The sequence below is a fragment of the Podarcis erhardii genome, assembly GCF_964252035.2.
Source record: "Podarcis erhardii genome assembly, chromosome: 10".
NCBI classification, from domain to species: Eukaryota; Metazoa; Chordata; class Lepidosauria; order Squamata; family Lacertidae; genus Podarcis; species Podarcis erhardii.
Genome location: NC_138500.1, coordinates 33,942,671 through 34,200,520, shown reverse-complemented (window position 1 = coordinate 34,200,520; position 257,850 = coordinate 33,942,671). Strand labels below are relative to the sequence as shown.

Below are 257,850 nucleotides of genomic sequence, written 5' to 3'. Positions count from 1 at the left end.
CTGCGTAGAACGTCCTGAAGTCGCCCAGCTTCTCCTCCACCCTAAAAGTCAACATGCTGCTATGCTGTGATCAAAAGTTTCGAAGGAAGCTGCTGTTTGCTTTTCTCTTTGCCATGGTGACTGCACACAGCACTGGATTATGTAATGAATAATGCACCCCTCCCATTTTAAAGCACATGGACATGGCTGATGAATAGAGGGCCTTTTCTTTCTCTCTCTCTCTCTCTTTCTTTCTTTCTTTCTTTCTTTCTTTCTTTCTTTCCTCTCTTTTCCCACCCAGTGCAGAACATTAGGCTGGATCCCAACATTTGGCTTGACAACAGCAATGACCAAATTCACCCAAAGGTTGAAAATAATAATAATAATAATAATAATAATAATAATAATAATAATAATAATTTATTTATACCCCGCCCATCTGGCTGAGTTTCCCTAGCCACTCTGGGCGGCTTCCAATCAAGTGTTAAAAACAATACAGCATTAAATATTAAAAACTTCCCTGAACAGGGCTGCCTTCAGATGTCTTTTAAAGAGAATATAGCTGCTTATTTCCATCTGAAGGGAGGGCGTTCCACAGGGCGGGTGCCACTACTGAGAAGGCCCTCTGTCTGGTTCCCTGTAACCTCACTTCTCACAATGAGGGAACCACCAGAAGGCCCTTGGCGCTGGATCTCAGTGTCCGGGCTGAACGATGGTGGTGGAGACACTCCTTCAGGTCAAGAGGTCTTGAATATTTCAAGGTGGATTTCACAAGTGCACTGACTCAAGGACTGGAGAGCTGGAGAGCTGCATGCGCTTGCATCTGCTGCCAGAAAAGGGAACAAGGGCAATTGGGAGACTCTCCGGTCTTCCGAGAAGAGCATAAAGGCAAGGTGGAGACTAGCTTGGCACCATCCATCAGCCAGAAAGCAGGGAGCAGAGATAGACAAATATTTCCATTCAAGTTTATCTCTTTTTTCCATTCACAAATTCAGTTCTCCACATTTCAATACCTCTGTGTGTGTGTGTGTGTGTGTGTGTGTGTGTGTGTTAAAAGTCCAGCATTTCAGTGTGAATTACTCCTGACATACACATTTTTGTATGCATTTTGTACGTACACATTTATTTACACTCTGTTTGCAAACAATTCCCCCTGATATAATGCATTTCTGCATGGTGTGTTTAGTTGGAGAATGGCATCGCAAAATGTGGAGATGTGCTGTTTTTAAAGAACAACTGTGTTTCAGTTAGCATATTGGCTTGAGAAGTATGAATTATGTCATTTCACATGAAAATGCAAACAAAATCCAATTTATCTCTCCCCCACCATTCCCTAGCACTCTGCTGTTGCTTTCCAGTTGTGCTGGGATTGCAGAAGAAGAGGGAAAGACCCTCAGGAAGAAAGGCTGCTGGGTTGCCATGCGTTTGGCTTTGTGTATATGCAGTGTGCGGGGACGAGGGTGGCGCTGTGGGTAAAACCTCAGCGCCTAGGACTTGCCGATTGTCAGGTCGGCGGTTCGAATCCCCGTGGCGGGGTGCGCTCCCGTCATTCAGTCCCAGCACCTGCCAACCTAGCAGTTCGAAAGCACCCCCGGGTGCAAGTAGATAAATAGGGACCGCTTACTAGCGGGAAGGTAAACGGCGTTTCCGTGTGCTGCGCTGGCTCGCCAGATGCAGCTTGTCACGCTGGCCACATGACCTGGAAGTGTCTTTGGACAGTGCTGGCCCCCGGCCTCTTAAGTGAGATGGGCGCGCAACCCCAGAGTCGGACATGACTGGCCCGTACGGGCAGGGGTACCTTTACCTTTTTATATGCAGTGTGCAAATATTATTACAATCTGAGGGAAGCTGCCATGCAGATCATTCAGTCATAAGGCAGGATGCAGATCCTCTAACTAGTCCATAATCTAGTCCAGTCTCCCCCGGCAGGATTTAATCATGACACCTAGGAATGAATATATATGCATATGTATGTTTGTGTGCATACTGTTACAAAAGTTGGGTGCCTCCCCCAATCTCTGCCAAGCGATAGCAAGATCCCAGGGGGGTTCCAGGCACTCACCCAGGGTCTGCATTCCTTTGGAGAATTGAGACACCACAGAGACTGTCATAGCTTTAAGAAATATGGTTTGTTCGCCTTCAGTCTGTAAGGAGGGAGTCCAGATCTTACAGCATGGTCATTTCAAGAGGGGCTTGTCCCCACAGCAGTGCAGCCAGCCTTCAGCCAGCCCACCCAAGATGGATTCCAGTCCTTCATTTCCCTTCTTATTCCCAGAACACCTGTGCTGGACCCGGGGGAAAGGTACCGTGAGCGTAGTCTGAGTCCACACGGAGAGGGGCGAGGTCCGAGGCGGAGAGCCGGGCGGGGAACAGGAACGCTGGAACAGGAGGCCGAGCAGGGTACAGGAACACCGGATGGTCAGGAACAGGAGGCCGAGCAGGGAACAGGAGCACAGGAAGGTCCAAAGCCAACAATGACGTTGCTCCCACAACCTGGGGCCGGGCTGACTGGGCTTTTATCCTCTTCTAAGGCCAGGGGCGGTCCCGGCCCCCAGGAGCCCCGTCTCCTCTGGTCTTAAGGCGAGCACTCCTCCTGGGAGCAACCAGTTCCCTTCGCCTCTCTGCCCTAAGCCTCTGCAGATCAGGAGAGGCCGAAGGGTTACTGGGCCCTGGAGGAGGCTCACCTGTAGCCACTGAGTCCTCAAGCCCCTCTGGGGCCAGAAGGGTTTCACCTGGGGCCAGCTCCCGGTGCTCTGCCACAGGTGCAGGCTCTTCAGCATCTAGACCTTGCCCCAGTTCAGCCGGCCCTGGAGGCGGGGACTCCTGTGCAGGCTGGGATTCCTCTGGTTCATCCTCTGAATCGGAATCCCAGGCCATCACAACACCTTTCTAAAAACTCTAATTTCCTATCACTTCAAACACACACCACACCACCTTGGCAGCAACTGTCTCCCCAGGCCAAAGGATTCCTCTAGGGTGGCCCATCAACACCTTTTGTCATGTTAACAGATTGGCTCTCTGCTAGGCCAGCCAGGCTGCTTTGCATAAGCCAGACCAGAGATTCATTTTCTGGCACAGCTCTGCAGCTTGTACTTTCATCCATATCCCAATTAATAAAAATCCTGCCATTTATTAATTCCTAGGGTTTGGGGGGGTGCCCCCCATATGTGTGGGTGTGGGTGTGGTCATGTGTTCTCTCTCTCTCTCTCTCCAGTGGCGTAGCGTGGGTTGTCAGCACCCGGGGCAAGGCAAGTAATTTGTGCCCCCTAACCCGTGGATTTGTGCCCCCTAACCCTACCCCTACCCCTAACCCCCAGATGTTGCGCCCGGTGCGGCCGGCCCCCCTGCACCCCCCACGCTACGCCACTGTCTCTGGCAAATCATTCTCTGAGCGTACAACTCATGAACATCATCCTTCTGTGAAGGATTGTGTCAGGGAAATGGTTGCATAACAGCAAAGAATGGCCACTCTTTCCAATTTGCATGGAATCTGAGGTGAGTAGATGGGTGAGATTTATCAAACTGGAAATGAAGGTAGGCTGGGTGTGATCTCAGCAGATGCTTTGCATGCCTAAAAAGGGCTGTGGACCACAGTTCCACTTGAGCCTTTAGAGGAAAGAACGGCAAAAACAGCAGTTTCGGCAGAAACTTCTATAATCTTTTTACCAAGTCCACAAATCCCATATGAGTTGAGTGGTTTACTGTAGTTACATGTGCTTTGCTGGGTCTTGAGACTGCGCTGATAGCTGTGCTCAGAGTGGACCCATCAAAATCCAGTGACCTTAGCTTTTTCTAGACTAAGTTAAGTCCATTGATTTTCAGGTCTTCTCTGAGCCTGATTTAGTCAGATACAACCCACTGTTTTTACATTAACTTTCAGCGTTATTGGATTGCATTTTTTTATTTTATTGATTGATGTCCAGAGTGGTTAAACAATCAGTCCCTCTACACAGGGAACTTGGGGAATTATAGTTCTTTGAGGGGAGCAAAGGGTCTCCTCACAACCCGCAGCACCTGCAACAAATGACAGCTCCCAGAATTCTTTGGGGGAGGCTATGACTGTTTAAAGTCATACCATAGTGCTTTAAATGTATTATGTGAATGCGGCTCAAATTGTGAATCCTTCTCTTTTTTCTCATGGAAGCCATATTTTAAGGGTTCCAACACCCACTCTGAAGCAAAGGCTCCACACTGAGGCTCTGTCATCACCACCACCCACAGCCTAACACGGGAAGGCCCCGAAAGCTTTCGCAGTTTTGCAGAGGTCTCATTTATGGGGCACTTGCTGACTGAGGAGGAAAGAAGCCTGAAGGCCAGCAAAGCACCGTGAGAGAAGCTGCTTTTCACCTCTGAGGACGAGCACATAGTCATATGAGGTGGCCGGAGTATTTGCCCAGGAGAATCATTGATTCAGATATTGGGGTGTTTTTCCCACCCAGCACATTAAAATGGAAGGATACTCTCTGAGAGGCATTGTTAGGGGGTGTCCCAGGTCTTTTACAGCAGGCCCCAGATCTCATACTCCTCAACTGTCCTGCTTTAAGTGGGACATTGTAGACTTACAGAAGAACTTCTGGCTTCTGACTGGATCCCAGGATGTCCCATTTTGACTCTCACAAGAGTGCAGCCCCACAAGATGTCTCCTTTGGGGTGCTGTGCTCACACAGGAGTCATCTGGCGAGTCAGTTGAGCAGAAGCGTGACATCAGGCAGTGTGCTCCCACCAGAGTACCCACTGTTGAGGTTCATGCTGCTAAGCTGGTGAAAATCTCTATCACCCCCCTCACCAACTGCCTTCCTGTTCATGGTTCTCTCCAAGCCCCACCTCTAGTGGGGGTGAAATGCAGCCATGCAGAGAGGGCAGGAGCTGGGGCAGGGCATATTCATGGATGAAGAAAGTTGGGGTGACAATTGTTTGGGATGGAAAAAGGAAGGGGTGCATGTGGAAGTGAGTGGAGGGGAGGAGGAAGAAGGATAAAAGTGAGGTGTCCAGTGATGGAATGGATCTAGCTCTCTCATTTCCTCTGTCACCCTTTACTGTGACCAACAGCAGTCATTCTGTCACCAAAAGGCACATGTTCCAATTTCCCCCTGCAGCATGTTGGAGGGTATGAGCTATCCTGCCCTCTCTCCTCTCCCCCCAACTTTCTTCTTCTTATTTATTGCTTATAGGATGGCTGGACACACTGCAATTGGCTAGGAGGTCCTAGCCAGTGCCATCTTACTTTCAGAGAGGCAGCTACATATGCAGATTTGTGTTGTCAGCCTGTTCTCCAAGTCCTTTAAGTACCTTGCAGTACTCAACAATATATTACATAGGCCTGCAAGCTGTCTGTTCATTCTTTAAATAAAAGCTGCCAGGCCACAAATCTTCCAAGCCTGTACTTTCTTTTTTAATGATTAGGTGGAGCAAGCCAGTGTTCCAGGTGAGGCTGTGCATTCCTGGTCCCCACCCTTCCTACGTCTCTCTGGGCATGAGGTTCCAAGTTCTGTCCCCAGCGCCTCCCCCTCTGAAAGAATCCTGTGCAGCCCAAGGGTGAAGAATCTCTTGCCCAAGATCTGGAAGAAGTACAGTGGTACCTCGGGTTACATACGCTTCAGGTTACAGACTCCGCTAACCCAGAAATAGTGCTTCAGGTTAAGAACTTTGCTTCAGGATGAGAACAGAAATTGTGCTCTGGCGGCACGGCAGCAGCAGGAGGCCCCATTAGCTAAAGTGGTGCTTCAGGTTAAGAACAGTTTCAGGTTAAGTACGGACCTCCGGAACGAATTAAGTACTTAACCCAAGGTACCACTGTACTCCCTGTTTGGAGCAGAGCAGGGTGGCCAATGTGGTTTTCCCACTTCGTTGCTGGACTCCATCTCCCATCATCCCTGACCAGAGGCTTACACTGACTGGGGCTGATGGGAGTTGAAGTCCAGCACCATCAGTTTATGTGTTCATCTGAAAATTTTAATTCTCTGACTGGGGAAGAAAGAAGGTAGAAGTTGGAAGGAAAGACATTTGTGTTAGAATTCAGGCTCGGTCAGAGGTATGTGCCTATCTGCAGGCACCGGCTGAATTCCTTTGACCTCCCTCCGGCGAGGTCCGTTCCGGCGATTTTCCTCAGGCTGTGAGAAAAACACACCAACTGCTTCTCCTCCTTCTCCTCCTCCCTGCATATCCCCAGGGAGGGGAATGAGACTCAGACAGAAATTTATCTACATTGCTTTTATTCCTGTCTTTAGCAGTCATACAGTCAAAGATGTCTGCTCTCTTCAACAAACAGAGAGAAACTCCAAACTCCACCCATGTACATCCTGTACAGGTCATATGACACACACTGAGCTCATATCCTGTGCTCAATAAGGATGGACTGCCCCTTTGTTTCCATGGCAGCAGTCACACACAGCCTGTCTGGCTTTACAGCCACTAGCAGCTGTCTGAGCTGTTAGAGCCTTTGCTTGCTGCTGCATTGCTGCTTTAGAATAACATACTCCCCCTAAAGTATCAATGCGTGCTGCGAGCAAAGCGTCATCCAGAGAAGGAAAACAAACAGTCGTTATACTTATAACACTCCCCTGTTGTTTCAGTTCCACCCTTGGAACTACCCGCCACTGGTTTTACCAATGTACCTCTCTGGTTGTGTGACTTCCAAGGAATGAGTGCTTCTGCATTACCTTGGTTAACAACTCTCTGTTGTGCCTTTGTCTCTGACTCAGACACAGCTTCAATTTGACCTTGGTCGTTTACAATAGCAACAGCTAGGTTAGCAAACTCCTTTGAATACCTCTTGGGTGGTACACCCTTCGTTGCTCTCTCAGACCTACGTAAGAAGTGCTGCTCTTCTTTGCTTTCTGGTTCAGCCTTTGGACTCTCTGGAGAACCAGTACCAATTGTAAACAGTGGTTCGTCTTCCTCCTCTTCTGAGGGTCTAGTCATTACGTGAGATTTCCTCTCAATGACTGTGACAACTGAGCTGTCTGAGCTATCGCTGTCATCAGTACTACTGAACTCAACAAAATCAACATCATCAGAATCATCAGAATCATCATCATCTCCTGTGGGAAATGTGTGAACAATCACTCGCTCCTGTTCAGGAGCACTCTCTAGAAATTTTGTGAGAATCACTTTACCAGATTCAGACAAAATTACTCTGTAGAGACCCTTTTCATAACCCACAAAAATGCCTCTGGCATTCTTTACTCCACCCGGAGCTTCTGTTCTCACATGAGACCCAAAAACCTTGAAATGGGCAACAGAAGGTTTTCTGTGGAACAGTTTCTCAAAAGGAGAACTTCCCAACTCTTTTGAAAACTTTCTCAACCACGTATAACAATATGACATTAGCGATTCAGCCCAGTACTCATGTGGCAGATGTGAACTAAGCAATTGCGCTTCCATACCCTTTTGCAATTCTTTGTTCACCCTAACACAGACACATCTGTTCCAAGCTTCTTCTGAAGCTGCAATTTTGTGTCTTATCCCTTTCTTCTTCAGGAACCTCTGGAAATCCTGTAAAAGAAAAATTGGCTTCTCATCTGTGCAAAGACAATTTATGTCAGCATCATGCATATTTTTAACCTTGTCACAAAACTCTTTAAACCTTTCTAAGGCTTCTTTCGGTCTCTCCAAAAGATAAATCCAGACAAAACCTGTGAAAGAATCAACACATATTAGGTAATACTTTGCATTGCCTCTAGATGGTGCTAAAGGACCAATCACATCAGCATACACCCGCTGAAATGCCTTGTCGACCCTCGAGGTGACCTGGTTGGCGTTCTTCTTGGCTACACCTGCAAAAGAAATCATGTTAGAATCACAAGAATTACATTCCATGTAATCACTTTGATCAAAAGTCAACAAATACAGTCCATCTTTCTCTTCGGCAGAAAGATACAACTCTCCATCTTTGTAGATCTCGCAGTGTTGATCATCATAGGACAGTTTTAGTCCCTTCTTGGCAATCTGCGATACGCTGAGCAGATTGTACTTTAACTCTGGAACCAAATAAACATTGTTTATAGTCAAGTTCTGACTTTTAAGATACACAGTCCCAATTCCGGTGGCTTCCAGCTCTTGACCGTTGGCTTGTTGTACAATGAAGCTTTGCTTCTTAAACGACGAAAACAAATCCCTGCGATGGGTCATGTGAAATGTGCACCCAGTGTCTATGATAAAAGCGTTCTCCACTTCTGGTGTGGCTCCTTTCGACATCAAAGCCTTTGCAGGCTTCGTCTGTGACTTGGCATGACCTCTGCCTGACGCCTCAGACTTCGTGGAGCTTCCCTTGGCTCCCTTGTTCTGACGTGGCTTCTTGCAGTACTGCTGAAGATGCCCAGTCTGTCCACAATTGTAGCATCGGACAACATTCAAAGCTACGGCATTTTCTCCAGTAGCTGTAGCAGTGGGGGTGTCAGAACTCCGTTCTTGTCTCCCCCTGTCCTTGACTTCCAGGGCGGCGAGTCTGTCATGTTCACAAAGAACCACGGCAAAGACCCTCTCCGACGTTAGATCAGCTGCTGGGAGGGACCCCAGCTGACTGGCAACCGTTTTGTAAGTCCGATTCAGACTGTTGATGACCATGAAGCAAAACACTTCCTCCTGCAGACGGAAATTACGTTCCACCATCTGTTGATGCAGAAATTTCATTTCCGTCAGGTGCGCTTGAACATCTCCATCAGGCGCAAGCCTCAGGTTGGTCAGCTTCTCAAAATACAGCAACGCTGAAGAACCTGCATCTCTCTGATGTGTCCTTCTCAGCGTGTCCCAAACATCTCTCGCGTGCTGTAAATCTTGTATATGAATAAGCTCAGAGTCTGACACGCACAGAATTATAGCAGTTCTGGCCTTCACATCCTGTGACTCCCAAGCACGCGTTGGTGCTGGAGGGATGGGGTTCTCAATCACCCCAAATAGTCTCTGATTCTGCAGCAGGGCCTTCATCTTAATAGACCAAGATGCATAATTGTCACTGGTCAAAAGGGGCGGAGAAGGCAGGGCTCCCCCCTTCTTAGCATCCATTTTGAGTCCTTGCACTGACTCTCAAACACAAGCCTCTAAAATCCAATAGCTGGCTTGTTTACACTCTGTGCACCTGGCAGCTATAACACTTGCTGCTTGCAAAGTCGCTTTCAAGAGTTCCTTTCTAAGGGCCTAGTCAAAACACGAACTGTTTTTGCCTGACTTCCAGCCCTTATCTTGAAACTGGCCTGCGTTGCTAAGCAACTGCATTCCTTTTCCTTGGACAGGAAAAACCACAGGAATGTTTGGAATGCAGAGTTCTCCTCTCTCGGAGCTGTTTTTCCCAAACCTTGCTCCCTCGAAGCAGAGAATGAATCAATCTGCATTCACACTTCTAAGCCCGAAAATCTCATACCTGGGCTCCGTAGCTTGGCTTTCAGCTTCCTCTGGTCAGCTTCTGGCTGCAGAGAAATAGCCTCTCACTTCAGGCTTCCATGGATCGTAGAAACCATCCTCTGCTACCACTGTTAGAATTCAGGCTCGGTCAGAGGTATGTGCCTATCTGCAGGCACCAGCTGAATTCCTTTGACCTCCCTCCGGCGAGGTCCGTTCCGGCGATTTTCCTCAGGCTGTGAGAAAAACACACCAACTGCTTCTCCTCCTTCTCCTCCTCCCTGCATATCCCCAGGGAGGGGAATGAGACTCAGACAGAAATTTATCTACATTGCTTTTATTCCTGTCTTTAGCAGTCATACAGTCAAAGATGTCTGCTCTCTTCAACAAACAGAGAGAAACTCCAAACTCCACCCATGTACATCCTGTACAGGTCATATGACACACACTGAGCTCATATCCTGTGCTCAATAAGGATGGACTGCCCCTTTGTTTCCATGGCAGCAGTCACATACATCCTGTCTGGCTTTACAGCCACTAGCAGCTGTCTGAGCTGTTAGAGCCTTTGCTTGCTGCTGCATTGCTGCTTTAGAATAACAATTTGCCCCTTTCTAGCCCTAAATATTCCATATTCAACCCCCAAAGAAACCTGCGCTTTCCATGGTTTCTCATGGTGGCCATACACTCCCAAGGCAGGGCTTTAAGGGATAGGAGAGCCGAGGAAGCATCTTTAGTTCAGGCACAGGGAACCTGTGGCCCTCCAAACTTTGTTGGACTTTTAACATGACTCATGGTCAGGGATAATGGGAGTTGTTGTCTGATAATTTCTGGAGGGCCACAGCTTTTGCCACCCACCCCTGCTTTAGAGAAAGGTTTGGAGCAAACACTTCTTGAGAACATGGTTCTGCTCCATGTAGAACCAATCATATTGTTTCTTGTCCCTTCTCTCCCTTTAAGGAGTGTTAAAACTATAAACTGGAGGGGAAAGTGTGTAGCACTTTAAGCTGCAGTCCAAATTCATCTTTCTCTCTCTTTTCCCTAGCTCCCCTTCAGCTTATTACCGTAATTTGCCCCAGTGTGCCCCAGTCTTACTTATTTAATCCCTACTGAGACCTCTCTGGAATATGCAGTGCAGGTATGCTTCTCCATCTGTTTTGTGTGCTTATTATTTTTTCTGAGTGTGACATCATGTGGTGAGATACAGCCGTTGCATCATGGCAGGAAGGGCGACTCTCAGCTTTCGGACAGCTTCCCTCAGGTGGTGTTCAATAGTGAGGGTGTGTGTCCTGGAGTGGGACAGAACCCGAATCCTAAAATGCAGTCCCTCCTAAATAACATATTTTGCCCTGCACGGTCTCAATCAAGAGCAGACTTCAGCATGCAAAAATGAAGGAGAAAAAAATGCCTTCTTGTGCTCCTACGCACATGAAAACATGCTCTCCATAGGTCTGTAATACAGGCGACTCCCCACTTACGCTGGGTTATTTTCCAGCCCCCCCGCATGCATAAGTGGAAATCACCTTTAAACACCTTTTAAGTGCTCTTTTTGCTGCTTTCTCTCCAATCCCGTTCAAAAACACTGTACCAAAAATATCCACAACTGGAATTGAAGCTCTGGGGCTGGCAAGGAGACTGGAGGATGTGTGGGAAAGAAGGTGGTGCTGCTGTGCTACCCCACACGCCAGCTGTTAGGTGGGGAGGCTGAGCAGCCTAAACAAAGTCCCACTGTGCTTCTGGTCTCTTCGGGGCTTCCTCTTCAGCATCCAGGGAGGGTCTCCTCATGAGCCACAAGGACTTTCCTGCGCTCTCTCCTGCCATTTCTGGGTATGATTCTAGTTATTAAATTATTTCTCGGGGCCACACATATTTGAGTTGATCACGTGCAAGTGAGGGCAGGGGGAATGCCTGTAATTATCAATGGAAATTAATACCAATGTAGTTATATCACATTAATGTGAGAATTGGACCTGAGCTGATATTGATGGACAGCAAGAGGGAAGAGGAGGAGAGCTTAGAGACTAAGCGTATGTGTGAGAGAGGGAGAATTTGAGAGGAAGCACCTGCACCTCTGTGTGTGTGTGCATGTGAGGAAGAATTCAGCACGTCCCACTGGCATTATCATGAGCATTCATTACATTTCTTCTCTTCCCTTTGCCAGGAGGTTTCAGGGCAGGTTATAGCAATTTGAAATATGCTATTAAAATCAGTTAAAACAAATGGCAGTCAAGAGAATAGTGGCATTTGCAAAGACCAAGCTGCTTACTAGTGCGCTTCAAGAAGAGCCTCTAAGAATGGATTAGAAAAGCAGAGAGTCCTTTTTCAACTTGAGAGCCACATTTCCTTTGGGGAAACCTTTGGGGGGGGGGCACTTTTGGGTGGTGGGTGGAGCCTGAGGAAAAAGTAAGTGGAGCAATGAATGAATTCTACCTTTGTACAGTCATCTACTTTCTAACACACTCACACCCATCCCTCTCTCCTCCATGCAGGCCATCGAGAAGCATTGTCAGAGTTGTTTTTTAAAATGTATTTTTATTAAAGATTTTCTTGTGCAATGGTATGTGCTATGTCTCTCATGTGCAATGTGCAATGTAACATGCCCTGAGCCAGCTGCAGCAATCTGAGGGACCTCATGTATCTCTGATAAGGGAGAGCCTAGCCTGTTACCAGGGGTGGATTTAGGCAAGTGCTTCAGAGCTTTGGGGGTGCTGCAGGGGGTGCTGCAACTATGAAGTAGAATGGAAGGGGAGAGGCAGGGCATGCCAAATGTTGGTGTCACATAGGGCGCCACCGAAATTTGAGACCCCAGGTCCGCCTCTGCAGTGACACTTCATGCCACACCAAAGTGCCACAAGACTCTCTGTTCTTAAGGATCAAGCATCCGTTGAGTCTCTAGAAAGCTACATACCAAACCGCTGCATTGTGAACCTTAATCAGCACCATGTTCTTAGCGGCAAACCAAGCAGGTTCTCGATTGTGTTTTGAATTTGTCAAATTGGAAGTTAATGCCTAGTATTAATTTCATCACCAACTGCCTCCTTCAGCAGAAAGGCACTGCTGTGCTGTAATAACTTTCACTTCATGATATGGTTAATGAGAACTTGCTCATAAAGAATTGTCATTGTCTTTGTGCATGTTTTTACTGCCTCGATAAGTGTTTATATTTGGAAACAGGTGGCTTGTAATAAACCTGCCAGCTCCTGCTAATTGAACAGGTGATATCTGAATAAATACTGATTGCTGAGCCGCAGAAATGGATGTTTCAGAGAAGTGGTCCTGGGCGAAGGGCTTCGCTTGCAGTTTCATAAGCTTGGCCACTCGATGGCAGCCTTGCACCAAAAAACTCACCGTGTTGCCTTACAGCTGAGCTTAAACTAGATCTGGCTAGAAGTCAAATCCTCGCTCTGTCCTCTTGTGCACCATTGTCTTTAATTCTTACAATCACAAGCTTTCCTTAACAATGACATGCTCTTGTTCTTCATGTAAGTGCTGAGTGATTAGACTGTCGAGTGTCTTAAGCATTTTCCGATTATGATTTGGATGATAGGACAATATGGCAATTAGATTACAGTGTGGACTGAACGGGCATCAGCATCAAGATCAGAATGAGAGGCTGTGATCTCATTATCCTCTCATGCAGGTTGCCACTTTGAATCATATAATCATGAAGCAGGGGAGAGAGCAGCCAGAATGCCCATCCCGTTAGCTTTGTAAGGATGGAGCCACAACATCTGAGACCACAGTTTGCTATCAGTAAAGAGCAAGTGCAGGCAAGGGGAACCACAACAAGGTGTTTACATAACAGGGGGAAGCAGGTGACTCAAGGAAGGAAGCCACTCCGCATGCTTGAAATGCGGGCAGGTTCTGAATGGCGTCAGTTCTAAATGCCGTCTTGGGGAATGTAAGTGCCTGAAAGTACACAGCATATAAGGCAAATTAAAAGCAGCATTTCCGACCTCCATTTAGTGCAGCACAGAAATCAAGATGTTGCAGCTAAAACAACGTCAACATGTGCTCTGTTTCCATATCAGAATTAGGAATACAGAATATATGATAGAAAGACCCTTTTCTGTTTCTTGGAAAGCTACAACAATGTTGAAAAACAATAACACAATTAAATGTTAGGAAAGTATCTTCAAATGTTGATAAAGATATTTATAATATTTGAATAAAATTGAACACACAAACATACAAGGCAGAAGTCCATCTTTGATTTCATTTTCTTATTCCCAAGCGCCAAATTTTCATGCAAAATTACTTGCTCTATGACAGTATTAGGTAGATCTATTTGCTTATGTCAGTCAAAAGGCTCTAGATGTTTTGCACATAAACATTCTGTTTGTGGTCACACTGCATCATAGGTACTGTAGTCTTAAAGCTAACTAAATTGCACTATAGTTTATGCAAAAAGGGAAATATCATGAGAAAACAGATAAAACTAGTATATATAATGCTTATTCATAAAATTGTGTTTCCTAAGCAGATTCATCCAAAGCACAACAGATCAACCACCAGCATGTTGGGATCAGATAATGGTAGAACTATGATAGCTAACATAGAGAGGCAATTTTCAGAAAATTCTGGCAATTCTAAAATAACTATATCTGATTGGGAGAAAGAGGGAACCAAGCCAAGGACTCTGTGAGCATTTACACCTGAGGAGTGCTGCCATTTATCAGAGTGTTGCAAGTGAAAATTAAACTCAAATCCACACTGGGTTCTCCTTGTGCCACTCAGGAGTGATGTGATAACTTCAGCCTGGGGCAATGTGTTTTGACGTCAGCAGGGACTGACAAAAACTTTAAGCGGCTGCACAGTTTGAGGCAGTTTGTGCCATTGAGCCCTGTGTAATTTCCTCTACTTGGTGGCTGTAGGAAACAGCACCTTGGGAAAAATGAAAGTGGCAGTGACACAGGGAATGTGCCTCAGTGTGTCTGCTTGGGTTTGGCCCCAGCCCATGAGGAGCTGATTGTGTCTCCCTGCTACCAGTGTATTCAACTGGGAATTTATCTATGCATGATTCCTCATCTCCAACAGGTGCCCAGATGCATGTTCAGTACCTTTGTTTACACATTCCTCTTCTTCATTACCAGGACCATAAATCATTCTGTGTACAAATACTATATTCGTGGTTTTTGTGGGCAGGATCTCCACCAGTAATCCCAATGCACTCACAGGGGAAATTGGATGCAACCCCGTCAGTTGCAGTTTGTCCCAATTCTTGCATTGTTCCAATGGCAATGATGCTTTGGACTACAACTTCCATCATCCTGGCCACACACACATACATACATACATACGTAATTTTATTTGTATGCCACCTTTCCACTGTTTAAACCATGCTCAAGGTGGCAGACAACATGGGGATGAAAAATACTTAACTACAATATAGCAAAAGTAGTCCTAAACAAAACTGAGCTGTTTCCACATAAATCACACAACAAAAAAACCAGTAGCAGCAGCAACAACAACCACCCCTATTGAAAACAACAACCTCAGCAGCCTCAGTTTTTCTAGTGGGTGTCAGTCCTGGCCCTGCCCTCCCAGGCCAGGTAGGGAAAGGTCTGCAAGGCAGGGAGCTGGCCTTCCAAGACTCTCAGCCAAGCTGGTTTGGTTGGCCGTGCTGGTTGGGGCTGATGGAAGCTAATCTAATGGCACCTGGAGAGCACTAGCCTGGGGAGGCTGATCTAAAGAAACTATGAAGTTTCACAGCCAAGAACAGAGCAGAGTCCAGGTTTGGTCTGGTTGCCCAAGTGGGCCCTGGTGGATCCCCTCCTACATTGGCTGTGGGTGGCGCTGTGGTCTAAACCACTGAGCCTCTTGGGCTTGCCAATTGGAAGGTCAGTGGTTCGAATCCCCGTGACGGGGTGAGTTCCCGTTGCTCTGTCCCAGCTCCTGCCAACCTAGCAGTTCGAAAGCACGCCAGTGCAAGTAGATAAATAGGTACTGCTCTGGCGGGAAAGTAAATGGCGTTTCCGTGCACTCTGGCTTCCATCATAGTGTTCCGTTGCACCAGAAGCTGGCCACATGACCTGGAAAGCTGTCTGTGGATAAACACCAGCTCCCTCGGCCTGAAAGCGATATGAGCACCACAACCCCATTTGACTGGACTTAACCATCCAGAGATCTTTTTTTTACCTTTTTACCTTTTTACATTGGCTTGGTTCCAGTAAGCTCCCTGTTGGAGGCGGTGGCAGTCCTGTGACAAGTAGCAAAGGGAGGCTTGAAGTCACCTTTTTGATTTCACTCAAAGCCTATGAAGCTGCATAGCTCTGGTGCACTGTGGGAAAATGGCAGCCAGCTCCCCTACCCAACCATGTACAGAGCATTCCTCAGCACAGGTGTTAGCATTGTGGTGGACCCTGGCAGGCCCAATGGTGCTGAGTGCTGATGGCCACAAGTGTGTGCTTGGCACAATCTCAGTGTTTCAAAGAAACATTATGCATACTACAAGGCCTATGCAGCCAAACTTGTGCCCCCCCCTTAGAGCATTTCCTATCATCCTGAAGGCCTGTGCCCACCTGAGGCTGGGCTGAGAGGTTTTAGGCTTTAGTTTTGAGCCCTGTTTCATGCCAGTGAAATAATTTCTTCTCAAAATGCTCAAGCTTGGGTGGTGAATCAGAGCCAAGGGCCTTGTGAATTCTGTATGTCATCATCAGAACGCGAAGTTGGGAGCAGACAGGTCCAGATGTGCAGGCCCCTCTGTTTAAATAAAACCCACTTCCCCATCCGCCTCATTGCTGGCAGCTGTCAACTTATCTGGGCTTGGTTGCATTGCATTTTGGTGATATACCTTGGTCTTCATATCACCCATGAATCATAGGAGAGATAATAAAATAGTGAATTAAGAAGCTTCCATCCAGGAATGGCTGCGATATCCATGAAGTAGCAAAGCAGAAAGTGAACGTTCTCCTCGTTTAAGTACACATGGCTGAACGGGCGCTGACCTCTCCCCTAACTGTCTTGTTAAGCATGACAAATCTGTATCTCAAATCTCTATAAAGGACAGTCCTTGGCACATTGCTGTCTCCAAGTGCTGGGAAATGAATAATGGATTTATTGGACCCACAGTCTCTAACGCTTCCAAGAGAAGATTTCTCCAAGAGAAATGATGGGCCTCCTGTGGGAAGCTCTGCATAAGCAAACCTAAGTAAACTTTCTTTTTACCCCACAATAAACTTCAAATGTAAAATGCAGAGAATGAGGGCCCTTCCAGACAACCTGTCTATTGTGCATCCATCCTGATTTGTTTGTGGGGAGGCTAGACGTGTTGCACCGAAGCAAGCGCTGTCTCACACTTTCTGGGGCATTTTCATGTTACTTTCCTTATTGCAAGAAGTTTGATCTTTGGGGGAAGTGGGTTTGTCGGGCAAGACATCCTTCCCAAATGGAATTTGCCAGCATGTAACTGAATCCCACTCTAAAATAGCAACGGTCTGGAAGTGCCCCAAGGAGTGGTACACCCACCTGGGTTGGTTGTCATGCTATTTGCTGCTAGGATTCAGAGAGCACCATCTTGTATCCCTGTCTCATGATCTGTTGCTGTTTGTCCTTCATCTCCCAGGGCTCTTACAGAAATCCATGCAGTTCCACAAAGAGGTGTACAAGTGGTTCAGAAGCTACATCATGCCTCTTCCTGGGCATTGACCCAGCTGTTCATCTTTAATACCAGGGCCTGTTTTAAATGCTGAATTTATACCACTGTCTCTAAACCAAGAAACAGCTAGCTAATCATGCCTTCTATCAAAAGTTTTTTAAAACCCTGGACTTTAAAAGGTGTCTGCTTGCAATCCTAAAAACTGGCTATTTTCAAGCATCCCCCCCCCCATTTCCCCCCTGTATATTTGCACAGCTGCAAGTGTGAAAATCTGTTATTTTAGTAATGAAATGCTCTATATGGGAAGCACAAAAAGTTTATTCCGGGTCAGCAAGCAACTCAAAGTGAAATGAAATTTCAAGGGAAAGAAAGACTTGTCTAGATAGAGATTCTTCTCTAGAACATGGTTGGAGACTCTGTGGCCCACAGGATGCTGTTGAGCTCCTAACTCCCACCATCATCTGGAATATAGGAACCAGTGGACAAAGGAACCAGTGGTTGCTAAGCTGAGGTTCTACAGATGTTGTTGAACTGCCATCTGCTCTACCCAGTGTCACCAATGGTCATGAGAGTTTTATAGTCCATCAACATCTTGTGGTAAGTTACAGATACAGTTATCTGAAGAAGTGTGCATGCACACGAAAGCTCATACCTAGAACTAACTTAGTTGGTCTTTAAGGTGCTACTGGAAGGAATTTTTTTATTTTATCTTGTGGTAAGTTTTTCTCCCTCTTTGGGAAACTGTGAGCAAGGCTGGCAGAAGGCTTCTCTGGGAGAGTTGCATGGCAGTAAACAGGGAGACAGTGGTGCAATCAGGCAAGTTTAGAGTCTGGGCTTGATGTTCTCTTGAGATGGTTATGTGTATTATTTCACTTACATCAATATGTGAGAAGACAGACCTGCTGTGTTTGTGTGTCCTTCTGCTCATTTTTTGCTGAGTTGGGGCCCTGGACTCTTACCCCAAGGTCCTCCTCTGATGGCACCACTGCTGAACAATAAGGACATAACTAAGGAAACTCTTGGTTGCCACCCCAATTTCTAGAATCACAAATAGGATAGAATCTTCAAAGATATCTGAAGTCAGAAGATCACAGTCATGTGACCCGAAAAAGAAAAGTTATGATGAGGGACAGTGGATTATGTTTGGAAGACTGTTTTAATTTAGAAGCTGAGCTTAAAGTGGAGCAGGCTGGAGAAGCAGGAGCTGAAGGACAAAGGGAACAGCCGTAATTCAGCAAGCCATTAGACATCTCTTTCTGGATTCCACTCAATGGATGTCTGCTCTTGGTTCCTTGGCTTCAGCACATGCCGCCACACTTGGCCTGTATGCTGGCTGCAGGGTTGCCCGAGGGATCTGGAAACAGAGTTTGGATCCAAAGATCTGGAAAGGAAGGAGGATTTCCTGTCAGTTGTCCTGGAGAAAGTAGAAAACCAACAAACTAAAGACTAAACCATTTATGAAACAGATAGTTGTCAAGCTTCATAGGATTCAACCCCCCACGGCAGGTTTCCAGGAACAGATAAGATGAGGAAATTCTTACCAATGCTTTTTATTCCATATTCAGAGAAAGAGGCTTAGAAATGCAGCCTCTTGGTGTAATGGTGTTGTTCCGAGTGAAACCCCACCCCCTCCATCTCTCCCATTATACGTCATCCCTATGGTGGCTAATCTGTGCCTTCTGCCTCTGAGCTCTCTGCTCTCCTTCTTTTAATGCCCACCGGGTTCTGGGAGGGTGGGTCTGGAATGCTTTCTAAAGACACTGAGTCTGTCAGCTGTCTCTCCCCTCATGCTTCTTCTTCTTCCTTCTCCTCTCCCATTATTTCCCAGCTTTCCCCCTCATCTGCCTCTGACCCATGGCCTCCCTCAAACCCTTGTTGTAATTCTGAACTGTCTCCTTCTTCTCTGGAAGGGTCAGACTGTGGAGGCAGTCTCCACCATTCCTCCTCTGCCCAGTCTCTGACAATAGCCATGCCAGGAAGCTAGAATCAAAAGTATACAAAACAAAAACAAAGCAAAAAGCTCACCCAAAAGGCAGGGGTGGGGGTGGGGAGCAGGTGGGAGGACCCAACACAGGAACCTTCTTTACACCGAATTAGACCATTGAACGTCTAGATCTGCATTGTCTACACTCTGGCGGGTAGCTGCTCTCAAGGGTTTCCGACTGGGGATTCTCAGCCCTACCTAGAGATGCAGGGGAATGAACCCGGAACCTTCTGCAGAGATGCTCTTCCACTGCGACACCACGATTTGACTACAGCTGCCCTATCTTTCCAGCGAAATCCAGATTTACCTTTGACTGAAAGCGGTTCTCATCTGTGAGGAGCAAAACATCTTCCTCAGCTCCTTCTTTATCCGGGGCTGATGAATAAGGGTGAAAAAAACAAGAAGGTTAATGCCACAGAACTGACACCAGAAGTCTGGCAGGGGCTCCATTCAACTGATTGGGTAATAACTTTTGCCAGCAATTCCCAGATGGTGGCTCAGTGTGGAAGAGTGAGGCGCACATTGACCCCTATCCCAGCAGTGTGGTTGTTGCCCCAAAGCTGCTGACTGACGTTGGTGGCGTAACTATTTGGGTAGCCTGGGTAGCCTGAGCCTCCTATGGCAGAATCAGTCATGGATTCAAAGGAGGACTACCCATAAGGCATCACTTCCAGGTTGGCAAATGGAATCAAAGTCCAAGTCCCAAACCAATAATTTAAGTTTAGTAGCTGATGAGCTCAAAACATGCCCTTCCTGATGACCTGCTCATTGAGCCTGATTTGTTTGAGGAGAGATTCAATTACATTGCATGAAGGAGGATTATCCCACACTTCCAAGTGCATTTCCCCATCACTTTCCGTGGATTACTGCAATGCGCTCTATGTGGGGCTACCTTTGAAGGTGACCCAGAAACTACAACTAATCCAGAATGCGGCAGCTAGGCTGGTGACTGGGAGCAGCTGCCGAGACCACATAACACCAGTCTTGAAAGACCTACATTGGCTCCCAGTACGTTTCCAAGCACAGTTCAAAGTGTTGGTGCTGACCTTTAAAGCCCTAAATGACCTTGGTCCTGTATACCTGAAGGAGCGTCTCCACCCCCATCATTCTGCCCACACACTGAGGTCCAGCACCGAGGGCCTTCTGGCGGTTCCCTCGCTGTGAGAAGCCAAGTTACAGGGAACCAGGCAAAGGGCCTTCTTGGTAGTGGCACCCTCCCTGTGAAATGCCCTCCCATCAGATGTCAAAGAGAAAAACAACTACTAGACATTTAGAAGACATCTGAAGGCAGCCCTGTTTAGGGAAGCTTTTAATGTTTGATAGACTATTGTATTTTAATATTGTGTTGGAAGCCACCCAGAGTGGCTGGGGAAACCTAGCCAGATGGCTGGGGTATTATTATTATTATTATTATTATTATTATTATTATTATTACTATGAAAGTCTGATCTTTGGGGGAAGTGTTTCACAAGAACTTCAGATCAGTTTTAACTGTGCAGTTTGGTAAGTTGAATCCTACCCTGAAACCCTGACAGTCTGGAAGTGTTGTAAGTCTTTGCTGAATAATCCTGTAACTCCTAATGCAAAAGCAATAGAACAATATTGTTTGTTGTACTGGCAGGCAGTAGCCCTGCTGTTGTCGACTCCATTTTTTTTTTTTTTATAAAAAGAAAATAAGTTGACTCATGTATATTTTGCTATATGAGATGGGAGTGCTCAACCTGAGAAGAGGTGACCAGCCTCATGACGAAAGCCTTTAATTATATATCATGCACTGGCTCTATTTTACCAATGGAATTTCGGTAAAATTCTAAATGTATTGTCATCACAAATGACTCTTTAAGAAAACTAAATATCTAGCTTGCATTTTATTTCATCTGTTTTTCTTGTATTAACAGATCCCCCCCCTTACCATATTTATGTGAAGGTAATGCGTCATCGAATCTAATGCACACCTCGATTTTCAAAAACTTGAAACCAAAAAAGTATTTGCTGGCATATGTAAATGTGCCATCAAATCTAATGCGCACCCTAATTTTTGTGACATAATTTGGCCAAAAAAGGTGTGATTTACATTCATGTAAATACAGTGTTTTCACTATTTTGATTCTGAGATATACCATATATTTTTTAAAAAATTCAAAATATGCATACCTGGTGTTGTTATATCAAAACAGTCAATGTTCTTATTCTTTTTAAGAGTGTTGTATCCAGACTAAAAGCCTATCCACTCCTACGTTTGCCCTACTGCTCCTGCTCCACTTCCCATGGGAAAAGCCACTCTTTAGCAATAAATGGGAACAAACAGCTATTGGGTTTTCTGCAGATTGCTGTTGGTTCCAATTTATTGCTAAAGAGTGAGTTTTCCAGGGGAAAGCAGAGCAAAATTACTCAGACTGTCCCTAGAAAGAGCGAGGCAAGTGGAAAACCACTCAGACACATGCTTTCTAGGCACAGGATAAGCGGAACTGTGCACAAGCCCTTATTTAGTGATGCCTCAGCACAACTAACTTAAGTCCCATTGATTTCAATGGGATTAAGAGCTATTTTTTTCTTTTTTAAAAAAGAGTTGGATTCAGACCATGTTGGTCACATTTTAGGCCCACTGAAACCAATTGTACTTATATTAAGCTACTCTAACTTAAAGCTTATTGAGTTCAATGGGGTTGAGGCAGGGCTTCATTCAGATGTTGATGAACTACAACTCCCATCATCCCTCTGGGCTATGTTGGCTGCGGCTGATGAGTGTTGCAGTCTAGCAGCATCTGGAGGACCAGAGGTTCCTCATTTACAGCACAAGCCTTGGTGAGTTAAAGTGTGACTTACTCTAAGTAAGTGAGGACAGTAAGCACACAACTAGCACGCATTTAACTGGTGCACATTCAGCTTTACGCGCATAACAACAACAAATAATTAATTAAAAAGGGGGCAGAAACTGGGGGGGTGGGGGGAGACTTTGGCAGTCCCACCCGCCATTGAACCCAGTGGGTTTTGGCTATATGTGATTTTAGCTTTAGGTGCGATTCCCAGAATGTAACCCTACTGACCTACTGGGCAGGATTTCAGCCTTAGTCAAGATTCAAACTATGGTAATTTTCTTTAACATTTTCATGTGCTAAAATTATACTAAACTGTAATCCACTTGACTTCATCTCTGCATTTCTTAGCTTAAAATATCCCTGCCATTCTGGTTTTCTGTTTACGCATCTACTCAAGAGCTGCATACCTTGAGTACTTGCTGCTTCAATGCTCTGTTGCGTGGTTGTGGTCTTCCGGGGATTTTTTTCTGGAGTCTGGCATGGGGTAGCAAGAAAACAGATCTCAGGCACTGTGTACATCATCAGGAAAACCCATCCGTTCAGCACCAAAGCAACGCCAATGAGTGGGTCATCCCACTTGCTTTGGGTACCATCGCCAGGGAAGCCAGTGATGAACAGCACTGTGATCCACGCAGCCCAGATGGCTTTAGAGAAGAGAACGGTGAGAAAGATGTGCATCCCATGCCTCTTCCAGCCCTTGCACGGTCCGCAGAAGGTGAACATGGAGACCACAAAGGTGAGGCCCATGAGGACGAGCACATAGGTCGAGAGCATGACAAAATCCTTGTTGCGTTGTTCTCTCCCCATCCTCTCCAAATCGATGCCGTCTCTTCCGACTGTGATGAGGATGTACTTGACGGCGATGATCAACTGAACCGCAGTGAGGCCCAAAGTGTATACCAGCATAGACCATAGTGAAAAGGTTGCCTTTCCTCTCACCAGCCTGACGAGGTTGAAAGCATGGGTCAGAAGGCAGCAGAAGCAGAGGGCAAAGAGGACCCCATGCAAGATGAAGCGAGCGGGGCCAGTCTGCTTATTGAGCCGGATGATGAACACAAAGGTGAGGCTGAAGATTCCCAGGGTGCCCAGATGGAAGAGGAGCTGAATGGGGACCATGCTTTGCTTGGTCTTGTCTTTGACCATGCAGCTAAGGACGAAGAATGCTAGCAGAAGCGCCAGCGAGACCAGGATGCCTGCAGCAGCCACCGTCTCCAGACCGATGCCCCAGGCTTCGCAGATGTCACAGAGGTAATAATAATCGGGGTCAATGTCGCCGCAGCCTGGGGGAGGTGCCGAGGTGTTAGCAGCCATGACAAATGATGCAGCTGCCCTAAACTGAGGAAAGAAAAACAAAGAATTGTGATCAAATACCTTCACGCAGGTAGTCAGTGACCCAAAGATCTGAGTGCAATTACTGACACTGATGTGTAACGCTGTCAGCGGGCAGGTAAATGAATCTTAATTTTACTGTTGGGTAAAAATTAGCAGTGACACAAGGTGACTTTCAAAACACAAATATATTCCAGTTTTGTTTTTTTCCATGGAGAGGGGGGTAGCCAACAGCCCTCCACCATCAGCCAGTCTGATTTATTTTTGCTCTGGGACAAAGGAGCCTCTCTCTCCTCCCCACCCCAGTTCTGTCACCTCTGTTTTGCTCCCCGCGGCAACCATTTAGTGCTAGCACCTACAGCATTTTTATCAAGATTCGTGGCACCCTATTTTTTTATATACCAAAATATAGTCCCGTTTAAGGGAGATCCAAGATGTGCTCAGATCCACCCTCCACCCCCTGCCCCCTGGAGGAACCTTGAGAGCTGCCCACACTCAAACATTTGGTGTTGCAGCTGAGGTGGCCTCTCCCACAACTGCCACCCCAGGGCTATTCAAAGACCATCTTTCTCTAAGGGCAGGGGAGATCTAGTGTTGGAAAGGTCTTCTTCCTTGAAACCTGCCTTTGCTGTTTTATTATATCGTTGCAATTGATGCTTATTGTATTACTATGTCTATGTAAACTGCTTCATGAGGTTCACCTGAAAGGCGCTATATCCATACCTTAAATAAATATGCCAGCAGTATAAATGAATAGCTTTATTACCATTCTTGTTGTTATTATTATTTAATACTTGGTGAGTGCCGTGCAGTTGCACAACTCTTCCTACAGAAAAGAGCCCTTAAAATATGCCTTGAAGACTTAATTGTTCCATTTTACCTTTTTTTACAATGCTTTTTATGCCATTTATTTCTAAACCTCAGTACTTCCTTATGATTCTGGTTTTGTATATTTTCCACAATTCAGATGTCCCTCCGTTGGATTTCCTTTGGTTGTTTTCTGCTATGTGAGATCTATGCCATAAAACGCAACATATAAATATTTTAACTAAGCAAATTTGCCACCCTGTAATTGTAATCAGAATCTGTTACCTAAATCAACCATCTCACTCTGCCCAGTGATAGGTCAGATCCTGGTTTTCATCCTGCTGCAAATTATTTTGTTGGATGTGTATATCTTGTTCTTACCTTGTGGAAAATGCTTGGAAGCAACTGTGTTCTGTATTCTTTTCTCTGGCCATTCATAGTTTGGTACCATTTTGGCAAAGCCAAAAATCTTGAGTTGGATCTAGACACTTTTAATTGAACTTAAGTCACATTGAAATCAGTGCATCAAGCTAGTCTTGACTTAAGTCTAATTAATTTTAACTGAATGTGACTAACTTAGTCTGGATCCGGCCTTTCTCTCTGGGATAAATGTGCCCACCAGGAGAGCTTTTCTAATCTGAGTGTTGCCACTTTTTAACCTGGCAAATGATGGGCGGTCTCTCTCTATGTATTGATTCAATAGAGCAAAGTATGATAAATAAATCAATAGCCTTTATTGCACTAGCCACTCATTATGGCAATTGTATATTTGTGGACATCTGATTGCCTATAAGGCTTGAAATCACATCTGGTATATAGTACTGGGTTTGGACTAGGAAGACCTGGGTTCCAAATCTTGCTTCTCTACAAATCTCAATGCGTCGTAAACAACAGCCTGAGTTTTCAGTGTAGCACAAGAAAAAAAATTACACTGTACATAATCCATAGTTTCTATATCTTCCCTTTAGCTGTAGAAGCTCTCTTCCTCCACTTAGATATTTTTTGAAATAGAAGGCAGTGCTGAGAAAGCAAATTTGTACATATATGCATAATTCTGTATATTCAAAGAAAGGATGGGCAAACTCCTTCCGTGATACTTCATCTAGTTATTATGGAGAAGACTCCTAAAATGTGAATAGCCCCCAAACACAATGAGTGGAAGCAAGCAAGCCTATCTACCCACCCCCAGCACTGCTTTAGGCAGAAAGCCCCTCAATTGTCAACTTTCATGACTTACCTTTGCTGTGTTCTGGCTGGGAAAATGAGACCTTGGTGACTGGAGAGTGAGAGACAGGGAGCCCTTGATCCTGTCTGTCCTGGCAAATATACTGAGCCTGCCTGAGCTACACGTTGTGGGGAAAACAACATATCTATGACATTATTATTACTATTATCTTTGCTTTCTTTGGGGATCAAGAACACACTCCCAAGGCAGCTAAAAATCACAGGCAGACACACCTATTCAGGTTGATCCACCACCAGCTTGGTCATTGTCAGAAATAAACTCCTGGACCAGATATTCACTTAATGTCATTTTTTCCTCATGCATCATCCAATCTTTTCATTTTTGTGGTTTTTATTTCCCCCTCTCCCCCGCCCCCTGCAATGCAGACACAGATTTCCGGCATGAAAAATGGTTTGAATCATTTGTGGCATGTGGACAAGTATATATTTTAATGCACTGGGAACTTCAGTGCACTGATTTGCAAGGCTATTACTTTTCTGTTCCAATTGGATCATTTTCGCAGTGGTGTAATTAAAAGGAGGGAGAAGCAAAATAAAGAAGAATGAAATTCAATTTTTTAAAATTTACAATCAAATTTCTAGGCTAGTCATCTGCCAAGAAGGCCCTCAAAGTGGCTTGCAGCACACCATGAAAAATACACTGGGCATAATCTTAACCACCATGGATGCAGTGCTTGTGCGCAGAGACTACCAGAGCTCTTCTGATAAAAATTGCCAATTAGGGGGAGGGTGACCAACGCAAATTGTGCCCTGGCTGCAAGCCTGATTGAAAAGGATTTAGATAATCTGTTTCATCCAAAAGTACCTGAGGATGATACAGCATCACTTGCTCAAACGTTTTGGCCAGAAACCACCCATTTTATATCTTTATTTCCCAGGTGTCAGAGGAATACTACTTTATCATACGATTACTTCCTAGAAAGCAGATGGCATTGTTTTCCCCTGTAAAGATGTGTGAATGACAATCAAAGCTGAACAGCTTCCCTCAACAGACCTTCACCCGCTGAGATGAGCAGTGGTCAAGTCGACACATGTATGATGAAGGAGCAACAAGTACTCAGCCTACAACCTCAGATGTTAATGACTGAAACTCATTCGAAACAAACTAGACAAGAAGAGGCTCTGGATATGCCTCATGGATTCTGTTCCTAAAGTGGATTCCAGGTCAGAACAGCTCTGAGCCGTTTTATCAACAAAGTATTCCAGAAAATTGTCACAGCATGCTACGGAGTATTCTAATGGCCCCATGACTTGATTGAAGTATTCATGTTTTCACTTAGAAAAGCTCTGCTGGATGTGATTGTGCAAACACACTTGTGGCAAGAGGAGGGGAAGGTTCAGAAGAGGGCAAGTTAAATGATGATGAGTATGGAACTACTCTCCTGTGAGGAAAGGTTGCAAGATTTGGGGCTTTTTACATGAGGGAAAAGGTGAGAAAGGGGGACATAGTCAAGGCATGGGACGCAAGTGGCGCTGTGGGTTAAACCACAGAGCCTAGGACTTGCCGATCAGAAGGCCGGCGGTTCGAATCCCTGCGATGGGGTGAACTCTCGTTGCTCGGCCCCCGCTCCTGCCAACCTAGCAGTTCGAAAGCACGTCAAAGTGCGAGTAGATAAATAGGTATCACTCCAGCGGGAAGGTAAATGGCGATTCCGTGCGCTGCTCTGGTTCGCCAGAAGCGGCTTAGTCATGCTGGCCAAATGATCCGGAAGCTGTATGCCAGCTCCCTCGGCCAATAAAGCAAGATGAGCGCCGCAACCCCAGAGTCGGTCACAACTGGGCCTAATGGTCAGGGGTCCCTTTACCTTTACCTTAGTCAAGGCATAAAACATTATGCATTATGTGGAGAATGTGGATATAAATTCTTTTGTCCCACAGGAGTGGCAAGGATCCTAATTGCTAAGAACTGGAAAAAAGAAACTGTGCCAACAAAAAAGGAATGGCAAGACAAACTGTTAGAGTTTATTGAACTGGCTAGCTTGACAGAGGCAATTAGAGATCACACTAGACAAGAGTTTCAAAAAGCATGGGGGAAATGCAGAGAATACTTCACAAAACAGTGCCCTAAAATACATACCTGGACTTGTTTCAATTAATGCCTGCAGGAGACTTTGTGGATATTTAAGTTATAATTAGAAAAATCTTAATAATTATTCATAAAGGAAACAGTTTATAAGAAGTAAATAAGGAGGCCAGATACAGGATAAAGGAAGTCTTTTATTTGGTTATTTGTATTGTTGTATGTTAAGCTCATTGTATGTTATGTTCACGTGTAATGAGGGTGGATTTGCGTATTGGGGGGTGGGGGTTTATGTTATGTTGTAAATAAAATTCCAATATTATTATTATTTTAAAGAAATTCTTTTGTCCCTCCCTCATATGACCAGAACTCAGGGGCATCAAATGAAGCTGAATGCTAGAAGGTTCTAGACAGATGAAAGAACAGCTATGGAACTCATTCTCACAAGAGGTAGTCGTGATGGCTTTAAAAGAGGATCAGACACATTCATGGAGAAGGCTGTCAATGGCTGCTAGCCATGATGACGATGTTCTGCCATGAAGCAGTACACCTCTGAAAACCAGTGGCTGGGAATCACAAATGGGAAGAGCACTGTTGCTCTTGGGTCTTGATTGCAGGCTTTCCATAGGTTATCTGTGTTAGGTTTCTGTTTGTGCCACTGGTGCAGTGCTTAGAGTCACAGGACTCTTGTTTACATTCCAGGGATTAAGCCACTATGAGAACAGACTGGCATTAGATGGGTGTTTGGTTGGCTCCATCAGGCTCTTTTTATGTTGACTTTTGTCAGGGACTTTATGTCTGGTCAGGGAGATAAAATCCTGGTGGACTTCAGAAGTGCCACCTCCCTGTCTTTTGCTCTTGTACAAAGTGACCACTGGACACAACTGGGTCCTCCTTGCCTCACTGAACCAAAGCTTCCTAACTGACAGCCTGTGTGGTGCAATGGTTAGAGTGTTGGGACTCAGCTACATTAGTCAAGAAACGGCGTTTTGAATGCGTTATAAACATGTGACACCAGATGACACCAGAGAGCAAAAAAAATGTTTAGGCGCTTGTCCATAGCATTTTTTCCTTTTGTTATAACGATTTAATTTCTGACATATTTATTGTGGGGTTTAAATCCCCTCTCAGCCACAAAGCTCACTGGGTGATCTTGGGTCAGTCACTGCCTCTCAGCTTTATTATTATTATTATTATTATTATTATTATTATTATTATTAGGTTCTCCTTCTCCTCATTTAATTCCGCACAACAACCCTGTGAGGTAGGTTAGGCTGAGAGGCAGCGACTGGCATCCAAGGTCACTGAGTGAGCTTCATGGCTGAGGATTCGAACCCTGATCTCTGCCTCTCAGCATAATTTACCTCACAGGGTTGTGGAGGGGATTAAATGATACCAGGGAGAACTATGTACACCACCTTGAACTCCTTGGAGAAAAAGGTGGGATATAAATGCAAAATTCAGTTAATGATAATGTGTATGGTTATTTGTCGCTATAAAAGGTAATATATTATATAAATAAATCACTGCCCCGAGCAGAGCTCTTGCTGCTTTTTGAAACTGAAAAGTTGAACTGTAATGTCGCATTAACCTACTTGTGTGAGCTTTATGGAACATTTAATTATACCTCGGTTAAATGATGTTACATTTTTGGAGAAGGGATTTCAACTGTCCATTAGAGGTTGATTTAGAAAGAGCTTCCCTTACCATGCTTGCCAGAAAGAGGATTTAAGAAATTTTCAATCTTTGATTAAAGCAGTAGAGTCTGTAGGGCCCAAGCTGCAGCAAAACAACAACCCCAAACCTGACACACATCACATTTCTTCCCCATTTGCATAGGATTTCTTGTTCAGCTTCCTAGAACCTGACCCATCCCAGGGCCTCTTTCATCATCGGCAGTATTAGTCTTGCCAACCTTGCATTTCATCAAAAAGGTGATTTAGCGCTATTTAAATAAGAGGATGTTTCAGTGACTTACTCACACAGAAAATATGGAACAGCTGCAGATGGGTAGCAGGGAGAGGACCGTTTCCAAGCTTTATAGGATTATTTCTGTAAATAATGGGATAGAATAATAAACTATAGCATATACACACAAAAGTAAAGGTGCTCAGCTGATTTTTGTACCCCCAGAAATGAGGGAATCAACCACAGTTTATGCTTACTGTTCCCAGAAGTCCTTAGTGCAGGAGTAGCCAACATGGTGCCCTCCCGATAGCCATTGGGATGATGGGAGGTGAAGTCCAACATCATCTGGGGGACATCCCGTTTGACTACCTCAGCCTTAGTGCAACCTGATACCTGCACAACACCTAAAAGGCCTCCTTTGAATGTATTCTCCCTCCCTCCATCTTAAGACTCCTATAAGATTCAGCCAAAGGAGACTTTATAATCAGCCTGATATTTTTTCTCTCCTTTTTGCTTGGTTTACCATCTTGAGTGAGGCAAGAGTTCTGGAGAACACAAAGTTTGCACCCTGTTTCACAATAAAGGCATTGCCCGAATACGGGCTGTATTTTATGCAGACAGAAGGCGTAGAATTAATTCTTCTATACCCTGCTAAAAATCAAATAAGAGTTTACACAGGCTGATGTCTTCAAGCAGGAGAGCCTGAAGGATTAGAGAACAAAAATTCAGTAATACCACGACCCGTTCAACACAATGTGTTTCATTTTGCGATAAGCAGAAAGGTTATGAATGGGCTGACAAAAATGGTTTGTTGCTGGCTCGAAAACTCGGCAAAGATGGAGTACCCAGATGCACAGCATTCCATCTATTTCTGTCAAGGACGCCATTGTTACCAATGATCCTGATACAATAAATTAGGTTTTTGAACAGCTTTATAGTAGCTGTTATACATCTCTGGCTACTTACAGTCCAGTTAGAACCAAAATGCTTGGAGATAGATGTACTTGAAATGCTCTTTCTGAAGAGCAAGCAGATGCACTTGATAACCCTATTGCAGAAGAGAAATTGCTGTGGCTACAGCTCCGGTCGGGTTACAGTCCAGCAACCCTTGAGGCAGCTTTCCAAAGCCAAAGCGACCATGAAAATTGATCAACCTGGGCACAAATCTACTCAGCTGTCCTTTACCCCAGTAACCGAGCGAGAATGGAAATGATGAAAGCATTCCACCTGGTCGGCTAGTCCCTCTTTCAGCAGCAAAGCTTCCCCATCTGATTGGAAGACGCAGAGAGTCACCTCTTAAGAACGTTTAATTTCGTGTTCCCTAAATGCTTCCCTTATCCATCAGTTATGAAGGGTTGATTAAGTTGATTGATGACATGGAGAACAAGCCTAGGAACAAATACTGCGACTGCAAAGAAGAGCAACTGACAGTCTAATCCTGAGCATGTTTACCAAGAAGCTCAGCCTGAGCAACTTGATGTCAATTCCCAATTGTCCTAAATGTTCAGCAGTGCTTGATTAAGGCCATTGTCCATAATGAAGAGGTCAGCCTTTGTAACGTATCCAATATCAAAATAAGCTCCAATAAACAATAGGGGAAGACAACAGAAGCAGCCTTTGGAAGGCACAGCCCTTTCCTGCTACTCCCCAGAGGAGGGGGAGATGAGTCGGGGTGATATGTGACCCCTTACTGAGGGGAACAGAGGCAGCAGTGTATGGAGGAAACAGGACGTCATGGGAGCTGTGCTGTCTTCCGGGTGCAAGGATTCACAATGTGATAGAGAAGTTGCCAAGTCTTATAAAGCCCAGTGACCACTACTCCTTCTTTCTGATTCATGTGGGTTCAAATAATGCTGCCACACATAGCCTGCAACACAAAAATAAATAAATAAATAAATAAATAAATAAATAAATAAATAAATAAATAAATAATAAACCTTTATTGCCACTACACCACCTGTGTGCAGTGAAATTAAATGACCCCCCCACCATATATATAACAAGGGACTATGAGACACTGGGCAGGGAGCTGAAGAGACTTGGGGCACAGGTAGTATTTTCATCACTTCTTTCTGTTGAAGGTCGAGGCTCAAGAAGAGAGAGGAAAATATTTGAGGTAAACCACTGGCTGCACAGGTGGTGTCGCTGGGAAAGGTGTGGCTTATTGGATCATGGTCTCCGCTTCCATGAGGTAGGACTTCTGGCAAGAGATGGGCTGCACCTCACAGCAGTTGGCAAGAATGTGTTTGCCAAGAGTCTTGAGAATCTGATCAGGAGAGCTTTAAGTGAGATATTGAGGGGGAGGGAGAAAACAATACGAACGACAAAAGAGTACTTGTTAATGGTTCCCTGTCATCCTGGATAAAAGTGTCAAGCTGTGTTATGTTCTGGGCCCGTTGTTGTTCAACATATTTATAAATGACTTGGATGAAGGAATTGAGGGGATGCTCATCAAATGTGCAGATGACACCAAACTGGGAGGGGTAGCTAATGCTGCAGAAGACAGAATCAGAATTCAAAATGATCTTAACAGATTGGATAACTGGGCACAAGCTAACAAAATGAATTTTGGTGGACCACAAGCTTATCATGAGTCAACAGTGTGATTCTAGGCTGCATCAACAAAAGTATAGTGTCCAGTTCAAGGGAAGTGATAGTACCACTCTATTCTGCCTTAGTTAGACCTCACTAAGATGGATGTTGACAAGCTGAAACATGTGCAGAGGAGGGGAATCAAGATGATCAAGGGTCTGGAAACTAAGCCTTATTAGGAGTGCTTGAAGGAGCTGGGTATGTTTAACCTGGAAAGGAGGAGATATGATAGCCATCTTCATATATCTTAAGGGCTGTCACATGGAGGAGGGAGCATGCTTGTTCTCTCCTTCTCTGGAGAGTAGGACTGAAACCAATGGCTTCAAGTTGCAAGAAAGAAGATTCTGACTAAACATTTGGAAAAACTTTCAGACATTAATAACTATTCAGCTGTGAAACAGACTCCCACGAGAGGTGGTGGACTCTCCTTCCTTGGAGTTTTTAAAGCAGAGGTTGGATGGCCATCTGTCATCTGTCAGCTTTAGCTGAGATTCCTGAATTGCAGGGGGTTGGACTAGATGACCTTGGGGTCCCTTCCAACTCTAGTAGAGGCAAAGGGACCCCTGACCATTAGGTCCAGTCGTGACCGACTCTGGGGTTGCAGCGCTCATCTCGCTTTATTGTCCGAGGGAGCCAGCGTACAGCTTCCGGGTCATGTGGCCAGCATGACTAAGCCGCTTCTGGCGAACCAGAGCAGCGCACGGAAACGCTGTTTACCTTCCCGCCGGAGTGGTACCTATTGATCTACTTGTACTTTGACGTGCTTTCGAACTGCTAGGTTGGCAGGAGCAGGGACCGAACAACGGGAGCTCACCCTGTCACGGGGATTCGAACCGCCGACCTTCTGATCAGCAAGTCCTAGGCTCTGTGGTTTAACCCACAGCGCCACCTGTGTCCCTCTTCCGACTCTAAGATTCTATTATTTTAACCGTTTCTTCCCAAGCAGATCAGGAGGAGGGGAAGGTCTGGTCTTTCTGTGCCATATAAGGACAGCGAAAGGGATTTAACCTAGTGTGATGATCCGGGGTGAGGGGCGGAGGATGCTGCAAAGCAGAGGATGTACTCAGATATTGACCATGTTCATCCCCATTGCATAAGCCCAACCTGTGCAATCCCTGGCCTGCGTGTGTTTTACAAGCCTAAATGCGTGGACATCACCTTGCCAACAAAGGTCCGTATAGTAAAAGCTATGGTTTTCCCAGTAGTGATGTATGGAAGTGAAAGCTGGACCATAAAGAAGGCTGATCGCCAAAGAATTGATGCTTTTGAATTATGGTGCTGGAGGAGACTCTTGAGAGTCCCATGGACTGCAAGAAGATCAAACCTATCCATTCTTAAGGAAATCAGCCCTGAGTGCTCACTGGAAGGACAGATCATGAAGCTGAGGCTCCAATACTTTGGCCACCTCATGAGAAGAGAAGACTCCCTGGAAAAGACCCTGATGTTGGGAAAGGAGAAGGGGACGACAGAGGACGAGATGGTTGGATGGTGTTCTCGAAGCTACCAGCATGAGTTTGACCAAACTGCGGGAGGCAGTGGAAGACAGAAGTGCCTGGCGTTCTCTGGTCCATGGGGTCACGAAGAGTCGGACACGACTAAACGACTAAACAACAACAACAACAAAATGCATGGAGCCAAAGGCCCTGCCTCTTTTCTGTTCTACGTTTTGTTTTGTTTTACATCAGCACCACTTGCTTAGGGAACCGAAAAGGGATGGGAGAAGCTGCACATTCTCTAGCGAGGCTTTTTGTTGTGTTTGCATAAGAGCTGTGCAAAGGTTGTGAGGAAGGCAGAGGCTTATTACAGTGACGAATTCTAGTAAATCCCCACCTTCACACCATAAGGGCACAGACGTAGCAGCAAAGAACAGAAGCACATTGTAGACAAAAGCCAGTTGTTTCTTCTCTCCGGGGAAATCTAAAAATGTAAGAATAGTTCAGATGAATTGTGCAGGGGTTCATCTAGCATTCTGTTTCTAGGCATGGCCAATCAGATGCTTCCTGGGAGTCCATGAGCAGGGCAAGGAAGCAACAGTCCTTCTCCATTGCTTGCATCCTCCCAGAAGCTGGGATTTTGAAGATGCTGCTGCTGGAACAAGGAAGGGCCATTTAGCTATCCTGGTTGTTAGCCACAAATAGATTTACCCCCCCCCCCAAGAAATGTTTTTATAATCTTGCTTTAAAGCTAGTGGCTCTCACCATACTCTGTGGCAGTGAATTCCATAATTATGCGTAGTTAGAAGAAACTTGCCTTTTTAGCTTTTTTGAACCTGTTATCAATCAATTTAAATCAGGGGTCAGCAACCTTTTTCAGCCGCGGGACCCTCAGACCATGTGGTTGGCCGGACTATATTTTGGGGGAAAATATGAATGAATTCCTATGCCCCACAAATAACCCAGAGATGCATTTTAAATAAAATGGGGGGTAAATCTATTTGTGGCTAACAACCAGGATAGCTAAATGGCCCTTCCTTGTTCCAGCAGCAGCATCTTCAAAATTCTACTCATGTAAAAACACCAGGCAGGCCCCACAAATAACCCAGAGGTGCATTTTAAATAGAAGGACACATTCTACTCATGTAAAAACATGCTGATTCCCGGACCGTCCACAGGCCAGATTTAGAAGGCGATTGGACTGCATCCAGCCCCCAGGCGTTAGGTTGCCTACCCCTGATTTACATGGATGGTGACCACAGTTTTCACTGTTTCTCGCTTCTGCCTAGAGTATTAGTAGCACATGCTGCATCATATAAGCTCAGTGTTTTAGGATAGTCCTTTGCCAGATGCACATATCCATTTGGAACAGGTGTTCACACAATGGAGGAACTCGCTCCTCTGCTACAGAAAATGAATGATAGGTGCTAATTAACTAGGTGTAATAGCTCTACGGAGCTCCATTGTTGAAAAAATACTTTACAATTAAACTGTAATCTTCCATCTTCAAACAAAGGAGGACAAATTATTCAAAATCGAGCCAGGCACTGGAAATATCAGGAGCCGGAGGATTCCTGCCAATCTACATATTGTAACAAGGTAGTGAACATAATTTGCATTGAAATAACATGAGCATGGTGGGTGCCAGCCTGCTTCAGGAGGACATGTGGCTCATGTTTTGGGACATGTGAGGAAAGATCAGTGCACGCTAATGGCCTTGGAGAAAAGTAACACAGAGATGGTGAGGCTGCCATGATACTCAGGGATACTCATTCTTCTCTGTGCTTATAATATGAGGCAGTGCAGAGTGCTGGCCCTTGCGGCAAACACTTCTCTCCCAGCTCCCATCAGGTTGTTCAGAGTTCTGACTGGCTGGACTATGTATCAGTAACAAAGCCATTATTGGCCTCACAGATCAGCTTTTTCAAGGTTTTTTTTAAAAAATAAAATAATCTACAATCTACATATGAAGGGGTAGTGCGCTCTCTCTCTCTCTCTCTCTCTCTCTCTCTCTCTCTCTGTGTGTGTGTGTGTGTGTAAGATAAAATTCTAGTCTGGATTTTCAGCCAGTGAAGCAAATACAACAACTTATAGTGAAGCAATGATGGGGGGAAGCAGAATTCAAACCATAGGAGAAAAATCTGCTCCTGGAGGGGGATATGTTTGCATACAGCCTTAATTATGTGCTGAATGAAAAGTGCTTCCTTTTTACCTGATCCTGATCCTAAAAGCAATGCCTTCAGGTATGGGAATGCTCCCCCTAACAGTATCCTACAGACTAAGATGTCAACAGCTTTGAGATTTCCCTCCTTATTTATTTAATCAAAGTCTTTTTTACTCCGCTCGTCTTCAGGCCATATATCTTCGGGTGAAATACTAAGTGTGTCACATTAGAAGTTAAGTTGCGATTTGGATTCACTTCAAGGCATGCAGGCAGCGAGGAAGAAAAAACCAATTCTTGAAGATAGCTGTGCTACAACGAGATAGAGAAGTTTGTAGGGCTGGTCCCAGATGATTTTCCCAAGACAGTGCCTCCTGTGGCACATACAGAAGTCAGCCTGACTGACAGCTGAACCTTAATTCAACTCTGGCAACAGGGCAGCATTCTGTTGGGTAGCAAGCTAGCTTAGGAAACCTGAGGCACACACAGAGCTCTACCTTCCAACAGAGGGGGAATAGTCTGGGGGATCTGAAGATGAACATCTGCTCTTCTATCCCTCCAATTTCTTCTACCTAATGTTTTGGCTGGCCCTGGAAGCCGAAGTGCAGTGAGGTTTCTGCTTTCTGCTGTGTCTCCTAATATCTGGAATGGAACCTTTTGCATTTCCTCTGGGACTGAAGTGCACGGCTTTCCACTCCACCAGGACTCCATGCATCACGCTGCTGCTGCGCCCCGTCTGACATTCCACTGCAGAAACCTTGTCACCCGCAAACAGAGATGTCAAAGGAATGCATATGTGCACCACCTCAGGTTTCAAGTTGTCGCTTTGGCACTAATTTTGGACACCTAAACTATTAGTTTGTTCCACAAAATTATACTTCTGATGGCAGTTACACCCTCAAAACATGCGTTTTATATTTGTTTTTATTATTATTTTTAAAATGTGCTTAATAACAGACCTTCATATCCATATTTAGGTAGAAAATTGCACAGTTCTTCAGAAGCTGAAAGGCTTTGGCAAAAGGGTGGGTGTTCCATTAAGACATCTCAGCAAGCATTCCAGGAAACAAAGAGTTATAAGGTACAAAGTGTTCCAGGGCTTAAATGCAGTAGTCAGATCATAGCTTGGACTGAGGTCCTTCATCCTTCAGTCTGAGGTGAGCCTCTCGCTTCAAAAGGGGGGAATAAAAAGTAATGCAGAGCAAAGGTCTCCATTAGAGCACTATATGGGGATACCATACCCTCCAATATTGCTCAGATAAAAATAAGATCATTTATCACTCCCACCCCAACTGACCCTCCTTGAGCCCCCATTTTTTCCTCTCCCTGCTCCTGCAGAGCATTTTCTATCAGAAGAATGGTGAGTGCCACCACCACTAGACCACTGGAAGATGTCACACATGCATTCCATCATCCTGAGAAAACTCGTCAATTCCAATTTTAGTTTATTTTATTCTTTGGCAGATTTACGAAAAGAAAGATGATTTCTCCAGGTAAATTCTAACCATATGAATCCATGATTGTAAAAGGAGACTGAAGTTAAGAAAAGCTTAGGCATTTCCAAATAAATAGGCTGTTGGCATTTAGACACAACCTAAAGATGTACTTGCCCCAAATGCCTTTCCAATGCCACATGAGCCTTACCTAATGACACAGTGGCAGCTGGTGATAGTTGCTGTTGCCAATGATGCAGCTTCTACTAATTCTAATGCAAACATGGCTCCAAAGACAAGAACACCCATTTCAGGAGTCTGTGGACTGTGTTGTCAGTGTACCTTACTCGAAAGCAGCCTCTAGGGTTGACTTGAACTAAGGATAGAAATTATCTCCCAAGTCAGATGAGTGTAACAGGTTGACAGTGCTGCAGGAAATACCAGTCTGTTAACAGGTGCCGGTTTTACTGGCTTGTAAGTACAGCTGTCTTATTATCCCTCTGGACAACTTTGGGGGAGATCTAGCTGACATTGTTGAGGTCACAACCAAAGGACAGTAGGAACATGCAAGCTCAGAATAAGGACCTTTCCCCCTATTACTGATACAGTTTTTATTTAGATTCTGAACTAAGGGGGGATAGTAGAATGCGAACAGCCTAACAACAATGAGGTAAACTTGTTTTGGTGTCAGAAAAAACCCTCCGCTGATTTACAGTATTTATCTTTGGGTTCACCCAATGCTTTTTGAGTGCACTTCTCTTTATTAATGGTATTTTACTTCTGCTATTCTGTTTTAGATGGGAAACAGCCCAAGAAATGCAACTCATAGCTTATGAAAGAAAGCAGCAAAGCTGGAACAACCTTTGATAAAAAGCAATATGCTCAAAACATGCTGGGTAAATTTCAAAACACACATCAGCTTTCTATAGCACCTGTGGATATTTTCCTCCTTCTTCCACCTTCCCCAATTGGGGCATCTTTCTTGTTTTTGGACTGCTCACTTCTTCCGCAGTGAAACCTCATGGCGATTCCCGAAGAATTTGTTTTGGGGATCATAGCTGCTGAAAATATATAGCTCTTTGTGGTCAGCTTTCTCAGTTCCTACTGCAGATCTCAGCTGAGCTGCATAATTCTTATACTCCTCTCCTTTGGCATTGCCGTGAAATGTCCTATGAACAAAGAAAAAACAAGAGAACAATAAAAACAAAGGGGAAAATTAGAGGGTGGTGTGTGGACCAGTCCCTGAATGTAATTGAAGAAGAGGAAAAAGAATAATTCAAGCAGAGTTTTTAAGTATATTTGTTAGATTTGCAAGTGCCCTTCTGTAGTGTGCCCCAGAAGCAGATCTCAAGGCAAAGCAGGTGGCAGATTTCCAGTGCCATTAGAGGTGGCCAAGCAGGAAATAAGACAGATCTGGCCCATGGGATACAATGCACTGGGATGTTCTCATGCACAAGCCCTACTGAAAGGAAGGAGAGTTGCATAAGAGCATCATTGTGCTCCTGTTCATTTCTAAGTTGTGTCCTCGGCAGAAAGTTGAGCAGAATTGTACTGGGTTCCCTTCAACATAGATAGCACCTTAAATATGTTCACAATGGCTCAATCAGAAGAGCATCTAAAATGGTTACTGTGTGTGAAGAAAGGAAACAAAAAAGACTGTTCAACCACATCCGTTAACCCACTCCCTCTCCCCCTTTTTTTACATTTTTGTTTTCATGGGACTTTGGTAAAAGAGGATCAAATCCTATTTGCCCAGGTGTCAGTCATGGTTAGAATCAATATGTGTCTTTAGTGGCAATTTCCAGAGATGTCAGTCAAGGGAACCTCATCTACCATAATAGCATAAAGAGTGGTTGTGGTTAAGGCAACTGCCACAAAGGGAAATTTGCTCCCAAAGCCCAACATGACATTTTGTGCCAGACATCTAGAATGAACAACGGAAGCCTCCTCTTCATATTCCCCTCGCTGCGCCTGGAGAATTAGAGTGGATTCCTAGTCCCCTTGTGTTGACAAAGAGAGGCTTACTTTTTCTGAAATGTGGTCCTTGACAGCCGACTTCATCGCAGGAATTGCAATAAAGTTTTGCTTTCCCTTGACACCAGAGTGACACCCAAAGGCCATTTGGGCTGAATGATCTGCTGTATCGTCCCCCCACACACCCCACACCCCCGGGAAGTGAGTGTGCATAAACAAGTTCCCCAACCAAAAGTGGCAGGCCAAATTCATTCAAGATCTTTCTGCTTGGTTCAAAGGAATTGACACATCAGAAATGACAGGCTATCAATTCTCGATACATCTGTTTGGGCTACTAATGGATTTAGCACTCTAGACATTGATGGACAGCTGCTGTATAACATCTTACTGGCTCAGAGCCGTAGCTCAACTAAAAGAGTTTCTAGGCCTCAGCCTTGGGTATTTGAAAGTCAGGGTTCTCACAGAATGGGGGACACCTCCCCCGGGGATGTATGAGCAGCTTTAAAGGAAGACAGAAACTAACCACAAAGTCTAGTGTTTGGGTACACATTTTGACTGGGACAACTAGCAAACTACAGACCCATCCTGCTCTCATTCTCCCTAGTGTTGCTAACAGAAATAGCATTCTGAGCATGATGATCAAAAGCTGGGCACCAGAGTCACTCTAACAGGGCATTCCTAAATATTTAGTACTAATGTGTACTGCCACTGTATACTGGAAGATCGTTCGAGTTCTGAAACATTCGAGTTCCAAGGCTCGGTTTCCGGTTGGTTGCAAGAGCTTCTTGCACTCAAGTGGAAGCCGTGTTGGACGTTCGAGTTCTGAAGAATGTTGGAAAACCAGAACACTTACTTCCAGGTTTTTGGTGTTTGGGAACTGAAATGTTCGGCAACAGAGCCGTTCAAGTTCCAAGGTTTGACTGTACTGTAACTGCTAGGCATTGGGTGTGTGGGTGCGTGGTTAATATCACAGCATATTGAGAGGGGACATGTAAACTCTCATGGCCAATGGTTAGGGATGATGGGAGTTGTGGCACAACAAGACCTGGAGGGAACCAGGTTGGCTTTAGAGTTACACAACCAGCTTAAGAAACCTACATGAAGAAAACAGCCATTTTCTCTCTCTGTTCAATCCGGATGCTCTTATCAGCGGGTGAAGGAGGACTGGCCTGGAACTGGCTTGGAATCTGTAGCGAGACTTTCACCTTCAGCTGCAGTGACCCATCATCTGCAAGCAATGCAGTGATACACACTGGGTCTACCACACTCATCTTAGCCCCTGAAAAAGAAATGCAGATCAAAGACTCCACTTTTCTGAGACACTCACAAAATGACAAATATGAACAAATACATGTTCATGTTGTCTTTCCCCCCAAGGATTAGATAATGAACAATTAAGCAGCTGAATTAAGGGGGATGTGAAGAAAGTATGTAAAGCTTTTCACCTTGGTCATTGCTTCCTTCCAAGTATTTATACAGTTTTGCCACGGCTTCAAGACAGGCCGCATCAAATGTTTCTCCAGTGTGCTCGATGGTAGCAAACTTTCCTCCTTCGTATTCTTTTTCCTCATAGTTCGGCTTTCCCCCCTCATGGGAACACAAAAGTTAGATAATAAATTCCTTGACAGGCGCAACCCATGCATGCCTTCACAAGGCCAAGTTGATTCCTGAAGCACCACTTACACAGCCCTGCTATTCAAAGACCATCTATGCCTTCAAGGAATAGAACAGATGCTGAAAGTATGGCTGTAGCATTCAAAGTGTAGACTTCATTTAACTAGAACAACATTGCGCACTTTGTACTTTAGCCTGTATTTAGTATCATTTAGTGAGGAGAAAGCACATATCTTAAGCTCATTCATGGGGGTGGGGGAATGCTCATCCAATTGGCAGATGACACCAAACTGAGAGGGGTAGTTAGTGCCACAGAAGACAGTATATATCCGTATTCAACATGACCCTATCCTAACAGATTGATGAACTGAGCCCAAACTAACAAAATGAATTTCAGTAGGGACCTAGGCAGGAAGAACCAGATGCACAAATACAAGATGGGGGACACCTGCTTGCCATGAGTACTTGTGAAAAGAATCTAGTGGTCTTAGTAGACCACAAGCTCAACAGTGTGATTCAGCAGCAAAAAAAGCAATGCTATTCTAGGCTGTATCAACAGAAGTATAGTGTCCAGTTCAAGGGAAGTGATAGTAACACTCTATTCTGCCTTAGTCAGACCACACTTGGAATACTGTGTCCAGTTCTGGGCACCACAATTTAAGATGGATGTTGACAAGCTGAAACATGTCCAGAGGATGGCAACCAAGATGATCAAGGGTCTGGAAACTAAGCCTTGAAGCACTTGAAGGAGTTGGGTATGTTTAGTCTGGAAAAGAGGAGATATGATAGCCATCTTCAAATAAGTATACAGTATATGGAAATTTAACTGGTGAGCCAATTGCAGCATTGGAGAGGCAGAGAAAAGGGAGATGAAATTTTCATTGGGACCATGAAGTGGATACAAAGGATTAAACCCCTTTTGGCAGCTGTCTTGTTGGGGAAAAAAGTACACAATTTCTCTTTTGGCACCCAGAACTTCCCTACTCCAATTGCCAAAGCAAAAGAAATGCATGGGAGAAGGAAGAAGAAGAAGAAGAAGAAGAAGAGGAGGAGGAGGAGGAGTTTGGATTTGATATCCTGCCTTTCACTCCCCTTCAGGAGTCTCAAAGCGGCTAACATTCTCCTTTCCCTTCCTCCCCCACAACAAACACTCTGTGAGGTGAGGGGGGCTGAGACTTCAGAGAAGTGTGACTGGCCCAAGGTCACCCAGCAGCTGCATGTGGAGGAGCGGAGACGCGAACCCGGTTCCCCAGATTACGAGACTACCGCTCTTAACCACTACACCACACTAGCTCTCAAGGGAACTTAAAATCCCCCTCAAGGCTGAGCCAAGACATTTTACTATCTGAGGCATCTTTTCCCTGTTCCAGTTATACAAGTTGACTGGACTGGCAATGAAGGCAGCAGGCCAGATTAGGGGCCCCAGGAGAGGCTGTGTGCCACAAAAAAGGAAGCAGGAGGAACAACCAGGAGCTACTGGCCCCTAGCACCTGCCGCCTGAGGCAATTACCTCATGCTGCCCAATGGTAGGGCTGGTCGTGTCTCCTTTCCATGCTTGACCTGCCCACAGCCCCTCTCCCCAAGTACTTTTCTCTTAGGCAGGTTCAGTTTGGTATTCTAACTACATCTGAGGGGAAACTGCATGGGCAGAGAAGTTATGCAGAGATCAGCTGCGCACAGACCTTGGTTCGAGGAAGGTTCTGCAGTGCAAATCCACACACCCCTTTTGTTTTTACAAATGCACCTCCCATTTCCACATGACTGGGGCAGTGCCATGTCTACATACACAGAACAACTCCAATCCTGTCTAGCGTGGCTTTATGCCTCACTCCGATCTACTGCACAAGGCCGTTGCGAAGCTAAACCAGCAGCCTAAATTCTTTGCAGGAAGGATGGGATGCAAATGGTAACAAATAAGTGGCAGATAAGAACATGCAAATTAACGCAGAACAGAGTGCTAGGAGAAAACACTGCCAGCTGTGAAACAGCAGGTGACTGGCATTCTTTCCTTCGGGGAAGGAAGAGTTATGACCTTGGGTAGCCATAACGCAGCTTGATCTAATACCACATGCCACAGAGCACCAGCACTGGGATGTTCACACTCTTCAGTCTGCAATTAGTTTCATACAGGGAAGACAAAATGCACATTATAAAACAAACCATTTCATTTCTACTGAATGGCTGTGGCCACAAGGCCACCCCAGGGAGCTATAAGGGATTTAAGATATGCATTTTGCCATAAGTACGCTGTGTAAAATGCTACACACAAATAGCAAGATTTCTCCACGGATAATTGTGAATAATTCCCCCCCCCCACCTAAGTGTCACACAACTCCAGACCCTTAACAGCATTTCCTAGGGTACAGAAATGATATACTGTGAGGTGTATTTCCACCTTTTTTTTTTAATGAGGGCTTTGTGCTTTACCCATCTGCATGACACACAAAATTTGACAGGTGCTGTCTGTCCAGCCCTTCACTTCTGTGCTGAAAAAACAAGCACTGTTTATATTTCCATTAAAAAGGGGGGCCTGACAGCAGCCAGGATATCATGGCTACTGGCTGCATAGGGGCAGGGGGCTCCTGAGATGAGCGAATCAGCAAAAAGACGCAAAACTGCCAGGGATGTCTCAGTGGAAAAAGGCACACAGAGACTTTCGACTCTCTGGAAGATGGGCATGTTGGTATCTGTTGGAAGGGGGGGATTTATCCCTTCCAAGAAGAGAAGGTCTCAAGATGGGTTGCTAATTCAAATCTCTGTGGCACATGATTCAAGAGGGGCACCTCCTGTAAGGGCTGCTGGCATAATAAGAAGAGAGGAGCCTGCTGGCCCCTCTAGTCCAGCATCGTCTTCTCACAGTGTCAACCAGATGCCTGCAAGCAGCATCTGAGTGCAACAGCAATTCCCTCCTCCTATGTTTTCCAGCAACTGCTATTCAGAAGCATTACTGCCTCAAACAGTGGAGGCAGAACTCTCTGGTCCTTTTTTCTTTCCTTTTTTCTTTTTTGTTTAAGCCACCTAAGTTGGATTGACTTTTAGATGCCTGTTGTCTTTGTCAGCTGGACCATAAAGAAGGCTGATCGTCGAAGAATTGATGCTTTAGAATTCTGGTGCTGGAGGAGACTCTTGAGAGTCCCATGGACTGCAAGAAGATCAAACCTAGCCATTCTGAAGGAAATCAGCCCTGAGTGCTCACTAGAAGGACAGATCGTGAAGCTGAGGCTCCAATACTTTGGCCACCTCGTGAGAAGAGAAGACTCCCTGGCAAAGACCCTGATGTTGGGAAAGATGGAGGGCACAAGGAGAAGGGGACGGCAGAGGATGAGATGGTTGGATAGTGTTCTTGGAACTACCAGCATGAGTTTGACCAAACTGCAGGAGGCAGTGGAAGACAGGAGTGCCTGGTGTGCTCTGGTCCATGGGGTCACGAAGAGTCGGACACGACTAAACGACCAAACAACAACAACAAAGTTGGTTGACTGCTACAGGTTGTGGGAAGAAAAATCCACAGAAACTTTGTCTCTGTGTGATGAAGTCATTTCTTCCATCTGTTGGTAGAGCATGAGACTCTTAATCTCAGGGTTGTGAGTTCGAGCCCCACGTTGGGCAAAAGATTCCTTCATCATTGCAGGGGGTTGGAATAGATTACCGTTGTGATCCCTTCCTACAATTCTATGATTCCATGAACTTCAGCTTCATTGGGGAGTCCCGAGTTCTAGTGTTATGAGACGTCTCCCGATCCACTTCCTAATCATAGAACTGTAGAATTGGAAGGGATTTCAAGAGTCATCCATTCCATCTTCTTGCAATTGAAGGAATCTCAGCTAATCTGAGGGCCTTCGTCGTGTTTTTGTATGTCGACCCCCACCTGTCATCCTGTAATGGTCTCCCATCCAGATCCTGACCAGACCCGGTCCTGCTTAGCTTTCCAACAATGTGGCTGCTTTAGGTGCCAAGTTCACAGACCAGGACATGTTTCCACAGGCCCTTGTGTGGCGCGCGCCTCGGATCGCAAGGCGCTTCCTGCGGCATTCCTAGAAGCAAAGAAATGAATGGACCAAAAGTTCATTGGCAAGCGAAGCGAAGCCACCACGTGAGAGTGACGTGGGTCAAAAGAAGCCCTCTAGCTGCTAGCAGCAGCCAGTGGCAGACCTTCTACAAAGCCAAGCAGCGCTCGACAAGCCTCAGATTCGGAGGGTGGGCAGCAGCTCCACTCCGTCCCCCCTCTCCGGAGGGCGAGGCGAGCGACCCCCAGCCCCGCCTCCTCTCCGAGGCCGGGCATCTCCCTCCTACCTGCCTCGTCCTGGTGGGAGTTCCAAACATGCTGTGCTTTTGGGCGGGTCAACGCCGCGCAGCAGGCTGTCCGCTCAGTCGGGGCTCTAGTATTTATGCAGTGAGAGCGGCAGCCCTTTTCCTGCCCGGTTGCTCAAGAACGGAAAGCGGGCGGGAGATGCGCGGCAGCGGGATGCGCATCCTTTGCCCAAGGGCCGAGCGCAGCTGCCCTTGGAGAGAGAGGCTGGGGTGTGGAGTGGGGGTTGCGCAGGGCGGGTGAGAAACGAAGGCCGCCAAGCTTTCTTTGTCCATTGCTGTGCTCCTGTGCCATTACTATTAGCAGCAGCCTGGCAGGCAGAAATAAAGCGGGTAAAGCTTCTCCTGGCACAACAATAGGGTGACAGGGTAGGACGAGGACGCCCCGGAGATCAAAGTTCAAATCCCCGCTCAGACATGTAGCCCAGCCTCGGGCTAGCCATAGTCTCTGAGCCTACCTGGCAGGGTTGTTGTGAGGATCTGTCTGGCCAGAGTGGTGTATGCTCTAGTTATCTCCCGCTTGGACTACTGCAATGCACTCTACGTGGGGCTACCTTTGAAGGTGACCCGGAAACTACAACTAATCCAGAATGCGGCAGCTAGACTGGTGACTGGTGGCTGAGACCACATAACACCGGTCTTGAAATACCTACATTGGCTTCCAGTACGTTTCTGAGCACAGTTCAAAGTGTTGGTGCTGACCTTTAAAGACCTAAACGGCCTCAGCCCAGTAAACCTGAAGGAGCATCTCCACCCCCATTGTTCTGCCCAGACGCTGAGGTCCAGCACCGAGGGCCTTCTGGTGGTTCCTCACTGCGAGAAGCAAAGCTACAGGGAACCAGGCAGAGGGCCTTCTCGGTAGTGGCACCCGCCCTGTGGAATGCCCTCCCATCATAGAGATAAACAACTACTTGACATTTAGAAGACATCTGAAGGCAACCCTGTTCAGGGAAGTTTTTAATGTGTGACATTTAAATGTATTTTTCATCTTTGTTGGAAGCCACCCAGAGTGGCTGGGGAAACCCAGCCAGATGGGCGGGGTACAAATAAATTATTGTTATCATCATCATCATCATCATCAAAGCAGGAGGGGAAGGTGGCATGTGTGCCACCTTGGAGGAAAGCTGAGCTGTAAATGTAATAACTATAATTAATATTATTTATTACAATTAATAATAAAGCTAAAGCGATGGTGGAAAGGAGCTGTTCCATACTGCTGTCGGGAGACACAGGAGCAGGATCCAACCCAAAAGCTGACAGGTAGGGGTGACCTGATGGCTATGATCTCCCTCCCCTGTCAGAGACAGTGTGCTGGGAGTTGCAGGAGGGGAGAGTGCTGTTGCCTGCTAGGTCTTGCTTGTGGGCTTCCCACAGGTATCTGGTTGGCCACTGTAAGAAGGGGATGCTGGACTAGATGGGCCTGATCCAGCAGACTCTTCTTATGCTCTTAGAGTGGCTTCAGAGGTTACAAAGAAATTACACAGAAAACCTGAGCAAGAATTAGCATGGAACCAAGTTTAGTGTGTAACCATGTTAGCATGAGGTGGTGGTAACAGCATGCCTGAATGCATATCATCGCCTGTGTGTACGTTGTTAGAAGGTGGTACAGGGCTCCTGAGCCCAAATCTTTTGTACTAGGCATGCCCCAAATTTTCTGCCCCTTTCCCCTTTTAAAAACTTTTTTAAAAAACCTTTAATATGAGACCCCCGCCACATGCCATCTTTCTTTGCCCAGAGACAACTGTACATATTAATTCATATATGCAAAGATCATACAAATTTGTGCCATGGGCCTCTGCTGCAAGTACACTGCTGGCGACTGTGTCACACATTGTGGCAAATGCATGGTGAGGAGCAATGGCCAGTTCTGGCTCCTTCATTCATGAATGTTTCTTGTGGAATGTAAGATGAGCAGTCAAGCACAACACTTCCCATTTGCTCAGAGTGGACACAGGGGGATGTTACTCCAACCAGGAGGACTTCCTGTCACACCTGGTCTGGAGCATCCTCCCCCTGCGTGAGACCCCATAAAAGGGCTGGTCACGCAGCCATCTTCCTCATGATGCCATGCTCTCTTGACTCTCTTGATGCCATTTTTTCTCTTGATGTTGTTTTGCTGTCTGCTGGCTCTCAGCCAGCAGCACATGAACTCCATCCCCATATGGGATGAACTCAAACTCTCTTCTGTAACTTCCAGCTAAAGCCTGCCTTCAGGGAACCTACTGTGAACTGAATGTGAGTAAACTTCTTATTACTTTTAAGAGAAGACTGTTGTGTCTTTATTCTTTTTAAGAGGGATTAAAGGGGAATTTACTAGGAACAAACCCAATCTGGATAAGTCAGATTGGATTGCTTAAGTGAAGAGATTCAAATGAATCTACCAACAAGCTTCCTGCAGTATACTGGGGAATGTACTATGATTCACTAGTGTGAGTGAGAAAGGGTAATACAGTGGTACCTCGGGTTAAGAACTTAATTCGTTCTGGAGGTCCGTTCTTAACCTGAAACTGTTCTTAACCTGAGGTACCACTTTAGCTAATGAGGCCTCCCGCTGCCGCTGTGCTGCGCTACCGGAGCATGATTTCTGTTCTCATCCTGAAGCAAAGTTCTTAACCCGAGGTACTATTTCTGGGTTAGCAGAGTCTGTAACCTGAAGCGTCTGTAACCTGAGGTACACCACTGTATTTAATCAATATATCCTCTCCTACTATCCACAACATTCCCACGAATATATGCAAATACCATGCAAATTTGTGCCATGGGCCTCTACTGCAAGCATACTGCTGGGGACTATGTCACACATTGTGGCAAATTCATGGTGGGGACCAGTGGCCAGTTCTGGCTCCTTCATGCATGAATGTTTCATGTGGCAGGCAGGTGCTTGTTGAGTATATGCAAGCACACATGCCCTTTTGGTGTACATTAAAAACATTTTTGCATGCATATCTTAAGAGCATAATGTATGAATCCATGTCCAATAATTGCATGTACAGTATAAGCCAAATAACATCAAAATAAAACAAAATATTAAAGTTTTGCAGACACAGTTTGCTATGATCATAAACAAAGAAGTCGAATGGAACATCAAAAGACTGAGACAAAGAAATTTTGAATTCGCAAATAAACCTGGAAAATGGCTTGCATGGCAAATTAAAAAAAGGAAAGAGCAAAGTACAATTAATAAAATCATTGTGGATGGCGAGGAAATAGAAAACCCAAAAGGTATCAGAAAAGGATTCTTGGACTTTTATAAACATTTGTACGCAAAACGAGAAAAAAATAATATAAAGAAGATAGAGAAATTTCTAAAAGAAAAAAAGGTGCAAAAGATCCCGACAGAAAAGAAAGACAGACTGAATGCCCCAATAGAGAATGAGGAGATAGTAGAAACTATAAAACAGATGAAAAAAGGGAAGGCACCAGGACCAGATGGATTTACAGCGACTTACTATAAAGAAATGAGGGACTCCTTGACGGTACCACTTAAAGAAGTTATGAATAATATTTTGAAACAACAGGATATACCAGAAACTTGGAAAGAAGCCTTTATTACACTTATACCAAAACAAGACTGTGATCTCACACAAGTTAAGAATTATAGACCGATATCTCTGCTAAACACAGATTATAAGATTTTTTCGGGTATCTTAGCAAAAAGATTAAAGAAGATATTGCAAGAATATATCCACAAAGATCAGGCAGGTTTCCTTCCTGGCAGACATATGAAGGATAATGTGAGAAATATAATAAACATTTTGGAATATTTGACTGCCAGTAATGAGAGACAAGCCGTATTAATGTTTGTGGATGCAGAGAAAGCGTTTGATAATGTTTCATGGGAATTCATGTTGAAAAATTTGGAAATGATGGAAGTGGGAAAGGACTTTTATAATGGTATAAAGGCAATTTATTCAGAAGAAAGAGCAAAATTGATTGTAAACAATGTAATTACAGAGGAAGTGAACATAAAGAAAGGTACAAGACAGGGATGCCCTCTCTCACCACTGTTATTCATTATGGTTCTGGAGGTCCTACTTAGTTCAATCAGGCAAAACGAACTAATAAAGGGGGTTACAGTAGGTCGAAATCAATACAAAGTTAAAGCCTTTGCCGATGATCTTGTAATTACGGTAGAAGATCCGACAAGTAGTTTAAACGAAGTCATAAAAGAAATTGACCAATTTGGAAGGGTGGCCGGGTTTGTATTAAACAAAAGGAAAACCAAATTAATGGTGAAGAATATGGATCAAAGTTTAATAGAAGAAGTGCAAAGAGAAACAGAGATGGAAGTGGCGAAGAAGGTAAAATATTTAGGAATATGGTTAACCCCCCAAAAATTGATTTATATCAAAACAATTATGTAACAACTTGGAATGGTATAAAGAGAGACCTCGAAGTGTGGGGTAGGATGAAATTATCTTTTGGGGGCAGAATCTCTTCAATTAAGATGAGCGTACTTCCAAATATGTTATAATAATAATAATAATAATAATAATAATAATAATAATAATAATAATAATTTATTATTTGTACCCCGCCCATCTGGCTGGGTTTCCCCAGCCACTCTGGGCGGCTTCCATAAAAACCAGAAATACACTAAAATATCACAGATTAAAAACTTCCCTGAACAGGGCTGCCTTAAGATGTCTTCTGAATGTCAGGTAGTTATTTATCGCTTTGACATCTGATGGGAGGGCGTTCCACAAGGCGGGTGCCACTACCGAGAAGGCCCTCTGCCTGGTTCCCTGTAGCTTTGCTTCTCGTAATGAGGGAACCGCCAGAAGGCCCTCGGCGCTGGACCTCAGCGTCCGGGCAGAATGATGGGGGTGGAGACGCTCCTTCAGGTATACTGGGCCGAGGCCGTTTAGGGCTTTAAAGGTCAACACCAGCACTTTGAATTGTGCTCGGAAACGTACTGGGAGCCAATGTAGGTCTTTCAAGACCGGTGTTATGTGGTCTCGGCGGCTGCCCCCAGTCACCAGTCTAGCTGCCGCATTCTGGATTAGTTGTAGTTTCCGAGTCACCTTCAAAGGTAGCCCCACGTAGAGCGCATCGCAGTAGTCCAAGCGGGAGATAACTAGAGCATGCACCACTCTGGCGAGACAGTCCGCGGGCAGGTAGGGTCTCAGCCTGCGTACCAGGTGGAGTTGGTAGACAGCTGCCCTGGATACAGAATTGACCTGCGCCTCCATGGACAGCTGTGAGTCCAAAATGACTCCCAGGCTGCGCACCTGGTCCTTCAGGGGCACAGTTACCCCATTCAGGACCAGGGAGTCCTCCACACCAGCCCGCCCCCTGTCCCCCAAAAACAGTACTTCTGTCTTGTCAGGATTCAACCTCAATCCATTAGCCGCCATCCATCCTCCAACCGCCTCCAGGCACTCACACAGGACCTTCACCGCCTTCACTGGTTCTTTTTTTAAAAAAAATTTTTATTGAGATTCGTTTGAGACACACATACAAAGACAATATACCAAAAAAAAGAGAAAAAAGAAAAAGAAAAAGAGTAAAGCAAATACATTTGTATAGAAAAGCACAGGTACAACTGGTCACTAAATATCTTAACAGAAAAAATTGTAGGAAAAAGAGAAAAAAAAAAAAAACCAAGCACAAAAAACCGCAAAACAGAAAAGGACTAATACATTACACATAAAACATCTGACTTCCATCCCTGCTGATTTCGGATTTCTACTTTTAATAGTTAAGTTTTAACAGCTGGTGTTAATAAATGGTTTATACATCGAAAGTTTTATAGCTGACCTGCTATAGTTGGTAAGTTTCCTAAATTACCTTCAATATAGACCATAAATTTATTCCAATCGTCCTTTAACTTTGCATTTTTTTGGTTTTTGATTCTTTGGGTCATTTTTGCCAATTCAATAAAATCATACAATTTTGTTTGCCACTCCTTCACCGTTGGTATGTTTATATTTTTCCAATTTTGAGCGACTAATATTCTGGCTGCTGCAGTTGAATATTGAAATAGAGTTTTATCTTCCTTCCTAATTTCCTCTCCGATAATACCTAGTAAAAAGGCTTCTGGTTTTTTGGGGAATGTGTATCTGAGTATTTTCTTTAGCTCGCTATAAATCTGATTCCAGAATTTTTTCATTTCCTCACATCCCCACCACATATGTATAAAATTGCCTTCTTTTGTTTTGCATTTCCAACAGGCCTTATTACCAGTCTTATACATCCTACTAAGTTTTTCTGGTGTTAGGTACCATCTATATATCATCTTCTCTAAGTTTTCTCTAATGGCAGCACTAGCCGTGAATTTTATTCCCTCGTTCCACAATTTTGACCATTTCTCGACCGCCTTCACTGGTTCTGATTTGAAAGAGAGGTAGAGCTGGGTATCATCTGCATATTGATGGACACCCAGTCCAAACCCCCTGATGATCTCTCCCAGCGGCTTCATATAGATGTTAAAAAGCATGGGGGAGAGGACGGAACCCTGAGGCACCCCACAAGTGAGGGCCCAGGGGTCTGAACACTCATCCCCCACCACCACTTTCTGAACACGGCCCAGGAGGAAGGAGCGAAACCACTGTATAACAGTGCCCCCAGCTCCCAGCCCCTCTAGACGGTCCAGAAGGATGTTATGGTCGATTGTATCAAAGGCCGCTGAGAGATCCAGCAGAACTAGGAAACAACTCTCACCTTTGTCCCTAGCTCGCCGGAGATCATCAACCAGCGCGACCAAGGCAGTTTCAGTCCCATGATGAGGCCTGAATCCCGATTGGAAGGGATCCAAATGGTCCGCATCCTCCAGGCGTGCCTGGAGTTGTTCAGCAACCACGCGCTCAATCACCTTGCCCAAGAATGGAAGATTTGAGACTGGGCGATAGTTGGCCATACTGGCCGGGTCTAAAGATGGTTTTTTAAGAAGCGGTTTGATGACCGCCTCTTTCAGCGGATCTGGGAATGCTCCCTCACAGAGGGAAGCATTCACCACCCCGCAGAGCCCATCGCCCAGCCCTTCCCGGCTTGCTTTTATTAGCCAGGATGGGCAAGGATCCAGGAGACAGGTGGTTGGTTTCACGCGTCCAAGCAGCCTGTCCTCATCCTCGGGGGTAATGGATTGAAATCGATTCCATGAAACTTGACCAGACAGAGCTCTAGCACTCTCCCGCCCCAGCCCTGCTCCCACGGTGGTGTCTAGCTCCTTCCGAATATGAGTGATTTTATCTGCAAAAAACTTTGCAAAATCGTTGCAGGAGATCTTGGGGTCTTTACAAAGCCCCGGTGGTAAAGGTGGTTCCGTTAAATTACGAACCACCTGAAAAAGTCTCCTGCTACTATTTTCTGCAGATGCAATAGAGGCGGTGAAGAAAGTCTTCTTCGCCGTCGCTATCGCCACTTGGTAGGCTCGACGTTGAGCTCTAACCTGTGTCCGGTCAGATTCGGAGTGAGTTTTTTGCCACCGACGCTCTAGCCGTCTCAGCGATTGTTTCATCGCCCTCAGCTCCGAAGAAAAGCACGGAGCTGTCCGGGCTCCATGCAATCGGAGAGGGCGCTTCGGAGCCAGACAGTCGATAGCCCTGGTTAACTCCGCATTCCAGCGGGCCACCAGGGAATCAGCTGAAAGGCCATCAACATGGGATAAGGCATCCCCTACCACTCTCTGGAAACCATTTGGATCCATTAAGTGGCGGGGGCGGACCATCAGAATTGGTCCCACCTCCCTGCAGAGGGGAAGGGTCGCGGAGAAGTCCAGTTGCACCAGGAAGTGATCTGACCATGGCACTTCTTTTGTTTCACTTTTACTTAGTGTCAGATCACCCACGTCACTAGAGGTGAACACCAGGTCTAAGGCATGTCCATGACTATGAGTTGGGCCAAACTTATTCAGGGACAGCCCCATGGAGGCCATGCTTTCCATGAAGTCCCGAGCAGCCCCTTGTAAGGTCGTGTCGGCATGGATGTTAAAATCCCCTAGGACAACCAAACTAGGTGTCTCCAGGAGAAAATCCGCCACGACCTGAAGCAGCTCAGACAGGGAATCCTTGGTGCAGCGGGGAGGTCGGTACACCAAAAGGAATCCTGTACTGCCCCTATTGCCCAACTTCCAGAACATGCACTCAGAAAACTGGATCTTCCCAGTAGGACGCCTGGTGCAAGCTAGTGACTTCCTAAAAATCACTGCAACCCCCCCTCCCCGCCCACATGACCTGGGTTGCTGTGCGTAAGAGAAACCTGGTGGGCAAGCAGCGGCAAGGACAGGCCCATCTGCTTCCTCCAACCAGGTCTCTGTCACACATGCCAGGTCAAGTCCTCCATCCACAATCAGGTCGTGGATGGCAGTGGTTTTATTCATCATTGACCTGGCATTACACAGCAACACCTTCAGGTCATGTAGGTTTCCCCTGTTGATTCCAGTATCCATCCGGTCAAGGCCAGACCCGGAGGCAGGGATAGTCTTCAAACAACGACTAAACCTGCCTCCTCGGTAATGACATGGTCTGGTCTTAGCGTAACTCCGCCTCCTGCCCATGATCACTGAGATCGGATGTCCCAGTGCTTCCCCCCCTGTGGAACTTGTCCCAGCCATCACGATGGCTGGGGCCCCACTCCCAGGCAGCCCTGATCTAGCCCCTTCAAAACAAAACACAAACTATACAGAACCAATAAAACAAAAACAACAACAAAAAGGAACAGAACAATTATACTAAAATTAATCCCCAACCAAATATCCATCCCACCCACCCCCAGCAATGGAAAAAAAGAAATAAAAATTTAAATTGCCACCGACTGCTTGAGGACATTTTAAAGCACATTAACCCCCTGGAACAGGGAAGCAATGGCAGAACACTTCCCACCCTTCCCAAGAGTTTGTTCCAAAAGTTTGTTCCTGGGCCACGCCCCCTGGGCCAGTTGGAAAAGGCCCTGGAAGGGAGCAGGCCCTGCAGTCCTCACCCAGCCGATGGTCCGAGGCCTCACTGCAGCAGGAGTCCCTTTATAGCCAGGAGAGAGGGCCTGGCCCCCGCCCCCTGGGCCAGTTGGAAAAGGCCCTGGAAGGGAGCAGGCCCTGCAGTTCTCACCCAGCCGATGTTGTTCTTATTTCAAATGATTCCAATAATTAAAGGGACAAAGATCTTCAGAGAGTGGCAAAGAATGATCTCAAGATATATCTGGCAGGGCAATAAGCCAAGAATACAATTTAAGTTACTAACTGATGCAAAGGAAAGAGGTGGCTTCGCCCTGCCAGATTTGAAACTTTATTATGAAGCATCTTGTCTCTGCTGGTTAAAGGACTGGATAACATTAAAAAATAATAAGTTATTGGATCTTGAAGGCTTTGATAACAGGTTTGGTTGGCACGCTTATTTATGGTCGGGGAAGAAGAAAGCTCATAAAGGGTTTGTCAATCATATTTTTAGAGGTGCCCTAATAGAAATATGGGACAGGTACCAAAATATTTTGGAACCGAATGTACCTCATTGGTTATCCCCACTGGAGGTCATGAGTGTTAAAAAGACAAATATGAGAGAGGACTGGATGACTTATGGAGATATTGTAATTAAAGAAGGGGGGAAATGGAAAATGAAGCCATATGAACAAGTTAAAAAATATGTATATGATTGGTTGCACTATTTTCAAACAAATGAAATGTTTAAAAAGGATTGTAAAGAGAGGAGATATATTGAAGGAGAGTCTAGATTTCAAAAAGAGATAATAAATAACGATTATAAGGTATTGTCAAAAATGTATAAAATGCTATTGGAATGGCAAACAAAGGATGAAGAAGTTAAATCGGTTATGATACATTGGGCCGGAGACTTTGGTTATAATATACAATTAGCAGATTGGGAGAAAGTATGGAAGGAAAATATGAAATTCACTGCATGTATGACGATAAAGGAAAACATTATGAAAATGGTATATAGATGGTATATCACTCCCGTTAAACTTGCAAAAATGTATAAAACATGTAATAAATGTTGGAAATGTAAAGAAAGGGAAGGGTCGTTTTACCATATGTGGTGGGAGTGCAAGAAAGTAAAGGGTTTCTGGGAAATGATATATAATGAATTGAAAAAGATGTTTAAATATACGTTTGTGAAGAAACCAGAAGCCTTTTTGTTAGGAATTACAGGAGGAGAAATTAATAGAAGTGATTATAAACTTTTTCAATATGCAGTGACTGCGGCAAGAATTTTAATGGCCCAAAAATGGAAACAAGAGGAACTACCGACACTGGAAGAATGGAGGCGGAAACTGATGGACTTTGCTGAACTAGATAAATTGACAGGGAAAATTAGATATCAGAAAGACCACAAGTTCACTCAGGACTGGAGAAAGTTTACGATTTATCTGGAAAATATTTGTGATGAGCAGACAACACTAGTTGGATTTAAAGAGGCTTTGTGAAGGAGAAAGGGTATTGTAAAAGGGAAAAGAGCTGTGAAGATTTATAAACTGGCAATATAATTATAAAGAAAATGCGGAATAAATACAAAAGTATGAGGATTGCGGGGGGAGCGGGGGAAAGTCAAAAATCTGTAACATATGGAATATGATTGTGTTCAAATAATTTGTAAAAGAAAAACTTTCTTAAAAAATTAATAATTTTTTTTTAAAAAAAATTGCATGTACAGTATAGTGGTCTGGGGTCATGGGGGGTTGAGCTGCCGAAGCAGCATGAAAGGTGAGGTTTTTAACCACTGAGATGAGGAGCCAATTGGGAGTGAAAGGAGATGAGTCAGCCATTGAGGACTGGCTCCTAGAGTCACTCTGGAGAAGGCACTTGGGAAGAACACCAAGCTAAGCATTTGGGAACACTGAAACGGCAGGACTCAAGGTTCTGCCGTTTCAAGAGAAAGGTGTGGAAGTTCCATTACCTGCAATGGAACTTCAAGGACAGCATAATTTAAGTCACCCCAAAAGAAGATATCAGAGCATTCCAACTCATTTGCCTGTGTATGTGCACAGAAATAATAGTTTTGGCAACACAGCAGAGATCTGCATTGATCCATTGCAATGCCTCCCTAATTGCTATTGTATAAGATTATTGTGTAATTTTAGGAGATTGTATAATCTTGGAAGGGGGCTTAGCTGTGGCTACCATGATGGGACCCTGTGTCAGTACATTATTGGACATATAGCAGTTTAGTTCTACTAAAATCTAGTTGTCCCCTTTCACTTCCACACCCCTATAATCTCGGCTGCTGGACATGTTTACTACAAATTTGAAAAGATTTAATTGTGAAATTTCCCCACCAATAAACATGAACACAGGAAGTTGGCCCATAATACCAAGTCATACTGTTGCTCCATCTGAGTTCAGTGTTATTCACACCCACACTTACTGGCAATGGATCTGTAGATAACCCCAAAACAGGGGTCTTTCATAGCCCTTCGTGGAGATGCCAGAGATCGAACCTGGAACCTTTTGCGTGTGATCCATTTGTTCCGTCACTGAGCTGCAGCCTTCTCTGCCACCCCATAAAAAGAAATTATGGTATTATAACAAGCAAGGTGCTCACTGGAAGGACAAATCATGAAGCTGAGGCTCCAATACTTTGGCCACCTCATGAGAAGAGAAGACTCCCTGGAAAAGACCCAGATGTTGGGAAAGATGGAGGGCACAAGGAGAAGGGGACAACAGAGGACGAGATGGTTGGACAGTGTTCTTGAAGCTACCAGCATGAGTTTGACCAAACTGTGGGAGGCAGTGGAAAACAGGAGTGCCTGGCATGCTCTGGTCCACGGGGTCATGAAGAGTCGGGCACAACTAAACAACTAAACAACAACAACAACAACAACAACAACAACAACAACAACAAGAAGCAAGGTATCACTTGAAATATGGGGCAACTACAACGAATACACCATTGAGTTTAGCAAAAGTTGCACAAAGTCCTTGGAACAAAGGATGTCTGATTCAAAGACATCCAGTCTCCCTCTCCTGGTTTTCTGATTTCCTTTCCCGGTTTCCTCCCACATCGGTCAGCCAGTATTCAAGCGCACTGAGCATGCTCATTTCACATCGGGTTGTTTCGGGGTGGAGGTGCAACACTGGTGCCTAATCTCAGCTACAATGTAATATTACAGGAGTGGGGAGCTATTGCAGCCAAACGGCCTTATGGGTAATTTCCAGGGACCTGTGGTTGGTTGGGCCCAAAGCAAAAGTGGGTAGGGCAAAATAAGTCACCTGCATTCCAGCCACTCAGAAGGCAGAAGTTTCTGCACACTCTTAGTTTCTCCATCCTCTTTTCAGGCAAGCAAGGGGCATCATGACACTTTAAGGACCCATTCCAGCCAAGCAGAAGCACTTGAGGAGGACACAAAGCAAAACCGATGAGGGGTGGGGCCTGGGGAAAACCTTTTAGACCAGACAGAGAGGTCTGGAGGCCATATTTGGTCTCTGGGCTTGAGGTTCCCCACTCTTGTAATACATTATTTTGTTCCTCCTGTGGACAACCAGATACCAATGGGAAGTCTACAAGCATGACATGACTCCAGAAACACCTACCCACCAATTCATTCTTCCAAGCAGAAGTTATTCTGAGGGATAATGCTTCTGATTCTGGGGGTAGTGCAGAGCCATAATGACTAGTAGCCATTGGTGACTTTAGTCTCCCACGCCCCAGGGCATACAGTGGTACCTCGGGTTAAGTACTTAATTCGTTCTGGAGGTCCGTTCTTAACCTGAAACTGTTCTTAACCTGAAGCACCACTTTAGCTAATGGGGCCTCCCGCCACTGCTGCGTGATTTCTGTTCTCATCCTGAAGCAAAGTTCTTAACCCGAGGTACAATATCTGGGTTAGCGGAGTCTGTAACCTGAAGTGTATGTAACCTGAAGCGTATGTAACCCGAGGTACCACTGTATATCCATGGGAAGTGGTTTAGTTTGTGCTGCACATATGAAATGAGTGAATTCACAATCTTTTCACAGGCACATTGGCTACAATTTATTGGGTTTCAAGGTCTTTAGAGAGAGAACATCTTTTTTATATTAGTGCATACATCGGATTGGCTCCAAGAAGATGGACTGGCAAAAGCTGAAGTTTTTAGGGTGAAGTCATGGAGGAAGTTGAAGGCCTGATGAGTTTCACTGAGAGTTGAGTGGGAGCTGTCAGTGGGTTGAAAGATGATGACAATTATATACATAGGCTGGAGAAGGCAACTGTGTATCTAGGTTGCAAAATCATTAATAGGATTTTTAAAAGGAGTTCAGGGAGAGATGGTGATTTCCTTTTGTATGTCTGCCTTTCTTTCAGCACGTACTAAAGAAAGAACCATACTGTGAATTTCACAAGTCTTTTGAGAGAATATAAAACATAAAAGTTTAGTCCAAAAAAGAAGCAAAAAGCATGCAAGAGATGCTAGGAGAGGAAACTTAAACTTTTTTTTTGTTTGGATTGTACTATGCATACAAGACAACTCTCTGTATCATTATGTTTGTACTTTTCATTTCATACTGGATCATTTCAAATGGAAGCTTCATAATCCTTAACCAGAAATGCTCAGACTGTCTGAAAACCACCTCTCCCAAACACCCTCTTCAAATCCAATTCTGAAGTAAGAAAGCTCAAATTGTGTGCTCAGAAATAAGCCTTTTCTTTCAGGCAAGGAACTGAAGAAAATTATTTATACATAGGAGTTTTAGGGATATGTAGGCTGTAGGAAGCCACAGCCACAGCCAAAGGGAAAAGGGAGTGGGCAACATTTTGACCTCCAGATGTTGCTAAATTGCCACTCTCACCATACCTGGTCATTGGTCATGTTTGCTGGGGCTGATGGGACTTGTAATTTCCATGCTTGCTTTAGACAAAGATCCTTCTGCAGATACTAGGCTGATCTGCAACTGCATGCATGCTACTACCTACCAAACACTTATTGGGCGTCACATGTACTGTTCAACTTTGTGTGTACACAGATTGTAGACATCTTGAACGTAACGTGTAAACACCCTTTATGACTGCCATTCATGGGGAAGAGAGAGAAACCTTCAGTAATAATATTGTACACATTTTCTTTTAGTCAAAACTTTCTTTTATTGAGCTTTCTGATGAGGACCTCTGGAATAGAGATTGAGCCAAATTTCCTCTTGGAGAAGAGCTAATTCCACTGAAGATGCCTTCTCATGTACCTCCTCCTCCTTTGCTGAAGCGGTACCCTCCTCAGATGGATGCTGCCAAGGCTCTGGCTCCGTTGGGCCTTGTAGCGGATGGGGAAGAGGGTCCTGCTCATGATACTGAGACGCTCGTTCAGCTCTGCCAGCCTCTTCTTCATGGAAAGTACTTGCTTCAGGAGATTGTCAATTGCTTCAGAGATAGGCCGGAGGCTGCCGGTCAAAGAAGATCAATATTAAGAATGTATACAGATCAGGATTATTATGGCAGTTCACTGCCAGTTTTTCTCAGTACGACTCAACACAATTCAGTCAGCACAGTTCAGAAGCCTGTATGTGTCACAACTGTTGTGATGATAAATAATCAGTGTGGTAGGAGGCTGCCGCTGATAGGAGGTGATCGAAGCCTTTTGCAGTGTTAGTGCTAACAATGATTCCTCCCCAGGGACCCATCAAATCTCATGCCTACTGGACCTAGCCCAGCCTTACTCATTTTTGCAATAGGACCCATTGAAATTAAGGGCACATCACACATTAAGTGCCCTCAGCTGCAATATGTACTTAAAACATGAGATGAGTATGCAGAAATATTTTAAGTCCTGCCGGACTTTTTTAAGGCTGTAAGGCTGCAATCTGATATGCCCTTACCCAGGAGCAGATCCCATTGAGATCAGTGGGACTTCTGAGTAGACATATTGTGACTTGACCATAAGAAGGGGGCCTGAGGCTTGCTCTGCCAGGTCGCAATGCTTAGGATGAGGCACACCAACAGTTGTGTTAAGGCATCATCAAGCAAACTGTTAAAACGCTGCAGAAAATAGTATATACCAGCACAAATAATTAGATCTAGCAGCTTCATCTGACCAAGTTTGAGAAATCCACTTCAAGGGTTGGATAGATGGTGGTGATTCTTCAATTAAATACCCTAAAAGTAGTAATTATTTATATAGCGTTGTTTGCAAGGTGGTGATATGAAAACTAACACTCATCCTGTTTATACATTTTCCTGTTGGTCATTCATTCACACACACCCCTCTTTTGAATACATTTTCCCCATCACTTTCCAAACTGCAAAAAATCCAGTTCTTCTTTAAAGTTGATGTGTTGCACTTGGGTGGCAGCCTGGAGGCAACCTGAGTGGAGATTTGACTCAAGGACATTTTGGAACACAGCGCTCTTAGGCTGCAATCATTCATTACCTCAGAGTAATTCCAATGGGACTTACATCTGAGTCCTGCTGTTAACCACTAGCCTCTTAAAGGGCAGGCCTAGGGATGTCTACTCTGCATCAGCAGTAAGTCTGAGTTCAGAGGAATTTCCTCCTTGCTATGGGTATAAGCCGCCTTTGAACACAGATGCAAACAGAAACTGCTGCTAAAAACATTTCTGATCTAACAGAAACAACATTATTCAGTGTAATCATCGGAAAAAATATTAGCACCAACATTTATTATATATTTACGTTGACATTTCTTCCCATATAAACAGCCCATTAGGGACATTTGAACAGTTAACTATCACTCACGCTAAGTTTTACACTCACTTTTAAGAGCATGTTGTCCACATGGGAGTCTTTCACGCTCACAGCTGGTGCCATAACTGATTCAAAATATAAGCAAGCAGATCCAAAACATTCTGGTATCTTTCCCCATTAAAACCCACTTTTTATTGTTTCTGCCAAATATAAGTAGGGTTAATTTTACTAACTGCTTTGTTGAAAATGGGATGGGTTTTTAAGGACATTTTGCTCCCCACTCTCCCCACTAAGCTCTGCTTCAACTTTCGCCATCATATCTGGATGATAAATAAAAGAGAATATTTTTGCCTAAAGGGGAATAGGACCGCCCCCCGCCTTGAATTGCATATCAGTTATTAAACTGAAATGCTTGAAAACTAGCCAGTTTGGACCAATGTATGAAATGTATGAAACATCATACGCATGCTTATTCAGGTGTAAATCACAGTGAGTTGTGACTGAGGCTCATGACACCCATACTGTTGTTTAATGCAGATAGCTTTCTGTACCTCCATGAATTTCTATTCCAAGTCACTGCCTTCCCTCACTTTCCCCTCCCTCAATCCAGAATTTACCATGCCCTCTCCTTTTCAGAGTATCCCTGGTATGAGAAAAAGTGGGCTCATCACTTTGAGAGTTGGTCTGTATTTATGTTATCAGGTAAAAGAAGTTAGGACAACCCAGGCATATTTCTTCCCTTTCTAGTAACTCTCCATCACTAACAGAGTTTTAAGGCTAAAATCCTAGTTGCTCATCCAATCTTCCCCTTTGGGGTATAAAGAGTTTCAACACTGGGGAATTCTCTGTTCCAGAGAAAGCAGAGCAGAGAAAAGGCCAGCAATGCTCTTGTATTCTTACCTGGAAAGTTCAGGCAGGAGTGCGTCAGGGTGACTCAACAAAGAGTGCTTCATTTGCCAAAAGATGCTGTTCCCCCACTTCTCCAGTGTGCGCGTAAAACTCTTTATGCCTTGGATATTCACTTTATCGGCTGCGATATCAGAATTCACGTGAGAATGAGGGGAAAGAAAAGATTCAGGGAGGGAGAAGCAAGTCATTAATCAGTTATTTTATCTTCCAGTACACCTAAATCTTCATGGATTAAGTAAATATACACATGTCTGCGTGTAATCCAGAGATATGTGTCTGTGGGATTGCAACCAGGTGCACAAAATCTGGCACATTCAGTTCCTGAAGATTGCTTTTTTGTTTTTTCAACACCATGTTTCTAGTCCTATGAAAATGGATAAATTCTTAAATTCTCTTCCTAGAGAGGCTCACCCTTCCCATCACTGACGGCTTCCCTGGTGTTCAAAAACCTTCCTAAATGTTGCTCTTACTGCTGCTTATATTATTCTATTAATATTTTGTCTGCTCCTAATGTTTTAACCACCAGCATTCACAGATTTGTATTTCTGAATTTGATATTTTCCTTTTATTTTTTTTTATAATGTTTATTAAGGCTTTTTTTAATACAATACATTAAAAATAAAACAGTATAACATATATCTCAATGTAGTTTCACCACTTCTTTGGACTTCCTCTCATCTCCCGCTCCTACCTTCATTCCAATAAAATTTTGCCAGCAATTTATCATCTTAATTCCACTCTTATTATCTAACTTTCTAATCTCCAACACCCTATGACCAAATCTTAGTAGATTAAATATAATCTAGTAATTGTTCAAAAAAATTTTAAATTCTTAAGTAGCTTATCTTCATAACTCCATTCTAGTTTAGTAGTGCCAAATTATTTATGATCCAGCATCCTTCTTAACATTCAACCAAGTTACAATGTTTTTGCAAATAAGTCTTAAATTTCTTCCAGTCTTCTTCCATCCTCTCCTCTCCCAGGTCTCGGATTCTGCCAGTCATTTCGGCCAGTTCCATGTAGCCTATCAGTTGCGTCTGCCATTCTTCCAGTGTGGGTAGATCTTGGGTTTTCCAATATTTAGCGATGAGTATCCTTGCTGCCATTGTTGCATACAGAAAAAAAGTTCGGTCCTTCTTTGTCACCCTCTGACCGACAATGCCCAAAAGGAAGGCCTCTGGTTTCTTAAGGAAGGTATACTTAAATACCTTTTTCAGCTCATTATATATCATTTCCCAAAAGGCCTTCACTTTAGGACAGGTCCACCAGAGGTGAAAGAATGTTCCTTCATTCTCTTTGCATTTCCAACATTTATTATCAGACACATGGTATATTTTTGCAAGTTTGACTGGGGTCATATACCATCTATACATCATTTTCATAACATTTTCTTTCAAAGCATTACATGCAGTGAAATTCAACCCAGTGGTCCACAACCTTTCCCAGTCCTCGAACATAATATTATGCCCAATATCCTGTGCCCATTTTATCATAGCCGATTTGACCGTTTCATCTTGTGTGTTCCATTTTAACAGCAAGTTATACATTCTTGAAAGTACCTTAGTCCTAGGTTCTAACAGTTCTGTTTCCAACTTCGATTTCTCCACCTGGAACCCTAACTTTTTGTCATTTTTAAAAACTTCTTTAATCTGAGCGTAATGTAACCAGTCTCACACTTTATCCTTCATTTTCTCCAAACTCTGCAATTTCCAATTGTCTCCATCTTTTTCTAATATCTCCCAATATTTTGGCCATTTGGCCTCCATATTGAGTCTTTTTCGGGCCTTAGCTTCCAAAGGTGAGAGCCACCTTGGAGTTTTATTTTCCAATAAGTCTTTATATTTTGTCCAGACATTAAACACTGCTTTTCTGACAATATGGTTCTTAAAGGCCTTATTGATCTTAACCTTGTCATACCATAAATATGCATGCCAACCAAAAGCATTGTTAAAACCTTCCAAATCCAATACGTCAGTGTCTTCGAGAAGTAGCCAGTCTTTTAGCCAGCAGAAAGCTGCTGACTCATAATACAACCTTAAGTCTGGCAGGGCAAAGCCCCCTCTTTCTTTCGCATCAGTTAATATCTTAAACTTAATTCTGGGCTTTTTGCCCTGCCAGACAAACTTGGAAATGTCTCTCTGCCACTTCCGGAAGCACTCCGTTTTGTCCACAATCTGTAGTGTTTGAAACAAAAACAGCATTTTTGGCAATACATTCATCTTGATAGCAGCAATTCGGCCTAACAAAGAAAGTTTCAATTTTGTCCAGCTGTCTAAGTCTTTCTTAGTTTCTGACCAGCATTTTTCATAATTATCCTTAAATAGACTCAGATTTTTTGCTGTTATGTTTACCCCTAGGTACTTTACTTTTTTAACCACATTTAGTTCTGTCTCTCTCTGAAACCGTTCTGACTCTGTATCTGTCAATTTTTTTCCCAATACCTTAGTTTTCTGTTTGTTTAATTTAAATCCCGCCACCCGACCAAAGTCTTGAATCAATTGTAGTACTCTTTTCGTACTAGATTCTGGCTCCTGCAGGGTCAAAACTAGGTCATCTGCAAAAGTTTTAAGTTTATATTGTTTCGCTCTGACCTGGATTCCTTCCACCAACCGGTCCCCTCTAATCATATTCAAGAGCACCTCCAGAACCGAGATAAATAACAATGGGGAGATAGGACAACCTTGTCGTGTTCCTTTTTCAATTTTGAACTCTTCTGTAACCACATTGTTAACTATCAATTTAGCCTTTTGTTCTGAATAAATTGCGTCAATCCCATTTTCAAAACCCCGTCCCACTCCCATCCCTTCTAAATTTCCCTTCATAAATTTCCAAGAAATATTGTCAAAGGCCTTCTCCGCCTCTATAAAAATTAGCACTGCTTTTGTATTGATATTGTTTGCAGGAGTTCCAAGATATCAATAATGTTCCTTGTGTTAGCAAACAAATGTCTACCTGGGAGGAAGCCTGCCTGGTCCTTGTGAATTACTTCATTTAAAACTTTTTTCAGTCTACTTGCCAAAATGTCTGCAAATATTTTGTAATCCACATTTAAGAGAGAGATGGGACGGTAGTTCTTGAGTTGTGTCTTTTCAGTTTCCGATTTTGGTATCAATGTGATAAAAGCTTCTTTCCACGTTTCCGGCGCCTTCTTCCCCTCCATAATTTCATTGCTAACCTCCATCAGTGGTTGTATCAAATAATCTTTCAATGTCTTATAATACTTGGAGGTCAGCCCATCTGGCCCTGGAGATTTGCCCAATTGCATGTTCTGGATGGCTTGTTCGATCTCTTGATGTGTTATTTTACAATTCAGGATTGATCTGTTTTCTTGTGACAATTTTGGTAGTCCATTCTTTTTCAAAAATTGTTTAATCTCGGTCTCGTCTTGCGGCCCTTGAGTGTATAGTTTTTTGAAATATCTCTGGAAACACTTTCTAATATCCACAGGGTTCTGAATGTTTCTTCCTTCAATCTCCAAATTTGTAACCGTATTTAGTTTTTGTCTCTTCTTCAACTGCCAAGCTAGCAGTTTCCCACATTTATTCGCCGATTCAAAAGTTTTTTGTTTCATTAATTTAACTTTCCACTCTATTTCCTGGTTTATCAATTTAGAATATTGTGCTTGATAGAGTTTAATTTCTCTCAGAGTCGGCTGTGACTTCGGATTTAACCTTAACTTCTTCTCTAATTCTTTAATTTTCTCCAGGATCTTGTCTTTTTTCTCATTTTGTGTCCTTTTCTTTACAGCATTCTGTTGTATCAAAAACCCCCTCATCACAGCCTTGCTTGCATCCCAGATGATTCTTTTTTCCACCGTAGTGTTCAAATTTATCTCAAAATAGTCCTTCAAAACTTTTTGGGCCTTCTTGATGATCTCCTGATCTCTAAACAGATTGTCATTCATCTTCCATCTAAAGGAGCCGGTTGGTAATAGTGTCATGTCCATCTTTACTGCATTATGGTCGGAGCAAGTCTTTGGGCAGATTTCCACCTTTCTGGTCTTAGGTGCCAGACCTCTAGATATCCATATTTGGTCGATTCTTGTCCATGTCAAATGGGCTTCAGAAAAGAATGTTCCCTCTCTTCCCAAGGGGTTCTTTGTCCTCCAGATGTCAATCAAGTCCATATTGTCTGTCATTTCAAAAAAAGTCTTTGGTAGTCTGCCATCTTTTGTAACATTTTGGCTTTGTGACTTGTCCATGTTAGTTGATACGACCCCATTCATATCTCCCATCATTTGATATTTTTCTTTTAACGGTTAGAATTTTACTGCTGACGTTGTTAGTTGCCTTGGGCATAATCTGTGGGAAAGCAGGATTTAAAAAATTCTAATAAATAATAGGTCAGGTGAGATAAATTGAGATGGGATGAGAAGTGATAAAGGTGGAAAATCCTTTGGCCTGAGTTGCAGAAATAGGCTCAGTTCCTTGGTTTTCTCTAGACCATTCTGAAATACCCAAGGTTTTATGTATCATGCCACAACCCCTGTTCCAGCACTAATTGCATTGATATCTCCTCATCCCTGCATGGCAGAGGTGGAGAAGAGCTACTGGAGGGAGAGATGCCTGCTGTAGAGACAGCTCCTCTTGAGCTCACCACTTTTAAAAGGCAACAGCAATCCGTCACAAGCGCCAAAGAATGCAAAATGTTGGAGGGAACTGAATGGCGGAATATTGTTTGCCATATTTTCAAAGCAGCAAGAGTCTCTCTCTCACACACCAGACAATTAAAAGCACATGGCTTCCCCAAGAACACTGGGAACTATAATCCACCCTCCCCAGAGCTACAATTCCTAGCACCATGGACAAACCCGGGATTCTTTGAGGGGAAACATTTGCTTCTAAATGTAAGACGTCGGTGTGATCTATATGAGCATTTTCTGCTTCAGTGGCCCAAGATGGGGGTGGATGGGAAATGTCTTTGCCGCAATCACTGCAAACCTAGGCAGTGGTGTAGCTAGCTGCTCGGGTGCCCGGGGCGGCACATGCACTCAAGGAGTCCACCCACTTCCTTCTCCTCAGCTGTAGGATGGCTGAGGGGGAGGCTGCAAGCAGACACAAGCCCCATGCTGCTGTTTTGGGCAGCATGGAGCCTGCAGGTGCCCGAGCAACCACGTCACTCCTAGGAGAGATGCATGGCTTGGGCACGCTGCAGGCCCTGTGGCAAGTGCCGCCCCACACGGTGTGGAACCCAGTGCCCTCTGCCCCCCCCCCTTAGCTACATCTCTGAGCCTAGGCGTGTTTACTTAGAAGTAAATCTCATTGAGGACGGTAGCCTAATGACTTTACTTGTGCACTCACATTCCACAAATAATAATTGCAACTGATACTCTATCTGGGTTAGTAAGCGCATTCATCCAAAGAGAAAATTCTGTGCTGGAAGCATGTGACTGTACTTCTTCTGCAGGACAGGTGTTGAGATCCCTCACCCTTCCTTTAGGCAAAACCATAGTACTAAGACTCATTCGCAGTCACCAGGGGGCACTTCAACTCCCAATAGCTGCATATACACAAATACTGTAGCATTGTATATTTGGCTTCCTGTAGTGTGAAGGGTTGCCATACATCCATAATAACCAAGATTTGGTTGTCAGAAACATATGTCTGGGCTGAAATGTCCGGGGGAAAGCTCAACAACTTTTGTGTCTGGATTTTCACTTTTTGAAATATGGCAACCCTACTGGTGCGGAACTCAAGACTGGGCAGGAAACCAGAATTCACACAAGCCTTTATCAGAAACGTTCTTCTTCATATTAAGACGGTGTTATCAGTGCGCATGGGCGCCTTGCAGAGTTAGAAAACTAAAAGTGGACAGGCCCCTGCCTTCAAGGAGCTTACAAATGACTCCTGCATCTGCCTTGGCTTACTAGCACCTCTTACCTCCTTCTCTGTAATTCCACTCCTGAATGTGATTCTGAAGTGCCTTCTGACAGCTGCTGCTGGGCAGGAGGTGGAAGAAAAGGAGAAGTGTCAGGACACCCACAACGGGCGCAACCAGAGCTTTCATCTTTGTGTTCCTGTTATAAGAAAAGGATAAAACCTGCTTTGATTTCCTGTTCTTTCAGAATCAGTTTGAATATGCCGAAATAACACATGGTACAGCCCTTACTAGGCTGTATCACTATATACAGCACCAGGTGAGGAAGGCATGTGTTGAACAGCCCTCCGAAGGAACATAGGAACTTGCCTTATACCAAGCCAGCCCACTGGTCCATCTAGCCCAGTACTTTCTATTGTGACTGGCTGCAGCACTCCAGGATTTCAGACAGTGGCCTCTCCCCGACCTCACTTGAAGATGCTGGGGATTGACTGTGGGACCTTCTGCATGCAAGGCAGATGCTCTAGCTCTGAGCTATGGTCCTTCCATGTACACTCCCCATCTCTAGAAAAGTAGCCAGTCAGAAAAAAGCCTTATCCTTGACAAGCTAGTTTTCTATGTGCAGAAAAGTTTAATGCAGGGGGGCATTCAAGCCTTCAGTCCTTCCTATACAGCCTGAAGTGCTGCTGTCCAGGCAGGACTGTGGCATGTGCTGTTTCTGCATATTCAAAATAGCCCTCACATACAGTGAAAGACAGTGAAAGGAAAAAAGCCTTTGAATGATGTGCATCACTCACAGGCCCCAAAATACTGTAATGGAGTCTAGGCAATCTATTGAGCATTCATCCTGATTTGCTTGCATAAAGTTTACATAGAGGTTAGATCCTATCTGGTCTTTATTGAGCATTCATTCTGACATTTTTGCCAGGAGATTATATGACTATATGTATCTAACTTACACTCGTCCTGATTTGCTTGTGGGCTGCTTATATTTTGTCCTGTTAATCATGGTTCATTCCACACTTTTCAGCGCATTTCCTTATCAGTTTCTAAAGTGTGAGAAGTCTAATTATTTTTTTAAAGTGGATTTGTTGTACTAGAGTGACAGAGTGCTTTAATCTGCTTCAGCTGCACAAACCTAAGCGCTCATCCACACTTTCGTTTGTCCCATGATGATGATGATGATGATGATAATATTTGTTATTTATACCCCGCCCATGTGGCTGGGTTTCCCCAGCCACTCTGGGTGGCTCCCAGTAGAATTAAATGCACAATAGAACACCAAACATTAAAAATTCCCTAAACCTGGCTGCCCTCAGATGTCTTCTAAAAGTCAGATAGTTGTTTATTTCCTTGACATCTGGTGGGAGGGCGTTCCACAGGGTGGGCGCCACCACCGAGAAGGCCCTCTGCCTGGTTCCCTGTAACCTCGCTTCTCACAGGGAGGGAACCGCCAGAGTCTTTTTCAGACTCCCAACTGTCCCTGGGAAAACCTGCTGGCTACTGCTGAATCAGAACAAGGGGCTGTAGCTCAATGGCAGACCACATGCTTGTGTGTAGAATCATAGAATCATAGAATCATAGAATCATAGAATCATAGAGTTGGAAGAGACCACAAGGGCCATCGAGTCCAACCCCCTGCCAAGCAGGAAACACCATCAGAGCACTCCTGACATATGGTTGTCAAGCCTCTGCTTAAAGACCTCCAAAGAAGGAGACTCCACCACACTCCTTGGCAGCAAATTCCACTGTCGAACAGCTCTTACTGTCAGGAAGTTCTTCCTAATGTTTAGGTGGAATCTTCTTTCTTGTAGTTTGGATCCATTGCTCTGTGTCCGCTTCTCTGGAGCAGCAGAAAACAACCTTTCTCCCTCCTCTTTGTGACATCCTTTTATATATTTGAACATGGCTATCATATCACCCCTTAACCTCCTCTTCTCCAGGCTAAACATGCCCAGCTCCCTCAGCCGATCTTCATAAGGCATCGTTTCCAGGCCTTTGACCATTTTGGTTGCCCTCCTCTGGACACATTCCAGTTTGTCAGTGTCCTTCTTGAACTGTGGTGCCCAGAACTGGACACAGTACTCCAGGTGAGGTCTGACCAGAGCAGAATACAGTGGCACTATTACTTCCCTTGATCTAGATGCAATACTCCTATTGATGCAGCCCAGAATTGCATTGGCTTTTTTAGCTGCCGCGTCACACTGTTGGCTCATGTCAAGTTTGTGGTCAACCAAGACTCCTAGATCCTTTTCACATGTACTGCTCTCAAGCCAGGTGTCACCCATCTTGTATTTGTGCCTCTCATTTTTTTTGCCCAAGTGCAATACTTTACATTTCTCCCTATTAAAATTCATCTTGTTTGTTTTGGCCCAGTTCTCTAATCTGTCCAAGTCGTTTTGAAGTGTGATCCTGTCCTCTGGGGTGTTAGCCACCCCTCCCAGTTTGGTGTCATCTGCAAATTTGATCAGGATGCCCTTGAGTCCATCATCCAAGTCATTGATAAAGATGTTGAATAAGACCGGGCCCAAGACAGAACCCTGTGGCACCCCACTAGTCACTCTTCTCCAGGATGAAGAGGAACCATTGATGAGCACCCTTTGGGTTCAGTCAGACAGCCAGTTACAAATCCACTGAGTGGTAGCATAGTCAAGTCCGCATTTTACCAGCTTCTTTACAAGAATATCATGGGGCACCTTGTCAAATGCCTTGCTGAAATCAAGGTAGGCTACATCCACTGCGTTCCCTTCATCTACCAGGCTTGTAATTCTGTCAAAAAACGAGATCAGGTTAGTCTGACATGGCTTATTTTTCAGAAATCCATGCTGACTATTGGTGATCACAGTATTCCTTTCTAGGTGCTCACAGACTGTTTGCTTAATGATCTGCTCCAGAATCTTCCCTGGTATTGATGTCAGACTGACTGGGCGGTAATTATTTGGGTCCTCTCTTTTCCCCTTTTTGAAAATAGGGACAACATTTGCCCTCCTCCAGTCTGCCGGGACTTCGCCTGTTCTCCAGGAATTCTCAAAGATGACTGCCAGTGGTTCTGAGATCACATCTGCCAGTTCTTTTAATACTCTTGGATGCAGTTCATCTGGCCCTGGAGACTTGAACACATCTAAACTAGCCAAGTATTCTTGTACTATCTCCTTAGTTATTCTGGGCTGTGTTTCCTCTGCTGAATCATTTGCTCCAAATTCTTCAGGTCGGGCATTGTTTTCTTTATCGGAGAAGACTGAGGCAAAGAAGGCATTGAGGAGTTCAGCCCTTTCTGTGTCCCCTGTTTGCATTTCACCATCTTCTCCTCTGAGTGACCCCACTGTTTCTTTGTTCTTCCTTTTGCTACGAACATACCCTTAAAAGCCTTTTTTGTTGCTTTTAACCTCTCTAGCAAGCCTGAGTTCATTCTGTGCTTTAGCTTTTCTGACTTTGTGTCTACACGTGCTGGCTATTTGTTTGAATTCCTCTTTGGTGGTTTCCCCCCTTTTCCATTTTTTGTACACATCCTTTTTTAATCTTAACTCAGTTAAAAGTTCGTTAGATAGCCACCCTGGCTTCTTTAGGCACCTTCCATGTTTCCGTCTCATTGGTATTGCCTGAAGTTGTCCTTTTACTATCTTCCTCTTAACAAACTCCCAGCCATCATGAACTCCCTTTCCTTTTAGTATTACTGTCCATGGGATCTCACTCAGCACTTCCCTAAGTTTTATGAAGTCGGCTTTCTTAAAGTCAAGAAATTGAGTCCTAGCATGCTTGGCTGCTCCTTTCCGCTGTATAGTAAACTTCAGAAGAGCATGATCACTCGCGCCTAATGATCCTTCCACTTCTACCCCACTAACCAGGTCATCACCATTGGTTAGGACCAGATCTAAAATGGCTGTTCCTCTTGTTGCTTCTCCCACTTTCTGGACAACGAAGTTGTCTGCAAGGCCAGTGAGGAATCTGTTTGACCTTATGCTCTTGGCTGAGTTTGACATCCCGCAAATATCCGGGTAATTGAAGTCCCCCATTACTACTATCTCCCTTCCTTTTGCATGCTTGGCCATCTGTTCCAGGAAGGCATCATCTATGTCCTCTGTTTGGCTTGGGGATCTATAGTAAACTCCCACAATGAGGTCCCTGTTATTCTTCTCTCCCTTAATTTTGACCCAAATGCTCTCACTTTGGCTTTGAGGTTCTAAATCTTGGATCTCTTCACAGGTATACACATCCCTGACATATAACGCCACTCCTCCTCCTTTCTTGTCTGGTCTGTTTCTCTGAAATAGATTGTATCCCTCCATTATTACATTCCAGTCGTGGGACTTATCCCACCAGGTTTCAGTGATGCCTATTATGTCATATTTAGTTTGCTGTACCAAGAGCTCAAGCTCATCTTGTTTATTACCCATGCTTTGCGCATTAGTGTACAGACATTGAAGTCCATTAATCATTCCCCCGTGTCTCTTATTTAAGGATTTTTTCCTCCCCTGTAGAAAGGCCCCTTTCATCGCTGGCATCTCCGGTTAAAAGGGGTCTCTAATAATAGGGCCAGGGAAGACTCCTACCTTGTGACCCTGGAGTGCTGCTGCCTGTTAGAGCAGTTAGTCCTGGGCTAGCAAGACAAGCATGAAGTTAGTTTCCTATGTTAGCACCTTCTGTATGTCAGAGTCTACTTTGCCACGCAGATCTCCCTTGCTGGACTAGGGCAGCAAAGTATGCAGCCCAGTGAGTAAAACGTTCTAATTGGCAGTACAGTAGTACCTCGGGTTACAGACGCTTCAGGTTACAGACTCCGCTAACCCAGAAATAGTACCTCGGGTTAAGAACTTTGCTTTGGGATGAGAACAGAAATCGCGTGGCAGCGACACAGCAGCAGTGGGAGGCCCCATTAGCTAAAGTGGTGCTTCAGGTTAAGAACAGTTTCAGGTTAAGAATGGACCTCCAGAACAAATTAAGTTCTTAACCCGAGGTACCACTGTATTACCGCCGAACAACAAACATGTGCTAACATGCTAAATCTGTTAGGATTAGCATGATGAGTTTAACAGGAGTTTAACGAGCACTTATCTCCAACTTCATTGCAATATGAATTTCAGAATGACACATCTGCTTGCTGGTGTTGCAAGGAGGGAGGACCTCCAGAGGGCCAAAGAAACAGTGCACTTGTTGTTTTGTAAATAGTAATGGAAGGAAATCCTGAGCTGCCTGGGGACTGTGTGGGATGGGGAGGGGAAGTTTAACTGCATCTCTCCCTGCCAAGGTCAGACAGAAATGACCTCACCAAAAAGGATCCTTGCCATTTTGAGGGAAGCCTCCACTGGCATGCAAATAGTATCTGGATGAGTTAAATTAACCGGCCCCACTTCTCCCACCCTGTGGAACACCCTCCCATCAGATGTCAAGGAAATAAACAACTATCTGATTTTCTGAAGGCAGCCCTGTTTAGGGAAGTTTTTAATGTTTGAAGTTTTATCACTTTATTAATAATGATAATGATAATGATATTCTGTTAGGAGCCGCCCAGAGTGGCTGAGGAAACCCAGCCAGATGGGTGGGGTATAAATAATAAATAAATAACTTCTTCTTCCTCCTCCTCCTCCTCCTCCTCCTCTTCTTCTTCTTCTTCTTCTTCTTCTTCTTCTTTGCAGGCTTCCCTTTCAAAAACCATGCATCCTCCAATTAACATGGCATTTACTTGGGCCTTAATTTTACCTCTCCAAGGAAGTTCGCCTGGTGCCTTCACTATACACCTTTAGGCACCAGGCAAAAACGTTCCTTTTTAACCAGGCCTTTGCCTGACTTGAACGACATCCTATACCCTTTTTAAAATGCTGGCTCTTTGGGGGGTGTTGTTTTTTTTAAAAAAAAATGATTGTTGTTTTTGTTTTGATTTTATGTATTTGATATTTTATGTGAACCACCCTAAGACCTTCTGGTATAGTGCAGTATAGAAATTAAATAAATAATAATAATAATAATTAGAGAAGGGCCAGTAGCATCTGCCTTTTATGTAGAAAACCCAAGGTTTAATCCATGACACCCCACCAAATAGGGCTGGGAATGTCTCCTGCTCAGTGGCGGTCACTGGGGTAGAGGAGTAGTGCTCCCCTGCCCCCCATTTTGCTGCTGCTTGGTGGGAGGGAGAGAGGCCTTGCCACTCCCAATGCTGGTGACATTAGGCCAGGTGAGCTGCCCCACTGCCTTGCCATCTGCTGTATGAAATCCTGGAGAGCTGCTGCCAGTCCGTGTAGACATTCCTGAGCAAGGTGTACTCAGTACAATCTGACTCAGTAGAAGACTGTTTCCTGTGTTCCTTGCCTAGACTTGATGAAAATGCCAGAAAATTAGATCCTATCGGATCAAGGTTATTAGATGAATTGGCATAAGGCCGTCAAGGCCGTTGACTCTGTTGAGTCTTAAAAATGTTCTTATGACAGAGAAAGTAGGAAGTGGCTGGCAAGCACCTTATCGTTGAAAGACTTGGAGAAATAAGACTTCCCCTTTAATTCAAGCTTGGCTAAATATATACTTGTTTACAACAGAAATGAATAGACTGAATTCTTTTTAAAGACAAATGTACGAAAGGGAGAATGCTTGACATGTCTTCTGAGAAGATACAGCTACAATTCATTTTATCCTGGAACAATTTAAATCCTAACTGTCAAGTGGAAAGCCATGTTTTATTGATATGATGAGGGTTTTTGGATTAATCTGTCAGTTCATCACAGCGAAACTGTTTATTTGTTAACTGGACCCTTATATATTGGATTAATCCATCTACAAGTGTCTATTGGCTGAAGAAAAAACAACCACCACATTTCCCCCCCTGTATTATCTGTTTTTCTGATACGACATTCTGCGTATAAACAACCTTTAAATGGAAAATAAAGGAGTCTGAAGTTCAGTTGCTTGGCCTGAGTCTCTCCAACAAAAAATGATCCAATAAAAACAGTGCCTCTTAGCATTTCATTCTACTTCCAGTGTTCAGACTCTTGTCATTGTGTATGTCACCAAAACAGCACCAGCAGCATACAAGGAGATTGCAGCTGTAGGCCTGGGGGGCAACCAAGGTTTGCAGACGTACAAATCAATAGGGGAAAAAACGAAGGGAGACCTTAGAACAGCCCAGTGGGGACTGAGTGTTCCATGTTCGCTGAATGCTTATAGAGAGGGAGGGGGTCAGAAAATCAGGGAAAGGGAGAATAGATTTTTATTATTATTATTATTATTATTATTATTATTATTATTATTATTATTACTACTACTATTTATACCCCACCCATTTGGCTGTGTTATGTACTGAAGTTCTCACCCTGGGCCAGCAGGGGGATACTGTAGATAGTTATGCAAATAAGGGATCAAAAGTGACGTTCAGTGATTGGATAGTTTTAGAAAATTGTTACAGTTACGTTGTACTGGAGCTCTATATAAGCAGGCTGACTGAACCCTTCAGTTCAGTTCTTTCTGGCCTGTGAATAAACAAGAGCTGTTTGAAGAATCGCTGTGTCGTCTGATATGTTCACCCACAACTTAACAGGCTGGGTCCCCCCAGCCTCTCTGGGTGGCTTCCAACAAAAACTAAAATACAATAACCTATTAAACATTAAAAGCTTGAAGAATGAAGTGGCTGGAATCCTGTGGCTCTATGCTGCAATATTTTGTTGCAGGTCGGATAGGTTTATTTTATGGCCACATTCACAACATGTGTCTAAGGCATTACAATACCAAATTTTGCGCTCCTAACAGTTTTGTGCCTCGGGCAATTTCCTCTGTGCCCCGCCCCCTCCCAATGTTAGGCCACTAGCTGTATGCAAACTAGACACCGTCAGGTCTGATTCACACCAAAAGGAATGAAAGGAGTCAAGGTAATACAAGCAGAGGTTGGGCCTATGGGAAAACAGTTGTATGACTGATTCACTGTGTGCCCCATTTTGCTTTACAAATGGATTTGTTTGACCACAGCCTTCCTTGAGTTGGTCAGGAGTTGTGCTAATTTGCTTTTCATTAAACTGGGGAGGATTTTGTTATTGCCTTGAGAGGGCTAAGTCAGTATTGCTGGCCATCATCCATAAGGTTTATATCATGATTAATCAGAATTGCATAGTTTCTCGTTTGAGAAATGACTGACAAAGTAATAAAAAAAAATGGCAGAGACACAGAATTCATGTATTTCAGCTGCTTGGTCTTATGGTAAACCCCTGAGAAAATTCAATTACCCTTCCATTGAAGTATGACCTTCATCTCCTAACAGCCTGGGAACAGCTCCAACCCAGCCACTTGGTACCCTTAGGAATTAGTCAGAGTTGGTTCAAATACGAATAAATCTGAGTTCATTTCCATATTTAATGAAATATAGTTTCCTTCTTGTTTTATGTGTGCTAATCATTGTTAGGTTAACACTGCTAAGAAAAAAGGCAAGCACTCTGATCCTATGGCTGTTCAAAAAGAAGTCTAGCTGAGTTCAACAGAATTTTTCAACCTTAGTTTTGCAGTCCCCCCTCCCTTTCAAATGTTTTAAGTTTTACAATTTCAAATAAACAGGTTTTACATTACCAAATGGACAACACCACCTCTGCCACCGCAGTGTGGCACCCTTTTCCATCCATGCAATTCCACCCCATATGTATATACTTACTCAGACATAAGTCCCACTGAGCTGAAGTACATGTGCATAGAATTGCACTGTCAGTCTACACCAGAGATGGGAATCCTGTGACCATGTAGACATTGTTGGACACCAACTCCCATCATCCCCAGCCAGTGTGGCTCAGGACTAATAGGAAAAGTAGTCTTTTCACCACCAACTGAAGATGTATCCATTCCACCTGGCCTGCACAGGTTAATGAGATGTCTCCTCCATCACTTTATGACTATGTTCTGTGCTGCGGCCAGCTATATTTATGATAATTACAATAACGGTGGTTTTTGTTGTTGATGTTTTTATTCTGTGTTTTACTGTAGACTGCTTACCAGTCTGAGAATTCTTGTTGAAGGGCAGTTCACAATTATCACCATCATAATTACCCCCCTCCTTCTCCTAAACCTACTGTCCCAAATGCCTGGTTTTCAGATAGGCTTGAGCCCCGTGGCCTGTTATTCTACAAATTAAGGCATGCAAGCTGCATACATTTCAAAGTGGGGTGTTGGTGCGGGGGTTTTGGACCAGTTCCACCCACCCAACAACAAAATTCTTCCATACGTATAGTTCAGTTCTAGAACTTCAGGCCAAAAGCAGGAAGGAGCCTCATGCATATGTGCCCCTCTTTCAGGTAAGTTGCTTTAAGGCCAAGATGATATACGTATATAGTCAACGTTAACCTGAGGACTGATACTGAAAATTGGTGGTGGCAATATCACAGCATTTAAAACAACAATGTAAACATGGATAGGGCTGCATTATTAAACTGTTTAAATAAAATATGCAAGAATATCTTCTCTAAATACAGTGGTGCCCCGCAAGACGAACGCCTCGCAAGACGGAAAACCCGCTAGACGAAAGGGTTTTCCGTTTTGGAGGCGCTTCGCAAGACGAATTTCCCTATGGGCTTGCTTCGCAAGACGACAGCCCATAGGGAAATCTCCGGGACAGCGGGGAAGCGCAGCTCGTCTTCCCCGCTGTCCTCGGACCTCCTCCGAAGCCTGGTGGCGGGGCGGGGACACCTCCTCCCGCCGCCGGGCTTCGGAAGGATGCCCCGATGCCGGGCGGCGAGGCGGGAACGCCTCCCCCCGCCGCCCGGCATCGGAACGATGTCCCGAAGCCGGGCGGCGGGGCGGGAAAGTCTCCCCCCGCCGACCGGCATCGGAACGATGTCCCGAAGCCGGGCGGCGGGGCAAGAAAGCCTCCCCCAGCCGCCTGGCATCGGAACGATGTCCCGAAGCCGGGCGGCGGGGCCGCGAAGCCTGTCCTGGACCTCTTCTGAAGGCAGGCGGGGGCAAAAGTCTTTGTCCCCCCTGCTTGCCTTCCCAGGGGCTTTTAAATCGCCCGGACAGCGGAGAAGTCGCTGTCCCGGGCGATTTTAAAATGCCGCCCGCCAGAAGAGGTCGGGGGAAGGCGGTTTCCATAGGAACGCATTAATTGATTTTCAATGCATTCCTATGGAAAACCGTGCATCGCAAGACGAAAAACTCGCAAGACGAAGAGACTTGCGGAACGAATTAATTTCGTCTTGCGAGGCACCACTGTACTTGGAACCTGCTTACCACTCTTTCTTTCTTTCTTTCTTTCTTTCTTTCTTTCTCTCTCTCTCTCTCTCTCTCTCTCTCTCTCTCTCTCTCTCACACACACACACACACACACACACTTTTACTCTCTATGATTTGCTGGAGATTTTTTTTCCTGAAGTACCAGCCGTACCATATTTCTCTGGTAATAATATTCTCACTGACTTTCTCTATAAATTCTTATTAATAATTAATCGCTCCCCCTCTCCCCCTCCAAATAAACAGTCTTTCCTTTTAAAATGAATTCCGTAATGAAAATGTCTGATCAGCCATTCCCAGCAGAGAAGGACCAAAGTATGTAATATCAAAAGGCTGAAACGGCAGCACAAATCTCTGAGGTCAAATAGACCAAAGAGGAGGATGCACCCGCTTTTCGGCAGCCTTGGTCCTGTGAGACGAGGTGACTTTGATCTTGCTTCCTTTAGGATATGAAAGGCAGCAATAAATCCCCTCACATCTGGGGATCCATAACCTGACCTTCTTGATCACAGGTTCTATAAAACATAAACTGTAAAATTTCAAACACAAATCCCAGATGTTGCATTTTCTGGGTCTCCTGAGACCCGTTCCTCCTCCATTTCCCATATTATCATCCTTTGAATTCCTATTGATTGTGATGTGTAGCATTCTTCACTGCTGACGAGACAACAGTATTGTTTATAAAACAATGCCATTTCCCTGTGCCTACTGTTTATAATTTAAGACTGGGGACAATTGTTTTGGTCGTGCTTATGTTTTCAGACAGCTGAAGATAGTGTGACAGACCCCTTATTGCTTGTGGTGGTTGAACTCTTTTGTTATTTGTCCTTCAGACAAGCAGAGCTTGTGTCCATTTCTATCAACCCAGAGCAGGGCAGTGGCTACCAACAGTCAGAACATGGACTGATCCAGCGGCCTGGACCAGTTGGGGAGCTGTCCAGCAGCAGCCAGAGTTGGGTTAGACAAGATTATATGTGGGACTTCTTAGTTGCAACAGCAGCTAAGAGGCAGAGATGAAGGAGTTTCATTTTAAGGCCTCTTCCTCCAAAGTAAATACACATTGAAATACTTTATTGTACAACTTGTATACAGTGAGATTACACAAGCACCCCCCACTCAGCTCTCTTAGTCTTAATTCCCCTCGTTTACTGACGCACACCCACCAAACCCGAAAGTCAGTTGCCCTGTTGCTATCTTTTCATTCAGCAGCCTAACAGCCCAATGATAGAAGCTGTTCTTTACCCTGTTGGTGCGACTAATCATGCTTCTATATCTTCTGCCCGAGGGCAGGAGATCAAGAAAGTGCCGGCCAGGGTGTGAATCATCCCTGAGGATTTTCTTCACACTCCTGAGGAAATTAATGCTTGCCTCTTCCTCCAAAGTAAGGCTGAGGGACAGCAAACCTTTGACTGTTGAGCAGACATTCTCATCTCAGGTCTGGGTTTTTGGCATGGGTCTGTCACCACCTCTGCTCCTACTGTGATGCTGGACCAGATATTGTGAAAAGGCCCCATCAAGGTGTATTGGACCCCTCAGTGTCACAGCCTTTGAGGGCCAAGGTGTCACCTCAAGGGGCATTAGAGACATAGGCTATAGGAACTTACCTTATACCAAGCTGGAGCGTCAGCCTATCTATCTTGGTATCGTCAAATGGCAGCAGCTGTCCAGGGTTTCAGGCGATATCAGAGGTTAAACCTGGACCTTCTGCAAGCAAAGCATGTACTCTGCCACTGAGGCACACCTTCTCTTTTTTTTTATTTTTTTAATAATAATTTTTATTGGGTTTTCACATTTTTTAGAGACAAACACACGTTACAAAACACAGACACAAAAGTTACAACAAAAACAAAACAAATATCATCACAACACCTTATTTTCTTAACCTTGTTCCCCGGACTCCCCCCCACCCCCTCTTCATACATCCCTATTCCCATAATTCGTTCAGCAAATTTTAGTTTCTTCTTCTTAACCTATAATTGATATTTTTAAATATATCTCTTCATAATTAGCCCGATTTCTCTTGTCCCCAGTTCTTATAAACATTTAAATTTTTCCCTAAGGTCGGCGTAGATTCCCTTCCCTCGATTTCCCATTTTTAAATATAGACCCTATTCACCCAACCCAAAATTTATCATCGTTCTTACCCTTCTGTAACTAAATAGCAATAATAAAGATATTTCCCCCTCCCCCCTTCCCAGGTTCTGATCCCTTTTCAAATAAAAATCAACCATCATTTTCAGCCCGGATTCCTCACGTCGAGAGCCTTTAAGTCCCTTTCAGTTCCTCTCCGTCGATTCTGTTGGAAGTCTCTTATATCGGTCCTCGAATCTCGAAAGAATCCATTCTTCATCACTCCGGTTTTTCTTCCCTCATAGATGCTTGGTAGGAACTGCTGCCAAAGGTCAACCAGTCTTTCATAATCAAAAGGATAGCCCCAATCATATTTCTTATATCCTTCAAGTTCCTGTGTTGCAGATACTTCAGGGGCCCCCTCCTTCATCCTTAACATCTTTTGCAGTGTTGTAATCCAGATAATCCAATAGTCTTTTCCCTTGCGTTCCACCATTATGGACTTTTTGTTGGTATATTTCAATTGTTCTTTCTCCTCTCCTTGCTCTCTTTCCTCCAATTCTTGATGTATCTTTTCTGTTTCGGCTGCAGATTCCTTTCCTGTCAGTTCCTTCATGCTTTCAGCAGAGTTGCTTGTTCCTGAAGTCAAGGTCATTAATTGTTTGTTCATACTCAGACTCTGCTCTTGCAGTATTCCCACAAGATAAAACATCCTGTTTATCTCTGCCTGTAGTTTTCCATCTGCCGCCATTGTAGTAGCTTTGGAATCCCCCTAGAGGGATTCTGGTTACTTTGTAAACTTTTTCCAACAGTCCAAATCTTTTTTATTTCTTTCTATCGAGTCTCCAACCACTTTGTTACAATTTAACTTTTAGTTCAGAGAGATATCAGTTAACAAATTTTCAATCTGTCCATTTAACAGTTCTTTTGACAGCTTGTTTTTCTGCACCAGACTTAAACACGGGATTCTCCCTGGTCCCGGGGGGAGGGGGGGTTTCGCAAAAAAAAAGAAAAAAAAAGAGGGGAAAAAAAGGTTTTCTCCTCACTCTCCAGCACAACACTTCCTTTGTTAAATCGTGGAAGAAGTTTCTTTTATAATGTATAAGTGTATCTTTTCCGCCTTAGTTCTCTGAGCTTTGCTTTAAAATTGTCCGTAGTTAGGGGGGGTGCGGACTCCCTTTTAGCACACCCTCCGATCGTCTCCAATTCAAAGGAAAAATTTCTTAAAGCCAAATTCCATTTACTCACGGGTTAATTCTTTCAGTCCAAATTTCCAGGGAGAAAGTCAGCGCTCTCCGGTCGTGGCTCGCGGCTCCGCTCCACCGAGGTGTCGATCGACTCTCAGCGCCACACCGCCCTCCGTACCCTTTTTCGAGGGTCAGGGGGGGTGCTTAAGGCGCCCACCGAGTCTTCCCGTCCGCAGGTGAGGCACACCTTCTCTCCATGATCCCAGTCTAAGCCCTGACCTGCGGGAGGGTGTGTGTATTTCCTGAAAGGTGAACAAATTTCCCCATGTGACTGGGATCCCATCAAAAGCCAGGTCACCTTGACATTATCAGGTCACAGGTTTCCCTATGCCTCAGACAGGGAGGCAGACACATGTTCCATGCAAATGCATGCTTTTTTGGCTTTCTGTTGAGCTTACAGTTCTCTTCCTCCTTTCTACCCCATGCTCTGGGCTCTAGAAAGGGATCTGGCCCCAACCCAAGCTCCCTCAGAATCTGTGCCTCTAGAATCTGTGCCTCTACATCCAGCCAGCAGGACAGTCCAATGTTTTGTTCTCTGCGTCTACACTTTACAATCTCTTACCCCTCCCAGCTCTCCTCTCACCACCCATTTTGATCCTCTTTCCCCATCCTGGGTGTCTCTTTCAATGGAGCTTGCCAACCAGGCATCTTCGGGAGCAGTCGTTTGTTTGTTTCTTTCTTTAGCAGGAACATTTAACAGTCTACTCTCAGTCCAAAGAATCCCAGAGCAACCACCATAGTTTCAAAACAATCACAACTGTATCAGTGATAAAATGTTTGGGTTTCTTGGTTTGTTTTTAATTAAAGCCAGCAGAACAGCAGAATCAGCCTAAAAACAGCACTGAAGGTTAACTTCAAGATGTCAGCAGCCACAGCTGAGGGAAGTGCCTCAGTCATAAGCATGCAAGTGGGTGTGTGGTCTCATGCTGTGACTCCATAGCAATGTTCTCAACTATGTGTATAGGATGCATAAACACAGTATCTTTAAAGCACATGCTTCCCCTCAAAGAGTTCTGGGCATTGCAGTTTAGCCCTCATGCAGTTACAGTTCCCAGCAACCCTTAGTAAACCACAGTGCCCAGAATTCTTTGAGGGGAAATCACGTATTTTGAATGTGCTTTAAAGGTATAGTGTGTACACAAGCCATAGACTCTGGAGTATGTAGCGTTTGTACATATATAGGGACTGTGCAAATAAGGGGTTAGTGTGGGGGTTGCCAACTCAGATACCATGGCATCTCCAAAGGTGACCAAAGAAAACAGAATAAAGATTCACAAAAGCACTGACTTCATTTCCCTTGATTCTCAACCAATCTTGCCTCATCTACAAGCATCTCTTTTATTAATGCAGCGCCTATTGGAAAACAAATGATTTCGCTGCCACTATATTAGAATTTCTCACTGACATAAGTGATAATTACTTCTTCTTCTCCTTCAAGCCATTCCATGGAAGCTAGTTAATCCAGTTGGCTCAGGAGAAGGGCTGACTGCCGAAGCAAGTCTACGTGAGAACATATCCTGTGGGGGAACTTCGTGAGCCAAATCTTGCTGGAAGGATTCTCATTAGCTCTGCCAAAGTTTGAATCAAGCCCTGCGCTTGTGCTGAAACAGAACAAAACAAAATACGGTTGCAGTGCTAAAATATGGTGTTAAAATATGGGCCATGCTAGACACAATGGCAGTAGATCTGTGAGATGAAATATGGATCTGGTGCCATTGTATTGAAAGGTGAGGTCGGCATTGAGTGATGAGGAGTGCATCAGCCCTCCTCCTGCCCAAAGCTGACCTCCATACAGTATGCCTCCATGCTGTGTTGAGTTCCTATGCCAAAAGCGCTAATTCTGAGAGCAAAGCACTTTTGGGGCAGCAGGAAGGTAGGGGGCAGAGGGGGAATGAGTCTGAACTCTTCACACAGGCTCCTTTGGATCAACAAATCCAACCTCCACTCCTAGGTAAACTATGGAATTCACGTCCACAGGACAGCCACCAGCTTGGAGGGCTTTGAAAGAGGATTGGACAAATTCATGGAGGGTGAGACTATCAATGGCGACTAGTGATGACGGCTATGCTCTGGCTCCACGGTTGAAGGCAGTAATGCTTCTGAATACTAGTTGCTGGAAAACACAGGCGGGGAAGGTGCTCTTGTTTCCCAGAGGCATCTGGTTGACCACAATGAGAACAGGATACTAGATAGATCGGCCATTGGCCTGATCCAGCAGCCTCCTCTTATGTTTTTATGTTCTTTCTTCCTACTTGATTGGGGAAGTTTTATGTTGAGACATTGTCCTATCTACCAACATTACAACTAGTTTGGGCCTCTGAGAAAGAGTTTGATCATTTCCTTGACCCAAATCCTCGTGTGGTCCTTTCAGTGCTTTGAAATCTCCACCTCTGGCACCATCAGGCTCCATCAAAGATCCAGCAGCTATTTCTATGTGCCAAACCTGCCAAGTTCTGCCTAGTCTTGCTTTGGTCCGCCAAATTAAAACACAGCTCAACAAATGACATGCCAGATTCTACCAGGCTCCATCCATGACCCAAAGAAGTGAAGTCTCACTGGTTACCTGAAATATGATGGATAGAAACACACAAGTGGGCTTTCCTGAACACAGGACATAACTGTTATTATTTATTATTATTTGATTTATTTGATTTATATACCTCCCTTTATCCAAATTTTGGAATGCCCTCCATAGAGAGGCCTGCCTGTCAACTTTACCACTTGGGTTTTGTCAGACAATTTAAAGAAAGATTTGAGGATGGAATAATGCCCCTTACGTCTGCTGAGCTGTTGCCATTTTTTCTTGCTCTCTTGCTGTCCGTATTATTTCTACTTAATTGTTTTCCTTTTTATTGATGCTTTTAATGTTGTCAGCTGCTGAGGACCATTTGAAGGAAAAGTGGGACAGAAAAGTTTTCAACAAGCAAATGCTATTTGAAAAATACAAACAAACAGGTGTGACCACCAACATGAATCTCTCCATCTCTTTTAGTCATGAATCCCACCATCCCTAAAGAATGTATGGGGAATTTGTCATTCCTATCCGATATCCTCATTTCTCATCCCCTCTCCTCACATGACATTCCTCTTCCATGTGATAAAAAACAACAACATCTGCTGCAACTAGATGTGTGTGATGCTCTCAGGTCACCAGGATTCTACACTCTGCAGCCAAATAATGCGCAAATATGTCAGTTCCCAGCTTCAGATTCCTCCCCAATTTTCTCTTCCCTATTTGCTTTCAACATTTCTCCCCAAGGTATTCTATTTCCAATATATTTTATTCCTACATATGACAGAGATAAGCAGAGACATAGCAAAGAGAGATTTTATGTGCATCTGTCTTAAATCCTTACGGCAAAGGGGAAATGTTCACCCCCTCAGTTTTCATCACCGCAGAACTCTTACTCCCTCCCCCCCCCAATACAGCTGCAGATATTCAAGGTTATTCTGTCCCATTGCCAAATATGGCCTTCATTTCCGAGAGGCTGCTATCTCCTGCAGCCTGATGAGAACATGCTGTACTTAACACAAGAATGTGAGGAAGTGAGGTCTGCTTTTGCTTGCTTTTGACTGCATCTACTGAGTAAAACAATACTGGGCCAGGAATAGTGGGAGTGTTGCTAAGGAAGGTTAAAGACTTTTAACTAGTTTTCAGTTGCTCAGATATTTGTAAACTGCTCTCATACAATTTTGAGCAAAACAGGAGAGCTTGACGCACATTTCCAGGTTTTTCCACTGATTTAAAAATTGTGTTTGAATTAGGAGAGATGTGATTCGGATTTCAGTGATTATACGGTAAGTAGCATATTCAATTGCTTCTGCTGTTAAAACACAGGCTGCTTCTGCACTTTTTTTTTTTTAAAAAAAGCAATGCCCTGGTTAAACACTTCCATCCAGACTAACTGAAGAAAGTTGAAAGTGGCAAGAATTTTTTTCCTCTGGAAAATCCTTAGCCCTTTATTACCATATTCCAGAACAATATTACATTATTGTGCTGTATTATGGTATCCTAATGCAAACTACTGGTTTAAATTATTGGTACACTGATAGTAAATACAAAAATAAATGTATCTGTGATAGATATATTACTGAGTAACAATGGCTTACCATGCCATTAGCTTACCAAACCTTATGCTGTTATGCTGTTATAAACAGTTAAAATGCATCATCTTCAGGACTGACATGCTCATGCAGAAAGTCTCAGGATCAGGCAAGAAGTCTCATTGAACTCAGGTAATTTGGTCCATATATGAATTACATGCTATTAGTAGAGTCCTTAGAATGAAGGGGGAAATGCATTTGTGTCACACAACTTGCTAAATAATATTGCACATAATAATTCAGATCTGATAGCAAATTAAGAATATGCTGATTTGATAGATTTAATAAAGACATATGTTTCTACTCAAAATATGAAGTGAAATTTGTGCATGAAAAATTGTAGCTATTGAGATTTTAAACAAAGCTGGAGATACTTTTTGTGCCTCGCTCTTTAAAACTCTTTTGCCCAATTTTGCCCATAGAATTTGATACAATAAAATTATATGCTTCATTGCTTATTCTCTGATTACTATGCTAAGCATATCAGGCTTTCATTTTCAATGATCAAGAGAGATAAATATGCCTTTCAGGCTTCCTGCTACATTAACTGTCTCTTAGTTGGCTTTCATTTGCAGAGTTTTATTGGGTTTTGTTTTTTTTAAAAAAAGATTTTGAAAATGAGTTACATTGCATTAGAGAAAATGCAATGGTTATAAAAGAAGAAGATATAAGATCTAGATAGATTCACCTCTAGGTACATTTTGCCCATTATTCACTATGGATGATAGAGATAGATAGATAGATAGATAGATAGATAGATAGATAGATAGATAGATGATAGATAGATGATAGATAGATGGGGGTCTACACTAAAAGTGGCAAGTTGTCTTGGAACAAATAAAATAAGAATAAAATGAATAAAATCAGATGGCCTTGGGTCTGTGCAGTTGTGCATCAACAGATACATAATAACTACATAGCCTACATAGGTAATCTGTACCTTTCAGAGGCTTATATTGTCACACACAGAATATCCACACAGAAACAATTACATTTATTTACTTTCTTCTTGCAAGAAACTCATCTTGCACTGCTTACTACTCTCAGCTTTTATGAACATTCAGTTAAGTAAGACTGAGCTTTTTTCAGATAGAGTCTCCTTTCTTCTGCCTGGATTTCTCTTCTGGTCTATTTGCCACATTCAAATTTCAAGATGGTTTGTTATGTCATGTAGTTCCCATCAGCTATGGAAGACACAAATTACTCATTGACTAAGGAAAGGATGAGTCTACATGCAAACTTTACCTGGACTCCACAGGACAATCCTCCTGAGACGAGGCTCCCAACAAGGCTCTGTTGCTTCTCTTCCTCTTTCATTGCCACCCCTTTGGACCTCAGATCACAATGAGTGACGTGTCCCACTTCTTCTCCCTAGTCCACATGTTTTCCCCAACTTTGTTTGGAGATTCTTCCAGCTGCTCCTTTCTCACCCTCCCCTCCCATCCACCCATTCAAGCTGAACATCTCCCCAACACATGGGAGCCGTATGGGACCATAAACTTCTGCCAGTGGCACTACAGTGCCTTTTCAAAGTTTATTCTCTTGTTCAGCAGCAGCTTCTGGTCCATGGCTCCCTGCTACCTTCGTAGCCCCACAATTCTTTGGCAGGCAGTATCATTAGATGGCCTCTCTTGCTTTCCATAGTTTCCACTACTAAGTAGCTTCCCTTTGTGGAAGACAGAAATTTGTAGCCAGCAAGTCGTGAATTTGTTCCCCTAAGTTGTTTCCGTTGATTGCCAATTAATTCTCTGATTACTTCATCCTTGAGACATTATGCCAAAACTATTTCTGTCAAAGTAAACAAGGAGAGTGGACTTGGGGGTTTTTTTGTGTGTGTGTTTTTGACACGCATTCCTCTACTCTTATGTTCCTGGGCTGCCAAGCTAAACACAAGCAGACCTAATCAATGTAGTTGTATAAGAGACTTCCCAAGAAACATGAGGTATTGCAATCTAGTGACTGAACTAGTGGAGTCCTGGATTCAAAAGTGAGCCAGTACATTAAGATGTGCTGTGCAAATATGTACTAGCTGTGGTTTATAAAACAAGCCATGAATATTGTCTTGCATCATGGGTTGCAAAACACACTTGAAACAGTTCAGTGATCTTACTTTCTTGCCCAATATCCCTCCTGAAGCTTCCATTTGCCACACTTGCTATTGATCAGTTGAATTTGGAGTTTGTTGTTTTAACCATTTTGATCTTTGTTTATGTCTTTTAAAAAATCTATAAGCCACTAGAAGTATTGCTGTCAATATATTATAAATTGTAGTAATAATCAACACCCTCATCACATTTAGTCTCTCAGTATAAAAGTTAGTTCCCAAGATTCTGTCACACTCTAGTGTGACCAAGACCACAATGTGGGAGATCTTCTGAGATTTGAACTGACCTCTCAACTCAGACAACTCAGCAGAGGGTAATACAGCCCCCACCTCACTGTTGCTTCGAAGTGCAGCCTGCTACTTTCTCCTACATAAATGAATGATTGCCAATTGATTTTTACATGGAAAATAACTTTTGTAAGGAATGCATATAGGGACACAGTGAGAACAAAACTAGTCCTATACTCAAGATGGTAAGTGGCTGGGCCTCCACTGATTCTGCAGGATAGTAAAATGCAGAATACTTAAAAGTCTTTGCACTCCAAGGGGACAACTTATGTAGTCCTCTGTCCACAAATACCACCTGTTATAATAATAGACATTTTGCTAGAATGCAATATAATACAATGCTGTTTTCATGCCTTACCTATGTAACTAGATCATTGTGATGTATATCTGTCATAGTGAGTTTAGTTTCAGAAGTGACTACATTTCAGTGGGTGGTGATTTCCTCAGGCAGTGTAAAACAATCTGATTAATAAACAAATCCGCTGCAGGTAACCGGCATACATAATAAAGTATGCTATAGACACACAAGACCCATGAAAATCATCCGAGCACCATTGGATTTATTGGTGATATAGTTATTTGTGCCAGATGGGGCTGTCACCCATCCTTTGCAAATCTGTACCATGTTTTTAGGCTGCTTTGTGTAAAGGCATGTCTCTGTAAATGTCAGTTATTATTAATAGCCTTTAGTTGATGCCTTATGGTCTGAGAGAAGCCTTCTCCAGGCTGCTGAAGTTTTTAACAACAGCTCCCATTAGTCTCAGCCAGTATGGCTGTGCTTGCTGGGGCTGATGGAATTGATAGCCCTAAACATTTAAAGGACACCAGGTTGGCACAGGTTGAACTAAAGAATGCTTGGTCTGATGATCTCCCCAAACCTGGGTGCCCAACTAGGAAGAAGCTCTTTACTGTGAAGATTATTGGGTTTTCCAAATCTACAGAGCACCAGGACACATGGTTTTGACCTTGTAGAAATACTGGTAGTTGGTAGTTCACCACACCTCAACCAGTGTGTGGTATCAGCAGAGTATGGGGAGCCCCAGCAGAGTCTTCAGAGAGTTCTTGCTCCCAGCAGAACAGCTTGTTTCAGAGTCCCCAGTTAAGGGGAAAACTTTTCTCCAACACAGTTCCAAGTAACAAAGGTTTTATTTTCTCCAGACATAAGACAAAGCTATTATATACAGTTCTTCTGGTCTTTGAAGTAAAGATACATATGTAAAGACAGAAATGCTGCTGTGTAAAACCCACAGCCTCCTCCCCTGCCTCTTACAGATCCAGAGTCAGACCCTAACAGGCCAGGGCAGGACAACAAGACATAATGAAAGAATTCCTGAACCAAAGGGAGAGTGAACGACTCAGCAAGTCATGCACTCAACCTTGCTGGTGTTGCTACGGTAACCCAGTGCACCCGACACCCTTATCTAGAACCATCCAGACATGGGGAAAATGCTCCTCAAGACATGACACCAAGCATGGTGTAATTTAACCCATTGTTCACATCACACCAACACTACATGGGGATTTCTATGTCTCAAGAGAAGTCCACATTCTGAAACGGAGGAGTTGACCTGCAAATGTCTTTCAGGCTGAGAACCTTATCACCATTTTACATATTACACAGCAACCCACCTGGGTATGCAGCAGGGAGCTGCAGCCAATCCCAGTTCCTCCACCCGTATTTTTCCAGGTGCTTTTCCGGACATCCTCCTAATATGATTTGCAGCTGATCACTGCTTGTTCCCAGCTCAGTGTCAGTGGTACTAATAGGAGCCTGAAAGGGTTGTTCTCTGCTCCCTCTACTACTCCTGCCAGGAAACTGAAGATCACCCTGGGGGCCCCTGTGATGTCAGAGGGGTCTTTCGGGGTGATCTCTTATTTCCTGACAAGAGGGGATTACCTGGAGCAAAGCACAACTCTTTTGCATGCCATTTCTTTCTCTGCCAGTGGGCACTTTCCCCACGTGGAAATAGATGATCACCTCAGCGACTCCATTGGCCAGCAGCTCCTCTGCTTTGGCAGGTGACAGACCATGCTGACTGTTGATGCCAGACCTAGTAATTTGGTTGCATCAGGAGTGATTAAATGACCCAAATAAACAGGATCTAGCAATACGGAGAATTCCCTGTCCCGGCCCAGAACAGCGGGTCATATTTGGAAGCCTCCTATTTGGAAGAAGCATAGCTGAGTGATAGGGGATATGCTTTGCCTGCAGAAGGTTCCAAATTCTATAGCTGCATCTCCAGGTTTATTTATTTTTTTTTTTTAACGATTAGGTGGCAGGTGATGTGAAAGACTTCTGCCTGGGTGGCCACTGCTATGTAGACAATACGAAGCTAGACAGGAAAAAACAATCTTTCTACTGAGAAGCATTGTAATAATAGAATGGTGGCATCTCTTGACTTGGGTTATAAGATTAGTCAAGATGGCTATAACCATTCTGCAGATTTAGAGGTAGCAGGCCTCCCAGTACCTGTTGATGGGGAGCAACAATGAGAGAGAGAGCTGTTGCCTTCATAACCTCCTTTTCAGCTTCCCAGCAGTATCTGGTTGGCCCCTGTGGGATACAGAATGCTGATCTAGATCAATCTTTGTTCTGACCTAGCAGGACTCTTCTAATGTTTTGGGTTCCCTGGAGCCTTAGAAGCATAGAATTGTAGAGTTGGAAGGGACCCCTAGGGTCATCTAGTCCAACCCCTGCAATGCAGGAAACTCCACTAAAGCCATCCAACCTCCACTTAGGTAAAGGTACCAGTCATGGAAGACTCTGGGGTTGCGCACTCATCTCGCTTTATTGGCTGAGGGAGCTGTCGTACAGCTTCCAGGTCATGTGGCCAGCATGACTAAGCCACTTCTGGCGAAACCAGAGCAGCGCACAGTAACGCCATTTACCTTCCCGCCAGAGCGGTACCTACTTGCACTTTGACGGGCTTTCGAACTGCTAGGTGGGCAGGAGCTGGGACCGAGCAACGGGAGCTCACCCCGTCACGGGGATTCGAACCGCCGACCTTCTGATCGGCAAGTCCTAGGCTCTGTGGTTTAGACCTCCACTTAAGAATCCCCAGTGAAGAAGAGGCCACCACCTCCTGAGGGAGCCCGTTCCACAGTCAGACAGTTCTTACCAACAGAAAGTTCTTCCTGATGTTTAGTTGGAACTTCCCTTCTTGTAACTTGAAGCCAATGGTTCGAGTCCTACAGTCCAGAGCAGGAGAAAAAAGCTTGCTCCATTAACTAATGAATTTCTATTGCATTCTAGTAATTGTAAAGCAGCAGATTAGTGTGTCATGGCATGTAATTTTGGGTCTTATACTTTGGATGAATAATGATATATATGATACTTTGCCACAGCATAGCATAGCATAGCATAGCACAGCACAGCATGTTCTGAGAACAGATTAGCATACCATACTGATATTCGTGCTAGAAAAGAGGAATTTCACATAGTAGGTTTTGATGATATCTAGTTCTGATACTCTTTATAATATAATGTATTGTGATGTGGACTAGCATCAAAAAGTAAAGCATAGGATCAAATCACATAACAGTATTTTCCAAAAAGCTATTATTATTGAGATGTATTTCTCCTGTCCCTGGATATGTTAGCAATTTAGGTTGCTAAGGCAAAGACCTGGGGGGAAAGCACATAAATAATTTTAAAAGAAGCCCAAACAATAATCCGGATCAAATGGATTTCTCACAGCTGTTTTCATTTCAAAAGGGCAAACACAGTGCAGTTTTCTTCATCATCATTCTGTGGAAAGAAGAGCAAATAAATTCCTGGAAGCATCTTAAACTTCGGAAAACAGGATGAAGGCACTTGATGCAGCAGCAATGATGAAAAGTTTAGCCTTGATCAGCAATTTGTATGCTTTTAAGATTCATCCATGAGAGGCATTCACAGGTATCAGAAGGTGTGATTTTTTTAAGATACATCAGCCAAGCAGTACTAGCTAAAACGTGCCAAAATAATAATCTAGCAGTATTAAAGATAGAGCTACATTACTCTGCATGGAGTATTTATCTCAATGAACTAATGTGCTTACACTTAAGAGAGTCTGCTATATTAACACCATCATTTTCATGTTAGCTAATATATTTTGGCTGATGTGCTAAAATTGCACAGCTCACTACAAATTAAACAACATGAGGATGAGTCCTCAGAACATAATCCCCAAATCATTAGCTAGCTGGCAAAGCTCCCATTAATGATGAGCGTTGCAGAATTTTTAACTCTTGTGCTGTGTCTTCCCCAGATTGGCTCCAGAGAGGGCATAAACATAATTCATGCCCAATATCCTTGATTTAATGCAGACTACCATTTTTTGGGACATGGATTTGTGTTTATATTGTATAGTACAACCACCTACTGTAATTCAGGTTCTTGTGATAGGGAGAGCTTAAACGAATGCCTCCTTAGGATACAGGACGGTAGTCACGCAGGTGATCTGTTTCATAAAATGGTGCTGGCATTTACATTGTCTTGTGACACCTTGTATCACCGTATCTTGTAACCTCAGGCAGCAGATCTGTCCCCCAAGGAATGCATCACCCAGTGCTACTCCAATGGCTGCTATGCTCTCCTTAGAGGCTAGATCTGCAGCCTCCTTGGCTGCCACCATCCCAGTCACATTCTGCCTCTACAGAAGCTGCTTGGCACAGAGAAAGCACTGTTGGTCTCCTCCCACACCTAGGAAGGAAATGGCAGGACTGCCCTCTGGGCTCTCTTGGGCTCTGCAGCAGAGTGGACCCATTCCCCCACTGCTACAGCCTTTGATTCTCACCTCAGCTGCTGGGTAAGGTTGATTTGACACTCTCCCCCCCCAACCCCCGTTCCCAATGTAAATCACCACTCATCTTTGGTTCACCTCAGGTGCCAAAATGTCTTGGGCCAGCCCTGACCAGAGGCAAAAGTGGACAAAGCAATGAATGTAAACTTCACCTTTGTATAATAGGCTAGGATCCCTCTCTGTAACAAGGGCATGGTAGGTAACACTGGCCTATCTTACAGGACTAATGTAAGGACTGCGTGGATAATACAGGTGAAACAGCTTTGTTCATTTTTATTTCAAAAAAAGTATACCCTGCTTTTCACCACATCTGTTTCATGAGCTAATTACAAAAAAAGAAAAAAATAGAAACATACAATGTATAAAATTGAAATAATACCATAGAACCATAAAACTGTAGAGCTGCAGGGGACCCCAAGGGTCATCCAGCCCCCTGCAGTGCAGGAATCATAGTACAGTGGTACCTTGGGTTAAGAACTTAATTCATTCTGGAGGTCCGTTCTTAACCTGAAACTGTTCTTAACCTGAGGTACCAGTTTATGTAATGGGGCCTCCCGCTGCTGCCGCGCGATTTCTGTTCTCAACCTGAAGCAAAGTTCTTAACCCAAGGTTAGTGGAGTCTGTAACCTGAAGCGTCTGTAACCCGAGGTACCACTGTATCTTCCACACTGGGTGGTGGGGGAAGTAACATATTCCTGTACCTCAGGAGCCAACAGTTATGTTATTGCCACTCAATAACAGAGATGGGAGAGCAGAACCAGCCGGAGGGTAGCTGAGTGCAATAGGCCACTTTGAGAGATGGGTGAGGCCTCCCACACCTGACTTCATATGCCACTGGGCAATTTCAGCATCAAGCCCAACCTCCAAAGCAGGAACCAGGAGTGCACTTGCAATCATCACTTTGACAACACCCAGCTCCCTTTGCATCCCTAAACTGCTCCCTTCATGCCAGCTGAGCATCCCCAACTGCCTCTGAAGGATAAGAGCTTAAGAAGAGGCCTTCTGGAGCAGGCCAAAGGCCCATCTAGTCCAACAGACACAATGGCTTGTTAAGGCAGCAGGGTAGGAAAAGTAAAGATAATGTCAACATCAGAGAATTTATCATTAGAACGGCACTCGAAGTGCACAGGCCACCTGAAATAAAACTGCTTTGAATGCTGTTGAAATGTGCTGCACAAATGTATTAAATAAAAATACCTTTATCCAGAGGTCACAAACAGTGTCCTCATCTAGTTTTACGTTGGCCAATCATGTTGGCTACATACTTAACCAAGGGAAGTAAGAATATAGCCACGTGTTAATGATACGTTAAGGCTTTCAATTCACCAGGGGTTCTTTGAGTGACTATCACAATTATTCCTTTGTAGTTTACAGCCTCTGACAGACTGAAAATATCTCAAGATCTCCTGGTGAGTATATGTCCTTCATAAGCATAATAGCTCCATATATTTGTCTGCTCCAAATGGTAACTATTCTGTGGACATAAGTATTATAGAATATATAAACAACGTAAGCCAAGTGACAATTTAAGAAAGCACTGAACCACAATCATATACACATTATCTTTCAGATGGAAATTAAGGGAAATCTTCTAAAGTCAGTGAGACATTATGTTCTCTGAGCTCTTCCATATCCATATGCTCTCTGAGCTCTTCCACATTTGAGTCATAAAATGACACAAGAATGGCAGAGAGTACGGATGGTATGGGTATTATGTTATAGGTGCTCTTGAAATTCATGCAACCTAATTCCATGCAGTACTTGTAATGAGAATAGGCATGCTGACTAGAGGAAAACATACATTTTTCCTGCAAGCAAAAAACAAAACAAAAAACACCAGCCAGAATGCTGAGAGAGCTTTATGTCTGGTGCACCTTCTGCGGGAAAACAAAGTTGGATCCCGTGCTAACACTTGAATGACAATGAGACAATTATTGTGTAATAAAACTAATGTGAAATAGCCTTTCTCAGCCTGTCCACATCCCTTATCTCCTTTTTATTTATTCATTCATTTGGGACTGATTAATGAGGAGGATGTGCAGCATTTACTGTTTCTAGCACCTGATTATCCTGTCACTTCACTGAGACAAATTATCAGCTCAGGCTTCAATTCTGTGCATATGCATCAGGGATTAAATCCCACTGAGTTCAATGGGGCTGACTTCTGAGCTGACATGTACAGAATGCAATAATTGAAGCCAATGAAATCCATTTCAGATTTTAGTCAGTGTGGTGCATAGTGGTTAGAGTGTCGGACTAGGACCTGGGAGACCAGGGTTCAAATCTCCACTCAGCCATGAATCTTACCATGGGCCAGTCAATTCTTCTCTCTCTAACCTACCTCACAGGGCTGTTGTGAGGATAAATTGAGAGAGGGAGAACCCTGCATGCCAGCTTGAGTACTTGAAGAAAGGAGGATATACAGTAAGTGCAGTAAATAAATCACTTTTGACTTTGTGCTGGAAAAAATAAAGGGATTTAAAGAAACTTGTCAAGAATCAAAGAGGTTTTTTCCAGAATCTCCACTTATTACAAATCACTCACTACTTTAAATATGCAGTATGTGCAGCAGTGTAATCCTATGCATATTACTTGGAAATATATTTCACTGTATTCAGTGGGCCTGACAGGAAAATGTGCATGGCATTGCAATTTTTTAAAAAAATCATTTTTGGTCCATGAGTGATATAAATCAGTCTTATTTTCCTTTCACAGCTGGTTAAAGGAGTCTGAACAAGAACCTGCCAATGCCAGCAGACTATTCACAGTGAGGTCTGAAGAACACAAGTTTTGTACAATGCAGCAGTCAGTTGCTAAGTTGCATTATCTCTGTGTTTTATGTTGGCATCAGCAATGCGGCTCCCTTTGAAAAGCTACCTTCTGATCCAAGCCAAAGGGCTGTGGCCCTACACATGTTTACACAGGCAGTTTCACATCAGGGCAGACTGAACTCTGTAGTTTGCAGCTGGAGCCAAGTTAGCCTTTGGCAGCAAATCAAAACTGTGTCCAGTGTTGAGGTATTAACGTTTACACATCTGGAGCAACAAATACTGGTGGTACTATTTGCACATCCAAAATGTTGATATGGGTGCCAAGAAGAGGTGGGCGGCTGTTCGGTGAAGGGAAAAAGAGAGAATAAGCTGAAGTCAGAAGTATGGATGGGAGAAATATCAGTTCCTGTAAAAGAGCATCCTGACTGCAAACCCCACTTGTCTTCCTTCCATTTATGACCTCAGTGAGCTTCTCAGTGGAAAATGTTCGTTCTCCAAAGGAACATACTGAATTGATCCACCTAGCTCCGCACTGCTGACTGCACTGGCTCTCAGGCAGGGGTCTCTCAGTTGTAGCTGGAGATTTTGGGGTTTGAACCAGACCTACTGCAAAGCTCTACCGCTGAGCATACACATCATACACTGAAAGCACATTATTTCCATCACAGAATCCTGGGAACTGTAGTTGGTTAACGGTGCTGGGAACTATAGCTCTGGAGGATAAACCACAGTTCCCAGGCGAAAGTCGTGCACTTCGAAAGTATGGTGTGCATACAGAGGCTTTCCACCCTTTGATCAGATTTTCAGAGGGCTTTTAGAATTTGGGCGCGGCTCTGTCGCCAACTGGGGACTAATCCATTTCCCAAATGCCACTATTTGCAACGCTTGGCGGTAGCTCTTTCCTCCTCGCACCCCGGGATCCTTTGCAACGCCGCGAAAAGGTTGCACCCCAGTGTCCCCTAAGATGCATTGCAGCTCGCACTTCTTGGATCATGGCATTCTAGGTCGCACTTTTTGGATCATAGGGTCCAGCCAACTGGGGTAGCAAAATACGTCGTTCTGACTCTGTGAAGCCAAGAGTCCCTTCTCTCTCTCTCTCTCGTACACACACACATCTGAAATAGCAAGCCAAGAAACTATGGCCACGACATCCCACCCCCACCCGCCTAGCGCTGCCTCGCGTTCTGCGCCAAAGCGCGCGCAGCAGCCCCAACCTCCGCACCTAAATTCGGGCGGGCTGCAGAACTACACTTCCCAGGAGGCAAAAGAGCCGAGCGCATGCGCGCTTCCCGTCTCCAGCATGGCTACGGTGCTGTCACGGGCGCTGAAGCTGCCAGGTAGGGGGTCTGGGCTCGCCGCGCGGGGAAGCGGCAGGGGGCGAGGCTGGCAGCCCCCGGCGCATGAACTTGCCGAGGCGCCCCCAGCTCTGCGCTTCGTCATGGGGAGAGAGCATCCGGGTCCCACCTAGGAAAGGCACCCTCGCCTCCCCCCTCCCCCGCCGCCCTTTTGCATCCGGGTCTCAGCAGGTGCTCCTCATCTCTGGCCCTAAAGGCGCGCGGAAAGGGGGGGGGGGGGAGGAAAGCCGCCCGGGCTGGGAGGTCGGGGATGCGAAGCGAAAGGTGGGGAGTGGCGGGAGGGGGTCATGGTGATGAAGCGCGCCTCCAGCTGCTCCTGGGGGAGGAAAGGGCGAAGGGAGGGGGTCGACTTGGGGTGGAAGAAGAAGAAGAAGAAGAGGGATTACCGGTTCCAGGATGGGTGGGGGATGATGGGGAAACTGTGTGAGTCAAATTGGTGTTGTTCTGCTGCCAAGGAAGAGAAATGGGAATAAGGTCGAAGCAGTCCTCTGCGCTCCCCAAGGCTACCCAGGCGGTAAACCTTCGGTTTGCATCGAAGTATCAGCCTCCACCTTATTTTATTTTTTTAAGTTGACATTTCACCATGAATTACATCTGTCTGAGAGTTAGACACGACCTACGTCTGGAGGAGGAAAAGATAACAAGGACTCGAACCCAGTACTGGTTTGAGCAGTGCTGAATGGGTTGCAGCTGACCTAAGTATGAGGCTTTGGCATCCTTTTCTTAAACTTCAGGATGTTTGCCTGTAATTAAACTGCTATTTTAAACTCTTAATAGCTGAGCCAGGCAGCTCATTGTGCCACGTACAAAGGTTAATTAATAATACTTTTTTTGCATCTTGGTGTATGTTACCCAGTGGGTTTTTTTCCTGCTCCTGTCAGACCGATTAACCTGTTTGTCGTCTTCTGCATTTTAATTGGTGCAATGTACTGACAATGAGTTGAATCTTAGCTAAGTTCATTATATTGACGGAGCAGGTCAGTCATAACTAAAAGGGATGTCCCTTTGATTGCAGGAAGAAATCGGTGCAATTAATTTAGTCTGGATTCAACCAAATTGCTTTAAGTTAACTGAGCTGTGAATGCGATTCCAAGTAAACAAAAACTATTTTCATAGTGTTTCACAAATGCTTTACATCCATCATTTAAACCATCCAAATATACTGGTTTTCACAAACAACTTACAGGCACCCCAGATTCACATATACATATTTATATGGACATTAAAAGCTTGGGTGTATATTTCCCCCCTGTGACTCTTGCCAGTGGGGTCTTGCATATTGTTGGTGCATTTTAAATTTTAAACAATAGTGGTGGTGCCATATTTATTTTTTAAAATATAAAATAACAGAAACCAGTTATCTGCTATATTGCAGACCCATTAGTGATTTTCAAATACACAGGTATTTCAAAAGCATAAATCGCAAACTAAAGTATCAGATTTTTTGGATGTACTGTAACTAGATTGTTGTCTGATCCAGAAAAATCTTAAGCATTTGATTCCCCACCCCATGACAGTCCTATGCAGCTTTGACATCTTATACTGGTTTAAAATTTGAAAATACTTTTTCCAGCTCTGAGACTTGTGGTCTGTAAGACAAGAAGGGAAGCTGAGCTAGAAGAGAAGACAGTGCATGTGACAAAAGTAAAAAATGTAGAAGAGAGCCCTGTCATCTCTTATGCTTGGCTTTGGCTAATAGCTCTTCTGGCTCACTTTCCTTATGTTTGCTTGGACATAATCCAGCTTCCCAGCAAAGTAGTACTCTAGAGAGGAGATGTGGCACTTTTCCATTGGTTAGTAGAGGCCATAACATTATCCACATGGCCCCATCTCAGTTGCTACCCATCTACCAGAAAGCCTTGCTAAGGTGCTCCTTTTTTATCTGATTTAAAGGACAAAGTGTTCTCCTTTGTAGCTACCGGTAATGCTGTCCTTGCCTAGCAGTTAGCTATCCTCTTACTAGCACACTCCTACAGTGCGTGTGTCCTCCCTGTTTTTGCCCAATTGTCCAATTTACTCCTGAGTCCCACCCCAAACTCAGACAGCTGCTCCAGAAGGATACCATGGTCAATGGTATCAAAAGCCACTGAGAGTTCGAGAATTAACAAGGACACATTTGCCCATCTCTCTCCTGACAGAAGTCATCATACAGGGTGACGAAAGCAGCTTCTGTGCCATTCTCCCTCTGACTACTTATCGTTGTCCCACCACCACCAGTCCTCAGGCTCTGAGCCTTCTACCCTAGCTGGTTTCCCAGCTGCTTTCTCCCACCATGTGTCTGTATCCAACCAGTTCATGACACTTATGTTATAAATGCCTTATAGCAACAGGTATAGGTGATAGTACATGTCTACTGAGTTCAGTGGGAATTGCTCCCAAGTAAGTGAGTATAGCTTGATTGTAGCTTGATTCATTTCATTTCATTTCATTTCTATCCTGTAGGCTTAGGGAGGCTTACAGTGCTTTAACATTTCTTTCCACTTGCGCTCTCTCACCTTCTTAAAATCTACCTCCATCCACCTTTCCCATTAAAACAATGAATGCAAATCTTTAATTAAATGTGCCCCCCCTCCCTTTTCACATATATTGAAATGGAAAAAGAAATCCACACGCCCCTCTCCATCGGCATGCAGCCTAAATTCACTCTCTTTTAATTAAAACAAAAACAAAAAAAATCTGCAGCTGTACTAGATATGCAGGAGAAGGGGGTTTAATTCCTATTCCTGCGTTTTTTGAAGGGAGAAAAAAAAGCGTCACAAATAAGTAAGGCAGTTGTATCTCCTCGACAGAGTATAATCTCCTTTTTTGCACATGCCTTTTTCTCATCTTATCAAGGCAAGGCAGTGCAACTACTTGAATGAATTGAAAAGCGTTATCGGCTAAGGCAGGGTCTGCACATGCTGCAGAATAAGATTATAGAAAGAGTTGTAGCCCAGCGCTTCATAGAATCGTAGAATTGTAGAGTGGGAAGGGAACCCAAGGGCAGCGGTGGAGGAAGCCCAGGGGCGTGGTGAGCCACCCAGAGAGAGGGGCGTGGTGCATCGCAGCGCCTCCAAAGTCTGCCTGCCTCCTCCCACTCAGCTGCCCTACAGCTGGAGGGGGGGGAGGCAGCGGGTGGACCATTTGGGCAGCACGGGGCCTGCGCACGCCCAAACGACTGCATCTTTCCCAGGAGGCCCCGCGGTGAGTGCCACCCGGCATTTTGTCACCCCCCCTCAGTGGTGACACCCAGGGCGGCCTGCACCCACCGCACCCCCTTCCTCCGCCCCTGCCCAAGGATCATCTGGTCCAACTCCCTGTAATGCAGGAATCTTGTCCGCAGCAGTCCCTAGTTGGGCTCGAACCACCAACCTTCTGGATAACAGCCAAGCACACTAACTCACTGTGCTACCAGCCCTACCATGAGATGCCAGGCATTGAACCTGGAACTTTCTGCATGCAAGGCAGAGCCTCTCTCAGTGAACTACAAAATAGGCTGTCCACTTAAGGCATCACCAGAAAAGAGAGCACAGACTTGTGTATGCTAATTTAGACATAATTGCTATAATTTAAAAATAAAATGCAATGCATGTGACCTGTGTGCCCTGCTCAGTCTGCTATCTAAGTGTTAACCCTGCTGTCCTTTCTTGTGATTCTTTTATATTTAAACTGGACTTGCCTTTACTTGCCAGACTGCCCTTTGTAAAACCCTGCTTCAAACTGCATGAATGAATAATGATCATTGTTGGCGTCCATCTGTCTCTGGAGACAATGGGAAAGTGTGCCTTTGCAGGTGAAGTCAAACTGTTGGAAGGTTGCACTACAATGCCTGCTGTTGCTATAGAGGCCGATATGGGAGAGACATGTTTTGATGCAGCTGGGGCAGATGTGCCGATGCAGATGTACCATGGCATTTCTTCTCTATGTATTCCTCCCAGCAGTCAATCCTTCTCTGGTCACTGCTGTGGATACACAACCTGACTGTGTCTCTCAGAGCACTGTGGTCATGTGCAGGGAATTCCCACATGGCAGGGTTAGTGTTGCCAGCAGCCGTGTCATGCTCATTATGTGAAAAACTCCATGTGATCAGAAAAGTAACGCAGCAGGGAGTTGGCTGGGTTAGAGCTTTAGCCTTCTGTGCTTGCCTGAAGGGAAATCTCCTGGCATAACAGTTTTGAAGGGATGAATGGTTAGTAGGGAAGGGATGCACACATTGGATAATTGTTTTCAAATCTGATTTTTAAAAACGTTTTATTTTCATTTTTTACTAGGGGAGCAATCCTAATTCCACCCGCACCTCCTGCCTGGGAAGGGTGACTACTGTATCCTCAATTTTTCTGGCATAGGTGGAAGGAAGGGACGGGGAGATAATGGTGTAGCGACCAAGACTGGATCAGCCCCAATGCAGTCTTGAGATGGCAGTGGTGCCAGTTCAAGATCCAACAGATTCTGGGATGGCTCAGTTCTGCCCCGTAAAGCCCAATTTCAGGGGGATTTGCTGGCTGTTGCCAGCAAGAAGGCTGCCTCTTCTGTGGGCAGAAGAGGGAGCTCTGTGCCAGCAGAATCACCCAGCAAGGCTGGGGTGTGTGGAACATGTCTTCCCCATCTACCTCCACCCTCCAGTTTGGCCAAAAGGATGGATTGCTCTGTAACCTGTAAAGTAATATGAGGTATTCACTGGTAGTCAGTGGAGTGCTCTGGCTCTGGACTGCTGATATGAACCAAATCTTTGGTTTTTGGAGAGCATCATAAATCCAGACTCCATACTTTGCTTGGAACAGGACTGCTATGCCTTCTGCCAGAGAAGTAGCTGGTGACATTAACAGGATGCAATTAGAACAACAGTTTTCAGTCTGTAAATAGTTATTAGTGGTATGGATTAGAGTCTCTCTTCACTCTTAGTGAACATGCAAATAAGAAAAGATATGAGTGAATGCTCAGTCAGCACTAATCTGTAGAATAATTTTCAAATGCTTGCCAAGTCTGGTTGGAGTCTGGACATGAAATGGGTGGGTTCCATCTCGTGCTTTGGTTCAGGCAGCAAAGGATGTATTTGGGGTGGTCCTAGGAGTTGTTTCTGGCATCCACACACATGCTGTTGGCTGCTCTGGAGCAACAGTGTTTCTCGTACTAAATCTATGTTTGGTAGCACATGCCTTGAATGTGCAGGAAGTGGTAGGATGCTGGTCAAGCCCTGGTAGAATGTGCATCAAATGGCTAACTGGAAATTTCTGCATGATCAGGGAGTAAACTTGAAGTTGAGTAAAAGATAACATGCACAAATTTGAACCCTCAGGCTGTCTTCCTCACCTGTGTTTCATTCCAAGCAAATTGGTTATGTCAAAATCACCATAGTTACTATGTTGGTTGGGCAGAGGTGCAGGAAGTTTACACTAGAATTAGTGACTAAGGTTGATGCCTTCAGAGTTGCCCAATATAAGTGGTCAAATGGTGTGCAGATAAAACAACTTGAGGGCCCCCAAATGTACAACTAAACAGGAAATGAAGGTACTGATTTGTGAGAATAGGAAATTGCAATCTTCTGTCTCTTTCTTTTACACACACACACTAACACACACTCCTAAAAGAGCCCCGACTAAACCAAATAGCTAGCCTAAATGAAAAGGAGGAGGTAGTTAAATACATTGAAAGTTAGGGATTTTCTTTGCCACCGTGGTTGCTTTGCAAGTAGGCAAGGTATGGTTTTGTTCTTGAGCAAAAACATTGTTGTGGAGGACAGAACTTTGGCGTGCGTAGGTTTAAGCATATAATAGCAACAGCACAGGGCTTCGGAAAGCAGAACGTGAAGGCATTAGAAGTAATTAGGCAAATTATGTTGTATCTTTTCCTTTTTTCCATAACTGTTGAGCTCTGCCCATTCCTCCCCTTGCATTTAATCTTCAGAAATGTAGAGGGGATTCTTCCCACTGTCTTCCCTTTTTCTTTCCATTCCCCTGATAAATTGCCTCTCCAGAAAACAGATCCTTTTTAGGGGATCCAATGATGCCAGAGTTCATTTAACCTCCCCCTTCCCTGAAACTATTATTATTTCCCCAAGTTTCTTACCTGCCAGTTTGGAAACTACAACTGGTTCAGACAGATTGCTGATGGGGAGCTGCAGGTATGGTCATGTAATACCCATTCTAGCACATAACTGTGCTGACTGCATATACATTTTGGAGCCCAATTCAGAGAACTGGCCCTAACCTATAAAGCCCTGCACTGCTTAGGATCTTTGTACAGTGGTACCTCGGGTTAAGAACTTAATTCGTTCTGGAGGTCCGTTCTTAACCTGAAACTGTTCTTAACCTGAGGTACCACTTTAGCTAATGGGGCCTCCCGCTGCCGCCGCGCCACTACTGCATGATTTCTGTTCTCATCCTGAAGCAAAGTTCTTAACCTGAGGTACTATTTCTGGGTTAGCGGAGTCTGTAACCTGAAGCGTCTGTAACCTGAAGCGTATGTAATCTGAGGTACCACTGTACTGCTCAAGACCCGGATGCCTCTCTCAGCATGAACCTACCCAGACCCCAAGATTGTTGTCTGATGCCCGTCTCCAGTTGCCCCTCCCCAATAAGTCCAGAGGGTGGTGATAAAGGAGAGGTGGTTTTTTTTTGGGCCCCCACCTCTGGAATGGACTTCCCAGTGATTTCCACCCTGCACCACGATTTTTTTTGGGGGGGGATGGGGGGAGGCCACCAGGTTCTTAAAAAACCCTTCTCCCAGGCATTTGATGGTATGAGATATGCTGGTTCTGCCCCTTGATTGCAGATTTGTACCGTTGATGGTGCTTTGTACTGTTACAATGTTCTATGTTTGTTGGTTTTAAAAATGTGTACATTTTTAAACAATTGTGTGATTTGCCCAGAAACCATGAAGTTTTAGGTGACAAACAAACCAAATAAAATAAATTCTTTCCCCATGAGTGAGAGCCAGTGTGATTATAGAGGTTAGAGTGTTGAACTACTAGGACCTGGCAAACTAGGGTTCAAATTCCTACACAGCCATGAAGCTCAAAAGGTGACCTTGGGCCATTCACTATCCTAAAGCTAGCTACCTTCTTGGTTTTTTTGTGAGGGGGGGGAATGGGAAAGGGAAAGAACCGGGTGTGCTACCTGGAGCTCCTGGGAGAAAAGGTGAGGAATGAATACGTATAGCAACATCTCTCTCTCCTCAGGCAAGAAGAGCCCAGACCTTGGGGAGTACGACCCTCTCACTCAAGCTGACAGCGATGAGAGCGAAGATGACTTGGTGCTCAACATACAGAAGAATGGTGGCGTCAAGAATGGGAAGAGCCCCCTGGGGGAAGTGCAGGATGTGGACTCGGATGCGGAGGTCGGGATGACGAAGCAGCACCTGTCGGAGGGTCTGGCTGAAGAGTACCCCAGCGAGGCCGCCAGTGGTCTGGAGCAGAAGACCACCAACTCCATGATGCCTTACGTGCGCACAGCTGTCTTCTTGCTCACCGTGGTCGTCTCCATGATCCTCGTGCTGGTGTGTGCTTTCCTCATTCCTTGCCCTCCGAGGGACTTGCACAATACCTGGATTCGCAACTTGGGCCAGGAGGCAGGTAAGTTGCTTCTGGAACACTTCCCTGGCTTGTGGAATGCGTGTCCTAGTGGGATCTGATGGGGAGTGAGGAGCAAATTGCAGCGAATTGCAGCCCACTGTCCATATGTAGAAAGCTCATGCCTAATGAAGGAAATAGCAATCAAAGACCGGTAGAAGATGGAACGAGGATAAGATTCTGAAAATGCAAGATTCAAACATTATTAGAAATGCACAATGCCAATTTACTTAAACATATTTAATTTAGATCCTAGACACAATTTGTACAGTTTTGGGCTGGGTTTCAAAGGCTCTATTTAGTTGAACATCATCATGGGTTAATGGTTAGATAACAGAACAACACCACCACGTGCTTATCTTTTAAAAGTGGTTGAACCTCGCAGGAAAGAATTGATTAAATTTGATGATTTGAAAAGAGGAATCCCATCTGATGAGTTAAATTGCTGATTTAAGATTCTTTAAGTCAATCCACCCTCCTAGGAGATTAAACAATTATCCAGCTTTATTTTCACCACAAAAAAGTAAAATAAATCCATGCTGATTTCACTTGTCCCACTGCCTATCCCTGCAGCTGGTGATACTACTTTCAAATGTTATTGTTTGTTTGTTTTTGGAATGTAGAGAGTTTTTTTTCTCTTTGAATCACCTTGTTTCCCCTTTAGAATAATATCAGCACTGTCAAAAGTAATTCTGTACATACTACCTTTTTGTTCTGAAATAAGCAGTTGTATAGAGCTGTGATGTTCTAGAATGAAGAACAAGTATTTGAAGTAAAAGATATCTTGCAGCCATATCAGGGATGGAAACAACCTTTGAAGCATCATTGCTCCTGTGTCTGGTCTCTGTTTGGCCCCTTTCAGAATCTTGAACCCAAAACCAGCTCTGACATATTGTTTTCCTCTAGTGTCCTTTTCTTTTCATGTAGAAATATATATTTGGGGCAGGGGGTAGAAATTTAAATATTACATTGCAAAAATCCTTGCTGAATTTACTCTGGATGTCTGCCTTGCATCACTAAATTTGCGGGAACATTTGACTGACTGAAGATATTCTTTGTCATTGAGGGCAGCAAGGACACCTTGTTTTCAAACTGGGGGCCAAAGAGTGTTAGAGGAGCTGGAATGCAGCTGTGGCAGGGGCCAACTCAAGTCACTTATTCAGGAAGTATTTCTGAATGGACATACCCTTTGGAATCAATAACAATAACCGCAAGTTGTTAATGATGGAGGTTTCTTTAGGTCGGGGTGGAGAACTTGTGACCTTCTAGTTATTGTTGGACTCCAACACCCATCAGCCCTTGTCAGCATGGGGAATCGTCAGGGCTGATTGGAGCTGTAGTCCAGCAACATGTGGGCAGGAGCACAGCTTCCTCATCCCTGTTCTTGGTCATACTTTGTCTAGATGGGAAGCAATTTCTAGAAGAGTAACTTGTTTCACATTATCCTTTAGGCGGAGTGCTGTTTCCTCCAGAACTTTTTGACGTAAATGGTGATGGTCTTCCTGACATCCTGCTCTCCTTCACAGCTCTGAAAAATGCCAGTGTGTTGGGTAAGCATTCCAGATGCCCCTAGATAACCCCAAATTCAATTGCACAAGGTTTCTCTGTGTTTAACATTTATATCAGGGGCCAGCAAACTTTTTCAGCAGGGGGCTGGTCCACTGTCCCTCAGACCTTGTGGGGGGTCTGACTATATTTTTGAAAAAAATAATGAACGAATTCCTGTGCCCTACAAATAACCAAGAGGTGCATTTTAAATAAAAGCACACATTCTACTCATGTAAAAACACGCTGATTCCTGGATTGTCCGCGGGCCAGATTTAGAACGCGATTGGGCCAGATCCGGCCCCTGGGCCTTAGTTTGCCTACCCATGATTTATACTATCATGCCATACAATTCAGTTCTTCTCTTGACTCCTGGTGTTTAGAAATTGAGATATCCCTGTGTGAGTTTAATAGATATGATTGCTCCATATGTGATACACTTCTTTTGATTTTTTAAAAAATCTTCCTTTAATGCCTTTCCATCAGTTGCTTTAAAAAGAGAAAGAAATCCACATACATTTTCCACTCATTTATGGAACTCAGCCTGCAAGGGCACTGTCAAGCAGAGATTTTGTTTGAGAGTTATCACCTTTTTACAAGCTGTCCAAATGTTCTGTGCTTTACCAAAGAAATACACAAGCATATAAGATAAGGCTCCATCCCTGATCCATTCTTAGTATGAACTGAACAGTTTATGTGAGGGTTGTGCTTGAGCACATGAGTTATCCTATCCTTCATGCCCCACTTGAGCACCCAGACTCATCACTGTAGGGCAGCCTTCCCCAACTTGGCAACTTCCAGATGTTTTGGACTACAACTCCCATCAATCCCAGGCAGCACGGCCATTTTGAACAACAATCTTCATCGGTCCTGGTACTGCCTAGTTGAGCACTAGAAGTTGAGCAGATAATGTTATCGGTTCCATGCTGTGGAACACTTTTCCAGCAGAGATTCAGCAGGCACCCTTGCTTTTGACTTTCAGGTGTCTCTTGAAGACTGTTTAATGCCAATAGGCCTATGCAGTTCTTCAGAGTGCCCATTGAGTAACCTGCCATTTAAATGGTTGCTTGGTCCTGCTTTTAAATATTTTTAATGTTGCTGTACACCACCCAGATGAAATTTGCAGGAGGGCAGCATATAAATCCTTTCATAAGTGAATACATATTTATGTCTTGTGCTCTTGTGTCTGTGCCCTGCTGGCAGGTTTCCCACAGGCATCCTGTTGGCCACTGTGAGAACAGGATCCAGACCTGATCCAGCAGACGCTTCTTACGTTCCAAAACAAATATAAATTAAACTGATCAACTGGATGGAAGCTGTGGAGTTGCCTTCCCCAACTTAGTGCCACCTCACATGTTTGGGGCTAAAACTCTCATCAGCCCCAGGCAGCACACTGGGAGTAACAGCTGATGGGAGTTGTAGTCCACAGGGCACCAGGTTGAAGAAGACTGCCCTAGGCACCGTGAGTCTTTAGGAAACACGGCCATTAAGTGGATTGGCAGGGCTGTAACCAGGACTTTAGTACACAGCAGGGTGTGTGCAAGGTAGATAGTTGTGCCTCCTTTTAAGATCTGGATGGCTAATGTGTTGCCCTTCATTGATGCTGGACTACAACTCCCATTATCCCTGATCATTGGCTCCTCTGGCTGGGGATGGTGGGACCTGGAGTTCATCATCCTCCAGAGAGTCACAGGTCAGCCACCACCTCTGTAGAACTTCACATACTCTGTTCAGAAGAAGAAGAAAACCCAACCCCTGCCAGAGACTAAGCTGTATTTTATTTATGCAATTATTCAATATAATGAATATTTAAACATTCATAAACTGTACTTATTCATCTAAGGAAAACCGAGACAAGCAGCAGAGGGGAAAGAGCTGGAACAAATTTCATTTCGATTGATGTGGAGAAGAGGGTTTGAGGCGGGCCCTTTCCCTTGGGCCCTCACTGCCTGCCTGAGGATGAATAAGCTTGTTTTCTTAATTATCCTATAATTGACACAGTAGTTACAAGCTGCGAAGAGAACGGCACCCAAACTTGCAGCTAGTTGCACACGAGAAAACCTGGAAGTGCTCAGTCAGTGCTGGCCAACACACATTTCCTTGGAGCCTCTCTTGTACTGCAGCCCTTTGTTCCTGGGTGGTGCAATCCTGCACATGTTTGCTGAGCAGAAAGTCCCACGGAGAACTGAGGATGGGACCTTATGCATCGCCTCCCCAAAAGAAGAAATTCATGATAAAATAATGGCGACTAAGATTTGCATGACATTTCCACAGACTAATGTTATTTGCCTAGATGCCAATTTGAAAGGAATTGCTGTGATTTCAATAGAAATGCAATACATCACATCAGAGTGGGGAATCATAGATTCATAGAATTGTAGAGTTGGAAGGGACCCTGAGGATTCTTTAGTCTTACCCCCTGCAATAGCAGGAATATGCAGCTGTTCCATACAGGGGTCGAACCTGCAAGCTTGGCATTATCAGCACCATGCTCGAACCAACTGAGCTATCCAGGAAGACTCTGACCAGGTCATCTGTATGCTTGCTCAATCTGTGGTCCAGTGGCTAACTGTTGACAGGCAAGTTGATTGATTGAGTTTACTTATATGACACTTTTCTACCATGATCTGTACCCACAGCAGCTCTGAGCAAACATTCATAACATCAAAATACAAAGGATTGAAGATAGGAATACAGTGGTACCTTAATTCAGTGAAGATAGAAATACAGTGGTACCTTAAGAACTTAATTCATTCTGGAGGTCCAGAAACTGTTCTTAACCTGAAGCACCACTTTAGCTAATGGGGCCTCCCCCCACCGCCGCGCTGCCGGAGCACGATTTTTGTTCTCATCCTGAAGCAAAGTTCTTAACCCAAGGTACTATTTCTGGGTTAGCGGAATCTTTAACCTGAAGCGTCTGTAACCTGAAGCATCTGTAACCCGAGGTACCACTGTAAACAAAATGCAGAGCGTGTCAGTATATTCAGAAATTGCAAAAAATCAACAATTAAACAAAAGGAGAATGAATTCAATATTACACAACCAAATCAACGTTTAAAAACATAAATACAAAGCAAAGGAGAGTTAACCAACAATCAAGTTTCTGATACTGGCCTTGCTGCAGTTCGGCAAATTACACTTCAGAGGGGAGTGGTAGATGACATACAATTTCTAGGCCTCTATTCCTCTGTATTCTGAGGGGGGGATTAGTTACATTTATTAGAGATTCTAGTACACTCTGTCTCTTTTCATTCAACAGTAAAATAAAGAACAGTCAAATGAAATACAATGAAGTGAGACATAACACAAACATAAATGGATATAATGCACCCCTAGCAACTTGAGCTTGCTTAGTTACACGTAGCCACTTGCTAAAATGCAAAATGGATTTAGCTTCCTTAACAGATTCTTAAAACCAATAGGATTAAAAAATGGAACCATTGCTTCAGAAATAAAACCTGCAGTTTAAAAACATTAGGGAGCCATAAACCATCTGATATGTGGACACGCCCACCATAATTAAAATGAAAGTCTGCCACAGACATATAATGTAAAATGTCACTCATGTCACTCTGCAAATCACTATGTATGTTGGTGGTTCTATGAAATAAATATTAATGATTAAGATAGCCAATAATTGTTGTTAGCTCCTCTTTCATCTTATTTGTCTTTATCTTTAAACTGAACTTCGACCTTTCAAAGAGAGGACACATGGCCACCTTGCATGATCTAGTAATTGTGTTTAATATTGCAGCCTTAGGCTGCCGAAGTTTGCACACGTTTGAGAGTTAGTAGCTCAGTTCAACTTACTTCTGAGCAGACAGGTATAGGATTGCATTGTAAGTATCATAGGGATGCTCAGATGAACTGATCAATAATGTGATGGGGATTTGAGATTATTCAATAGCTGTATCTGAAACTGCTGATTGTTCAATAGCTTTATCAGAAACTGAGATTATTCAATAGCTTTATCAGAAAGGTGGGAGCCAAGGTAAACAGCAGGTCCCCTCCACATCACAAAGAGATCTGACTGCCTTTTTTGTATCCCCCCCCCAGGTGTCTCCAAGCCATGGGTGACTGTGATGGCCCTATCAGGAATGAACGGAAGCACTTTGTGGTCCAGACACGTTAAAGAGGAGATTCGGAGTGTGCAGTGCAAGGGTGTAAACTCTGTGTCCCCGTCAGAGCCTGTCTGTCTCATTACTGGGACTTCTAAATTCCTCAGCCTTCTGAGAGCCTCTTCAGGTGAGTCCAACAAGTGTGAGTGCATAATTAATGGAGAAATAGCTTGGTCACCCGAGCTAACAAAGCCATAAGGCTGGACTACAGTTGTTGGGCAACAAGCCCTTCAGTTCTTAACATTCATTTAGGCTGTAATGGGAGCAAGTCCCATTGAATTTAATGGGACTTACTTCTGAGTAGTCACACCTAAGTTTGCACTTCTAGTGTAACATGGCACGTGACTGATGTTTTTTAAATACTAAGAGTCATAATGAGGAATAAACGGCAGCTGCTGAACTTTGTCACACTGCAACCCCTTAAACCAGGGATGAGGGACCTGTTCCAGATGTGCCAGATGTTGTTGTACCACAACTCCCAGCGTTCCTCAGCACCAGCCACGCTGGCTGGGGCTAACGGGGTTGAGGTCCAACAACACTGGCAGGTCACTGGTTTTCCATCCCTGATTAAACTATGAACATACTTAGGGTTGCAATATATTTAATTGGTGAATTGGCCAGATCAACTTGTAAAGTGAGTGGAATTCAGGTTAGTAGTGTGGTTGATTAAAAGTATAAAGAGAAGCATTTACAGAGTAAAAGCTAGGGTGGCCAGATGCGAAAAAGGAGAGAGCTCTTGCACCTTTGAGGCTTATGTAGAAGAGGGAATTTTAGAAGCTATTAAAAACAAAGATGCCCTGCCTTCATTTGCATCTGGCTACGCAATGGCAAGCATCGTCTTAAAGGCAGTTTTCCCTTCTTTCCCATCAACCTTGGAATCAACGACTTCTCTAAGATGATGCCTACTTGCTTTATCTGCAAGCAAAGAAAGTATACGCATGCGTCACATAACTATTGTTTTTATGCAAATTCATTCTGTAAATTAACTGACTAAAACCCATACAGTTAATTGCTTAGAATGGCTTTAATGAGGTTGCAGCCCTCAGAAAATACATTATCAGAACGTTGCAGGATCCTTGTTCTGTAAAACAAAGCAAACGTGGCAGGCAAGATCACATCGTGCTTGACTGAACTCCAAGGCAGGATATCTGTGATGGGTCTCTCCCAGAAACCCATGCCAGTGAAATACTCCTGATGGGAGATGCTTCCATTTCAAACTGGTGTTTCTCGCCTTGCCTTGCCATGCAGTAACCTTGGCCGGTCTGGACCAAGAGACAGAAACTTCAACATGTTCTCTTTTCACTACGTAAGGAACACTGGCAGCTGCCCTTATACCAGGGCAGCCTGTGTCTCCATCTAGTCCCTCTCCTGTCTATGCCACCCTTCCCCTGCCTGGTACCTTCCAGATGTTTTGGGCGGCAACTCCCACCATCCCACTAACCATGATGGTTATGCTTAAACGGCCTCGGTCCAGTATACCTGAAGGAGCGTCTCCACCCCCATCATTCTGCCCGGACGCTGAGGTCCAGCGCCGAGGGCCTTCTGGCGGTTCCCTCATTGCGAGAAGTAAAGCTACAGGGAACCAGGCAGAGGGCCTTCTCGGTAGTGGCGCCCGCCCTGTGGAACGCCCTTCCAGCAGATGTCAAAGTGATAAACAACTACCTGACATTCAGAAGACATCTTAAGGCAGCCCTGTTCAGGGAAGTTTTTAATGTGTGATATTTTATTGTATTTTTGCTTTCTATGGAAGCCGCCCAGAGTGGCTGGGGAGGCCCAGCCAGATGGGCGGGGTATAAATAATAAATTATTATTATTATTATTATTATTATTATTATTATTATTATTAAGTCACCATGGTAGGAGGCAGTGATGCTTGCGAATATCAGTTGCTGGAAACTGCAGGAGCAGAGGGTGCTCTTGTGCTGTGCTCCTCCTTGCCCATTTCCCACAGAAAACTGGTTGGCCACTGTAAGAACAGAATGCTGGACTAAATGGGCCACTGGCCTGATCCTGCAGGTTCTTCTTATGTTCTTATCCTGGACTCTTGGCCATGGTGGCTAGGTAGGACTAATGGGGGCAGTTGTTGTTACATCCTGTATTTGATTGTCACTTTTCTCGCAAAGGTAACACAAAGCAACTTGTATTAAAACCCAATAAAAACAACAATAAAAACCTAAAAGCAACAATTCAAATAAAATACTAAAAAATATGGCTAAACAAAAAGGCAGGACTACAAGTCCCACTCCAGCAAATGAGGACGCAATATCCTTTAAATTAAGGCAAGAACAACATATAATTGTTTGATTTTCTGGTATGTTGCAGACACGTATTAATGCAAAAATCAAGCCATTTACAGCACTTTGCTTCTATTTGGTGTCTAGCTGCAGCCTGAGCCTGATAAGCACAATCTGCTTTGGGCTGCAGTTCTTGACATCCAGTAACATTTGTGACATGGCGGTGACTTTGGAAGGATCTCTTCCAGCTTCTCCTTACCTCTGGCTTCTGCTAACACTGAAGTCTTCATTTGTTTGCCTGCAGGAGAACCCATCTGGACCCTTGACTCATCCCACCTCCCCAGTGGGACCTTGGCTGCTCCAGCTGTAACTGTACCAGATGTGGATGGAGACAGGGTCAGTGATCTAGTTGTTCTGGCCATCGGAGAAACACAGGTATGAGACATAATCCCATATATGCGGTGGTAAGGTAGGGATCCTGATCTGGCTCTCCAAGCAGTATTTCCTGCACAACCCTGCCAGGATCTGTTGTAGTGATGAGGATGCCAGTTGCCCCCTCCCTGGTCATCCGGTCACTCGCACTGTCTGTCTGCAAGGGAGTGCAGTTGTGAGTGTGTGTGGATGAGAGTGTCGGGTGGCCACAACTACTTTGGGTATGTGCTCCTGGAGAGCAGACCAACAGTAAACGTGGCACTTGGGCCAAAAATGGTTAGCCACCCCAGAATAAATAATCTTCCATAAATGTGCTTCTTTCCCTGGAGCAAGAAAGCAGACTAAATGAAATGCATTGTTAAGAAGTGGGAGCTGCAACAAAATGTTGCAAACAGCTGTGCTCTCCTGTAGGATACTCCATTCCATTCCTCCTTCCACCTAGTTTTCTGTCCCCTACATTCCATGGCCTCTGAGCACATTCAGTCCTCATTAGCCTGTTTCTGTGTCCTGCCCCCACTCCACTTACAGGTTTTTCCCCCCTGTATTTTTTTAAACTTCTGCAAATCATGGGGCTCCCCCAAGCCTCTGTTGTGTGTGCTGTATATCAGAAATATGGGGAATGATACCTATCATAGAATTGTAGAGTTGTAAGGAGCCCAACCAGGAATTGTTTGCCCAGCGTGGGACTCGAACTCAGGGCCCTGAGATTAAGTGTCTCATGCTCTACCAACTGAGCTATGACAAACAATTATAATTGTTGGTTTGATTGAGCGTTGATTGCATTTGTATTCCGCCTTTCTGCCAAGGCACCCAATGTAGTTTGTGGTGTTAAAATACTAAAATAAATACAGTGGTACCTCGGGTTAAGTACTTAATACATTCTGGAGGTCTGTTCTTAACCTGAAACTGTTCTTAACCTGAAGCACCACTTTAGCTAATGGGGCCTCCTGCTGCCGCCGTGCTGCCGGAGCACGATTTCTGTTCTCATCCTGAAGCAAAGTTCTTAACCTGAGGTAATATTTCTGGGTTAGCAGAGTCTGTAACCTGAAATGTATGTAACCTGAAGCGTATGTAACCCGAGGTACCACTGTAAGTGATATAAATGTAAAGTTGGCCCTCTGGATGGGGTGGGGGAAGGGACAATCCAACTGGAGTAGGCCCCAATGTTGTCTTGCCTGCCTGCCTTGCTTTCTTCCCTCTCACAGAACAGATGGTGTGCCCCCCACCCCCACCCCCACCCCTCTCTCTCTCTCTCTCTCTCTCTCTCTCTCTCTCTCTGTGTGTGTGTGTGTGTGTGTGTTAGGAGAAGGGGCTGTCTCACTCTCCTGTATACACACTTCTCATACCCATACAAGGCTTCTGCATCCATTGCCCGAGATGTGCTCATCCTACTTTGCCTCTTATCCTATGCCTCCCCTCACCCGCCAGCAGTTCGGCTAATGAAAGCCTCTTCAGATCTTGACAGCTTTAACAAGAATTTGATGCAGGCCCCTGGCTTCACTTATGAATGGAAAACGTTGTTGAATGCAGCACCACGTGACTGGTGCAGCTTTATGCACAGGGAATGGATGATAGATTGCATTGTGAGGCAAAAGAAGCTCTGTATGCATGCAAATCCACCCTGACCATCCTATGTCCACTTTCTGTCTCCCATGTAGCCCGACTTGTGCTTCATCCTGGTATCTGGTAAAACCGGAATCCCTGTGGGAGGGCCTGTAAAGTACAGCATCAATGGGAATGGAAAACTGATTGGCCCTCAGGCCCACATCACCAGCCATGGAGCAATCTACATCCTGTTTGGCTTTGGTAAGGTGCCCTATCTTTGTAGTTGATAAATGCCCTGGAATTGGAAGAACTGCAATTTAAGGCCCCCTGGAAACCAGTAATCAAACACATGTGGAAGGCAATGAAATGATGCTGCATAACATTTGTTGCATTTTACATCTGTCTCATGGCCTGTTTTTTGTGTGCTCAAAAGACAATATTTTATACCGGGGAAAACTTTCTTCTTCTCCAAATTGCCCATTCTGTGCTATTGTGCATAGAATATGGTTGCACTGTGAGCACGTTCATACTAATTGGATGTTTTTGTGTGTGATGTAATTAGTGACAGTCATCTCTGCAGCACTTTATGGCCTTGTTTAGTTTAGACTTTATTATTTATTTTTCTGTTTCTTTGAAGGCTATACAAATTAACTACAGCAAGTCGGCAGTATTATTTATTTTATATTCTCTTAAATGTTGGACAGTAGTAAGGCGGCTCTTTTTCTCCTTTAACAACAATGTGCTCCCTTTCTGTCAACCTCTTGTTTTGTTTCCTTTTTCATTTTGATGCCTCTCTGCTATTGGACTGCAAGCATAGAAAGTTTTGGTTTTGTTTATTTTTAAAGAGGGAGGGGAATGCAACACAGCCATCCCTTCGTAAAAAGTCATATCTCACCCCCGGAACATGTGAATACTATATTGTAATGAGAGTGTGGGAATAATCTGAGCCATCTCTCAATGATCCCCAACTCTACCACTGCCACCAGTACCATGCCTGTTTAAAAAGAGGCAGCTAGAATCGGGCAAACCAGTTGCATGAGTGTTGCTGGGCAGGTTTGCTTTGTGTAGGGAAGATTGGTCTGAATGGATGTCCATTGTATAGCTAAGGAGAGCAGATATTCCTTCTGGGAAGGGACATGTCAGCTCTGTCTGTGTGAACTGAGCCTGCAGTTTGGAGGGACAGACTGAGAGAGGCATAGAGAGTGAGAGAGATTCAAGGGGGCAGAGTTACTTTCTTCAGGAATCATGTGGCACTAGTGGACCCCCTAGAAATCTAGTCGGGCAGTAGTATCTGTTGGAGTGGCTTAAGCTGTGGATATTTTCTTACACATTGTGTGTGAATTAGCTATCATTCACACTTTTGGTCACTTCCCTGGAACCTTGTCACGAGGGGTGGTTAACCAAGTATTTTAAATAAATACTCAACCTATATTTGCAAACAAGTGCAGCCATTCCAAAATGCCACTAAGCCCCCAGTGATCTCATTCCAAAGGAAACAGACCTGGAGTACATGCTCCACCCCTGGAGCTCTCACCATTTGGAGAATTGGGGACATGTATCAATATTACTACAAGGGGCATTGTGCAGAAACCAGAATGTGCTTGGATGATGCTTTGACTGTGGGTGTAGAAAAGGTGCGTGCATTCTGCTGAGCTGATGTTCAGGTTTTTCCCTACCCTTTGTGCCTTGGAAGACCTGATGCAAAGGAACTCTGTGCCTGCCAGGGAGACAACACTGAATCCACTGAAAAAAGGTCATCAGGATTCTCATCCGTCGGCTGGAATATGCCTCAGGCACACTTTGATGAAACATGTGGAAAGGCCCTCATAGGAGTGTCCCTGCAGCAACCCTTGTACCTTCGCCGTTTCTGAATTCGCTTCCTACCTTTGTTCAGATGCATCAGAATTTTAGTCTTTGCTCCTTCCTGTCACCTAGGTAATGTCCAGGCAGTCGCCTTGCGTGATATCTTTGCTCAAGCCAAAAACCGAGACAGCTTCCCACCAGTTCTGCAGCGTGAAGAGCCAGAGTGGGAGAAGCGCCGGTCCATCAATTTGTCAGAACTTATTGACATCTACAGGTGAGCTGTGATCTCCTTTCCACCATGTAGAACATAGCTTCCTGAATCTCATCTCAATAGCCTGTGAATTACTTTGCATATGGAGATGGCAGGATCTTCCGTTGGGTATACACAGCTCTACCAGGAGTGTTTTTCATAGATATAATAATGCCTTGCCTTAAGACAAAGGGGTTGAAGCTGATAACCTTTGGTATCTCTACACCTTTTTAAAGATAACTGTAATTGTTCAAAGTTAAGGAATATTTGGCTATCTCTGTAGTTCAGTATAGAATGTCTTGACATCAGAATTCTGTATGCTCTTCCTTTGGTGTGTTGGTGTCACACACACACACACACACACACACGTATATGCACATAAAAATAGATTCCTGGATGCCAAGATCCGAACTTGGGGCAAGTACTCTTTGGTGAGAGAACCCCAGCAGAGTCACAAAATAGTCAGCAAAGTAAAGTGTGTAAATATAGGCTGTTCGACTTTTTAAGATTTGCCCTTCTAAGTGAGTTCCAGAATTTCCCTCATTCCCCAGCATAGGCAAAGACCACACATTTGGTAAGTTAAAAATGGTTTACTTACAAACTCTCCAAAGGTCAGGCTTATGTGCTTTTCTATATGATTATCTTATTCTTTTAACACTGTTTCTTTGTTACGTTGCTTGAAATCTGATGAATTACAAAAGTGTGCTTCGTAAGCTGCCTTGAGTTCATTTGGTGAAAATAGGCAGGGTGGAAGTTTATAAAACAAAATGACTAAATAAATGATAGAATGCAGTAATATGGATGCCCAATCACTTCACATTTGCTCTCTTCCTCCCCCAGTGGAGGTGTTGAGTTTCTGCAGGCAGTAAAGTCTCCAGATGGTAACTGCAGTGACCTCCTTGTGACTACAGAGCATGGGTTGACCTTGCTGCGGGGACAAGACTTGGAGCCACGCTGGGATCTGAAGCAGCAGCACATTGACAGGTCACTGAGATTTGCTTTTGGTTTTGCTTGGAAGGGCTGTATCCGCAGCTTCTGCATTCTCGTATATACTCCTCCAAAAGTCTGATGGAGGAGGACATCCTATTTGCCACCCTCTCTCTCTCTCTCCAGATTGGTGATCCACAGCAGTGGAACACCCTTCCCCTGGCTATTTGCAAATGTCCACAACAGAGCATCTCAGAGCAGCTTAAAACTCATTAAGTTGGACAAGTGTTTGATCCCAATGTTTTTACATTTGCACTTATGGTTGCAACCTGCTTTGAACGGACACTCTGAATTCCATATAAGTAATAAAAAGGAAGGAATGACACGAACACTGTGAAGACAAGGAACATGGGCTGGATCTTTGGTCCATTCTGGCTCTCCACTTACTTAAACTACCTAGCCAATCTTCTTGTTAGCAGCACCAAGATTATGGGAGTGCCTCCTTTGGGAAGCCCAGTTGACTCCAGTGAGAGGTAGGTGGGGAATTGTACCAAATCAGGATCGATACATGAGTGGTGCAAGACTCCTCTGCCTGATTCAGGCTGCAACCCTGTTGGACACAGCCCACAAAGTTCTGGAGGTCCTTCCTCAGAAGTCTGTTTGGGTGTTGCAGGAGAAGGAGGGGGACGAAGCTACTTTCATTTCACACAATGTTGACTGCAATCCAGTTGGATCATTGTGGGCCATGAAGTCTAGACAGGACAGCCAGAGGCACAGTTCTAGCAACATTTGAAGAGGTTTCTGTTTTAGCTTTCGCACAGCTTGGGGCATTTCAGTGCACACAAAAGGTTCCGTTGTGCCTGGTCTTTGAGTGAGTGTGCACATGTTCACTACTTGATGATGTGCTCATGTGAGACTGCTGCCACAGACCAGATGCCACAGGCAAGAGCTCTCATGCCACCTCAAGCACGATTCTTTTCAAGGGAGGCTGCTCTCATGTTTATGAATTAGCCAAATAAGCAGTTTGCTGCAGCCAGTGTAATGCAGATATGAAGAGCACCAGACTACAATCTAGGAGTCCCTGGTTCAAATCCCCCCTCAGCCATGAAACTCATTGGGTGATGTACTGCACAACCTAACCTACCTCATAGCGTTGTTGTGAGGATAAGATGGTGAGGAATGGTAAAATAAAAATACAATTAATATTACAATCAGTGGTAAGCTTCTGCGGACGTCACATGACTAGGAGAAATTTATATTGGTTTTCACAGGCCTATTGGCACATTTTTAAAGGTCTGGAGGATGTCAGGATAGTTAATGAAATGTGTGCATGCAAAGAATGAGGGTAATAAAACTGCATGCTTTCAGGGTGATGAACCAATTACATCAGCTCAGAGTTTTCTCTCATTGTGTATGGTTGGTGAGTAATTGGTTTTGGAGGCCTGCACTCCATTGTCTGCCTTTTTCCTTCTCTTCTTCCTCTGCTGCATCAACAAATGGTATTTTGCCCATGCCAGAATAGCACACTTGATGGATGAGCAACCTGATCTCTTTTGGCAAAGCCTGGGTGTGCAGGAATGCAGATGAGTTCCGGTGAAAGGAAGTGTTGCCTCTGAGGGTGTGGATGGGCTCGTTTTGGATGCTTTATTTGGCGCTCTCTCGTTTTGACCATTGCTCTCTCCATTTTTTTGCAGCCAGCCTTCCCCAGGCTACTTCAGTGATGATCAAACCTTGGACTTCCTGCTTCAGGCTCAGATGGCAAACAACATCACGAAACAGGTATGTTCACTAGCACTCTAGAGAACAGCACAATTCTGTGCATCTTTACATAGAAGAAATCCCAACTCTGTCTAGTGGGGCTTACCGCCTGGTTCATTCATATAGGATAGCAACCTAAGGACGACACGTCACAGTTTTGCTGTTAGTAATAGTATCAGGATGTAATAGCTGCAAGTAGTTTACAAGTAATGGGCAAGGCGAATCAACTGTTATGTGCATTATGGAAGGTGAGGACCAAACTAGACTATGCATCTTTGCATTTAATGGGTACATTTTTCTAAGCGCAAATAGCAGCCCCTGAAGGTCAGGGATTGAAAAATCACTCCACTTGAAGCTGCTTGCTTGTGCTGGAAGGAAATTCCCCACTAGTACCAACGGGGGATCTTCTCCCAATGCAAATAGCAACCTCAGAGAACCACAGTAGATGTCACATCTGATCCCAATAATCATCAGCCCCTGCCCCGACAAGTACACACCACTGGTTGCTATTTGCATTAAGCAAAAACAAATCTATGCACATTCAACACAAATACACATTTAAAATTACATCCATTCTGAGCCTGAGTTCATAGATTGAAGTGGACCATTTTGGATTGCAGGTTAGAGGGACCACCTTTTTTGAATGCAGAAAGATTATATATTAAAATCCCTGCCGGATGCTCCTCATAAGCACAATGTGAAAGGGGTGGAAAGCTCTGTGATTTGGGCCTCCAGCAACAGCTAATCTGCTAATAGTGCCTCTGAATATGGAGGCTCAATTTTTAATCCTTGTGATTCCAGATCTTATTTTTATTTTCTCCTTTCCCTGTCTCTTTCCATCTGTTGGACTCTTGGGTTCTTCCTTCTCAGCTGCTAGTGGTGGATGGTAAATCAGGAGAAAAGATCTGGAGCTCTGAGCTACCATGTCACATGAAGAAAACAGATGCCCTCTCGGTGATGACTTTGGACAAAAAATCTGTCTTTCTCTTCTGGGCTAATGAGAAGCAGTCTCTCTTAAAAAGCTTGGTAAGTGAGAATCCAGCTCCCCAGGTTAGAGGAGGCATTGTGTAGGTGTTTCGTTTCCGACAAGCAAAGGGGGATGTGGCTTTAGTCCATTGGCCCTGGAAGCCAGGTATGTTTGTGGACAGGCTATGGTTACACAGCCAATGAGGAAAGGCATTTTGCAGGTGCTCCTTGGCAGTGGCGTAGCGTGGGTTGTCAGCACCCGGGGCAAGGCACGTAATTTGCGCCCCCTTACCTGTGGATTTGCGCCCCCTAACCCTAACCCCCAGATGTTGCGCCCGGTGCGGCCGGCCCCCCCTGCACCCCCCACGCTACACCACTGCTCCTTGGCATTTTCCTTTTCCTTTTTAACTTCACATATTTACAGGACTCAGCCCTGGTCTGAAAATAGGTTTTTGGGTGGCGCTTGACACAGGTTCAGCCTTGTGCAGTACGTGTGTGTGTTTTGATCCTCTTCAATTATCCTGGTGCTCAGATCTGTCATCGGGGAGAGGGCTGCTATTGAACTTACATGCCTGGTTGATTTTTCAAATTCCTGCTACCTCTGTAAGATCCACAAAATTAGAACACTGTCGAACAGGACCTGTTTGTCAGGTCCCACACAGTCTTACTGGGGAACGCTTTGGTACAGTGTTCTTATGCAAGAGAAGCACATATCATGAAGCAAATGAAACAGTGCTTCTGGGAGTGTTTACAAAGGCTTAGGTGAGACCTCCTTGTTGCCATTAGGCAGAAAAAGCTACATTGTGCCTAGAATCTGCTACCTCCCTAGCTGCACAAACGCTTGGTCCATGCTTTCTGCAAAATCTGTATTTGTGCTTGCTTTTCATCCAGCAGCATCCATGTTGCTCTCCGATTGGATTTCTGCATTGTAGCCAAGCCTCCTGGTGTCATGTAAAAGCATTGATTCTTTGGGTGTAATGGTCATAGAGAGACTCTGCTCTCCTTTAAGATGTCTCTGCACTGCATTTTAAGAGTATGCAAGAGTCTATGCATAGCAGAAAGATGAGATCTTAGCCTGTGGAGAGAATCACTTACGGTGGTGCCTTCACTTACATTCTCTGATCTCCGGGATGTCTCTTCTTAACACTGGCTGAGTTTTACCTCCCAGTGGTAGCACCAGATAGCTGCAATGAGCATGGAAGACAAGACTTAACAAGAGACGTGTGAGATAACTCTATGACAGGTACGTCCCACAGGTAGAGCGTGATCTACTGGTGGATCACTGGATGTCTGTGGTAGATCACTGGTAGATCACCGTCTCCCCCCCAAAGAAGCTCAACAAGTTTGGTTCCCCCTTTTTTGCCCTGCACCCTCCAAATATGGGGCTTTCCTCATCTCTAAATAGAGCTCAACAACTTGGACCTGTACCCCACAAAAGGGGGTAGATCACTGCCAGTCTTTAACTCTGTGAGTAGATCGCAGTCTCTTGGGAGTTGGCCACCCCTGCTCTATGAGATAAAGCAGAAACCTTTTTGGCACCAGTTTTCATTTAGTTCCCACCTTGAAAATCTGCTGAGTTCTACTGGGTGAGATCAATATTGCCATCCGTGTTAACTTCCATGAACCAGTGCTAACCAGCAGGTAAACTGGCATTCCTGAAAACATAGGTAGGTATAAGCCTACACCAAAAATGGTCTCAGACAAATTACTGCCTCCCAGATTCAGCTCTCTAACTTTTTAAGAGCATATCTAAATCACAAACAGCTAATTCTTATGGTTTCCCCCAAGGAAACCTGGAAATTGTAGCGAATGAAAACAGTAACCTTATACTTCTCACAGGCATTGTAAAGCTAAGAGAGAAGATGAACATGCTTTGGTGCAACTTCCTAAGTGGTAGTGAACATGCCGTGGGCTGGTTTTAACTGAAAGTTAAGAGGAGTATGATTGCAATGATGACAAATGCAGTGGTTGAGAGGCCCCCGCGATAGAAAGCAAACAAACCCCAGAAATTTGTGGAGGAAATGGATGATTCATGACTTTGTCATTGTTGTTGTAGGAGCCCAGCCCAAGAGTTCACCATCTTTATCTCCTTCATCCCAGTTTCCCTACAGTCCTGTTGGACCTGAGCAACACAACAGGCACAGTGACTGCTTCATCCAGTAAGTATGCACAGGTGTAGGGAAAAACACACACACACATACACACACAGGTCCAAGTAGATCAGGCATACCCAACCTGTGGCCCTCCAGATATTTTGGCTTACAACTCCCATGAACCCTAGCTAACAGGACCAGGGGTCAGGGATGATGGGAATTGTAGTCCTAAACACCTGGAGGGCCAAAGATTGGGGACTTAATACATTCCCAATTTATGGTGGGTAATGGTGGTTCTGCTGTCTTGCTTTCTAGCTTGCTCATGGGGCTTAAGTTAAAAATTGTTCCGTGTATGCCTACAACTTGGCTGATAGTCTAATAATAATAATAATTTATTATTTCTACCCCACCCATCTGGGTGGCTCCAGCCACTCTGAGAAAAGTGGGTTGCGTAATTTCCCCCTGTCATCTAAAGCAGGGTGAGGCACCTCAGGCACTAGGGCTGAATGCAGCCCTCCAGACCTCTCGGTCTGACCCTTGCAACTCTCCGTAGAGCTACACCCCTTTCCCAAGCCACACCTTCTCTCTCTTGGCCACACCCCCCACCAGCCCTGTGCCACACTCTCAGGGAGTGCTTTTGCCTGGATGGAATATGTCCTCTTGCTTGCCTAGGTGGAGGATGGTGGGGTGCGTGTGTATAAACCTCTGGTTTTTGTGTGGCAGAAAACAGCCTGTTGTATAAAGATAAAAGTCATATCCATTGCTCCACTTTTGCCCCTGGTCCACCTGCCACTGATATGCGGCTGGTTTTCTAATTTTTATATTGCACTTGTAACTTGCCACTTGTAACTGTGTTCGCTGGAGCCAGAAATGCTGGTCGCGGCTGCAACCTTCATATCAGGTTCTGCAGAGACATTTGTATTCATTGCAGAGCTCCACACCACAGAGCAGTGTGATTAAGTAGAAGCCAAGCCCCTGCACAGTTAGAAATAGCCAGTGGAAGTTAGCCTGGTCATCTGATCTGAATGCAGTTAATTGCTTAATTTGTGAGCACAGCCCCGTGTTTCCTTTTCCCTTTGCATCTGCCAGTTGGAATCAATGATCTTCAAAAAGACGCATTTTATATCACCGTGACCACAAGCCCCACCTCTGAACACCAGCCAGGGTTTCTGTCGGTCAGTAAACTCCGCCTGAGGTGGGCCCTGATGACGCAGAGCCGAGAGGTACCCCTGAAGGAGAGTGACCCCAAAATCAACCGCGGGGAATTGAGACGGTTTCTCTCCAGGATCAAATTTACTGATTTTGCTCACAAGGTGAGATGATTTGAAGAGGTCTTTGGTAAAGATGTGCACGTGAGAGGGAGGAGAATTGAAAGGGCTGCCCTTTTGCAAAGAAAGCGAATAGCGATGTCTGATGGGCCTGCTGCTGCTTTCCGAAATGAAATGATTCCCACAACTGATTCTTTTTCCCCTGGTTGCACAAATCACAGCTAGATTCAAGGCTACATATGAGGCTAATGTTAGTGACTGATGCCAAACCCTGATGTAGGGAGATGCTGGGCACACTTTTCCCTTGCATGGGGGCCCCCCATGCAGATTCTGAGTCAATAAGCCTTTGTGGGCTCCCTCCAGCCTGAGTCAGCTTTTTGCAAAGTGAGAGGAGGTCCTGTCCTCCTTCCCTCCCTCTGACACACTGTTGCTGTTCTCATTGATTTGACTGTGCCTCACTTAAAGCCTGCAGGCAGCCTCGCTGTTCCTGACACCCACCCATTTTCTCCCTCTCTCCCCAGTTCTAGCCATTTGCTTCCTCGGGCTTTCTGAGCAATGTGACAAAACCGTGGGCCTCGATATCAGCAGGCGAAAGTGGTTAGCCAGACTTCGTGATGCATTCAGTGCGTTAAGGAAGGAGCCTGAAAGACTAGCTGCTACTCACCCTTGTGAATGGCCACCTAGTGCTGGGAGGCTGGACTGGTGGTGACCCTCTGGCATCCTGACTTGATGGAATGCTGCTTGACCTGTTTGTTGCTGCTCCCTGCCTACATCTTTCCTTCCGGGTAGATTGAACATACAAATTTATGCAGAGACACTAGAGTGTGTGTTTGTGTATATATATGTGTGTGTGTGTATATATTTATATATTGTATTTTTAATTTATGAAGTGTTTCAGGAAGCTCCTACTTTATCTTAAATGCATAGCAACATACTCTGCATAGTGTGGCCTTGGCTCATAACTTTCCTCCTTTGGGTTTTTTCGGTTCTTCCTTCTCTTTTGTTTTAGGACTGGGCAAAGATGACCCATGGCTCTCAAAGATGGAGTTCAGCTCCCATCAGCTCCAGCCAGGGATGTTAGGAGCTGTAGTCCAACAAGATCTGGAGGGTGTTGGGTTATGGTCATTGCTGTGTTCCGTTCAGTTCTTCCTCTCTCCACCCCACATCTCCTGAACCTGAGAGGCATTGTGCCCTTTAGTGCTGAACATTGCATACACTCCTACCTTCGGTCAGAGCCAGGCTGGGTTTGGTGCTGTTTAACTAAAAGTCTGTGTTCCATTCTCAAATCTCTCCTTTTCTGAACCGTGCTAGGATCACCTGTTCAAGGGTCTACCATAGTTTTCGTATAACCAAAAGATAACAAAGCTTCCATTGCAGTGCTCGTGTAGATTGTCTGTAGTGGCAAACAAGCAATGCCTGAAACATTCCATGGGCTTGCAATGTCCCATACTTACTGCAACCCTACTAAGTGTTGCCTCTTTTCAAGAAGGGTTCCAACATCTGCACAAAGATGTACGATTAGCATTGAGCTCTGCCTCTGGCAAAAACAGGCCAGCAGGTGTTGTGACCACGTCACTAGGAATACCCAGTTATGGCGTTTATGTTTAGAAGCTATTGTTGGCTAGAGTATACATAGAGCATCCTATGGGAGCATCTCTTACTTAGCAGAGGGATGTATGTAATATACATTCTCCACCCTATGGAACAGGAGTTTGTTTAGATAGGCTTATCTTTACTTTGTCAACTGAATTGTGTCCAAAACTAAATTTTCTCCTGAATATGTTTAGTCTGCCCAGTGTTCTGATTGCAGGAGTACCTCAGGCTGTGTTGTTATAGGCAGCTCTGTGATTCATTGTTGTATGTGGGAAAACCAACTATGTTCCTGGAGCAATGCACAAAAGCTCTGAAACAGCTTCTTCATTAACACTCCCTTCCTTGTGTTAAAGTTGTCTAAGATATTCCTCTTTTCTAGCTGGGAATAAAAGCCTGTTCAACTGTTCAGATTTCCTCTTTTTGCCTGTTGGCAAAAATGGTTTGTTTTACATGGCACAAGACTCCTTCACTCTTTCAGCCATGTCTCATAATTCAGTTATTTTCTTTAGCCATGAAATTAATTAGATCAGGAGCAGTCTGCAATCTGATGTACTCGACTATTGCTCTGCTGACAGCTTTTGCACTGGGAGATGCAGCTGCAAATAGGAGCAAGTCAGAGTGAGCAAGTTTTCACATCCTTGTTGTAAAGTTTCTCTTCCCTCCACTATATTTTCCTAATGATTAAACCGCTGATGCTGGATCAGGACTAGCGCTGTGGTAGCAGTGAGGGAGAAGCCACTCTTGTTGGCTCCACACAAATTACAACCTGTACATAGCCATATTGCATCTCTTGTAAATGTCTCCTCTTCATTAGCTTTCATCATGATACCAATCCCTGAGGCAGGGCCTCATCCCACCTTTCCCCTTTTAAGCCCTGAGCTTTTGAAGAGTTTGTATAAGTAGAATAGGAGTCTGAGTCTATACTTTTCTAAATACTAGCACAACGCATAGCACTTGTCTTCCCCCTGCCGTCTCCTAGGCGTGGCCCTTGCTTAGAAATAAAGGCATACAAATTGATTCTAGAGTTTCCTCAGTCGGTAGAACTCCCTTGCTCCTCAGCCCTAGCTGGCATATGTTGCAGCATCACTACTTGAAATAGTACATGCCCTCCATTGCGTCCTTTAATGCATCCACTTGGTTTGTATTGCTTGGTGACACTGGGCCCTCTATAATGTGAATTTTCCCCCTCCACGTCTTGTGTGCACTTTAAATAACGATCTTGTCTGTATATTATTTGAACTGTGAACCACGATGGGATAAATAAAGATCATGTACAGCACATTTCTGGTGTGTGACTTGCTTTTCCTAGCTTCTTGGAGTGAATTGAAGGGGACTCTGGGAAGAGAGTGAATTTGATAGCTTCTGGCAAGAGTCCTGCTATGAACGGATGTGCAGAATTTTCCTGGTGAATCCACCATGGTGAGCATGCACACTGCACAGTGACACCTACACAGACTTCTCCCCAGACTTTGAGCAGAATGGTGCATGCTCCGGATTGGCTGGTCTTTGTGACCCCTTCAGGGCCTGGCCCTGCTTCTCATGGTACCCTTTCACACAAGTAAGGCATCAAGAGGATGACAGAGAGGGAACCATCTTTGGAGGGAGATTGGGTGACTAAACATGAATGGAGGCACGCAGGTGTGGGAACATTTTCCCAGTTTTGTCCCTCTGGAATGTCGTCTTTTTGCTCTTTTTAAGTTTTGCCTTTTTAACCTTTTTATTTTGTTATCTGATGCTGGTGTTTTACATCTATGCCACTTTATTTTTTGCATTTAGAAGTTGTGTCCATAGTTTTTTCAAGCTGTTTTCCATGGCCTTGGAATCTTCTGGTGAAGGGTGGTTAAGAAATATTTTTAAAAATACATTTGGAAACTCTTGATTTTAAAAATGGGGTTTATCCAGATGTTTTGGGTTGAAACTAATCAAGAGGATTATTAAACTTTCTTTGCATCCCCCCACTCCCTCCTACCTGGATGCAAATCTTACAAAAGTTATGATGGTTAGAAATTGTAAACAAGCAAAGAATCATTCATCGTGGAGGACCTGCTCATTCAGAAGTTCCAGGGTTTTTATTAAACAGGAATTGGATTTATTATGATCCAAATGCTGGCCAGCGTTGCCATGTTTCAATAGATCAAATTAGTCAGAGTGGATCTCACTGAATCTAAGGCAGGGATGCCAATGCCTTCTTCATACACCTGCATTCGGCATATAAGGTTTACCACCCTGCAATATTTCCCTCCAGAAAAGTGATTTACAATCCCAAATAAGCAAGGAAATTCGATTGTGCTGTTTAATTAGCATACCGGGTCCTGTGCACATTGCAGTTTCCTTTGCATCAGGGTTAGATGTCGTCACTCTCTTCTGTGGTTCAACATCTCCAGGTAACACTTCCTGCTGTGCAGCAGTGTTGAGCTTCAGTGCCCTGCACCTCCTCAGGACCAAGCTGGATGTGATGGTACTCCTGTTGTTAGCTCTTGCGTGCCTGCTGTGTTCTATTTTTAAAGTGGTGAGGATACTTGGCGGAGGGGGACAAGGGTGGTCCAGATGGTAACCGTAGCATGGTGGGGTGGCTTTTGCCACCGCCACACTCTAAATTCACATGCCTGCTATTTGCAGTGGGAGGAAGGCTTCCATTGGGACCAACGAGAGCTCTCCTCCCCGTTGCAAATAGCAAGCATTAAGCCCCCCTGATTTGGAGTGAGACTGTGACCAGAGCAAAGGCTTCAAGCACCCTTCCCCTACATCGTGGACCCCATTTGATCCCCCTCCATGGCTATTCGTGTATTTTAAAACCCAGTCCCAATGTAAAGGCCTGAGTAACATCCCATTTCATACCTGGCTCATAGTGGCAGAGCACAGACAGACGGGCCCTGGCAGCCCCAGGTACCTTTGGGAAATGCCCTTATTTGAAACCCTGGAGAGCTGCTGCCAGCCAGTGTGTGCAGACAGCGCTGAGCAAGATGGAAAGAGGCAGGTTCCTATGGTCAGATGCATCCATGTCAGTGGCTGCCTAACTCCCACCCACATTGAATTCCCCAGCAGAGCAAATGAAAACAAGCAAGAACCTCGAGGGGAGGAGGCTAAAGCTTGGTTTAGAGCTCTCTCTCTTTTTTGACTGTCCCACTGAGCCCTCTCTCTCTCCCCATCCTAACAGGGATCCTCCCCACCAGATTTCCCCAGGACCTCATTCATCTCTAGGTCGGGCTCCCTCTGCAGCACCTTCTGCTGCAGCTCCGAGTAGAAGTCGACTCCTTCGGAGACGGAATGGAGCGGCTTTTCTCGGTGTGGGTAGAAGCCGCCCAGTGGCTCTCGCTGTTGGTACTGAGGCGGGAAGAAGCACTGGTGGTGCTGGGACTGGTCTACCATAAGGCTCCCATCGCAGGCTTTCTGGTGGTTGCGCTTGAACTCCAGCACGGTTTTGGTGTATGTGTTCAGGGTGGTGACGGCAGAGGCCATGCAGCAAGTAAAGGAGGCCCAGGCCATACTGAAAAAGAGAAACAGAGAGGGGGGCGAGAGGGGAGAAGAAGGGTCTTATTTGTGGTCTTTTCTTCTGATACAGATAGGTAGCCGTGTTGGTCTGCCATGGTCAAAACAAAATAAAAAAAATCCTTCCAGTAGCACCTTAAAGACCTTAAAGACTAACTCAGTTGGTCTTTAAGGTGCTACTGGAAGGATTTTTTTTATTATTATTTTTTCTTCTGATAGTTAACAATGGTGGATGGATAAAGTTACAGGATGTGCACTGCTTGGAAGGCTTGCAGGTGTAAGCGGGCTCACGTGTGACTTCCCCAACAGCATCATGAGCACAAATCACCATGAATGTGCAATAAAAAGAACATGGAGGGGTTTATATTAAGTCAAACCAATAGTCCATCTGGCTCTGGGTTGTGGACTGGTGGTCCTCCATCAGGACCCTGGGCAGACATCATACCCAGCCTTCTACCCGAGATCATTTAGCTCATGACCTGCAGCTCTGCAAATGCTATTGCACGACACCTTCTATAATTCTTGGGCATGCTGACTGTGGCTGCTGGGAGCTGGAATCCAAGAACATGTGAAGGCCACAAATTCCCCATCCTTGGCTTAAGCTGAAGTTGGTGGGGATCAAACCATGAGCTGTCTGCATGTGCTCTACTGCAAAATTATGGTCCCTCTTCTCAAACTTGATCTGCCCTTTGATACAGCAATCAAAGGACCACTTCGCTTGATGACAGCACATATACTTTACAGAGTACTGCATACTGTACTTGCCTCACAGCTAGGACCAATTTCAATTCATGTGAATTACCCCTTAGTTGCGGGATGCGGGTGGCGCTGTGGTCTAAACCACTGAGCCTAGGACTTGCCGATCAGAAGGTCGGCAGTTCGAATCCCTGCGACGGGGTGAGCTCCCGTTGCTCGGTCCCTGCTCCTGCCAACCTAGCAGTTCGAAAGCATGTCAAAGTGCAAGTAGATAAATAGGTACCGTTCCAGCAGGAAGGTAAACGGTGTTTCCGTGCTCTGCTCTGGCTCACCAGAAGCGGCTTAGTGATGCTGGCCACATGACCCGGAAGCTGTACGTCGGCTCCCTCGGCCAGTAAAGCGAAATGAGCACCGCAACCCCAGAGTTGTCCGCGACTGGACCTAACAGTCAGGGGTTCCTTTACCTTAACCTTTACCCCTTAGTTACCCATGTTCAATAAATTAATTCACAGCGTTTACAAAAACCCCAGCCCACCAGATCATTCTGGGGTGATTTAAATACCCTCTGGAGAACCATCTCTTGCTTGCAAGGCCCATTTCTGGGCTGTCCACCTTTGTGATGCTTCTCTGTTTACTGACATTGTACTGACGACTTGTCCCTTGCCCCCTAGTTTGTTATTAAGGATGAAGATCACAGGGCTTTGCATCAGATTTTGTCTGCAGTTTGGGGCTAATAGCCAGGACTGGCAGTTTGCTCAACACTCAGGACTCTTGTGGAGTCAGCTGCACAATTTACATGTGATTTTGACAAACCTGGCAAATGACTGAGAGTTGGTGAAAATTAGGGGTGTGCAATACTCCACTGGAATAACTCTGTTTCCTTGGCTGCATGCAAAAGTCCTGGTTTATTTTTTGTTGCACTTGTGTTACACTATTGCCCCTCCAGGCAGCAACATGTGGTAGCATTGGGGAGGCATCTCAGAAGAAACTAAAGGAGAATAAATTCACCTACTACTAATGCATTATTGGGTTGAGAACATGTTGCAGACGACACCTGCATTAAAACAGCAGTCTGGAGGGGCCTGTACAAGTAGCTTTCTATGTTATTGGGTTGTTACTCTTATTTTGATTATGTATTTTGTGGTTTTATATTTTGATTTTATTCTGTAAACTGTCCTGAGACCTGCGAGTATAGGGCAGTGTGTGTGTGTGTGTGTGTGTGTGTGTGTGTGTGTGTAATATAAATAAATAAATGCTTTGTTTTTAAGAAAAGTGGCAAACATATTTTAGTAAATGAATATTGCACATACTAGAAGGCCCAACCGTAGTCCCATGAGTGCGGTCTCCAGTCCTCTGGCCCCATGTTAACAGTTGCCTGGAAAACTTGGCTGTACATCATGTGAGCCACCATCCCCAGTAGGCCTATAGAGAAAGGAAAAAAGGTCATCCACCCAAATTCACAATTCAGATGGTACAAGAAACATTTGCTTGATGTTCTTAGGAAATTCTTCTCTGATGGGATTAACATAATTCTAACCTCTAATGCCCCTCTGTTCTCAGTCTCTCCCCTCTTATTTCCTTTTTCTGTTGCATTTTTCTCCATCCTTTCATTTGTGGGGAAGGTTGTAGCTCAGAAATAGAGCATCTCCTTTACATCTGGGAATGTGCACCACCAGAAACTCTGAAGAGCCGCTTCCTGCCAGTGTAGACCACGGATAGGGAACCAGTGGCCATCCAGATATTTGTTGGACTCAGACTTCCATCAGCCACCATGGTCAGGGAATGGTCAGGGAAGTTGAGAGTTCTGGCCCAACAACATCTAGAGGGCCACAGGTTCCCTATCCGTGGTGTAGATCATATTGAGCTAGATGGATAAATAATCTGACTTGAAATAAAGCAGCTTCTCACATCTCATTTCCCTTCAGACTCCCAGCTGCTTTTGCCCTGCTTTTGCTATGCTCTTAATGAATCCCCCCAGTTCCTCATCCATGCCAAAGTGGGAGAGGCACTCACCTGACAAGACAGAGGAGACAGCAGCAAAGGCATTGAGCTTCAGCCCACAAACTGGGTTCCCTGTGTACAACATCTCCACCAGCAGGAGGATGAAACTAATGAGCAGCAAGCTTATGTAAATCATCTCTGATCCAAGCGACAACCAGAGGATACCTATTGTGTGCAACCAGAAAAGACAAATCAGTCAGGGATACAGGCTGGCAGAGCTGAAGTCTGCTCTCTTCCTCTTACATTGGAAGGCAGCCAAACCAGTAAGGTAAACATGGCGGATAGACTGCATTTATAAGTTGGTAGGTTGCAAGACGTGCAGGTAGGATGGTCACCTAATGCATCACCAAAACAGATAATATGCATTGCCCCATAAATAAGACACAGATTTGTATTCAATTTGTGTTTGCTACTCTATTTGTATAGATGCGCATTGAGAAACAGTCACCACAATTTGAAGAGAAATAACATACACCTCACCGTGGAAGGAAGACTATGACCAAGTGATTTGTGCACCTGCTCAGCCTCCTGCCCATGTGTTCACTGGTGGTGGACAACTCTTCTTATAATTCTTTACCTTTAAACCAGGTAGCCCTTCAAAGAACAGGGCTTCTTCAAACAAAGGACCATCCTTTGGGGTGCCTCAGGGTTCTGTCCTCTCCCCCATGCTTTTCAACATCTACATGCAGCCACTGGGAGAGATCATCAGGGGGTTTGGGCTGGGTGTTCATCTGTATGCGGATGATACCCAGCTCTACCTCTCTTTTAAATCAGAACCAGTGAAGGAGGTGAAGGTTCTGTGTGAGTGTCTGGAGGCGGTTGGAGGATGGATGGCAGCTAACAGATTGAGGTTGAATCCTGACAAGACAGAAGTACTGTTTTTGGGGAACAGGAGGTGGGCAGGTGTGGAGGACTCACTGGCCCTGAATGGGGTAACTGTGCCTCTGAAGGACCAGGTGCGCAGCCTGGGAGTCATTTTGGACTCACAGCTGTCCATGGAGGTGCAGGTCAATTCTGTGTCCAGGGCAGCTGTTTATCAGCTCCATCTGGTATGCAGGCTGAGACCCTACCGGCCCTGGCAGGTGGCAGCTAGACTGGTGACCGGGAGCAGCCACCGAGACCATGTAACACTGGTCCTGAAAGACCTACATTGGCTCCCAGTATGTTTCCGAGCACAATTCAAAGTGTTGGTGCTGACCTTTAAAGCCCTAAATGGCCTTGGTCCAATATTCCTGAAGGAGCGTCTCCACCCCCATCATTCTGCCCGGACACTGAGGTCCAGCATCAAAGGCCTTCTGGCGGTTCCCTTACTGTGAGAAGCCAAGTTACAGGGAACCAGGCAGAGGGCCTTCTTGGTAGTGACACCCGCCCTATGGAACGCCCTCCCACCAGATGTCAAAGAGAAAAACAACTACCAGAGTTTTAGAAGACATCTAAGGGCAGCCCTGTTTAGGGAAGCTTTTAATGTTTAATAGACTATTGTATTTTAATATTCTGTTGGAAGCCACCCAGAGTGGCTGGGGAAATCCAGCCAGATGGGCGGGGTATAAATAAATAAATAAATAAATAAATAAATAAATAAATATTATTATTATTATTATTATTATTATTATTATTATTATTATTATTATTATCCTCTACACCCAGGGACCCAGTAGTAAACCCAGGGATCCTGTGCACAGGCCTGCTCTATTTATTTAGCAGCCAGACATTCACAACACTCTAATGAAAGACCAATGGCTCATAAATAACAGCCCTGGAATGGAACTCCACACAAGCCATTAGATGGCACCCAGACCAACAACACAGGTAATTGGAAAGAGCAGGATCTGGAAACCTAGTCAGGAGGAGCGAAAGCCAAATTATAAGAGGAAATTAGGAGTACAGAGGCTTGAAGAGAAGGGAGCACACCAGACCTCAGGACCTTAAACATGGAGGAGTTAGAGTAGTGCACCATTTCTATCAGCTAACTGCCATACCTTTTAAGCTACATGAAGCTTGTTTGAGCCTTTGGATAGGCATGGAAGGGAAGGCCTGTATTAGCAATATGGTGATATGGATCCTAATAGTACTGAAAATAAGTTCAAATAAATATCACAGAGGCCTGCTGATCAGAGAATGACCAACACCCACCTACTTAATGAAGAACTCTGGGGTTTTGGGCAGGTTTCAACTTATAGTGGGTTGCATCCAGAAAAAAAAAAACTGTCTGAATTTAGTTCTCATTAAATTCAATGGAATGTTAGTCATGATTAACTGTGTTGTGGATTTCAGTGGGATTTAAATTCAATTAACTTTTGACTCATGTCCAATTATTATTATTATTATTATTATTATTATTATTATTATTATTATTATTATATTATCATCATCATCATTATTATCATTATTATTATTATTATAGACTGCTCCATGCTAGACGCTGAGCATCTACTCAGGCTTTCTCAGATGTTCAAACGTGTTGCTTAACCATGTTTTCATTGCTATTTTAGTTACCAAACCCAAATAAATCCATGTTATTTTTACAGGCACTTTTGTTAAAACTGGAGAAATGAGAAACCGGAAAAGAAGCCAGAAGTCTCTGCATCAAAAGTTATAAAACAGAAGCATGTCATGAGACAGAAGTGCTTTGCCAAAAAGTAACAAATGGCAAATATCCAGATACAGCTGTTCTTGATCATGGGATCATGCCCATTCTAAAGGTTGCGCTGGTCCAAACCAGTCTGGGGTGGGACTTATTCCTACCTCTCTCTGCTGGAGGTGAAAGCTCAATGAAACTGCGACATTTCTCATCTGAAAGAAAACAGAATGGTCAAATTATCCCAGGAGTTGCAGGAAGGAGAAGTCAGCTCTTAAATCTAGATTATAGTGTTGACATTGTTCAATGTTTTTTATTGCTTCTGGGCTATGTTCTTCTATGTTCTAAGAGTAAATGGATGGCTGCCATTGGCTGTCTCTCCATTCTCAGCCCTATGCTGTGAGGTAGGCAGGAGAGGGGAATAATATCCATTTCAAATGCAAGAACCATCTCCAGTTTAGAATACTGATCAGAATGTACTCCAGGATTGGATGTGGCTTTGGCTAATGGTTTTGTTTATTTTTGCTTGAGGGCCACATTCACCCTTGGCCAGTCCTTGGAGGATTCATGACTGATTTTCCATCCCCCACACACTCACAAATGCATTCAAACACAGAGAGAGAGAGAGAGAGAGAGAGAGAGAGAGAGAGAGAGAGAGAGCGCTCTACTTCCCTAGTTGATTATTTGCGGTCAATTGACTTTTCATTCAAAATCTCTCTCTCTCCACTCAAATGTCCACCCACCCCTATGTGTTCACATTAACTTTTGTTCTTTATGCTGCTGGCTAAATTTGTTCAAATCTTGGGCCTGTTTTGGGGGCCGGAGCAGCCTTGAGAACTACAGCTTAGATCCATGGTAGTTCACTGGATGCCATCTGAGATATGTGCAGTACAGTCCGATCCTATGAATGTTTGTTTAGAAGTAAGTCTAAGATCTATAGACTCATTTCCTTAAGTGTGCACAGGATTGCAGCTTCTTCTCAAGGTGAATCTTCTGAAGATAAGGCATTACTGTAAGAACAGAATTCAGGATAAGATAGGCCTTTGGCCCGATTCTGTGGAACAGTTCTTACAGACCCTCCAAGTGTCCCTATTTTCCAGGGACAGTCCTGGATTTACAGAAGCCATCCTGGGTTCTGATTTGATCCTGGAATTTCCCAATTTTACTTAGGACATCCCTAATTTCATTGGAGAAATGTTCGAGGGTATGGAGTTATGGAGATAAGTAACTATATAACCATAATAATAATAATAATAATAATAATAATAATAATATATTATTATTTATACCCCGCCCATCTGGCTGGGTTTCCCCAGCCACTCTGGGCGGCTTCCAACTGAATATTAAAAACAATACAGCGTTAGACATTAAAAACTTCCCTAAAGAGGGCTGCCTTCAGTTGTCTTTTAAAAGTAAAATAGTTGTTTATTGCTTTGACATCTGCTGGGAGGGCGTTCCACAGGGCAGGCGCCACTACCGAGAAGGCCCTCTGTCTGGCTCCCTGTAACCTTACTTCTCGCAATGAGGGAACCGCCAGAAGGCCCTCAGCGCCGGATCTCAGTGTCCAGGCTGAATGATGGGGGTGGAGACGCTCCTTCAGATATACTGGACTGAGGCCGTTTAGGGCTTTAAAGGTCAGCACCAACACTTTGAATTGTGCTCGGAAATGTACTGGGAGCCTCAGAAGGCAGCTGAAGTTTTTTAAATGTTCAAAGTTTGATTATGTTTTTATATACGTTGGAAGCCACCGAGAGTGGCTGGGGTAACCCAGTCAGATGGGCAGGGTGTGTATATATATATATATATATATGCAGGTTTTGGTGTCCTCGGGTGTCTTCCCGTGTAAAAGTTGGGGTGTCTAGGCGACGTTTCGACGAGGTCTCACTCGTCATCTTCAGGCTGGTGCTTTCGGCTTCTTGTTACTGGAACAGAGCAGGATCTCAGTGTTTGAGTTCCTATAAATACTGTAGAGGGGGTGTGGTGTATAGCCTCCAATGTTCTGGGCAGAGAGGAAGTTCCCAGGAAGTTCCCACTAGCCTGGGAACTTCCTCTCTGCCCAGAACATTGGAGGCTATACACCACACCCCCTCTACAGTATTTATAGGAACTCAAACACTGAGATCCTGCTCTGTTCCAGTAACAAGAAGCCGAAAGCACCAGCCTGAAGATGACGAGTGAGACCTCGTCGAAACGTCGCCTAGACACCCCAACTTTTACACGGGAAGACACCCGAGGACACCAAAACCTGCATTCCTGTACCCGTGAAAATCTACGAAAGCAAATATATATATATATATATATATATATATATATATATATATATATATATATATATATAATTATTATTATTATTATTATTATTATTATTAAATAGGATGTCCCTGTTTTCACTGGAGAAATGTTGGAGGGTATGTTCTTATGTTCACAACATATATCACCTGTTCAATAGATTTGGAAATACATAGAAACAAACTAACACCAAAAGCAAATCTGGGCATCGGTCAGTTAGTTCTTTTAAATGTGAGTAAATTTAAGAATTCTCATTTCTACTAAAGCAAATTCCAGGAAGTAAAAAATTAAGGGATTAAGATGGATTTAAAATGGCCAAGTGGTAGTCTTGCATATGTAGTGTCAACAATTGCCAAGTCTATCTGTGGTTTTATATCAGGCTATAAACAAGTGTCCAACCTGTGTGTCCTTTGCTGCAAAGTCCTTCTTAACTGTATTGGTTCTCAGGCTTCTGGTTCTGCAGATTATATTCCCCAGATATAGGTTTGCCTTTTGAAAGTTATTTTGTCCTCTCCAGCTGAACACTATCTTGTAGGTTTTCTTCCCCACCCCCGCTGCCTGCAAAACTAATCTCTCCAGGTCCCTTTGTATCATTTTACCCAGCTTTTTGGTGTTGAGAATGCCTCCCCATTCTGTGACAGCTGCGCATTTCATTGAGACTCTGTGTACTACTTCATGGGCAATTGAATAAAATTGACCCTGCTTACTCATACCTTGTTCCTGAATGCATTATGGGAGTGTAAAATGTTTATTTCAGTAGAGATTGCTTCCTGAAGAGCATGATTATTTGACATCAGGATTGTATGGGGCTGGTTCTCCTCCCAGGATGTCACAAAAACCTCACAATGAGGGAGGAAAGCAAAGTGCTCTAGAGGTAGCTGTTTGGGTCCCATGTTAGCTGGATGACAAAAATGGGAATTGAACAAAAACCATATTAAATTGGCCCTCTTCTTACTAAAGTGGTACCTCGGGTTACATACTCTTCAGGTTACATACACTTCAGGTTACAGACTCCGCTAACCCAGAAATATTACCTCGGGTTAAGAACTTTGCTTCAGGATGAGAACAGAAATTGTGTGGCAGCGGCGCAGCGGCGACAGCGGGAGGCCCCATTAGCTAAAGTGGTACCTCAGGTTAAGAACAGTTTCAGGTTAAGAACGGACCTCCAGAATGAATTAAGTACTTAACCTGAGGTACCACTGTATAAGAAAAGGATTGATGAACTGAGCAGGAACCATTCAGATCCCATATTCAGTACAATGCAACAGATTCCCCCATCTTCATAGTTAATTTTGAGAAGAAATATTTTTTTCTGGTATAACGCTATAGTTCCTAAATCAAGTTTGGTGCAAGTTCCCATGCAGACATACCTTTATTGCTGCAGTGGCTAACCTGTGGTCCTCCAGATGTTGTTGAACTGCATTTCCCAACATCCCTGACCATTGGCCATGCTGGCTGGGGCTGATGGGAGTTGAAGTCCAACAACATCTGGAGGGTCAGAGGTCAGCCCACCCCTGCTGCACTGAAAAGCTGGCAGCCATACTCATTTCCTTGCACCACTCGGAGACTGAGGTGGTGTGCAACAATATTATGAAAGGAAGAAGTCCTCATTCCCAGCTTCACCCTTTGACTGACTGCCTCAATGGGAAAGCAAAGGCAGAAATTCCTTCTCTATTGGTTTGGCTGGGACAAATTGCCATTTGGCTCCTCCGTTTCCAGAACAATTTCTCCCAGAGCCATCCCACCTGGTCGTTATATAACTTCATTATGCAACGGTATGAAAGAGTCAGTACCTTTTGTGTTATGTCTCTTGTGTTATGATAAAATGTCAATCTCCTTAAGTGCTTCCACAGAAAGGCAGTACATGGAAGTGAATGAATGAAGAGGCAGACTAGAGAGATTACCTGAGCCTTCGATGTTCTCCTCGCAGGAAAGCCACATGCCTGTGTGGAAGTACCGGAAGGCAAAGCGATCGTCCCCGGTCTCCCAGCTATAGTGCACCACATCTTGGGAGGGTGCAGAGGAATTGCTGGCCCCTCCGTCAGGAGGCATGGGGACACCGATGCACTTGGTGTTCTTAGTCTTCCCGCACAAAGGCTTGGGGACTTTCTGTGTCCCCACACACCAATAACTGCCCAGCAGGGCTGTGGTGGAAAGGCTGAGAGCCAGCAGGTTCAGGACCACTGCCAGAACAGCCCGACGCCAAGGGAGGATCTTCAAAAGCTTCATCTGCAAGAGACAAGCAAGATAGTTTCCTCAATTCCAGGGATTTATGAATCGTAAGGAAATAAAGCAATATCAGGGAGAAACGTTTCAGCTCTGATGCTTCAGGCATTGCAAACTGCATTCAGCAATATAAAGTGTTGGTGCTGACCTTTAAATTCCTAAACAGCCTCGGTCCTGTATACCTGAAGGAGCGTCTCCACCACCACCGTTCAGCCCGGACACTGAGATCCAGCACCGAGGGCCTTCTGGCAGTTCCCTCATTGCGAGAAGTGAGGTTACAGGGAACCAGACAGAGGGCCTTCTCGGTAGCGGCGCCTGCCCTGTGGAACGCCCACCCTTCAGATGTGAAGGAAATAAGCAGCTATCTTATCTTTAAAAGACATCTGAAGACAGCCCTGTTTAGGGAAGTTTTTAATATTTAATGCTGTATTGTTTTTAACACTAGATTGGGAGCCGCCCAGAGTGTTTAATGGACAGTACAATATCATGGAGAGCATTCGTGGAAGAAAACCTGTCACATGCACCAGCAATGGGAATCTATAGTCTACCAGAAATTGATGGGCTACACCTCATGTTGTCCCTGAGCATTGGCCATGGCTGATGGGAGTCCAGCAACATTTACAGGACTACATGCTCCCATTGCTGACATACATGGGTGGAAAGCTGAGGGCCCAGAAATACGCTGCCTTTAAGTGCGACCGACAAACCAACAAATGTAAACAATAAACAAGCCTCTCTCTTTTTAGCTACATATTGTCATGGACCAGCCTGGGCCCCATGATTTTAAATCTCTTAAATAGGACTATGTTTAAAACTTGTCATTGAGGTTTTCATACCTTTTTTGTAAACCTGAGGAAGCGTATCAGCCCTGCTCTTGAGTTTGTTTGATATCACTTAAAATCATTTAAGGTTTATGATTTCTTTATTTCCTTCTGAGGAAACCGATTAGTTCAGTGAAACAAGCTTTGTAGCCGGCATCTCGTAAAGTCTTTGTTTAATTCTAGGTTAACTTTTCCTTAATTTTTTTTTATTTTTGTTATTTAATTCAATTCTATAGTCGATTACTTCTCGTTTCAGGGATTTTCACAGCAATTCTTTTGTTTTGTGTAATTTCTTAGTTCCATGACTGTCTTTTTTTCACTGGGCCCCATGATTTGGCACACACAGAAGGCATGGAAGAGGGTGCCAGCAAAGGCAGGGGACGGGGGGGGGGACACTTCAGGGGAGGGGGAGGAGACGGGCACTGAGGGCAAGCATCACCCGGGTGAGGCTTGCTCGGGGGGAAGTGACTGCAAGGGTGAAGAGTGCCCTATGCCGAGTTGCCAGGATGAGGCGGATATGGGAGACCTGGAAGGGGGCAGCAGCAGGGACTGGGGAGTGAGCAGGGACCAGAGGGGCCTGATCCAAGCAAGAAGAGAGTCCAAACGCCCCCCTCCCTCCACTGCCGCTGTCAACTTGAGCTCATAGGCGGGCAAGGAGGGGAAAACAATGCTGTTTGCCTAGATGAGGAAGCGAATGGCTGTGTTCATGTAGTCAGCAGCCTGGAGATAAGGTGGAGAGATTCCTGAGGAAACGATCACAGCGTGCCTGGCCAGGCTAAAACGGGGCTGTCGCTGTTTCTGCCCCTATAGCTGATTCAGATTGGAACCTGCCCTAATTGTAGTGCCCTATTTAAGGAAAGGAGAGACAAGCCTCAAGGGTCAACACAACACTCTAAAGGGTAGGCACGAAGAGGAGGAGTATTGTGAAGACTAAGGGACGTTGGAGAGCAGAGGAGGGAGTGACCCATTGGGTGAAGGGCTGGGGCCAGGTGCACAGTGAGAGGAATCAAGGGCCCTGAGGAACAAAGCACCACTTAGAGCAGCCAGACTGAGGCCAGGTGCGCTGTGTGTGTGTGTGTAAGTAACTATCTTGGACTTGGCACTGGACCACCCCATCTCAAGCCTGTACCAACAGCGACACATATACAGTGGTACCTCGGGTTACAGACACTTCAGGTTACAGATGCTTCAGGTTACAGACTCTGCTAACCCAGAAATAGTACCTCAGGTTAAGAACTTTGCTTCAGGATGAGAACAGAAATCGCGCGGCGGTGGCGGGAGGCCCCATTAGCTAAATTGGTACCTCAGGTTAAGAACAGTTTCAGGTTAAGAACGGACCTCCAGAACGAATTAACCCTCCAGAACGAATTAACCCGAGGTACCACTGTACAGTTCACACCTTCTTGCCCTATCTAAATGGATAATAAATTTCCTTGTTCTGTATTGATAACAGGGATGGTCTCTTCATGCAATTAACATTCCATTCTTTCAATTGCACCATCAGGTTTTGAACAGACAGGCAAAGCCCATGCACCTGGAGCAGGCTCCCCACTGCATTACCTTTGCTGAATGCAATTTGAAAGGTCTGAACCAAGCAGGACCGTTTCAGATCACACCACAACAGGCAGAGCCCCTTCCGCCCAAGGTACATAATCACGCTACAGATTTTCAGTATTCCTTAACTTTTCAGCCCTTCACCCTAAAGTCTGGTTGCCACCTTTATGCATCAGTTTATGATTTTTTTAAAAAAGAAACCCTCATGAAAAATTGTCAGCATATTAGTGTGCATATCTAATAAATACATTTTGTCAGCACTTTTCTCTAATTCAATGCAGTTTTACATGTTGCTTTCATCAAGGGATGCATTTGTATCCAATCTTTCCCTTAATACATACGTGTGTATACGTGTGTAAGCCGCATTTTGGTTTCTTGATTGTTTCAGGAATTGCAAAGTAGGTGGGATCACACAGTGAACTGAACCAAATTTCTGCACCATCCTGACTTCTGCAAACTCCATTGAGTAAACTTATTTTAGAATCCAAGGCATCTGAAAAACCTCTGAGCATTATCTACCCTTCCTGCTCCCTGATCTTTTCTGAAGCAGCCACGTGTTTTTGCATTCCCACCCCACATTGGTCATTCATTTTTGTACAGGAATTCTGCACACACACACACACACACACACACACAGAGAGAGAGAGAGAGAGAGAGAGAGACTTTAGAGCCAGCAGAGTCCAACTGGGAACCAGAAGCCAATCAAAATCTATGTGGAGGTAGGAAGGAAACCCCTCTGATTTGAGGGTTGCTACTTATACATTACAGAACAAGAGAACAAAAGAGACCCCTGTTTGCATTAAAATCTGCCTGTGCTAATTTATAAGTATATATGCAGAATTTAGAAATAATTGCTTTAATTTCAATAGTAAACACATCTCATCATTGTGGGAAAGACTGTCACTGGCTGGGATCTGTATGCCTAGTCAGGCTTCATTCATGTGCTAGATGCTGATGGGCCACTTCAAGGCTCCTGCTCCTCTCTCTCCTGCCGGTTTCTTATCTTTTAACCAGATTTAGACTGGACAGACCTTCAAATACAGGGTGCCTTCAAATAAAGGCCTGGCCCCTGAGAGAACCCTTCAAATAGAGGGTGGCCTGGATAAAGTAGGACACATGGCCACTCTAGATTACTTCCACTACTTGCAGAATGCTTCCCCTCCACTGCAACAGCTTTATAACATACCAAAGCATCATCAACATTATATTTCTTACCCATCCTTCACTTTAAGTTTCTAGAGTGGGTTGCAATAATTATAGCACCTTGCAACGTATGACAGAGACAATTACCTTTCTGAAGGCTTTTCCAGTTGCTGCTTTTTAATATGCAAGCTGCACTGAATGTCAGGTTCTGGGATTGCCTTGAATTCCGCACATCTTCCAGCTAGGTTTGCAGATGTTAAACTCATCCTGAACCTCTTACACATCTTCCCTTTACCCACCCACCCTCCAAAAAAATTTCAGACGCTCCCTCCCTTCAGTCTCCTCAGTGATTATTAAATGCTGTCCATCCAGTCAGCAGCTGTTTTGCGGGAAATGGGCATTTTATAATCCACAATGCAATCACAGCACAGCTGTTCCAGGAGATTACAGAGAGAAAGATTGGTATTGCAGGCTGGGATTAAGCATAAGAGGTGACCTCCATTCACTGCAGGAGGAAATCTTTCAGGGAAAACAGAGCTGGAGTCATTCATGACCAGTGGCGATTAAACTGGCAACAGTTCAGAATGAGTTGGTGGGCCTCAGCTCAGGTGTAAAAGGCCCATGGCACAAAATCTGGGGCAGCCACTGATGCTTCTCCACAACTTCAGCCTTACCAAGAGAGGCAAGGAGTGCAAGTGGTCAGTAAAGATAAAATTATTTTTCATATTGTTATTGTTTCATTCGTGATGCAAATTTATCTACCTCTCTTCAGTCATATGCCTGAATATGCAAATGCTGAAAATGTGGGAGGGGGGTAGCCCCCCATCTGTTGTATGGGGAAAGTCTGCAGGGGGCTTCTGCAAGTAGAGCTCTCCCCATGATCAAGGTAAAACAGGGTCCACGATCACACAGATGTGTTTACTTACATTTCAGCAAAAGTGAGTTGAAACCCCATGCAGACCTTCTCTAGGACTAAGGGAGGTGCACTGTGTGCAAGGACATTGGAGGTGAGGTTTGCACACCTGTCCCCATCCACACTTCTACCATTCATGTGTTCAGGTGTTCTGGATCAGACGCCACTAGGGTGTTCAGGTGCAAGAGAAGACAGGACTCCTGCCCAGAGCTGTGCTGAAGAGCGTGCACAAGCCACCCCTGCTGAAATCCCCTTTTCTTCTACACAATTTTTAAAAGTTCAGGAGGCCTCTCTTCTTTTGCAGCTGGCCACCTTAGATCCGTGTCATGTGAATGGGGGGGGGGGAATGAACACATTCCAAGGACTGGAAATTTGGCACTGTCGCTACTTTAAACTTTCTGATAGCATTTCATTTTAATTCAAAATTTCCAACATGAGGCTTGGAGCGAGAGCACGGGGACCAGAGAGCCCACAGCTGCACAAATTGCCAGGTGTGCAATTTAGTTTTTGTTGGATTACACAGGATTAGGAAGTCCTTGAGGTAGGCATCATCCCTTACATAACTATCTAACTGGAGTAGGGAGTGTTTTTAAAATTGGTGTACTCAGTGGAGGACTGATTAATTTGGTGTCTCCCTGGGGAATCAGAGCAGCTTATTGGTTTCTGGCACTGCAGCCACACCACTAGAGTAAGACTGAGGGATTCACAGAGTCTGAAATTTTACCCTAACCATGAACTAGTTCTCTTGAGGCTACTTTAGATATTATAGACGTGGGAGTTGAGTATTCTATTTGTTTTGACGGTTTTCCTGTCTCTTACCCACATATGCACAGATCCTCCTTGTCCACACTTATCTAACACTTGCCAGCACCCTCAGCAGAATGACCTGAATGTGTAGGCTGTTGCATAAACAAACTCTCAAATGCACAAAGCCTCTACATTTCCAGTGGACCCTGGACCTAGTGCTATGGGAAAACACAGGAAAATGCCTGTTGGATCAGACCAAAAGCCCATCTAGAATAGCGTTCAGTCCTCACAGTGGCCAACCAGATGGGGAACTGCACTACATTTTTCTGCACTTTAATTTGAACTCTGCCGAGACTTATAAAACTCATATCTAGGAAAAGGAATACAAAGCAAACAGTGGCAGTTATTTATCCCAACAGCAGGTGGCACTCCTTCCTTATAATTCTTTCTGAGGGGTGGAATCCCATTTGCTCCAGTTTTTGAAAATCTCCTACCACTGGAAGGGTAAAAGACTCTTTCCTCCTTTTAATTCTTGATTTTTAAAAGCAATGTTTAAAAACATTTGCATTTCTTTTTTCTCTGAATGCATTTTACCTCCTTCTCCTCCCTCTGTGACTTTGGAATATTTGTGATACCACCCAAGAATTTTTATATAATCAAACCAATTATCTTGAAAATACCTGCTGCATCATCTCCCTGCTTTTGCTGTGTCCATCCACCTAGAATTGGGCTTTCACAATATACTTGTTTTGAGAGACAAAGCCAAAATCCCTTATTCTTTATTGTGCCCATATCTCGCTGCTCCCAATTCTCTTCCTAGTTTCATCTTCTGCCACTTTCCACTATCTAAGGTGATCCCTTGACATATTAGCATGATGATTTCGAATATGAAAACAATGCGCCATTCATCCCTTTTCCATAGATAAGCATATCTACAAGGGATATATCTTATTTTGGAGGGTGGGAGGGAGGACAGGCAGGCAACTGCTGTACTAACATTTGGTATCCAAGCATATATATTTAAGGTCATGGTTAAGTTAGGCTCAGCATCCCTTATGCATGATAATCCAAACACTTGATTCCTACAAATGCTGGTAGGATCTTCCTGTACTCACTATCAATTGAGGCAGATAAATATTTGCCCTGGGGGTAGTCAACTATATGAGGGAAAGTAATGCTGCAATAAAGTTCAGCATTTCAGTACTGTCTCTTTGCACTGTTCACATTACCGTGACGCTACATATGCCTATTCAGGTCAAGTCTCAATGAGTGATACTTAATGACACCGAGTCAATGTTAGTCATAACACAAGGAGAGCCATGCAGGATCAGGCCAAGAGCCCATCTGTTCCAGGGTCCCATTCTCACAATGGCCAAACAGATGCCCCATGGCAAGCCCACAGGCAGGACCCAAGTGGTCTCCCCCAGTAGAGATGAGATGTGCTGAATCGGCAGCCCTGCCCTCCCAGTTCAAAGGGCAACACCCCACCTGTGACTCTCAAAGATGGCACAGCTCTTCATAGCTCCTCACGGGGGGCACAGGAGGTTTCTTCCAGTGGTGCTTCAATGATGAGTCCTTGGTAGCAGCCCTGGAAAGAGATGGGGGACTTCATCACAAACAGGAACACCAAGAGAGGACAAGGCACAGAGAAATGCAGAGAGAGAGAGAGAGAGAGAGAGAGAGAGAATCAGCCATACCCAGGCAGCTTATCCGATGAGGCGCTGGTTACATCCAACCCTACAGCTTCTCTTTTTTGCCCACTTGAGTTAAAAAAATTCCCAGGAGATGGTCCTTTTCACTCCTTGGCTTCTGCAAAGGAAGTATCCTTCCCAGGGCAATAGCACCGAGACTGCTAGACCTCTCAAAGCTGGAGACAGACTCAAATGACAGTGTTTTTTTGTTTTGTCTTTTTGCTTGAGCCCTAAGTAATTCCACTCAGATTGTAACCTTTATTTAGCTCTTTAACCCTTCCTTAGCAGCAGTATACGTGGGATGCACATTTTTAGCTGGTAACTACATTTGAAGGGGAGACGTGATTGGCTTTCACAAATCCCCTACTATGAAAGGCATCAAACCCCTCTGGAGATTTTAAAAATAGGAAATGACTTAATACTGGGTATTAGAAAGCTCCGGAATCAGAGCTTATTATCCAAAGAGGAGTGTTTGTCACAATTCCTCCTCCCCAAGCCTTGCAGCATGGCCGCCATTCATTGCAATGGCAACAGATGCGCAAAAGATGCTTAGCTTTGGGTTCTGCCACAAAGATCCAAAGTCTTGTGGGTCCCCTAGCAGTTGTGTCTTGTCTATTCTTAGTAAAGTAGACTTCAGAGTTTATTCAAATGAATGAGAAAAACAACAGTGAGAGTGAGAAAGATAGTTTTGTAAAAGAAAAGAAAAAGCCAGAGAGAGAGAGAATATCATGGAGTTGCTGTGTGTGTGCTCAAAATATGCCAGTTACATAAATATGAAGATCAGATGGAGCCACAATAGGAATTTTTGGTCCTGCATCGTGTGAAATTGTAAGCTTGGAAGTGAAATGTGAGCACCCGTTACCCATTTCTCTCTCTCTCTGTTTTAACAAAGCCTCAAATTTCTGAGGGTCCTGACCAAATGTCTCATTTCCCTCATGGGTTGATTATTTCCAGATTTGTTTATTCATTCTGAATTATGTCACAGAAGCAGTGGGATTTCCACTTTTGCACAAGGTGCTGTGTCCTAATCTAGAAGCGCTCCTCAAAGAAACTCCTGCCAGCCTCAGTTATGTCACTTGAATGGATGTTTAGCCCAGGGATAAGGAACTTGGTCTTATCTTGGTAATCCTTACAACAACACCGTAAAGCAAGTTAGTTTTACTGATCAATACTAATCAATAAGGTAAAAGGAAAAGGACCTCGGATGGTTAAGTCCAGTCAAAGGCGATTATGGGGAGCGGCACTCATTTCGCTTTAGGCCGAGGGAGCCGGCGTTTGTCCACAGATAGCTTTCCGGGTCATGTGGCCAGCATGACTAAACCGCTTCTGGCGCAATGGGGCACCGTGACAGACTAATCAATATGAGCATCCTCACACAGCAGGTGGTGAGTGGACTGAGGCTGAGGGGAGATTTGAACCAGGGATTTCTCAAGCTCATGCTATTAAGCCTTAATTGCCAATTATGCAGTCTCTTTCTGGAAAACACTGGGAACATTGGAAAGATGTTCTCTGTCCAGCCCAAAGGGGACTTTGATTTCTTGAGTGGGAAGGGGGGGGTTACATAATTTTACAATAAGTACCTAGAGACATTCTTCTCTCACTGGATAGTTCACTTTGGCTGTACACAAGCCACTACTATGTTAACAGGGGGGAATATACATATCTGGAAAATGCTTTCTTTTTTTAGTAAAAGAGATGGGGGAGGCAAGCAGGGAGGTATGGTCACTCAACAAAGCATTAAAAAAAGTTTGGTGTTGATTGTCTGTATTGTCTACACTGATTTGCAGTGGGTCTTTAGGGTTTCAGTTGGGGGAGGGTCTCTCCCACCTCTTCCTGGAGATGCCAGGGATAAAATCTGGAACCTTCTTCATGCGAATCAGATGCTCTGCCACTAACCTATGACCAGTTTCCCTGAAGACAACACAATGTGTCAGGAATTAAGGACTTGGGAGATGGCAGTGGTTACTTAGCTGTGAGTGATGGACACTTTGCACCAGCTCAAGGGCAACCCTAATATATAAACTGGGCAAAATGTTAAACTAGATACATATCTATCACAGAAGAAGTCTCTAGAACAGACAGACATACAGTTGGGTACCTATACGGGGAATTGTGTGAAATAATTGTTGCAGAAATGTAAAAACAAGTCAAGCAATTGTGTTGGGGTCATTGGTATTCAGACAGTTGTTTTCCTATGTGTGGAAAACAGGAATGCCCAGCCCATAATTTAATCACATTGTGCCAGTGGGTGTGGTAGTGGTTGCTATAGCAACAGTTTGTACTGTGTAATTCCTCTTCCTCTGGCTTTGGGCAATGAGGAGTGTCTGGCTGGGGCTGGATATTACTCCTGAGGTCTGTTTCCCACAAACAAAACCGTTTTCCCGCACAGAGATCATTTCTAGGAAGGGAACAATGCACTTATTTCACCAGCATTACATGTGAGTTGCGGATGATGAAGTCCTCATCCTGACTTGGCCAGTCCATGGCACTTTCACTCAGCCAGCCATCAATCCCTGGCAGAGGTGCTGTGGGGAGATCAAAAGAGGGAAAACTCCAGAGCCTTGTGCCAGGACAAAAGGTCCCAAGGAATCCTGGAAAATATGATTTTCCTAAGGATGCCCTTGGGAAATGGCATCTTCCAAGGGGTTTCGGCCCCATGCCAGAGTGGGGAGGGACTTAGCTCTCCCTGCAGTTCTAGTTCTGCAGCTGCTGATCTGGCCAGTCAGTGGGGTTTAAAGAGAGCAGGTTAGGGACCAGGGGCCATGTGAGTGAAAGGGAGAGGATTTGGGGCGTTACAGGGGGGTGAACCAAGCTTTGGCCTGCAAATCAGGCACCCTGCTTCCCAGTTTGGTGGGAAGTAGCTCGGCTTATTTCTCCAGCAAAGCTGATGTGAGCTACAGGGGCTTCCTCATCGCTATCCACATATTCAAGGCTCTTCTTTTGCAGAAAGCTGACACCTGAACTCTTGAGCATGCGCAAGCTGCTGGAGGTGGCATCAAAAATATGCTTGTTTCCCATGGAAATCATGTGCATGAATCACAGGGTATGAATCACACTTGGGTTTACATGCTTTCGCTCTGTGCAAGCAAGGATTGGAGCAGCCAAGCCAACTCTTTGGACCAAGCCCTCTTCCTGAACCTTTGACAGCAATATGAGCTGGTCAAAGTACTGTGTCCCTAGCTTCACCTATGGCATTCAACTTCTCATGAAAGGGACAAGAGCAGGGCAGGGCATTTTCTTCCATTATCAGTTGGCAAACTTACACAAAACACCCTCTGATTCTCCCCACATGGGAGGGACAGCTTTGGGACTTTGGGGATTATGATTGACTGGGTGGTGCAAAGCTCTGACTGGCCAGAGAACAGGAGATTGACAGAAAGATCTGCAGAGCTCCTCTGACTTCAAAGAGAAGTATAAAAATGTGTGGGGCATAGGAAAGTGTGATATCTTGAGATTTTGAGGTTTGTTCAAATAAATAATAATAATAATAATAATAATAATAATAATAATAATAATAATAATTGCTTGATATTTTCATTGGGAAGGCAGTACCTCAGTAGCCCTAGTGGACTGCTTGCCACCCTTTTCCTGACAAGCATTTTTTAAAAATCAGATTATCTGGGTTTGATTTGTGGTGGTTTGTCCAAAGCAGAGAAAATCAAAAGAACAAAAAAGCAGAGTGACTTCGGGTTGTCCAAGAAAAGGCAGCTTCCAACAAATTAAAAGCACAGTAAAACATAAAACATTAAAAACTTCTCTATACAGGGCTGCCTTCCGGAGACAAGAGCTAGCAACCTGATGGACAGCATGGAGTAAAACTGTACCACTGTTCCGCATCAGTCCAAACCCAAAGCAGGGGGCAGCTCTGAAATGAATATTTCCTGTGGCCTGACAGGGGATAGGGCAGGGAATGGAGGACGAATCTTAAGGTGAGGATCTCTGCTGCCCCCTACAGTGCTGCTAAGAAATGCATCCCAATAAAAATTGCTTTCTGGAGAAAAGAGTAAGATTAAGCAATTGGACCCTGCCGTTGGTGACCGGGGCTTGTTTTTGTCAGCCAGCGATGGTATGAAGAAAAGAGGAAGGGAGGAGCACCTCTGAATGAACATGCAGAAATCTGAGGAGCAGGAGGGTGCGGTTGACAAACAGAAACATTACACAGAATTGAGATGCTGTGCATGTAGCTACTGTGCTCAAAAGAAACCAGAAAGTCATGTTGAAATGTGGCAGTCATCTGCATCAAGAATTTGCTTGCAAGTTGCTGCTTTAATGAGGTTGCTCCTAGCTTGGGGATGAACAAGAGGAATGAGATGTCCAGCAATGCCATAAGAATGTTACAGTTGTGACAAGGAATAAAGATATTGCTAAGTCACAGCAAACTTTGACACATCATGATGCAATATAAATATAAAAGGAAGGGAATGTACACACTAAGACTGGCCTTGTTCCATGTGAGTTTCATAGAAGGAAGGTTCATTTGGGTTGAGCAAATATTTGAAATATTTTCCCCTCCTTTCTCAAAACCAGGATGTCTATAAAAAGCACAGCTTAGAAATGTGAGATGCTATTCCATTCAAATAAGGTGTTAATTAGAGGTGTATTGTTCCAATCTCATCAGTGATCTCATACAATCTCATTAGCACAGGGTCTGAATTGAGGGACAAATCTGTGGTATATTCAATCATTTACATGAGACCTCCAATTTAATTTTCCAGAGGCTTCCTGGCCAAACAGAATGAAACCTTTGTTTTTACTCAAGTAGTAGGTATTTTCTTTTGCAATGGAATAAGGTTTTTGAGCATTAATAAAACAATATGGCAAGCTGTTTTAAGTTTGCACAGAAGCCTCGTCCATTTTGAGCAGTACACAAAATCAAATCACTCTGAGTGCTAAAACAGGAAGCAATAAAATGGACATAATTCTGTGTTAAAGTTTAAAAACAAAGCTTGATCTTCTACTCAATTCCTAGGGGAGGCAGTAAGATTCTGCATTTATAGCATGCACCTATGGGCAGTGACAGTATGTGAAGTCTGGGAATATTCACAAACATTCTAGCTTCTGAGGCGAATGAAGCTCACTATAGCAACTCTCTAAATTGAAAGGACAATTGACCAGAAAAGAAACTTCATACAGACGTAAGGACAACAGGAGCAAAGTATGATAAACTCAGGAAATATGAATAGGCTTGTTATTACCTTTCATTCCCCCAAGGAAACAAAAAATCTCACTCAGGAAAGTGGGGGCGGGGAGAAGAGGAAATGATGGAGCTCTATATAGTGAGGGATAGGGAGGAAATCTGATTCAGTTCACATTGAAAGGCAAACCTTTCTAATTCACAATATCCAAAACAATATGCAAACAGAAACACAACCATTGTTTGAAATCCACACTTCTCAAAATTCTGAGGTGCTCTTCTCCAGCCAAGTAAAAAATGCACTTACTAGTGTAAAGTATGCATAAAATGCATATATCTGCAATAATAACACAAAAATGCATCGCATTATGGGAAAATACTTTGTGAAATTGTGTGCATTAGGCAAAATTGCACACAGCATGTGCACATTAGGAAGAATGGGCACAAAAATGCTGGTGAATTTTCATGATGGTTTTTTTCTTTTAAAAGAAACCAGGAAGAGCTGTGGAAATGTGGAGAAGCAAACTTCAGAAGGTAAAAACTAGAAATGCAGAGAAACTGGGATTGACTTATCCCTAGCTCCAGAAGCACTCTGGTGCTCCTCCAACACTACAAAAAGAAATGGGAGGGATAAAAAAGCACGGGACAGGCACTATGACTATCCTCTAGTCTAGTCAATGCACCCTTTTATCAAAGGTGCGTCTGTCCTTCTGAAACGAAGTTCCATCTTGAAACATGCAATTCACTCATGTTTACTAAAAACACGCCCACAACACAAAAAACAGACAAAGCCTCCTTTCTTTTCTTCCTTTCCTCTCCCAGATGTGGGAACTCTTTTAAGTGAGGCCAAGGAATGTAGGTCCTTGGAAGGGTCTGTTTCAAGAGAGAGACCCCCACCCCCACCCCCGCCACACACAAAGAGAGACAGGCGGCCAGAGATTATTTCAGAGTTTCCCTTCGGAAGATCTTCCTCTGCCTCTTTGCTTAGGCCCTGAAGGCCTCCTCAGGCTTTGCATATCACAACCACTGAGAGAAGCAGCGGTGCGTAAGTTTTCTTTGCTGCCTTTCCTGTGTCAGGTGTGAAACAGAGAATCCAACAGCAGCGGCCAGCCTCCCTGCCTCAGGTGGCCCAATGTCATGATTTATTAATTGGTTATTTCTATACCGCTTAATATAGAATCCTGAGGACCGTAAGGTACATTCTTTCACCTTTGGTGGACATGCCCAAGGATTAAGGCTTTCTGGGAGATGATTTATAATGAAATGAAAAAGGTATTTAAGTATACCTTCTTGAAGAAACCAGAGGCCTTTCTCCTGGGCATGGTCGGCCAATTGGTGCCAAAGAAGGATAGAACTTTCTTTATGTATGCTACAGCAGCAGCAAGAATACTCATCGCAAAGTATTGGAAGACACAAGATTTACCCACTCTGGAAGAATGGCAGATGAAAGTAATGGACTATATGGAACTGGCGGAAATGACTGGCAGAATCCGAGACCAGGGAGAAGAGTTGGTGGAAGAAGATTGGAAGAAATTTAAAGACTATTTACAGAAACACTGTAAAATTATTGAATGTTAATGATGTTGGAATGAAATGAAGTGGTCTTAGCAATAGATTGATATTAGATGAAAATTTGAAGTTATAAGATGTGAAGAGAAAGACTTAAGAGTAAATAAAGAGGGTATGGATTTGCTGAACCAATTATTAACTGGAATACAAAAAAGGGAGGTGTGAGGAAGTCATGAAAATAAGTAAAAGAGCGGTAAGATAATAGAAAGAGGGATGTATTTTTAACTGTTTTTATTTTTTCTTTTCTTTTCTGGTTTTGCATCTTTTTGTATCTTTTTTTCACTATTTTTGTAACTTTTTCCGTGTTGAAAAGCTAATAAATATTACTCAAAAAATAAAATAAAATAAAATATATCTCTAAGCGGTGTAGAAGAAACTGAAGCAACATCTTGTCCAACGCATGGCATGAACCCACAATCTCAAGCTTAAGAATCTCATGCTCTACTGACTGAGCTATCCTGCAGAGAAAGACACTTTCACGGTCATGCCTACTTTGGCCCTGAGTTACTCAGGGAGTCGATCACCATTCATTTGCAGTCACTGAGCACAGTCTTCAGTTTCTCGCCTGTAAAATGGGAACAAAAATTGCAACCTTTCTCGAGAAGATTTTGATACAGCAAACACAATAAGGACTGCAAAGCATCATGTAAAGTTTTAACAAGTGTTATATAAATTATTAGTAATAGCAGCCAGTGTTTTGGCACCTTATGTACACAATGTGGCTCCCTTTTCATACACTGCAAGTTACCCTGGAGGGTAATTGCAGCAGGCTATTTCCTCTCCGGCAATGGCTCAAATATGTTGCTGCTGCTGAATGACTTACATTTGTATCTAGAGAAAATGATTTCATTTTTATCCTGATTCTAGCCAGCTATTTGGTCATGTTTGGAAAGGGGGAGAAAAGGCTTTGAAGCTTCAGGGCTCACACCAAGAAAGCTTTTCTGTCTGCTGGAGAATGGCTTCCGTGGCTCCAAATGAGGGTGTGGGCTTTTGAGAAAATGGGTCTCTCAGGACTTCCATCTTCAGCCATGAAAGGAGGAGGATTACGGGGCCCTTGTTTTCGAAAGGAGGTTGGTTTCCAATGATTCCTGATAGCTGGCAGTGATAAAAATAATAATAAATCATCTTGCCTGTTTTGCTGAACGTTACCAGTTGCTTCAAAGAGCTGCTTTCTGCTGTTTTATCGATTTGATTGCTGTTGTATGGTTCTTATTGTTGTGAGTTTTACTACTTCGTTGTAAACTGCCTTGGAAGTTTTACTGACGGGCAACATGAAAATGTCTTAAACATCTGTGTGTACACAAACATATACACAAACTGTGTTTATTGTGAAGCCGAAGCGGGATGATGTGTCCTTGACAGCTACAGGCCCAGCTATCTCAGACTGGAGATGAAATCTTGCAGGGACAGGTGGCATTTCAGAGACTGGATCAGAAAGAGGGGGGAAAGGGGAGAAATGAAAGGTGGCATGTAAGAACATCGAGGATTGCCTTGCTGGCAAAGGCCAAGGCACATCTAGTTCAGAATTCTTGCTTCCACCAGCAGCTGTCCAGGAAACAAGAAGAGCATGCAGACAACAGCCATCTCCGGATCCACTTCTTCACCCAGCCAGGCAATTTATGGGATATTCCCACCTAGGAACATGGGGAGTTTCATTCTTCCCACCAGCTACCAGTAAAGACATTTGCAAATATTTGCTACCCTTGCCGTGACAGCAGACAGGCAAGAGTGATGCCCTGAGCCCAGTCTGCGTTGCAGTGCGGGTCTAAGCAGCCACACTCCCCTGGTGCATCATGGGACCACCAACTCTTTTTGCCCACCATGCAGAGGAGAAGCAGGGCAATGGCAGATGTGCCAGCTGCTGCCAAATAGGTCAAGAACAGTCTCCTTGGTGTGTGACATGTGATTCCCCATAATTCCTGAGAGAGCCAACATGAATATCTGCAGCACATTTTGTAGTTATTGGATTCCATTTGTCAAAGCAACCCGGTACTCACATCTGATCTGCGTACTTGAAAAATGCCACCCCCAATCTCTGACAGCTCTTTGATGTCTCTTTGCCATGTGACAACTGCCCACTTCATTCCAAGCGCTCTCCTCTTCTTGTGTTGAACTAACCTATTAATCTGAAGAGATCCCTGTGCACCCATGTGTCTCTCCATTCATCAATTGTTCCTTCCCGGTGCTCAGGGCTTGCCACGTAAGCCAGCATTACTGATGCCGTAATTATTTCTTTACATTTCCTTGCCACGAGAAAGTTTCCAAAGGGAAATTCCAACCCCCTTTGCTGTTCCAGACACATGTCTTTTCCAAATTCCTGAATGTTAGGAGGAGTCCCACTGAAACAGGAGCAGAAACTACTGGGAATCTTTAATTATTATTATTTTGTTACGGTTCATATTTGCATAGCAAGGAATGGCCTCAGCAGAGCTATTTTCCACTGCATTCAGCACCAATATAACAGAGTGCGACTCCTGACTACGACTGCAGTTCTTGCATCTGAAACAATTTGCTTCAACTTCTTCCATGCGGACTACGGCTGCAGCCTGTACTGATGGCTCCCAGAGTTTTATGTATTTATCCATCACGTTTATATCCCACCTTTCCTCCTATGGGCCCAAGGTGGCATACATTGGCCTCCTATTTTATTCTCACAATGACCCTGCGAGGTAGGATAGGCTATGAGAGACTGACTTGCGCAAGGTGAGCTTCATGGCTGAGTAGGGATTTGAACCGTCATCTCCCAGGTCATAGTCCAACAGTTCAGCCACTGCACTACAAACCGTATGACGATCTCCTGAAAGACAGGGCATTTTTGCGAAGCCTTGCGCCTAAAATATAGCAGCTAAAGGACAACATGAACAGGCGAACTCGGGTGGATTTGGCTGGGAAAGGTTGTTTTTGTTTTTAAGTAAGGATAGCCTATAATCACAGAACCCACAACTCGTTATTTCTCGGTCTCTTCTCAGGAAACTACAAGGACTTGGATCCATTTCAAGCCTTCATGTTGAAATTCCTTCTTTGTATGTATAGTACACACAGGCAGAGGGCCAGAATCCTGAGAGGCGGAGGGGAAAAAGGAGGGAGTTAAATGCCATATTATTAAAACCAGGTTCAGACACGTTGCGAAGCGTCAGAAGATAAGCTGCTGCAACACCTCTGCTGGGTTGGCTGTGCTTTGCTTTTGCCACACAGTGAGTATATGCTTGGTGGCCCTCCCACTTTCCAGAGGCAGAGAAAACTGCCAGAGATGGCAGCCCAGCTTCCCTTTGGATGGGGCAGCCTTGGAGTGTTGCTGTGTTGTTTACAAGAGACATTGTTGTGTGCACTTATTTTCATTAATATATGCATTTTTCTGCACAGTCTCTGTCTGCATTGCAAAATTCAGTGGAATGTGAATTGTGCATGACAGCTTGTGTTTTGGTCTGCTGATTGGTGTGAGTTAGTCAGGTTTGCATTAAAAGGCAAACTGAGCAAGTTTCTCCCCCAGCTCAATTGACAACGGAGAAAATATAAGCGGCTCACTCACAACCATTAGCAAGCATCAAGGATATAAAAGGTGGTCCTTGTTACCATGAAAATGTATTCCAGATTAAATTTGTTGGCCGTCAAGGTACCACAAGACTTTGTTCTTACTGCAGCAGACTCATATAATGGATTCAAATTACTAGAAAAGAGATTCCAACTATAATAAATAATAATTTATTATTTATACCCCACCCATCCAGCTGGGTTTCCCAGGAAGAACTTTCTGATGGTAAGAGCTATTCTACGGTGGAACAGACTCCCTCAAAAGGTGGTGGACTCTCCTTCCTTGGAGGTTTTTAAGGAGAGGCTGGGTGGCCATCTGTTTTGAATGCTTTAGTCAGGATTCCTGCATTGCCGGGGGTTGGACCCTTGGGCTCCCTTCCAACTCCACCATTTGATGATCCTATGACTACCTCCTCTAGAAACTGGAAGGGGCATTCATTCATTTTATTTGTACACCTCTTTTCCAGACACACACAAAATTGTGATCAAAGCAACTTAGAATACATAAACATGGATGCCTTTCTAACAAAAACACTACAAAACAACTACATAATAACATAGCAAAGCAAAAATATAATAGCATGCAAAAAAAACCCCACTCACATTTCAATACTATAAGTATAACAAGGTTATGTAAACGACACGCAGCAGCCAATAGCAAAAATAAACAAGTGAGCTTCACAGTTTCACCTTAGTCCTGGAAACACCTCTCCCATAATGTTGCTCTCAGGCATGATGTTTGTCTGGGATAAATCAGGTTCCAGGTTAAGAGAGGAAAGGTTGGGATGCCTTCATGAAGTGTGCAAGTTCCCCTCCAACTCCCTCTCCCCACTTAGAAAATCTTCCCACCACAGCTAACCACAGACATTTAATAACAGCAGCTAAAAAGCTTGCTACAAAAGTTCTGGGAATTCAGCCTACTGCCTGGTACAGGATTGGAGCAGAGTGTGGCCAGCCTGTTTAAATAAAATAGCCGTGTACAATATAAGAATTGCACCATTAATGAATCTATTTATTAATTTTATTTTAGCTATTTATATACCATATAGTGCTATGCTATATATCTTTCTGATCAAATTTAAAAGAGTATCAGTGTTCCCCCCCTCCCCCAATGGTGTGCACTAGTATTTAGTACTGGCACCTATTTCTTATCAACTTTTTAATTAAACGTTGGTCGCAAACTCAATAACGAAGGGCGGAGAGGGCAGATGAAGGGAGGAGAAAGCATCTTACAATTCATCAACATCATCTTTCACACAGAAAAGCACTGAAGCATGCAATGGATAAGATGGAGTGAAATTAGTCATAAAAAATGGGGAGGGGGATCCTCTAAAATGCTTGCAGAAATAAATATGTTTTTTGTCAAGCCCCTGCAGCAAAACAGGGAAGGGGGGGGGGTTCCACAGAGCTGGGCCCACAGTACTCAGGATGCTTGTGGTGGATAGGAGCCATAGGGGACCATGAACAGAAACTACCTCAAAGCTTTCAGTGATGGGGCAGAGATAGAACCCTTGAATGGTAGAGTTGGAAAGGACCCCCAAGGGTCATCTAGTCTAACCCCCTGCAAAGCAGGAAGGACAGTCAAGAGATCAGATATCGTTGTACTCTCATTGCTGAGCAACAAAACATGCAGAGCTCAGTGGAGTGGGAAGCCAGCCAACTGGAAGAGTCTGTGAGGTGTACTCGGCTTGGAGGCAGAGTCAGCATCCAGAGTCAGGTCCAGTCCTAGGGTTGGGCAAGCAGCCATCCACGTGGTCAGATGGTCCAGGAGGCATAGAATCTAATATTCATGGGGTAAAGGGTCAAAACGAGCAGGAAGCAGCAAGGTAGGACCAGGAACTACAAGCATTGTTCCTGCTGCTGGAAGCTGTGCTTAAGAAGGCTGAAGCCAGCTGGTTCTCATCAGTGCTTTGAAGGCTGATCAGCTGCAGGTGGAGTCACTGCCTTCTCCCCTTCAAGCTGCTGTTCAGCAGGAGAAGGTGACTCCTGGCCCATGACAGATATAAGGGACCAGGCAGTCCTGAAAATATCCTGGACACAAATTGCATCAAGCAATTCTGGGGGTGATCAGTGAGAGGAGCAGGGCAGCAGACTCAGGCTCACTAGCAAGATCTTGATATGTGGAGGTCAGAGGCCAGGGACAGCTGATGTGAAACTGCTACCTTCTGCCACACATGGATTATACCCAGAGTTGTCATTTGCATGGCCTGAGGGATAAGGTTCTAGTGCTTTTTTCTTCTTAAATGCTTTTTCTCCTATATACAGTTTTCACGTGGTTGGTTTTGAACTAGTCTGACCATTTTATTGGCTTTTAGCTAGGTTTATTCAAACCCACCTCATTTCTCGGCAATGTAAACTTTGAAATGCTTGTATTTTTATTTTATTTTTGAAAAGATATCCTATCCTGTCTCACTCACCCATTTCTACCCTTCATCTCTCTGTCTTCATTAATGAACATGCCTCTCTCTCTCTCTCTCTCTCTCTCTCTCTCTCTCTCTCTCTGACACATGCAATGTTTTATCAGCACAATTAATTAAATTTAAAATTGCCTCGCCAAGGGGACCTCTGGGCCATGTAAAGGGGAATGGCTGCCAACTAGCTAAATGTTTCATTTTGTGCAAATGGTCACCCTTTCTCCCTTCTGGGAACTGTGAGCAAGCCTGTGTGTTGGGAAAAATAAGGATTATACAATTTCACTCTGGTTCATCCTTGTTGAGGGAAAGCACATCTAAAGCAGAAAAGTTCCTGCTTCAAATCTCAGCTGAACCATGATTGTCCCACCTAGCTAACCTGAAGCAAGTAACTGTCTCACAGCTTCAAACCCACCTGCAATAGTGAGGTAATAATAATCCTGGCCTATCGTACAGGGTTGTTGTAAGGATGACTGGGATAATGTACGCTAGACCTTTTGAGCACTTATGAAATGCCCATACCTGTTTGTCTTCTTTTTCTTTTAACCCTCAAATGTCACAGAAGCCCATTTTGCATCTGTGGCTTACCAAAAAGAACCTAATAAAAAAATTCCTTCCAGTAGCACCTTAAAGACCAACTGAGTTAGTTCTAGGTATGAGCTTTCGTGTGCATGCACACTTCTTCAGATACCATCTAAAGCAGAAAAGTTCCTGCTTCAAATCTCAGCTGAACCATGATTGTCCCACCTAGCTAACCTGAAGCAAAAGAACCTGTAATTCACTGAGGAAAAGGGCTTGGGAAAAGTTGAGAGATGCTTGGAAACCTGTACTTTCTAAGTGTTCATTAATAATAGTAACAGAGTAATAGATCATCACTGTAGAGTGCAAGAGAGAGGAAAATGTCGAGGTATTGATGCATATAACGCACACAATCTCTGTCTCACCCTTCTGGCCATGTTTGTGCATCATGCTAGACCATGGTTTAGTGTGATGTGTGCAAGCAAGAATGAACTCTCCTCTCCTCCTCCCATGCAGCTGAGATTAGGAGTTTGGAAGCTTCCACTTTTAGATACTCACAGCTTACTGAATTGGGAACCATGGTTCACATTAACTGTGGTTCATTTAAACCAGCCAGCTTTGTAAACCATGGCTTGAAGTGGACATGTTTCAAGCAAGACAGTTAACTACAGTTTGTTGCTTCAGACAAGGAGACAAACCACAGTTAAATTGCTCATTGGTGCTCACCACTTCTGTCCTTTCTCATCCATCTCCTGCCTCTTCCTAGATGTGTGTGTTACTATATCATCCTCACTCTCCTCCCTCTTCCCCAACATGCATTGCAAGATTTCATTGCCACAAGCACACTAAAGTGCAAGGCTATTGCCATGAGCTAGTCCAGCAGGTCTCCACGTGGAACATCAATGTTGGATAAGAGCTGTGCATATGCTGTGTTTAAAATATAAAATAAATGTGTAGTGCAATAATAGCCATAGTCCTGCAGACTGTATGTGCTATGCGAATTTAGAAAACATACACATATTGACCTATTCCGCATTATCTATTTTGATAGTCATGGGGGTGGGGAGAATGCAGGACACCCAAGTCTTGCCCCTGCCCCACCGGAAATGCTACACTCAGCTTCCCTTCTTCCTCTGGTTTCTGCAGTTTAACCAGACAGACAAGTCTATATTTGCAGCCGTAAGCCTAGAAACTTGCTTCCTTATCTGTGCCAAGGCTGAGCTTCCCAGAGTGCTGAATTCTGTCGAATTCTGTCTGCACAACACATGGATGTTCCATGCGTTTGAAGCAGGCTTCTGCACATGCATAAGCCAAGCTGGATGGGGAAATTGTGTGCAGGAACAAGTCCTGCACTGTGCATATGATTTCATGGCCCCATCTTTCAACCAGGCCCAGCAAAAAATAGTAGTAGGTAGTACTTATCAACTGTTCAGGAGCAGGACTGGACTCTGGCTCCCAACAAAATATTGAAAACACAATAAAACACCAACCATTAAAGTCCCTGTACAGGGCTGTCTTCAGACAAGGGTGCCAACTTGAACAAAATATGGGGGGTGGGGGAGGTAAGCCCCACCCTGCATAACTGAACACATTATGTGGTGCACGCACACCATTTGAATGGCAATGCCCATCAACTTGAGGGGCCCTCAAATATTTTATTGAGGGGGTTGAAGACCTCCTCGGCTCTTAAGAATGACTCCTATGCCTTCAGGTGTCTTCTAAAAGTCATATAGTTATTTATCTCCTTGACATCTGATGGAAGGGCATTCAGATGGAAGGCCACTACCAAGAAGCCCTTTGCCTGGTTCCCTGTAGCTTCACTTCTTGCAGTGAAGGAACCGCCAGAAGGCCCTTGGAGCTGGACCTCCGTGTCTGGGCTGGACGATGGGGGTGGAGACATTCCTTCAGGTATAAGGCAGCTTATACACGTCGAAGTAAATAATATTCCAGAGGGTTTTATTTCATTTCCGTACCTCTCCCCCCCCCGAAAACCGCGATTTGATTCTACCTGTGAGCCAAAGAATTCCTTGCCACTGGCAAGCATCACATTAAAGTGTTAAGCTGTGCCAACAATGTATCCTGAAAGTTCAAATCAGGCACGGAAAGCCAGGGATCAATTGTACCAGCACTTATCTGCGGCAGCACCTTTGACTGTTTGTTCAGTCAGTGTGATCATTACCTAGGGAAGGCGATCGGGAGAGGGCTCTGAGTTACTGTTGCTGAAATTCAGCCTTCTGTTGCGAAAGCAGTGCAGGTATTTGCCTCTCCACCCCAGCCTTGCCACTCTCTTTACTCGAAACACACCCTAGTGACACCCCTGGAGCCACGGAGGAATGCCAGAGTGGATTAGCAGCTATGGTGTCAGTGATGCATGTAATCCTCTGAGGAACACACAGTTGCCTCGAAATGGTGTGCAGTCTAAAAGGAGGCAGGAAGATGAGTTTTGGATCTTCAGATTTCCAAGCCGTGGCAATCTTAATTTAAAAAGGCATCAGGAAGGAAGCATGGGCTGTACAATAGCAACACTGAGCCCTGTAGGAGCAGAAGCTTCATCAGAGAGACTTGGGTAAGGATGGCGAACTGGCCAGTCTCCTCCCGGACTGGGAAGAGGAAGGACCCTTCCAAGGAGCCCTACTGGCATTCTGCTACTGGGAAGTCTGCATTGGATATAAAGTCGCCTGCTCTCCAAGTTGAGAGTCTTAGAATGCAACACATACAAAAATGGCAAACTGGGTTCCCCTAAAGGCTGAAAAAAAAGGCAAATGAATGGATGGATGAAAGTTCAGGCACATTTGTCCTACAGACAGAAACCTAGGATGCCACTGGATATAATCTATGTTGTAATACAGTGGTACCTCGGAAGTTGAATGGTATCCGTTCCGGAAGTCCATTCGACTTCCAAAATGTTGGGAAGCTCCTGCAGCCAATTGTAAGCCATGGAAGTGGCTTCGGACATTTGGGTTCCAAAGAATGTTTGCAAACCGGAACACTCACTTCTGGATTTGCAGCATTCGGGAGCCAAAACGTTCAACTCACAAGGCGTTTGGGATCCAAGGTACGACTAGCTCCAAACTAGCTGTAATTGTGGACAACCAGTAGTCACACATAACAACTTGTAGCCTCTTTTTCTATACACACGGACTGTTGTGTGCATCAAAAGGTGCATGCATCTTCTTCAATGGAGTCTTATTGAGCATAGCAATACATTTTAGGCTGAACATCTAGATGCACATATACATCCTTATCTGGCTTGCACATAGGAGTCGGGTTTTGCACACAGAGCTCTTTTGTTAGATTAGGACAAATGTGCTTGGAGTGAAGCTGATCCAGGGTAATCCCTGTACTGCCAAGGGAGACACGTACCTTCCTGCTTTCTCAGGGCTGATGTCTGAAAGACTTCTCTAAAGTTTTAGCTGGTTTTAAGGTTGCGTTTTTATCCATTTGCCTGTGGTTCTAGTCTGGATTGGGAGCATCACTTGTGGTATTTCCACTGCAAGAAAAGCCTCCTTTTGTACCAATGGGAGCTTTTCTTCCAATGCAAACAGGAAATGTGGGAGAGCAGATCTCAATTAGGGACACAGCAGAGACAAAGAGTTAAAGCCTGCCTTCCCCAATGCCGGGGTCGTGATCCAGTTTGAGGAACCCCTGCCTGCTACTTTCTATTTAAATCCATTAAGAGACAATGAGGTTTGTCAGGGATGTTCATCTGGTGCCTTCGTTATATATCTTTAGGCACCAGGTGAAAATGTTCCTCTTTAGCCCTGTCTTTGGCTGATTAATATTCTGCAGCCTTTGAAATGTGTTTGAGTGTGTGGGTTATTGTTTCGTTGTTTTGTTTTGATTATTCATTTGTGTTTTTATGTTGTATTTTTGTCTTTTGAACCACCCTGACATCTTATGCTGAAGGGCAGGATCTAAGTCTAATAAATAATAAAGTAATAACTCATGGGATATTAAAGACAATATATGTTAAAGACATTGGTCTTCTAATATATTTGGCCTGCAGAAGACACTTTCTGCTTGAAAACAGGATGTAAAGCTAATCTCCATCAAAGGAAAACTCAAAAGGGTGTCAGGCAATAAGATAAAATAACTATCTAGAGCAGTGGTGGCCAAACTTGGCCCTCCAGCTGTTTTTGGACTACAATTCCCATCATCCCTAGCTAACAGGACCAGTGGTCAGGGATGATGGGAACTGTAGTCCCAAAACAGCTGGAGGGCCAAGTTTGGCCACCGCTGATCTAGAGAAAGTTCCAATATCAAAAGGAACCTAAAGTGGGAGAAACACCCTTCACCAATAATTCTAACAATTCTGAGGCATTTCAAACTCAGAATTAGGATTCACTTGACATTAAAAGGCAAATCTACTTAATTTGTATTCCCTGAACCATGCACAGGCTGAAACGCAACCAGCTTTCAAAATTTGCACTTCTCTGAATTTTGTAACACAGTTCTTCAGCCAAGCAACAGGTATGCAAATGCATATTCTGGGGTAAAGTGTGCACAAAAAAATTATATATTCATGAAAATAAATACAAAGTGCATTATACCAGGGGAAAATTTGCTGGCAAAAATGTATATAGTAAGAGAAAACTACACTGAAATGCTGACTAATTTTCATGAGGATTATTTTTTTTTAAAAAAAAGGATGAAAACTGATGGGAAATTGGGGAGACTGGAAAAATGAGAAACTGGCAGAAATTGATAGAATTGCTCATCCTACTCAGAAGGAAAGATTTTGCAAAGAGCTGTGTTTTATATATTACACACACACACACACACACACACACACACACACACTTTTTAAAAAAATCACCATACTGCAAATAGGAAAGGTTCATTTAAACATTTTTATTTGATTTGTTGGTTTTTGTTTCATTTTCAAAGGATGGTGCCATATGCTTTTGAATAATTATTATTATTTAAATTTTTCCCTGATGTGAGAGATATCATTGAAGTGGCCATTTTCCTTTGGAAAGTCTGATGAAAAAAGAGAGCCGTTTCCAATATGAAAATCATACAGCGTTTAGTACAGTTCTTTTTTGGAAGAATTCCTTGGCAGCTCTAGAGCTTGGCTGGAAAACGAGCAAGGCAGGGAGCCAAGCATTATCCCTGCAGCATGGCTGATTTTCTTTCCTGCCTTAACTTCGTTTAATATCTGAACCATTAAATGTGCAGAGCACACCATTTGAAAGGGCCACAGTGGCTGCAATTCCAGGTGGCTGTTTTAGCAATCTCCACCCCGCATTTCCCTGTTTCCACATCCATCGTTCCAAAAGACCCTGCAGTGGTCAGGTGCAAGCCTGAGACCCGTGAATGATGCACAAACTTCCAAGAGCTTTGCCACATGCCCAGCTCAGATATTCACACCTTGCCAATCACTCGTGACAAAGTCATGCATGTACAGCCATTTTCTTGCCATGTTAGGGGGAAGCAGTTGAAAAATGTTAACCAGCAATAAGTGTTATGTGCAAAAGCACAATTAAGGGTGCAATTGGTTTTTGTAAACCATTTAGAGGTGCTTTGGGGCTGTTGTGTTCTTGCTTTTAAAAAAGAAATTTAATATTTGGTGTAATTGTTTTTGCTGTTTGCTGTGTTTATTTTTATCAGTTGATTTTATTGTTGAAATAGAGCCCCCCTCCCCAATTTACATGGAGGTTACGTTCTAAGGCACCACACGCATCAGTGAAATAGTGTATATTTGAAACACCATTGGAAAAGCCTGCAAGCCCCGCGTTCCGGCCCTGCCCTATTTTGCCCCTGCCCTGTTCCGCCCCTTTTTGTGACATTGTTGGGTCACTTTTGGGTTTGGCGTGATGTGGGTGTGTGCAGCCTTACACATAATGAATGTGCGTAAAAGGGGGTTGTCTGTAGTGATCATATCACCTTTCAAAAATCCTCCAGTTCATCTAAGGCTCCTTGTTTATCTTTTGTTTTGTTTAATTTATGTTCCTCCAAATAATGACATGGAGAGAGGACCATTTTTTCCCACTGAAAACTAAGTTTCTTTCCCAGCCTTGCACCAATATTTCACCACGAAAGGAGCAATATGTTTCGGAATGATCTTGCGCATACCTCATTAATGACATTTTCCTGTTAAAAGTCATCATATAAAAACAAGGCAGAGATGAGATGATGGCCCTCTGGATGCAACTGGACTCTAACGCTCATCATTCCTGACCATTGGGTGTGTTGGCCTGGGCTGATGGGAGGGATGTAGAGAAACATCTGGGTGGCCACAGGTTCCCCACTCTTGGTCTAAGCAGCAGCCCCAGGATACAGCTGAACTCAGTGGAAATCTCTCTGCAGAGCTTCCCTTGCCCTCTACATTCCATGCAATGTTTGGGTCCCATCCTTTCTTATCAGTCATCTGACAGGCTGTTTTCGGGTGGACCCCTTTGCAAAGCTCTCTTCCATACACAGCGCTTAAAAAGCTCCATTGGACAGGCTTTCTGTGGATTCTATTTCAAAGGGAGGAATGTCAAAAAGAGATCCTCCCAATAGCTTCCAGATGTGGTTGTTTCTTTTCCTGATCTAGACTTGGAAGGAGGGAGCAGGGAACGCCTTTAAGTGCTTCTCCATAGTGAAATGGGGGAGCAGGGAGTCTTCACTGCAAGGAGAGAGAGGAGACACAGAACTAGAAATCATGAGATGGGGAGGAGGGAAACGGAGCCCCTGTTTGAGACATTTCAGGGCGTGAATTGCATTTCAAATAATATTCCCCCTGTGTGCATGGTAGTATTTTAAATTATACATCAGCAATCCAAGCTCAAGCAATTTATCATGGGATGGGCCCTGTCAAGCTGGGGCTAAAGAGAAAGGGATTTAACTTTCAGGAAGTTCAGCCTCCCCCTAATCAAGGCTTCTGATTCAATCTTACATTCTGAAATTCCTCCTGAGACGCCTGACAGAGAGCCACAAAGGCAATGATCATCATCTAATGATGTTTGGCAGCAACAGCTGTGTTCCTCGTGCGAGCTTTTGAATGTAGCTCTGTGCACAACTTGTACCAAACAGATTTCTAGGACTGATGGCCCTCTCCTGAGAGGCAGGACTGAATAACTGAAATGCCTCTGATGGGTACTTGGCCATTCATTCTTCCATCTCGAGAATAGAACTCCATTGCCTCCTCTCAAAAACATGCTCCATGCCAGTCAGACATTCACAATGCATGTGCTGTTCTCTTCCTTTCTCTCCTCAAAACTTTTTTTCCCTTTTTCTTTAAGTGAACCGCACATCTAAAACAGAACTTGTGTTTGGATGCTTTTATGTGAAGCTACTCCGACTGGCAGTGGTCCTCTAAGGTCTCGGGCAGAAGTCTTTCTAGGGAGTCATAAACATGACTGCCAGGTCACCCATGTCAATTATATCCTTGAATTTGGTGAGTGACTGCTCCAGTGCCCAGCAAAAGACAGGCAAAGACCTATCCCGGTAACAGACAGGCATGGACTTGTCTTGACCAGGTGCCAATTGCACTCCCCTGAAAGCAGCGAGGCCTCCAAAGCTCACGGTGGACTGCAGGGAGCAGGCTCTGGCTATCTTCTATGTCAGGAACTTGGGAGAAAGGTGGAGGCTTATCAAAGAATCATAGAATTGTAGAGTTGGAAGAGACCCCAAGGGTTATCCAGTCCAACCCTCAGCAATGCACAAATATCAGCAAAAGCATTCAAGGAAGGAGAGTTCATGACCTCCCGAGGGAGACCGTTCCCCTTTCAAGCAGCTCTTACCACCAGAAAGTTCTTCCTGATGTATTTTAAGTTGCATTGAATGTCAGAAGCAGTGGGCCCTCTTTGCTTCCAAGTGCCAGTATCATGTCAGGCAAGAGTCCTCCTCTCAGGAGAGGTAGGATCAATAGCAACCAGGCACATGAGAAAGGGCCTTTTCTTCAGGGGCTCGTTCTCTGTCTTCAGAACACTTTCCCCAACACCTTTTTGACACCAGGCTAAGGACACACACACACACACACACACACACACACACTTGAATGTTGATATCTGTCCATCATTTTCTCAGTGGGTGGTGTTTGCTCCAGCTCCGAGGGCCTTCTGATGGTTCCCTCACTGCAACAAGCGAAGTTACAGGGAACCAGGCAGAGGGCCTTCTCGGTAGTGGCGCCTGCCCTGTGGAACACCCTCCCATCAGATATCAAGGAAATAAAAAACTATCTGACTTTTAGACTGAAGGGACGTTTTTAATGTTTGATGATTTATTGTATTTTTAATATTTTGATAGGAGCTGCCCAGAGTGGCTGGGGAAACCCAGCCAGATGGGTGGGGCATAAATAAATAATGATGATGATGATTGATGATTAGTGATTATTTTACAGCAGGAAATGTGTGCTTTGGGAGATGCTTCATCACCATCATAGAAGCCCAAAACTCTTCCCAGTATTTATAGCTCAGTTGATTGTCATGGTAAAAATACAATGGTGGCCTCTCCTAGAATATTGTGCTATATCCAAAGAAGTCTAGTAATGTTTTTACATGAATGCATATTTCCTAGAAGGATGATTTCATCCATCAATTGCAAGAGTTTGATTGGTGGTCTGGTCTACTGCACCCATTTACAGTTTACATTTTCCCACGTTTGCAATTGTCACCTAACACTTGAAATAATTTTTTCCAACTCCTAATCTTGCATCATATGGAATTTTAATAATCCTTTGGAAAGTTACCTCACAGTGGAACTTGTTTCTAAGTAGAGGTAGTTAAGATCAGGCTGCATGTAGAATTCCTATCTCATTCTTCCTTTGAAAAAGCTTCATGGTGTCCACTTTACTTCCACTTTACGGAGGCTTAAGTCATAATAATATTATATATCTCCACAGCCGAGTTTGGATTCGAACCTCTTGTCATGCATTTGGCTCCTGTTGCTGTGCACAGTGGTGTCAATTTTTTCATTCCCATTTCACAATATTGCTGCAGAATTTTCATTTCCATGTGGAGAATTTGAGAACTGGGTTTTAAGTCCCTGCTTAAAATATATGTGCAGAAATTCTCATGAGAAGGGATGGTTGAGAGTGTTCCTCTCTCTCTCTCTCTCTCTCTCTCTCTCTCTCTCTCTCTCTCCCCCATAGTGAACTATTAGGCGAACTTCTTTTAAAACAGAGAGTCACATTACCCAAAATATCTGGAGGAGCTCCTCTTTTTTGTCCCAGAGGCAAATGGAAAAGCATCTCAGGCACGTAGTTCCCTTAGGTGTACCTGATCTACACATTTTTTCCACACCCACCCCTTCTTGTTTAGTCTGTTCCTCCTATCCCCAGGATCCTATCAACAAAAGAGTTAGTCATCTAACCAACTGAGCAGCCTTTACATTTAAAGGTGGAAACCAGAAGCATTGCAAATGCAGCAAGTCAATGACTGGCTAGTTCAAATTGGTGTGGGAAATTCAGTCCCACCCCAGCCTCACCCCACCTTCCATTCCACCCAGAGGTAGAGCACATGCTCTGCATTCAGAAGGCCCCCAATTCATTCCTTGGTGTTTCCAGTTAGGGCTGGGAAGTTTGAGAAAGATTGCTTCATGAACCCCCAGAGAGCCACTGCCGGTCAGGGTTGACAAAACCAAGCTAGAAAGGTCTGAATTGGGTGTGTGTGTTCACATTACCACCTGAGGGTGCAGTGATGTTGTGTACCTCCGGGTGCATTTCACATCAACAGAGTTTCCTTAGCGTCTGATTCTTTTCTGCGTGTGCAAGCACACCTGGGGGGCAGGAACATTTTTACACCCTGCTATTGTGTTCACACTTTGGCAAGAGGTGGATTAGGCCTGGGCTTAAGGACTCCAATTAGTGTGAAGCTGGTTTGAGAAACAACTCATCAAGAGTTGTATTTCATAACAAAGTGCAGGTAGCATATGCATTTTGGATAATGTGGCATGAACAGGGATTAAGAATCCAGCGCTGGAAACGCAGTGAGTATAAAGCATCTTCCTCTGTTCTCCTAATTCTGAACCCTATTTTTCCCCTTGAAGATTATCAGGTGTGCAATTGGCAACAGAAACCAATCTGGAGAGCCATAGATTCCCTGTTGTCAGGATGTTGTCGGTGGCTCCCGACTGGTTACCCAGGAAAGTATAAAGACAATATTTATCTCAATATTTACAGAGAAAGGCTATAGAACTCAGCCTCTTGGATAATGGCATTGTCCCAAGTGAATCTCCACCCCCCACCCCTGTCTCTCCCACTTCCTCATTCATCACTTCTACGGGTGTTGCTAAGTGCCCTCTGTCTTTGAGCTCTTTGCTCTCCTACTTTTAAGGCTCTCCAGGTTCTGGGAGACGGAGGGTCTGGAATGCTTTCCAGTGACACCGTGTCAGCCAGCTGCTGCTCTGGTTCTGCCTCCTCTTCCTATCCCATTATTTCCCAACTTTTCCCCTCATCTGCCTCTGAGCTGCTACCTCCCTCAAACCCCTCTTGTAAATCTATACTGTCTTCCTCTTCCTCCTCCCTGGAAGGGTCAGGATGGGGAGGCGGTCCCCACCATTCCTCCTCCTCTGCCCAGTCCCTGACACCTATCCCAGGATAATGGTGATGATGATGATTTATTAATTAATTTAGTTTGTATACCACATTTCATCCAAAGATCTCAGGATGGTTCACAACATAAAATCACAAACTAAAAACACAAAGTTTGTTGCGCTTGTGATTACCTTATGCTATGTCCTGTAATTATCTATCAAAAGAGACATTTCCATAGTATGCTTTGTCAGAAAGAGTTTCTAAAACACAGAACTGTGAAGAAACTAGAAACCAGAACCTCCCAAGAGTTCAGAAACTAGAAGAAATCTGGAGTGGACCTCCAGCTGTCAGTGGATGAGGTCAGAGAAACCTCTTCCTCCCTTTGCAACTGCCACAAAAATCTGTTCGTTTCTGCACCCACCACTCTCATCGCTGTGCTTCCCTCCACCACCACCCCATACCTCTGCTAGAGATTCAAGTTTCTGAACTTCCCTGTGTTAAACTCCGAAGAATGAATAAATCTGAAAGGTGATGCTTATGCAAATGTCATGTTCCTAATCTGATCAGAAAACGGAGTCAAGATGGGGAGGAGGTAAGGCAGGGAACATTCAATACAAACTAATTGGCATCACGTCAACACTGCTGCCCTTTCCTGAGTTAGCAGCTGCTTTTACAATACGGTCTCTCCTTTTTTCAAAACTCCCAATTCCCCCTCCCACTGAAATATCTGTTTCACATTATTTTCCCCAAGATAAACTGCCTACATATTTCTATGCTGAATCTCACACTATTATTTCCTGCCCATATGGTGTCTCAGAAACCAGGGAGTCATAAAAGGAGTGACCAAGCATTGTGAGAAAAAGCATCAAGCTGCGTGCTTCTTTTTTGTTTTTTTTGTTTTTGTTTTTTACAAATGTGAATTGTGTGCTGTTGGCAGATTCTTGTCGTTGTCTTTTTGGGCTGTGTATGTGATAAAGGGGAGCCATACCAGGGTGAAGGCATCTTCTTCTGTTTGTCCCCGTGTCAGTTTCAGTTTATTGGTCAGTTTTTCTAATAAGGCTGTTTCCCATACTATTTGGTACCATTGGTCCATGCTGACTCCTGACAGGTCTCTCCAGTGTCTGGCTATGATGTTTCTGGCTGCTGAGAGTAGGTGGGTTATGTGCTCTTTATGAACCAAGAAATCTTTAATAAAAAATATGTAAAAATAAAATATAATGTGAATTGTGTGTCTGTATCTGAGTGTGAATGAAGGAGAGGATGATCGAGACAGGGAGTAACCCTAACCCTAAAAACAGTGGGTGTGATTCTAAGATGCAAATAAGCAACTCCACGCATACATACAAAATTTGGGAAGATTATAGGGAGAGTGAAATGTGAATCCCTGGGAGCGGCTTCTAGCACAATAGAAAAATTGAAAAGATACAACAGAAATTAAAACACAACCTTAACAACAATTTAAACACTGATACACACATCATATGTCCCTAAAATACATCATTCACATAAAACCAATTTACAATTACCAGCCAAAAGATCCTCTAATCAGTTTGCACCATCAAATGCCTGGGAGGAAGTCTCCTGATGCAGGTAACACCGCTGCCTCACTCAAACTTAAAGAGTTGCTTTTGGGAACTGTACTCACCCACATGGGAAACTTACAAGGGGTGAAAATATTCACATGTGTGTCTTCACTGCTAATAGGGAGAGGCAGATTAGAACACTGATTAAAAGCACAAGCATGCCAATAATCACAAAGAAGCCTCTGTCTCAGCCTCATTCCTACCACCCCTCTGTAACATGGGGAAAACAGTGCTGCCAGAGGTGGTTTTAGGGTGGCGCAACAAGTGTGGTCGCCCTGAATGCTGCGCTGCAGGGGGCACTAAAACAGTGTTTCAGAATGGAGCAGGTTGTGCGTCTAATTTTAGCGTTGCACAGGGCGCCGCTGAAAGTTGAGAACCCTAAGACTGCCACGGATGCTGTCCTACCTTGTATGGTTGTTGTACATATTACAGAATAGCGTATGAACACCGAATGCCTGAGCTGGGAAACCTGAGACCTGGTGAGCAAATGGGCTCCTGCAGCCTCTCTACCTGGTCCTCAGGACTTTTTCACTGCCCAGCCACAGCTTTTCTCCCCAGGCCACACCCACTCACCAGCCCTGCTTTGCACCCTCCTCAACTGTTTTTGCCTGGCTGGAATTTGTCCTTGAACTGGCCTAGATGGAGGATAGAGGGTGATGTGTGAGTTTGTGGAGAAAGAAACAAAGGGCAGCAGCTGTGATGGGCACAGATCTTTACTCACTGTGGTTTCATGGGTCTGCTTGTCAAAGGCACACACCCAGAAACCTGACCTCAAAGCTCTCCTGAGCATATGAATGTTGCAAGGTGTAGACTCAGCAGGAAGTGCCATATGACCATGTGAAGTGTCTTATTCTTCTCTCCACCCCCCACATGTCCTCCTCATGGCTATGAGTGGTCTATGCCACCCCCATTGGTTATGAACAGCTTGGCTAATATGTCCATTAGAGCAACATGTGAAGACTTGTCATGGTGATGGGACCAAAGAATGACAAATTTGAGCATTTTGATTTCTCTCTGCTTACAACAACAACAACAACAACAACAACAACAACAACTTTGTGCCACCCTCACTGCCACCTTGCCCCTCACCCTTCTGGTAAGCAGCAGAGACATATCTGCCAGGAATTCAGGTAAGCACCTCCTCCCTTTCTGAGCAGCACTGATTCCACAAGGAACTTCCATCTGGAAGATCCCTTCATGGGAATGCACAACTTTCTTTCTTTTTTTTTTTCACAGATCGCCTGACATTGCCATTATCAAAATGCCAAAATACTCATTTTTCCATTCAATTCAGATTTTTCCCTCACCATGGAAAAACTGTGAAGTAAAACTAGTCCATTGCAGATCAACAGCCTGATGGTGATGTAGAAATCCATTAGCACATTTTCACAAGCAGGTTTCTCACAGAAGTAGTGATGTTTCTGTGGATGAACATATTGCCCTACACCTGGATGTTTTGTAGCCCAAATAATACAAGCATTGCCTATTTTCACTGAGTGCCAAATGTTGTGGCCATGTCAGAATTTCAAAAAATCAATTCTGAGGTGCTATTATTTCGTGATCTAAACACATGTGGGGAGTTACCTTGGAGACTGTAAACATAGTATATACATTGGGGTTTAAGATAACACTACAAGCCTTCTCCCTGTGGATTAAAAAAAGTAACAATCTGCATGCACAGGTACAGAAGTACTTGTTGCATAATGGAGGGTGGGGAGTAATGGTTAAGGGGAGGGGCCAGGAATCATCATATGCAAACATTCCATCAAGGACCACCCACTGGTGCAGACAAAAGATTGTGGAATACCTAAGAAAAATCTAACAGTAAGAAAGCGTGTTGACAGTCATGTGCCAGTTCGCTCTTTAAAGCTGAATCAGAGCAAACAGCAACAGAAAGAGTGCCCAGACACAGAGCTTTAACACAGAGACCTGTGCCTGGAAAGAGCAAGGTCAAAGGTAAATGTGGATAAGCCCAAACACTGTTTTCCTCCTGTGCTGCTATTGTTTATCACTGCTGCTTGGCAAAAAAAAAGTTGAAAGGTGGTCTCACTCCTTCTCCTGCAATGTGCCACACGGAAAATAGTAATTCAAAAGGCGTGTACTTTTTTGAGGTGGGGGGGGTGTCAATTCACACAAACTCATGAAATTGCATATGGGTGAACTACTGACTAGTAGACTGAGCCTTGTTCCAGAATCCAGAGCTTTTAAAATCCAGGCTACAGTTCTGCATTACAGATTCCAATGGTAGTTCAAATTATTTGTCCAGAAGACACTTGTGATGATTGGTATTGCGAGCCCCACATTTTCAAAACACATGACTTCGTTTCCTGAAATCATGAGATGAAAGAGTAACTCTTGATGTTGTTTTCATTTATCTCCTAGGTTCTGAGCTTCCTTGTTCTCAAACCACATCTTAGCCATGAGGAGTTGAATTAAAATGTTGTGAAAAGCGATTGGAGGCTTTCAAACCACCTTTGCTCAAAGGCAAGCCATCATTAATATTGAATTATGTTGCCATCATTGAAACGACTTCCATTTCCCAGCTTTAATCCCTGCTCTGGGATTATTTCTTAATGAAGAGCAGGGTGTGAATCATCTAAACAAATAAATCAAATCAAATTATAGCCGTGTATGATCCTGCAGCCCAAAGCTAAACAGTAGTGAGGCTGATTCAGTTTAGTGAGAGATGGAAGCACATCGAAGAGACCTGAGTATCAGTTACATTTCATTCACGTTTAGAAAACTCTGTGAAAGGGATTAGCACTCTACTACTATTATTAAACTGTGCTGGGGAAAGATGACGTGTTATCCCTGTGCCTGTTTTTCTTGCAGGGGAGGGATGGTACCTTTGAAAAACTGCCAATAAATATTTTTTTTTTAAGAAGAGGGAGGGGAAGAGAGCACTTGGGGCTGGAGCTGCCCAGTTGTGCACCTGCAGAAAGGTGCTGGGCTTGCATTTCTTTCTTTCTTTAAAAAAAGGCCATCAGAAGCAACGTGTTATAGAAAACAAGAAACCAGGGGTGGTTTCTAGGCATGTCCCGTCTCATAATAGCACCTGCTCATGTGGCATCTGTTTCCAATGATAAATACAGGTGGCACCTGCTCAGGCTCCTCAAAGGCTTAAGTATAGGCTCAGCATTGCCTGTCTTAAGAATGGCAGGGCCAAGAGACAGCAAACTGCTCCCTGCTAGGGGTGGGGGTGGGAATTCCATTCCTTTCACACTGAAAGGTGAACTTACCTCATTGGCACTGTTCTGGGGCGATACATTAACCACAACGCAGGCACACTTTGAAATTCACACTTCTTTGAATTTTGGAAGAAGAAGAAAAGGTCCAGCAAAATAATGTGTGCAAAAATGCATCTACTGGGCTAAAATGCCTATAAATGGGAAATGGGGGGGGGGGGAGGAATGGCATGATGTTAGGGGAAATGGTTTTGCAAACATGTGCAAAATTGAATGCAAAATGTGTCTGTTGGGAGAAATTCACACTAAAATGTCAAAGGATTATTCAAAAACGACTTTCATTGCAGACAAGACTGCGCTAGATGGAGCAATGGTTGGATTTGGCAGAAGGCAGTTTCCTGTGTTCCTGTAAGCACAGGTGTGCAAAATGCAGTGGTACCTCGGGTTACAGACGCTTCAGGTTACAGATGCTTCAGGTTACAGGCGCTTCAGGTTACAAACTCTGCTAACCCAGAAATAGTACCTCAGGTTAAGAACTTTGCTTCAGGATGAGAATAGAAATTGTCCGGCGGCAGCATGGGAGGCCCCATTAGCTAAAGTGGTACCTCAGGTTAAGAACAGTTTCAGGTTAAGGATGGACCTACAGAACGAATTAAGTTCTTAACCTGAGGTATGACTGTAGGGTTGGAGAAAAGCTGCAGGGAGGGAGTTAGAAGGGGGAAATTGGAGGCAAAGGAAGACTCAACTACCCTCCTCTTGCTTTTCTGATGGAAAACACGCCCTCCCAGCCTTGTTTTGGCAAGGTGATGACAGAAAGTGTAATTCCACATAAGTGAGTAAATTTCTTCTGAATTGTTCAAACTGTCAGCCATAGCTTACCAGAAGCCTGGGAAGTGTGAGATGTGAAAGGTTTTGTGGAAGAAGGCACATTACTGGGTGTTTTAAAAAACACTGTTTATTACTGTGCATGAACTATGCACAAGGTCTGGAGATACCCATGTGATACAGTGTTTTGCAAAACATGTGATGCCCTTCAGAACATTGCGATGAATTGAATTTGCCATGCATGACCCTTTGGAGTGAGATATAGGAGCTTTTATTGAGGTCACAGGAAAAAGAGAATTCCAGTTTTGAAATCTGGGATGTTTAGCATTTTTTCACTCTCCGCAGGGTCCCTTGGTTCTGAGATGAAAAGCAGTTTAGCATCACATGGAAAGTTCATGGGCCAGTTTTAGTGCCATGTAAATGATCTCCTTTCTAAGGACATTAGATTTCTAAGTCAAAGAACAGAGGAATTTCCTGTGAGTAGCACCATTGGTTCACCTGGCTCTGGGACCCTGAGTCAGTTTTTTCTACACACTGAAAGGCAGCAAGGGATGAGGGAGCAATTCAATTCACTTAGCATTCAAAGGTAAACTTACCAAATTCACATATTCCACAGCAATGTGTGAACTGAAACACAAGCAACCTGCAAAATGTGCACTTCCCCTGGTTTTGCAAGGCAGTTCTCCAGCCAATCAACATGTAGAAAAATGGATACATATTAGGATAAAGTCTGCATATAATTGCACATATTAGTGAAAATAACATACAAAAATGGCTTGTTTATGGGTGTAGTTGTTGAAGCATCATACAAACATGTTTATTAGGAGAAATTTGCACTAAACTGCTGAGGAATTTTCATGGATTCATGCGGAAGTGTGGAGAGATGATTTCAAGCCTGGAAAGATGAGGGGAAATGGAGAGAACCGAAAATTTAGAGATTATTCCATCCCTATTCCCAGCCCTAGCAGGAGATTCTGGGGACTGACCCCATGGCCTTCTGTTAGGAAAGCATGTGCATGAATTCTGCTAGGAATGCATGAATTATGGCCCTGCTATGTTGATGACAGAAGCACAGGATTGGCCAAGGGAAAAGCTGCTGGAAGGAAGCAACTGGAGCTGGGAAGTGGAACAGTGTGGACTTAGCCTTCTCCATGCTAAGTGACCTAGTGATGACTAGCAGAGGTGTCATCAGTTCCATGAAGTGTTCTCAGTCCAGTATAAAACACCATAACAAACTGTATCTTGTACAGCTAGTAGATCACTTATCTGTTGGACACAGTTTGTACTTCCAGCTGACATGCTGACCTTTCTGGGGCTTATCCTGCCAGAATAACTCACAGACTAGCTCACATTCTTCTTGCTGTGCTGCTGTTCCCTGCATCCTGTATCTCAGGGTCAAACGAGGACAGCCATCACTAGTCCGGCATTCACATGGCCTGAACATATTTACTTGGTAACTAAGGGGTGGCTGGGCGGTTGGCTCTGTAAAGCTGCCCTTATGAAACTGGGTTTCAGGAGAAGCCAATGTAATACTTTGTGCAGGATTGCACCTGCACCCCATCCAAGGAATAAACCAGACCCAGGAGCTTTTCCAGGGTCAATGTGAAGGAACTGAACTGCAACTCACCATGAGGTTCAGTGCTCTCAGGTGGTGCAATGGACCAGCATGTTTTGCTCTTTACCAGAAGGTTGGTGGTTCAAGGCCACCCAGGGCAGGATTCCTGCATTGCAGGGAGTTCGACTAGGTGACCCTCAAGTTCTATGATTTGAATTTGGGATAAAGGATGTGGTTGTTGTTAATTGGGTTATCAATACCTGGATGTCTTTGTTATCAAGAGCAGCTGCCTGTCCCTTTTCACCCGTTATTTCTTTCTGATCTCATTATTTATAGTAGCCACCCCCTCCAGCCATGCCTATATACACCTGCAACTCAATATAATGCTTTGTGAATCCACCAGTGGACTGCGGCCAAAGAAAGTTTATGCGCTAATAAATTTGTTAGCCTTTGTTGTTTTTAGTCTCCACTTAATCAAACTTGCACATTCTTCCCTTTTAAGGGAGAAACTCTGAGATTTAAGGCTTGTCTCCTTGCCTTTGTCCTACAAAATGTCATATTCTCCCTTTCAAAGTGTGGATTGTATCTTGACAAACAGTTTCCAGGTCAAGTTTGTCTGCTCGTTCATCCTCACCAACCTCCTTCTCCTCCCATTCACAACCACACAGCAACCCAAGGCAGCGGCGATAATTCTCCCTCACAGCAAAGGAACACCAGGGAAGAATTTATGGATGTTCTTCTGAGAAGGGCTAAAGCTACTGTACATCAATAATTTCTCCACACATGTCCACACCCCAATCTCAACACGTGTTCCAGCATCCTAAAAGGGACTTCTGGTGGACCAGCAAAGTGGGCTAGAACAAGAAGCAGAAGAAATGCTTCCAGAAAAAAACAAATATTGCTACTGAGGCACATTCAGTGCATAGTATAGCGTTAAATACCATGTATCAGGTTTGGGGGGTGGGGTGGGGAACATTTCCTTCTGGGCCAGCTTCTGAGAGATTTGCATGCCAGAGGCAAAGATGGGAGGGGCAAGAGATGCAAGTTTGTGTCATTATTTCTTTATTTAAGTAATTGACGACTTGCCTTTTGCATGCATCTCACGATGATTTGCAAACATATCATAAATACATTTTTAAAAAATTAAAACAGTACCAAAAAACTAGGATAGGTTTAAAAACAAGACAAAGCAAAGAGATGCAGAAATCTTGTCCAGCATGCGTTTTGTCCTGTGGGCTAATTTCTATGCTCTCTCATGCATCTGTCTCTGTCCTGCATCCTGACAAGCAAGGGTCTTTCTCAGAGTTCAAGGACACCTTTCCAGCCAAGCCAAAACACTCAAGAGTGTTTCGAAGCAGGACTGGTGAGGGGCGTGGCCTGCAAGAAAGGAGTGTGCCTGTGAGGACTGCAATGTTGGGAGAGTCCCAAAGGCCAGATCTAGAGGCCTGGAGGACTACCCTCTGACCCATGGGTAGGCAAAGTAAAGCCCGGGGGCTGGATCTGGCCCAATTGCCTTCTAAATCTGGCCCGTGGACAGTCCTGGAATTAGCATGTTTTTACATGAGTAGAATGTGTCCTTTTATTTAAAATGCATCTCTGGGTTATTTGTGGGGCCTGTCTGGTGTTTTTACATGAGAAGAATGTGTCCTTTTATTTAAAATGCATCACTGGGTTATTTGTGGGGCATAGGAATTCATTCAATATTTTTTCAAAATATAGTCCGCCCCCCACAAGGTCTGAGGGACAGTGGACTGGCCCCCTGCTGAAAAAGTTTGCTGACCCCTGCTCTGACCCCAGGGTCTGAGACGCCACACCCCTGGTGCAGTAGACTGGCAGCAGGGACAGCATTACCTTCCCTGGTGCACACCTCCAAGGTCCCAACTGCTAACCCCTGGAGACTGTTAGCCGCTTTGAGACTCCTTAAAGGGAGTGAAAGGCGGGATATCAAATCCAAACTCTTCTTCTTCTTCTTCTTCTCACGGCCAGTTTGCTTGCCCTCTCTGAGCCTGCAAGCAGTGACAAGAGCAAAGAGGTGAAGCGCTCCACTCCTCTTGCCTTGTGCTGTCCCTCTGGGCAGTTCTGCATCCTGGGCCCAGTGGGAGAGGGCAGGGAAGCTGTGAGAAAGTGAGGTGAGCCCGCTCAGAGTGGAGAGTGGAATCGCTGGGGGCACCTTGCTCAAACCCCCAAACCTGAAGGCAGCAAGGAATTAGCATTGTGCTGCAGGTGGCACGGAATAGGCACTCCACGTGGAGACATCCAGGCCACAGAAACCAGTCCTCTGCTTGTGGGAGTGCCTTCAGGAGAACGCCACGATGGACACACCCTGCAACGTTGGACAGCTTGGCATTCCAAGGAGTCAAAGTGCATCTGTCCCCTTGTACTTCTTTCCTTGAACAGGCGACGTTCCTGGCATTGTAGCCAAGGAGGGTGGCATCAGCTTAGTGACTCACGAGGACATCGCCACCCAATGTACCCAGGCAGCTGTTGCCCTGTTTGTTTATACTGGATGTATCCCCTCTGCATTGTTACCACATCTGTAACTATGTTTTTTTTATGGTTGGCAACCATTACTCAAGATTTACTAAACAGACCTGGCCAGGGTGTCTTCTCTCTGGTGACTCATCAGGCTTGAAGTCACTCCTTTCTGTAGCGTAGGCTGGGGTCCCCCTCCTCTTGCTGCTGTTCCTGTTGCATCAAGCCATAAAAGAGAGAGGGAGGGAGAGAGAGAGAGAGGCTTTGCAATAGCTGGGTCCCCGCCCAGAAACTTCTGGCTCACTGCCAAGCAAGCAGGGCGTAGTATATTATAAAAAAATTTTTTTTCCATGAAAGCTAGACTGATTCATAGAAACTCTTCTAAAGCACAGTCGAAAAGACACCACCCATCCCAGCACACCAGCAGGGGAAACTTATAACCCTCGCCAGCCAGAGCACTGCCTTCACTGCAGCTCTGAGTTTCAAGGCAGCCAGAGTTCAAGAGCACAGCTCCTTCTGCAAAAGACCTCTTTCTCTAAGGTAAGGATGCTTCCCAACAGAACCTGACTGTGCCTTGTGGCTGTGCAATTTTGTCTTGCTTGGAGCTAGCACCTGCCTGTTTTTCCGCTCCTCCACTTTCGGGCTCGCAAAGTTTCAGAGTGTTTGGAGAGGGGGGCAGGCTGTCCTTGATTTTAATGCACTCACCCTGTTGTTTTTTAATTCATTTGGAAGATCCCTCTCCAGCAATGTTTCTTGCTGGTGTCCCAGACATTGGACGCAGGCTGAATTCCTTGCAACAATTAGAATTTGGGGGTTCACTTAGAAGAGGGAAATGGAACGAAGTGCCTAATGGGTGACTGTTGCAGAGAGGGGAATTGATACATTCCTATATTGTGACACGCATGCATTTGCAAACCTTGCGGGCAGGTGAAAGTCAAAATCTGAAGAAAAGTCAACTGAAGGAAGGGCTGGCATTTGCCACAAGGATGACCACAATTCAGTTACTCTGAAGAAACAGGTTGTGAGTTGCAGCACAACCCGTTTGTTTCAGAGTAACTGACTCTACTCAATATATTGTCCCTGCACTGTGTAGAGTGAGTCTTCTTCTATTGCATTGGCAGGTCTGGTCTGTGACACTTGGGTCCCCTCCTGAGCCCTCATAGTCAGAAGGGTTTAACTTGAGCTGGGAAGATTCCCAGCTAGCAAGAATGATGTTGAATACGCCCTTTCAGTTGGAAAAGTAACAATGGTTTTTAAAGTGGGGGTGGTTATTTGAAGTGGGGTGGATCTACACAGATTGGAGTGTCTTAACAGGTTGTAAACTATTGGGCTGGGTGTGGAACTGGAACACATAGCTTAGCGTGCCTTCCTTTCCCCAGAAATTCCTCTGGGGAAGGAAATCCTTTAAGGGTGATCCCTTAATAAACTTATATTCCACTGATTGGACTGAGAGAGTGAACTGGCTAATGGGCACAACAAGTGCATTGTTTGAGTGCAGATTGTGCCATGCACACGCAGTGTTTTGCAACGCAGATGGCATCGTTGTCACGAGCAATTTCTACATGCCTCTTGGTGCTCCTGCCAAGTATCACCTGTGCAGAGTGATATTTAACTGGCAAATGTTATTAAATGCTTTGCACCCAAGGCAGCTAAGTACTTGTGGACCTTCAAATAGAGGGATCTTCCACTGAGGTCAGCACTTTGCTGCATTCCAGTAGTGGATCAAACAAGAAAACATTTCAAGGATTATATTACAGTTCCCCACCTCCATCTGCTCAGAAGTAGATCTCACCATGGCCATTTGGTCTTACTTAGGTAAATATGCATAGGGCTGCAACTTTATACTCACCTGTCAAAAAGGCCTCTGGTTATATAGCAGCGTTATAGATCTTTATTTATTTTTTAATGAAAGATTATATATATATATGTAACTGAAGTGGTGGTGGAGGAAAGATTTTGTTTGAATCGACTTGCACACTGCCTGAAGGAATGCAGCTTTCCTTAGGTGTGGCCCATTTCAACATGTTTCCAGGGAGGGGAGGGTTCTCTCTCCTCGCACAGACAATGAAGGGAACAAAACTCCATTTGGAGGAAGAGATGACTCAGTTTGCCCCCAGTACAAACCAAGCTGGGCCTGTTAAGTATTCCCTCCAGCAGTCCCATCCAAGTACCTGGAATGATCCAAACTTTGCCTCCAGATTCATCTCATGCTGCTAGCAAAAATATATATACGGTAAATATAAATGCCCAAGAGGTGGAATGGGCAAGGCCCATTAAGCTCATGCTTAAACGGAGATTGCTTCCAGATAACACAGCACTGCAGAACCCCCTAATTAAACGGGCAATTATTTAGACTTTCATGATAATGGTCCACAATATCCTTGGCATATGCTTAGCCTATAGCATGAATATTTCACTAATGCTCGGGATCAGCCATGTTGTGCTAGCTAAGGCATGCCCACCAAGTAAGAATTATGACTTCTGCTTTGAAGACCTAGAGGTGCATTGCATCCTGTGGGTTGCATTCCAAATAGAATGCTTTTCTTTGTGCATGATGCCTTTGATCTTCTCTTGCGCACGTTTGTGCTATTAAGAACAAATATATGTGTGAATGATAGCTGGTGCTGGTTTTATGTTTGCATTAGCAGGTGTGGATGACGCAAAAGGCCCTTCTGGTCTCATGTGTGGAGAAAAACCACACCTTTGCTTTTTAACTCTGTTGGAAGGGTAGGGAACTTCCACCATGGGCCAAAGAAGGCCGATGGAGTCAAAGTTGGGAAGGCTCATAGACAAATACAGTGGTACCTCGGGTTAAGTACTTAATTTGTTCCGGAGGTCCATTCTTAACCTGAAACTGTTCTTAACCTGAAGCGCCACTTTAGCTAATGGGGCCTCCTGCTGCCGCCACGCCACTGGAGCATGATTTCTGTTCTCATCCTGAAGCAAAGTTCTTAACCCGAGGTACTATTTCTGGGTTAGCGGAATCTGTAACCTGAAGCGTATGTAACCTGAAGTGTATGTAACCCAAGGTACCACTGTAAGTGGGGCAAATGTTTCAGAGCTTTCTTTCCCCTGTCCCACCTCACTCCATATATTTAAAGCAAGGCTTGATGAGTGCTAGATGGACTTCAAGAAGAGGAGAGATTCTCTCACAAGCCGGGAAATCGTCCCCCTGTTGGATCATGTTGCACATGCATCATGTGCAGTGCGCCCATGATTTTTGGGCGGTGTACTGCACGTGCAATGCCATGTGATGGAGGGCTTTGTGTGGCCATGAAAGCTGTGGTTGGGCTGAGAACCATTCTGGAATGTTTCAGGTGACTCAGCCTGTGGTGTGTAGGAGGGGAAGAGAAGATGGTGCTTGCTCAAGTAACCTCACATGGCAGGGAGAGGGACCCACCAAATCTGCTGCCTTGCCTGCCACTTAGCCACAGCCCTGTTGGATCAGATCAAAGGTCCATCTATTCCAGCATCTGGTTCCCACCAGTGGATACTCTGAGATACCTCTGGGAAGCCCATAAGCAGCACAGGAAGGCAAGGGTTTTGTTGTCGTTGTCTCTTTCCAGCATCTGGTATTCATTTTGCAGAGATACTGCATCTGAACATGGAGGTTCCACTTATTGCTCGTGGCCAATAGCCATTGATATGAAATGCCAACTATCATTATTAGTCAACCAGATGCCACAAGCAATTAGCATAAGGCATCAGTCCTGTTAGTTGCCCTCAGCTAACTAAATCTAAACCTTCCTCGTTAGCTTATGTGCTTGTTAAGGTCTTCACCAGTGTGGGACCTACTGCCAAAGACAAGTGGCGGCTCTGGAAAAGGCCTTCTCTGTGGTGGCCCCTCACTGCTGGAATGCATTCCCCAGGGTTGCTTGTCTGGCATCTAGGATGATAAGTTACAGGCACTACTAGATCAAGAACTTAAAAGAAAAATTGCCCAGGCTTTCCCCCTGGCTGGTAAATAAATAAATAAAGGGGGGGGGGAGAGAAAAATATGATCCTAACTATTTTATAGTTTCTCTTTTTACTTTATTTCAATATTAATGCTGCTTTATTTTAATATTGAAGGCTGGTATTTGTTTTAGTGACATTTTAATTGATTCTCTGAAACATTTAAATGTAAACATGGAATATAATTTTTAGACAAATAAACCTTTTTTATAGGTTCTCTGCACTCGTTCCACACAGTTTATTTCTAAAAAGAAATCCATAATTTATGTTTCTGTTCCTGGCATTTCAAAAGTAGGATGGGATAAAATCTTATCACCAGCCTTGGAGTGCCGGGGTATGGCCTGAAGGCATGTGAGGCCACCACCTCGCTGAAGCTAAGCAGGTTTAGGTCTGGTCAGTGCCTGGATGGGTGACCACTTGGCAACCCCCATATATGTCACGTTGGGCTGCATGATGCCCAGAGGGGTAGGATAAAGAGGAAGAAGAAATACAAGAGCACAAGTGTAGATCTGGGTTCGTATTTGGCTCTTTAACTTGACTGCACTTTATGAAGCGGGGCAGAGGCTATGCCTTTGAAAGACATGAAAGCCTTCTTTCTTGGTGTCTTGAGAGGAGATTCAATGAGTACAAAACTTGGTGCAACTGATTCGGAGCAAGGCACAGCAGAAATATGACTTCCTCAAACTGTACTATGGATAAGGAGAAGGTACTTGAGCTCCACATCTGAGCACTCCACCAACACCCAGCAAGCTCAAGCCATTAGCATTGTACACCCTTGACTCTTCCTGGAAACAAGTGAATGCAGGATCACAACCCTTGTGTAAGAGACGCAGCCTTCCAAAGCCTACTTGAAATGTTCTGTATAATGTCTGTTTGGAATACGTCCTGGAAGTCTAAAAATGCCTCGTTTCCCTGATGGAAGACAGTGTGCGTTGTCTGAGAATGTGTGGAACTAGCTTGCTAGGTGACATTTACATTGGTTGCCCTGCCCACTTTTGTCTCTCTCCTCGCCCACCACTGCCATGCAGCTCTCAGGTGTTTCAGGTAGGATTGTTACAGCTTTAGCACTCGATTGCAGCCAACAGACTAAGCTACAGCGTGTGCTTGGTTCTGGGGGTAGGTGCAGTGCCCATGAAAGTTTTCCCAGATTGCAAATCTGCCCATGTCTTATGTGACATCAAGACGTATACCTCTGAATCCATTTGTGTGTGTGTGAAAATGTCTTTAGCCCAGGTCATCCTATTACCTTCAAGAAAATGGCAAAAGCATCTTTAACTTTGGTTTAGTTTTCCTAGTTGGCAGTGAGGGAAGGAGGGAGATTTCCAGCAAATCAAAATAGCTTCAGCCATGGCCACACCCTTTGTTGTGAGGGGGAAGAATCACCATCGGATAAGGGTTGTTTGGGAGGGGCATTTTTAATTGACTATAAACATTTGCATCAGGATGGATCTGTATTTTTATGCAAACTGACCAGCCTAACATGTGGACCTCCAAATTGTGTAATTCAATCTGTGGCTCAAAAAATAAATGTACTAAAGTATGTGAAAGGAAAACGTAATTTAGGGTAAGAGGCTTAGGAATGTGTACATTGCAATAAAAATGTGTATTTAAATGGGGTTTACAATGCTCTAAAATAGGTATTTCAAACATTTCAAAATATGTGTTTAAATATGAAACGGATACATTTCCATATGTGGGATTTGAAAAGAAGAAATTCATGGGTTAATGTGGAAACAGAGCAGAATGAACACATGTGATACAGCAATAGACTGATTTGTCTGCCCCCAAGCTTGCATGGGCTTTTCTTTTAAATCAAAAATGGGAGAATGTGGACTCATAGTTCCAGCTGGACACACCCTATTCCCCCCCAAAAAACCCTCTTTATTACTCTTGGGAGTCCTCTGTGGTGAGCACATGGGCTGGCTGGACTGACACGCCCCATGATAAAAGAGAGCAGAGTGCAGGAACATTTTTTCCATCTTACAGAGTCAGGTCAGAGTCTGAGAAGTGCTAAAAGGCAAAATGCTGGCATCCAATGTCCATGGGTGTGATGCATCAGGGCTGTGGTCTTTCTAAGGAGAAGGGGCAGGAACCAATAGGAAGGGAGATGAAGTGGCAGTGAGGGGAAAGGAGACCAAAGAGCAAAGAACTGAAGGACCCTAGCCAGGAACACAGAGTGTCCCAGGAGTGGAAGATACTTAACTGGCTACTTTTGCAGTTACAGCACATCCACTATGAAACTAGTTATATCTGTTGCAGGCACATATTGAGGGTTACTTTGTGTGCAGTAGCTACCTCTCTGGGCTTTCTCTGGCAACCTCTTGTACTCGTAAATCACCTCTTGCAATCGCATTCCCACCCGTCCCATCTTTACAATATATCTTTTCAATCAAAATGGGGATTTTAAAACTTGAGTTGGAAATGGAACCAGAAGGTAGCAATCCTTCTGGAGCATTAGGATAATAGGAAACGGACTTATACAGAGTCAGACCGTTGGTCCTACTAGCACAATATTATTGCCTGCACCAGTGTTTCCCAAACTTGGGTCTCCAGCTGTTTTTGGACTACAGCTCCCATCATCCCTGACCACTGGTCTTGCTAGCTAGGGATGATGGGAGCTGTAGTCCAAAAACAGCCAGTGAACCCAAGTTTGGGAAACACTGGTCTACATGGACTTGCAGAAGCTTTTCCTGGATCTTGGTCAAGAAACGTTTTGTAAGCAAGGACTGCCTGAAGCCCCGGAGAGCTGCTGCCAGTCTGTGTAGATAATTCAGAGCTAGAGGAGCCAGTGGTCTGACTCAGTATAAGGCAGCTTTCTATGGTTTCCAGCCCTACCTGGAGATGCCAGGAACCTGAGACCTTTTGCCTTGAAATCACGTGCCCTGAGCCTGGCTTTCAAAATTACAGAGCTGTGATCTTCTGCCTGTGTTGCTGAACTAAACACCCCAGGGGAAAGTCAAGCTAGGCCATCTCTCTATGGACAAGTCAAGCTAGGGCATTTCTCAGGCCACTGTTGAGATTTGCAAACAGCAGCCAGAGGATTTCCAACTTTGCAACTGGCATTTTCAGCTGTGCCTTTGACAGCTGCTGGATGTTCAGCAATTATCATGTTTTCATGGCATGAGGAGAAATGTTGTCACCTGTTAATTACTGCATATCAAGGCATTCTTAAAGCAGGCTTGGTTGCAGGCAGCATCAATAAATTCAATGCAAGACATTATTATTATTATTATTATTATTATTATTATTATTATTATTATCAGCTTTATTTTTATTTCAGGCTGTTGACTGTGTTGGGCATAAATATTGGTATACATTTAAAAAAAAGACAGACTAGTAACTGTTTTTGAGGACTAGTAGCTTTGCAAGGCTATCTGAAAGGTAAAACTGCAGGAGTCTGGTTTAGAAATTGGCAACCCTAAGCAGTAGCCAGGTGGCAGTTTTGATGAATCAGGAGAATAGTTTATTGCAGTCTTTGGAAATCTGCTCATATGTTATGACTTTTTTTTCATGAATCTTTTCCTGGTCCGCCTGAGAAAAATGAATCAAATCTGTTATGAAAACATACATGTTTTTGTTGCTCTGCCCCGGTCAAGTCAGAGGTGGAGTGTGTGCCTGTATTTGCATGCTTTAATCAGGCCAGTAGCCAAAAACCACATACCATATTTTTTGCTCTATAAGACTCACTTTTTCTCTCCTAAAAAGTAAGGGGAAATGTGTGTGTGTCTTATGGAGTGAATGCAGGCTGCGCAGCTATCCCAGAAGCTGGAACAGCAAGAGGGATTGCTGCTTTCACTGCGAAGCAATCCCTCTTGCTGTTCTGGCTTCTGGGATTCAGAATATTTTTTTTTTCTTATTTTCCTCCTCCAAAAACTAGGTGTGTCTTATTTTCTGGTACGTCTTATAGAGCGAAAAATACGGTGATCTGTTTCCCATGAGCCTTGCTAAAACTACCAGAGATTGACTGCATTTCTCAATTATGACTTGAACCCACCATGTTTTTTCCTTCTTACGATTCTAATTCATGCCACCAGGGATAGCTCAGTCAGAGTCGTGGGTTCGAGCCCCACGTTGCCCTATTCCTGCATTGTAGCGTGTTGGACTCGATGACCCTTGTGGTCCCTTCCAACGCTACCATTCAAGGAATCGATCTCTGCCTCATCTATGACTCTACAGTTCTATGATTTGCATAACAGCTTTCATTTTAAAGAAATTCCTGGGCAGTTTGCAGAACAATGAAAAACATCAATATATAATGCAATTACAATTTTAAAAGCGGCTGTCAATTAAGTAGCATTGCTATCAATTATAGAAGCCAGAAATGCCATGGACTGGTTTTTAACAGTGGGGGAAAGCTCAGGCAAAGAGATATGTTCTGATTTGTCGGCTGAAGCAACCCATGGTCAGTGCCCACCTGATCTAGAGACAGACATTCTGCAACTTTTTTCCTCCTTTCCCTTTCTTTTTTTCTTGCCAGAACCCCAAATCAATGAGATCCAACCAGATCAGTCAAACCTATAAAGGGTTTTGTTTTCTGGGCTGGAGGTGCTTCAACCTGCCTTTTTCATGAAGGGGTGTATGGATATGTCACCAAAAGAGAATAGGCCTCTCATGCTTCCTTGCAAAGTGTGGGCTCGAGCGCAGCATCTATGAGGTGCAGCCCTATCCTGAACATTTGCCTAGGCCAGTCTGTAGGGGCCCATTCAGCACCCGGTCCCTGTCGCAACGCAAACACATTTCACAGTTTCTCTATCAATGCACTGTGAAAGTTTCAAGAGCTCTTGAAGCTTTCTAAGCATGCAATTGACTATTTAAACAAAAACAAAAAAACCCGAACCTGCAACACAGAGCCTTTGTTAATGCCTTGTGAGTGGCACATAAACGCAACTGGCACATAAAGGTGTTAGTGTGGGGGAGACACTTCATGCTTTTAAAGTGGGTTGTCTTTAAAGTGGGGAAAGACCTCTGGGTGGCATCCATTCATTGCTGTTGCTCCCGCCCCGCCTGCTCTGTGCTTCTGTTGCCCTTCCCTCTTTCCCTGCACAACTGGAGCCATGGCAGGGCGGGTGCAAAGAGGGAGGGGGGAGGGGGGAGAGAGGGAGAGAGAGAGAGAGAGAGAGATACAGTATCTTCCGCCAGCGGTTGCTCTTGGCTGCCTTCCAGGCCTCAGGCAGCTGCCTCTGCCCCTCCCTGCTGCCAAGAAAGCTTTGGAGTTTCTTGCGAGAGCCTCTCACACGGCTTAGTACTCTAGGGCTACCACCCCCAGCAAAAGCGATTTCCCAGCCCTTGCCTCCGCAGCGGAGATTCAGCCACTCTCCAAATGAATCACAGCCCCCGAGCTGGGAAAGCGAGAGACGTAGCTCATGTTTTCCACTCCTCCCCCTGCCACATGCGAGAGCAAAGCTCTTCCTCCAGTCTGCTGTTCAGAGACGGCATGGCCCGGTCCTGTTAGGCAGGGCTTGCTCAATGGGGATTTCCACTCCTCCCCTTGGGAGGTTGTTGCCTTGCTTTATGGGGTTTCCCTTCGAGGAAACCTCTCCCCAGAACCAGCTGACACATGTTCGGTTTGGCTAAGTCCCTCCACCCGTTTGCCCTGTGTGTTTGCATACTCCGGGGCAGCTAGCACCCACCCCACCCCCAAAGCTATTGCATGTTGTGTACACAGAGGGCCTATTCAGAAATCAAAAAGCCCTTAAGGGTGTACAAACAGACTCCCTCCCAGGGGATCTTCTTGTTGAAAGACTCAACTGGCCAGGTCAGCTTGAAGGGTCAAGTGTAATGGGACCGGAATTATTTGATTTATGTAGCCAGTAGCAGCAGCAGCAGCACCACAAACATGCATTTATTTATTTTAAAGCATTTTAAAATGGGGCGCAGCCTCATGGCTCCAAGCAGCAGCTTTACAAAGATCTCAGCAACAGCCTAGTCAAACAGAGCTGTGAGGAGCTCTGTGATCATGCAGCGTAGTTCCTTTCCCACTTTCTGCCAGCACTATTTTCAGATTAGCAGTGGGTTACATGGGCTGCTGAGATCCCAGCCCAGGGAACCCTCAAAATCCACAGCATTCTGAACAGAGATGAGCAATATTGGCTTCCCTCTGTTTCTCAGTTTTCCAGCCTTAGGTTCAATTTTTCACATTTCCACATCCATTTGCAAATGACGATCACTGCGCCCCAACAAATGAGTCAGTGGCTGATGAGATCCTCATTCTGACTGAGGGTAACAATAGCATTCATTTCCTTCCTGTTTGATGACTGTGACAATCCAGGGTTTCCCAGACTTGGGTCTCTAGCTGTTTTTTTGGACTACAACTCCCATCATCCCTGACCACTGGTCCTGGTAGCAAAGTATGATGGGAGTTGAGGCCCCAAAACAGCTGGAGACCCACATTTGGGAAGCCTTGGACTATGCCTTCCTGCCACACGAAGTTGCATTCTAGCAGGATACAGACTCATTGGTCCAGCTAGCTCATTTGCCCACCATTCCCATGCTGACTGAGAGTCATGGGAGTTGTAGTCCAAAGTATCTAGAGCACACCAGGTTGGAGAACGCTGGTCTTCTGTGAGCAGGTGGCTCTTGGGTACCTGAGGCAAATAGACATCTTACCCATCATCTTTGAACTGGAGATGCCAGGGCTTGAACTTGGGAGCTTCTGCACTAGCTCAGTTGGTTAGATCATGATGCTGATAATGCCAAGGTTGCCAGTTCGATCCTTGTATGGGACACCTGCATATTCCTGCATTGTAGTGGGTTGGACTAGATGATCCTCAGGGTCCCTTCCAAATCTACAGTTCTATGATTCTATGCATGCAAAGCAGGCATTCTGCTTCTGGGCTACAACCCTCCCTCTTTATTTCTCACACCAGCAATGGTAATGTGCTTTTGTCTGGAACAAAGCAGCAAAAGCAGGTCAGAATCCCTCTGCTCGGGCACTGAGTTACTGAAGCCCCTGCTCACAATGCCCTTTCCCCAAGACATGAGGAGAAAATGACAGAAGTGACACTCACCTCTTTCCTTCCTCCTGTTAGCAGATGGTTGGCGGTGTGAGCTTAAATGACCCAAGAACCCTCGATGCAATTGTGCTGATTGCGAGATGAATGAGATGCTTTATTGAGGGAGGCACTCGGTACTTGGCATGTCACAAATCTCACCATGTATTGTCCTCTCGCTTTTGATTCATCACTTTAATTTCAAAATGTCCCAGTGCTTGATTTAAGCCACTATTACCTCTATTACTCACCCTCTGAATCAGAGTTAACTTTCAAACTAGTGCATCTTCCAAATTTGGGGTGGGGTGGGATGAAGCCCATTGCCAGAGGAGGAAAGCTACTCCCAAACCCTTCTTCTGGGATGTGAACCTCTCTTGCCCCTATTCTCCTTCTAGGTTGTGCATTACAGACACCTAGAGGCCCTGAGTTAAGCCAACACCACAACCAGACCTCCTCTTTCCTTCCCCCTTCTCTTTTCTCTGTGCCCCTCCACAAGCATCCACTCAATGGATGGGCTCCCCCTCCTAGTCTCTGGAAGCCTCCCAACGGTCCCTGTTTCATGGAAAGGATTTGATCACACTCTAGAAATGTAGGTTTGCATTGTTAAAGCGGATTCAAGCACTCCGTCACAACAGACAGGAAAGTGATGATGGAAAAACGCACTGAAAAATGTGGGAAGGAGGAAATGAGTAACAGAGAGGCATATATAAGCACTCTGCAAGCAAATCAGGATGAACGATCCTTGTCATAATGGCCACACAAACAAATCAGAACAAATGTTTGAATAAAGACTAAGTGTAACCACTGTGCAAACAAATGAGGATGAAAGGTCATCTCTTCCAGCCAATCTTTTTCTCTTCTATCTCTTTCTGTCACTCCTTTTCTTCCATTTTTCTTCTGCCCACCCCTTTCCCCTCTCCTCTCCTGCTTCTTTCTCTCTTTCTGTATTATAGGAGGGGTGGGTGTCCTGTTGCCTGAGATGAAGGAGACTTCATGGCTGGTTACTATACAGGTGAAATGTGGGAAGTGAGAAGCCACATTGCAGCACAGGAGCTCTGCCAGGTTTGGGAGAACTGTGCCCCCACACCCACCCACTGCCCACAGATCCCTGAGCATGCTGCATGCCCTCACAATGCAACAAATTCTTCCATACTCCACCACTTGCATTGGTTGTAAAGGCAACAGGTGAAACCTTCTGTTTGGGCAACATCTTTGCTTCCCTACTAGGGACTCTAATGAAGGCATTTGAAAACTTGCTTTGCACCACCATGGTTTTGTCCTCTCCCACCCTTTGTATCATCACAAGCTGGGAAAAGGGGTCTGAACCACATGGTGAGCTGATTGTCATACACTTCAGTTGGGATGACCCAGTATAATAAATCTGAGAATCCTGGTCTAAGAGGAATTCAGCACAACCCAAGCAACTTCCACCATGAAGGCTCCTTGGAAGGTCCAAGAACATTCATAGCTCTGCAAAATTTCCCCTGGCCTTTCCCTACCCCACTCAAAGTTCCTTGCATACTTCATCACACACCGTCAAAAGCCTTTTCACTGCTTTGAACCCTCGCTTCAACTGCATTCTCACCCTCCCTTGCGCCTGTCTCTGGGTAGTTGATGATCCAACCAGTAAACAATTGAAGAAAGTCCCTCCACCCTCCCATGTTGTCTCCCTTTACCACAGCGCTATTGATGTGGCAGCTGCGGCAGCAGCAACTATATCCTGTATGAGGGGAAGGAGCACATGCAGAAAATCCCAGGCTCAGTCCCTTGCATCTCTAGTTAAAAGGCAGAGATGGGGAACCCATAGCCCTACAGATCTTGTTGGACTACAGCCTCCATCAGCCCCAGCCAGCATGGTCAATGGTCAGGAAAGATGGGAGTTGCAGTCCACCTACATCTGGGGAGTTGCAGGTGTTGGAAGTTGTGGGAATGCAACTCAGCTTGCATTAAGGGTAATCGGATTTGCAATGGAGAGATGGTAGATAGAGAGAAGAACCTCCAAACTTCCTAGACTGTCTTCCTAACCCAACTTGTACTTACATTTCCTATATTTCTCTACTGCTATTCTTGAAGTTGCTTGATGGTGGGAGTTGTAATCCACGCACAACTGGAGAGCCACAGGCTCCACATTTCTGAATGAGGAGGTTTTAAGTACATAAAAACATCCCTGCTGGATCAGGCCAGTGGGCCATCTAGCCCAGCATCCTGTTCTCACAGTGGCCAACCAGATGCTCATAGGAAGATCCTGCAAACAGGACCTGAGTCCAAGAGCACTCTCTCTCCTCCAGCCATTTCCAGCAACTGCTATTCAAAGTCATTCTGCCTCTGACAATAGAGGTAGAAGATAGGAAAGAGTCCAGAGTGGGCAGTACTGGGTCAAATCGACAAAAATTCCGCCTTGGTATAAGGCAGCTTTGTACCTTTCCCATGGTTGAGGTTTAAGGACATGAGTTTGGTCAACCACCGCACGAATCTGCATTCCTCTCCGGCAGTCCTTCATCTGATAGAGGATCTAAATGCAAGCGTTCTCCTCTGACCCTTGACTGCAATCTTCTAGCCTGACATCCTGCATAACATGAATGAGTTCATTGTCCCAAGGGATATTGTGACAGAGGGGGCCTCACCTTTTCTGCATTCCAGGCCGGAGCTACAGACGCTGATCTTCTTGCTTGACAGAACAGCAGGAGTCAGGGTGACTTTTTGTTTGCTCAGAGGCATGCAACGTGTTTGTTTCTTGCAGCAGGGTGAGGCCACAATAAAATATCACAGGCATGTACGGTGCGTTGTGTGCATATTTCCTCCCACCTCACTGCAGGTGCAGTTGATCTTTAGCAAGCATTTACTAGATTGAAATCTGGCCCTGACATTTCCAGGGCTTCTCCCCCGCCCCCTTCATACCATCCCAACACAAATGAAATGCCCAAAATCTGTCTTTCAGTTAGCCCTGTCCTGCTCACGTGTGTGTCATGCCACTTTAAAAAGTGATGGCTGCTCCCAAAGAATCCTGGGAACTGTAGCTTGTTAAAGGTGCTGAGAGTTGTTAGAAGGCAGCAGACAGAACTCATTACACTCTCTCTGATTCATCCTCTATCAGGATTACCTGAGCATGGTAAAGCAGCAATCAGTCAAGACATCAAAACCCTTGAATTTCCAGGCAAAAACAGAAAAGAAGCACTTTGGTGTGGTAAGCTGTTTATTAGGAAACAACCAACTATAAGCAAACAAACACAAATTGGGTGTGGGTGTGTGAATAATTTAAATGCAAGTGTCGAAGAACAGCAGATCTATCAATGAAAAATCAGGAAATTTCTTGCCAAGAAGAAACCACTTTGGCATGTGGAATATCTCTATACTTTCTAGATAAGAAGTGATGCTGGATATCCAGCAAACAGCAGCAAACCGTGAAATTGCCTGAGACTAGGGGTGCTCATGGAGTCTTATGGGGGCTTAATACTGTAAACGGGTCATTCAGATATTGCAAAAGAGTCGTTGGCAATAAGTGGCTTTTTAAAAACTTTTCCAATTTCTCGTTCAAAAGGTAAATCTGGGTTAAATGAGGAGGAAATGCTGATGACAACAATGTTGCGTGGATGCTTCCAAAAGTACACATGCGCGTGGCACATTGATGCCATAGAAAAACACCCCTCTGGAAGCACCCAAGGACCCTGTGTGCGGTCAGAGGGACGCTCTTAGCCATGGCTGACTGATTGACAATACAAGGATGCCCCTGTAGTGAGACTTTATGGGGAGAAAGAGTCTCTCACCGTCACCACAAGTCCGCCTCTTATTGCAAAGCCTTGCATGGAATGCAGAGGTTTTTGTCTGGAAGGCTTCCCCACAGAGAGAACAAAAGTGAAGTGGAAAGCTAAAGGCAAAGTGGAAGCAAGGATGAGGCCCTAGAGGGGTAAGAGGCAGCAGGAAAGGGTGAGGCTTGTGCACACCAGGAAATGCTTCATTTTGGACAGCTTTAAGCGGGGGTTTGACAAATGCATGGAGGATCAGGCTACCAGTGGCTGCTAATCCTGGTGGCTGTGTGCTCCTGGGTCAGCAACAGTATCTTTGAATACCAATTGCTGGGAATCACAAGCAGGAGAGTGCTGCCGTGCTCCTGTCTTGCTCAAAGGCTTCCCATAGGAATCTGGCTGTCCACTGTGAGGCGCAGAATGCTGGATTAGCTGTGCCTTTGGTCAGATTCAGCGGGACCTTCCTTGTGATCACGGAAGGAATGCTTTGAGACAGAATCGAAAGGAGAAGAAATGCCTCCCTGCCCGGACCTGTGTGCAACTCATTTGGTTAATTCTGAGCATTTGTGCTGGCTATTTGTTGATCCTGGTGCGGGATAAGTGGTAAGGAGCTAGTAAAGTTTGACAGGCCTGGTAAAAATGGAGGGAAACAGTACCATTTTGTTCCAAGAAAGACCCAATAATTTTAAAAAGCTGCTGTCTCTCTCGCACACAAGACTGCAATTAGATGGAGAGGAGGGAGAGGGGAAGGTAGAATAAATGAGTAACACATGTGACTCTGCAGAGCCCTGTGGTTTAGACGTCCGTGGAAGGCATCATTACAGGGAAGCTGTACTATTATATTGTCTCCACTCCCCCCTTTCTAATCTCCCACTGCATTTCTTCCTGATAACTGGCTGCTGGACCATGCCCTTGGATGAATCCAATAAACCCTGAGAACTCTGCACTGACGTAGGCTGCAGTCTTATACACATTTACCAAGGAATGAGTCCCATTGGAATCATGGGGCTGCTTCCTTCAGAGTAGAAATGCATCAGATTGCACTGCTGGCAGACAACCTTGCTTGGATCTCACCAATGAGTTAGACCAGGAGGTGGGCAGATCAGCATCTACTGTCAGATCACCGAGTGATTTGCAGAAGGAAGCTGCCTTTATAGCAAGCAAGGCTATGGGTCCATCTACTTCAATTTTGTTTGCAGACTCACTAACAGGTTGTGAAGGGACTTGGTGCGGGAGCATCACCATTGTCCTAATGGTGGCACTTGGACAATGTACCCTGAGGTGTTGAGAGATCTTAACATCTGGAGTGGGGAAGCAGGTTCCAGTGAAATAGAAGATACTGATAGCCTTTTCTTAGACTGAGCGTGTCTGTCTGGGCTTCTGTTGGGAATCTGGTTGGCCACTGTGTTAACAGAATGGTCAGCTAAATAGACCTCTGGGCTGATTCAGCTGGGCTATTCCTATGTTCTTAGGACACTAATGCATTGCATGCAGAAATTGCTCCTGATAGGAGGTGGCTTGAGCTCCAGTGGCAGTGATCCCACAAAGGGTACCCAAGGGCCCTGGACATAATAGGAATTAATATGGCAACCCTCTGCCTGTTGATGTGATGCCCTACATCAGTGTTGCCACTTTGAGTGATGCAGGTGAAAAGCTATTCAGAAACCAGTATGACCTACTTCTTTGGAGTGAGGTGGAGGGAATATTTAGGGCTAAAGAATTAGCTCAGGTGTAAGAGGCACAAGGAGAACCAAATTAGGCGTCCTTTAGTAAAAAGGAATTCTGAGAAGGGCTATCAATGATTTCTCATGAAAAGCTCAGCAGCTGCTTCTATTTCTCAGCAACGATGAGTGACTAAGAAGACATTAAAGGTTTTTTCCCCCAAACAAAAATAGTCGGCCCCACTGAGAAATCCCTCGGTTAATCAGAGCTTGTTACAGAGACAGGAAAGAATGGGAAAATGAACCAACTTAATTGCAAATAAATGGTGGCTTTCTTCAGAAATGTACTGAGGCAAGGTCACTGTATTAGAAAGGATTGGGTGGGTCCCATGTTTCAAAGCATGACTTGTTCTTCTGCAGGAACCACTACAGTAATCTCATTGATCCCTCCCTCCCAACAAGAAGCCTTCCTAAATGCCATGGCGTGTGGCCTGAAAACCGTCTAGCACACAGCTGATGGGGATGCCAGCCACAACCCTGGCAGCTTAGGGCCAGCTTATGCAAGCAACAGAATCAAGTGGCTATCCTTCTCCTGGACTGTACCAATTCACAGTGCAAGAGGGAGAATTGGATTTGCTGTCCAAAAACGCAGTTAATGTATAAACAGGCACTTGGTTATACAATTCAAGAAAAGCTAGCAGTCAAAAATGGAAGTTGTTACTAGGTGAAAGCACGAGACTTGTCAATGAATCAGCTGCTTCATTAGGAAGGAAAACCCTAATCCAACACGTCCCTCCCCCCGCATCTCTCAGTGTCAGATCATGGCAATGTTCATGTTTCCCATGACTCACTGCTGCTGCCATTATCAGAGTCCATTTTACTGAAATCCTCCAGGAAAGTGGCACAGCATAACTGTGCTCTTGCAAAGTTCCTGCTATATTCAATTATGCTTTGCACAGGAGAAATTCCATGCCCTTGCTGCATGTCACTGCAGTCTCTGACTGACATATATCATTTTACTCACAGCATAGCTACAGAATAGCAAACTCTTAATATTTCCATTTTACAGACAGAGGACTGAGATACCAGAAGATTGTATGGTCTTAGGTTTTTCAAGAAACTGTTTAGCAGGCCCACTATCAGACAAATCCAGTCCCTTGTTATACCGCAATCTACTGAATCCCACATCACCTCTTGGAACTGGTATTTGGAGGCATTCAGCAGCCCAGCTCAACCTCCCCCTGAAGTCTCAGGTTTGCCATTTGGATGCTTGTCTGGATTTGGTCCTGGATGTCCAGATTTAGCAGTGGCGAGGTCTTTCTTTCTGTCCCACCAACATCTGAAATATGTTCAGGAGCAGTTCAAGAGAGGGCCTTCTTGGTTACTGCTCCCAGGTTCTGTGACGCCATGCTAAGGGAGGCCCATATCATTCCTTCTCTGATGACCTGTCAGCAGGCAAAAATGTTTTTATTCATAAGGGCCTTTGAACTCATAGGTTTTTATGGCCATTGTAAATATGTTGCAATTGAACTTGGATTTTTTATCAGTTTTGCTTTAACTGCTTTTATGAATGTTTTTCATTTGTTATCATGTATTTTGAAGTGCATCTTGTTTCTGTGAGCTGTTTGGAGCACCATTTGGTGTGAAAGGCAAGACACAAATCTGAAACAGACAAATAAACAAATAAACAACACATAGCCAAATTGTAGAACAAACTGCATGAAACATGGGAGGCCCATAACTGGATGTTCTGATGTAATACAAGGATAGGCCACTCCATTGAATTAATTGGTTGTAGAAGGGAAAACATGCAGGCACAATATGGGTGCCTTTATACAGTATTTTCCTCTCCATGGCTGATAGCAAGTAGCAATGTTGGGTGGTGATGAGATTGTGTTAGGGCCAGGATAACCCCTGATCCAAACTGCCTCTTCTCTTGTATGCATTTAGAATAATAAAATTATGTTGGGAGATCCAATCTTGGCATCTCCACGTAACATCTAGACATGTGATGTGCTTAAGGATGTTTTGAGGGATGTGACAAGCAAATTTCCCTTCTTGACTCTGACATTTACCCTTTTGCTTGGAGCACAAAGCTGAGATATGAAGTACCAGGAGATCATGGTGGAGCAGGATCTTGTGGTGAGAATAAAATGGGGGGAGAACACCATGTAGCTACCCTGAGCACCTTAGAAGGAGGGTGGGGTAACATGTAATTTCAAAAGTGTATCTTTTCTTTTAAAAATTCTCATACCTATAAACTTTCTTTGAAGCTGTAAACGCATTCAATTTAATTTTCTACACATCCCTCATTTCTCCACAAACCGGCTTTTAATTTCCTGAAAAACGAGTTGCAGTACTTACAGTGCCTCAATAGCATTTCAGGGTAATTAAACAGAGGATTTGCTTGCATTTGCAGAACCAAGGTGTTGATTTTGTCACTGCCATGGGTTTAAGACAAGTGCCTTTCATTTCTTGAAGATACACAGTGATTTTTTAAAAAAACAATGTTCTTTTGATTCAGCACCGGGTTTCATATGTTGCTGTCTGTCTATTTTCTCCCTAGTGGACTTCTCTGCATTGGAGAGACCCTTGCCGTGAGGAGCCAAGATGTTGGTACTACTGGCTGGTATTTTTGTGGTCCACATTGCCACGGTCATCATGCTCTTTGTCTCCACCATTGCCAATGTAAGTAGCAAGCAAGACTTCCCCAATGGCCGTTCCTTGGGAAACATGGACAGGGCCTTTTGATCTCCTCCAGTCTGACACAGAATAAGGGAATAAAAGCATCAAAGGCTCTCACGCTGAAGGTGCTGGCCATTCTTTGGAGACACACTCCAGAGGATAGGCCTGGAATCTATGGGGCAGAAGCAGATTTCAGCTAAACGTTAGGAGAATCTTCCTAACAGCAGATGCTGTTTGACAACAGACCCACAGCAGGTGGGGTAGGCAAGGCCCTTTTTTCACTGAGTTGTTGCATCCTGTATTGCAGATCATACACGGAACTGGACTAAAAGGTTGCAGGTTTGATCCCTGTTAGGAACAGCTCCATATTCCTGCATTGCAGGGGGTTGGACTAGAACTAGATGATTCTTAGAGTCCGTTCCAACTCAAAGATTCTATGCTTCTGTCTCCTTGGTCCCATCCAAGTCAACAATCTATGATAAGGGCTAATTTGGTGAGGCTAACAATAGACTTTTGTGCTGATATAGCTCCAGAAGACAAATCACCTCCAGAAAAAATGTCAGAAAATTTCCTTGAATTTTATATGGCTTAAGGTGCCTCTATTTGCATAACTGGCCCTTGAAACCTATTGCAACAAGTCACACCCTGAGAAATGGAGGGACATTATCTATTTGTCAACTGAAACAAACCAGCAATTCAAGGCTGCCTAAAGGCATGAAATGGTGGTGTTTTCACACTCCTGTCCTGAAGTGAGAAACACCCGGGCACACCCCACTCAAAAACCAGTTGAGTGAGTGGAATTAGCACATAATCGCTTTGAGGTGTTTTACCATCCCACCTGCCAGACAGTCTGCTATATAATTATACAGTATTTCCATACTTGTCTGTTTCTGGAATTAGAAAATATTCTCATGAAGTGTTTGGGCAAAGCCGAGTACAAGAGGAAGTTAAAGGGTATTATTCAATGCTGTGATTTGTAATCGAAATCTAGACTGATCCCCACCTGCCCAAACCAGAATGCTATAACCCACTCTCAACAAAATTGCAGGGTCTCTCTGATTTTTCAACTGCATATTGAGAGAGGCAGCATAAAAGGAAACAGTTTATGTTTTTTAAAAAATTTAAAATAATAATAATTAAAAATTAAAACAAATTAATAAAACATAAAACAAGTGGAAATAACAAAAATAAACAAATTTATCTATTAAAACTTAATCCACCTTAGATAGATAGCTATATATGCTGCAATGTGTGTCAACATTTGTGATTTCTATCATATGAATGTGGGTGCAGACAAACCCAGATGCATTTTGTGGGTGTCCAAAAACACTTCAGTTCTCAGGCCCTGAATCTTGATTTGGTTTCACACTGAGCAGATTTTGGACATTCCCCTATAGCATTTACTCAGTGGCTTTCCTCACATGCAATGCTAGATCAAACTGGCTTACCGTGAAAGTGGGCTGTTGCACAATAAATGAAGCAAGGCTTAGCTCTTCCCTTGCTCCTGGAGCTGCCACACTACTAAGAGTTAAGCTATGGTTTGCATTACTTGTGAACCTGAGCTCATGGTTAGTTAGTTTCACTCCCAAGCAAACCACAAGCTCTAACCAATATTTGTTGATTGTTTCATTATGGTACTGCTCCCTAGTGGACACAAGTAGATATGGGGAACATGGATACCTCTTGGCACAGCATGCTCTCTTCAAGCATTAAGCTTACGGTTATGGAGAACACACAAGTCCCCCTTTTCCCTGGCATTGACCTTTACAGAGGAAGCAAGAGAGGGAACCTTTGCATGTATAGACTTCCATAAGATTCGTAAGCCCAATTGCTCAAGGATCTAGAACATGGGTAGACAAACTAAGGCCCGGGGCCCGGATCCGGCCCAATTGCCTTCTAAATCCGGCCCGCAGACGGTCCAGGAATCAGTGTGCTTTCACAGGAGTAGAATGTGTCCTTTTATTTAAAATGCATCTCTGGGTTATTTGTGGGGCATAGGAATTTGTTAATTCCCCCCCCCAAAAAAAATATAGTCCGGCCCCCCACAAGGTCTGAGGGACAATGGACCAGTCCCCTGCTGAAAAAGTTTGCTGACCCCTGATCTAGACTGTGAGGAGCCTACGGACATGAAAGCTCCCTTCTTCCTTCCAAATATTTGAGCTGCATGTGCTGATGTTAAGGGGAGAAGCTGCATCATAAGGCTGTGCTCACATACAGTGCAGATTCCAGAATAAGGAGTATAGCAGCTGAAGAGGGCTACTCTCATCTTCACCAAACTCTCAAAGCAGAACAGCTAAATCCACCTCAAATGTTATTACAGAACATCCCCTTTCAAAAAACAAAAGGCATGCTATTTAACTGATTGGGCTGGAACATTTTAGATGCTTCAGTTCATTATTTATCAGTCCTGCCTACATCCAAGACATACACAAGGGGGGGACTGCCCTTGCCTGCTGTGCCCTATACCACCCCCAAATTTGTGGGGATGGGGGCACTAGGCACAAAGCCCTCCTGTGGGATTCCGGCACTCCTGGACGCCGTCCCTGATCCGCGCCACTAGCTGCAAGAACTTCAAAAGAAACAATTTGGATGAAGGAATGCACATATCTCAAGGAAGGAGGGGGAGTAAAGACTGCTAACAGAAGAGATCTCTGATAAAACAAGACAAGAATAAAACATGAGAAGATACGCCAAGATACGGTATGGCAAATGACTGATGGGGGAGGGGAAAAAACTTTCCTTTCTTTCCTTATGTGATTAAACAAGAATCCCCTCCCCTCACGAGTCAGAATTGTCATTTTAAGGACTTAAGCTGTAGATTTAAGGCTGTGTGGAGATAAACTTTCAAACCAAAGCATGTTTTAAGAAGAGCATGGAATGTATAAGAGCTTTGGAATGACGCAGTTAAAAATGCCGTCGCCATATTGGGAAGTTCTGTCGGAGGACTTAAGTCTGAGAGGAGAAATAGAGAAATAGAGCTGTTTTTATATTGTGGGTGAAACTCCTCAGTGGGACTTAAGAATGACAGTTCTGTAATTAATGATGGAAAGAGCGCTGTTATCTATGAAGGTGATGATATATGGAAACCATCTCGATTTGAGGATTGGAAGAACAGAAAATTCACACAGGATTATTATTGGTGTTTATCGGCTTAAGGAGACTATCAGAAGAGATCATAAAGAAAAAAGAGAAAATATATGAACAAGATGTGATGTGGAAACAGCAAGATAAGACTGGATAGAATTATGAACTCTGTTTGGACTGATTTGGATTGATTTGGACATTAACGCAGTAGCAAGAAGATGATCAGAATCCCCCTTCGGATCTTGAAATATGGGTCCCCCCAACAAAATTTAAAATTTGGCTTTGTAATTCAGAATTTATGTGATGTGATTTAATTTGATTTGATTGGCTGGTTAATAAAAATTATTTTTAAAAAAAGACATACACAAAGTAATAGATGATTGATAGAATATCAGGGATATATGTTTGGCTTGTTGCACTAAATCCTGTTGATCTGTGTGATGATTAAAATGAATAGGTAGGGAATGGTTTATGCCAACACGTGTGCTCCTGCTAGCTGTATCCAGCAACTGATGCTTTCAGATCAAAGATGATGTTGTGCCATGAATGAGAATTGTCTGCAAATCCAGTAGAACAGATTGTAAAATATATTTGCAAGTCTATTACCTGCATACATGCAGCTATCCAATACTTTAAAGATGCTAACAGTCAAAGGTTTGGTTGACTCAGATTTCCTTAGACACTCTGAAGTGTGAGCTTTAATAAGCAAATGCAACATGAAAGGCCGAGCTTTTCAGGAAAGCAAGCAATCGTGCCTCTTTGCAAAAACCCACAATGACACATGGAGAATGGAGAGTTTCAAGTGCCGCATCGTAGACAGGACAACAAAGCATCTTGTTCAAAGCTGTGCCCTACCTCCTGCCCCAGAGGGAGGTCCTTCAGTCTACCCATCCTCCCCAGGTCAACCTAAATTTGCCACAGGCTGAAGTGACATTAAATGTGGATCATTTGTCTCTTTTTTTCAAATTTGGCATTAAGTGGGCCATTTTCCTTTTCTCAGGGATGGAGGCTGATTTTAGCAGAACTCTTGGGTGGGTGCCATCCAGACCCAGTAATTTGTTCATCTGTCCATGAGGTCTAGACCAGCCTTTCCCAACTTGGTGCCCTCCAGATGTTTGGGCCTACAACTTCAATCAGCCCTTCAATCAAAGCATTTGGGGGGCACCAGGTGACATCAATAGGGAAAGGGAGAGGGGTAGCCAAGGCTGCCCTTGGCTTCAAGATGCTGGGGACAAGCTGATTTATTGTGTTTCTAGTCAAGAAATTATTACTTGCACAGCTAAAGTTGGAACTGCTTAGATATTCCTATACACTCTCTGATGTTCTTTCTAACTTATCAGCATCATTGCTTTACCAGCTAATGTTTAAGGCTGCTTAAGCAGTTCCTCTGGAGAAACTGGTTTAAGTGCCTGGAAAGAAGAGTGTCTGCTTTGGGCTTTAATAAAATAACTGCATCCTCTTCCCTTCAATTGCTGAACTAACACACTCTCACCTTCCTTGCCTTTTCAGCTGCCACATAAGCACTTTGGCTTTTAGGAGGCACACCCCAAAGGCACATTTGTGGTTAAGCAGACAACCTCTTAAGGAATTTGATTTTTGCAAATTCCAATGCAATCAGTATCTTCTGAACCGAATGTATGGACAGAAACATAGATATTCATTGGCTTTCATGCTACCCAACTTGTTCCTCTTGGCTTAATCCTGTTCCCCAATCAAGATATGTTTTAAAATGCATGTTTGAAGGGGAAATACATTTAAATGGAATTTGTTTGTGCAGATTTCCTTTTTTAAAAAAACCCAAAAAGATTAATGCAGAAACTAGACAGAACAGACTTATGGGGGGGGGGGGATGCATAAGAAAGTGAAACAGACCAAGAACAAACTCATTCTCTCATGTCTATCTGAGTGGCAGCATCTTCAACATGTGTGCGGTGGTAGATGCTTAGGACAAACCAGCATATGGGCTGGAAGTCAAAGTTTTGCCTGCAACTGCATACCCTCCAACATTTCTCCAATGAAAATAGGGACATCCCATGCCATAAAGATAAATTTACTATTTATACCTCACACATCTTACTGGGTTGCCCCAGCCACTCTGGCCAACTTCCAACATATATAAAAACATAATAAAACATTAAATGTTAAAAAAACCTTCCCTATACAGGATTTCCCTCAGATGGCTCAGGGTTCGGATAACTCCATACCCTCCAACGTTTCTCCAATGAAAATAGGGACATCCTAAGGAAAAGCAGGACGTTCTAGGATGAAATCAGAAACTGGGACAGCTTCTCTAAATCAGGGATGTCCCTGGAAAATAGCGAAACTTGGAGGGTCCACTGCTGCCACCATCCCTGCTGGGTATGTGAGCAGGCCCTTACAGTGAAAGACCAAGACCTACGTTTTTGGACCAGTTTTAGTACCAAAACACTTCATCTTGCTGCACAGATCAAAAGAAGTGAGCCCATAAAATGAATGGACAAACTAAGCCCTATATACAGTGTGATGTCCACCTCGCACCATTGGTCAATAAATAGCAGATGTGCATCATCAAACAGGTTTTCCTGGGGGCAAAATTCCCAGTATCATTTCTATTGCCATTGCAGACAATTGTGATTACTTCAATCAAGTTACGATACGGTTGATAGTGTATTGTTGGAAAATTAGCTCCAGAGTATAGTAATCTCCACTGTGGTCGGTCTAGGTCACACACTTTAGATACCTATTTGAAAATGACCCAAAGCAGCTTGTGGACTACGAGGCAACTCATGATCTTAATTAGACAAATGTCAGTAGCAAATAGAATGATAAGCACATTCTTTGCAAAATAAGCAATCAAGGAGTATAAATCCTGCCCTCTAATTTCCTTTGCAATGGTTGAACGGCATGGCTAAGCAATCCTTGGGCATGCAGGAAGTATGTGTCATTTTAGGAATTTTGATGGATTTGAAAAGCTTATCTGAGATCAGAAAAAACAGAAATTTATATGAGGCCCCTCCATGTCTCCAGGGTGACTCAGTTGAACACGGACTAGAGAAGACTGGTGGTTTAAATGACTTACACCCAGTCCTGAATTAGTAAGCCTGCTAACTACAAAGTAAACCCCACTGGATTTGCTGGGGCTGATTTCAGAGTTAACTTGGAGTAGCTGGTGCCACTGACTTGTCATGAGAATGCAAAGGCCCTTCTGCATTCTGCTCTTGGCTGCTCAGGCTAACCTAGAGCTGCTCCTTTGCTTTAGTTTATGATGACCCCTGCTGGATAGTCCTGTCTGAGAACGGGCGGCCATTTATTTATTTTGAAAAAACAAGCCATTGGGAAACATTGAACAACAACAGGAAAGGCCTCCTGAAGCCAAAGAGATCAGAAAACCGCAGTGAGTTTTCTCAGCACTCTGTTGTTCCAGAGTTTGGCACAATTCCTGTCTCAGCGGAGATCCGAGGGAACAGACGTCTGTGGTCTGTGTACTGCCCAGAGAGAGGCTTGGGAAGATTATAGTCACTCCCAGAAAATGATTACCTTTTCAGAAGCAGCTTCTTGCCCTTTCAGCAAGGCACTGAACTTGGGAAGAATGTCGGGATACCCTTATATACATCATAGGTAACCAGCTACGAGGACTGTTTAAGGGCCTTGTCAGAAGTGTGATCCAATGGGAGCCCACATCCATTGAACCATGCAGCACATCTAGAGTGATTCCAAGAGTTAGATGTCCACCTCCAGAAATGATATGAGACATTAGTGAATCACAGCACCACTATTATCACCACCATATAAATATATGGTAAAATAAATAAATGAAGAAATAGGTCCCTAAATGCAGAGGCGGAGATAGCTGCTCTAGCACCTGGAGCAGCATACATGGGGCTAGCTGCCTGTGAGGGCAGGGCGAGCATCCTGGGGGGGGGGGGGCGGCAATGTCACCCCCCCCTCAGGGATGACACCCACGGCAGACTGCACCCACCGCAACCCCCTTCCTCCTCCAGTGCCCAAATGTATGTTTGGCTTCCAAGTAGATCTGGGTCTGAAAAAGCTGAAGACTGCCATTCAAAGATAAATAGAACAAAAGGATCGATTTTCAGCTTGCTAGTTGCAAGAGTTCCCCAACAGCCACCACGGACAAAAGCAAGTCATAAGGAGCACTTAAGCAACAGCCTCTGAAAAAGGTCACCCACCCGTCACCTTTTCAAAATCACACGCATCCGCCAACAGATTACGGAATGGCGCGTCTCATGAATTCAGATCATAACCCTCATGCTGTGGCATAATTTCCAGATACTTCTTTATTATTTATGCATTTATTTAAAATATTTATATACTGCTTTTCTATTAAATTATCCCAAGGGGCTTTCAATAAAAAATTCATCGCAGAACAATAACAATCCATCACAAATAATAAAAACTTCTGTCCAAGCCGGCATCATACAGATGATTCATTTGGAGGACTGTTCATGAGATGTGCCAAATGATCTTCTCAGAGCTTCTGAGTAATCATTCCTAGAGGGGGGGGGGCATAGTCTGTGGTCATCTACAGATGTTGCTGTATTTCATCTCCCATCTTTCCTGATGATTGGCTATTTTGGCTGGGACGGATGATGGGAGTTGGAGTCCAACAATATTTCCCAAGCCTTTTTGAATCTCACACCAATCAGCTGAAAGCCACATCTTACTTTTCCTCCTAGCAAAGTATTTGGCTACATCTCCATCATTTCTGACCCACGGAACTCTGCTTTTTATTATTATTTTCCTGTGTGTTTGCTACTATATTCAAAATTTTGATTCTGCTCATATTATTGACTCTACTTTTGTGATATTCTGCTCACATCAGTATTTGAGCAGAATGTACCTAGGGGTTGGGTAGGTTGGTGCCCGCCAAGGCCACAGGTGCAAGGAGGAGTGCAAAAATTGCACCTCTCCACTCTGGCTCAGAGTGGCTAGAAGCCCACCCACCCATCCCCACACTCCCTGGCATGCTTCTCTGGGTGAGGTATGCAGGCTCCTCTGGGCATCTTGGCAGAGGAATTGGGTCATTGGCATGGGTCATTGCAGTAGCCGCATGGGGTCTCCTCCCCAGTTGACCAGTGGTGCTATTAGAATTGCAAGTGGAGTGCCCAGTGGAGCTTGGAGGGAAGAAATATGAAGAGAGCAGGCAAGAGTTACAGGAGGAGGAAAAGGGGAGGGAGGGGGCAGAAGGGAAATCAGTGAGCGGTGTGAGGGAGGCAGACAGGCAGATAGATGGACCAATTGAGGAGGAGGAAGAGGAGGAGGGGAGGTGGAGTAGAGCACACCTGACCTCAATGGCTGCGGATGAAGTCACTAGTGGAGTGTGAAAGGTGAAAAAAGCAAACTTTTCCATTTCTGGTCCATGATCTCTCCTGGCTTCAGAGGTGCTGATGCCACTCCTTGCCAAGTATGCAAGGGAGCCTAGGTACACCTCTGAATCTGAGTGAACGATTCCCCCACCCCTGTCACAAACACCTCCAAGTTTGTAGTTTGAATGAGCAAAAGTTCATACATGTATGCACATTTCCCATGTTGTACACTGATGTCAGATTTCTGGCAGTATAACTGAGAAATCTTTTTGTTGCAAAAAACAAAAAAAGAGGCAACCATTTTTGGATATAATAATAATATAAATCACAATACCTTGTGAATGGTGACACTTCTAGAAAGGCATTGTTGAACTCACCGATGTTTTCCTTTCTAGATTTAACCTGGCAAACTGCTTTTCTTGAAGGGAGGCAATAAAAAACATTCACATCTTTTCTGTTTTGCTTTTAGGTCTGGATGGCAGGTGAGAGTATGGGCAAAACAAACTCCTCAGGCCTGTGGCTGCAGTGTATAAACGGAGTTTGCGGGGATCTTCGTTTTGAAGAAGACGACCTCAGTAAGGGTCCATTTACTTTCATCTGAGTAATGTGCACTGTTTAAAACAACAGTCATGTATTTTGACAAGGATTGTGACTTCAGGCTCACACCTTTTTCTCTCTCTTCCGTGTGTCACTAGATGCACTCAAGGCAGTGCAAGCCTTCATGATCCTCGCCATCATCTTTTCCTTTGTCTCCCTGGTCATGTTTGTGGTGCAGCTCTTCACGATGGAGAAAGGAAAGCGCTTCTACATGACGGGAGCCATCATGCTGGTTTGCTGTAAGTGAGGCACACGCAGAAGGTGCTGCTTTGTTTTGCTATCCTCTCACAGGAATTGTGAATTATTTCCCATGGGCTCAGGTTGGTTACAATTAGGGAAGCTTGAGGAATTTGTTCTTCGGGAATTTTGACCTGATCTATGTCCTCTTTTGCCTGTGGGTACAGGGTCCAAAATTAAATTGCTGGCCACACATGTAACAAAATTTGAACCGGTGAAGTTTCCCCTGTATTTCAAACTAGAAAAAGCTTAACCTATGGAATTTCTGCCTGCATAAAAACCCTTCTTTCCCCCAGTGCCAACCCTAAACCCAAAACTTGACTACAATCTTGTACTCATCTACTTGGGAATAAGCACAATTAAAACACAAAGAGACTTACTCCTGAGTCGAAAGGAATACCATTGTTCTGTCAGTTAACTATACAGTATATTCTTAACAAGTGCCTTGTCTTTAGCTACTGCATAGCAGGAGACACGTCCAGGCCTCTTTGCAAAGTTTTCACCTTTTGCATTTGCCATGCCACAGGGAACAACTTAATATCCACCCACACTTACTGTGTGCTGGTATTTCCAGGAAAGAACTTCTAGGGATTACAGTACCTGATCTTAGATTAATCCACAACAGTGCATCCTGTCTTGCTGGGGGGAAAGGAAGTGCAAACTACAGTGGCGTAGCGTGGGTTGTCAGCACCCGGGGCAAGGCAAGTAATTTGCGCCCCCTAACCCGCACGCCTGACACCCCCCCTCCACAGTGGGCGGCAACCCGGCAGCTCGGCTCGGATTTGCACAGCAGTGAGAGAGAGAGAGTGAGCCAGGTAGGGGCAGAGAGCTGCGAGTGCGAGCGCCCCCCATGTTGCGCCTGGTGCGGCCGCCCCCCCTGCACCCCCCACGCTACGCCACTGGCAAACTACAAAGATTCTAAGAACTAGAAAATTATTCAGTAGTAGGAAAAGTGAAATAAAAGGGGAAAGGAAAACCTCAGGTATTCCTATCTCCTGCTGACTAAACAACTGACACATAAATCACAGCACCTACTTCACTACTTAGCTAAAAGTATTGCAAGGCAGGAGCACTCATTCTGGCTCATTTCACAGAAATCAGTTAGAAGGGTACATGCCCATTTTGCCTCCTAACTTTCTTTCTAGGAAGGCTAGAGACTTACTTTTTGTATTAAATGAAAACTCAGAACCTGGACTCCCTTACTGGCTGTGTGCCTGGTACATAAGTGCCTCCTGTACATGCCTCTCCAAGTAAATAACTGAGATAATCATGGAGCAGCGGGTGCTATTCATGATGATCTTTGGGCTAGAAGCAGAATTCATGTTGAAAAAGAGGCACTTGTGATCATTTGGATGGACCAAAGGTTTATTCTTTCTTTCCCTCCTCAGGGCTGTTCATTCTGATCTCCGTCTCCATCTACACGGCCCGATTTCCACAATACTTCAAAAGCAGTCTAGACCACCACGGCTACTCCTTCATACTTGCCTGGATCTGCTTCTGTTTCAGTTTCATCGTTGGGATTCTGTATCTTGTGCTCAGAAAGAAATGAGGGGAGCAGGGGAGAAACTGGGAGGGCGGATTGGAAATATGGGGGGCTTGTGGGAGGGATGCGAAGTTGCTTTGCTATGAGAACTGTTTGCCCAAAGACATGAATCCATACACTGCTCACCTAACCTGCCCAATCACAGAAATAAATCAGGGAGAGAGGGAGAGAGATTGAGCAGTAGACTTTCCACTGTCATGGATCCTGACACCAGGAATGTGCTTGAAGAACCAAATAGCCAGATCTTATCTCTTTTCTCAGAAACTAACATGTGCATCCCATCTTAAAGGACCTTGACGTTCTGCCTCACTTCAGAAAATCTGGAAAAGTTATAAGGTGCAGCTTTCTTCCTTAAATTTTAGCAGCTATGATATGCTTCCCAGTGATTTCCATTGGGGAGAACATTCCCACTCAGTCTAGAAGGTGTAGTGCTGGGACAAGGGCTGAGCATGTCAGGAACGCTGGGGCAGAACCCTGCCTCCCTTTTCTTGACATGCAAACAACACACAACGTAGGCATGCCTTGACTGACATAAAGCCAAATTCCAGCATTAAAACCACTGCAAGCCGCTTTTTTTTTTTTTTTTAAAGACACTTCCATCACCATCTCATTTCCCCAGGAACAGACTTGCTGCTGCTGAGGAGATCAGAGGGGAAACAACCAGCAGGGAATGAAAAGAGGGGTGAATGTGGGTGGCAGAAGGTGGGACAGGGGAGAGGAAGGCACGCAAGGACCTTAATTATGTGGAATAGAGTTATTAGGGCTCTGATGAATGTTGTTAGAGTGTGACTTTCCATTAGAGCCCACTGTGTACCTATTTAACACAGCTGCACTAGGAAGATCAGATGGAGCCCCCATGTTGCCACCAAATGGTTAGGTCTGTGATGTGTGTATTCGACAAGCAGTAAGTTTGAAAGGTCTGCTTGCAGTCAGATCTTTTGAGGCATTCAACTTAGGCTCATGGGACCAAGCACCAAATTGGATTTTATTTCTTTTCATCTATAGGCAATAGGCAACTTTCTCTTGGTTGTCACATAGAATAGGGTTGGGGGTTGTTTTTTAGAATAGGGTTTTATAATATCAGACTTGCCTTGGCACTATAATGTATACCTTAGAAAAGCCTTAAACTAACTATCACCCGTTTATTTGTTTGCTGCAGCAGACCTTGCATCCCGCAAGAAATGTTGCATATGACTTAGAGCAGTGCTCCAGACACAGGATTCTGCCTAGCTGAATGGAATTGGAGAAGGGCCTTCACTCTGTTGTGTTGGTTTTACTTCCTCACTCCCCGCCCCCATGCCATCATCTCATATAACATCTCCCAGGGCATGAGAAGTAGTTCAGCTAATTAAATGTTGCAAACCGAAGGCCAAGCAGGAAATGGAAAGAATTATTATGTCATTGTGACTGTCTGCATCAGGGTTTTCAACCCTTTTGGTCTTGCCATTTAGATCACTTAGGATAATGTGTGGAAACTATGAACGTTAAGAGGCTGTCACTCTCACTGCCTTGCTCCACTCCAGTCACGTGAAATGGGGAGAGACAAATTCAAGGCTGCAAGTTTAGTATCAACAGTATTTTTCTTCTTTCTTTTGTTACATTCTCCCCCCATGTACAACTTTTGTAATTTGGTGGCTACATCCTTCTATTGTACTTGCTGTTTCTTGATGTTTGTTTCGTGTGTGGTCTTTGTAAATATTTTGATACAACCATTCCTAACTGTAGGGATATATTAAAGACAAAAATGACAATAATCCAGTTCCCGTTATCAGAAACAAAGAGTCTTGCTGGAATTGATTTCTTTCTCCCATATATGAATGTTGTTGTTTTCCCCTGGCTGCATCAAGTTTGATTTCAAATATGGGCTGGCTGACTATCTGCGGTGGCACGACCACATGGCTGGGTAATTCAGAGGACTGATGTCAGGAGCTAGCAGAATATAAAGGCTAAACCACATGTAGAGTACAGTGGTACCCCGGCTGACGAACTTAATCTGTTCCAGAAGTCCGTTCTTAAACCGAAACCATTCTTAAACCGAGGCGTACTTTCCCTAATGAGGCCTCCTGCCGCTGTTGCCCTTCCACCGTTCAAATTCCATTATTAGACCTAGGTAAAGTTCTCAAACCGGGACACTACTTCCTGTTTTGTGAAGTTCATAAACTAAATCGTTCTTAAACAGGACTGTTCTTAAACCAAGGCATCACTGTATCACTTAAACCAAGGCAACTACACTGTACACCACAGGTCAATGGTGCTGGTAGTGGGGGAGAAACCACAGATCTTTTGTGCAGCATGGAGAATTTCAGGCCTCTAGTCCTTGTGGCTGTGAGGGGAAGTTTAAAATACATTGTGAGAGTATGCCAAAAGCTACAAACCAAAGCAAAGCCAATGTACTGTGTTTTTCAAAGCTAATCATTTCAAAGCCTACCTCGTGATACTGGTGGACCAAAATCTCCTCAAGATATTTGTGGTCTGTAATGCCTCACTTTTAGTCTGCCCACTCATGTTTTTTGAGGGCCCAGATTTCATGAGTCCCAAGCTTAATGGCTTCAAAGTATTGTGTTGTTAAATAAGAGGTTTCACTCTTATTTTGTAACACAATGCCTACAATTATGTTGATGTAGCAGTTAAGATAAGGAGGTGTTAACCATTCCTTGGTTTTCTATTCAAAACTCCAGGAGGTTTGTTGCTGCCTGTAAGGTAAAAAAGGTAAAGGACCCCTGGACGGTTAAGTCCAGTCAAAGGCGACTTTGGGGTTGCGGTGCTCATCTCTCTTTCAGGCCGAGGGAGCTGGCATTTGTCCACAGACAGCTTTCTGGGTCATGTGGCCAGCATAAATAAACTGCTTCTGGCACAACAGAACACTGTGACAGAAGCCAGAGTGCACGGAAATGCTGTTTACCTTCCTGCCGCAGCAGTACCTATTTATCTATTTGCACTGGTGTGCTTTTGAACTGCTAGGTTGGCAGAACAACGGGAGCTCATCCCATCATGGGGATTTGAACCGCCAGCCTTCTGATTGGCAAAGCCCAAGAGGCTCAGTGGTTTAGACCACAGTGCCACCCGCATCCCACGCTGCCTGTAAGGCCCAAAAGAACCAGTGTGCCCTTAAATAATTCAAATGAATTTCATTTTTGGATTATTAAGAGGAGAATAAAAGTCAAATATGGAAAACTGCTGCTTGTGAACCACACCCAAGTTATGGGATTTATTGTTTTGGGCAACAGGGAGAAATCACGTTGGCTATAATTATGAAGGTAACACTTAGTGTTATAAGCAAAAATAGCCTCTAGCATTGTTTTGTAAAGGCTTGTGCAAGAATTAGCCGATGAATTCACACAGTTCTATAATCAGCAGGTTCTCATGTTTCCAAGGCACAGGAGTTTGCACAAATGGAAGAATGGCTTTGAATTTGCTTCCAAGCTTTCTGAAGGGAACTCAGGCAGCATTCCAGGTTAGGTGTGAAACAGCAGGAGACATCTTCTGCTTCCATATGGGCACCTTTCAATACAACCCACTCAATACCACTGCATGGATCTCCCCTGCTCCACCCACATGCAAAAAAAAGGTTAAATTGCAAAATCTCATATTCATAATTATAAGGGGTGGTTAATTCTTGGCCCCAAGTGCTCATAGCTCCAACCCTCAAGCTCTTTCCATTGTCCTCAACCCCATCTCCATCTCTTTGCCAACTACCTTGGCAAAAACACTACATTCTGCACCCCCTGAGTGCTGCGTGTTGAAGCATGTGGTGAAATTTCTTGGTTTCTTGGAGAATGAAAGCAACAACACATTCTGAACTGGTTTAAGTGCATACCATTGTATAGATCTCTCCTATGCGATTGGTGCAGACTATCAAATTTGGCAGATCCAGTTCTGGGCAAGGCAATCTGTTCTCATCCACAAAGGTACAGTAGTAATAGTAATAATAATTTATTTCTACCCCACCCATCTGGCTGGGTCTCTCCAGCCACTCTGGGTGGCTTCCAGCAAAAGATTGAAAATATATTAAAACATCAGTCATTAAAAACTTCCCTAAACAGGGCTTCCTTCAGATGTCTTCTAAATGTCAGATAGTTGTTTATTTCCTTGACATCTGATGGGAAGGCATTCCAGAGGGTGGGCGCCACTACCAAGAAGGCCCTCTGCCTGGTTCTCTGTAACTAGACCTCTGTGTCGGGGTTGAACGATGGGGGCGGAGATGCTCCTTCAGGTATATAGGAATGTATTTTAGTGGAGATTCATGATCTGTGGCTTCATCAGCAGGATAGAAGGAAACAGAGAAGGAGACAGGCATGCCTCATCAAAGATATAAACACAATTAGCATTAGAAGACTGGGACAGTTTTTGGAACAGAATTAGTTAAGAAGACAAGCTCAGGGTGGTAATAGGAAATATTGAAAACATGGGACAAGCCCAGCTAAAGAATAGTGCCTCAAATTCTGTGTAAAGTCCTCACAGTATGTTTAGTAAGAACCAGCCACTCTCAGTGGTTAACTAACTTGTGGCTTGGGGTAGTGAGGAGTAGCATTGAGAGTTTTATTTAAGGTCATGTGGGCAACATCTGGCTAAAGCTGTCAGTAGTGAGGCTTCTGAATTTCATTGGGAGCCACCTTACTAGTAGTGGTCTCTGGACAGGACTTTGGAGCACAGATTCATCGCCCTACTCTGGGCCCTAATGAGCAGGAGGGCTCCAAATGCAGCAAGGCTGACTTACCACATGTTGAAGTAAGTGCCATCTAAAGAGGGGTGGACTGAGGTGTAAGGCCATTAAGTCCTAAAATTACCTAAGTGCACCACACTAAACCCTACCTTTCCCTCTGATCGGAGCCTTGTCTGCTATCCTGCATTCATGATGTTTAGAGAGAGAGAGCTGTTGAGATCAGAAGAAACCTTATGGGAGCTGCCCTCAGAATGAAAGTTTAAATCTGCATACACACCATACATTTAAAGCACAATTAAATCACGTGGCATCCCCCAAAGAATCCTGAGGACCGTAAGGATGATCTGTAGCTCTTGGAGTAGTAAAGTATAGTTCCCAGGCAGGTATTCCAGCTTGGGAAAATGCACACAGAGTACTTGTGTTGGAGACACATTTCCTCTTGCCAGGCGGTGATTCTAATCTTCTTAAAATTATCATGGGCTACAACCTGTCAGCAAACTCACTAGTCATTTTGTTTGGCTACGTAAAGGACTTCATCCTATAAGAAGTCATGGAAATAGCCTAAGTATTAATAGCTGCACATAGGACAATTTGCTCCTCCTGGAAAACAATACCAAGCCCCTACATTGGACGAGAGGGTTATGAGTGTATGGGATTTAGTAAATATGGATAAACTAACAAATATAATCAGGGTAAGCAAGAGTTGACAAGCTAATATCTATCTACTAAAAAATGGAGTATGTTTGTGATGTATTGGTGTAATAATACACAAGAAGATATCCAACCACATATACTGGTAGAAATCTCGTAAATAACAGCATCGGAATATATAACAATTATTTATGAACGAGGAATGTATAAAGACTCCCTTTAATTTTTGTTCCTATTTATTTATTAAAGTTCCTTGTTTTTGTTGTTTTAGATACCTATGCATGTGCATATGGATGTAAATTCTCTTCTGCTTCATTTTAATGTTAGTATCTAATTTTGAAGCTTGCTGCATTAGTTGTATAATCAGCATAATCATTAAAAAAAAAAACCATAAGAAAAGAACTCACCTTCCTAAGGGAAATGATCTTCCAGTGTACCCCATGCTTATATGTACTAATCACATTCTCAGTCTGTTTGTTGCCTAAGTTCTTGCCAAGCAACATGGTCACCAGCTGCATGCAATGTATGTAGTTCAGACTGAAGATGGGGATATCAAATGTCTGGATGCTTCCTCCAGGAAAGGCCCCTCCATGCACCTTCAAAACTACTACATCAGATGGGATGCAGTGCTACAGTCTTCTCCCTCACATGCTAGCTTTGTATCTTCAGAGTGGTTTTGTGTTTCTTAATGTGGGAAAGCATTCAGATAGCGGATTCCATAGCTGCAGTCTCAGTTAGTACAATCCATTACATGAAGCTGCTGGTAATCTAGACAGGCTGTTACAATCCAGTTCTAAGCATGTTTATTGCAGTGGGACTGATTTCAAAACAAGCATGCTTCATTTCTAAAATGCAGTGGCACCTTACTTTAAAACACTGGTCTTCAGCTGGTAGGTCTGGACCCGCTAGAGCAGAGCTTTCCAAACTGTGTGTCGTGACACGTTAGTGTGTCAGCTGTAGTGTGTAGGTGTGTCACATGAATGCTCCCCGTGCTCCTTCCAGGGCTGGAAAGGGTTAGTTTAACCTGTGGTTTGCTAGTAAAACTGAATTACTGTGTTGCGAAATGGTGCACGTCTAAGAAGTGTGTCACCAACATGCAAAGTCTGGAAAGCTCTGCACCAGAGGATCCAAGCCCTGATCCAAGGTGGATTGTAAAGGAGCACCATACAAATATATGCTAAAAGATTAAGAAACAGGACCCCAAATGCATGTTTGGGTTAAAAATGAGACATAGATCTGGAAAGGATATATATACCTGCATTGAATTATTTTTGTATATTATGGTCCAGCCACTACAGGAATTGCATAGTGAAGCAGGGATCCTGAAGATTTAATAATTTCTGACCTACAATTTCCAAATCAGTGTTCCTCCTTCAAGTGCATCAGGGCAGGATCTGTGCTCTGTTGTTTTCACACAATGCCACTAGAGGTCAGGGGAAGACTAGCAATCGTTTTTACCACTGATCAGTAACGTTCTGGTTTGGATTTGGCAGGTAGAAGCCAAGGAGCTCTGCCTTGACTGCCAATTACTGTAGAAACTGGCAACCTGTTCTCCCTTCTGCAGTCATGTCCAAAGCTGCACATGCTTTGCTAGTGACCTTGAAAATTAAGGAACCTGTGTGGCTGATGCACCAGAGACTGCTTTGTGGGAGGCAGAATTGGAGGGTGTCCTCCAAATTTCCAGCAAAAGCACTCAAAGCATACTAGAAGTCTTCAGAACATCCTCCCGGTTCTTCCATGCAAATGCTGCAGCGCTACATCTTCAGATGGAAGGCAAGCACATCAGAGTGAACAGAACCACATGGGAAAGAAGGAAGAACATCCAACTGATACTACTCTCTTATATCTAACCAGCAGGAATACAATCGACAAGAGGCTGTGAAGTCAAGAGCTGCTTTAGTTTTAGTGTTGGGGCTCATGCTTTTCATGAGGTAACTGTGGTTGATCAACCCAAATAACTCAGAGCTCTTCATACATGGCTAGGAATAATGATTCCTTATATTTTGAACACTTTAAGGCTGGTTTTGTAACTGAAAAAGACAGTAAAGGTCAAGTGATTACATCAAAAATTTAGCAGTATTAGTAGTAGTAGTAGGCCCCAGTTCCAAAATACAGAGAATGGCTGGACAAGCATAGCCTCAAACAGGTTGAGGTGAAAAGCTGGGGTGCCGTTTTCCAGGGTCCAAAATGGCTGCCATGCTCTTGTGCAAAATAAAATAGAAAAAGAAGAAGAAGAAGAAGCCCCTGTTTTCCTGGCACAGTTGAGGGGTATGGCTAAGGCTTCCATTGGCAAGACACCCAAGGTCAACTATTGACCTGGCTTCCGGAGAGAATATTACAGGAAATGTCTAAGAATAGCTGAAAGAGCCATTCTAGTATTGTGCCCATCATGAAGGTCACTGGGTATTTTGGGGCCAGTCACTTTCTTTCAGCCTAACGTATCTCACAGGGGTTGCTATGACGATAAAAGGCGGGAAGAGCAGCATGTACACTATCTTGAGCTCCTTGGAGGCAAGATGGAATAGACATTTAATACAAACATACACAAACCCACTCTCTTTCCTCCATCTCCTTTATCATCCACAGAGAAAATGCCCCCTTCTCTCTCTTTTCTTTTCTTTTCTTTTCTTTTCTTTTCTTTTCTTCTCTTCTCTTCTCTTCTCTTCTCTTCTCTTCTCTTTCTCTTTCTCTTTCTCTTTCTCTTTCTCTTTCTCTTTCTTTCTTTCTTTCTTTCTTTCATCCTGCCTCTTCTCTAATACCAGGATGAAAAAAGGGGAGACATAGAACAAGCAGCAGCAGCTGCCGGCCCTCCCTCCTGCCCCACACTTAAGCCTAGGAAGAAAGAGGGTGAGTATTGTGAAACATTCATTGTTCAAATGCCACTCTGTCTTCTGGCGAAAGAAATATAATGGCACACCTAGCATCTAACCTGTTACATTGTTTTATACACACATGCATCCCACTGCTGCCCCCTACTGCCATCTCTTTCATCCCTTCACGTCCCTCTGCCCCTCCAAAAAAGATTCAAATATTCACTGTACAAAAGCCAACACCTATGATTAGACTATCTCGATAAGCCACTCTGGCTGTGGTCCATTCAGCCCACAATTACATGCACTTAAATCCCACTCATTCCAATGGGAGTTGGAATGTGAATAGCTGTGGGCTGGATTACATTCCTCCTGTTTTCATCCAAATGATGAGCAATCACTGAAGCCAATGGCAGTTATGGGGACATGGTGCAACCAAACACCGGATTGATGAGTCAGGCGCTGCAATTGAAGTACCCACATTTGGCAAATGAAAGAATCCCAGAATGTGCCCTTTTAAAGGATGGAGCCACGATTCAAGAATACTTTATCCCCCCCCCCCAAAAAAAAACCACACCTCCACTTCACATGGCCCAGGAAAAATCTGCAATTATTCTGCAGTATTTTATGTTGGATATTTGCTGTGAGGTGGGAGCCCCGTGGCAAAAACGACATTGAAATCACAAAGGGAAACAGCATCATTTTGAAGTATTCATTACTTCTTCGTGACCCATTTGCCAGTGATCAAAACAAAGAAAAATTGTTATTTTTAGTGTTCCTTAAGGGTCTAAATGAGCATTTTACAGAGAGGCAAGTCATGTGAGCTGCTGAATTGGTAGCATGCTAGTCTGTTGCAGTTGCCAATGGAAACCTTTGATACATTTACAGTACCCAGAACCCCTTTCCTCCGGTTAGGAAAGTGAAATGCTTTTTTAAAATGAAACTGCAAATTGCACTTTTGCAATTCCATCTTGAAAGCTTGCAAATGACAGCCAGGATTAAAATTACAAGCAGAATTTCAAAAAGCCCGACAATGTGTCGATTCATGACCTCCTGGCAGCTACATCCGCTTCTTCAGCCCCTCGATGTCCCTGTGGCGACTGAGAGGAGTCACTGCCAGCCAAACGGGTGTGTGGCCTTCCCCCCTTCTCATTTCCCTCAGTGAAATTCTCTGCTCTGTTATCTACCGCCTCTAAAGTCATCTCAGTGGGCTGACTTTATCCTCACATCTTCACATCAATGGATTTATCTTCATCACTGGGGAAGCTGGGATATCGTTCTTGCAGTTTGACAGATTAAGAACTGAGGCTTGGAGAGATTAAAGATTTCCAAGCCTTTATACCTGATTCTCCCTCTATCAGCCATTGTGCAGAAATAAGAAGTGCAAGGTTAATGGGACTACCTCGGGGAGGGGGAGAGTATCAGGCAGCCTATTTGAAATGCCAGTGTACTCCACTTCAGCCAAAGTGGTTCAAGAAGGAGGGCAAGCCTCTTCTCCCCCTCCCCAGTACTGAAAATACCAAAAAGCTGCCGTGCATTTAGAAAAAGACAGGGCAGTTTTATGTCAGGCCAGTGGGTCCAGTATAAAGCAGCCCCCAGGAACTCGTTTAAAGGCCATCTCTTAGTTCAGATCCCTAGCTTTTTCTTTCCTTTCCTTTTTGCAAACTGGATAAATTGTTGGGGGAGCCTCACAGCAAGCACACACAGCAACCTATTCCATTAGCTTAGTTATGTCCAAAGTCCAGCCTGGGGGCCACTTGCACCCCCTGGGCTGGTTTCAAATGGCCCCCCAGGCAATTTTGAAAAACCAATCTCTTGCGGTCCCCAAGCACCTGCCCACCAAAGCCATTTCCTTTTTGCAGGCTCATCACGAGCTCTCCCCTCTGCGCGGGGAGCGTGACTAGACCCCACACCATTAGGGAGTCTCTCCTTGGGTCAACCAATCTGGTTGGCCGGGGTGTATGTGGCTAAATAAATAAACAAATAAATACTACAAAACACGTTTGGGATGTTGAGGCTGCAGCGATGGTGGTGGCAGAGGGGTGGCTGCCGCCTTAACCCAGTGCCGGATTTATGTATAGGCTAAGTAGGCTGAAGCCTAGGGACTCTAAATCTAGGGGGCCTTCCCAGCCAGCCCGCTCCCCAGTGGGCAGTCTCCTCTCTCCCAAAATTGCAAACCCAAGACTTCATGCGAGGACAGGGCAACTCAGGCCTCTAAACCTAGGGGGCCTCACCAACCTGCCCTCTCCCCAGTGTCGCAGTCTCCCCTCTTCCAAAATTGTAAACCCAAGACTTCATGCAAGGGCAAGGCAACTCAGGCTCAGCAACTATGAGACTCAGGGCTAGCCAGTGGGGCCCAATTTGAAGCAGTGGTGCGCAACCTGGGTTGTTGTTTTTTTGTTGTTTTTTGTAGGGCCCCAGTTCACAGTCAAAGTCTGCAAAATCTTATAGATATAAATAAAATCCATCTAGATTGCCCTGGTGCGGGGGGGGGGGCTCAGGAGCGGCACACGGGGCTCAATTTGGCAAAATTGCTCCAACTGCCTTAAGGTCAGCCCTGATGAGATTGTGCAGGGCTTGGATTGACAAGCCCTGCACCTTCTAGGTCCCTGGTGTCACCATTCAGAGTACAGACTCAAGGACTTGTTATGGAAAAAAAGGGGGGCACTTATTGGAAATCAAAACCCCAAGACAATGAGCCCAGCCACCTTTTATTCACAGTAGCATAAGCACTACACTACAGCATGGCCATAAACTTGTACGTTCAACTGCTGAAATATACACCCAATATGTAGCAATGGAGATTTATGTTACTGCTTTACGAATGAAAACTGTGATTTATGAATGGACTCTGTATTTTGTGAATTACCTAAAAGCCACCAATAGGGAGCTCTAGAATCTGCCACCTAACCAACTGGTTACTACCAAACAGCGACCCCTATTGCTGAAAGCAGGTAACCAGCAGGAAATGCTTCAGCTCAGCCTTTGCACTGTTGACTGAACACCCCCTGCTGTGCAGATAATGAAGAAAGCTCGTAAACTGTATCCCTTCTGGCATCCTGGCCAACTCTATTAAGCTGGTGTAAACCCTGGTGCACCAGAAGCACAGAATAGCAGCAAATAAAATCCGCTCATACGTCAGCAACTGATAAGACTTGTCAACCAGTTCTTCCAAAGTCTTCCTAAATTATAAAGCTCCAAAATACAGGCCAGAAGAGAGCAGGTGGGAACAGCAAGGCATATAATGGGCACCACCAGTGAAAAGGCCCTGCTCCGTGTAGCCCCTGCCCTGTCATTTGATAGGGTGCCCACTTGCCCTCCTCCTTGACATGAAATGCTCTCTGTTGGAGTCTCCAGGTCCAGTACAAAGACCATAAGAAGGGAGAGAAGGGGCCTTGAAGTTCCCAACAGCTGTTATTCAAGCAAACAAGCACACAGGTCACCTTTGTCACAGTGAGGACGCCTATGTCCTGGCCAGGCCTGCACCCAATCTTGTTTTTGTACAATCTTGTTTGTCCTCAGTAACCCTAATTATATTATCAACATATACAAACAGAAAAGTTGTTTTCCTTCATTTGCAAGGAATCGTACAAAACAAAGTGGCACTAATAAAGAAAGTTCCAGGGTGGCAACAGAAAGTAAACTAAAATTGCTTTTGCAGTTCATCAAAACTATCCAGCAATATCAAGTTATAGGAAAACTGGTGCTATTAACAGTAATCCTTCTAGTTAGTTAATTGGTTCGGCAACTTCCATGCACATGATGTGTGATGCTAATTATTTTCCCCAAGAGTTAAATGATAACTAATCAGAGGCAGCTGCAATTGCAAATGGCAACAAAATATCTTTGAAAGGAAGAGGAGCAAGTTTGCTCAAGTGTGTTGCAGGTAGAAATACTGTTTGTAATAAAGTGAGAGCAGTAGTTTACTTAAATTAACAAATAAGAAAGTTTTGGAAATTTAAATTCTAGATTAAAATTGATTAGTTAATTGAGAAGGGGATTGTAAAAAAAACACTGGGGCCTAATTTGAATAGTAGAGTGCCTGGTATCTGGTGGGCAGACCAAAACACTCGTCAGAAGAGCTATGAGATTCAGGTGAGGGTCAGATGCCTTGTCAATCCCAGCAGGTATACAACAGGAAGACCCAGCCTGCCCAGGCCTGTGGCCTGCTACACATTCACTTCATCAAATCTGAAAAAAGTTTGGACACCACTGCATTAGCTACAACAGGGTGCCTTTTTTCCCAGCAGCGGGAGTGGGTGCGAGGGAGCCTGTCGGTGCCAGGAAAGACTTTTGTGTGCTCATGTGCACTCGCAGGCAACATATGGTTACTTCTTTCTTAGTGGAAGAAAGTGTATGGTTCAGACAATTGGCTTATAGTGCAATGAACGTTCAGCTGTCGCTCATTTATTGCACAAGGTTTAGAGAAGAAACAAGGAAGCTTGGGCCTCCCAGATATTGCAGGACTCCAGCTTCCAATGACCCCAGCCAGCATGTCTTCAGGGATGATGGGTGTTGTAGTCCAACTACATCTGGAGAGAAATTGTCTGCAGAATTGTTTATTCCCAACAGGCAGCAAGTCTGTTTTCCCCATCCATTATGCTTAGGCTGGACGCTATTGCTTTTGAAGTGAGACTTTAAAGCCTATTCAAACAGGTTTAAAAAATATAATAAGAGAATGCTTAGAAGAGATCAGCTGAGTAAACTGTTTAGAGGTGCAGCTGTGTTTATACGACATGAGCAACAGTTTTGCGTGTTAGTGGGAAGTCAAACTAGCATTTTAAATCTGGTGGACTTTTCTTATGTGTCTTAGGTAAAGGGAGACCATAAGGAAAGGAGGAAAAGTTAAATGGATGGCTGTGTGTTCTATATACCCGGCACTTTCAACACATACCAAAATGTGCCTTTTAAATCATAAATTAATTATTTCTAACCCCAAGTGTCTTAAATCATGATTTGTTCCACAAACGATAGGCTAATTCCTAATTAAGATATGCTAATGAGACTGACCATACGCCATCCAAAACCACAGAGTCTGATAAGGAGCTTATTTGCTGCTTCCTAGTGTTTATCTTGCTCTTCCACTCTTTAAGTTTGCACTGGAATCTCCACCTCCCCCTCCCCGCCCCCGCCACCCCATTCAATAATGCTGCCGTGTGCTCCCTAATAATTAATTTATGCTGATGGTCTTGCATCTCTGCAGATATCAGCATTAAACACTTCATTTGAGATACCCCTTCAAAGACAAATGTTGTTCTGTATTACTTAAATTACAGTTCCCTGGAGAGAGGGGAGTTTCCTCCTAGTGGGGGGGGCACCTTTGTCATCTCCTTCCATTTATATGCTCAATTGTTACTTCTGCAGATCTTCCATCACCTTTTGTTCCTCTATTTTCACTGGAAGCAAAATTTTCTGGACACTGTAGAAACCGAAGGTCAGAAAAAGAAGAATGATCATATATGCCCCCCCCCCTCTTGAAATTTTAAAACAAGGAAGTTCAGGCTTGACCACTTGTTAGAATTGTGGCAGACATAAGGATTTTGTTGTTGCTGCTGCCACAATGACCCGCAGTGCTCTGTCACCTGCATCAAGTTCATTTTAAACCAAAGCAAACTTTGCTGCTGAGAATCAGCGACGAGAGAGCAACTATGCCAGTGGCTAAAGTCATCCTACCATACACACTGAGAAAGTTTGCAGAAAACATCATATTGAGAGTTCTAAAATCTAATGCTCTGATTAGCCCATTATCAAATGGGAAATGTGTCTACTCTGGTGATAATGACCCAGGCAGGACAACAACATCACTTTTAACATCAGTGTAATTTCTGCTTGCTGTGTACCTCTTAAAAGCATAGAGCCATCTTCCCTTTAAAAAAAAGGGGGGGATGGCAATCCTACAAGAAAGGAGGGAAAATATTTCATTTCTGTGAGACCTGATTCCTCAACTGTATTCCACAGCCTGAGGACAGAAGAACATGTTTCCTCTGGGTGGGGGCAGAACTTTTTTCTCTAAAGGCTTGCTTTGACTAACATTGCATTCACGTGATAAGAAGGTTTGGGTTGCATTTAGCCAAACGCTGCTTGGAATTGACACATTAAACCACAGTTACGGTAATCCTATCCACTAATTTCAATGGACCCACCTTGAGTAGGACAAGCATGGAATATCACCCTCTGTCTGTAATGGCTGGCCTTTGACAGCCACATAATAGTTGCCAAAATCATGACCATGTGTAAGGTCATTTCCCTATAAGACCGGATGTTTACAGAAGGGTGCTCTACAGAAGGCTGTCCTCTATGTGCAGCTTTCTAGTGTAACTCCGGCTTCAAGACAAAAAGCTATAAAAGCAGAGAGGTGCTGGAACTGAGTTCCTGTGAGTTCCGGCTAGAAATAAAGCCCTGCCCATAAGTTCGGAGCCCCTCGCTGAGATGGTATAATGTTGGCCAGTCTTTCCAAACCTGATGCCCTCCAGCTCTTCAATAATACAATGCCTGCCACCTCTGACCATTGGACATGGTGACTGGAGCTTATGAGACTTTTGGTCCACCTGCAGTGCACCAGGCTGGGGAAGGCTAGCATTGGCTTTTTAGGCAGTCACATTTAAACTCATAAATTGGACCTTGGGCTTTGGGTGTGTCCTTTCCCACCCCAAGAATTAGTCCCAAAATGACAGGCGCTCTTTAGTTTAAGGGGGAGGGAGCTTGGGAACAACAGATTAGTGTCTGGCACACAGCGACAGGGAGAATTTATTAAGCGCTTTCCTGCCTTGCAGATTTTGTGTTCCCCTTGCCCCAGTTTGAAGGCAGATTGAGGGGTGGTGGCAAGAAACTGTAAGCCAATTGGGGAGTAGTGTTGCAGCCGGCTCTGTGTTTTCAACAACAGCCTTGGGCTAGCTGTAGTAGATTGAAGCAGCAACTGCAAGCACATGGGACAAGCTGGTCCCAAATTAATCTCAAAGGCTGGGGAAATGTTTATCCGCTTTCTTCTCTCTATTGTGCAAGATACTGAAGTGACAGCTTCTTCCCACCCTAATGATTCATACTTGGATGGTTGCAGGTCTCCCAGCACAGAAATAGCCCATGCCTTTTTCAAGCATTTCCGTTTTCTTGATTAAATGTCAAACTGGTTAGAAAGCAAGGATCCCCCCCCCACCTGCCTGCCCCCACGTCAAGGCCAATCTAGCTACGAGAGCAGCAGATCTAAGTGTTTAAAACCCAGATCTTCCCCAAGCATGCAGAAAGTAGAGAGAGGCATGGGGTCTGTTTTTAGGAGTAGAATAGAGGCAAATCTGAAAGGCGCCTGAAACATCTTCCTCTCCGTATGTTACCTCCCTGCAAGATGATCCCCCAGTCTGGTGTGACCCTGTGGACGTGGGGACACCTCTCTGCATCTGAGAACATGGCATTTCAGCACATCAGGAAGGAGCTGAAGGGGGAAGATACCCCCTTAGCATAATTCCAACCCAGGAAGATAGAACAGGGATGCATTCTCTCTTTACTCTTGGTAGGCAGACCCTCCAGCAGAATTCCAGTTCCTATATGATGTCAGAGTTGCTTGGGTGCCATATAATGCAGAGTTTTGGTCAGGAGTGGGGAACTGTGACCCCTCCAGTTGTTGTTGGACTTCAACTTCCATCATCCCCAGCCAGCATAACAATAGTAACATCAAGTTCCCCATCCCATGTCTAGGTTAGTCTTTTGTTTTTTAAGACAGGCATCTGTCTGTGTGCCTGTTCCTCTCTTGGTATGAACTCAGGACTTTCATCTAGAGAGACTATTTTTTCTGAGGAAGTTGAGCATTGCTTTGTCTTGAGCAGAAATCAGCACCGTGCCAATTATCGTTCTGCTGATCATAACTGGAATGTTATACTGACAGTGGGCTGGATCCAGAATCCAAATGAGTCACACTTCAGTTTCATCAGAATTCATAGGACTTGTGACTAGCTTCATCTGTACCCAACCCTATTGCTTTTCAGGGATGTAAAGGCTGCATGATAGAGCTCTCTTGAGCAACAATTCTGTTTATTTTTCCATTTCCGTTTCATTGTTTAAAAGGAAAGACTGCATGATAGCTGTATGGCATCTGCACGTGAGCAGGAGGCTTCAGTTTCACGTGCAGATGCCTCAGCAGGGGTTGTTTGGTCAGGAGTTAAACTATCACTTTGATAATATATATTGATCCATGTGAGATCAGAAGGATGAGGATGAGATGAGGACTTCAGCCCTTGGTGGTGTTATGACTGTGGGACCACTTCCGGTATGGAAATTTGCTAGGCTCTCTCTCATTCCATCTTTCAATGGATGGAAACCCTTTCTTAGTCTAGGTTTTCACCAGTAACCTGATGTTTTATGATGTTCTTGCTCAAGTTTCAGTACTGCTGCCTCTTGACGTTTTATTAGTGATGTTTAACTACCAATGTCACTCTACTGCTGTTCTCTTTTAAGGATGTATTGTTTTCAGGGCTGTGACAAACCTTTGAATGGTCTTCATTTCAACCATTTGAAGGAGATGAGAAGGAAAGTGATGTTCCTTCTTAAAAAGGCAGGCAGGGAGAGGGAGGGAGCTTCATTTTGATGGAAAGAGGCGGAAGGAGTCACGCAGACCATAGGGAAAGCCCCACCACACACTCACAGGTCTTTCTTGTGACCATAAAGATATGCAAGAGAGCACAGCTTTGAGAGCATTTGAGAGAGAGAAAAGTATGTGAAAATCAGCAAGGGGAGAAAATCAGCAAGGGGTCAGAATAGCACTAATTGTTTCCTCTTATTGTAAGCCACTTTCCTTATTATTTTAATAGAAAAGCACAATATAAATAAGGAAATAAATATTGCTGTGTCAAAACCACTAATTGTTCCCTTTTATTGTAAGCGGCATTCCTTATTATTTGAATAGAAAAGTGAAATATAAATAAGGAAATAAACTGAGGGGGATCGAGGAAAATCACACAGCCCATTTCCAGAAATTCAAAAATCAAAGACGAGCATACTGAGGGAAAGAAACAGTATATGGAACAAGGAAGGGGGAAAAAAATGTGGAGGATTTGTTCACTCTTAGTCTACAACATTCTAGCCTGAAAGACTTTTTTTAAGGTCAGTTTGAAAGTTACCCTTTAGAAGGATGGTTAAGCAAGTTAAAATGAAAAGCTCTCACTTGTCTGATTCATTTTGCTGACTCTCCTGGGAACGCTGGATCCTTTGTACTTAAGCAACATTGCATTTGCTGTCTTGGAAACATAAATGATTGCTGCCTTAACTGTGATGGATTACAGAGCTTCATATCTCTGGATCAGCCTTCTCCATTTTAGAGCCCTCCAGACAATTTGGACTACAACTCCCATCAGCCCCACACCCAGGCTGAGGGTGATGGGAATTGTAGTTCAAAAAGCCTGGAGGGCATCCGGGTATGGGGTATCAAACATAACAATGGAAGGATTCAGAGAAACAGCTCTAGTAGTGGTAACTGAGCCTGTGAAATTGCTGCAAGTGCAGGCTTTGAGTTTTTCCAGTTGTTGAGAAGATGGACAGTAGAGAGGAAAGGGAGGGCTTTTGCCTTCATGTTCTGCTTGTGATCTTCTGAGAAGGACCTGGTTGACCACTGCTGGGAGCAGGACCTTTGATCTGATCCAAGAGACTTCATGTGTCCTTATCTCTCCTTTTCCTGGGCAATGGATAGTAAATTCTGGATGCAATATCCTTCAGTAGGGTGAGCAACCTTGGAATGATGTTACACAGTACTTGGATGAAATATGTTCACCCACTGAATGGACTGACCATGTCCCAACAACACATAGTGTCCCTGTTCCTGAATACTGATGCATTAGCATGAACATCAGAGATGGGGAAAATTGCACATAAAGGCATGATTAGGGTTCCAGAAAACCCAGATGCTTACATGAGGACCAGTTGCATTGGCTTCTACATTGCAGACATTTTACATTAAACGTGTGGACATTAGGATGAGAACATGGAACCCATGTCATGTCATGGAAGGGATTTACACTTTCCTTTTCAATGTGTGGACTTACATGCCAAAGGGAACTAATAAAAGCCTTGTTTCCCATCATTCAGATTGACGAGACAGCTGTGTTCTCTTTGAGACTCATAGCTTGAGAAATGTCACATTATTCCAATGTGTGAGCACAATTCAAATAAAACAGAACAAGCTTTTTAGTATTAAAAAACACAATGTGAGCATGCCTCTGTGTGTGTCCCCTATATGAAGTGAAGGCATGCCTCAAAGTTTTCTGCAAGCATTCAGGGGCATTGTTGTTGTTGTTTAGTCGTGTAGTCGTGTCCGACTCTTCGTGACCCCATGGACCAGAGCACGCCAGGCACTCCTGTCTTCCACTGCCTCCCGCAGTTTGGTCAGACTCAGGGGCATTAGCATACATTAACTACTACATGGAGAGGCTCCTTGTAATGTGATTGTATGCCCCATTCCCACTGACCCACAGTAAAAATCAGCAGGGGACCACAGATGATGGTAAGCAAGACCAGAAGCAATGGAGGGTGCAGCCAAGCCAATGGTGTGCAAAGCCAGACAAAAGTAGGTGAAGAATGCAGAATTGCAAAATTGGATAGTGTTGTGTCCTCTCTCTCTCTCTCTCTCTCTCTCTCTCTCTCTCTCTCCCTCCTCTTTCTCTTTCTCTCTTTCTCTGTCACACACTTCTCCCCTCCTTCCTTCTCTCTGTGCCACTTCATTTATGTGAGCAACATGGAATTAGAACAAGGTCACATACACCCCATGAAATTTGACCAAGGTCACATATAGCCCACAGGTTCTTAATCCTAATTTTAAATGATACATACTTCCATCAGTGCAGTACCAGCAATTACTTACTGGACCTCAGACAGTTAGCAAGCATAACTTGGAATTCAAGATGCAGGGTAACAGGTAGCAAGAGAGAGCAAGGTCAGCAGCAGCAGGACCATGGATAGCTCCAAGGTAGCAAATAAGTTGTTCCACCTTGCTCCCCAGAGAAGTTTGAACTATTAAAGGGGTAATGCTGTGGCTTGTAGCCATAAGCAAAACTCTGCTAATGGATACTAAAATGTTGTTTATTAACCACAAGTTACACAATGGTCAACAAATCAAATCAGATTGCCTAAAAGTTAATCCTTAACTCATATCCCCCTTCTTCTTCTTCTTTTAAAAAAGAAAGCTTTATTAGCCTTCTGCATAGTAAAGTAACTTACTGACCAATATTCTTGCCATTACTTTGGTGCCAGGAGTACCAAAGGGCTTTGTAATGACAGTAATTTGCTGCATTCTTAGAAATCATATTAGCAGACTTATATCTCTTTTTTAAAAAAGAATAATAACCCCCTACCCCAAATGCAATAATTCAATTTTAGTTTTAGAAATTAAAATTTGTTAGCATTATCCTGGGCACCTCTGGGCTACATCTGCATTGTTTGTAGTAATGCTCAAATGAAGTGTTTGCCTTAATTCACAGTCAAACCTCCGAGCATGTTAGTCATGATGTAAATCAGGTCTCCTTAACTGTGCTTTCCTTTCTACCACAAAGAACATTTCATTCAGATGCCTGAAATAAATGGGACACCCGCTAATGTGGCTATTTTGTACACTGTTATTATTTCATTTAGATGGTGGTATACGAATGCCTAGCAGTTGGCATGAAATAATGCAATGAGAAATTACAAGCAAAGTGGCAAATGTGAAAGACACCAAAGGCCAGCAGAAAGTAGAAAACAGAAAATATATATAGATAAGTCTACTTAGTGATGGGAGAGATCATCTTGGACAGTCTTCCAACAACTCAACCCCCAGTGTCTCTCGTAGTTTTACCAATTTGTGCCTGGTTCTGGAATGACCCTATCATTGAAAATGAAAGCTGCGCGTTTCAGGCACATATCCAGTATAATACAATTTAACCTTCCAATTGCTTACTAGCACTTATTTGATCTCATGCATAAGATTGCATTCACTTACTAGCACTGGCAGGAGAATGGTAGCAATGATAACATCAAGCCACAAATAGCTCCCTTCAGTGCCTTTCTAACACATAAGGATGCGTATAGATTTCAAGCAGGCCAAAAGCTTGAAACTAGCAGAACACAAGTGACATTAGAATCAGGATGGGGAAGCTGCAGCCCTCCAGATGTTGTTGAGCTCCAACTCCTATCATTTCCAACCATCGGCCACACTGGCTGGGGCTGATGGGAGTTGGAGTCCACAACATCTGGAGGGCCACAGCTTCCCCAGCCCTGTTTTAGAATGTAAAATTTCCCCACATCATCCTGGAAAGAGAGCATCCAGAAGGAAGATTGCTACCAAATGAAACACAAGATGTTATGCTCACTGCCAGCTGAACAGAAGAAAAAAGGGAGAGCCATATGCCCAAACTGGTACTGGCCTAGAACAGCCAAGTACACACAGAGTCCCTGGCATTTTATGCAATACTTTGAAATATGGCAGCCATGTCATATATGTATTAAGATGAAGAGGGGTCCTCTGGAAGTGAACCCTCATGTAACTCCCAATATGCCCAGGGACTGAATTAGCAAGAAACCTGATAGTTTGTTACTACTACTACTACTACTACTACTAATTTACTATATATACCCCGCCCATCTGGCTGGGCTTCCCCAGCCACTCTGAGTGGCATCCAACAAAATATTAAAATACAGTAATGCATCAAACATTAAAAGTTTCCCTAAACAGGGCTGCCTTCAGATGTCTTCTAAAAGTCTGGTAGTTGTAGTTCTCTTTGACATCTGGTGGGAGGGCATTCCACAGGGCGGGTGCCACTACCGAGAAGGCCCTTTGGCTGGTTCCCTGTAATTTGGCTTCTCGTAGTGAGGGAACCGCCAGAAGGCCCTCAGCGCTGGACCTCAGTGTCCGGGTAGAACAATGGGGGTGGAGACGCTCCTTCAGATATACTGGACCGAGGCCGTTTAGGGCTTTAAAGGTCAGCACCAACACTTTGAATTGTGCTCAGAAATGTACTTAGAAAACTTCAGAATGTTCATTTTAGCAGAAAAGGTCCTATTTCCTTTTAGGGGGCATTTCTCATGCACACTCCCCCCCTTTTTGGGTAGCACCCACAAAATGTCATTGTCACCAAACTGCCAGCCAGTATTCCCCCACCCCACAAATTTAATCTAGATTTACCATTTTTGGATAAAATCCTACTAGAACACAAAAACCCCAACTGCTGACAACAACCATTTTGCAACCACCCAACAACCCATTTATAGCCCATCTAGAAATACAGTGGTACCTCGGGTTACAGATGCTTCAGGTTACAGATGCTTCAGGTTACAGACTCCGCTAACCCAGAAATAGTACCTCAGGTTAAGAACTTTGCTTCAGGATGAGAACAGAAATTGTGCCGCCTCGGCGGTGCAGCAGCAGCGGGAGGCCCCATTAGCTAAAGTGGTACCTCAGGTTAAGAACAGTTTCAGGTTAAGGACGGACCTCCAGAATGAATTAAGTTCTTAACCCAAGGTACCACTGTACCTTTTAAAAAGTAGCAGGGTGGTTCCATCTTCCATCAGTTCCATCTTCTGTGCATATAGAGTTATGCAGAGAACAGGGGAAGACGTAAATCATACATCAAGCATCTGATTCCCCTCCCCCCCAAGTGGCGTAGCGTGGGTTGTCAGCACCCGGGGCAAGGCAAGTAATTTGCGCCCCCTAACCCTGGATTTGCGCCCCCTAACCCTAACCCTATCCCTAACCCCCAGATGTTGCGCCCGGTGCGGCTGGCACCCCCTGCACCCCCCACGCTACGCCACTGTCCCCCCCACTTGGGTCCATCCCACCATGGAAAATGAAAGCAAAACAGAAACAAAGAACAAAGAACAAAGAACACAGAACAAAGAAAGGAGAGGAGAAAACTGTTTTGAAATTGGTTCCAAAAAGAGTGTGCCATGCTTGCCTTTAAAAATAAATAAAATCAAGGGAATGTTACTTGCAGGAAGTAAATTTGGAAATCAGCTTTTGCAAGAAGCCAAGTGATGCCAAGCTTGGATGTGGATAAGAATACCCAGTCAAAAAAACCCAAAGAAAACAAGAAAAAGAAGTTTTCACTTAGCCCAGACTGTTTCTTGAATTATTACCTTTCAAATTAAAAGATAAGCAGAAGCAAATACAAGCATACCTGAAACCAGCATCTTGACTACGTCCTTTCCCTGTGTGTGCTATGAAAACCCCACAAAAGAGAAAGCAGAATTTCAACATTGTTCTCTTTGGTTAAATTATGTCTCAGTTACACCTATTCCCATCAAAGAAAAGAGTGAATTCCTCCAGGGAAAGAAGATTCCAGCTTAGAAGGCTGATGAGTCTCACCTCTGCAAGCGACAGAAAATCACACAGTAGTGTCTTATAAAAGACAGGGGGATTACACTTCACTAAACAAATTTAACAAACAATAGAAAAGCCAGGTGACTGCCACAGAGAAGGTGAAGGCACACAAACAATAGCCTGTGGACTCAGCTGCACAAATATGAGCTGCCTTATAGACAATTATGCAGCGTGTAAATCTTGACATGACACAAAAATGAGCATCTTGCCTATGAACCCAACCATGCAGGTCACAAAGGAAGACAGGAGAAATTACATCTTAAATTCCCCAGAATTAATTAGAAGCAAATTCCCCAAACACAACAGCCCTGGGATTTGAGCATCAGCATCTAGCTGCTACTGGAATGCATTCAGGGAGGGGGGGGGGAGTTAGATGCATCAGGCCAATGTAAATGTCAGAGGCTCCAGCCTTAACCATCATTTTGAAGTGGATGGGAAATATGTCACTCTCCATATATGTTGCTGGGATACAATTCCTTTCCAATACCGGACCATTTCCCATGCCAACCACCTCCCTTCCTCTGACTGTGACAAAGTAGGGCAATACCAGGAGAAAATGGGAGAGAGAAAAGGGCTGTTGTTCAAGCCATCCCATGTCTGCATCCCATAAGAAGATGGAGAACAGAAGGAGGTAACAGACATTCAAATGGAGCCCTTTCTTCGGAACTTGAAAGCTTGCACACTAGTTTGGGAGATTTGGGTGGTCTAATAAAGGTAGCATTCAAATGAGTATTCTGGAAGTTCTCAAGTTGCCCTGATCCTAAGTCAGTACAGTCTATATGACAAGCATTGGCTCTCTGAGGTCTTAGGCAGGAATCCTTCCCATGATCCTTTTAACTAGGTTTGAACCGACTTGAACCTGAGCATACTTCAGGAGACCCCATGTGCCAAGTATGCAGAAGGACCACTAGCTATGGGGCCCGTTAGATGGCAGGATATTACGCACTATGCTTTTACAAAACGTTGGGGGGTGTTACTGATAACAAGGATTGTCCACTTTTATTAAGCTAACATTATTTACGCTATCTATTTCATATTCTAGTTTCCTTTTATATTAGAATATTATTTGCTTATTCTAATCCCCCTTCAACACACTTTCTCTCTTCTGTGTCATTAATGCTTAGATAACAGTTTCTTAGGTACATGATGCCTGTCATTTGTTTCTGTTGACCCACATTACAATTTTGCCACAAGGAGCAGTACAAACTGCTCTGCAACTACGCTCACTAAAGTAGAACTCACACTTCCCCAGAAGAGGAAATCTACAATGGGAAGGAATCTAGACATGTACATAACTGACGCTCTCTGCAACACTGAGAGATGGGAATTTGTTCTTAGAGGACTCAAGACCAAACTCTCCAACCTCTAGAGAACAACTTCAAATAGAATAGAATGGATTCTTTCAATGTGGTGTGTTTTCCAAATGTTTCTCCTTCCAGCTTTCTTATGCTAATTATTAGTTTGATTTAAAGCACATGTGTTTTCTAATATCCACTCAGGCAAGAGCTGAATGGTACTGAGGATGCAGAAATACTGCATAACATCATTTTAAAAAGTATTTTCTTTTAACTGTGAGAATTTGTAAAACTTAATTCCTTTATGCAAGGACAAACTATTTGTGGTCCAGTTAACATAAACTGGTATCAGAAATGGACTTTGAATTAGTTTGGTTTGGTTTGGCTTGGTTTGCATTTTCTGCACGTACAATATCAAAAGTTGGAAAAGAACACAAACATGTTGGATAAAAAGTACATTTTTAAATTATTATTATTATTATTATTATTATTATTATTATTAAAAATCCTTTTTTTATATAAAAAAGGTGATTTCTACTTCTTATTCTTCATAGGTGAGATATTCCAGTCTATAAAGCATTCATGGAGCCAGTTCATAAGTTACAGAGAAGAGGAAATGATTTAATATTTCCTTTTTTAAAAAAGGAAATATTAGCATCTATGAGAACTAATGAATGAATTTTCCTGCAGCCTTTGGCTCAGAACAAAACCCTGCCTGAGAAAAGACTGCATGGTATAGTGATTCCTGGAATGTGCTGGCTTAACCCTGCATATGAAATTCTCCCATATTAAAAATTTCCTGCATGACTGGGAAAAGAATATCAGCTTAGCCTTCTCCCTAGCATGCTTTTCTCAAAATAAGTAGCCATGGAGGAGGAGAATTAGGGAAGCAGAGGATGGCTGAGATTTTCCAAGGTGAGTGTATGCATGTGACAGCGAAGTGGGAAACTGCTTCTGTAAAATATTATATCTGAAGTCTCCGGAGGGACTTGCCTAGATATATGGGTAATAAATCTTGCACATAAAGAAGCAGACACTGAATCATGAGCAAGTTTGTTCTGATCAGCAAAGGGGCAGACTATTAACATCACTATATAAAATCCAAACAAACCTCAAACTGTCAGGCTGTCTTCACACATGGCTGTCCTGAATGCTTGTATGTAAGCTCCAGCTTTGTGAAGATGTTTTAATGTGATGGAGTTTGCATTCTTTGATTAGTTTGGTATTAGTGAAGGGCAAACAAACAAAATTTAAAATGTCAAATGCACAATGCAAAAAAAAAAAAAAAAGCCCATCTAATTCTCTCTTATATTTCTCATACAAAACTAGCATTTCCAAAGTATGATTTCCCCCCATGAAGCTAGCATATCCCTGTTAATGTTAATTTTTTTCATAATGCAAGGTGCTCTGCATTTACAATGTTTCCTATTTAGTTAAAGTTACCAGCTTGCACATCTCTCTGTTAAGCTGTAAGAGAACCAGTAGATGGAGCTGAAGAACATGGAGAATAACTTCTGCATTTAGAAGAATGACTGATCAAACCTGTTGGACTCTGGCAATGCTAATGTGTTTTGTTTTGTTTTTTGTAAATTGCTACCAGCTGTGATTGCTGTCATAGAATCATAGATTGGAGAGCTGGAAAGGACCATGAGGGTCATCTAGACCAACCCCATGCAAGGCAAGAACCTTTTGCCCAATGTGGGGCTTGAGACCATGACCTTGAGATTAGAATCTCATGCTCTACTGAGTGAGCTATCCTAAACTTCAACAGTGTACCAATGTAAGGTCATCTGGCACCACACACAAACACAAAAGCTTGACTCTTAGTCTTTGAATTATTTCCATACAGACCTACATCCCATCATGGATTCCTCCTCTTCATGCCAGGTTTTACATTAAAGCCCTGTTCCCAAAGACTATTTGTTATATAATAGCCTCTGGCAAGATGCCGTTCAGAAAAGCTTAAATCAGCTGAAGGATAAATAGCAGAGCCTGGCGAGAAAAACGCTTTGAGAACTTCAGGAGAGTCCTAGATATGGAGCATTTTCTTTCCTAGGCATCTGCCCCATCTCATATTAAAATAAAATTCCCACCCTGAATCTACTCATTCTTCATTCATTGCATTCTTCTTTTCTGTGTGGCAAAGGGAAATTCTATAATGGAAGAAACAGAGTTACCTGCAGAACCATGGACCAATAAACCCAAAAAACAAACAAACCCAGCTGTATTCCATTGGAATTTCCCCCCTGTTTGCTGATCACAACACTGCATTCATCCTGGTAATCTCTTTTGGCTGATATGCAGGCAGTCATTAAGAGCACTGTATCTTCCCTCCAGTCCCCTGAAAAGAGACCTGGAACATCCTAGGGGAAGCCCCATCTGCTCCCAGTTCTGCACCATGTCATGTCATAATCATTCCTGAGCATGCCTCATTTAGTTTGATATGTACCAGATTGAGAAAGATCCCTTGGTGATAGCAAACATCTTGGATTGCTGGAACATACAGGCAAGATGAGCAGAAGTGTGAAGTGGACGTTAATAGGGACAGCATACTGTGCTGCCAGACAGGTGTGCTCTGGGAGAGCCAGTGTGGTGTAGTGGTTAAGAGCGGTAGTCTCGTAATCTAGGGAACCGGGTTCGCGTCTCCGCTTCTCCACATGCAGCTGCTGGGTGACCTTGGGCCAGTCACACTTCTTTGAAGTCTCTCAGCCCCACTCACCTCACAGAGTGTTTGTTGTGGGGGAGGAAGGGAAAGGAGATTGTTAGCCGCTTTGAGACTCCTGAAGGGGAGTGAAAGGCGGGATATCAAATCCAAACTCTTCTTCTTCTTCTTCTTCTTCAGAAGTAGGAGGAAGCAGACCAAAAAGATGGTCTGACCGATACAGGGAATACAGTGTTAATTTGGTCATTTGGCCCAGATGCTTGACAGGTCTGTGAAGAAACTCAAACTCCATTCGGGTGCCAGAAAGCTGCATGCTCATTCAGCAATGCTCGAGAGGTCTGCAGCATTAGAAGCAAGATTGCAAAGTAGCCAATGCAACTACTGTGGCTTCCATGATAAATGCTGACACAGTTTTTCATAGCAGCAGCTAAGCAGGCACCATGCAAACTCAAAGCAAGTTCAGCTCCCGACCAGAGGACCTGACAACCAACACTGTTCAAGAATTGGTTGCAGGAATAAAAGCAGGCAGAATCAGGGATGTAATGCAGGGACAGAAGGCTAAGTGAGAGGAGCATTATAAGAAAAGAGCTGAAGGAAAAAAATAGATGTTGTCGCTTCGTGTGTCAGAAAGGTGACTGCGTCTTTGTGAGCAATCCGGGGGTGGGGGGAGCAACTGCCAAACAGGAGAATTTACACAATGGGAAAGAATGTTTGAGCCCGTGTGTTGGGTGGAGAGTGGAGATTTCAGGGAGGCTCAGAGTCTGAGATGAGAACACTAGAAGAAGAAGGACAAGGAGTCCACATCTGATGTAGGAAGAATGACATGGAAGGAATATAAAAAGGAGGTAATGAGTCTAGAATATGGGGACAATTGTCTTGGCTGCAATACTTGGATTTTTAATGCTTTGAAGCCCCAGGAAGGAGGGAGAGGAGAAAGGTATCATAGTAAAAGGCTAACAGAGGACTTGTGGGATATCCAGCCTCATATTACCAACATACTTAAGACTAACTAATGCATGAAAGGTTTAAGACCATAGAGTAAGCTGTCCTGCCAGGCTTAGCTAGGTTACTCCCCCTCACCTTGGGAGGACAGGTTATCAAGCTCTTTGTTCTCCCATTCCACCATGTGGACCCTACCAGTAAGGAGGTCGGAGCTAGTTTCTCAGACTGCATGGCTTATGCAAACCGTCTTTGGAACCTAAGTTTTGCTGCCTATGTTTTCTGACTGCTGAATGGAAAAGCACATGGATCTGACCTTTGAAGAGTCTGTAAGTAAACCATTTTTAACTTATCATGGATGTGGTCACTTTGTATGCCAAAGGAAGAGGGGAACTTTGCAAGCAACTTAGAAGGGAATCTTTTAATGTTTAACCACCTAAATTCCCATGCTTTACTTTGCTGCATATTTTGTGATTTTAAATCTCGGCTGGGGTTCTCTCACCAAAGAGTACTCACCCCAAACTTGGATCTTAGGCATGCAGGGAATTTACCTAATAATTTCTTTCCCAACCAACAGGGGTTATGGGCCCAGAATGCTTAAACGAAGATTGGAAATAATTTGGAGAATGTGAGGGGTGGAAGGAAGTCAAGTTTATTGTTTCCCTCGGTCTACCATGGGAACGCCGGAATGCAAAGAGGTGAGCTAGTTGCTGCAAACTCAGACTGCATGGCATTCTACAAATCCATTCTTACAGACAAGGGCCTGAACTAGGGATGTAAGTGGCCACAAGACCATGGACTCAGCATTCTACCCCAGCCTCCAGCAACAGGGACAAATGAAATAGTGTCGTTGGTATCAGGACAGCAGGGCCATTTGCCTTTATTCATTACTGCAGCTATGTCATTTTAGGGTGTTAGCATGTACCAATTCAGAAATTGTGACACTGTTTCTGTGTGTTGTCCAGTGAACTGTCAGCATAAGCTTCAGCAGAGAGCGAAGGAGCCAATCCTGTATGGCTGTGATCAGGCAGGTGAGGACAATGCCCAGTCACTCAGATGGACTTATATATACCTCTACCTGGAAGAGCATTTATTTCTGAGCACCAGTGGCAAAAGTGATTGCCACGGATGCTCCAGCTCCTCAAAGTTGTGTGGGGAAGAGCTTTAAAGTGGAGGTAGGAGGCAGGAGTCTCAGGTGGGAGGAGGGCCACACCAGTGCGCTTTGCTAGCAAGACCTTGCTAGGCATCTGCTTTCCCCCTTACTGCTGCAAAGCACCAGCACATCCCAGGCCGAGGCAGAATATCCAAGGTGTGTGATGTCTGTCATGAAGGTCATTATTCTAGGGGTGCCAGTATTTGTGTGGGGGGAGGAAGGGGCAGTGGGGATGGGGAAGAATACATGGCCAAGGCAGCTGCTACCACCAAGCACAGTGTCCTGCTATTTGAGGCACAAGCAAGGGCTGGGGGAATCGGCCTGGTGGGGGTGTGAGCTCTGGAGCGCTGCATTTTCTCCCCCTCAGGCTCCATGCAGCTGGCCCGGCCGTTTCCGGCTCAGCTCACTCTCTGGCATCACTTACTAATCTGTGACAAGTTCAGTATGTGCCCAGTGCTATGGAGTGAAGGAACTGACATTGACTCACCCAGGGCAGCGCGTTCACCCTAATGACTGTTCTACTTGCCGACAGTAGATGGCTCTCCAGACAACTTGATGAAAACAGGCTCGGCACATTTACATTATCTTTAACTGCAACCTCCCCGATGTTGCACTTTCCTTCCCGTGCACACACACACACACACACACACACAAACACAAACACACACACACACACACACACAATCCCTCCCACTTGGATCTGTAATCCACCCCCACTCCATTTCCCATTCCCGCCTCGCCCCTTTTCATTGTTATTTAACCTCTTTTCCCCTCTGTCCCTGACGCCTCTTTTACTACTTACCATTTTCCCCTGGATTATTTCTTCCATCTCAACGCTCGCGCATTTCCATCCCGTCTTCTTCCATCTTCGTGCTCTCTCTTGTACTCTGGACATGCATTTGAAGATAGTCTTCTGGTGAGATATGACAAGGAAGCATTCTTAGTTGGCAGAATCAGCCTGTTCACATCCCTGAAAGTAAGAAAATCCTCAAATCTCCCTGCCTTTTCCTTCCGTTCCTTTTACTCACATTCTTCCCCTCCTCTAATGCTCCCTGATGCATCTATGCCTTGACCATCTTTAAATTATATTCCAGTCCCTTCTGCCTCCTCCTGAAAGTCTTTCAGCGACCACCATATCCGATTCTCTCCCTCTCTCTCTTACACCCACCCACCCACCCTGTGAAACTGCATTTCTCTTTGCAAAGCAATTACATTTTCAGCTCACCGAGGCAGAGGTTTATGGGGAGGGGGGACTCCTGGGTCCACAGAACCATCTAAGGAATGTTTAGCAGAACCAAGCAAGATGTCAGAAAATCGTGGCAAGCTTTTGAATCCTCCCAAATTCTTTATCAGGCATTATGTGACACAAAGTGAGGGCATCTGTTTTTCCATGGTTTGCTGACTGGGAAGCATAGGTGTGTTTAGTGGCCCAAATATTAACTGAGAGTCTCTGTAGTTTCATTATTTTTGAAGAGAATGCAGAATCCAGACTGTTTTCTGGCTTTACCTCAAGCTTTCCATTTCTTTGAAGTGCAGCAAAGTTATTAGCAGGTATAGGAGTACTCCTGTGCAAATTCTACACAGTTTTTGAGGAAAAAAATTATATAGAAATGAGGCCATAACAATTCTAACAATGTACTGGGCAAATATTAATACTAAGCAATGAAATTACCATAGCTCACAGGTAGGTCTGAGGTTCAGTCCCTCACAGTTAAAGGAATTCAGGAAGTAGCAGAAGGTGGAAAATACCGTCTACCTGAGATCTTGGAGAGCTGCTGGCAGTCAGATTACTGGGCTAAATGGATGAATAGTCTAGCCTAGAATGATATATAATCCTGTGTAAATGCTACAATTAATTCTAAAGCAGGCAAACCTCAAAGAGGAACTGCTGAAGTGAAATTACTGACTGAACTTAAACCCAGTTCACAAAATGGCAGGGCACATTTGTATACTGCTTGTCATCAATGAAGCTACTAGAGCACAAAATGCACAACCATATTCCTGTGCTTTTCCACAGACAGAATATTCTGGCTTGGAAAACAATATTTAAGTCAGTGTCAAGCCTTTCTGTCAGGTTAACAAGTGCTTTATCAGACTTCTCCACTCCTTTCTTAAAGCCAGCTACCACAAACACTGTCCTGCAAACTTCGGTCTGTGCTCCATTTTTACCTTCAATAAAATCTGTGGTTAGAAGAACTTAATGCCACATGGGATAAAGGTCTTGTTGCAATAGCAGAAGAGGTTAAGATTTGGGGTTTGTAGAGAACTGTGAGTGTGACAGCATCAGCTTTTGACCCCACGCCCTGCTTGTGAGTTTCTCATAAGCATCTGGCTCGTCTTATGTTCCTATGACCTAAAGGCAACACTAGATAAATGGGACTGGTGTGATTTAATTCACATCCTTTGGAAAGTGAATTCCTCACCAAAGCAGCAACATTCTTAGAAACCATAGGTACATAGGTTTGGTTTCCTTGCAATGAGTGACAGTGGAGACTGTGGTGTCTTTATGATATGTGGTTTATTTACACCCCAGAAGGTCTTGTCCAGTCACAGCCTTGGATTCAAGCAGAAAACAACCAAAGAAACCAAAGCTCATTTCATGCATTATATGTCTGAAAGGGAAAGATGACTGCCCCACTGTCCAGGCTCCCAAAGTTTATCAGCTTCCTTGCCTCACCCCTCAGGGTACATGGATTGCGTGTTGATGTATGTTGGGGGAAGACTCTAGGTCTAGGATGTAGATGTAAGAGGGCAGGCCCAATGATGCAGCCCTACTCTCCAGTAATTGTGTGAAGTGGTCTGAAGTTGACCATGGATAGAACTAAAGAAAGCAGATTTATCCTGGATTCAGCTTACCTTTATGAAACTCTAGATGAAACTACACTGAGGTGTTGAGATATCTAAAATATTTGTGCAGTTTCCACTGCTTGCAGTACATCAGTGCAGTATATGCATCATTATTCCCATTTTACAGATAAATGAGATACAGCAATAAAATGGCTTAGCCAAAGTCACACGGGAAAATTGGGGCACAATAATTGTTTTTCATAAGTAACGTGAAAGCACCCTAACTCAAAATGTTGAAGGGGCCATATCTGCTCAAACTTTTCTGCTTCCTCCCATTTCCTCTTTCTTCCCAAACAGCTTGAAATAAACTGCACAGGTATGCAAATTGCATAGTCACCTTGCTCACACCCCAAGGGACTATGCTTCTTAAGCATGAAATCCCTTATCTAAAGGAGCCTTATCACAGCACTGCCTTCTACTTGGCTGAATAATGAATGCCAAAGTTGAGAAAGAAAGAAAGAAAGAAAGAAAGGAAGGAAGGAAGGAAGGAAGGAAGGAAGGAAGGAAGGAAGGAAGGAAAAGAGCACTCACACTATGAGGAGAGCTCCCCCTTCCATCCTACTTGTGATGTCAAGAAGATACTCAAGCACAACCATCCCCAACCTGGTGCCCTCCAAATGTTTTGGACTACACAACTGCCATAATTCCCAGTCAGCCTTCACAGTAGGACTCAAGAAAACTGCAGTAGCATAGCCACCCACCCAAGAAGCCTTGTCTGGGAGCAAGATGCATAATCAGACTAGGACCCTGGTGAAATGGTTATACAAAGACACAGCATAACACAAAGTTGCTGCAACAGTGTTGTGAGTATGGAGTGCTTGGCTTCATACAGTTTCATTGCCAGAATTTCAACTGAGATTGAAACCCAGGTATTCTTCTTCTTTAGGGTAAATATATACTGGCGGGGGGGGGGGCATAATTGACCTTCACTCTGCTATCAAAAGTTCAAAATGAGCCTCATAAGTGTGTGAAAAGGGCTGTGCATGTTCATGTGTGCGACTTGATGAGAAAGTGCTCTAAGCAAACAAGGAACATCTCTCCTGCACAGACACTCAAATGTTTAGCTTCTGGTGACCCAGAATTGTAACTCTAATATCTCACACTAATCACATTTTAAGAAACCATCCTCAAAATTTTAAAGCGGGAACATGTAGGGGTGGGAATAAAGGTAAACCTTCCCAAAACAGTATTCAAATCAAAATGCAGCCATCCTTTGAAATTGGTATTTCTCCGAATTTTGCAGTGCAGTTTCCCAGCCTAGCAGTGCATACAAAAATGCATATACTGGTGACTCTATACTGTCTCCAGAATGGACTATTTAAAGTTTGGATAAAGGTGAGTGCCTAAAGTTTCAGAATACAGACCAAACTGTATCTTTTCATCTTCAAATGTTTAAAAATAGTTATCATAACTTTATATCAAAAAGTTATCTCATTCACTGTTTGGATGAAGAATGTCAGTCTTCATTTAGTACCAAAAATGCAATGTTTGAAGTCACTGATATAATGTAGATGTTTAATGACTTACAGCAATACTCAGTGGTCATTTAGGGTAAAGGACAGAAAATGGATGCTATATTCATCTCCTAAGAATGCACTCAACCCATTTCAAACTCTGACATGACCTGCTCCCAAATTAGATAGAGGACTTTTAACTTTTTGATCTTGCTGCTGTTGCTACTGCTGCTGCTGGCATTACAAGACAGAGGAAAATTAGTGATGACAATAGTGACTTGCTCCCATTTTTTGTAGTATGATCTCCAATTCCCCTAGGAATAAACCAAGGTTTTAAACAGTGTTTTTAAATCCTCCTGGCAATGTATTTTGATTGACACTAAAGCTGTCCTACTCTCTTCTGTATGGACATTATATCAGTCTGAGGTGTAGGATTTAGCATTCATTTTGTATCTGAACAGGCAGCTCATGGAAAAGTCAGTCGGTCACAATGCCCCAGAGAGAATGGTGGAAAGATCGCCAATGAGAAAACCTGGGTACTCTCTGCAAGTAAACCTATCAGATAAATTCCTGAGGAAAAGGCAGGAAGGGCCACACAAATTATTCTGTGATTTTTATAGTGTGAGTATGTGCAAACACAGCAAGGGCCTGCTGCAGAGCTTTGAACTATTTAGATAAGAATTAGAACTGTATATACCTAGCCGATCTTAAAAATCATTTTTAAAAATGGTACTATCCATAGATAACTGGACAATAGCATAGGTTTGGTTCCTTAAGAAAGTTTCTTTTATTGCAAAGTTTCAGAGTTCCACATAATATAGTGATATCTTTTCTTTTAAACTATTGTACACCACTCCAATCTTCAAGCAGTTTGAGGTTCTCAGGGTTCCAGGCATTCACCCAGGGTTTGGTTTCCTTGCAATGAGTGACAGCGGAGACTGTGGTGTCTTTATGATATGTGGTTTATTTACACCCCAGAAGGTCTTGTCCAGTCACAGCCTTGGATTCAAGCAGAAAACAAGCATGGCTCTTGCTCTGGTTTCTGCCAGCAGTCTGCTTCCAGCTCTCTCTCACACAAGAGGCTTTTGTCTTTCTCACTACCAGCAAGGTGAGGAAGAAGGGCCCATCCATTTGCCCTCTGACACTAAGCAACTTCATTTGTCGTTTGTCGTACTTAGGACTGTACTTACATGGTAATGAGGACCCTTGCCTGGCTAATTCAAGAATGGAATCCTACCTTCGATTTTAACCCTTGCTAGATCCAGGACTCCAGGAATTACAAGGGATTTGTTTAGGCAACCTGATACTCAACACAAAACACTCCGAAGCATCAGTATTTCAAAGGGATTAATTCTGGGGACATCGCCTTAACTGCCTGACCCACAGAAACCTACACCAAATTGCACCAGCAATATGACTGTATTTGGGCATCCTTTCCCCTCGCACAATGGAAATCAAGTGTGAGAGAGCGAAGGTGTACTGGCAGGCCCCACCCCCTCCACTGCATCAACTTCCCCCCTTTTACTGCCCTCCACGAAGGACACACTGCATCAGCAAGGAGCTTCCTGTCTTCACATGATTTAGAACCCTGATTATGCTCTATTGCCGGAGGCTTCCTGCTGCAGACAATTGCCCTTCAGTTCATGGAGGGATGTAAACAAGGGAATAGTGAAGTGTTAAGAGACTGGGAGCGTGTCAGTGTTTGTCAGTGTGACCCTGATCTCCGTCACATGGTTTTAATTATATGAGGGCAGGGGAGAAAGCTGGGGTTTCCCCAAACCAGGAAGGGTTAGATATAATCTCCTATCCTTTCCCCAACACACACACATTTATAAAACTAAAGGACCCTGCCAGAGGTCCATCTAGTCAAGCATCCTGTTCTCACAGAATTCAAGGAGATGCCCACGAGAAACCCACAAACTATATAATTACTACAGTGGTACTTCCGGTTACGAACGGGATCCCGTTCCGGAGCCTGGCCATATCCCGAAAATTTTGTAACCGGAGGACGGCTTCTGCACACACACGAAGCAGCACAGAGAACTTATGTGCATGCACGAGCGGCGAACCCACTTCCGGGTTTGCTGCATTCGCAACCCGAAAGTTATGTTACCCGAAGATAACATAACCCGATGGTCCACTGTATATTTGATACATCTTTCTTTAAATAAAAAATAATAAAAATCTAGCAATCCCAAGGAAACATTCATTATTATCAATTGGCCAACTCACAGTCCCCAGTAAAAAAGATAGTGTGATTATGTCCTCAAATTACGTCCCACGGGCCAGATCCGGCCCACCAGGGTCCTGAACCCAGCCCGCCTGGCAATTGCCAACGCCAACGCCCAGCATCTTTGGGAGCAAGAGGCAGGGAGGCAGGTTCCCCCCCAGGCCCAGGAAAACCCCCCGCTGCTGCTGCCACCGCCGCCTCACAGGCCGGGCCGGCAACCCCTCCACCCGCCCGCCTACTTTCTCTTGCTGCCACACATTCGCTCTCCCCTCACAGGCCTCAGCCGGCAAAGAAGCCGCCTTCTCAGGCTTACAGTGGGGAAGACACAGCACTAAAGGAAAAAGGAGTGGGAAGGAGGAGGTAGGAAAGCAAATCTGTTTCTTCATGACTGAGTTCTTGTAATGAGCAGGTGGAATGAGCCAAAAGCTGCTTGCATTATTTGCTACCACTAGCAGTGACAAATATGGAACCGGATATTAACCATCTCATTAGGCAAAAGCAGGCCCATACTTCCCACTGAAATACTTATAAGTTTATGTTGATTAAAATTGTTCTTCATTTTAAATATTGTATTGGGTTTTTTTATATATATATAAATATTTATTAGAGTTTTTAAATACAAATGCACCAATAATAAACAATCTTACTTCTATCACAACGTAGTTTCATCACTTCTTTGGACTCCCTCACGTCTCCCGCTCCCATTTACATCGTTAAAAGATTTTTCCAAGCAAATTATCAACTTGTTTACGATCTTATATCCACTCAATCAAGTATAATCTAACAATTCTCCATAAAATTTATATTTTCTTTAATCTCACTTATCATCAAATTCAAAATCTAGTTTAGTGGTGGCCAATTTTTTATAATCTAGCATCCTTCTTAACATTCAACCAAATTATGTTTTTGTAAATACATCTTAAATTTCTTCCAATCTTCCTCAATCCTCTCTTCTCCCAGGTCTCGGATTCTGCCAGTCATCTCGGCTAATTGCATGTAGTCCATCAGCTGCATCTGCCACTCTTCCAGTGTGGGTAGATCTTGAGTTTTCCAGTTTTTTGCGATGAGTATCCTTGCTGCCGTTGTTGCATACATGAAAAATGTTCGGTCCTTCTTTAACACCTTCTGGCCGACAATGCCCAGAAGGAAGGCCTCTGGTTTCTTAGGGAAGGTATACTTAAATACCTTTTTCAGCTCATAAATATTGTATTGTTTTTCCTGTTTTTTGTGCACCACGAATAATATATGTGCAGTGTGCACAGGAATTTGTTCATATTTTTTTCAAACTATAGTCCGATACCCAACAGTGTCTGAGGGACAGTGAACTGGCCCCCTGTTTAAAAAGTTTGAGGATTCCTGATGTAAAGGCTAAATCCAGAATGCAATCTTGTGGCACACAGAAAGACTGGCAAATCATGAAAGCTCTGGTGAAGCCATTAATGGTGCCCTATTAATGGCAACCTAGTGATAGCATCCAAAATACAATTCAGCGATTAAGTGCAATAAGCAGTTGCCACCTTAAAAAAAAAAAATACACTTTTTATTTTTAGTAACCTCATTTTTTAAGAAAAGTAGTAAGTCTAACTCATCTTTCCCCCCCTTGCACACTAGTTTCAAGGAGTTCCATAAATCCATATCCGGACAGCCCCTTTTTCAGAAAAGCAATTCTGACTAGACCAGGAAATAACTTTTACATTCTCCTTTGCAGGGAGGGAGGTTTGTGCCACTCAGGATCTTTTTAATAAAATGGCAGCATAACAGTCTGAAGTACCAGATGATCGGGGCATGTGATGAGGAGGCGGTGGCAGGGATAAGGGCTGGGCTATAGGGTAGAAGCAGTTACCGCCCCTCCTTCCGCCCAGAATAAAATGCTGCATTTCCAAGCGTGACGTAGGGTGAATGCTGAAAGAGTCCAGCAGAGGCAAAAGGGTGGAATAAAGCCTTAGAAACCTTCAGCATACTATTAGAGAGAAAAGAAATGGTTTGGTTTCCGTGGTAACCGAGCCTATGGTGCCTCCCGTTTGAGAAATCTACAAGAGAAAGCAAGGCCTCTCCCTGCTAGGAAAAGCCAATGAATTGGAAAATAATTATACAGCCTTCTGCCCTTCCTCTCCTCAGTTGGGTGCATTCATAAATACACTCCAGAGTTTGCTTTTCTAAAGGGCTCGGATTTTCTAAAGGCCCCCAAGGGGGAGTGCTCCCAAAATAAAGCAGGATTGGAGATTCCGAACTGCCACCAACCCCACCCGGATCCCTGGTAGCTTTTGCAGAAATGCAACAGCGGGGAGGTGTCAGTCCGCTGGAAGGTGTTTCTGGAGGAAAGGAGGAACAATAAGACTTCCTGCCAGCCAGCCTCCAAGGCTAAGTAATCCGCTGGAAAAAGCAAGAGCCTCCCAGCTGATCATCAGGTTCATGAGTCCTACTTACAGCTCTTTCAAGCAGGTGGCAGGCAGGCGTGGGGTTGAGGTAAAAGAATATAAAAAACTATTAGGGGAAAACTATTACAAACACCTGATGCGTTATGTGGCCCCAGTGATTTCCCTTCCAGCAGTTCCCCCTGCTTCAGATTTTCAAGGAATCATTACTTATAGCCAAACACACCAGTGTGTATGAGTGTGTGTGTGTTTCTAGCTCTCTGGCTTTCACAGGCAGTTATTCTATACATGATTCTTTGGAAGACAGGAGTGCCTGGCGTGCTCTGGTCCATGGGGTCACAAAGAGTCAGACACGACTAAATGACTAAACAACAACATTCTATACAGACTCAGCAAGTATCTCAAGGTCTTCTCTAAGACATCATGTGCTGGCAAGGCCATTGACTGTGCCTGCAGGCCACCCTGTTTCCCTGACAAGCATACAATAGACATGAACTTGAAAAAATATCTCCACCATTTTCAAACTTGACATTTGAAGTGTATACTTTAAGCATCTTTGGTGTATACTGTACGTCTTATAATACCATGTGTAAAGAGGACTTTAGTGTCCTCTTCCCAAAGCCTCATCTTGGACTTATTGGGAACTTGCACCTTCATGCACCTGTTATTTGTGTGGCTGACAGTGCGCTCAAACATGAGTCTACTCAGAGGTAAGCCCCACTGAGTGCAATGGTATTTACTCCCACATAAATGTACATAAGACTGCAACCTAAGATTTAATCTGTATCTTACTGATCTTCAGCTGCAGACTTGGCTGAAACATATTACAGTTTGGCTTGATCATATTAGCCACTCCATAAAGCAGAATGTAATGGTACCAAGCCAATGAGTCTGACAAAACACTTCCTTTCAGTATCTTAAGGAAGACAAATGCAGTCAGAAGAAAAATCAGAGATGGGCTGGGAAGCTTACAATGCACAGAAAGATCCAGATTTTTTACTAACCCTCCAGTTGCAAGAGTGGCTGCCCTCTTATCTCTCAGCCCTCTCCTAATCCCACCCCTCTATTATATTACTACCACCTTTCTCCATGTTGGGTGATGAACTTCTGCAGCAAGGAGCTTGCCCAATGCCTGGAGCTGTTCCATGTAATTTAGGACCCTGGCACGGTGGTGGTGATGGAAAAATAAAAATATATCCACAGTCTCTCATCTCATGCAAGCCCTATAGGTGATTCTTAATTTAATAATCCACCCTCCTTCATGCTGTTATTAGTGTTACAAAAGTTGGATGCCTCCCACTCTCTGGAAGATTCCTGGGGGTTGCAGGCACTTCCTTTGGAGAACTGAGACGTGGCAGTCAAAATAAATTAAAATATTAAAAAATTGTCCAGTAGCACCTTAGAGACCAACTAAGTTTGTTCTGGATATAAGCTTTTGTGTGCATGCACACTTTTTCAGATACCATGTCTGCATGCAAATGAAAGCTTATACCCAGAACAAACTTACCGTAGTTGGTCTCTAAGGTGCTACTGGACAATTTTTTAAATTTTTTAATTTATTTCAACTGCATCAGACCAACATGGCTACCTACCTGAATCTTGAGACATGGCAGACACTGTTGTAACTTTAATAAATATGGTTTGTTCATCTATTTACACATTCAGCCTGCATGGAGGGAGTCCAGATCTTACAGCTTGCTCATTTCAAGAGGGGCTTGTCCTCCACAGCAGTGCAGCCCTGGAGTCCAAGGCATCTCTCCCAACCAGCCTTCATCCAGCCTGCCCAAGATGGATCCTGGTCATTTTTCTTTTCTTCTTCCCAGCACACCTTCCTAAAGATTCTATTTTCCTGTCACCTCATACCCAGCAACCTTCCAAATCCCAAACTCTGTGCACAACTCAAGGAAAGTGGGGAGGGCAGTTTGCTTGCAATGCCAATGGCCCTCAATGGCACTGTATTGTTTCTTAATAGCCCTAGCTTGGCCAGGCTATTTTGCATAGGCTAGTTCAGGAATTCCTCTGCAGCTTGTGTTTCTCCCTTCACATCCCAAACAATCAAAACCCTACCATTTCTTAATTTCTAGGGTTTAGGGGGATTCCCCTCCCCATCTATAATATTAGCATGAGAAAAGAAAGCTCCCATTGCTACCAATGGGAGTGTTTTCCCTAAAGCTAAGAACAGGAAAGCATAACAATACAGTGGTACCTCGCAAGACGAAATTAATTTGTTCTGCGAGTTTTTTCATCTTGCGATTTTTTCGTCTTGTGAAGCACGGATTTTGGAAAAGCTTCAAAAATCACCAAAGTCTTCAAAAACCTCAAAAAAGGCTACTACACTGCGTGCTATGAGTTGCTCCTCGAAGTCAAGTCGCAACTGCACCCCCTGAATGCACGGTTTTAAGAAAAAGGAAACAAACTTGCAAGACAAAGGAAACAAACTTGCAAGACGTTTTCGTCTTGTGAAGCAAGCCCATAGGGAAATTCGTCTTGCGAAGCAACTCAAAAAACGAAAAACTATTTCGTCTTGCGAGTTTTTCGTCTTACGAGGCATTCGTCTTGCGAGGTACCACTGTACCTGGGTGTTGTGTGTCTATTTTCATTGTCACTGTGGCTGAGAACAGAACATAAGAATGTAAGAGGAGCCTTGCTGGATCAGGCCAAAGGCCCATCCAGGTGAGCATCCTGATCTCACAGGCCAATCAGATTCTCAGGAGAAGCCCACAACCAGAACCTGAGTGCAGCAGCACTCTCCCGACCTGCAATTCCCAGCAGCTGGTATTCAGAGACGTACTGCCTCCCCCATGGGTGTAGAACTGAGCCACCGAAGAGTTAAACTGTCCCTCGTGTCGCTTTTGTGGCATGTTGCATATGCCATCCAAGGGCCACAAAGAAGGTGTTAGGCAATCAGTACATATCAGTCAGTCTGTATCAAGGGAAATGTAATGTATGTACATTCTAGGGAGTGTAGTCCCCACCCATCCTGTTGGGATGCATCCTGGGAGATGGGGGCAATTGGCAGCCTCCAGCTGGCTCCAGCCCACCGGCTGGCAGCTGGGCAAACTCTGGCTCTCGGGACAGCATCAAAACTGCAACTCAAGCCTCAGAAACCTTTAGAGACTGAGCACACAAGCCAGCAGAGATAAGAACTCTTTGCAACGGAAGAGCGGACAGAGGCATAGGTAAGCATATTTACAAGCATTTTATTCAGCATCAGCACAAAGGAAAAACATGTCTGCTCCCCTTCGTGTCCAAGCAAAAGCAGGAAGCACAAAGCAAAAGCAATGCACAAACGGAAGTTCCCAGCAAGCTCTGCTGGAATGTAAACAGACATGTAACATACAACAGCTCCACACATCTGTTTAGGTGGAACGGAACATCAATATCCTAACACATCTTCAGTCCTTTTATAGATGCAGAAAATGCCAAAAGAAAAGAAAGATGCCCAGGTGTCACGGGTGAAGCAGCGCTAGACTTTCTCTGTGTCTCGGTTCTTCACATGGTAGGTAGGCTGAAGCCCAGCCTGCTGCGAGCCGAGGTCCATCTAAAATGGTTGCCCTTCCCAGCATGTACTCCTCTGCATTGGGGAGCTGAGAAGGAGCTGCAAGCAGAGCCTCCCCAGGCTGCTGTCATCGCTGCCAGGACACAGGAGCGGCAAGCAACCAGAGGCAGAATTGGTGTTGAATAGTGATTTGATGGGAGAGTGCCCGGCCCCTTCCCTAATGAAAGGAGAGCCCCCCCCCCCCGCTCAGTGTGCCAAGATAAAGAGCCAACAAATTATTGAGGTGATGCATGGAATTGTTCCCACAGTTCCTTTTGCAGTATATAATTTACAACATCTGCTTCTCTGCTCTAACAAAAGCAAAGCTTTCAAGCATTCATCTCACTGCTATAGCTGCAGAAATGTAACTAGTCTCTCGTTTTAGAGGCTGGTTAGCTTGAGAGGAGAGGGGAGGAGAGAGTGGGAGAGGATATAGAATTTCATGCTGCCAGGATTCCTGGCTTAAATATCTGCCCGCACAATGCAACAAATGCCAGCAGTGCCACTGCATATCTTAAGGGCAGGGGCCCTAATAAGAGCCAGACAGAGTGACACTATACATTGAAAGCATATTAAACACGCATCCAAGGCACATGGCTTCCTTCAAAGGATTCTGAGAACTGATACTCCCCCACCTCACAGAACCACCGTTTCCAGCACCCTTAGCAAACTACAGCTCCCAGGATTCTTGGGGGGAAGGCATGTGCTTTCAATGTGCATTGAATATGCTTTCAATGTATAGTGTGGATCTGTTTTAAGACTCTGGGAAGAAATAGGTTCAGCTCCTCACTCATTGATGAAGCTCACCAGATGACTCTGGGCCAGTTGTCATCTGTCAGTCTCGCAGAGTTATAGGGAGACTCTAACGGGGGCATTGCGAGTTGGTGACAGAAAACCGTCTCTTGAACTTCTTATAGGAAAGGTGGAATGTAAAATAATGGTAAATAAAGAAAGCTCCACCAGATTTCTATCATTTGCATGTGCCCTAGTCCCCATTTGCCATCGCAGCACCACATGGACAATAGGACTGTCAACTGAGTGGCTGAGAAGAGGCTGGTCAGGTCTTGTTCCAGCCAAGAGGGGAGCCTTTCCACAGCACAGAGAGAAAACATTGTAACCTGCTAATGGCTGTGTATTGAGCTGCTGTTAAAGATAAAGATAAACAGAGGGCTGCTATTATGTATCTAGTGTTTAGGTAGTGGACACCGAGGGGAATATGAGATCCGGAATTCGGAATCCAGAGCTCTCTGGGAAATGCAATGCCAAAGCAAACCTTGAAAGAAAAGACAAGCATTTTGTAACAAAAAATGAAATAGGTAAATAATCTCTGAGCAATTTTTCTGCAACAAAAAGTTATAAGGCTATCAATGGCTACTAGCCATGATGACTATCTGCTCTGTCTTGTCGCTTCTGAATGCCAGTTGCTGGAACCCACAGGAGGAGAGAGATGCCAAAGGCATCTGTGTGGCCGCTGTGAGAATGAATGCTGGATGAGATGGGCTATTGGTCTGATTCAGCCTGCTCTTCCTCTGTTCTTATATAGGTCATTGGTCCTTCAGCAAAGTTCCCCCCTGAAATAGCATCTTTCACACAGAGAAATGGACTCAGGAAAATCTGGCTCACCCTTAATATCCAGTCATACTTCAGTAGCAGTTAGATAACGTTTGTAGATCCCATGCTACTATCGCCATGAACCTGCCCACGCAACATGGAAAGCTATTATGATTAAACTGGTCCTATCACTGGCAATCTCGTTGAGAAGAATAAAAGCCTTAAATGAGCTACAGATAATACATTTCCCCTAACAGTTTACTCCCAAAACTGCTTAAAAGTACAAAGAGAAAATAGAGGGGTCTGTCTTAAATTGGAGAGCAAAGCTCGGAGCAGTCGGGTTCCAGATAGGGTTCAAATCACTCAAAAGAAGAAAAAAGATAGCCATTATTCATTTCCCCAACATTCAGCTATTTAAATTGCAGCAGATTTATAACTGTGTGGCACACTGAGATCAAGCTGTTCTTTAAAAAGGAATGGGTGATTTGGGGTAATGTCGTGCCTTATCTTTTACTAGAACAGCAGGCTAACATACTACAAGTTGCCTGAAAAACGTGGGGTACTTTTTTCAAGGCACCCCCCTTCCTTCCTGCATTTTCTATTTAGTACCCAAGCACAGAATAGAGAGTGAAGGCAGACCTGTAATTTAGATGGCTATTTTAAACATTAATATCAAGACACCAGCATATATTATATACATTTCTAAAATCAGAATGTTTTGGCTTGATATGTCGCTGCCCTCACCCATTTTGGGTGCTTTCAGAGGGAGCTTTTTTTAAGTGACACCCACAATCCACAACGGAATTGGTTTGTCCCCAAGTGCACCAACTCCTCTAGAATTTCTGAAGATGCTGCTGTCTGGAAGCATCCTCAGAGACACTAATTAACTTCTCCCACTCATAAGAAGATCTGCAGTAGCTTTGCATATGTGTACTTTGCAAAATCACAGCAGCGATGTTGTTCTGAACTGGGTGGCCACTTACATATCATCAAGGAATAGGACAAAAGAGGACACACATAAAATCTGCATATGCTAATTAGTGTGGTTGGGTGCACTTTTAGAAATAAATACTATAATTTAAATGGAAATACAATGCAACTAACCATAGTGGGGAAGACAATGACCAGGTGACCTGAGCGCTTGCTATCTAACTGTTGAGGGGCAACTTCAAGGCTTCTGCTCCTCTCTCTTCTTATGATTCTTTATCTTTAAGCAGAGCTGTAGCTGGTGGGGGTGTAGCTGGGGTTTTTTGCCCTGGGTGAAGCCTCTAGAGGGGTGCCATTGAGGGTCCCAGCCTGTGTGTGTGTGTGTGTGTGTGTGTGTGTGTGTGTGTGTGTGTGCAAATGTACATGGAGAATGTCAAACTGGATCTTTGACCCGGCTGAAATAAAGCCTAGTTTCACCTCTGCTTTAAGCAAAACTTGGGCTGGCCAGTTGCTAAAAACCGCAGGAGAGGAGAGTGCTCTTATGCTTGCGTCTGGTAGGCCGCTGTGAGAACAGGAGGCTGGACTAGATGGGTCTTTGTCCTTATCAATTATTGCATGCACATGTGCTGCAAAACAGAGCACTGCCAAGCATGCCTTCAGTGGCTATACGGCCCTTAGTGAGTCATATGTCACTTATATAAATTAAATGTGTAAAGCAATTCTGAGGCTGATGTGCCATAACAGAAGCCATGTGAAGCTGGATGAACTGATTCATAAGAGAATCAAACAAAGGAAAGGAGGTGTGAGAGAGAGGAGAGGAGGAAACAGAACACACGGAAAGAGCATTTAATAGAAGAAACGCTTTCTTATTATTGAACCTGTCTCGTTTCATAGTCCAGCCAGTTATGCATTGCCCCAAAAGAGAATTTGCATTACCAGAAAAAGGACAAAAGAGACACTGATTGGCATAAAATTTACATATGGTATTTTATATCAAAGCTAGGAGAAAAATACAATAATTTAAATAGAAATATGAAACATCTTATTGTGGTGGAGAAGAAACCAGGTGACTTGGATGCCAGCTGAGTTCACTGCCTAGGTGCTGCTGTTGATGAGCAACATCTAGCCTCCTACTCTGCTTTGTTATGGTTCCTTCTTCAAACCAAATGTGGATGGGGCAGCTCTCAAATGGAGGACTCACAGCCCTTCAGACTAAAGAACTGCCTTCTGTAAAGTAGGTCACAAGACCTTCCTTCTGCTTCTGATTCACAGCCCCATCTCAAGAATGCCCCCCTCCACAAATTTGGATTAGCTATTTCTTCATGCCCTCAGCAAACCCTGGAATGGATAGAATTATAAGAAAATTATTTGTTCCCCCCTCACCCTTCAAGATGTGGATGCTTAAGGAGTTAGGAAGGGTTTCTAATCCTCTTCAGGGTGTGTGTGAACCCAAGTGTGGTAGTTATCCCAGTTTAGCTAATCCAGGATAAAGCAGTGCAATCTTGGCATATGAAGTGGCATAGGAATGGGCTAATAATAATAATAATAATAATTTATTATTTGTACCCCGCCTATCTGGCTGGGTTTCCCCAGCCACTCTGGGCGGCTTCCAACAGAGATAAAAAATACACTAAAATGTCACATATTAAAAACTTCCCTGAACAGGGCTGCCTTCAGATGTCTTCTGAATGTCAGGTAGTTGTCCATCGCCTTGACATCCGATGGGAGGGCATTCCACAGGGCGGGCGCCACCACCGAGAAGGCCCTCTGCCTGGTTCCCTGCAACTTGGCCTCTCGCAGTGAGGGAACCGCCAGAAGGCCCTCGGAGCTGGACCTCAGTGTCCAGGCGGAACGATGGGGGAGGAGACGCTCCTTCAGATATACTGGACCGAGGCCATTTAGGGCTTTAAAGGTCAGCACCAACACTTTGAATTGTGCTCGGAAACGTACCCTAATCAGGGAGTGGATAAACGGGTGGTAGTTGTTCCAGCTGAACTTGTCTCTATTGCACCCAAGATTCCTTTTCCGAGATTCTCTTCCCTCCCTTAGATCTCTTCTGCTCCTCCTGATCATTTATCCCAGCCACGTTTATGCAAAGCATCTCAGTAGTCCCATTACTGTTGTGCTGCCTCTGATTGTTCATCAACGATTCTCTTTGCCACCGTCCATCAGACAGACACTGGCGAGCCTCATTACGGGGGCTGTGGAATGTGCCTTGGCAAGCAGGGACTCGTGCGTGATATTACTCAAATGGTGGAATCGTGCTCTTCTTCAACTGTGGAACTTCCTTGCCCGCAAACTCACTCATCTGGCTAGCTTCTGCCCTGCCCTCTCCAAAGGCAGACATCCCTCAAACATGCTCATTTCAAAAAGAGGTTAACCAAGGAGCAAGAAGGAGAGGCAAGGGGGAGAAAAAGTTAAAGTCTCCCTAGAGGAATAAATCTCTCTCTCTCTCTCTCTCTCTCTCTCTCTCTCTCTCTCTCTCTCTCGGCCTGCTTGCTCCCAGGAGCGCGTGAACGGGTGATACACTCTTGATGCAACATGCATCCTAAGAAGCATTTTGTTAAAGAAGTGTGTCAAGGTGAGCATGCCCCGCTGGCTTTCTGAAAGATTTCTGCATCCAGCAATGCGCTTATCTGGCTAGAGCACGTGCTGCCTCTATACATTTCAAAAAGGGCGCAGACCTGACTGCACACATACCTATTTACATGTCACTGCAGAGCTGCAACTGTTTCAGGCAGTGTGCCTGCATGGGTAGCAGAACTGTGCTCTGTATCTGTTTTTTCTGCCTGCTTTTTCAAATGGGAAGGGGTTGTTTTGGAGCAAGATGGTAGCACTACGGCGTGTTTACTCCCCCTGGAGTAGAATGGCTACGCCATTGTGTACATATACATGTTAATCTCTGTGCAAAAATGGGATTCTGCTATTAGTCTCTTCCCCCACTCCCCTCATGGTGTGCAGGGATTAGATAGCTCAGGGGCTTGGGAACAGAATGCAGTTATTTTCCTCTAGGTCATTGCTTCTCATTTCACCCAAAGTCAGGGAAGGGAGGCTGCTTTAGAGGAAATCAAAAATCAGATCTGATATTTCCAACCTTTTCTTGGGCTGTGCACAGCGCACACTGCTAAGCCAGCAAGCTGAGCCACAGCAGTACCTCCAGTCAGCCTTGGAGACAGGTACGTTGGAGGTTATGTACAAGAACATTATTTCATGCACTGTTTCACTATTGAAAGCACTAGATGGAAGTTAATCACCGGTCACAATTATAATGCTATGTCTTCTGTGCAAGCAGTAAACATCTTTGTCGGATAAGAATTTGTTTTGGAATGCATGCTTGTGTGTGGCCAGAGTGGAGGGGGGATGAAGGAAAACATTCAGTGATTTAATAGCAAATGCCTATACATGTCTACTCAGAATGGGTACATGTCTACCCATTAAATTCATTGGGCCTTACTTCCAGGCAAGAGTGCATACTATTGCAACCTAAGTCCACTTAAATCTTGGGCTATTTGATTAAATGTGTCACCTAGCATTTTACGATCATTATTCATAAATAAACACTAGGATACACATGGCGTTATGTGCACGCCTTTGCTACAGACTAAGATCAACACATAAGCTCTGCAGTGATGTGACAAGAATCAGTCTTGATTACTTCTCAGATTTGAAGAGTCTGTGAACAAGGAGGAGATGCCAGCATATCTAACTTCTGCCCCTCTTCTGCCATTCCTAAATATGTTTATTTGATTTTGTTACCCCACTGATTTCCATGAGACCTCTTTCCAGGTCAATGTGCTTTGGATCACAGCCTCAGTCTCTTTTCTTCCTGCTTAGCCTTTTGCAGGGCCAAAACAATGTGCAGTCAAATGTCAGAAATATGTATTGACCTTTTTTTTTTAGCATCTTCATTCTGAATATGAAACCACTGATGTCGCTCGTGGCATATGGTGATAGCTGCTATCTGACAGGGAACGTCATTCTGTCTCAACTGAAACTCTCTTTTGAATAAAGCAAAGTTATCTTTGCTGCCATTTTGTGTTACACTTGAGGTGTGCTGTGTTACAGAGTGAATCACTGCAGAGTTCTTCCAGTCGTTGGAGGGGGAAAGGAAATACATCCTTTCTCTGTTATTTTCCTGGTTCTCCATCAAGGACGATGGCTGAAGCTGAAGATTCTTTGCTGTTCTGGTATGCCAAAATGCATTTTCTCTCTTCAGCACTATAACTGGGGGAGCTTTCAGTTGTAGGGTTGGGCATCGATCACTTAGGTGCCATTTGTGTCTCCTTCTCCGGGGCATTTCTTTTCATTTGTCATTCAAGCCTGGTTTACATGAGCCATTATCCTGACATAGCAACTCCTGTCCTGATTCACATGTCCATTCACTCACAGGATGACTCAGCAGTTATCTAGAGCAGGGGTTCATTCGTTTGTTGAAGAAAGTCAAAAGCCCCTGACATGTGGAGTCATTTGACTCATCTCTCTCTCTTTATCCATATTAAGTGACTGTGTGAGCAACAGGAGAAGCACTACTTTTGGTGACACAGCTCTATACAGTGAACGGAAAAGCCAAAACGGTCAAAAGCACTCGGAATATAACAACCGTGAGCATGAAACTCAACCTCAGGGCCATGGGTTCGAGCCCCACATTCGGCCAAGGATTCCTGCTGCATTGCAGGGGGTTGGAATACATGACCCTCAGGGTCCCTTCCAACTCTACAATTCTGTTAAGAGCTTAGAGCCAGCATAGTGTTGCGGTTAAGAGCGGTGGACTCGTAATCTGGTGAACTGGGTTTGATTCTCTGCTCCTCCACATGCAGCTGCTGGGTGACCTTGGGCCAGTCACACTTCTCTGAAGTCTCTCAGCCCCACTCACCTCACAGAGTGTTTGTTGTGGGGGAGGAAGGGAAAGGAGAATGTTAGCCGCTTTGAGACTCCTTTGGGTAGTGATAAAGCGGGATATCAAATCCAAACTCTTCTTCTTCTTCTCTTCTAGAACCAATTAATGTGACTTTGCCAGGGGTTGTTCAGAATGTATGCATCCATGAAGTGGCAGTTGTAGCTTCCTGACTTACCCGGTTCTCTGTTCAGCCCAAAATTTGCCATGACCATGTAAAGCAGTTGAAAGTGAGCCAAGAGTTCTCTGTGAACATTGTGAGTTGAATGAATGATGCAGCTGACAGAATGCCAACTGACGGGGTTCATGAGCAGGAACATGCCATGGAGCTGATGTCCTGCCTCTGGAATTTCTATAGCCACCTGGTTGGGCACAGTGAGAAAAGAATGCTGGGCTAAATAAGCCTTTGGCCTGATCCAGTATCAGATCCATTCATATGTTCACAGGAAACAACCTGCTTTTTCAGCATTTGGCCTTTATCCCTGGGTTAAGGCATATTGGGCTGAATTCTAACTATGGGAGGAGAATGACTGGTGGAATAAAATTCCAGCCCCATTGTTTAGGGATCATTCACCCCCTGCCACCATGAAGAGAGGTGGTGGTTGGTGGCAGGGAGAAAAAGTTCTACAGAAAGAAATTTCACTCCATGAAATTCTGAGAAATTTATCCCTGCCCATTTCCCATTTTGTGGTTCTTTTTTGCCCCTTCCTAACAAGACCCAACTCTAGGAAAGATGTTCCCTCAAAACTGGATCTGAGGTAGAAGCTGGGTTTAATTACAAGGCAAGTGTTTGGCTGCCAGGACTAATTCCCACTTAGCATCTGCCTTGATTAAGCCCCTGCTTTGAGGCCAGTGGAGTCTCATGTGCACCCAGCTTCCAGCATCTTCATGTAAAGTCTATCTAATTTCTCTTGCTCTCCTGCTTTCTCAGAGGCACAGCCACACAGCCACACTCACAGCCCTTCTACACTGTGAAAGGCTTTCTGTCCAATGTCATGTTGACAAGGAAAAGTGAGGCTTCAAAAATGTCATGACTGAATGGCTGCAAGGAAGATGGCTTTTGTCAAACACTGAGCATGAGGGAACTGGGGGGAGCGGGGGCCAGTTTCCCATAAATCTCAGCCACCTGCTTGCAACCAATTTGCTCCATAATGAGTCGCTGTGCTTCTTTGGTGTCTGCTTCCAAGATGATTGTCCCCCTTCCTTGTTTCCCACGCTGTATTTTCTCCTTCAGCTTCATTCTGCAATAGCAGTGATCCATGGGAGGGACGGGTTGCCGCGATGGAGACTGGCATGTGTGTACTTCTCAGAGATACGCTCAGTGCTGCTTTTATCAAGCACCGCACAGTGTGCAGAAATCACTTTCTAGTCAGCGATAGGCAAGCACAGCTTGCAGCTCATCTGGGTGTTAAGGAAGAGGAGCACCGCAACACCACCTCACACCTGTTGCCCCTATAACCCATCTCTGCTTGAACCTGTACCAGCTGCTTCATATGTGTGTGTCATAAAAATCAGGCATTTAAAAAATATACAATCAGCATTTTTTTAAAAAAGAAGATGTGTGCAAATATAAAAAACCTACCAGAAAATGCCAGGATCCAAGCATGGCTTTGAATTCTGATGCTGATAGTAATAAATGCCCATACTATGATGCCTTACTTTTCATTTCAGATATATTAGAACTGGGTGTCTCAGTTGGGGAGGGAAGTCACTCCGCATATGACCAAAGACACTCACTCACTCCTCTCTACTGAGCCAAGGTGCTGAACAAAAGAATGTTAAGTGGCTGCCTTAATGAGTCAAAATAATCGCCTATCTAGCCTACACTGACTTACAGTGGCTCTCCAAGGTGCATTCCAGCCCTGTGTGGAAAAGGCAGGGACTATAGCTGGGAACTTTTGCAAAAAGACAAAGAAGGGGCGGAGGCTGTGCTGCACCACTGATCTTCCGCCCTTCCCAGGATTCTCAGAGCTCAGCCTTCATTGATTCTGGCTTAACTTTGGTCCTGAAACAGGGCAGACTAATTTAAATCACATTTTGCATTGTGTAACTGTGTGTTTTCTGAACAAACGCGCATACCAATTTATTTGCTTATAGCAGCACCATATGATGGAAAAGCAGGAAACACATTTTACAATCAGACAAGCAAACACACTCATGCATGCTAGATTGAAATTAAATATTGCCTCCATTCTTCTCTGAAGTGTAACGCCAGCCTTTTGGTCATGCAGTTAATGTGTGTTTCATGCTGCAGAAGGGTATCAGTTTAGAGACAAAGAGAGGCAATTGGGAGATTAATTGATTTTTATTTTTAGTTTAGTTTAGTTCTTTCCAATACTAAGCAAGATCATTTAATTGAAAATGAGGGCTGGAATCCTGGGCACACTTACTTGGGAAAAAAGTCCCACTGAACTCATTTACAACTGCCCAGACCTCTTCCTGGCAATGTCTGTTTACTGGGCAGAACATTGTTTGCCCAGGAGACAGGAAATGGATTTACATGGTGTCTGGTTGATAGTCATAAACATTCACCTCAGGA

General features: G+C 44.3%; 6 protein-coding genes across 14 annotated transcripts; 2 read left to right on the top strand and 4 right to left on the bottom strand.

Annotated features, from left to right (window-relative positions):
- Positions 1-18,059: 18,059 nt before the first annotated feature.
- LOC309351546 (G-protein coupled receptor family C group 5 member D-like) lies at positions 18,060-23,044 on the bottom strand. Its single transcript, XM_081879307.1, has 3 exons — positions 22,120-23,044; positions 19,201-19,268; positions 18,060-18,290 (listed from the first exon to the last, which is right to left on the bottom strand). The coding sequence occupies exons 1-3, from the start codon at positions 23,021-23,023 to the stop codon at positions 18,177-18,179; spliced, it is 1,086 nt and encodes a 361-aa protein (XP_081735433.1). The 5' UTR covers positions 23,024-23,044; the 3' UTR covers positions 18,060-18,176.
- Positions 23,045-36,113: 13,069 nt separating this feature from the next.
- HEBP1 (heme binding protein 1) lies at positions 36,114-44,672 on the bottom strand. 2 transcript variants are annotated; one of them, XM_081877554.1, is made up of 4 exons: positions 44,522-44,672; positions 40,060-40,201; positions 39,713-39,893; positions 36,114-37,809 (listed from the first exon to the last, which is right to left on the bottom strand). In XM_081877554.1, exons 1-4 carry the CDS (start codon positions 44,549-44,551, stop codon positions 37,638-37,640), a joined length of 525 nt encoding a protein of 174 aa, XP_081733680.1. In that variant the 5' UTR covers positions 44,552-44,672; the 3' UTR covers positions 36,114-37,637. The 2 variants fall into 2 exon arrangements, with proteins under 2 accessions (XP_081733680.1, XP_081733681.1); XM_081877555.1 differs by having other exon boundaries at positions 40,060-40,192; positions 44,522-44,652.
- Positions 44,673-58,515: 13,843 nt separating this feature from the next.
- LOC309351550 (uncharacterized protein) lies at positions 58,516-86,061 on the bottom strand. 3 transcript variants are annotated; one of them, XM_081879316.1, is made up of 5 exons: positions 85,669-86,061; positions 84,430-84,597; positions 66,880-67,016; positions 60,992-61,121; positions 58,516-58,830 (listed from the first exon to the last, which is right to left on the bottom strand). In XM_081879316.1, the coding sequence occupies exons 2-5, from the start codon at positions 84,435-84,437 to the stop codon at positions 58,605-58,607; spliced, it is 501 nt and encodes a 166-aa protein (XP_081735442.1). In that variant the 5' UTR covers positions 84,438-84,597; positions 85,669-86,061; the 3' UTR covers positions 58,516-58,604. The 3 variants fall into 3 exon arrangements, with proteins under 3 accessions (XP_081735442.1, XP_081735444.1, XP_081735443.1); XM_081879318.1 differs by lacking the exon at positions 84,430-84,597 and adding an exon at positions 71,368-71,409 and having other exon boundaries at positions 85,669-86,059; XM_081879317.1 differs by lacking the exon at positions 84,430-84,597 and having other exon boundaries at positions 85,669-86,056.
- A 9,492-nt stretch (positions 86,062-95,553) lies between these two features.
- Positions 95,554-125,084, top strand: FAM234B (family with sequence similarity 234 member B). The gene is made up of 13 exons (XM_081879302.1): positions 95,554-95,707; positions 102,882-103,274; positions 104,723-104,821; positions 108,873-109,061; positions 111,473-111,603; positions 113,259-113,406; positions 115,081-115,222; positions 116,039-116,182; positions 117,820-117,904; positions 118,754-118,909; positions 120,906-121,008; positions 122,032-122,255; positions 122,732-125,084. The coding sequence occupies exons 1-13, from the start codon at positions 95,671-95,673 to the stop codon at positions 122,735-122,737; spliced, it is 1,857 nt and encodes a 618-aa protein (XP_081735428.1). The 5' UTR covers positions 95,554-95,670; the 3' UTR covers positions 122,738-125,084.
- A 766-nt stretch (positions 125,085-125,850) lies between these two features.
- GSG1 (germ cell associated 1) lies at positions 125,851-236,630 on the bottom strand. Of its 6 annotated transcripts, none has more exons than XM_081879309.1 (8): positions 236,298-236,630; positions 177,314-177,407; positions 143,749-143,848; positions 136,761-137,085; positions 132,735-132,782; positions 130,002-130,154; positions 129,299-129,410; positions 125,851-127,290 (listed from the first exon to the last, which is right to left on the bottom strand). In XM_081879309.1, exons 4-8 carry the CDS (start codon positions 137,083-137,085, stop codon positions 126,954-126,956), a joined length of 975 nt encoding a protein of 324 aa, XP_081735435.1. In that variant the 5' UTR covers positions 143,749-143,848; positions 177,314-177,407; positions 236,298-236,630; the 3' UTR covers positions 125,851-126,953. The 6 variants fall into 6 exon arrangements, with proteins under 6 accessions (XP_081735435.1, XP_081735436.1, XP_081735439.1 ...); XM_081879310.1 differs by lacking the exons at positions 177,314-177,407; positions 236,298-236,630 and adding exons at positions 152,652-153,712; positions 159,124-159,283; XM_081879313.1 differs by lacking the exon at positions 177,314-177,407.
- On the top strand, positions 177,587-208,772 carry EMP1 (epithelial membrane protein 1). Its single transcript, XM_081879319.1, has 5 exons — positions 177,587-177,734; positions 196,108-196,229; positions 205,086-205,191; positions 205,312-205,452; positions 206,839-208,772. The coding sequence occupies exons 2-5, from the start codon at positions 196,152-196,154 to the stop codon at positions 206,997-206,999; spliced, it is 486 nt and encodes a 161-aa protein (XP_081735445.1). The 5' UTR covers positions 177,587-177,734; positions 196,108-196,151; the 3' UTR covers positions 207,000-208,772.
- Positions 236,631-257,850: the final 21,220 nt, after the last annotated feature.

What these genes read in the sequence shown, in the direction of transcription:
- LOC309351546 (XM_081879307.1), bottom strand. Translation starts at nt 23,023, where the DNA reads ATGGCTGCTAACACCTCGGCACCTCCCCCAGGCTGCGGCGACATTGAC. An exon ending in TGAAGCAGCAAGTACTCAAG is followed by an intron (nt 19,269 to 22,119) that starts GTATGCAGCTCT and finishes CTTATTCATCAG; the next exon opens with CCCCGGATAAAGAAGGAGCT. An exon ending in AGAACCGCTTTCAGTCAAAG is followed by an intron (nt 18,291 to 19,200) that starts GTAAATCTGGAT and finishes CTTCCTTTCCAG; the next exon opens with ATCTTTGGATCCAAACTCTG.
- HEBP1 (XM_081877554.1), bottom strand. Translation starts at nt 44,551, where the DNA reads ATGTTTGGAACTCCCACCAGGACGAGGCAG. An exon ending in CTCCCACCAGGACGAGGCAG is followed by an intron (nt 40,202 to 44,521) that starts GTAGGAGGGAGA and finishes TGTTCCCATGAG; the next exon opens with GGGGGAAAGCCGAACTATGA. An exon ending in GGAAGGAAGCAATGACCAAG is followed by an intron (nt 39,894 to 40,059) that starts GTGAAAAGCTTT and finishes TTTCTTTTTCAG; the next exon opens with GGGCTAAGATGAGTGTGGTA.
- EMP1 (XM_081879319.1), top strand. Translation starts at nt 196,152, where the DNA reads ATGTTGGTACTACTGGCTGGTATTTTTGTGGTCCACATTGCCACGGTC. An exon ending in TTGTCTCCACCATTGCCAAT is followed by an intron (nt 196,230 to 205,085) that starts GTAAGTAGCAAG and finishes TTTTGCTTTTAG; the next exon opens with GTCTGGATGGCAGGTGAGAG. An exon ending in AGCCATCATGCTGGTTTGCT is followed by an intron (nt 205,453 to 206,838) that starts GTAAGTGAGGCA and finishes TTCCCTCCTCAG; the next exon opens with GGCTGTTCATTCTGATCTCC.
- FAM234B (XM_081879302.1), top strand. Translation starts at nt 95,671, where the DNA reads ATGGCTACGGTGCTGTCACGGGCGCTGAAGCTGCCAG. An exon ending in CCTTCTGAGAGCCTCTTCAG is followed by an intron (nt 109,062 to 111,472) that starts GTGAGTCCAACA and finishes GTTTGCCTGCAG; the next exon opens with GAGAACCCATCTGGACCCTT. An exon ending in CTACATCCTGTTTGGCTTTG is followed by an intron (nt 113,407 to 115,080) that starts GTAAGGTGCCCT and finishes CCTGTCACCTAG; the next exon opens with GTAATGTCCAGGCAGTCGCC.
- GSG1 (XM_081879309.1), bottom strand. Translation starts at nt 137,085, where the DNA reads ATGAAGCTTTTGAAGATCCTCCCTTGGCGTCGGGCTGTTCTGGCAGTG. An exon ending in TTCACCTCCAGCAGAGAGAG is followed by an intron (nt 130,155 to 132,734) that starts GTAGGAATAAGT and finishes TGCACACAATAG; the next exon opens with GTATCCTCTGGTTGTCGCTT. An exon ending in GACTACGGTTGGGCCTTCTA is followed by an intron (nt 127,291 to 129,298) that starts GTATGTGCAATA and finishes TCTCTTTTTCAG; the next exon opens with TATGGCCTGGGCCTCCTTTA.
- LOC309351550 (XM_081879316.1), bottom strand. An exon ending in GTGGAATTACAGAGAAGGAG is followed by an intron (nt 61,122 to 66,879) that starts GTAAGAGGTGCT and finishes CTGATATCGCAG; the next exon opens with CCGATAAAGTGAATATCCAA. An exon ending in CTCCTGCCTGAACTTTCCAG is followed by an intron (nt 58,831 to 60,991) that starts GTAAGAATACAA and finishes TTTGACCGGCAG; the next exon opens with CCTCCGGCCTATCTCTGAAG.